Source organism: Macrotis lagotis, chromosome 8 (assembly GCF_037893015.1).
Source record: "Macrotis lagotis isolate mMagLag1 chromosome 8, bilby.v1.9.chrom.fasta, whole genome shotgun sequence".
Taxonomy (NCBI): domain Eukaryota; kingdom Metazoa; phylum Chordata; class Mammalia; order Peramelemorphia; family Peramelidae; genus Macrotis; species Macrotis lagotis.
Genome location: NC_133665.1, coordinates 139,977,624 through 140,220,268, shown reverse-complemented (window position 1 = coordinate 140,220,268; position 242,645 = coordinate 139,977,624). Strand labels below are relative to the sequence as shown.

General features: G+C 38.6%; 4 protein-coding genes across 17 annotated transcripts in view; 2 read left to right on the top strand and 2 right to left on the bottom strand.

The window, feature by feature from the left end:
* The window catches only part of TSEN2 (tRNA splicing endonuclease subunit 2), a 42,025-nt gene extending 22,490 nt beyond the window's left edge, over window positions 1-19,535 (top strand). The window contains exons 9-13 of one of the 3 annotated variants that reach the window (XR_012470985.1): window positions 3,905-3,941; window positions 4,493-4,604; window positions 8,288-8,377; window positions 10,718-11,221; window positions 13,291-19,535. Coding sequence is in view for 1 of the 3 variants with exons in the window: in XM_074198538.1 (XP_074054639.1) it covers window positions 3,905-3,941; window positions 4,493-4,604; window positions 8,288-8,377; window positions 10,718-10,777 (299 nt within the window). In the remaining 2 variants the exon portion in view is untranslated. Of the gene's footprint in view, window positions 1-3,904; window positions 3,942-4,492; window positions 4,605-8,287; window positions 8,378-10,717; window positions 12,646-13,290 lie in introns of those variants that run through there. The other 2 variants (XR_012470986.1, XM_074198538.1) reach the window with 2 other exon arrangements.
* Window positions 19,536-23,480: 3,945 nt separating this feature from the next.
* MKRN2OS (MKRN2 opposite strand) lies at window positions 23,481-32,121 on the bottom strand. Of its 2 annotated transcripts, none has more exons than XM_074198537.1 (4): window positions 31,545-31,806; window positions 29,647-29,696; window positions 27,465-27,627; window positions 23,481-25,437 (listed from the first exon to the last, which is right to left on the bottom strand). In XM_074198537.1, the coding sequence occupies exons 1-4, from the start codon at window positions 31,580-31,582 to the stop codon at window positions 25,215-25,217; spliced, it is 474 nt and encodes a 157-aa protein (XP_074054638.1). In that variant the 5' UTR covers window positions 31,583-31,806; the 3' UTR covers window positions 23,481-25,214. The 2 variants fall into 2 exon arrangements, with proteins under 2 accessions (XP_074054638.1, XP_074054637.1); XM_074198536.1 differs by lacking the exon at window positions 31,545-31,806 and adding an exon at window positions 31,813-32,121 and having other exon boundaries at window positions 23,483-25,437.
* A 28,875-nt stretch (window positions 32,122-60,996) lies between these two features.
* On the top strand, window positions 60,997-86,211 carry MKRN2 (makorin ring finger protein 2). 7 transcript variants are annotated; one of them, XM_074198526.1, is made up of 9 exons: window positions 63,677-63,825; window positions 68,887-69,010; window positions 76,764-76,892; window positions 78,715-78,899; window positions 79,740-80,044; window positions 80,758-80,972; window positions 82,762-82,872; window positions 84,841-84,985; window positions 85,262-86,211. In XM_074198526.1, the coding sequence occupies exons 3-9, from the start codon at window positions 76,771-76,773 to the stop codon at window positions 85,403-85,405; spliced, it is 1,227 nt and encodes a 408-aa protein (XP_074054627.1). In that variant the 5' UTR covers window positions 63,677-63,825; window positions 68,887-69,010; window positions 76,764-76,770; the 3' UTR covers window positions 85,406-86,211. The 7 variants fall into 7 exon arrangements, with proteins under 7 accessions (XP_074054624.1, XP_074054625.1, XP_074054629.1 ...); XM_074198527.1 differs by lacking the exon at window positions 63,677-63,825 and adding an exon at window positions 64,139-64,690; XM_074198528.1 differs by lacking the exons at window positions 63,677-63,825; window positions 68,887-69,010 and adding an exon at window positions 63,479-63,565.
* On the bottom strand, window positions 85,975-192,943 carry RAF1 (Raf-1 proto-oncogene, serine/threonine kinase). 5 transcript variants are annotated; one of them, XM_074198534.1, is made up of 18 exons: window positions 192,927-192,943; window positions 117,333-117,565; window positions 116,017-116,129; window positions 112,172-112,274; window positions 111,777-111,934; window positions 109,342-109,440; window positions 105,226-105,379; window positions 104,585-104,644; window positions 102,672-102,699; window positions 102,435-102,562; window positions 101,917-102,034; window positions 98,694-98,778; window positions 97,976-98,152; window positions 96,360-96,406; window positions 89,601-89,719; window positions 88,671-88,802; window positions 88,430-88,564; window positions 85,975-88,206 (listed from the first exon to the last, which is right to left on the bottom strand). In XM_074198534.1, exons 2-18 carry the CDS (start codon window positions 117,537-117,539, stop codon window positions 88,066-88,068), a joined length of 2,004 nt encoding a protein of 667 aa, XP_074054635.1. In that variant the 5' UTR covers window positions 117,540-117,565; window positions 192,927-192,943; the 3' UTR covers window positions 85,975-88,065. The 5 variants fall into 5 exon arrangements, with proteins under 5 accessions (XP_074054635.1, XP_074054634.1, XP_074054632.1 ...); XM_074198533.1 differs by lacking the exon at window positions 192,927-192,943 and adding an exon at window positions 154,613-154,629; XM_074198531.1 differs by lacking the exon at window positions 192,927-192,943 and adding an exon at window positions 154,036-154,127.
* Between the last annotated feature and the right edge of the window lie 49,702 nt (window positions 192,944-242,645).

The following is a 242,645-nucleotide window of genomic DNA, read 5'->3' as shown; positions in this document are numbered from 1 at the left end:
TATGGGAAAAATATTGAAGCAACTTCTCTGATGGACTTATGATAAAGAATGCAGCTCATCCCAGAGACAAAGCTGATGGTATCTGAACACAGCCTGAAGTACACTGTTTTTTCTCTCACTTGATTTTTCTGTAGGTTTGTCTGTCTGTGGGAGGGAAGGGGGGAGCGGTTTATGTTTAGTTTTATAACAAGACAGTTGTAGTCATGTGAAAATAAATGAGGGGAAAAAAGAATGATGAGCAGGCAGGTAGATTTCTGAAAAACCTGGAAAGATTTACATGTACTGAAGTTGATTAAAGTGGGCAGGAGAACCAAGAGAACATTGTACCCTTCAGCAGTAACATGTGATGATCAATTATGATAGTTAGATCTTGTCAACAAAATCCATGATGAAAAACAATTTTTTTTATTAAAAATTTTATTTATTTTGAGTTTTACAGTTTTCCCCCCAATCTTACTTCCCTCTCCCCCCCCCCACCACGGAAAGCAATCTATCAGTCTTTACTTTATTTCCATGTTGTACATTGATCCAAATTGAGTGTGATGAGAGAGAAATCATATCCTTAAGGAAGAAACAAGTCTTAAGAGATAACAAGATCAGACAATAAGATACCTGTTTTGTTTTTTTCTAAATTAAAGGGAATAGTCCTTGAACTTTGTTCAAACTCCACGGTTCTTTATCTGGATACAGATGGTATTCTCCATTGCAGACAGCCCACAATTGTCCCTGATTTTTGCACTGATGGAATGAGCAAGTCCATCAAGGTTGATCATCACCCTCATGTTGCTGTTAGTATACAGTGTTTATGAAAAACAAATTTAAAAGGGCTGCAATGGAAAATGTTATTCACATCCAGAGAAAGAACTGTGGAATCTGATTGTAAATCAAAGCATACTATTTACACATTTTCAAATTTGTTTTTTGTTTTTTCCTTGTGGTTTTTCTCTTTTGTCTGATTCTTCTTTCATAGAGTGATTAGTATGGAAATTTATGTTGACATGATTCTATAAGTATAACCTATATCAGATTACTATCCTATGGATGAGGGAGGGAAGGGTGGGGGGAAACTTTAGAAAAATTAATGTTAAAAATTATTCATTACATATAATTTGAAAGGTAAATAATTTTTAAAGACAAATGTTTACATTGTTTTAATATGTAATTGAAAAAATAAAATAACATTTTTTTTAAAAAATTACAAGGGGCATGATTTCAGTAAAACATGGCAAGACCTATATGTACTTACACAAAGTGAAGTGAGAAAAACTAAGAGATCATTGTGTACAGTAACAGCAATGTTGTAAGGATGTTCAACTATGAAAGAGTTGGCTATTCTGAACAATCCAATGATAAAAGAGAATTCTAAATGATTCAGTGAAAAAATGGTATCTACCACCTCCAGAAAGAGAACTGATTAACTCCCTGAGCTTAGCAAATTCAATAAAATTTTGTCACTTTCTTTTTTTTTTGGAAATTCAGATAATATAGAAATATTTTTACATATATAATTAATATATTGTTTCTCAGTGAATGGAGGAGGAGTTGGAAGGAGGGAAACAATTGAAATTCAAAATTTTAAAAGAATGTTAATATTTTTTTTAAAAATCACCATTTATATGTTATTCAAACAGTTGGATTCCAAATTTGGATAAAAATTAAGTGGATTCCATTCCTTATATCATTTGCTTCTAAAAAAATTAGATGGATCCAAGAGTTGAATTCTTTGATTTGAGTAGCAATTTAATTAAATGGCCTCTGAGTCCCCTTTGATGGTCTTTGATTTTTTTCTAGCTCTATACCTAAGAAGTATAAAAGTATAAATAAGAAACTTTGATATATAAAAGCAAATTAAATTTGAATTAAAAGGAGAATGACAGGAAGAGCAGCAAGCATAACTGATAAAAATCCTACTTTTAAAATATATGAGTAGAAATAAAGAGCTAGATACTATTAGCAGAATAGTCAAAGGGAATGAGAATTTACACTATCTCAAAGTAAATTTTAAAAAAGAAAAATTTGTTGCCATCATAGACATAATAAATATCAAAAATCAGTAAAAATTTTATAACCCAATGTTTATAGCATTTAGGGAAATAGATACATTTATCCATCTCTGATACTACTTAACATTGATTTCATCTTTCTGGAAAACAGCTTGATAGTACGTAATCAGACTATTCAGATTGTTGATAGCTTTTGACCAGGTAGTTCCACATTGTGGAATATAACTCAAGGAAATAATATTTTATACCTCAAAAAACAGGAAGGTTGGCAGCTATATGGCAAAGTAGATAGAGAATTTGCCTTTAAAAGTGGAAGATCTGTGGGGCGGCTAGGTGGTACAGTGGATAGAGCACTGGCCTTGGAGTCAGGAGTACCTGAGTTCAAATCTGACTTCAGACACTTAATAATTACCTAGCTGTGTAGCCTTGGGCAAGCCACTTAACCCCAATGCCTTGCAAAAACTAAAAAAATAAATAAATAAAAATAAAAGTGGAAGATCTGTGGGGCGGCTAGGTGACGTAGTGGATAAAGCACCAGCCTTGGAGTCAGGAGTACCTGGGTTCAAATCCGGTCTCAGACACTTAATAATTACCTAGCTGTGTGGCCTTGGGCAAGTAACTTAACCCCATTTGCCTTGCAAAGAAAAAAACCTTAAAAAGTGGAAGATCTGATTTTAAATCCTGCCTCAGACCCATAGCAGTTGTGTGACCCTCAGGAAATCACTTAACATTTTAGATAAGTTTCCTTATCTAAAAAAATGGGTATAATAATAGAACTGACCTCATGGAATAAGTAAGGATCAAATGGAATAACATGTATAAAGCACTTTAAGAACTTTAAAGCATTAATTTATACAAAAAAGCCTTCAATGACACTGTCAGTGATAGTGCTCAACCATCCTGCCCCTAAGTAGGAAAATGGCTAAGTGAAGTAGCTATTTTAACACCAAAAAGTACTATATGACAGTGGCATGTTTGACAACCGTGACTTGACCTGGAAATATGTATATGAAGTAATGTAAAGTGAAAAAAGGAGACTGTCCTGATTATAGTGTCAAAATACATGTTCCCATTCAACAGATATTTGACTACCTACTACTCTACATTAAAAAATATCAAAAACAGAAAAGTGAATGATATTGTTAACATTTAATGTTCTATGGATTGCTTTTTTTGAAAATGTTGGTTTTTGATAGTTTAAGGCTCTTTCATTTCATATGTGTGGGTGTTCTTTCCAGAGACTTCTGTCACTCTGTCTCTCTGTTTCTCTCTTTCTCTGTCCCCCCCTTCACTATTTTTTCATCTCCCTTAAGGCTGAGACATCAGACAAGATAATCTGTCTCCAGCTACTTTTCCACCTTTAGTTAGGACTTTCTAGACTTTATTCTCTGCAGTTATAACCCTGAGGTGTCCATTCACCTTCACATTATACTGAGGCATTGGAATAGTACTTGAATAGGACTTTGACTTTTCTCTGTATGTGTATAATAATATTTATATATTAATATATTTAATGTAATAATTATGTATTAACTGATTTTGTAAGCTTAGAGAGAGAGTTTAGACCCTTTTATTTTCTTAGTATAAGTAGAGGATGGAAACTGCCCTCCCTGCTGCAGTTTGACAACTTTCTGTAATGTATAATCTAAGATTTGGTGACTTGCTTCTAGTCCCACAGCTACTATGTACAGAGGCAGAATTTAAATTTGGAACTTTGTGACTTTCAGTGGTGCCCATGCTATCAGAATTGGCTTGTAGTTAATTGACAAAGACAGTAATCCACCAGTAAAATTCCCAAGAGTTGACCCTTGATTTATGGAGAAAGAAAACAAACTATCTTTGACTTAGGTCAGTAAAATGACATGTTCATGATGTTTTCTCTTTCTTTTTCTTTTTTGTAGTGCTCTACCGAAAAGGCCCTCCTTTTTACCATGCAAGGTTTGGAGTTCACAGTTTTAAAAAAGCTGCATTTTGGGATTACATGACAAGGAAATTGACAGCAATTTTAAACTTTGTCAGAGGAATTCTACTTTGACAATTGATATTGTCTGTCTTTTTGGTTTGATTGGTAGAGATAACAAATGACTTCACCTTGTTCCAGTTACTCCTTTGGTATTAAAATTCACATTTTGAATATTAATTTATATGTGGGTGAGGTGGGGGGTAAGTTAATGGTCTACTTAGCAACTGTTTATTTTAACTTTGGCCAATACCATTTTCCAAACAGTTCAGTGAAGTCAAATCCTCTTGTTTTGTATATCAAAAAATATACTATTGTTTTTTTCTAAGGAAGTAAATGCTAAACTTAGTGTAAAAATTATCACTCAAAAGTTGGCAATAGTTGTAGCTTTCTCTTTCGTTCTTAACATAATTGAGGATTGGATGATATAAATTTTATTTTGTATATCAGGAAAAGCAGACTCATTTAAAGATTTTTATTTTGGAAATGTAATTTGCTTGAGTAAAAGACTCCTTTGTGTATTTTCCAGTTATTCTGTCATTATTGAGTTGGTAAATGATACTTTTGAAGGATCACTTCGAAGACCTTTCACCTGGAAGTCTTTGGCCTGTTTAAACAGAATTACAGCTAATGTTTCCAAGGTAATGAAATGTTAATGATGCTATTCATGTCTGATTTAAATGTGTATTCTTATCTGAAGAAGTATTAAGTTTGTTAACTAAAGATAACTTCAGTGTCCTGCCATTTTGATTCTTTTTTTCAAAGATTTTATTTATTTTGAGTTTTACAATTTCCCCCCTAATCTTGCTTCCCTTCCCCCACCCCCCACAGAAGCAATTTGCCAGTCTATACATTGTTTCCATGGTATGCATTGATCGGAATTGAATGTGATGCAAGAGAAATAATATCCTTAAGGAAGAAAAATAAAGTATAAGAGATAGCAAAATTACATAATAAGATAACGGGTTTTTTTCCCCTAAATTGAAGGTGATGTCTTTGGTCTTTGTTCAAACTCCATTTTTTTCTCTGGTTTTCTTCATAAAAATGGCTTTATTGGAAGAAGAAAAATAAAATAAGCTCCTTATTCCTTCAATAAAAAATCACCAGCTCTGATTTTGTGATTAATCTCTGCCATCTACTGACACAGAATAGAAGAGTTGGAAAGGATTTCCATGCCTGCATAATTCAATTTAAGGATGATTAAGAATTCCCTCAACCACCTTCCTAAGTCATTGTTCAGATGCTTCTGGAAGACCTTTGGGGAGGGGGAACCATTTCTTGGGAATAATTCTGTCTCATTAGGCAGGTTTTCCTCATATCCCACCTTTCTGCTTTTCTGCAGTTTCCATTCATTCTCTTCAATCCTCTTTCAGGATCAAAACTAGAATATGTTTGAAGCACCTTTTATTTAACAACCCTTCAAATATTTGAAGACATCCATCATATCCCCTTAAGACTTTTCTTCTCTCTTATAGTTGTGTAGTTAGGTTTTTTTTAAATCCACGTGAAGTGCATTATACTTGTTCCTGTTAAATCTGATCTTATTCTATTCAACCCATCATTTAGCCTTCTTGAATCTGATTGTTAATTATTCATACAAGCATTATGTTATCTGCAGATTGGACAAGCATACCTTCCATGCCTTCACCCAGGCATGAAGCTAGGGGCAAGAATGGGCTCCTTGGGGATGCCATGAGGACTTACCTCCAAGACAAACTGGAACCATTCAGGAGTGCTAGATTGGATCTATGGTTGCTCACTAGCTTTTAGTCTTTAAATCCTAACAAACCAGTTATACATTTCCTTTTCATCACACAAACATTTATAAACTCCTTCTATGTTGAAGGTGTTGCTTAGTACTGGAGAGACAGACACAGAAATCTGGAATCAGCATTTCCCTCGAGAAGCTTTCACTGGGGTGGCTGGGTGGCTTAGTGGATAGAGCACCAGCCCTGGTGTCGAGTGCCTAAGTTCAAATCCTACCACAGACACTTAATGATTACCTAGCTGTGTGGCCTTGGGCAAGCCACTTAATCCTATTTTCCTTGCAAAAAACCTAAAAAAAAAAAGCTTTCATTCTAGTGTATCAGTGTTTTAAGAGCTAATGAATGAGTTCCCTCTGATACTTCAGTATCTTTAGGCAGCACTTTTCCCTCTGCATTCTTTTCAAGTCCTCAGAATTTATAATTTTGAAAACATTGACTGATTTTTTTTCAGACTATCGATAGCAAGAAGATACTGCATAATTGGAAAAATCTTAGCCAGTGGTATCAGAGGAACTTATTTGATATTGTTTATTTATGATTACAAAAATTATTGACAATGAACACTCCTAAATAGTTCTATCTGTCTGCTGCCTACCAATGGCAGAAAAAAAATGATCTTGAGGTATTTTCTCAACTGAGAGATCAAAGTCTTTTTCATGGAGCTTTTTTACAACTTTTCAATTCATGAACAGTCAGCAAGCATTTATAATTAAGCTTTTTATATCTCAGTGACCATACTCAGATGCAAAGATAAAAGTGGAATAGTTCCATGACCTCAAGGACCTTACATTCCAACTGAAGAGACAACATGTACATATAAAAGGAATATATAAAACACATTCAAATTAGACACAGGTTAACCTTATCAAGAAGGGGAAAGAAACCATGAAAGGCCTCCAGATGAATGAAGTGGTTTGAGATGAGTCTTGAAGATATTAAGGAAAAAACAGATGGAAGGGAGAGTATAAGAGACACTTGTGGAGCCAAGATATTGTTGTGCAGGAGAGTAATTTGTGAAGAGACTAGAATGAAAGGAAGGGATCAGAGGGTGAAGAGAAAAATCAGGACCTGAGCTTTAAAGAAACTATTGTGTGTAATGGATTTGAATGAGAAAATAAGTTGAAGCAGGAAGACAGAATGGGAAGTGAGGGGTTGGGATCTGAACTGTGACAGTAGTTGCTGAGGCATAAGTAAGAGATTGTAGAGACAGGATTTAGCAACTGATTAGATATGTGGGATGAATTGGAATGAAGAGTCGAGAATGACACCTAGTTTGTATGGTAGTTAAAAGGATGATGATGCCCTCTTCTAGAGTAATGGGGAAGTTCAGAAGAAAAACAGATTTTGAGGACAAGATAATGAGTTCTTTTGGAGGCATGTTAAATCTGAAATGCCTTCAGGGTATCTAGTTCAAAGTATCCAATAGATAGTTTGGGGACATGAAACTAGAGCTTAAGAGAGATACTAGTCTCTAAGCCATCTGCATGGATATAATAACTAAACTCATGAGATTTGATGAGCTTACCAAATGAGAGAATATAGAGAGAAAATCTCTTCAGATTCTCCTTATAAATACCTAATCAGATTTTCTAGGGAGTAAAATTAATTTCCAATGAACACAGTCTAAGTTGGAAAGAACAAAAGGTCTGATGATGAGCCATACTACCCATCCCCCGGCAAAGAGGTGAAGAATTTGAGGGCCAGATGGAGACAGTTTCAGACACGATCAGTGTGTGGATTTGTTTTGCTTAACTCTTGTTGCAAAGAAGATTTGTTGTGGTGATTTAATTGAGAAATGGGGGCAAGGGAAGGGAAAAAAGGGTTTAGTAGTCACCAAGTAATATCAAGAAAAGAGTCACTCTAGCACTTTAATATACACAAATAAGAACATAAGGAAAATAGACAAACAGGACAGCTTTAAAACTAATGTTTACTGCTTAAATATTTTTCTCAAACTTCCAACTGAATGTGATAGGTGCATTCATCCACAGTTCTCTTTTTTCTGATCTTTGTAAATGGAAATTCTTGTGTTTGATGATGTTTGTCAAAAACACAACAAAAGTTTCAAAAGCATTTATGGGTGAACATGGAGTGATTTTGCCCAGAATGTTTTTAAATAGTACACATGGATGACCTCCCAGAGGTAGGCACTGCCTCTGGCTGAATAGCTCATGGGTTAATTGAAGTATGCATGATTCAGGAAAATCACTGCATATATTATATTTGTTCCCCTCCCTTTTTTAAGAATTTGGTACACAATTTTACTTTTTTTAAATTATCATGGATATTTACAGTTATAAATATATCTTTGATTGTGTGACATGCTGCTTGAGTCATGGGTAGAGTTTACTTGATGTCAAGTTCTTGGCCAGGAGCAAATGCCTCCAATTTAACATTGTTCCTATGATTCATTGTAGGGTGTTCCCTTTTATGACAGCAAGGCCCATAAACACATTACAGTGAAAAGGAGAGACTTCCTGTATTTGTAAAAGAATATCTAAGTTTGTAATAAATTGAATTCCTTTTTAAGTTGTGGAGTTTGTTTTGTTTTTCAACAGGAGCTTATGTTATGCTATCTGATTAGACCATCTAATATGAGTGACAAGGAAATGGAATCACCAGAATGTCTGAAAAGAATTAAAGTTCAGGTGAGTTGATACAGATTATCACCCAAAAGGTTGTGTTTATCGTAGGAAATTAGGTATGAAATGCTGCCTTCAAACCTATATGGGTCTTGAAATCCTTTCCTTGGTCTTTCAGTTATTTTTGGCTCTCCACTTATACTCTTTTCCTTTGCCAAATCCATTGAGCAGGTGGAGTCTTTCAGCCGTCTAGATTTCCTCATCCTACTTTTAACATTAACACTCTGAAGCTTGGCACTCAATCATGTCCCTCTTTCTCCTGAAACTGCTGTTGTCAAATGCACCAACCTTTTCTTAAACCCTAATTCCCTTGAACTTTTTTGCTTTACATTTACCATTTCTGAGCCACTCTTTGTTGCCTTGAAATTCATTTCTTTGACTTTTTTTAATATTGCATTATTCTGCTGCTTCTCTTTTTTCTTCTCTGTCAGATTTGCTGAGTCCCTTTTTCTGTACCAAATGATTTCCAACTTTGTTATGTACTACCTTTTACTGTCTTCTGATTATTTGACATATATTCTTTCTTTTTTCCTCCCTCTGGTTATTATAAACTGAGGATGAAGTAGTATTTTTATTGAACTCACACAGTGCCATGACAACCAGTAAAACTGCAAAATTCTCTGCTATGTTATATTATCTACTCTTATGCTCCTATATTTTTGGTCTGATGTTTGCAAGCTAATTGTGTTGTGTAATTTATCTATTTTTATACACACATTATTATTTCTGCTCAAAAGATTTGACTACTGGCTTTCATTCAACCAAGGTTCCTTCTGAAAAGGTGGAACTCCACAGAACAGCCTGGATCAGCAACATTTACTGCAGTGAACACTTATTTGTACTGCAGATTTTTCTAAATTGAATTTAAGTTTTGTCACATGTTCATGTTCAAAGAATATAAACAAATGAAAGCATTATTTCATTTCCTTCAAGTGTAAATTGGAGATCATGAAATCACTTCCTAACCTTATAAAGGCCATTGTTTGAAAAACGCTAGATAGTCAACATGTTTGAGGGTATTAATGAATCACATTCTAGTGAAAGTTATATTAAATATAAAAACATGCAAAATATATGTAGAATTTTTTTTGTCATGATCATTTTTTGGTGTAAGGGAGGGAGAATTAATTGTTAAATGATAGTCAGCTATATCTTATTGCCTGTTGGCTTTTTAAAACTGGATAAGCCATAATATCTCAAACTTAGCATGTTCAGAATTATACTCATTATAAATGAAAAAACTCACTTCCCTTCAAAACTTCCCTAATTCTCTTGAGGGCATCACTATCTTTCAAATTTACAAGATTCATAACCTCCATGTTATTCTTGCTTCATCATCCTCCCTGGCCCTACATATATAATCATTTGCCAAATTTTGACATTTCCACCTACAAAGCTCCAGAATCCAACCAATTCTCTATTCTTACACAACCCCCTACCCTATTTCTGGCTCTCATTCACTTTTGCCTGACTGTTGCAATAGTCTCCTAATGTTTCTCCCTAATTGTCTCTTCTTTCTACGGTCTGTCATTCATATAACTTCCAAAGTACTTTTATATGAGACAGATCCAACCATTTCATTCCCCGCCTCAGTAAATTTGAATGGTTCCCTTTGCCTCCAGAATCAACTCTTAAGATATTTAATTTTGAAAGTCCCTCACAGCCTGGCCCTAATCTCGCTTTCTAACATTACTATTTATCATTCCCCATTTAACAGCCCAGCCAACTGACCTTGCTCTTCCTCATCAATAGGATCCAGTCCCCTCCTTTGCTATTCCACTAACTCTCTCCTATGCCTGCAGGAATGCCATGTTTCCTCCAAAACTATACATAACTGATAATTTCAAAATCTCTGCTTTTAATAATTCCCCAGCTACTAGTATTCTCTTCCCTAAAAATGTACCTTATGTATGTATTTATACTTTGTACATGCTTATATATGTCCATATTGCTTCTTCTGTAAACTTTTTTTCATCAGTTTTTTTAAAAATTTTATTTATTTAAGGCAAAAAGGGTTAAGAGTGACTTGCCCAAGGTCACACAGCTAGGCAATTATTAAGTGTCTGAGATCGGATCTGAATTCAGGTCCTCCTGATTCCAGGGCTGGTGCTCTATCCACTGCGCCACCTAGCTGCCCCAGAATGTAAACTTTTTTTTTTCACTGTTTAAGGAATTTTTATTAAAGCAAGAATTTTATAATCCAAATTATGTTTCCTTGCTCAGCTATCAATCCAGAATGTAAACTTTTAAGAAAAGGACTGTCATTTTTTTTTTTGTAGACCCTTAGTGCTTGTCAGTTGATTGATTGATGTTTGATGGGGGGGTTGGGGTTTGTTTTTATTTCAGGAAGTAATCCTGAGTCGTTGGGTTTCTTCTCGGGAGCGAAGTGACCAAGAGGAAATTTAACACACAAGCCAAAAGTCCAAATTCTTAATTCACTTAGCAAGTATTTACTGAACACCAATTATGTACCCAGACCTGGTCAAGGTAAAAAATACATGATCATTAATTAAAAAGTAAAAGCTCCTGCTCTTTTCTTTGTAATATTCCAACAAAATAAAGGTCAAGTTAGTATCTTAAATATAAGCTTTAAAAGGTGTAGATAAGAGGAATCCTGGATTCCTATGATCCAGAAAGTCTGGTTCTTTTCTCTGTACTAATTTCCTGACTTGGGCAATCATTTCCCCTCTCCAAGCCTCAGAGAACTTCTCTATCAAATAGGAGACGACTCCTCCCTGGAACATTCTGTAATTCTCTGGTCTTACTTGGAGATACAGAATGTCAGAACTTGACCTTGGAGAAAGTCTAGTGCAGACCTCTCATTTTACAGATGAGAAAGCAAAGGCCTTGGTAAGTGAAATTACTTCTCCAAGGAAAGAGAATAAATGAGTTGGCAAAGGTAGATGAGAATCCAAGTCTTGGGATGCCTCCATTTCTTTTCTCTCCATACCACAAAAAAAGTCTTGATGGTTCCAGAATTTTATAGAACTAGCATCAGTTTGTTTTAAAGAACATTAAGGACACACAGGGAACACTAGGTCAGGAAGCATTCTTTTCATCACCAGCCCACAGCTCTTTGATCACTTACAGCTGAAGAAATTGCCTGGAGTATTGAAAGGGTCAGGGACCTGCCCAAGATCTCACACTCAGTGGGTTTGGTTTGCAAAGGGAGCTTCCTGTCCTCTGGGTGAAGCTAGCCCTTCAAAAAAAAGATATTCTTTCTGGGTAAGGGCTTTCCTTCCTCACTGCTCTTTTGAGGATCAGGTGTTTCAAATCTTGCTTGTTGAGGAAAGACCCCAAGACTCCCCTGGGTTATGAGACTAGCCAGATATCACATGGTCCATCGGAGTCCTGGTCCTTGGGGCTCAAAGTCTCTACCTCCCAGTCCACTGCTTCTTCGGGTAAACCATGCTACTCTGCCACAGGGGCCAGGTTCCACCCGAATGCTCTCACAATATTCATTTAATTGATTTAATTTCCTCAAGTCTGACATCTGAAAGGTGGTACTCACCATAACACAATATTTCAACTAGTTAGAAAATAAAAATGTCAAAGTAAATTAACAAGGACTTTTATTTTCTTAGCCAAAAATGTTGGCCAAGCACTCTCGAATTTTTCTAGATAGATATATATGTATTAGAATAAGGAGTCCAAAAAAGTAGAAAAAAAGTTGCCTTTGTCAGATAATGATCCATCCAAGTTGCTTAGAGTTAGTAGATAACTTTGGAGATATTCAGGCTTATTCCTACACTCTTTTTTTTTTTTTTTTTTTTGCAAGGCGAATGGGGTTAAGTGGCTTGCCCAAGGCCACACAGCTAGGTGATATTAAGTGTCTGAGACCGGATTTGAACCCAGGGCCCGTGCTTTATCCACTGCGCCACCTATCTGCCCCAATTCAGGCTTATTCCTGAACAGTCATTGTCTCAAATAAGATTATATTTGGAAAACATTCAGGTGTCATGAAAATGCTAGCTAGGATTATAGTGTTGGAGCCCAGCTCTCCCTATCTTGTGCAGACTGAACATGTAGCAACCACTCATTAGAATGATCCTACTGCTGAGGGCTTTCTGTGGAAAGGATACATTCCACGTTCCAAAGAACATGTTCATGAGTAGCTCATGACTAGGGACCATCTATATTTCCAAATGATGTATATATTATGCATATATATGTACTATACTATACAAATATATGTACTATAACCATATAATAATGTATATATGATACATATATTTTAATATGTAAAAAACTACCTATATTTCCAAAGAATTCATATACACATATGTAATTATAATTAGACATATGTAGATAATTATACATATATATACACACTCATATAATATATAAATATAAAATCTATTCATGACTACCTATATTTCCAAAGTTTTTCACACACATAAATATATATTTACTATATTATACGATATGTTGATAAATATGCTTTGATTTATAAATATTATTCAATATATAGATAATTTATATATATATAGTTTATATATTTATACAAATTTTTTGGAAATATAGACATGAACAGGTTTAGTCAACCTATTGTTTGGAACTTGGAATTCAGGGAGAGACAACAGTGGAAGATAATATTAGGCCTAGAGGCAAGAAGATCAAAATTCACATTTGGCCTCAGTTGACTTACCAACTGTATGACTCTGGACAAATTGTTTAATCTCTCTCTACTTCAGTTTCTTCAATTATAAAATGGGGATATTAGCACCTGTTTTCTAGGGTTTTTGTGAAGTTCAAATGAGATAACATATAAAGCACTTGGCAGATCTAGAAATATACATATATATATGGAGTTACTCAGAAGGCCATAGAAAAATTGGCTTGTTTTGCTTGAATTTTGATTATTCTTTTTTAGAATGAGATACTTATATTGGCTTGTAAAATATTTTCACTTTCAATAGTTTCAGCAAATATACATGTTAAGATGACCAGAGGAACCTTTCTATCTGCTGAACTCTTACTCCCATGGAGCCTGGTTTGGGTCATAGACCTCTTGATGTGAGCCTCTAGCTTCTTATTGAAATACGTGATCCTTGTTGAGAAGACGTGGCAACTCCCGACTAGTCCACCCTAATATTGGAAAATAGAGATGGCTCAAAGATGAATAGACTCGCAATCGGGAAGGAACCTCCACATGGTGGACTGGAAGAGGAATTGCAGGTCAACAGCTCTGTCTCTCTTGTGGAATTCTTCTAAGACTTTCTTCTGAGGATTTCCAGCAGAGAAAGGGTGAAAGATGATCCTGTCTAGAAGGGATGAATGTTAGATATAAGAACAATACTTAGCAAGTGCTTGGGAAAGAGAGTTAAAGGAATCGAAAATGATGTACATAGGCTTTAATCCTAACTGTGAGGATGTAGAAAAGTTGGGCAGAAGATACATTTAGTGGAGATGATGTTGAGTATCAGAAGAACATCCAGAGATGCTCAGGCAATTAGAATTCAGAACAGGAGCTCTAGGAGAGTTGAGGGCTGCCTCAACACTAGAACTAGCTGTGATCTGCATAAAAATAATGGCCAAAGCACCAAGGGTCATTGGTGAAATAAAGGAGATTGAATTGGTGAAGAGTTAGGGATAAGGGGGTAAAAATGATTTTATGAATTTAAGCATTGAAACTAACTTAAATGTTAATGTTTACTATGCACGTTTGTATTGATTAGAAACTTTTTTTTTAAGTCCAGGAGGAACAGAGGTTATGGTTATATTTGAGAGCATAGTTTTATTAGAGTGGTACAGGATTGAAGGGTTATGAGGTAATGAAAGCCATGAACATAAACTACAATTTGCAATGAAAAGGAAGTTATAAGATAATAGTTAGAATAGTCAAGAGGTTTGCTTTGGTTTTTAAGATGGTGAAGTAATCATTAAAAAGATTGTTCTACCCATAATACCGTAAGAGTACAGCATTCCTATGAGACTCTAAAACTAGACTTTATTAGCCCCATTTTACAGATGAAGAAATTGGCCCAGAGAGGTTGAATAATGGATTCAAGAGTCAGATAGTAAGGTATGGAATCACAGAATGTTGAACATCCCCTAGGCCAGAGGTCCTGGATTTCCCCTGAAAGTCTGGCAGTGTCTTCGGACTCTTCTCAGAATTGTGTTTTTAAATGCATATAATCTAGAGTACTCTAGCTCTATTGAAACTCAGTCATCAGATACTCCAATTCCCATCATCTAGTTAAGCATCTCAGCTCTGTATGTTCCTTTTTACACATGAGGTGTGACCCAAAGACCTGGGGAAACAGGCTTAGTGCAACCCCCACACTCTTCATTGGGTCAGGAGGGAGGAGCATACCATACAAAGGTCAGGGCTTCAAAGAGAAAGTCTGAGGAGAAGATGTGGGTTCAAATCCTTCCTTGGACATCAGCTATGTTCCTCTCTGTAAAATGGCACTGATGTCCTAGGGTTGTTGTGAAGATAAAATAGTATTTGTAAAGCTTTACAAACTGTAAAGACCTGCATAAATGCTAACTACTGGTGTTATTAACAAGAGGAGTAGAGATGGCCAGAAATTCACAGAAGGAAACAAAAATCCAAGAAAAGAGCAAGCAGAGGACTCAAACATTGTCTAAAGACAAATGCACAAACTGTATAGTAAGCTAGAGACATTAATGCAAAAAAAGGCAAATTTGACCTTATAGGGTATCAAGTGAGATTCCAAGGAATAGTACTCATAACTGGGCTATCAGTCTAGCAGAGTCTGCCTTTATAAAAAAAAAGAAACAGGATGAGGGGAAGGGGTTGAGTTTATGTTAAGATTTATGTAACTTAAATGAAGAATACAGGAACCAGGGGAAAGCCTGGTGGAGTGTGCATTTAGGATTGTAGCATAGATTTAGAACTGAAAGGTTCCTTAGAGATGTCTTCATACAAATACTTGATTTTACAGACAGGGGAAACAAGCCTAAAAAAGTTAGGAGACTTAGCTAAGCTGCACAGAGGCAAAGCTGAACTGTGAACTCAAGTATATGACTCCAAATTCAGTGTTCTTTCCCCTGTTCCATGGGAAGCAAATAGAGATATCATGTTCTTGTTGAACAATACTACAGACTTCATGTACAGGAAAAGGAAGTCAATGAGGAGTTCCAGAAATAGATGACTAACATAGAGTCATGATATTGTTCCAATGAAAGACTTAAGTTACCCAAGACACCTGCTGAATCTCTCTGCCAAAATCAGAGTAGTGGTGATTTATTGGCTTGCTCACGAATGATTTCCTTCTGTCAAAAGGTGGAAAATCCAACAAGGGAAACTACTATTTTGGACTTGATTTTCACCGTAAAGAGGAAGTAGTGCTGAAGTGGAAATGATGGGCATGTTTGAGAGACTTGCTGTCTTGTGAGGAGAGGGAAGTTGGGCATGTTCTAACACATGCCTTAGATTATTAAGGGAAAAGATTTCAAATGGTTTGGAGAAAGGAATGATTCCATGGCCTACAAAGGAAGTCAGCATAGGAGAGATAGGAAGTGCTCAAGAATAAAATTCTGGAGACAAAGAAACAATTCAGATAGAAGGAAAAGGGGGAGCTATGTGATAGGACTAAAATGGAAGTACAAAGGAACTCAACCAATTCATTTCTGTTTTTTTAAAGATACTCCTAGTAAATAGAAGCAAGGTCAGGGAATAGAAAATCAATTTATTAGGGAAAAGTCTGTAAAAGTATCATCAGCTCGACTAATGCTCTAAAGAATATGAAGGAAACCTGAGAATGACAAAAGGAGATATCCTGCTGTATCTTGGAATAGAAGAGGATTAAAAGAATAGGATTACTAATTAAAGTGAATGGGATGATGGTCAAATTGCAAAGGAAAATAAAAGTGATCTAATAAATTGAAACCCAGTTTAAGTAGAAAGAGATTTTTTTTAATTAACTGCCCTGAATAAGATGGAGTTACCAGACCCACCTGCTGCATCATATCCCAGAGTACTGAATAGTGGTTGAAACTGCTAAGCCCCTGTCTGTAATCTTCAACATTTCAAGCTGAAAAGAGAAGTGCCACGGGACTACAGAAAGATAAATGTTACTCTAATGTTCAAAAATGGAAAGGGGAGTACAGGGGTAGAGACAGAAAAGTCTTAAAACTGTTGGTCAGTGTTTTGGGGATTTTTAATGACTGATTTTTAATAGATTATTATTAACTTTTGCTTTTATATCACATCACCTCCTCACATAGAAAACTATCCCTTTTTTTAGGGTTTTTTTTTTTTTTGGTAAGGCAAATGGGGTTAAGTGGCTTGCCCAAGGCCACACAGCTAGGCAATTATTAAGTGTCTGAGACCAGATCTGAACCCAGGTACTCCTGACTCCAGGGCCAGTGCTAAATAAAAAGGGGAAATTCAGCAACATATCAATAGAACAAAAAAAAAATTGATATTTTATGCTTTGTTCCACACCCATAGACTATCCTCCCCATCCTCCTCTTCAAAGTAATATGGACCACTTAACCCCATTGCCTTGTTAAAAACCTAAAAATGAATAAGTAAATGAACAAAATAGTGTGGAAAGATTTCTTAGATCTCTTCCTTGAGGCAAGCTTTGTTTCTGTAATTTTGCAACATCCTTTCTTGTATGTGGTTGTTATTTTATTTACATTGTGTAGGCTACTTTCTTGACTTCTTAAAACATCACTTTACATCTATCTGTTCGTGTTTCCATGCTTTTCTGAATCCATCATGTTCACCATTCCTCAAAGCACATTACCTTACATTCATGTACCACAGTTTGTTTAGCTGTTTCCCTATTCAGTAGGCTCAATTTTTTTCTAGTTCTTTGCTACCACAAAAAAATATTATAAGTATTTTTGTGTCCATGAAGGCTTTCTTTTTGTTAGTGACTTCATTGAGGATATATTTCTAGCAACAGAATTTCTGAATTAAGTGATATGAATATTTTAGGCACTTGTGTAATTCTCTGTTACTTTCTAGAGATAATCATTAAAATAATAGCTAAAACAACCTTGATCAGAATGAAAGAAATACCAGTGGATAGTTTTTTAAAATTCCATTTATTAAAGGAAGATTAGTTCAGTATTTTTGGAAAACATAATAGATAAAGAAATCATCAGGAAAATTGCAAAATAGCTTCCAAAACTAAAAATATGAGTGGCAAGAACAAATAACAGAATAAATCACTCAAATAGCAATAGTTAAAAGAGGGTTAAGGTCTGTGCCTGTGATTTCATAAATATAAAGAATTCTCAGGTAGAAAATGCCAATATGCCAATATAAGTTGGCATTTTCTCTGAAATCTTAAGAGAGCCACCTAAAGTACTAACAGGTTAAGTGACTTATCCAGGGTCACAGAGCCAGGTATGTATCATAGATAGCACTTGATCCAATTTATTCCTTTGGTTTTTTTGCAATTCAATGGAGTTAAGTGACTTGCTGAAGGTCACACGTTTAGGTGTCTGAGGTCAAATTTGAATTCAGGTCCTCCTGACTCCAGGGCTGGTGCTCTATCCACTGCACTACCTAATTGCCCCCATCCAATTTATTCCTAATACAATGTGCAGGTTCTCTATTCCTTATGCCATGAATCAAAAAAGTAACGTGGCATATGACTAGGCAATATATCTGGAAGACAAAATTAATAAAAACCTTAGGTAAACTGAAATCCCTAAAGATGGGGAGGCGGAAGGGAAAGGGTAAACACCATATTTAAGAACTTAATTAGAAAAAATTTCAAGGTTAAATAAATTAGGCAGATAAAGATAAAACACCAGGATTCTAGTAGAAAGCAATCCTTATTACAGTTCTCGATAAACAAGTCTTATCAAAGTTAAAAGTGGGACAAAAATACATAGTATGGAAAAGCAAAAAGAGCACTGGCTATGGAGTCAAACTCTGTTACTTAACCATTGATATGAGACTGAGGTCAACTGTCTGGATGAAGGGGTTAGACTTGTTGACCCCTGAGTTCCTTTCCAATTTTTGAATCTAATCACTTTATGTTTTTTTTAAATAAGATTAAATTCCCCAAATCATATACCCTGCAAACATAAATATTTCAAAGACAAAATTATCAACAAAAATGACAACATGACATTGCCTCAATATTGGTAAGTATAAATCTTTTTCTTTTAATTTTAGCTTTCTATTTTTGGCTTTAATATTTCCTTCAAATATAGTATAAAGGAGATAATTGGCAACATTGATTCATTGCTGAGAAATAAATTCTTGAATCTTCTTAGTGCTGTTAAATTTTATTCTTTTCAGATGAATTTAATGGATAGAAATGGCCATCTGGTGCTAAGTTTCATGAAAGAGTTAAGTGACCAGACTGGATAATTTGAGTCCTTGAGATAAAAATGTGACTCAAAATTAGTGGTAGTGGCTACTTTTGTGACTTTAAAGTCAGTTCCCAAAGAAGAGTTAACCCTCCAGTGTTTTGAACAATGATAGTAATTTTGATAATAACTAGGGCAGCTAGATGGTGCAGTCAGTGCAGGCCCTGGAATCAGGAGGACCTGAGTTCAAATTCAGCCTCATATTTACTAGCTGTGTGACCCTGGGCAAGTCAGCCCTGTTTGCCTATTTCCTCATCTGTAAAATGAACTGGAGAAGGAAATGATAAATAAGTCTAATAATATCTTTGCCAAGAAAACCTCAAATATGGTCACTGAACAATAAAACAATAACCAAAGTAAGTATGGTCTCCTAAGGTAACTACTTCAAAGGGGTTAATGCTTTTTGGATGAATATATTAAAAGTAGTGTGGTATTTTTTTTTTAATTTCAAATACAGCTTCATTACTTTGTTATACTAAGTGTTGCTCAGCCCAAATTTCTCCTTTGAACAATGATGATGATGATGTTTGTCCTTTTTTTTAATTTTATTTTTTAATTCTCATTTTGTACAAATGTTTTTTTTACATTAATAAAATATTCTTGTTTAAGAGTAAACAAAATACCCCCCCCATGAATATAGACTTGCTTGGGCAATAAAGTAAAGGGGAGAGAAAAAAATTAAAATAAAAAAGAATAATAGTAATAATTGTAGGTATGACCAGGTGGCACAATGGACAAAGCACCAGCCCTGGAGCCACGAGCATCCAAGCTCACATCCAGCCCTGTAGACCCAACAGTCCCCCAGCCATGTGACATGCAAACCACCCGATCCCCACTGCCCTGCAAAAACCTAAAAGAAGAAAAAAAGACATAAAATAAAATAAAATAGTAATAATAGTAGGGGTGGCTGGGTGGCAGACAGAGCATTGGCCCTTGAGCCAGGAGCACCTGGGTCCGAATCCAGCCCCAGACAGCCAGTGATCACCCTGCTATGTGGCCCCAGGCAGGCCACCCAGCCCCACTTGCCCTGCACCCTCCCCCAAATAATAATAATAAAAAATGTGCTTGAGTCTTTGTTCCAACACCAACAACTCTGTCATGGGTGGATCACATTCTTTATGATAAGTCCATCACAAAAGTTACTTCCATATTTTTCCAACGTTGCCATTGCTGATCTCAACTCCCTCCTTTCTTACTTCTCCACTACCATGTACTATATTTTCTCTCTCCTTTCACTCTGACTCTGCTGTAGGGTTGCTGAGTGGCGCAGCAGACAGATCCCTGGTCATGGGGTCAAGAAGCCCTGAACCCCCATACCACCCCTTAGGCCCAGCATCCACCTGGCCCTGTGGTCCTGGGCAGGCCTTCCAATCCCAGCCCCTTGCAAGAAGTAAAAAAGAAAATGTGTTATATCTGACCAGTCTCCCCCCATGGTCCATCCTCTCCTCCTTTATTCACATCCCCACCCCTTCCCCCTGCTCCCCCCTCCTTCTTACTCCAGATGTCTATACCCCATTGAGAATATATGCTGTTTCCTCTCCTAGCCATCTCTGATAAGAGCAAAGGTTCCCTCATTCCCCCTTGCCTCTCCCCTTCCATATCATTGCAATAGCTCATTGTAATAATAAAAAAAAAATCTTATTATATGAAATATCTTGGCCTATTCCCCCTCTCCTTTTTCTTTCTCCCATTACATTTCCCTTTTTTTCTATTGACTCCATTTTTACACCATATTTTATCTTCGAATTCAGCTTTCTCCTGTGCTTCAACTATAAAAGTTCCCTCTACCTGCTCTATTTACTGAGGAGGTTCATATGAGTATTATCAGTGTCATTTTTCTATGCAGGAATACATGCAGTTCATCATCATTAAGTCCCTCATATTTCCCCCCTCTCCTCCAATCTCCATGCTTCACCTGAGTCCTGTATCTTGTCCTTTGTTCTTGAAGAAGGCCATGGCATCAGGGAGGTGATGCCATGACAAGCACATGAAGTGGATTTAAATGAAGTCACCAGGCTCACTTTTCCTCCAGAACCACCTGGATCTGGTGACCACACAAGGGTCAGGAGACTGGAGATGGCCCAGGATGCAAAGCAATCAGGGAGAAGTGACTTACCCAGGGTTACATAGCCAGTAAGTGCCAAGTGACCAAAGCTGTATTTGAACTCAGGGCCTCTTGACTCCAGGTTGGTGCACTGCACTACTAGTGCCCAGAGATCCAATAGCATTCCTTACAGAAAAGTGGTTGCTCTGTAGTTGTCAAGGGGGGACCATCCCAGAGCACCATACTTAGCACTACATTCCTTCCCTAGCCGCTGATTTGACTGGTTTGAAGCTTAACTTAGAGGAATCATGAAGTCTGTCTGCCCATACACAGCCATCTTGATAATCTTATGTAAAAATAGGAGGCATCTTCCAACTTAGACTCCAACCTTTTTTACTTTTCTGTATCTTATCAAAGAATCTTCAAAAAAAAAAATCATGACTAAAGTGCTTCCAATTTGCACTTCTATCTGGGGAAGATACAAAGAAACAAAAGTCTTCTCTCAGGGAACTTATTTTCTATAGAAATTATTCCACTGCATGTCCTTAGTGTGATAGATTCCCTCTCTGGGCAGCTAAGTGGCACAATGGATAGAGACAGGAGGATAGAGGCGTAAACTTGAGTAAGTCATTTAATCCTGATTGCCTCATATCCAGGGCCATCTCCAGTCGTCCTGATCCATATCTAGCCACTGGACCCAGGTGGCTCTGGAGGAGAAAGTGGAGTTGGTAACTTTGCACAGCCCTCTCTCACTCGAACTAATCCACAGGCTTGTCGTGTTGTCACCTCCCTGATATCTTAGTTTTCTACGAAAACAAAGAATAAACGAGATTCCCTTCTTTTAAAACAGCATTGTGCTCACAAGCCTTCACTAGCTATTTATGAAGCACCTGCCCTGGGTCAGATATTGTGCTATAATATCTGGGGATACCTATACAAGACGTGAGAGCTTGTAGTCCCTGGCCTGCCTTCAAGTAGCTAACATTCCCCTAGACAGATGCATCATATTCATAGATAATATGTAAGGATAGGTATAAAATCAATGCAGTATCCTTGGGAGAGTAGAGGCAGGGATTGCAGTAACTAAGAGAATTAAAAAAAAGCCTCTTTAAGGGGATGACACGTGAAATTTGAACTATTTCCCAAAGTGGCATGCCATTTTACCTCCTGATACCATGACTGGGCCTCTTCCCCAAAGAGATAAAAGAGGGAGGTGGAGGATCCGTTTGTAGAAAAGTATTTCTGTAGTAGCTCTTTTTCTAACAACTGGAAATTAAGGGAGTGCCTATCAATTGAGAAATGACTAAGTTGTTTGCAAATGTGATAGAATATTATTGTGTTGTAAGAAATTAAGGGAATGCTTTCAGAGAGACTTGAAGAAGACTTGAATGAACTGATGCAAAGTGAAGTGAGTAAAACCTGAAGAACAATTAATACAATGAAGATATTGTAAAAACTACTTTTAGGGGCGGCTAGGTGGTGTAGTGGATAAAGCACCAGCCTTGGAGTCAGGAGTACCTGGGTTCAAATCCAGTCTCAGACACTTAATAATTACCTAGCTGTGTGGCCTTGGGCAAGCCACTTAACCCCATTTGCCTAGCAAAAAAAAAAAAAAAAAAACTACTTTTAAAAAGCTAGGTAGCACAGTAGATAGAGCACTGGCCCTGGAGTCAGGAGTCCCTGAGTTCAAATCCAGCCTCAGACACTTAATAATGACCTAGCTGTGTGGCCTTGGACAAACCACTTAACCCCATTGCCTTGCAAAAAAGCTAAAAAAAAAAAAAGCAAGATGGATGCAGTGACCAATCAGAATTTCAAGAAGTCCAGTCATGAAATGTGCCATCTACAACCTGAGAGGTAATGGAATTCATGTGCAGACTGAGGCATAACACTATGTTTTAATGTTACCAATTTTGTTTTGCTTGACTCAACATTTATAATAAGTTTTGTTTTTCCTACTCAGTGGAAAACAGAGAGAAAAATGGATTTCAATTAACTAATTTTTAAAATATTAATTAAAAATGATTAAAAAGTAATAGGAAATGGGTTTCATGGGAACATGGGAAGACATATTTGCAGCGATGTGTAGTGAAGTGACCAAAACCAGGTACAATTTGATATTGTACCAGGAGTACAACATGGATAACAATATTTGAAAGACTTATGAACACTGATCAAAGCAGTGGCCAACCAGGATCTCAGCACATGAGTGATGGAGTATGCTACCCTGTTCTTCGCAGCTATTGACTCAAGAAGAGAATGAGACAGTCAGTGGGAGAATTTGTTACCGGTTTTTCCTTTTCTCCCAGTTTGGGGTGGGGAAGGGAGGAAAATGGAGAAAGTTATTAATTAAAATACCCCCCAAATTGTTAAAATGGCATGTAAAATGCACCTTAAAGGGAACCAGAGTTTCCAAGAGGCATAGGTATGGAAAAGTGAACATCTCAGGCATGGGAAACAAGCTGAGCAAGTGCACAGCATGCTGTATTCAAGGAACAGCAAGTAGGACAATTTAGCTGTGCCCTGGCCTACAGAGAAGTCAAGTAAAATCAGTCTGGAAGGATAATTTAGATCCATAGATAGATGTTCTAAAATTGAGGACAATTTTCTTTTTGTTTTTTGAATTTAACAGTTTTAATTTAATTTAACAGTTTACCCCCCCCAATCTTGCTTTCCTCCCCCACCCCCCACAAAAGATAGTCTGATAGCTTTTACATTGTTTCCATGTTATGCATTGATCAAAATGAATGTGTTGAGAGAGAAATCATATCCTTAAGGAAAAAATAAGAGCAAAATTATATAAGAACCTTTTTTTTTTTATATTAAAGGCAATAGTCTTTGGTCTGTTTAAACTCCACAACTCTTTCTTTGGATACAGATGGTATTCTCCATCTCAGATACCCTAAAATTGTCCCTGATTGTTGCACTTTTGAAATGAGCAAGTCCATCAAGGTTAATCATCACCCCCATGTTGCTGTTAGGGTGTATGGTTTTCTTCTGGTTCTGCTCATCTCACTCAGCATCAGTTCATGCAAATCCTTCCAGGCTTGTCCGAATTCTCATCCCTCCAGGTTTCTATTAGAACAATAGTGTTCCATAATGTACATATACCACAATTTGTTTAGCCATTCCTCAGTTGATGGACATTCACTCAATTTCCAGTTCTTTGCCACCATAAATAGGGCTGCTGTGAATATTTTTTGTAAAGTGATGTTTTTACTGTTTTGCATGATCTCTTCAGAGTATAGACCCAGTAGTAAAAATGTACATACCCTTTGATCCAGCAATTGCTGAATGAGGACAGTTTCTTAATTATTTTCACAAATCATTTATACTGGGTTATTTGAACTGAAAAAATGCTTTTATTTGGGACATTTTCATTAGTCATAATACATGTTCTTGAGTGAATCTGTTTTAAGTTCATAATGTGGTACAGAACCCAACCCACCTACTTTCTCTCTTGTACAATTTTCCTATAAATAACTCACAGCTCCAGCTTCCTTTAGCTATCTCAATATTACATAGGTACCAATATAATGCTCCATGGACAGCCCTACTACTTTTCCACTTAATACATCCTTCTGATAATTTTTTATGCCACCTCTTATGAGCAATTTGATGTTGGTAATATGTTGTGACCTATTTACACCTACTATGTGTCTTTCCTTTTGAATGACCTATAATTTTGATTACTTGGAGACTGTGGTATAACATCATTTCTAGTCATAAAAAGCCCTACTCTTGATATGTACTTTTCTCTTAATGGCAGAAAGGTATAAATGTTGTGGAAAATGAATGATACATACATACATACATACATTTCAGATAAGAATATTATTTTTGCTTAACTTTTTATTTATTAAAAGATTCAGACTCAAAAATGGAGAGAAAGTGAAGCCATCCCCAATTTACCCATTTGTGAAGGTGAAAGGTTCATAGAAGTTATACATTGCACCTGTTTTTGAACTTTTTTCAGTATATCAATCAGTTGTGCTTTCCCTATCTTTAAAAAAAATAATTCATTGTATCAGATGGTGCTCTGGGAGTGGATAGAGGAGAAATATATGGGACACTGTAGTAATATCATTTTTTTAAAAGTAAGAATCAGTGCTTATGGGGGAGAAATATGTACAGGAATGATTATGATATAATTATCACTACAATTTAAAATAAAGATTAAACTCTAATAACTTCTTCATGTTAAGGAAGCTATTCTAGATTCTTGGAAGAATTGATCAAAGCAGCAAGTTTCCTGACAGGTCACGCCATGTTTACAGAAAAGATGTTGGCTATGGTTCCAGTGGGATGGATTGTGCCTGAAGACTAGACTGACTAATTATGAGAAGGTCCATCACCAGGTAGTAGCTGGCCATGTGGTAGTGATTTCTTCAGCCATGACAATCCAATGTTCAGAAACTAAAAGTTCTGTAATTAATCCCTTATAAATTTAACCTCTTTTCCATTTTAAATTTTCCATCATAAATTGTGCCCCTAAAGAAGATTTGTATCTGAATCAAGGCGATCAATAACGTAGAAACCACCTTCTTCTATGGCCCGATAGAGAGTGATATACTTAGAAGCTCTCCTTGTCCTTGGTACCACAAATTTCTCAGTGAATTCATCTTTGTCCAATTGATGCTTTCCCTCCGCAGTTAGTATATAATTAATGAATGTCAAGGCATAAGTATAACAGTTGTGGCGATGTTCTTCATACCTTTGAAAATAAAATCAGTCATTTAAAAAGGTATCTGATAGGTAACAAGGGCAAAGCCATACATAGGAATTGTCATATCATTGACCTAAACTGGGTGCATCCTTTCCATTCACGTGTTTTGTCATGGCATCACCTCCCTGATGTCATGGCCTTCCTTGAAAATGAAGAACAAACATCATCATTATCATCAGGATAGAGGGCTGAACTTAGAGTCAGGAAGAGCTCAGTGGGCTTGAATCCCATCTTAGATTTTTATTAGCTCCGTGACCCTGGAATAATATCAACTGAATTTCAGTTTCCTCACCTCTAAAATAGAGAAAACCAGAACCATGATTCACAGGGTCATGATAAGATTAATGTGAGCTAATACATGGAAAGGGCTTTGCAAACCTTAACACACAAATAAATGGAAGCTATGGTTAAAATTTTAACTTGATAATTCAATTCTAGATTGTGGTACCATGATTCCTAGTCTAATTAATCATCTATAAATCCTGACTATGGAATTTAGAACTCAGGAAGATACAGGAACTTGTTCAAGGTCACACAGTTAATGGAAGGACTTGGAGCTCCCAAAGCATTGCCCTTTCCATTCTTTCTCCTATTGCTTTGGTGATTGTCCTGATTGTACCTATTTATTCCAAGGAATATCTCAGAAATAGAATTGATTTCATAACTTAGAACTGGAAAGGACTTCAAATACCTTCTGGTCTGACCTCCCTCCTTTTGGGAATGGGTTCTCACAGGTAGATTTAGAGGTGGGATCTGAACCCAGGTCTCTGACTTTTGTGCCTTTTTTCTTTCCTCTGTACCAGGTTTCTTCTCTCAATTCATGATAATTTTTTTTTTTTTAGGTTTTTGCAAGGCAAATGGGGTTAAGTGTTTTTCCCAAGGCCACACAGCTAGGTAATTATTAAGTGTCTGAGGCCGGATTTGAACCCAGGTACTCCTGACTCCAGGGCCGGTGCTTTATCCACTACTCCACCTAGCCGCCCCCATGATAAGTTTTAAAAGACACAAAGCTGAAAGGGGTGGTGGTCATGAAATTAATATTAGTGTGTGACGTGTAAAGATCTCTACTTGATAAATTTGGCTGGGAATATCTGAGAAGAGAATAGTAATTTCTCTGATTTTAATCATTGTGAAGTTTCCCTAGCCCACTCACCCAAGGTTAATTCTTTCTGAAATACTTTTTATTCATGTAAAAGATATATCATAGGGGGCAGCTAGGTGGCTCAGTGGATAAAGCACTGGCCCTAGAGTCAGGAGTACCTCGGTTCAAATCCGGCCTCAGACACTTAATAATTACCTAGCTGTGTGGCCTTGGGCAAGCCACTTAACCCCATTGTCTTGCAAAAAAAAAAATCTATCATGCTTTTATGTTGACCAGCTTTGCAGAAAATTCATTGACCCAAATTAAGGAAACCCTAGTTGGAATTTGTAATACATTGTAGTAGTCTAAAATACCTGTTTTCTGGGTGTCTTATCTTTCTTATAATAGGATAACCACCTCTTTTCCCAACATGTTGTGACTGCCCCTTTTCTGGAATTCCCAATATCTAGAATCTTCCTTACTAGAAACTTATAGCCTCAGTTTATGTTACCTCCCTGCATAATGAGAAATCCATTATACATGCCTGACTCGTGTTCAACAGAACCTGGGCAAGCATACTTGCCCTCCACCCAACTAAGAGAAAGACAAGAATCCAGATGTCCAATCAGGAGGGTGCCTCTTATGGGATCACCAGCCCCCTTCCTCCACCTGCCTGATCTGAAAATCATCTTTCCAAAGGCCGTCCCATATTGACTGATACCCCTGTGTCTCTCAGAATAATTGATCCCCACTTCTTCATGACACAAGTCCTCCTTGTATGAGTTAAAATTCACTGAATTATGACCCATCTCATTACTGAGAAGTTTGCAAATCTTGGAGAAATCTCTAAAAGTCTCACAAAAAGTGGCTATTGGAAATCTAATACCTGATGATAGTTTCTTTAGGTTCTATTAGGTTCTTTAGAACTACATACCTACTTGGAGACCAGTCATCTGTTGCAGAGAACTCTTCCAGATATTTATCCCATTGATCCATCAATCCAAACATGTTGGGCTGTAATAGCGGAATACTTATACTCTGTTCCCACCCAACTTCATCTCTCTGGACACCTTGCTCGTTGTAATTATATACAATTCCTATTTTAAAAAGAATCAAACTGGTCTAGGAGCATGAGTATGAATTCTGCTTTAGGAGAAACAAATTATGGGAAAGCATCTACAAAATCATTACTTTACATATATTCATAATTTCTTTTATGTCAACATAACAGGAAGGGGTCCAGTATCAATGGATTCCAGATTCTTGAGAGGAGGCCAGTAGAAACTTCAGAGGGCCATCCCTGACATTGTGGCTAAATGCACTAGAGAACACTCAAGCAATTCTTGCTCTCACTGTCCCCCAGGAAGACACAACTCTGCAATGACCTTAAGGAAAATGCTCTTCAAATTCTTAGGTGGAATAGGTTCTATTTCAGGGCTAAGTGTCTCATGTTTTCCTAAAGAAAAAAAAATTTAAACTTTTAAAAGTCTGTGATCTGGCTTCTTATGTGAGTAGACTTTGCCTCCCTTCAATGTTTGGGTTTGCATTCAATGGAACAATATATGAATGTGGTGTAAAGGGAAAATGGTGAACCATGTTTTAAGAAAAGAGTATAGCCCTACACCCTGATAAAACCCAATGACTAAAAGACTCCCAAATCTATTTCATTGAGAATATGAATCCGTAAATCCAGTGCTTAGAATAACTTAGTATTTTCTTACAACCAATACATGTTAGTTGACTGGGTGATTAAAATCCTTCACCTATTTAAGGAGAGAGGTGGGTTTCTTGTGTAATGAAGTTAAGACTTCATCCTCTAGTCTGACCAGGGGACATCCTGGGGTAATTTGCATGGCCTCAGGATAGTGCCCAGGCACAGAATGCTAGTGGATAGGAATGTGCCCATGTGAAATCCAATAGTCTGAACTCAAAGGCAGTTCAAGCAGTATAGAAGTTCAAATAAAGGCAGAGAACCTCTGTCTAAGGGCTTTTGTTGCCTAGCTGGCCGGTGCTATGATGAAGCAATGGGCTAAAACCCTTCTTTGGAGAAGTCACTCAGTGTTTGCCATTCTATGATGAGCCAGCAAAAGGTGTCACAGCTCGTTGGCACCAGCAGACCAGATGACCAGCAGCTTTGCAGGGAAGCAGCTGATGCTCTGGCTGGGACATTACCCTGGGGCTCCCAAGTACCCTCTCCATATGAATTCCACAATTCATATGCCTTCTGCCACACATATAGGGGGTCCTACAAGTCCCCATGTGTGGGACACTCTACCCCTATTTGTGTGAGATTTTGTTTTCTGCAAGATAATGATCTTTTAACTAACATTCATCAGGACCCATGAGGTAGTTTTGAATAGATGGTGAGTTTTCAGCAGCTTCACCATCTGAGGAGAGAATGGGCTACACATAGATTACAACCCTTCGTGTTAGGTAAGGGATTTGTGTGATTTTCTTAGGCAGCTGGGTGGGGAGGGCATATGCACAGAGCGCTGGGCCTGGAGACAGGAAACCTCATCTTCCTGAGTTCAAAGCAGTGTGACCCTGGACAAGTCATGTCACCTTGTTTGCCTCAGTTTCCTCATCTATAAAATGAGCCAAAGAAGAAAATGGCAAACCATTCAAGTCTCTTTGCCAAGAAAACTCCAAATGGGGTCACAAAGAGTCAAACATGACTGAACCGTTTTATAACTTCACTAAGGCTCAAATACCCCAAACTATACAGCTGGTAAATAGATCTCCAGCTTCCTTCAAGACCCAGCTCATGGGCAATCTTCTATGGAAATCCTTTCCTGATTCCCCTAGTTATAAATGTCCTTGCCCTCCTCCTCCAATTGTTAAATGTAGTATAGCATCTATTTGTGGGTTATAAATGTCTTCCCCTCCTAGGGAGTGTGTTGACTCTTTAGGGTTAGGAAACTCCCTCCCTCATCTCCCTTTGTCCCCATATCCCTAACCCTCTGCTATGTGCAGAGTAGGCACTTCACACCAGGTACATGAATAGATGCAAACAGGGGTGTGGTACTATGAGGTATTCTTAAATCAACATTTGGAGAACTGAACCTAAATGAACCCGAGAGAACCAGAATGAAAAGATAAAAGAAATCATTTTTTACCATGTGTATTGGTTATTCCAACATGGAGATCAGCATTTCCATCATAGTCCCTGAAAAAAAAATTTCTTTTTAGAAATCTTCTATAGATCATTCCTTTTCACTTGAAAAACTGATATCCAATAGATGTTGAGCGTACTAAATTAGAATGGTCAGGAAGAATGTATGCTTCAGAATCCCCTGAGCTTAGCAAAATGTGTAATGCACAGTAGGTGCGCCATCATGTTTGTGAACTACCATATGTAGTGGGGCCCCCTTAAAATACCTAAAGGACTGTCAAGGGTATAGGTGGGAGGGAAGGACAGAGGAGCCAGCACAGGAGGGGGTCTTCTTCTACCAATCCACAGCCTGGAAGGCTCAGTCAGCATCCTGGGGTCCTTGATCTCTGAGCCCTCTGAGTCCATCAGGACCGATGTGGCAGACCCAGACATGAAGCCATAAACTTACCTTAGAAGAGAAGGGCAGAGAATGGATGGAAGAATGTATTCAGCTGTCAAGGGGAGTCAGACTTCCTTTGCCTATATATATATTTCAATGTTCCCTATATCCTGCCTCTGGGAGATGGCAATGATTCCCTGGTTCCTGAATTCTTGCAGCTAGTTTCTCATTTCTGTCTTAAACCCTTAGACTTTTGACCTTTCTTCAAAGTACTCATATTGGCCCAGCCTCAATTTGCTTCACATTTATATCCCAATTTGTACTCATCCTTCTCGCCCAGCCAGTAAATGGGAGCTGTGAATGTGTTTGCCAATTGTTGAGAGCCTGAGTACTTTGAGCCCAGCCTGGAGTCAAGAGTTCAAATCCCTCCCTATGACACCCTTTAGCTCTGGGGCCTCTTTCAGAGAGGACCATAAATGTAGAACTGGACATTCTCAGAAGCCAAGTCTGACTCCCTCTTTTTCTGGATAAGGAAACAGGTCCAGACTAGGGAAGTGATTTGCCTAGGGAATCTGCATCAGGGATGAGACCCCAAATCTTCTGATTCCAAGGCTAGGGGTTTTCCCACTTAATCTTTCTTTTTGAGTCTCTGTTTCCCCATTTGCAAAATGAGAATCACATGCAGCCCCTCTCAGCATTCAGAGAGCTAGGACTACTCTGGGAGACTTGTGGACAATGCTGTCCATATCAAGAGGGGAAAAAAACAAAACAATAAACCACCTGTAGAATCTGAATGAACACTATGTTCACCTTTTTAAAAATTCTCTTACGTTTTTCTTTCCTATCTTATGGTTTTCTTTCTTCTCCCTCAATCCTAATTCTTCATCTGTAAACATGTTAAACACAATTGTATATGTATAATGTTCATCAGTTTGTTCACCATTGAGGGGAAGGGGGTGGGAAGGGAGGGTGGAAGGAACTTAGGTAACTTATACATAATGCATACGCATGTAGATGAATGATGCAAAACTTTCATAACATGTAATTGGAAAGATAAAATATCAATTGGGGGAAAAAGTGAGGATAACAGGACCATCTAGCTCTTTGAGCTTTATGGTGAGGCTCCATTTAAAAGTGCTATATAAATGAGAATTAGGATCAACCAATCAATCAGCATTAATTAATCACTCACTACTTGTCAGACATTGTGGTAAGCACTAGGAAAGAGAGGCAGCTTGGTGGAGAGGACAGAGGACAGGCACCAGAATCAGAAAGACTAGATTTGAATCACCCCTCTGACACAGACTGGCTAGGTGACCTTAGACAAGTCACTTAGTAGACCAGGTAACTCTTCACTATGAAGACTATTACTTGCTTTCTCAATAAGGAGGGTAGGAAAGGAAGGGAAAGAGAGAATTTGGAACTCAAGATCTTAAAAAACAAACGTTAAAAATTATTTTAAAATATAATTTAAAAACTGTTGAAAGTGAAAAAGAATGAAGAGGTACGGAGAAGACACCAACCTGAACTGGTCGAGAAAGTTCCTCATTTGGAGCAACATTTTATAGTCCAAAATTGTTAATAATACTATTTAATGCCCAAAATATTTTTTCATGATTTTTGTGCAAACAAATTTAAAGCACAAATCTCAAAAGAGGGAGGAAGCAAGGTCCAAGATCATGAGGGGAAAACTCCAGAAGGCTGCCCTTCTTAAAGTGAGGAAGTGAAGATGAAAAACCTAGAAGAAAACCCAAGCACACCTCTCCCTACCGCCTCTGGATCAGACTGTACCTAAGGAAGGTCCCCAGAGTTGGCCTGAGCAGGAAGACGCACTGCTGCTGGTGCCCATGGACCAATGGGGTGGCAATGCTGATAGGGGCCTCATCCAGATTCCTGAAGCTCAGGGGCCCATGGCACGCCGGGCAAAGGTCAGGGACCCTGAAGCAATAGACATCCTTTCCACAGTGGCGGAATTGGATGATGGCTCGGCCGGGCTGCATGGCAGCGACCACAGACTTCCCTGCTTCCTCCTCCCCTTTACTGAACACTTGGAGCTCAACCTTCCAGGCCAGGTAACCCGATCTACAATGACTTCATTCAGACAGACAGTCCTGGGAGCCAAACAGCTGAGAGCACCCAGGAACAGGGAAGTCCCACAAATTCTGTTCTTAAAGAGCCAGCCTCCTTTGGAGGAGCCATCCTCATGAGGCTGTCACCTTCTGTCCCTAAATAGAGGACCTCACTGCAGCCAAGGAGTTCTTCAGTTCATCAGTCACCACTTTTTTTTTTAATTATTTGGGAAAAGTAAAGTGAAAAGAACACTGGAAAAAGAGGCAGATCTGAAATCCTATCCTAACTTGGTTGTGAGGCACCTGGGTGACCTTGGGAAAACCTTGCCACCTTTCCCGGCCTCAAGTTGTCTTGAGGGAGCTCCTTTTTAGAAGGTTCCTTTCTATCTCTAAAATTCTTTGGTTCTAAAACTTGGGATTTAAAGGTCCACATCTTTATCTGGAGGGGTAACAGAAGCAGCACCTACTATAAATAGTTATTCTCATATTAGTCAAGAAAAAATGGCAAGGGGTGGCTAGGTGGCACAGTGGATAAAGCACCGGCCCTAGAGTCAGGAGTACCTGGCTTCAAATCCGGTCTCAGACACTTAATAATGACCTAGCTGTGTGGCCTTGGGCAAGCCACTTAACCCCATTGCCTTGCAAAAACCTTTAAAAAAAAAGAAAAGAAAAAAATGGCAAGAATAAGGAGAGACAGCAAGGTGTAGTGGCTAGCTTGATGGCTTCTAATTCAAGAAGCCCTGCGTCAGACACATAATAGCTGGATGACCCAAATGGTGGATAACATAGAAATGGCAGTACATTAGATAAGAGTACTGGATTTAAAATGAAGAAGTCCTGAGTTCAGATCTTGCTTCATACTTACTAGCAGTGTGACCTTGGGCAAATCAGTTCCCTTCTCTTAGTCTCAGTTTCTTCATCTATAAAATGAAGATAATAGTATCTATATTGCTGCAATAAGTAAAATGACATACGTAAAGCACTTTCCAAATATTAAGCCACTATATGAATGCTAATCATTATTATTCAGTTTCTTAACGATCTAATTAACATAAGTGTTACATCCTGCAATCTCCTATCAAGTCATCTACCTATCACCAGGCCAACTCACCACCTACTCACCCCTGGAAATGTATTCCTCCTCCACTATTTCTACCTTTAGAACACTTTGGCCTTTCTCCCTTGTACATAATTTGCCTTGGCAAATGTGTGAGACGGGGAGGGGTCCAGGAGAACAGGAGAAGGCATCTGAATAATATATGCTTGTCCCACCCCCTTTTCTGATCATATCTTTCCAGGATGTTATCTTTTCTGTTACTTCTTGAATGTAAGCCAAGATTTTGCAGCTTGCTTTTGCCTAGCATGCAACTCTTCATGGCCCTTCTGGTCACTTGTCATTTTGGCTCATCTAAAATTGTATAATTTTATCAATGCACAGGCACATAGCATCACTGAGAGAATACCAGTATCAGAAATAAGGAGTTTTGTGTCAGGGAGCAGTTTGGCAACCTTGAAAACACAATGCAATTCCCTAGGCAGCCTGGATCACGCTTTTCCTATTATTCAGCCATCGGACATACTCTTGATCTTGCCATCATCATCCACAATTGCATCGTGTCCATCTTCATGACCTCTGAAATTCCCTTCTCTAATCACAACCTGCTATTATTCCATCCTCTCTCTGTGCCTTACAACCTGAAACCCTGGTTCTTTGCCCTCATCATAACTTCCAATTCCTTTACCCTTCTCTCTTTTCCAGGCAAACATCTTTGCGCTAGCTATAGTCTCTTGCTTTCCCCAATTCTGCCATATCTCTTTATCCCATCACTAATCTTGCTCTGCAAAGTCTCAGCTTCCACAGGCTACTCACATGCTACTGAACAGGCCTGGAGAAAAACCAGGAAATCATGCTGACTAAACCCACTATAAATTTATATTACATCATTTCAGTTGGACCGTCACTATGGCAAAGCAATTCCCATTGACTCACAAACCTACTCATAACAATGCTTTTCCCAAACCTTTTCCTCCCTCAACTCTCCCTCTCCCCTCTTCCCCTAAAAACTTTGCCTCATGTTTCATTGAAAAAATGAGGCCAGTCTCTGAGAGGGTCCCTCTTCTCCCCTCCTCTCCATTTCATACCACCTAGATGCTTCTGTTGTATCCCCAATTCATCCCTGTCTCACTTGAAGAAGTGGTCTTTCTTCTTGCCAAGGCAAACCCCTCTTTATAAACAAGTGATCCTATTCTTTCCCATCTTCTCCAGCTCATTGTCCTATCATCCTCACATTCAGTCTCTTCTTTAACTAATTTTCTTTAAATTTAAAAAAAATATATTTAAGGCAATTGCCTTAAATTGCCAAATATCACACAACTAGGTAATTATTAAGTGTCTGATTCTGGATTTGAACTCAGTTCCTCTTGACTCCAGAGCCGGTGCTCTATCCACTTGCCACCTAGCTGTCCTTTCTTTACTACTTTCCACAAATACTTTCATTTCTTTCCCATTCTCACAAAAGCCCTTACCTTGGAACTATTCAGCCCTACTAGTTACTGTCCCATGTCCATAACCTTTGGGACTATGCTTTTTGAGAATCTATGCCTCCATGTCCTTTTTTCTTATTCTGTTAACTTTACATCCAGGCTGGGTCCCAACTTCTTCATGCAGAAACCACTGTCCAAAATTATGAGCTGCCAAATCTGATATTTTCTCAGTCCTTTGGATTACAACCTTGGATGTTGCTGATAATCCTCTCCTACTTGATAGTAAGGCTTTATGACATTACTCTCTCTTGGCTCTTCTCCTATCTATCTACCTGAGTACCTTTTCAGTCTCCTTTGCTGGCTATTCTGGACATCTGCCTATTAACCTTGGGTAACCCCAAACCTCTATCCTGGGCCCTATGATCTTCTTTATATTGTTTCACTTAATTTCATTAATTAATTCTCAATATCTCTATGTTGATGATTCCCAGATTTCTTTATCAAGGCATACCATTCAGTTTCCTAGCTCTGTCTACTGGACATCTTAAACTGGCCTCTCTGCTAAAATCTCATCTTCTTTCCAGATCCCCTTTAATGCTAATGTCTTCCATCTGGGATTATCTCCAATTTATCTTGTCTCTAGCTTGTCTTCAAATAGTTGTCTGAACCTTCCCCCCTCCCCCCATTAGATTATGAGTTTCCCAAGAATAGAGCAAGACTAATTTTTTCCTTTTTCTTGTGCTAATCCCTAATGATTAATGAAAGTGTCCAGCCCATATTAGATGGTTATGCTTCTTGATTTAACAAATGCTTGTTGTCAGACTGAAGCTAGCTTTTTTTCCCATTTTTCCACATTTCAACATTTGGTTGTTCTTTGTTTCTTGGCCTTCATTCTTGAAGAAGGCCTAGATCCGGGAAGTGATGCCATGACATGCAAGTGAATTGGATTTAAGTGAGGGAGAACTATGCAAAGTCACCAGCTTCCCTTTCTTCTCTGGAGTGGCCAGATATGGATCAGGATTACTGGAACTGGCCCTGGATGGAGTAGGAGACCTTGGAACTTATTGAGTAAAGTTCTTTAATAGGTCTCATTTCAACTGAGGCAATGCCCATTCAATAATTAAGACTAGTCAAGAAATAAGACAAAAATGACTTCTTTCCCTAGTCAAAAGCAAGCAAACACATTTAAAAAAATCAATATGGGAGAGGAAGACCTTCAGGGTTTCTTGCTAAAACAGAAATAATTGTTATTTATATTCACTCTGAGCCTTCAGGGACTACCAAGTGGTGCTTAGCCTGGGATTTCAGCATCCTGACACTGATACACAATGAACAACCATTCTAGTTGTTTTCCATCATGGCTGATTCTTTTTTTTTTTAGGTTTTTGCAAGGCAATGGGGTTAAGTGACTTGCCCAAGGCCACACAGCTAGGTCATTATTAAGTGTCTGAGGCCTAATTTGAACTCAGGTACCCCTGACTCCAAGCTCTAAGCTCTATCCATTGTGCCACCTGGCCGCCCCATCATCATGGCTGATTCTTCAGGATTCCATTTAAAGTTTTCTTAGCAGAGGTACTGCAGTGGTTGGTTATCTGCATAATAATCATTTTTATTCTCTTGGTTTCTCTTCTGGGGAGTTTTAGGCTGATTTCTTTTAAGTGGTCCTAGACCTTATTTAGGAGCCTTTCTTATATGCTGGGAGTTGGTACAAATTAATATGTAATTCACTAACAAAAGAAGGAGGTGCTAGGAAGAAAAACCCAGATATATCTAGAAGTTTAGTGAGAACAGGTTTGTTCTTCTAGGCTGTCCTCATTTTCAAGACAATGGTTTCAAGAGCCGCTTTCTTTCCTTTCCTCCACAAGAACTGTTAGCCTCAGGTTCCTTTGTCACCCTGGAATCTTGGTCCTTTAGTTTTCTACTTTGGGACTCTATAGTGGATAGAGTCCTGACCATGGAGTTAGGAGAACCTGAGTTCAAATCTAGCCCCAGATACTTACTAGCTTATAATTCACTGGGCAAGTCACTTTTAACCTTGTTTCCATTTTCACATCTGTAAATGAATTGGAGAAGGAAGGGGCAAACCACTCCAGGAACTTTTCTAAGAAAACCTCAAATGGGGTGATGAAGATCAGGACATGACCGAAGCCATTCAACATGTGCCAAGGATGGAAGTGTCTTTTTTCATGCACCAGCCAGAAGACCAGTGTCACTGGACTGAAGAGTCTATGGAAGCTAGTAAGGTATGAGAAGACTGGAAGGGTAAGTGGGAGCTAGGTTATACATACTGAACACAGTGGATTTTGTGCTTAATCCCGGAGGCAACAGAGAGCCACTTGAGTTTGTTGAATAACGGAGCTGGTGACATGTTAAGATTTGCATTTTAAAAAAAGGCATTTTTGTGGTTGAATGGAGGACAGATTGCAATGGGTAGAGAATGAATGCAGGCAGACCTATTACTGGAGCAACTGGGGTGGGGAAATCTGGGAGAAACAACTATGGTTTATTTTAGGTAATGAAATCACCAAACTCTCTGATGTGAAGGTGGGGGTAAAAAAAGGCTTAGACTTTAATTCACAGGTTGCACAAAAGGTTTACAAGTTACTACAAAAAGTTCACAAATTAAATTCTTTGGAGAAGTAGCAAGACAGTGAGTTTTTCAGTGTGACTGTGAGCTAATGGGAAAGAGAGGCTTAAAGGACAGGTTGATTAGCAGAAGCTGAGGGAAAGGACCAAAGTGAAGGCAGGAAACTATTGATCCCTAATGAAGGAGAGTAGTGGGAATCATGTTTTGGTGGTAAGATTAAGCAATAAAAGTTACAAGCTGAGAGAGTTAAGAGGATGGTCAAATTAAACAAAGAAAACAGCAGGGGGGGGGATAATAAAAACAGAAGATCATCAAATTAAAGGAAGTGTCACATAGAGTGTGGACCACATGGGTCCAGCAGCATGGAAATGGGATCACATGAATCCAGCCTGGAGAAAGAAAGAATGGGGGGGAGGGCTCCTGTCCCACCAAGTCACATAGGAAAGAAGGCAAGCCAGGATAGAACCTTGCATAAATACGTTTCTATGGTGGGAAGAGCAAGGACAGTATTTGAGATGTGATTTAACACCTGGCTTCAGGCAAAATCCAAAATGCATGCAACAGGGCTGGTCCTTAAGGAATGACTATTATCTGACTAAGGTATTCACTGTACAAAAGTAATGTTTATTAATACTGCCCATGAGTGTTGTCTTTTGGTACTGTGCATGCTCTGCCTCCAGGACATGAGCAAAGTCAGGCTAATGGTAAAGTTCAAAGTGGCTTAGGAAATGGGGTTTGTAAGAACCAATACAGAATAGAGAACACTTTAAGGTCAGACATCTGGGGAAGTACTGTTAAAAGTCCAGAGAGGTTTAGGAAATGAGGTTTATAAGAACTAATACAGAATGGAAAACACTGTTACTGAACCAAAAAAAATTACAAGACTTGTTTCACATACTAAAAAAATTACAATATTTCTCTGCCCAGAGTTCCCCTGTTTCAGACCCACCAGTAGCTAATATAATAATCCAGGTGTGGGATAGTCCTTATCAGGGGATGCAGGGTTGGCACTGATTATGAGGTTTGTCTTTTTTTTTTATCAGAGAAGAGCATGACATCAGGAAGGTGAAAAGCACATGATTTGGATTTGAGGGGGTGCTGTACTGTGTTATCAGAGCCATCTAGATTCAATGGTTAGACATGAATTAGGATGACTGGAGGTGGCTCTGGATGTGAGGCAATCAGGGTTAAGTGACTTGCTTAGGGTCACACAGCTAGTAAGTATCAAGTGTCTGAGGCTGGATTTGAACTCCTGTCCTCCTGACTCCAAGGTCAGTACTCTATCCACTGTGCCACCTAGCTACTACTAGAGTGGTAGCAATGTTAGAGGACAGAGGGGTGTATTATACTGTGATGGCTTTGTAATAGATTGGATTCAAAGGGCAAGAAATAGGGCAGAATCCAGGATGACTCCTGGGTTGTGAATCTGAAGAACTAGGTCTGGGGTTGCCCTCTTATGGGGAAGGTAGGAATAGGACAAGGTTTAGGGGAAAAGAAAATGAATTCTGTTTGGCACATATTGAGTTTAAGATGTGTCTTGGAAATTTATGAAAGGCACTTGTAAAAAAAGATGCAAAACTGTAGGTCAGCAGAACTAGATTTGAGAATTATCAGCATAGAGATGGTAATTAAATCCATGGTAGTGATGATAACACTAAGTAAAATAGTATAGAAAGCAAAGAGGGCCCAGAACAGAACCCCATGATTACTTATAGTTAGAGGTTGTGATTCTATTCCAGCTGAGATCTACAAGATGGGGGAGGGGACATTGCTCATCCAAAAACTGACTGAAGTTTTCCAGGTTATATGACACGAAAAGGTTATCTCCCAAGAATTCAAGGAAGTCTCCATTGTCTCTCTCTATAAAGGTAAAGTGAATAGATTGTCCGTGCCAATCACAGGGGTATTTCTTTTCTAGTCATAGCTAGTAAGATTCTTGCTAGAGTTCTTCTAATAGGCCAGTCCTTCATCTGGAAGTATTCAGGTTGTGATCCAGCAAAGATGACAGAGAAGGCGTGACCAGATAGGTAGAAGGGGAACCAGGAGAGAAGAGTGTCCTGAAACACCCAGAAAGAAGAGAGTATCAAGGAGGACAAGGTAATTAAGAATGTTAAAGGCTGCAGAGAGGTCAAGAAGAATGAGGATAAGAAAAAGCCATTGGATTCAGAAATTAAGAGATCTTTAGTTTCTTTTTTTTTAATTTTTTAAAATTTATTTAAGGCAGTGGGGTTAAATGACTTGCCCAAGCTAGTACGTCTCCAGTGTCTGAGGCCAGATTTGAACTCAGGTACTCCTGTTCTATCCACTGTGCCACCTAGCCACCCTGAATTTCAGTTTCTTTGCAGAGAATAGATTGGTTGGAATAAGACTGGAAACTAGACTAAGAAGTTAAGAAGAGAGTGAGAAGAAAGTGAAGCACCTCTTGTAGATGACTTTTTCCTTGAATTTAGCCTCGAAGGGCAAAAGAGAAATAGATTAGCAGAGACAGAGCAATCAAGGATTGTTTGAGAATGGGGGAGAAATAGATATGTTTGTAGGAGTAGGGAAGGAGTCAGTAGACAGGAAGAGACAGAAGATTATGTAAGAGAGTTGGGATGACAGAGAGGATAATCTTTTAGAGAAAATGGGATGGGAAAGGATCAGCTGGATAAGAGCAGAGGGTTAGTCATGGTAAGGAGTAAGGCCCTTGCTTTATTCAAAACAGGAATGAAGGAGGACAAAGTGGAAAATAGTTTCTGGGTGATTTGAAATAAAGAAAAGGTAAAAGATGAAGCTCAAGGTGAATGACTTCAAATCTTTTTTTTTTGGCTTTTTAAAATTTATTTTTATTTTTTAAATTATGTTTAAAGATAGTATTCAACTTTCATTTTTGTAAAGTTTTCTTCCTCTCACCCTCCTCTTTCCCAAGATGAGGATTCCAAGTAATCTGACTTGTATTATACAATTGTATTACACATATTTTCATATTATTTATGCCATAAAAGAAGAATCGGAATAAAGGGGGGGAAACTATGAGAAGGAAAAAAGCAAAAAACAAATTTTGAAAAGGTGAAAATAATATACTTTGATCTGCATTCAGAGTCTACTTCTCTGGATATGGATGGCATTTTCCATTGCATGTCTTTTAAAATTGTCTTTACTGCTGTAGTGCTGAGAGGAGCTCAGTTTATCATAGTTGATCATGTGTAAAATTCTCATTTCACTCAGCATCAGTTCATATGAAATCAGCCTGCCCATTGTTTCTTATAGAGCAATAATATTCCATCATTCATATATCACAACTTGTTCAGTCATTTCTTGTATAATTGTCATCCTCTCAATTTCTAGTTCTCTGCCACTACAAAAGAGCTGGTATGAAAATTTTTGCACATATGTGCACACGATGATTGGAGTAATTCCAAAGCTGATATTTGGCAGGATGTCATACAATATAAGAGGGTTACAGACTAAAAAGAAGAAAGCAGTGAAAGTTTTTGTTGCTTCATCAAAATCAAGTTGAAAGATAAAAATGGAGAGAAGATTGTGTGATGATCAACCATGATGATCGTGCTCATCTCAGCAGGACAATAAACAAAGACAATTCTAAAGGACTTATGATGGAGAATACTATTCATACCCATCGAGGGAATTATGGAGTCGCAATGCAGACCAAAACCATACTATTTTCAATAGTTAAAATTTGTTTTATGTATCATGTGTTTTTCTTATTGATATTTTATTTTTCCAATTATATGTTATCAAAATTTTTCAACAATTAGCCACATGCATATTTTGGCCTCTTGGCCACTTCCATAGGGTTCTGAACAGACCATCATCAATCAATGCAGAAGACATTAACTATATACCTCAAGTTGAAATCAATCAGTCCCTAGCTGAAGTTCCAACTCAAGAAGAGGTTTTGTGCCATTAAGCACCTTTCAAGTGGCAAAACACCTGGTGCTAATTCTATTCCAGCTGAGATCTACAAGATGGGGAGGTCCATTGCTCATCCAAAAACTGACTGAAATTTTCCAGGTTATATAGCATGAAGAGGTTATCTCCCAAGAATTCAAGGAAGTCTCTATTGTCCCTCTCTATAGAGTAAAGTGAATAGATTGTCCATGCCAATTACAGGGGTATTTCTTTTTTTAGTCATTGATGGTAAGATTCTTGCTGGAGTCCTTCTAATAGTCTGATCCTTCATCTGGAAGCCAGTGTAACATCAGAAAGGGTCAAGGAGCAGTCAGTATGGTATTTTCTGCCCAACAACTTCAGGAAAAATGCCAACAGAACAGAGGTCTGTATATTACATTTATAGAGCTGATCAAGGTCTTTGATACTGTCAGTCGTATATGGAAAATTATGTCACAATTTGGTTGCCCAGAGAAGTTCATCAATATTGTACATCTGTTCCATGACAGCATGCTTGCCCGGGTTCTGGTTAGTGGACATTGCTCTGGAGATTTCCTGGTCACCAATGGAGTGAAACAAGCATGTGTCCTTGCTCCCATACTTTTTAGCATGATGTTTTCAGCCATGTTATCAAATACCTTCATTAAGGATGAACATGGCCTCAAGATAAGCTACTGCACTGATGACAAATTCTTCAACCTGAAAAGGCTACAAAAGTCAAGAGAACAGTGGAGGGACTGTTGGTGCAGGATCTTCTGTTTGTAGATTATTGTGCCCTCAGTGCAGCTTCTGAAGCTGAGATGCAACAGAGTATGGATTCTCTGCTTCTTGTGCTAATTTTGGTCTAACAACACCAAGAAAACACAGGTGCTCCATTAGCCAGCACACCACCATCCATATATAGAACCTTAAATTACAGCAAATGGAGAAGTTTTGAGTACTGTGCACAAGTTCACTTACACTGGCAGTGTCCTTTCCAAGGAGATACACATTGACAATGAAGTTGACACCTGCATCGCTAGAGCTAGCTCAATTATTTGGGAGGCTCTGAAAGAAAGTGTGGGAAAGAGGAGGTATTAGACTGACTACCAAACTGAAGGTCTAACAGAGCCATTGTGCCAACTTCTTTGCTATATGCCAGTAAAACCTGGACAGTCTACCAGCGCAATGTCAGGGAACTGAATCGTTTCCATTTAAATTGTCTTAGGAAGATTCTGAAGATCACCTGGGAAGAGAAGATACCAAACACTGAGGTTCTTTTTTGAGCTAAACTGGCTAGCATTCCAACATTACTACAGAGAGTGCAACTACAATGAACTGGGCATTGTTAGAATGCCAGACATACACTTGCCAAAAAAATTATTTTATGGGGAACTCACCCAGGACAAGCCCTCACAAGGGGGTCAGAAGAAGCAATACTGAGACACCCTGAAGGTTTCATTGAAGAACTTTAGAATTGATCGTACAGCTTGGGAGACACTGGCACAGGACAGCCCAGCATGGTGTATCCTCATCAGAGAGGGAACTGAGTTCTATGAGGAAGGCAAAATTGAAGCAGCTCAAAGGAAACATGACATCCATAAGTTCAGAGTACCCACATCAGGTGTTCACATGGACTATTTGTGCCCAACCTGTAGTAAAGCATTCCAAGCTTGTATTGGTCTGATCAGGCCATGGTCAGTCACACTGTAATTTGTCTCAAACAACATTTTGATATCTTCAGTAACAAAGGATAAGAAGCAACCACATGAATATTTATAACATACACAATTTTCTTCTACTTTCCCTTCCCAACCCCCTCCCCTTAGTGGCGAACAGTCTAGTGAACATTGTATATATACATTTATGTTTAACATGTTTGCATAGTCATTTTCCATATGAGGAATTAGGACTAAAGGAAAAGAAAGAAAATCATGAGATAAAAAGGAAAAATATAAGAAATTTTAAAAAAGCAAACAGTGTTCATTCAGATTCTGTAGCTTTTTTTTTGTTTGTTTGTTTTGGCTTTTTCCTTCATCTGGATGTGGACGATATTGTCCATAATAGTCTCCCAAGGTTGTCCTAGCTCTCTGAACTGCTTAGAGGAGCTGCATACATCAAAGTTGATCAACTCACAATGTTGTTATTACTGTGTACAATTCTCTTGGTTCTGTTCCCTTCACTCAGAATCAATTCTTGTAATTCTTTCCATGCTCCTCTAAAGTCTGACCATTTATGTTTTCTTATAGAACAGTATTCCATAATCTTCACATACCTTAACTTGTTCAGACATTCCTCATTTGATAGGCATCCCCCTCAATTTCCAATTCTTTGCCATCACAGAAACAGCTGCTGTGAATATTTTGAAACATGTAGGACTTTTCCTGTTTTTATGATTTTTTCTGGATATAGGCCTAGTATTGGTATTGCTGGGTCAAAGGGTATGATCAATTTTATTGCTCTTTGGGCAGTTCCATTTTGCTCTTCCAAAATGCTTGGATCAATTCACAACTCCACCAATAATGTATCAATGTCCAAAACCGTCCACAATTTCTTCAACATTATTTTACCTTTAGCCAATCTGATAATTATGAGGTGGTACCTCATAGTTTTTAAATTTACATTTCTCTATTAGTTATGATTTGGAGCATTTTTTCATATGATTATATATAAAATTTTCTTTGTCTGAAAACTGCCAGTTCATATCCTTTGACCATTAATCAACTGGGGAATGGCTTTTTACTTTGTAAACTTGTTTTAATAATATATTTTAGAAATGAGACCTTTAACAGAACCTCTAGCTGTGAAAATTGTTACCCGGCTTTGTCTTCCTTTTAATCTTGGCAGCATTGGTTTTATTAGTGCAAAACCTTTTTTAACATAGTCAAAACATCCATTTTGCAATTTATAATGTACTCTATTTCTTGTTTGTTCATAAATTCCTTCTCTTTCCATGGATCTGTCAGGTTAATTGGTTTATGGTATTGCCCTTTATTTCTAAATCCTGTACCCACTTTGACCTTACTTTAGTATAGGGTGTGAGATGTGGGTCTATGCCTAGTTTTTGCCATACTATTTTCCAGTTTTCTCAACAATTATCTTTGAGTTTGTCAAACAATAGATTACAATAGTCATCAATTACTGTTTCTTTTGTACCTACCTAATCCACTGGTCCATTACTCTATTTCTAAATTAGCCTTTTGCTTTTTAGTATAATTTTACATGTGTAGAGCTAGGCTCTTTTTTTCATCAGTTTCCTTGATATTCTTGACCTTTTTGTTGCTCTAGATGAATCGTTACTATTTTGGTCTAGCTTGGTAAACTAGTTATTGGTAAGTTTAATTGCATGGCACTATAAATAATTTAATTTAGGAGAAATTGTCACTTTTATTATATTATATTATTTATATTAGCTCAACCTAACCATGAGCAATTGATATTTTTCCAGTTGTTTAAATCTGGTTTTATTTGTGTGAAAAGTGTTTTGTAATTGTGTTCACAGTTTCTGGGTTTATCTTGGAAGGTAGATTCCCAAGTATTTTATGTTGCCTACAGTTATTTAAATGGAATTTCTCTTTCTCTTGCCCTTGGGTTTTGTTGGTCATATATAGAAATTTGTGATGATTTATGTGGATTTCTTTTAGGCCTGCTACTTTGATAAATTTGTTGTTTCAAGAAGTTTTTTAAATGATTATCCAGGGTTCTCTAAGTACTATCATCTGCAAAGAGTGAAAGTTTTGCTTCCTCTTTGCCAGTTCTGATTCCTTCAATTTCTTTTTCATTTATTGCTAAAGCTAACATTACTAATACTATATTGAATAGTGACAGTGAGAGTGGGCATCCTTGTTTCACCCCTGATCTTATTGGAAAAGCTCCTAGTTTATCCTTATTAGATATAATATTGTTGATGGGGTTTTTTTCAGGATTTTGCAAGGCAAATGGGGTTGCCCAAGGCCACACAGCCAGGTAATTATTAAGTGTCTGAGGTTGGATTTGAACTCAGGTACTCTTGACTCCAGGGCTGGTGCTCTATCAACTGTGCCACCTAGTCACCCCTGTTGATGGTTTTAGATAGATACTGATTATTATTTTAAGGAAGACTCCATTTGTTCCTGTATTCTCTAGTGTTTTTAATAGGAATGGATGCTGTATTTTGTCAAAGATTTTCAGCATCTATTGAGATAATCAAATGATTTGATTTTGTTGCTGAGTTTTTTCCTAATATTGAATCATCCCTGCTGGCTTATATAAATTCTACTTGATCATGGTATATTATCCTAGTAATAATTTGCTTTAATTTTAAAAATTATTTTATTTAATTTTAATTTACTAAATTTTAATTTAAGATTTTTGCATCATTGTTCATTAGGGAGATTAGTCTAATTTTTTCTGACTCTTCCTAGTTTAGGTATCAGCACCATATTGATGTCATAAAAGAGATTTGGCAGAACTATTTTTAAAAATAATTTATTTAGAATTGGAATTAGTTGTTCCTTAAAAGTTTGGTAGAATTCACTTGTAAATCCATCTGGACCTGCAGACTTCTTCTTGGGAGTTTATTGATGATTTTTTCGATTTCTTTTTTTTTTTTCTGAAATGGGATTAAGTATTTTATTTCTTTTTCTGTCAATTCGGATATTTATATTTTTGTAAATATTCATCCATTCACTCAGGTTATCAAACTTATTGGCATACAATTGAGCAAAACAGCTCTGAATTATCTACTTAATCTCCTCCTCATTGATGGTGAGTTCCCCCTCTTCATTAATGATATTGGTAATTTGCTATTCTTTTTTTTTTAATCAGCTTAAACCATTATTGGTTTTTTTCATAAAACTTAATTTTTATTTATTAGATCAATGGCTTTCTTGCTTTCAATTTTATTAATTTCTCATTTGATTTTTCAGAATTTCTAATTAAGCATTTAGTTGGGGATCTTTAATTTGTTATTTTCCTAGGTTTTTAAATTCATATTAGCATTTAGAGATATAAAATTTTCCCAAAAATTGCTTTGGCAGCATCCCATAAATTTTGTTATGTCTCATTGCTATCATTTTCTTGGATGAAATGATTTTTTTTTAAATTTTTTAAATTTATTTATTTATTTATTTATATATTACTAAAATAGTCTTGTAAGAGTAAACATATTCCCCCCCTCTCCCCCCCAAATGAAAAACCTCACGAGAAATAAAGTTAAAGAGAAAAAAAATGCTGCAGTCTGTGTTCCAATATCATCAGCTCTGTCTCTGGGGTGGATCTTATTCTTTATAATAAGTACATCTGAGAAGCTACTTCCATATTTTTCCACAGTTGATATTGCTGATTATAATTCCCTCCTTCCATTCCTCCCCACTACCATTTATTATATTTTCTTTCTCCTTTCACTCTATTCCTTTTCAAAAGTGAGTTGTGGAGCAGCCGAGTGGCACAGTGGAGAGAGCACTGGCCCTGGGGCCAAGAGGCTCTGAGCCTACATCATACCCCAGAGACCCAGCAACCATCCATCCCCTTGGTCCCAGACATGCCACCCAATCCCACCACCTTGAAAAAAGTAAAAAAAGAAAATGTATTATATCTGATTACCCTCTCCCATGATCTACCCTCTCCTCTATCATCTACATCTCCCCCTCCCTTCCCCTGTCCCCTTTCTCCCATCCCTTCTTTTTCTTCTAGATTTCTATGCCCTGTGTGTATGTATGCAGACATTTTTCCTTTCTGAGTCATTTTTTTAATTTAATATTTATTCTCATTTTGTACAAATAATGTTTTTTATACATTAATAAAATATTTTTGTTTAAGAGTAAATGAAATACCCCCCCCATAAATATAGACTTGCTTGAGCAATAAAGGGGAGAGAAAAACATTAAAAAAATAGTAATAATTGTAGGTATGGCCAGGTGGCACAATGGACAGAGCACGAGCACTGGAGACATGAGCACCTGAGCCCACATCTGGCCCCGTACACCCAACAATCATCCAGCTGTGTGACATGCAAGCCACCTAAATCTCACTGCCCTGCAAAAACCAAAAAAAAGAAAAAAGACCCAAAATAAAATAAAATAGTAATAATAGTAGGGGTGGCTTGGTGGTGGACAGAGCATTGGCCCTTGAGCCAGGAGCACCCGGGTCCAAATCCGGCCTCAAACACCCAACGATCACCCTGCTATGCGGCCCCAGGCACCCCCCCCAAATAATAACAATAACAATAACAATAACAATAACAATAACAATAATAATAATAATAAAAATGTGCTTGAGTCTTTGTTCCAACACCAACAACTCTGTCATGGGTGGATCTCATTCTTTATGATAAGTCCATCACAAAAGTTACTTCCATATTTTTCTGCCATTGCTGATTGCAACTCCCTCCTTTTGTATTTCTCCACTACCATGTACTATATTTTCTCTCTCCTTTCACTCTGACTCTGCTGTAGGGTAGCTGAGTGGTGCAGCAGACAGATCCCAGGCTCTGGGGCCAAGAGGCCCTGAGCACCCCCCTTAGGCCCAGCATCCACCTGGCCCTATGGTCCCGGACAGGCCTTCCAATCCCAGCCCCTTGCAAGAAGTAAAAAAGAAAATGTGTTATATCTGACCACTCTCCCCCATGGTCCACCTCCTCCTCCATCACTCACATCACCCCCCTTCCCCCTGTCCCCCCCCTTCTTACTCCAGATGTCTATACCCCATTGAGTATATATATGCGGTTTCCCCTCCTAACCACCTCTGATGAGAGCAAAGATTCCCTCATTCCCCCTTGCCTTGCCCCCTTCCATAACATTGCAATAGCTCATTGTAATAAAGAAAAATCTTATTATATGAAATATCTTGGCCTATTCCCCCTCTCCTTTTTCTTTCTCCCATTACATTTTTTTTCTATTGACTCCATTTTTACACCATATTTTATCTTCAAATTCAGCTTTCTCCTGTGCTTCAACTATAAAAGCTCCCTCTACCTGATCTATTAACTGAGAAGCTTCATATGAGTATTATCAGTGTCATTTTTCTATGCATGAATACATGCAGTTCATCATCATTAAGTCCCTCATATTTTCCCCTTCTCCTCCAATCTCCATGCTTCACCTGAGTCCTGCATCTGAAGATCAAACCTCCTGTTCAGCTCTGGCCATTCCAAAAGGAACATTTGAAATTCCCCTGGTTCATTGAAAGTCCATCTTTTTCCCTGGAAGAGGACATTCAGCCTTGCTGGGTAGTTGATTCTTGGCTGCATTCTAAGCTCTTTTGCCTTCCGGTATATTAGCTGCTGCTAAGTCCTGTGTGATCCTGACTGCAGCCTGAGCCATTTCTGATGAGAATGAAGGCTCTCTCATTCCCCCCTCACCTTCCTCTCTTTCATACCATTGCAAAAGCTATTTTTTGACTCTTTTACATGAAACTTCTTAGTCTATTCTACCTCTCCTTTCCTTTGCTCCCAGTACATTTCCTTGTCACCCGTTGACTCCATTTTTACAACATATCTCCAAATTCAGCTCTCTCCTGTGCCTTGTCTATAAAAAAGCTCCTTCTAACTGCTCTAATAAATGAGAAGGTTCATATGAACATTATAAATATCTTTCCATGCAGGAATACACACAGTTCATAATCATTAAATCCTTCATAATTTACCCTTCTCATCCACCCTTTCTATGCTTCACCTGAGTCCTGTACTTGAAGGCCAAACTTTCTGTTCAGCTCTGGCAGTTTCAACAGGAACTTTCAAATTCCCATTTCACCGAAAGTCCATCTTTTCCCCTGGAAGAGGATGTTCACTTTTGTTGGGTAGTTGATTCTTGATTGCATTTCAAACTCTTTTGCCTTCCAGAATATCATATTCCAAGCCCTAAGAGCCCTTAATGTAGAAGCTGCTAAATCTTGTGTCATCCTGACTGTAGCTCCATGATATTTGAATTGTTTCATTCTGGCTACTTGTAGTATTTTCTCTTTGACTTGTGAGTTCTGGAATTTGACTAAACTATTCATGGGGGTTATTTTTTTGGATCCCTTTCAGGAGGAGATAGGTAGATTCTCTCAATTTCTGTTTTACCCTTTGCTTCTAGAATATCAGGGCAATTTTCTGTAGAAATTCTTTAAAGATGAAGTCAAGGTACTTTTACTGATCATGACTTTCAGACAGCCCAATAATTTTAAAATTGTCTCTCTTGGATCTGTTTTCCAGATCAGTTGCTTTTTCAATGAGATATTTCACATTTTCTGATAGTTTCTCATTCTTTTGGTATTGTGTTATTGTTTCTTGATTCCTTGCAAAATCATCATTTTCCTTTAGCTCCATTCTACATTTGATGTTGTTTTCTTCTGAGAGCATTCTTATTTTCTTTTCCATCTGGCCAGTTCTGCTTTTTAAGGCTTTTTTTTTCAAGGCAATGGGCTTAAGTGGCTTGCCCAAGGCCACACCTCTAGGTAATTATTAAGTGTCTGAGGTTGGATTTGAACCCAGGTACTCCTGACTCCAAGGCCGGTGCTCTATCTACTGCACCACCTAGCCTCCCCTTTTTAAGGCATTCTCATCTTTATTAACTTTATGGACTGCTTTTTCCTTTTGACTTAAACTGTTTTCCCCCTAAACTCTTTTTTTTGAATTTTACTTAAGGCAATGGGATTAAGTGACTTTCCCCAGGTCACACAGCTAGGCAATTATTAAGTGTCTGAGGCTGGATTGGAACTCAGATCCTCCTGATTCCAAGGTGGTACTCTATCCACTGTGCCACCTAGCTGCATGTGAAGTGGTTTTTAGCATGTTATTTTCTTCAGCATTTTTTTGGATCTCCTTCACCATGCTGCTGACTTGGTTTTCATGTCTTTCCTACATCTCTCTCATTTCTCTCCCAAATTTTCCTCTACATCCCTTACTTGATTTTCAAAATCTTTAATTTCTGTCATAGCCTGAGTCCAACTGCTATATTTCTTGGAATGATTTGGATACAGTCATCTTCTGAATATGTGCTTTGATTCTCCATGGGGTCAAAATAATTGTCTGTGGTCAGGATCCTTTTTTTTCTGTTTATTCATTTCCCCAGCCTGTGCCCTGGTCTTGGGGTATTTCCTGAGCTTTTGAGTATTACTGGGACACCCCAGCTAGAAACCCAGTTCCTTCAAGGCCTTATGAAAGGTTCTGACTACTCTCCTGGCCTATTGTTTCGGTCTGTGGATGACAATATGCACACCCCTCTACCCTGGAACTGTGAGGAAAGTCCCTGCTCTATGGCAATGGGGGACCCCAGACAGTGAACAGAGTCTGAATGTGGACAAAGCACCAGAGTCCTGTCCCAGAGACACAGGAGAGACCTCAACCATCTTTCCCCAATCCATGGGCTGAGTCCTGCTGAAACAACTGCTCAGCTACTCTCTGTCAGGCGGCTCTATGAGCCTGCTTCCATTTCCTAGGGCTGCACTGAGGACCACTTTGGCTCCCACTCACTCTTGGCAGAGGTTTCCCCACTGATCTTCCAAGTTGTGCTTTATGTTCCCTGGGTTGGCAGGTCAGGAAACTGCTTCTGCTACCAGGAGCTCATGCTCCCAGGGACCCAGGCGCCCCATGGACTGTTCCCAGAAGGCTGGAGCACCTTTGCTCTCAGGTGATGATCCTGATTGCACTGTTACCTTTTCAACCTCATGGAACAGGGACTTCCTACAATCTTCCAAGTTATCTTGGGTTAGAGAATTACCTCACTTGGATCTTTCTGTGAGTTCTGTCTCTTGAAAATTTAGTTGAGTCATAATTTTAAGGTTTTTGAAAGATTTTGAAGAGAGCTCCTAGGAAAGGCTGATTTCATGCCACCAAGATGTCTCTACATGAAATGATTATTTCTATGATTTTTTTTTGTTTGATCCACTCATTCTTTAAAATTAAGTCATTCAGTTTCCAATTGATTTTTGGTTTATCTTTCCTTTTTTAGATGCAATTTTTATTGCATTACGATCTAAAAAGTATACATTTATTATTTCTGCCTTTCTGCATTTGACTAAGTTTTATGCTTTAGTACATGGTCAATTTTGGTATAGGTGTCATATACTGCTGAGAAAAGGGTATATTCTTTCCTACTTCCTGAATTCTGTTTTCTCTAGGTCTATCATATCTAAGTTTTCTAGGATTTTATTCACCTTCTTAACTTCTTGGTTTTTTTTTTTTTGTGCTTAGATTTATCTAGTTCTGAGAAGAAGTTGAGATTCCCAATTGTAGTTTTGTCTGTCTCCTTGAAATTTTTTCAGCTTCTCCTCTAAGAACTTGGATGTTAGCCCATATATGTTTAATATATGGTGCTTTTTAAGAAGATAAAACTTCCTTCCTTCCTTATCCCTTTTTAATGAGATCTACTTTTTGTTTTTGTTTTGTCTGAGGTCAGGATTGCTACCCCTGATTTTTTTGCTTCAGCTGAAACATATTTTGCTCCAGTCTTTTACCTTTACCCTGTGTGTATCTGCTTTAAATGAGTTTCTTGTAAAAAATATGTTGTAGAATTTTGGTTTTTAATCCATTCTGCTATCTGCTTCCATTTTATGGGAGAGTTTATCCCACTCACCTTTACAGTTAAGATTACTTATATTTCCTTCCATGCTATCTTTCTGTATCCTTTCCTCTTACTCCTTCTCACCAATGTTTTGCTCCCTTTCCCCTTTAATTTTTAAAAATTTTAACTTTACTTTCACTTATACCTGTCTTCTGTTTTTCTTTCCCCCTCCCCCTTCTCTGTAGGGTGGGGATAGATTTCTAAACCCAACTGGGAATGTATGTTATTGCCTCTGTGCCAAATCTATGGCAATGGGGGTTAAGTAGAATTTACTCAGTGTTCACACATTCCCTTCTTTCCCTTATACTATAATAGATCTTTGTGCCTCTTCACCTGGTGCTCTTTATCCACTAACACATAGCCTTCTCCTATAATAGTCTTTTCCTTATGTTTTTATTGTTTTAACCACATCTTGTACTAACATCTCCTTTGTCAAAATATATTCCTTTTATCTGACCTGATCACTAAGTATCCTCCCCCTTCTGTCTTATTTGAAATACACTTCTCAAGAGTAATAAATCACATCAAATTTAATCACTTTATACCATACTCCCTTTTCTTTTCAAGTACCCTCTTAGACACACAATCATCAGGAACCAAAGTATCATGTAAAGCTAAATTCATTTCATTTATACTCCTCAACTCTCCACCCCACCCCAAGCATACTCCCTCCAAATGTAGTCAAAGTGACAAGCAAAGCAAAATCTCTTCATGATGTTTTCATGTCCAGTCCCTCTAAATATAAGCTCTCCTTTGGTCTCTACTGTACTCCATCCATAACTCTACAGCCCTCCCCAGTGAAAGTATTGGGTACACTCTTTCCCACTGTCCCTTTAGCACCCTAACCATAGTACTAAAGCCCTCATTAACTAAAATATAAGATCACTTTTTTATTTTATTATTTTTTAATTTACTTGTTATTCTCATTTTGTACAAATATTTTTCTTTACATTAATAAAATATACTTGTTTACAAGTAAACAAAATACCCCTCCCCCCACGAATATAGATAGACTTGCTTGGGCAAAAAAGCAAAGGGAGGAGAAAAAAATTAAAATTAAAAAAATAATAGTAATAATTGTAGGTATGGCCAGGTGGTGCAATGGACGAAGCATCAGCCCTGCAGCCACGAGCACCCGAGTCCATATCCAGCCTCATAAACCCAATAATCACCCAGCCATGTGACATGCAAGCCACCCGATCCCCACTGCCCTGCAAAAACCAATAAGAAGAAAAAAAAAGACCCAAAATAAAATAAGATAGTAATAATAGTAAGGGTGGCTGGGTGGCAGACAGAGCATTGGCCCTTGAGCCAGGAGCACCTGGGTCCGAATCCGGCCCCAGACACCCAAAGATCACCCTGCTATGTGGCCCCAGGCAGGCCACCCAGCCCCACTTGCCCTGCACCCTCCCCAAATAATAACAAAAAATGTTTCAGTCTTTGTTCCAACACCATCAGTTTGTGAGTGGATCACATTCTTTGTGATAAGTCCATCACAAAAGTTACTTCCATATTTTTCCAACGTTGCCATTGCTGATGTCAACTCCCTCCTTTCTTATTTCTCCACTACCATGTACTATATTTTCTCTCTCCTTTCACTCTGACTCTGCTGTAGGGTTGCTGAGTGGCGCAGCAGACAGATCCCTGGTCCTGGGGTCAAGAAGCCCTGAGCCCCCATACCACCCCTTAGGCCCAGAATCCACCTGGCCCTATGGTCCTGGGCAGGCCATCCAATCCCAGCTCCTTGCAAGAAGTAAAAAAGAAAATGTGTTATATCTGACCACTGTCCCCGCCATGGTCCATCCTCTCCTCCTTTATTCACATCCCCACCCCTTCCCCCTGCTCCCCCCCTCCTTCTTACTCCAGTTGTCTATACCCCATTGAGTATATTTGCTGTTTCCTCTCCTAGCCATCTCTGATGAGAGCAAAGGTTCCCTCATTCCCCCTTGCCTCCCCCTTCGATATCATTGCAATAGCTCATTGCAATAAAAAAAAAAAATCTTATTATGTGAAACATCTTGGACTATTCCCCTTCTCCTTTTTCTTTCTCCCATTCCATTTCCCTTTTTTCTTATTGACTCCATTTTTACACCATATTTTATCTTCGAATTCAGCTTTCTCCTGTGCTTCAACTATAAAAGCTCCTTCTACCTGCTCTATTAACTGAGATGGTTCATATGAATATTATCAGTACCATTTTTCTATACATGCAGTTCATCCTTAAGTCCCTCATATTTCCCCCCTCTCCTCCAATCTGCATGCTTCACCTGAGTCCTGTATCTGAAGATCAAACCTTCTGTTCAGCTCTGGCCATTCCAAAAGGAACCTTTGAAATTCCCTTGGTTCATTGAAAGTCCATCTTTTTCCCTGGAAGAGGACATTCAGCCTTGCTGGGTAGTTCATTCTTGGCTGCATTCTAAGCTCTTTTGCCTTCCGGTATATTGTATTCCAAGCCCTACAAGCTTCCAATGTAGCTGCTGCTAAGTCCTGTGTGATCCTGACTGCAGCTCCACGATATTTGAACTGTGTCCTTCTGGCTGCTTGTAATATTTTCTCTTTGACTTGGGAGTTCTGGACCTTGGCTATAATATTCCTGGGGGTTGGTTTTTTGGGATCTCTTTCTCGGGGGGATCGGTGGATTCTCTCCATTTCTATTTTGCCCTCTGCTTCTAGAATATCAGGGCAATTTTCCTGTAGTAATTCTTTGAAAATGATGTCAAGGCTCTTTTCCTGATCATGACTTTCAGGTATTCCAATAATTTTCAAATTATCTTTCCTAAGTCTGTTTTCTATATTAGTTGTTTTTTCAATGAGATTTCACATTTTCTTCTAATTTTTCATTTTTTTGGTTTTGAAGTATTGATTCCTGATTTCTGGTAAATTCATCAATCTCCCTGAATTCTATTCTTTGTCTGAAGGATTTGTTCTCCTCAGAGTGTTTTCTTATCTCTTTTTCCATCTGGCCAATTTTGCTTTTTAAAGCATTCTTCTCCTCAATAACTTTTTGAACTGTTTTATCCATTTGGCCTAAGCTGTTTTTTAACATGCTATTTTCTTCAGCATTTTTTTGGATTTCCTTGATTAAGCTGCTGACTTCATTTTCATGTTTTTCCTGCATCTCTCTCCTTTCTTTTCCCAGTTTTTCTTCCAACTCCCTCATTTGATTTTCAAAGTCTTTTTTGAGCTCTATCATAGCCTGAGTCCAATTTCTGTTTTTCTTGGAGTCTTTAGATGCAGAGGTTGTGCTTCCTCATCTTCAGACTGAGTATTTTGATCCTTCTTGGGCTCATTTGCAAAATATTTCTCAATGGTCTTCCTCTTGTTTCTTTGTTCATTTTCCCAGCCTAAGCCTGCTTTTTGGGGGTGCTTCCTGAGCTTTTGGGACACTCCCGCAAGGGTCTCAGTGTGTGAGGTTCTGTCCTCCCTCCTGGTCTGTGAATGAACATAAGTGCCCCCCCTCTGCCATGGGGCTGAGGTGGGGGGACCCTGTTGTTCTATTGGGGGGCTTAGACAGGGATCAGGATCTGAATGTGGTCAGAGCCCCAGAGTCCTGTTCCAGGGACAGAGGACAGAGCTCTGCAGTCTCTCTTCACTCCCCTCCCTCAGCTCAATGGGCTCATGCCCTGGGGGCTCCTGCTTACTGGCTCCACCTGCTTCTGTTTCCGGGTCTAGGATGCAGAAAGACCAAGCTGCTGGCTGTGTGCCCTGAGGGCTGGGCTCCACGTGTTTGCTCTGGCAGAGGTCCCCCCACTGTTCCTCCACTTTGTGCTGGTGCTCCCCGGGGTGCAGCTCAGGAGACTCCCCTGCTGCTGTGAGCTGAGGTTCCCAGCACCCTGGGGCTGCTTCTGGGAGGCTTAAGTTCTTTGGCTCTGGCGGGCCACCCCTCTGGCTGGCTGCCCCTCCGGCCCGGGGAGCAGAGCCTTTCTGCTCTTTTCCAGGTTACCTTGAGTAGAACTGCCTCACTGGGTCCCTTTGTGGGTTCTGTCTCTCGAAAGTTTAGTTAGAGTCCTTAGTTTATGAGTTTTTATCACAGAGCTCCTAATACTCGATCCTTTCATGTCGCCATCTTGGCTCTGCCCTAAAATCACTTTCTAATCTTTTGATATCCAACCCTTCTAAGTATGCTCCAACTCTCTGCCCTTATTGTATTACAAACACCTTTAGTTATCTAGTAAAGTAACTTCTGATTTAATTATGTATAGAGCCTCTAAGTTCTATAAGTACTGCTTCACCCTAAAGGTGTCCCTTAAGAACATTAGAATTGTAAGACATGGGAGATATTGGAATAGGACCACCCAGCATCGGGGTGCCTTCATTAGAGAAAAGTGCTAAACTCTATAAGCAAGGCAGAATTAAAGTAGCTCAAAGGAAATATGAGATACATAGGTTTAGAGTAACCATCCCAAGGGTTCACCTGGACTATTTATGCCCAACCTATGATAAAGCATTCTGAGCTCATACTGGTCTGATCAGTCACACTGGATGCACTGTTATTTGTCTCAAGAATAGTGATGTCATTTTGGTCTTTAAGAATGAAGGGCAAGAGCCAACCATACTCACATCCTCTAGGTATGATCTCCTCAACTGTATTCAACTCTTTAACTATCCTAAGAGGATTTAACTATCTTTAACTATCCCAAGAGTTACAAGTGTTAACTTCCTTTGTAGGGTTGTACATGGCTTAATGTTCTTGACTAATATTTGATTTTTTTCTTTTCTCATTTATCTTTTTATGCATCTCCTCAGTCTTGTATTTGAAGATTGAATGCTCTGTTCAGTTCTAGACTTTTTATCAGGAAATTGTGGAAGTCTTTTATTTCACCGAACATCCACCTTTTTCCCCTGGCAGAATATGCTGAATTTTGCAGGGAAGTAAATTCTTGGTTATAATCCAAGGTCTTTTGCCTTCTGAAATATCATATTTCAGGCCCTCTGATCCTTTTACTATTGAAACTGATCAGTTCAGTGTAATTCTGATTGTGCCTCCTTTGTATTTTAATTGCAGCATTTTTCTCCTTTGAGAATTCTGGAATTTGGCTATGATAATCCTAGTTTTTATCCTGGGGTCTCTTTCAGGAGGTGTTCCGTATATTCTTTCAAGGACTATTTTTCCTTCTTGATCTAGTATATTGGGACAGAGTTCCCTGAGAATTTCCTGAAAGATATTTTGCAGATGCTTTTTTTGATCTAAGCTTTCTAGTAGACCAATAATTTGCAAATTATCTCTTCTGGATCTATTTTTCAGATCATTTGTTTTTCCTGAAAGGTACTTCACATTTTCTTCAATTTTTCTGCCTTTTGATTTTTTTTGATGAAATCCTTTTTTTTTTGGCAAGGCAATGGGGTTAAGTGGCTTGCCCAAGGCCACACAGCTAGGTAAACATTAAGTGTCTGAGGCCAGATTTGAACTCAGGTACTCCTGACTCCAAGGCCAGTGCTCTATCCACTGCACCACCTAGCCATCCCTATTTTTACTTTTAAAAGAGTTGAATTTTAAGTCATTTTTCATAATTTTCCTGCATGACTTTCATTCCTTTTTTCTATTTTTCTTCTTCCTCTCTTATTTGGTTTTTTAAATTCTTCTTTTAAGCTTTTCTATGCTTTGAGTTCAATTCATAGACTCCTTTGAGACTTTCCATGTAGGTAATTTGTCACTGCTTTCTTCTTCTGAGATGGTATTTATCATCTCTATCTGCATAGTACTTTCTATGGTTAGCACTTTTTTAGGATTTTGTTTTGTTTTGGGGTTTTTTGCTGATTTTGATTGTTTTGAGCTCTGCTCTTGGGATATAGGTAGTATAGTACTGAACTTTTTTGTGCAGGGACTAGGGTTTTAGATTGACCACCAAATTGAAGAGCTACAGAGCCATTGTGCTCACCTCATTGCCATATGCCTGGACATATCTGAAATGAGCACAATGTCAGGAAACTGAACTGCTTCCATTTAAATTGTCTTAGGAATATTCTGACAATCATGGGGCAGGAGAAGATACCAGACACTTGAAGTCCTTTCTTGAGCTAAACTGCCTGGTATTCAAATGTTACTACAGAGAGAGGCAACTATGATGGGCTTGTTAGAATGCCAGACATACACTTGCCAAAAAAAATATTTTATGGGGAACTCACACAGGGTCAAGCCCTCACAAGGAGGTCAGAAGAACTTATTGTACAGCATGGGAGACATTGGCACAGGATCGCCCAGCATGGCATCGCAGAAGGGCTGTACTCTATGTGGAAGGCAGAATTGAAGCAAATCAAGGGTAACATGAGATACATAGATTTAGAGTAAGAACCTCAGGTGTTCGCATGAAGTATTTATACCCAACCTTGCATTCTGAACTTGTATCGGTCTGATCAGCCACAGTCAGATACGTTATAATTTGTCTCAAACTTAAAACGATTTGGTCTTCTTCAATAAAGGACAAGAACCAGCCATTATGAACCTAATCTATTCCACTCATCTACCACTCCATTTCTTAGCAAATACTAGATTGTTTTGATAATTACTACTTTGTACTATGCTGGGAAGGCCACCCTTCTTTCACATCTTTTATTCATTAATTCATTTGAAATTCTTGATCTTTTGTTTTTCCATATAAATTTTGTCATTTTCTTTTGAGCTCTATAAAATAATTTTTGATTGGTATGGCACTGAATAATTATATTAATTTAGGCAAATTGTCAATTTTGTTATAGTACTTAGGGCCTACCCATGAGCAGTTAATATTTTTCCAATTATTGAGATCTGACTTTGTGTGCAAAAAGTGTTTTGTAATTGTGTTCCTGGGATTATCTTGGCAGGTAGACTCCAAGGATTTTGTCTTGTTTACAGTTATTTTAAGTGGAATTTCTCTATCTCTCGCTGGAATCTTGTTGGTAATTTATAGACATGCTGATGATTTATGTTTTATGTTTATATTACATCCTGCAACTTTGCTTAAGTAATTAATCATTCCAACTAGTCATTTATTTAATTTGGTTTTTGAGTGGCAAGAGGGTTAAGTCACTTGGCCAAGATCACAAAGATAGCAAGTATCAATTATTTGAGGTTATATATGAACTCAAGTCTTCCTGGCTTCAGGGCAGTAGCTCTATCCACTATGCCACCTAACTGTTCCCTCATCTAGTTTTGAGTTGATTTTCTGGGATTCTCCAAGTATACCATTATATATCATCTGTAAAGAATGATATTTTGTTTTTTCATTGCTATTTTCTAATTTCTTTCATTTCCTTTTCTTCTCTTAATGCTATAGCTAACATTTCTAGTACAATACCGAATAACAGTGGTGATAATGGACATCCCTGTTTCATCTTTGATCTTATGGGGAAGGCTTCTAGCAAAAAATAATATTTGCTGTTGGTTTTAAATACTAATCATTTTAATGAAAGCTCCATTTATTTCTATTATTTTCTAGAGGTTTTAAATAGGAATGAATATTGTATTTTGTCAAAAGCTTTTTCAGCATCCATTCAGATAATCATATAATTTCTGTTGGTTTTGTTATTAATATGATTAATTGTACTGATTTTTCCTAATATTGAACTAGCCCTATGTTCCTGGTATAAATCCCCCATGCTCATTGTGTATGATCTTTGTGATATATTGCTAATATTTTATTTAAAATTTTTGCATTGATAATCATTAGAGAAATTGGTCTATAGTTGTCTCTCTATTTGCTTTTCCTGGTTTAGGTATCAGCACTATATTTATGTCATAAAAGGAATTTGGGGAACAGCTAAGTGGTAAAGTGGATAGAGCACTGGCCCTGGAGTCAGGAGGACCTGAGTTCAAATTCGGCTTCAGATACTTAGCTGTGTGACCTTAGACAAGTTACTTAACCCTATTGCCTTGCAAAAGACCAACCAAACAAAAAAAAAATAAAAAGAATTTGGTATGATTTCTTCTTTGCCAATTTAAATAGTTAACACTGGAACTAATTGTCCTTTAAATAATTTTTTGGTGTGAATCCATCCAGTCTGGGATTTGTTTCTTATGGAATTCATTGATAGTATCTTCAATTTTTTTCTAAAATAGGATTACTGAATATGTCCATTTTGAGGAAAATGGTACTTGGAAAAGGATATTTATACATTACATTCTTGGTGAAATTTCCCTACTCTAGTTGTGGTTGATGATGAAGCCATGATGATGCTCTGTTATTAACTAGAAGTCTTAAGAGTTACAGGATACCATAGGGAAAGTCAAAGGAAGAAACGGAGTTAAAAGGTATGGCATCTTGCCCCTCTGCCTATGTCAAGGGGTGACAAGGAGTTTTGTCAATCATACACCATTTGGAAGAGTCCTTTCAGTACCAAGACACTGTATGACCCAAGGCAGCCAGGAAGTAAGTCATAGTGTTGAGTTACTTAACACATTCCTGGAAAAATTCAGGGAAGCTCCAGGATGCATGATTCCCCAAAAAGCTCTTATAGGTCAATTCAACCTATACCACATGATAAACAAGTAAAAAGAGCTAAAGAACAAGAGAATGCTTGAATAAGATGGTACATACATTACAGATAGATTTGAAAGAATGGGAAGAGCTGGAAGGAATGAAATATTTTGGAAATGTAGTGCATGCAATTAACCCCCATCCTCTTCTTTATCTGTATGATGAAGTTTAGGTCACTCCTGAGGTCCCTTTGCTATAAATCTGAGAGACTAAATTACTTTCACTTACCCCCCTGCTCTTCCAATTCCCCCTGCCCCCCCCCAAAAAAAAACTGATAGTGAGAAGAAATATGAAGAAGACTGGATCTGAAGCTGGTAGAAAGGCATCCAATCATCCTCCTAATATCTTATAGAGCTGGGATGGGGTGACAGGGCTAAAGAAGGACTCGGGACAGGCGAAGAGATAGAACAGTTTGGAGAGGTGTAAGCACGTAGCAAGGGACAGTGGGGATGTGATGATAGGATTAAGGAAAAGATATGAAAAAGTTGAGAGAGGAATATTTGGAAAGAGAAGACAGGATGGGGAGAATTGGGTGGCTTTCTACTCAGTTTCCAATGTACTCCTCTTCTTTCCATTTCCTTTTATGGTCTGCTTTCTTTTTTTTTTTTTTTTGGTGGAGAAAGGAGGAAGGCAGAGGAGTAGTAGGTGGAAAGAACATATAATTTCATAGATTTTGAGCTAAAATAGACTTTAAAAGTTACTTAGTTCAATGCCTTCATTTTACAATTGAGGAAACTGAGGCCTATGAAGGGTTAAGTAACTTACCCAAGGACACAGACAGCAGAATCAATATTTGAGCCCAGGTTCTTTGACTCCAAATCCAATGATTTCCATACAGCATTGCTGTCATCCTGGGTTCAAGAAAGCTAAGTAGAGATCACGGAATATAGAATTTTAGTGAGCTAAAAGGAACCTGAGGGATCATCTAGGCCAATCCCTTCACTTTATAAATGGGGACAGTTGGGAAAGGGAGGGGGCTGGGGAGGGGTAGTTGGGAGGGTAGAAGGGGAAGGATAGTTTGGACAGGAGGGGGTAGGTGGGACAGAGCACCTGGGATAGAGAAAAGGGAATGAGGAAGAACAGTTTGGACAGGAGGGGATGGAAAGGACCAAGAAGGACAGTTGGGATGATAGCAATAGAGACAGTTGGAGGGAAAGGTCCTCAAGAAGGGTCAGTTGGGATGAAGAAAGTCTGAGAAAAGCATTTTGGGAGAAGGACATAAGTCGATATGGGGCAAATCAGAATGGTGGAAAGATGCTATCAAAGAATAACAAGGGTGGCAGTAAGCGGGGTGGATTTAGAGGGCTTAAGGATTTTTTCTATTGGAAAAATGAGCTGAGGAGGGACAGTTTGGAAATTGCAATGAGACGGTTGAGTAATGTAAATAATACGGACATGGACAGTGATCATCAGGATGACACGACAGAGACAAGACAAAGGGGCCTGGGGAGGCACAATTTGGACAGGAAGGTGCTGGTGAGAAATAAGTGGAAAAGAGGACTAGGTTTAGGGAACGGCAATTTGGAAAGGGGCTCTGTGCTAAGGAAGGACACTGGGGAAAGAGGGAGAAGACAGAAAAAGGAGAAATGGGACAAGGGCAGAGGACTGAGTAAGAATGCTTTGAAGAGGAGAAGATACAAAAGGGACAGTTGCAACAATCAGAGAGGACTAGAAAGAGACGGTTGGGAAACAAAGAATGTGATGACAGACAATTGGGACAGGAAGAAGAGAAAGAGTTGTTGGGATAGAAGGAAGACACGAAGGAACGACAACCGGGATTTAGAAAAACTTGCTATGGATAACTGGGAAAGAGGTAGGAGGCACAGGAGGGTCAATTTAAGCAGAAGGAGGGGACTGGAAGGCAGTTGGGACAGAGGGAGGAGACCAAAGAGGGAAAGTTTAGACAGGTCCAGATATCTGATAAAGGAGAACTGGGATGAGGCGATAGACTCAAGGAAGGATTCTTGGGACAAGGAGAAGAGATTGAAGAGGGATAATTTAGACAGGAGAAGGTGCCTGTCCAGGGAAAGTTGGGATGGGGTAACTGGGCTAAGAAAGGACTCTTGGGACAGGGGGAGAAGACTAAAGGGGGATAATTTAGATAGGAGGAGGTACCCATCCAGGGAGAGTTGGGATGGGGTGACATTTCTAAGGAGAGACTCCAGTGAGAGGGGGAAGAGACTGAAGGGGGACAATGTGGGCAGAAGGAGGTACCCGTCCAGGGAGAGTTGGGATGGGGTGACAGATGTAAGGAGAGACTCTAGTGAGAGGGGGAAGAGAGTAAAGGGGGACAGTGTGGGCAGAAGGAGGTGCCTGTCCAGGGGGAGCTGGGATGGGGTGGACAACCTGGGCAGGAGGTACCTGTCCAGGGAGAGCTGGGATGGGGTGACAGAACTAAGGAGAGACTCCAGTGAGAGGGGGAAGAGACTGAAGGGGGACAATGTGGGCAGGAGGAGGTACCCATCCAGGGAGAGCTGGGATGGGGTGACAGATGTAAGGAGAGACTCTAGTGAGAGGGGGAAGAGAGTCAAGAGGGACAGTGTGGGCAGAAGGAGGTGCCCATCCAGGGAGAGTTGGGATGGGGTGACGGGGCTAAGGAGGGACTCCGGTGAGAGGGGGCAGAGACTGAAGGGGGACAACGTGGGCAGAAGGCGGTGCCCGTCCAGGGAGAGTTGGGATGGGGTGACAGATGTAAGGAGAGACTCTAGTGAGAGGGGGAAGAGAGTAAAGGGGGACAGCCTGGGCAGAAGGCGGTGCCCGTCCAGGGAGAGTTGGGATGGGGTGACGGGGCTAAGGAGGGACTCTGGTGAGAGGGGGCAGAGACTGAAGGGGGACAGCGTGGGCAGAAGGCGGTGCCCGTCCAGGGAGAGCTGGGATGGGGTGACAGATCTTAGGAGAGACTCCGGTGAGAGGGGGCAGAGAGTAAAGGGGGACAGCGTGGGCAGGAGGCGGTGCCCGTCCAGGGAGAGCTGGGATGGGGGTGACGGGGCTGAGGGGGGACCTGGGCAGGGCAAAAGAGGCGCGGAACAGCAGCCTGGGGCGGGGCGTGAGGTTCAGGGGGGTGGCCCCCGAGGAGGCGCCCCCCGAGGAGGCGCAGCAGGGGCGGCGGCCGAGCGGGCCCGGCCGCGGCCCCGAGGGGGGCCCGAGGAAGGGCCGCGTGACGTGGAAGCGCTTCAGCGACAGCGAGGTGGAGGCCCGGCGGCGGCGCGCGCGGCCGGAGCGCAGGGAGGGCCGGGCCCGGCCCGGGGAGCCGCCCCCGGCGCGGGAGCGGCGGGACAGGCGCAGGCGGCGGCCGCGGGCCCAGGCCGGGAAGGGCGGGCCCTCGCCGGAGGAGGACCCCGGAGGCCGCGGGGAGCTGGGGGAGCAGCGGGGCGCCGGGCCGGGGCCCTCGGAGGCGGAGGGCGCCGGGCCGTAACCGCCCGCCCCGAGCACGCGCCGAGCACGCGCCCAGGAGCCGGGCCGTGCGCATGCGCCTGCGCCTGCGCGGCGCCCGGGGGCGCCCGGCCGGAGGCGGAACCGATTGTGACGGCGGCGGGGTTTCCGGCCGGCGCTGCCGAGGTGAGCCCCGAGAGGGCGGGGCGGGGCGGGGCGGAGCGGGGCCGGGGGCGGGGCGGAGCGGGGCCGGGGGCGGGTGACGCGGCGGCTCCGCGGGGCGGGGCGGGGCGGAGGCCCGGGGCAGAGCCGCGGCGCCCCAGCAGGAAGAGGCCCGGCGCGGGAGCGGCGGCGGCGGCGGGGGGTGCGCGAGCGGCCGCGGCTCCATCCGGCCGGCCGGCCTTCGGTCCGCCCTCCGCCATGAGCACCAAGCAGGTCACGTGCCGGTCAGTGCCGGGGAGGGGACGGGGGGGGAGGGGACGGGGGGGGGCGCGGGCGCGGCCCCCGGGGCCCCGGGGTCCCCACGCTGCCGGCGCCCTCGCGGCTCCCGCGGCCATGCGGCGGGTCGGGGGTCGCCCGAGGCCCCGCGGGGCCGCCCCTCCCCCATGCCGGTCACGTGGCGGCACGCCGGGCGCGCTTTAAGCCCGGCCCCGCCCCCCCCGGCCCCGCCCGTGACTGTGAGGTGACCCGGGGCCCCGGGGCCCCCACAGCCGAGCGCCCACCCCGGGGGCCCGCCCGGCCCCTCCTCTCTTCCTCGGTGGAATGGGGGTGACGCCGACTGCAATGATCGACGCAAATTCAATCAGTGCCCCTTAGCTTCCCATTGATTGATGCGGCCGGGCTGCCTCTGCCCCGCGTGCCCCCCATCCCCCCGAGTGACTGCAGCAGTCAGAAACCGCCTCCCGACACAGCTGGGCATCCCCAGAACTCCCCAGAACTCCCCAGAACTCTTTTTTGTTTTTTAGCTTTTTTTCCAAGGCAATGGGGTGAAGTGGCTGCCCAGGGCCGCACAGCTAGGTCCTTATGAAGTGTCTGAGGTGGATTTGAACTCAGGCCCTCCTGACTCCAGGCTGGCACTCTATCCACGGTGCCACCCAGCTGCCCAGGGAACTTCTTATTCTTTCCAGGGGGCGGGAGCTTGTTTGCAGTAAGCCCCTTTGCTAGACCTCCCACTCCTGGTTGGCTGCATCTCAGTGACGGCAGGGGCCAGCTGTGCCCGCTTCCCTGGCGCACCCGCTTCCCTGGCACACCCGCCGGGCTCAGAGGCCTGTGAAGTGTCTCGCCCAGCACCCATCTTCAGAAGACACGCTGGTAACAAGCCGCCGAGGCAGCGCCCGCTGCTTCTCTCCCTTGCCCTGTGCTTCGCTGTGCCCACTCACCCAGGCCCACTCACACTCTCTCTGTTGAGCTTTGAGTGGGCTACAACTTGAATCCACCCTCCCTCTTCCCTCCAGTTTTTGGTTAGTTCTCCAGAGCTGAGCTCTAGTACCTCCTCCTCTATCAAGGACTGTTGGGAAGGAGTCCCTGGAGTGTCTTTCCTGCTGTGCTTAGTTAGAAGGGGCAGAATTAGAAGGAAAAGGGATGTTGCAAATAAGTCATTTAGACTCGAGAACACATTAACAGGAGCTAAACCAAAGGGGAATTTACCTACAAGTGGAAGTCTGTGATTGGATACTGGATCATGCCTGCTCAGATGTATTTTAGAAGGAGATGTGGTCATATATGCATTGGGACTAAATGGTTCTTGAAGCTGGTTTCAACTTTGTCCTTCTGTTATTCTATGAAAGCTTTGATTCCCAAGTGGAAAATAACCTTTCTTGTTGTGGACCAGAAGAATTTTATTGTACAATTGTTTTTCAGTTATGTCTGACACTGTGATTCCATTTGAGGACTCACAAATATTATTTCATATGAGCCCCCAGTATTCTTGGGAGGGAAGTGCTGTTATCTCCATTTTACAGATACAACACTGAGGTCAGAACAAGGTAAAAGATCTTGTCAAAAGTCTCACAGCTAAAACTGTCCAAAGCTGCATTTGAACTTGGGTCTGCCTGACTCTAGGGCCTGGGCTCTATCCCTGTTATTCTCTCAAGAGCTTTCTTGGCATTGCTCTGTTGTGTGTGTGTGTGTGTGTGTGTGTGTGTGTGTGTGTGTGTGTGTTGCATGCCCATTCTATGTCAAACTCCACACAGAACAAGTAACTGGTGTATACTTTCTGGTCTTAAGATGCTGCAAGTTTAAATACTGTGAGATCACATCTAATATATGGAAAGCAAGGTTAGGGGTGGCTGGGTATTCTTGATTCCAAGGCTGTTGGTTAAACTTTACTCTCTATGTACTTAATGTCTTTTGAATTGAAAGGTAATGAGAATTGAGGATAAAAATTGATTGAATTTGCATATATAATTGTAATTAGCATTATTCCTCATTTTACCAAGGAAAAGTGACAAAAGTGACCTGACTGGGTTCACACACACACCTCTATGTTCTGGCACAACTACTTTTATCTATCTCATGCCACAAATATTTATTTATAATTGCTCAAGACCAGACCCTGGGGATAAAAAGAAGAAAAACAAATTTCTGTCTCCAAGGAGCTAGCTTTGTTGCTGGAGGGAAAACCATAAACCCCATAAATTAAGGCAGAGTCATTTCTTGGGAAAGACACTAGCTGATGAGAGGTTGAGGCCAGGACTCCTGTAGGAGGTGACCCCTGAAGGGATCTTGAGGAAAACAGTAATTCCACAAGTTAGAGGGGGAGTGAGCAAGGGAATAGTAAATTCTAGACTAAGGGTATACAGTTAGTATAAAGGCATGGGGGGGGGGGGAAGTGGTGTGTTGCCTACAGGAATCAGTAAAATCTGCCAGTCTGCCTGAAACATCAAGTAATAGAAGGAGTGAGAATATGTATGAAGCTTGGAAAGTCAGGCTAGAGACAGATTTAGTAAGAAAGACCTGGGTTTTAGAAATACCAAAAGAAGGGAGAGACTGGAGGGAGGGAGACCAATTAGAAGGCTATTTAGAATAGTCCTGGGAAGACAGCATTCATAGTGAGAGGTACATCAAAGTGAACAGTATTGGAATTGGGAGTGAGGGACAATGGACCAGGTGCAGAAAATGATATATTGTAGAGGGAGGATTAGCAAGCTGCTGGAAGGAAGAGGCAAGGATGTGAACTAGGGTGACTGTAGAAAGGTGGTATCAATAGATGTTGAGAAATAGCGAGGTGCGTTTGGGGGGTTAAATGTTGAGTCTAGAATAACTCAGTGAACAATTGATAATACGGAGTCAACAAGAGTTGATTTGTGAGTCACCTGCATAAAGATATTGTTGAGCCAAGGGAATAGAGAATAAAGAATAAATGAGATGACCAGCGAACCAACATGGAACATACCACTGTAGGACCATAATTAGAGAAATAGAAACTATACATGCGTGTTGTAGAATGTCTAGAGAAGGTTTTTGGTCTATTAGTAACTTTGGTGTAAGTTTCAGGATTAACCCAAGCACTCTTGGGAGCTTCAGAAAGCCAGAATAAATTGGTTTTATAGAATTCCTTGTTTTATCGAGTTAAAAGATTGATCATATGGGTCTGTTAGAAATTCTGAGTATAGATTTGGGGGACTTGAACTGGAACTTTTTGAGTCAGGTGGCAAGAGGTTAGAAAGGTGGGCCATTAGGTTAGCCAGATTTGGGGTCTTTTAAGTGTGACCACTGCTACTTTGGTTATTTGGCCTTAGGCAAGTCCAGGCAGTTTAACCTTTCAGTGCCAGAGGAAAGTCCTCAGACTTTTAGGTGGAGAACAGTTAATAGGTGAAGAGAGTTCTTGGAGCTTCTTTCTAAATGGTACCCAAAATGATACTCGTTCTAGAAAATACTTATTTCTAATTTTAAATTGTAATTTATTATTGCTTTCCAGAATACTAATAGTCATAATAAGAGCACTAAAGTGACTTTAGGGACCAGTGCACTGAGCCCAAATCAAGACAATCTGAGTTCAAATGTGGCCTTTAAATATTAGAATGTGACCCTGGGCAAGTCACTTTCTGTTTGCCTTCATCCACTGGAGAAGTGGCGAAGCATTCTAAGGATCTATAGACGGTCCATAGATGGTGTTGGTGTTCCATGGTCCGCAGGAGTTGGATATTACTAAATAATTGTCACTTGACTGTCTTTGTGACCTTTAGTTTCCTTATCTGTAAAATAAATTGAATGAGGCAATCTCTGAGATGCCTTCTAATATTACATCTGTTTTGTAATCTCTGCTGATCTTTCAGCAGCCCTCGATTAAACAAGGCCATAAGTTAGTGACTGAGAATCAGAATAAAGGATTTGTCTAATCTAGTAAATGGTGAGGCTGGAGTTCAACCCAGGTCTTTCTGACATTCAGACCTAGTCTTTTGTCACAGAGTCTGTGCTGAATTTCTTTGATGGATTGGTGATCTTATTGAGCAGTCTCTGGACATCCACAGGAATGTCCTTGTACTGAAAATTGTTGAATCATTTACCTATGTATTAGACTCTTTTTTTTTGTCAGTAGGCTTGGTTTGATCTCTTTTGTAGAATTTAGCTTTGCACCCTTCATTGACAGTTTGCTGCAGACTTCCCAAGTGGTAATTTTAACAAACATTAAGAGAGAAAAAGAGACTAGATAAAATTCAACCTGTATTCATGCACAGCAAACAAGGCAAAGAAACAAATTTAACCTCAATAATTTAGACTTGGGTAGGGAAAAAACCCATGACTGAAATACAGCTCTGGAATGATTTTAACTTACCCAAAAGGAACAGAATATAGTGTGAGAGTGGAAAGAGGGTGTGCGATCAGGTGTATTTGTGAGAAAATGCAGGAATTTAGTGAGGAAGCATGGCAGATACTAACGTTTGGGTTAAGATAAATAATTTTCTCTTCAGGGACTTATGAGAAATAATATTGTTAGCAGACCTGGTCATAAAAGGACAAAATTGAGAGATACTTAGTATAGAGGTGGATATATAGTAGTGGTTGTGGGCAGTGAAAATTATTAGATGTATGTGGAAATGAAAGAATTCAGAGATAGATAAAGAATGACTAGATGTCCCTCAGCAGCAGCTGTGCCACATGACTCCCCTGACCCTGGAAATGACTTGACCCTAGGGAGGCAGTGGCCAGGACTTCTTATTGCAGCTGAAAGGAACCTGTCACGAGAAGGTGGGATGTAGGAAGGATTTTGGACCAAGAATCCATGTGAATGGAACTTGGGTATAAACTCACCCTGGTCCAGAAGATGTTTTTACCCCGCAGAGTATTTTTGCTGCCATGAATAGAATTGGACAGGCTTAGCTGATATGGGCCTGGAGAAAGTGGTAAGGACTTCCATCCTATCCATCCTTCTACAACACCATTCCTTCTTAGAACATGAGCTAAGAAAAAAGTGACTTGGGGACCCTGGGTCTTGGGAGAGCATCTTTCAAAAGATGGGTTGGATCCTGTGAACAAAAATTATACAGCCAAAGTCTACCCAATAGGGATGGGAAGAATGAAATTCTGAAGACACTAAAACAGATCCAGTGAAGAGGAAGGGGGAGAATTATCTAAAGGGACCAATGTGGATGCAGTACAGACATGTGCAGAAGATGGTCACCAGGGCAGGTAAGAGAGGACAGCTGCAGAAGCACTTCATGTTGCTCTAAGAATTCGATCAGAAATGATATGGCTCAGAATGAGTGAGGAAATCTAAGAGCAGGGGAGGGAGGGTAGAGGAGGGGGGAACATGGCATCTGTTGACATTGTTATTGGGGAAAAGAAGAGGATCAGAGGAGAGATAGGCCCACTGCCCAGGGCTTGTGGGATGTTGGTGCCTGAGAGACCTTGTAGCTGCACAGTTCAGACTTTGCTTTTGTTTTCTTTGCCCAAAAGGAGAATATTTGGGCTAGAAAGGATTTATCAAATGAGTTCAGTTCTTCAGGCCTAGACAGAATATGTGCCTGAGTATTGGAAGAACCAGCAGAAATAATTTCTGAGATGTTGTCGGTTGACTGGTGGAGAGCCAGAGAAGGGTGCTCCAGGGCTAGACGGGTCCTGGTTGTATAAAAAAGGAGGAGAGTGAGTCCTACAAATTCCAGGCCCCACCTTTTAAAGCAGGTGCTATCACGATCCCCATTTATAGAGGAGAAAACTGCAGCTAAGAAGTTAAGCAACTTGCCAAGTGTTGCACAGGATCTGAACCCAGGTCTTCTTGACTCCAAGTCAGTACTTGTCCTATTACAGATTTGGTAGGTGACTATCTAGACTAGGAGGGCTATGATTCCAAAGAGCCAGCATATACCTGCAGCAACAGTAGATCATACCAAGCTAACCTCATTTCCTTTTTTACTAGTGACAGTTTATGGAACTGCTAAAGATGATACCTAGAGTTTATCACATCATTTGACAGAGCCTCCCAGTTTATTTTTGTGGACAAGATGGATGGAAAACAGTGGGCTAGATATTTCCAGTTCATTTTAGGTGGACTTGGAACTGTGGTTGGGTGGCCAAACCCAAAGAGTAGTTATTGGTTTAATGTCCACTTAGGAGATTGCCCCCATTGGAATTCACCAGGATCTTTTCTTGATCTTGCCAAATGCTGTTTTACCTTTTTTAGCAGTAAGGGATAAATACATAAATAAATTTGCTTATCAGATGTACAGAAGATATAGAGATGGGAGGGATAGCTAATATGGAATATGTGATAAGAATCAGAATTTGAAAAGATTCAGACCAGCTAAAATGTTGGATCATACCTATTAAGAGAAAATTTAATAGGGAAATGTGAGTATGAATTTTTTGAACTTTTATAATATGGACAAAGGCATGACTAGATAGGATCTAGGAGATCTGGCTAGGGAGCTGGAGGGGCTCAGTTGAGTCTACAGTGTGTGAGAGGAGTCTGTTTACAAAAACAACTAATGTCCAGGATGAGGGAGGAAGAGGGAGAGAAGGGAGCTAATGGTCTTGCCCTCCAACTTTGGTATTGTAGTCAGCTCTACATATCACATTTTAAGAAGGATAGTCTCTGAGAGTGTCTTGAGGAAGGTACCTGAGACGGTCAAGGACCTTAAGATCATGCCAAGGGGTGGCTAGGTGGCGCAGTGTATAGAACACCGGTCCTGGAGTCAGGAGTACCTGAGTTCAAATCCGGCCTCAGACACTTAATAATTACCTAGCTGTGTGGCCTTGGGCAAGCCACTTAACCCCATTTGCCTTGCAGAACAAAAAACAAAAACCAAAACCTAAAAAAAAGTCATTCCAAGAAGGATCTGTTGAACAAAATGAAGATATTTAGCCTGAAAAGAGGACTGGGTATCTGTATGTGGGGAAAATGATCACTGTTTTCAAGTGTTTGAAGGGGGTGGTCTTCTTGAGAAAGGATTAGCTTTGTTCTCAGTTGCAGAACCAGGAGAATGGGTCAGTTGAAGTCAAAAAGTGGATGATTTAACTTTCTGTGAAGAAAAACTTTATAGCTATTGGAATTCTCCCAAGGTGGAGAGCAGCCTCTTGTGTCAGCAAAAGCTGGGTGAACCCTTTTTGGGTAGGATTAGTGGGGGACATTTTTGTGTGTTTTGGACTGAATGGTCTTTGACATCTCCTTGGAAATTCTGCAACTTCTGTATGATTCATGGATCTTAACAGTCTAGGGGAAATGTGTTATATAACAGATTACTCACATTTATTTCTTTGCCATTTTTTACATGATACTCCATGGAGAAAAAGAAAATGAAGGGCTGTGTGGAAGCTTAGAGATTTGGTTCTTTAAAACTACATGGGCCATTTTAAGCTGTAACATTACCCCATGTATCCTTCTCATGAAGATGTGGGCATTCCCTGTTGTCTTACTTATTTCTTGCTTTGTACGTTCTTCTTAAAAACTGGAGGAAGAAGGGATGGTTTTCAGATAAAAATGCATTGTTGATTTCTAGAGAGTAGAAAAGAATCCAAGGTAAATTAGATACTTATCAGGCCTAACTTTAGTAGGGGAGATAGTAAAGATGGAGAGGAATAACCACTGAGCCTAGGAATCAGGATACCTGGATCCTCAGGTAAGTTAACACTTTCCCTTCTCTGACCTTCAGTTTCCTTGACAGTTAAGTGAAAGGGTGAGACTAGATTTTTCAGTTCTGAAGGTCTATGAAATCCTATAGTAATCTTCAAGGGCAACATTTCTCAATCTAAATTATCCCGTGGACTGAAAAATGCAGTGAATTTGTCAGGATCGTGACTCCTCTATAGTCTGATCTTTGTCCCTAGGTTTCATTCATCCATTAGGTCTCAGGGCAAATGAGGGAGACTGATAGTTGGGTAATTCACTCTAGGGATGGTGGGTCTAGAAATGAAATCAGTCTGTCTTTATCAAGGCTACAGGATGCAGGAAATTGCACAGGATGATTGAAGTGATCATATTTTTAAGAGGTAAACCTTTTTTGGTATTGGGAGGTTAGCTTTATGGGTAGAGGAACAGAGTGGGGTTTGAAATACAACACTAATCAGAAGTTCCTATCAAGTCTTTCATCATTGGGTGATGTAGACATTGGATGAAACACCTTTATGAGGGATAGAACACTGAGGCTCAGGAGGCACTTGGAAGGAAGACCTGGGTTAAAAATCTTGTCTCATATCTTACTAGCTGTGCACCTCTTGGCAAGTTGAAAGATCAGAAAACACTTGGATAATAGTGTTGAGATTTCCTTCTCTTCCTTAATTCTGAGGAGTCTGATAACAGTAGCAAAAGCCAATGAAGTAACATCTCAGACTTTAGCAAGGAGTGTCTATGTTGCTTCTTTTCAACCCTGGGTAACCCTAACCTTTTACTTCTGTGACTACTTCCATATCAGATGTATGCTTTCAGCAATAATCCTTGTAGTCATTATTTATTTCCTCTCACATTCACTTACTTCCATTCTCTTTAGACCCTTCCACTTTGTCTTCACCACCCCCCCATGACCTGGACTCAGCTCCCTACTCACCTTACTCTCACAATTCATTCTCTATATGTAAAATATTTGCACTTTTGTCCTGTCTGCTTTGCCATTGTTAGACTTTGGGTTCTCTTTCTGGCCTTGGTGCCTCTTCACTTTTCTATATGTACTCTCACTTTGGGCAGTCTTGGCCATCCCATTTCTTAAATGAATTATCTTTACCTAGTGATTCCCCAAATGGCACCTCCAGCTCTACTCTATCCTCCAAGTCACAGGTCCTTCTCTTGTTTGATTACAGATAATTCTTGCTAGGATGTAAATCCAACTTTACATAAAAGAATTCTGAAAGAAATCAGCATTCATTGTTAACTCTATAGTACCTCACAGATTTTGTTTACATATTGTGTATGTCCACTTGAGCACTAGAATCACAAAGTTGAGTAACTGCATCAGAGATAGTCTGTGGTGTTCTCATTAAATCTGCTCAGCTACTTCATATTATAGTGAATATTTTACTTTTTACTCTTGTTAGTGCCTGTCTATTGTGTCAAAACAAGAAGAGAAGTGAAAAATGCATTGAATATTATGTTTTTAAGATAACATCTTGGAGAGTGGATTATTTTGTTATTGAGTTATATGACTGACCATTGTTTCTTTTATAGAGACATTGTGTTAAGAGAATATAACATACACATACAGTATTGTATGTGCACATACATTTAACAGATTCAGCAAACATTCATTACTTTGTTCTACTTTGTTCCTAACAGGAAACCAACAGAAAAATTAAAAACTTTAAATTATTATAGTTGAATTTTCTTGACAATTTTTTTCAAAGGAATAAAAGTTATTTAGAGTATTTTATTTTTTCCCACTTAACATGTAAAAACAATTTTTAACATTGATTTTTAAAACTTTTGAGTTCCACAGGAGAACATTGTACATATTAATAGCAATACCGTGTGATGATCAAGTATGATAGACTTAGCTCTTCTCAGCAATACAGTGATCAAAGAAAATTCTAAAATTTGACTTGTGATGGAAATGCTTTCCATATCCAGAGAAAGAATTATGGAGTCTGAATGCAAATCAAAGCATACTAGTAATTTTTATTAAATCCTATTTAATTGCAACAGGTGAAGAAATAAATCTTGTTTGAGATTATAAGTCTTTTCACTCAAGTAAGATCATATACTCAGTGATATGTATTTGGTAGAACCTATTTGCATGAAAGGACATTTTCAGAGATGAAATACATAAAATCTCCTTATAGATGAACATTTGTAATTTCTTTTTGATAGGGAACAAAACTTTGAACCCAAATTAAATGACATCTCCCCCCAAATAATTAGTAGATTTAGATTACATTGTGCTCTGCTAAAATTATTATATTCTGAATTTCACCAATTAAAAAATTTGTGAAAAATTTCTTGTTATATATAACAAGTTACCTGCATTATAGTCTCAATTTTGCCTCTTGACCTGCAAAGTTTAAAATAATTACCGTCTTACCTTTTATAGGAAGTTTTCTGACCCCTGCTCTAGACCAGTGGTTTCCCATCTATGTCATTTGTAAGTGGTCTGTGAATTTACAAATAAGCAACTCTTATCTTCTGAAGACTGTCTCCCTTATGTGAGTCTGTAGCAAAGGAGTTCTTGCCCTCAAAAATTGGGAAGCACAGTCTAGGCCAAACTAAAACCTTCCTAGTAGTGATTATGTTTAAAAGATTTTGTGGCCTTGGTTTATTAAAGATTGTATCTGGCACTTCTTGAGTCACTTTTAGTACTAAGTATAAAATAATAATGTTACTAAAAAATTTATGCATGAATATATGTAGATATATATATACACATATAAATTTATATATGTTCATATACATGTGTGTATTGTATATATGTGTTGTGTATGTTATGAGGGGAGGGTGTATCCTGAGGTGATATTTTAAATTTTTCCCTGCTCAAACATCTTTAGCAGTTCTAGGATAAAACAGAAAAGACATCTGGCATTTAAAGCAATCCATAATCTGCCTCCCACCTACTTTTCCATAGTTCATAGTATTGCCCTTTAGAAATTATACAGATTACAGATTTTCTTGTAACAGAGTATTTTGTTCTTTTCTAAACTGGGCTTTTTTGTTTTTTTCTAACTGTTTTTGGCCTTTGTGCATCTGAGAACCAGTATATGCTCCTCACATCTTAGAATCCTTAAGTCCTTCAGGACCTTAGTTCAGGTGTTGTCTCCTTGATTCCTTAATCTTGCCTTGAATTATTGGTGCTTATTTTGTGTTACACTATACTGATTTATGTGCCCATTAAATCCCAAGGATAATATCAGTTATTTTCATATATCTGCACAGTATCTTTCATTCAATAGGTAATGTTTGTTTTGATAGAATTACTAATAGTTGTAAAACTGACTTAATCTATCAGAAATTAGACCAGAATATGGTCCCCTTCAAAGAAGTTACCTTGAGAGATTATCCACTTATTCCAATATTTATCTAGTGCTGAAATATCTTTTATGGGAAGAAGGGATCATGGTTGTCCTTCCCTGACTTTATTATTTTTAGAAGGTTAGGGCCATATCCCCATTCCTCATGTATTTCTTGCTTAATCCCTTAACAAAGGATTAGAGGAATGAATGAAAGATCCTTAAATCTTGTTTGATCTGTTGCTATTCTCAGCCAGTGTTTCCTCTTGGCAGGAATGTATTCAAATCTCACTTTTATCTTCTGTGAAAAGACCTTTGTCTCAAGGTTTCCAAGCTTTTTCAGGTTGCAGAGGGAGTGATCTTTCATTTTGCTAGATTGGGATTTGGTAAAATGTTTGTATTATTCTGCTAAAGGGTATGAAAAGATTTCAGGATCACTTTTGAAAGTGATTTCTGGTCAGTAGGAAAGTGGTAAGGGTTTGCTATTGGGTCTTAGGCCAGTAACTCCCCTCAGCAAAATGAGAAGATTGGATGAGGCTTTTGAGGTTTCCTTTGGTTCCAAACTCCTGTGAAGGTTATTGTGGAGGCTTGGTCCTCAGCCTTATCTTTTTTTCACTGTCATAGCTGCAGTAATTTCCTCCCCCTTGGGGCTTTCACAATGTAGTGATCTTTTAGTAGATGGTACATTCTCCTGTTCATTCAGTCATCCAACAAGGTTGTACCCAGGAGCATGCCAAGGTGCTGTGCTCAGTGCTGTCTTTTGAGGCATGCAGGAACCCAAGAGACAGCCTCAACCCTCAGCAAATTCACAAGGAATGTTGCCTTGTCCAGAGGAGAGACTTGGTGTTTGTGAAGTTGAAAATGGTTGGAGGACCAGAAAATAAAAACCAGTTTATTATTATAATTTACATGCTACTTTAGCATAGTTTTTCAAAGGCAGTTGCTACGGTTGCTGAATGAATGCTTTAGGTTCCTGAGAGACAGATCATGGGCTGAGAAGTCAGTGATCAGTAAGCACTTATTACATTCCTTGTTCTATGGTAGGCACTGAGCTAACTCCTAGGAGTACAGAAAGCCAGGAACGTGCCCTCAGGGAACTTTGCCTGCCAAGCAGGGTGATGACTTGAAGCTCTTTAGGCAGCACAAGAGGGAGTAGATGAAAGGGGAACTGGAGGGGGAGGGCTGGGGGATCAGGGAATAATGGGAGTATTATTGGAAGGGCTGGGGGAATGGAAAGGACATTTCAAAGGTGTACTATTCATATGTTTGAGGTTTTTTTTTGTTTTGTTTTATAAAGAGCCATAGGAAGGGCTGATTCACTGCTTCCATCCATTATATTGATGATTCACTATATTGTGTTTTGTCTTTATGTTCCAAATATGATAAAAAGTCTGAATTCTTGAGAAGTTTGTGTGATTAAAGGATTCCTTTAAATAGTAATTTTTACTGTGATTGGAGAGCAACTAGGAGGCATCATGAATAAAGCACCAGGCCTGGAATCAGGAAGATCTGAGTACAAATCTCTCCTTAGACACTGACTAGCTGTGTGACCCTGGACAAGTCACTTCACCCTGATTGCCTCCATTTCCCTCATCTGTAAAATAAGGTGAAGGAAATGGCAAACCACTCCAGTATCTTTCCATGAAAACCCCAAATAGAATCATGAAGAAGTGAACATCACTGAAAAATGACTGACTGAATTTAAACCAATAATAGATGACACATAGCATTTTAAGGTTTACAGAATACCTCAATTACATCACTTGGGGAATATAACAATCCTGTGAGATAGGTACACCACATCAATTAGTATGCCATTTTTACAGATGAAGAAATTGAGGCTTGGAGAATCAAGTGACTTAGCCATGCCCCCCATGTCAGAGGCTGGACTAGAACTCAGGTCTTCATGACTTTGTTACTGTTGTCATGTGTAACTTGTCATTTTACACGTGAGGATTGAAGATCAGGTCAGATGTATTTTGCCTCTAAGAGCTGCTCCTTGGTTCTTCTTTCTCTGCAGGTATTTCATGCATGGTGTATGTCGTGAAGGGAGCCAGTGCTTGTTTTCCCATGACTTATCAGCAAGCAAGCCATCTACAATCTGCAAGTTCTACCAGAAAGGCTATTGTGCCTATGGATCTCGTTGCAGGCAAGAGCACCTCTGGGACTGGGGCTCCTAAAGCCTTTAAGTATGACAGTGCCCAGAGAAGGAGAAAGGAGCTACAATCACTTGAATCCTCCTAGTGGATCTGAGTTGGGGCGGTAGAGGTAATGGATGGGGGTGGGGGGGAAATCTTCCTGAGCAAGTACTGACAGCTTTCTGTCTTTTAAGCAAAAGTCCCCTCCCCCTCTACCCCTTAAGAGGGTATAGCTCACTACAGTTGTCCTGTTGAGAACCCCTTTCTTGAAACCTCTTAAATAACTGGAACTATTATTTTCCAGACAAGATATTAACCATTATTTTGGAATTATAATCTTGGGACTTCCTGGAAAAAGAAACTTCAAATTAGTTTTGGGATTTTGCAGGAAATAAAAACTTCATAGTGAACTCTTTTTTTTTTTAATAGCTATTCCAATTGTTCTATGGTCATCACATTGAGTCTGGAGAGTCATCTTCAAATTCACTTACAGATCTAGTGTGCTTTAAAAATCACTTAACAGAACCAGGTTTTTTTTATCCTCTCTAGTTATTTCTTAGTTTAAAAAGCTTCATTTCCCAAGGGGTTTTAGATTTGTATTATTTTATATTCATAAATATTCATGGATTCTGAGATGTGACCTAGTTAAGATCCACATAGCCCTGGACCTGGGTCAAAACTCAACTGTATTACATGGGCAGCTTATGAGTCAATGCTAAGTGATGGATGTTCCTTTTGGGCTGAAGCTCCAGAGCATTAATGTCTTCATTTATTAAGTTCTTCCTGGGTTTCAGGTACTACAACAATACCTGTTCTTTCAGAGCTTCCATTCAGTCAAGGGAGGTCACAGGGTGTGATTTGGTGAGGGATCAGGCAAGGCTTTGGGATTAAAGAAAGAGAGGAATTCTATGAAGCTAAGGTGGGGAGGGTTGAGGGAGTGAATTCTTGGAGGAGGGGACAACCGGTGAGTGATAATGCTCAATGCAGCCTTCCAGAAGGAAGTAGAATCCTAGATGTCTTGGATTGGCCTGCATTAGTGTCAGTCATTGCTAAACCAGCATTTTAATCATAGGATCATAAAATTTAGAACTGGCAAGGGTTCTTGGAGACCCCTAATCCAACATCCTCAGTTTTGTACAGATAAGGAAATCGATGCCCTGGATTTTAAGGGTCTTGGCCAAAGGGGACACTGTGGAAAATAGAGGCCAGATTTAAACTTGGGTCTCCTGGATCCAGAGCAGTTGTTCTTTAAATGACTCACTCCGTTGTGGGGCTGAGAGATTTACCAAGATCTTGACTCTTAAAGATCTGGGAGTAGAGAAGGTAGTGTGTATTATCACCCCCATTTATAAATGGGGAAACAACCACATAGAGTTAATTTCTGAGCCTCACGAGAGAAGCTGGAGGTTGCAGACTCGATGTTGGTGATGAAGGGTACACCCAGAAGCCAACGCTGTTCCTTTCCTAGTTAAGGAGTGTTTTTGATTTTAGTTGTAGGTCACCTTCAAGAATTTTTTTTTTTTTCTTTTGGTTTTAGATTCTTTGCTAAGTGAGTTTTCTTCCTATGCCCTGGTCACTGTTCTCTCCATAATGCTTGATTTTCCAGGTCCTCTGGTCCAACTGTGCCATTGGACAAATGAGGGAAACCCTCTGAGAGGGCACCAGAAGCAAGTGACAGGTGTTGACCACCATCCACGCCCTTGAGCCCTGGCCCCTTTTCAGTGGTACACAAAACATGAGTTTAGAAAAGTCTTTGTCTGGGCCCTGCTCCAGTGTATGTTGGAGAGTGACATGGCGCCAAATGTCTGTGTCCCTCTCTGTTGGCTGTTTCAGATATGACCACATGAGGCCAGTGGCGGCAGCCAGCGGTGGTGCAGCGGGGGCCGGGCCTCACAGCCTGCCTTCACCAATTTTCCACAGTGCACAGCCTCATCCAGATGTGACTGCGTCTATAATGAAAAGCAGCTCACAAGACACTGGCAAGCGCGAGAAGAGAACGCTGGTGCTTAGAGACCGGAGTGAGTGGTGGAGCCAGCGTCTGTCCTTGCTCTCTCCTTTCCTTCCCCCCTTGGTCATGGGCTTTCTGCACACCTGCTTGTTCCGAATTGTGCGTCTTTTATGGAAGAGCCTGAGGAACTGTGTTCTGCCCAGGGACCGAATACTCCTCTATGTCACCTTCTAACTTTCCTAGATAGAAAAACTGGGATGACCAGAGCAGTGTAGCTGAGTGGTCAGTAAGTCATTCCTGGCCGACCTTCTGTCTCAAGCGCACTAGCCCAGCTTGAGATGGAATGGCCTCCCTCTGAGTTTATCATCTCCATAAAATAAAAGCGTGACCTTAGAACAATTGTCATGTCAGTTGACTGTCAGCTGCCTTCTCCTTTGGTGAGTAGTCCTCTCTGGGGTGTGAAGTACTTGGGGTAAATGTGGCATCTTGTCTTGTGCCTCTTCATGGGTCCATGGTCCTTGTTTAACTGTCCTGTAGTTGGCACATATAGTCACATGCTTGGGGGCTCCTGGGAAGTAGTCTCTTTTGAACAGTTTGGGGTTCTCAGAGGGAAAGGAATTGTAGACAGTAATTTTCAGGGGTGGCACATAGCAGGAAAGGGGTTTCTGAAACACTATAAAAAGGAACAAAATTTCTCTTGGAACCTGGACAGAAGAAGATAAAATGCTCCACTGGTCAGACTGGTGGCTTGTGTCATGGATGGGGGGAGCAGAGGTGAAGCCTTATCTACCAGGGCCTGGGGCAGGGTAGCTCTGCAGAAACAAGAACCACTGAGGGCTTGCTTCAGACCCCCGGGCTAACTTCAGCTCTTTTTATATGGATGTGCCTTGGTGTGTTTTTGTGTGTTAAGATCTGTGTGGCTTAACTGAAGAAAAGAGCAGGCCTTGTGCTGTGAGTGACCTGGGAGGCTGCAGTGACTCCAACGAAAACCTGGAGATGAAGCCTCACTCCTACCTAGAAGCCATCCGGAGTGGCCTGGACGATCTGGAAGCCGGCAGCTCTGAGAGCAACGAGCAGCAGCTGTGCCCCTACGCAGCTGCTGGAGAGTGTCATTTCGGTGACACTTGTGTCTATCTCCATGGGGATGTTTGTGAGATCTGTAGGTTACAAGTCCTGCATCCTTTTGACTCAGAGCAAAGAAAAACACATGAGAAGGTAAAGAATAAAATCCTTGAATGAAACTCCCATGCTCTTTATTTAAAAAAAAGGCAAAAGAAGTGTTCTAAACTGTCTCAAGTAATATAAATTTGTCAGCTTTCCTCAATGCCCAGACAAAACTGCAGGCAACTGTGGTGCCTATGTTTCTGTGCTTAGAGCAGGGGGTGGGACAGGAGAGCAGCATTGTGAACCTGTATCTGGAATGAGCCCCAGTCTCCATATTCTATGTGAATGCTAGGGCTTGTGCAAAACAATGTTGGTTTTTTAAAAATCTATTTTTACTTAGCCCAGCAATGCAAGCCAAATCCATGTGTGCAGGGCTAGTCCAGGGAGTTGGGCAGGGTTTTGGGAGAAGGTCTTCTGCTGCCAATCCAGTCCCAGATAATAGATGGAGAGTGGAAGGAAAGTCATCAAGTCAGAACATTGAATCTTGTGATGTGAAACTTTGTGACCCCTTCTAATAACGTAATGGGTCATCCAGACCCTTTCTGTCTCTGTCTGTTGGGGCTGTTGTGAGGGTTGTGTGAGGCAGGAGACGGGGAAGCACAGAGGAGAGTCCTGGGTGGCCCCTTGGCTCTGCACCCTTTCTGGCAGCAGCAATTGGTGGTGGTGGGATCTCCCCCTGCTGAGTTCAACCCCAGTTTATGTCCTCTTCCTCTCCTCAACAAGAGGAGTCTAAAAACCCATGTCTTCCCTTGTTGGCAACACAGCTCTGCATGGCGACCTTTGAACACGACATGGAGAAAGCCTTTGCTTTCCAGGCAAGTCAGGAAAAAGTGTGCAGCATCTGCATGGAGGTGGTCTATGAGAAACCATCAGCCTCAGAGAGGAGGTTCGGGATCCTCTCCAACTGCAGCCACACGTACTGTCTCTCCTGCATCCGGCAGTGGAGGTGTGCCAAGCAGTTTGAGAACCCCATCATCAAGTAAGTATCATCCATTCCCCCAAAATGGGCTGGGCCATGGGGAGAGAGTTAGGCCTGCAGGTGGTGCTTCAGACCATCCCCAGCATGGTGAGTCTGGATAAGTCTGTAAAACGAGGGGACTGCCTACCTGAGAGGGCCATGTGTGGTGAGGACAAGGCCCTTGAGAAGTACAAACTGTTAAAGTCTATTTTGTGGGAATTTTTTAATACACAGAATATAACAGTAGAGTAGTTAATCTCATAACAGCAGCCAACTTTACATAGCACCAGGCTCGGAGCTAAGTGCTCTACAGTTAACAATCTCATTGGACCCTATTGTACAGATGAGGAAATGGAGGCAAAGTTATACTACTTAGGGGTACATATCTGGGGGGGAGCTATTTTTTAGTTTTTTTCTCTCTATCCCCCAAGGTTTCTATCTATCCTTTTTTTTTCCTCTGATAGTTTGAAAGAACAAGCAAGAAGCAGGCAATTTGGTGTAATGGAAAGAGCCTTGATCCTAGATAACAAGACTGCCTCACCAGATTCAGTAGCAGCTCTGACACATGATAGCTGTGGGACTCAGAGAGTTGTGTTTAATTTAACCTCTCTCTGAACTGGAGTTTCCTCACTTATAAAATGAGGATTGTGATCCTTAAGTACCATATTACAGTAATAGCCCTCTCAGAGACTCTTTTTCAGGATCTTTTGCATTTTTAACAGAAGACTAGAGAAAGCTTTATCTAAAGACTTTAGGATCCAGGGGGGGTGAACTAATAGTGGATTACTAAGGGAAGTAAGGGTGTTTTAGTCCAAAGGAAAAGACATTTGGAGAAGGGAGGATGTTACTGAAAGGCTGTCATGCAGGACAGGAAATAGTCTCTGAATATCTCCTCATCTGTAAAAGGAATGAGGCTTAGGGGGGTTGGAAGGGCCCTTTCAACTCCAACACAGAAGCAGGGGGAATGGGCTTTGCTACAAGATAGCAAGCCCTCGTTAAGAGATGTTTACTCCTCAGGAATCCTCAGGAAGGTGAAAGCCAAGACGTCTTCAACTTTGGAGATTTGGACCTTTTATTTGAGTTTGATGGAGGCAAGAAAGTGAGATTTTTTGATAGAAGGCTTTGCCTTGGAATCTTAAATGTTTTATTAGAGCTTATTTGAGCTCTGCTTTGATGTCTTACCTCCCCTGCTAGATCGTGAGCATACCTGGAGGGTACGCTGTGTTTGCTTGTACATCTTGGCAGAGTGCCACATACCCAGGTGATTTTTTTTTTTAGGGTTTTTTTTTTGCAAGGCAATGGGGTTAAGTGGCTTGCCCAAGGCCATACAGCTAGGTAATTATTAAGTATCTGAGGCCGGATTTGAACTCAGGCACTCCTGACTCCAGGGCCAGTGCTCTATCCACTGTGCCACCTAGCTGCCCCCCAGATTGATTTTTAAATTGAAAGTAATTGAATTTGTGTGGCCTTAGTATTCTCACCAAGTGATTTTCCATATTTCTTGATGCAGCAATATATTCTTTTTTATATATATAATTTTAAAATTTTATTTAAGGCAATATGGGTTAAGTGACTTGACCAAGGTCACACAGGTAATTATTGAGTGTCTGAGGCTGGATTTGAACTCAGGCCCTCCTGACTTCAGGGCCAGTGCTCTATCCATTATGCCACCTAGCTGCCCTGCAATAATATATTCTGATGTGGCTGCTTGGAATGGATAAAGTAACTCCAAACACCAATCCAGTTACTGCAAGGTGCTGCATATCTATACAATACTAATTTATCCTGATGTTCTTGATGCTTGTTTCAGGTCCTGTCCAGAATGCCGGGTAATATCTGAATTTGTAATTCCAAGTGTGTACTGGGTTGAAGACCAGAATAAGAAAAATGAACTGATTGAAGCATTTAAGCAGGGAATGGGGTAAGTGCCGAAGTGGCTGTTTCTTGATTGGCATTGTGTAACAGGAGGGGCCCTATGAAAGGTTTCCAAAATGAAGAACTCTGAGCCAGGACCCACTCAGGCCCCAACCCAGTCAACTCTCCTGCGGCTTTGGAGCATTCCCAAAAGCTCCCTGCCTTTGAGATGACCTTGTCACACCTGACAAGGAGAGAGCTGGCCTGGCAGGAGTGACAAACTAGATTCCTTCCAGAAAGAGTTCACTTTCATCTCTGGCCCTTCCCCTGATTTCTTATAACTTGTCTTTTCTCTTTATTTGTTCCAGTTAACCTATTGGTGAATAACTTAGCATATTAACTGTTTGTTATAGTTGTGATGGTGCTGCCTTTTTAAAAACTATCTGTGGTCACTGTGTCTTATATGTATTTCCAAGGTCTTTAGGACACAAGGCACACTGGGTCAGATTCCAGATGTCTCCTGTCAGGATTCAGTCCTTGATAGGAACAAAGGAATCTTGGTTGAGAATGTGTTAAGGAGATGTTATTCCTTAGCGTAACCCCCTTAGGAGGGTTAGTCTCTTCACCTTAGATACCTTTTTTTTTAAGTTTTGTGAGGCAAGGAGTTTGAGAAGTAGGTGTATCATGGTATCCTAGACTGACTCCAGGTTATTACCCTTTCTCTAATGGCAAGCACTTCTATACACTTTGTGCCTGTCTTTCAAGGCCTAATACATCAAACATTTTGTCCCTTTGAGATTTTTAATTGCCTTAAATCCAGTTAATGTTGGAATCTAGAATTGGGCTTTAGTGAAAGTATTCCTATAAAGAAGATTCACAATGATTAGATAATTAGTTTCATTTCTCTAGTTCATTGGATTCATAACTATCTAACCTTTGGACTGATCTCAGTTTCCCTAATATTTGAGAATGGATTTCTAGAAGAAAGTGATGTAGATGGGGGGAAAGCAGTCTGATAGATCTCCTTTTTTCTCTATGTGTGTGTGTGGGGAGGGAGGGTTACATATATGTATGCTCAGAAGTGACCTTGGATTTCCTAATGATAGACTTTTCTTAATTCTGCAGCAGATAAAACAGACTGACTTCAAAGTTTTGTGAATGCCTATGGGATACTGGGGTCTCTATGAGAATAAGAAGTAATGTGCTATTGGGGGTTATAACCATATTTCTGCTGCTGTCTCAATTAGTGACCCAAAACTAGCTGTTTCTTGCTGAGCCCCACGTTCCTCTTCTCTGATCATAAAATACTCTATTGAAGTCATTGGGTCAATCCCTGTGTTCTATGTTGAATTGTTGTATTGTCTGTAGTTCTGTTGAACATTTGACCAGTTATATCTCCATCTGTGGCTAGCCCATATCTGATCAAGTCTCTGAGCTAGACACTGTACAGTGTCTCTTGTAACTCCAAGATTTTGTTAAAAGAAAAATAAAATCTTCCAACTGCCAGATGTTACTTAGCACTTTCAGGTAAAAGCTAACCATGCTTAGGCACTGCTGGCCCAGGAAGAGCTGAGGAACTGGCTTATAGGTCAGGGAGAAGCTGAACCATCCTTGCTATTTTGTCCCCCTGCCCTTAATGTCAGGGATGGAAGCTGCCCTGTATTGAGGTTTCTAGCATGAGGATATCACAGGACTTGTGAGTTGGTATTTGGAGAGGGAAGGTTGTGGCCAGCAGGGGGTTCTTAATCATAATAAGAATAATAGTTTATTTTGAATTTATAATTGAAAGGTAAATTTCATTTTTAATAGTGAAAATAAAATGTTTTTTCCCATTTACCTTAATCAATCTCCTGAAGATCTGTCCACAGACCTTTGGTCTACTGAGTTTATTGGTTAGACTAATTGGTGGGTCAGTCTAGCCTTTGCCTTTGAACTAGAGTCTGAGCCCTAAATGCCAGATCATCTCTTTCCCATCCTTTTTAGACAAGAGATCAGACCAGAGAATAATGACCACTTTTTTGGCTTTCTTCTCAAGGAAAAAAGCCTGTAAATACTTTGAGCAAGGCAAAGGGACTTGCCCTTTTGGAGGAAAATGCCTTTATCTCCACGCTTACCCAGATGGGACAAGAGCTGAACCAGAAAAACCTCGGAAACAGCTCAGTTCAGAAGGCACCGTAAGGGTAAGGAGTGGAAAGGGTGGCAAGTGGCTGTTTCCCCTACTTGGGGGCCAAGGTTGGTCCATTAATACACCATTAGGATCTCTGTGGACCTGGATCCATCTGGGAAGCCAGCATCCAGAGAGATCAGCCAAATCAATAGGAAAAGTTGTTCTTTTTGGAGAATGTTTCTTGTTTTATTTTTTCTTTAAAAGCTATGATTTTATAATAATCATTTCCTGGTTATTTCACTGACAAGAGCCGAAATGGTTTTGGTTCCTTGGCTTATGTGTTTTTCAGTTCTTCAATTCTGTACGGCTTTGGGATTTTATTGAAGACAGAGAAAGCCGACACATCCCAGCTACTGAGGAAGATGATGTAACCGAACTCGGTGACCTTTTCATGCACCTTTCAGGAGTGGAAGAGTCTGCCTCGAATCCTTGAGAGTGAACTGAAGCCCCCTCCCCACCTCACCCCCTTACTATACATACCCTAGGCTCTCTGCCGGACCAGGACTATGTATTTAAAGAGGGTGTGCTGCAGAGTTTTACATTTACTGCAACAGTAGTTGATGTGTCACTTGGATTAAGTGAGGTTGTGCTAAACCTTTGTCTGATCCAGTCTCCATTATTACAGCAATGGAAACATTGAAGGATATAAAATAAAAAATTAACAGAAGTATATGTAATCTCCACTTTCATGGTTAATTAATTCTTCAGTTACTTGTAAGCCTCTGTATGGCTGTCAGCTGAAGACCAGACTAGCTAAGGTTGAAGTAGGTTGACCACAGCCTCCCTTGAAGATTCTCTACTAAGTATGACTTTCACTGACAAGGAGGCACCTGCACTGATGATAAAATGACAAGAGTTTTGAGAGAATCCAACCAGCCATTCATACATATGATCCCTGCCTGGTTGGTGGGGGAGAATACGAGGACGACTGTTGTGGACAGTGACTGGCAACAAAAGGCAGTTTTTCTGCTTTCTGCATCCTTTTGTCCACGTGGCATACCCCCGTAAAAACAAAACCCAATATGTGAAAATCCAGATTTACAAAAGTAAAAAAAAAAAAAAAATGAGGTGAATTCTTTGCATCCCTCCCCCTTGTGCCATCAAGCATTTTCATGATTTGACTTTCAAAAATCTGGATTTTACATCTTTTTCAGGCACACATGTCATAGAAAATAAAGTATACCTGCAAGTGTAAAATCTTAATTTGAGTTTGCCTATTAAAGCTGTTTTGATTTCTTAGGTCCGTCTGAGCTTATTTTGAGTCTCACTGAACTAATCAGCTTAAAAAAATTCCCTTTCATGGTGCTAGTGACTGTTTTGGTTCACAATGGCCACAAGGATTCCATTTTGGAAAAAAGATGCATGGTAAAAAGAGTCTACATAGTAGGGGGTAGGTAAAAGTCAAATTAAGGAGGTATCTCTCTACCTCTTCCTCAGTTGCTATTGTGAGAAGTAGTCTGCAAACAAAATGGACCCCAAAGCATCCTCTTCAAACAGCTTCTGAGGTGGAAAAAGAGGTCTCTTCATGTTATTTTGACATTGCTAAATTAGCCTCCCAGCTTAGAAAGACTGGTTTTGTTACTTATGTCATAATCATAGAAACAAATCCCACTTCAAAAGTCTTTTTCCCCAACATAGCACTGCTGCTATGACCCTCTATTCTTATGTCAAGGACATCTATTGTTGCACAGAGGGTATTCTTCCCCCACATAGGTACTTATATTCGTTTCCAGAGCAGCACTGTTTGACATCGAAAGCTGTAATCTTATACCAAAAGCGCTTTCCTTAAGCCATCTCAGGAGTTTGGTTGAAAGGAAACTTTTAAAGAATACCAGAGTGGCCAGCCCAAGAGCATATAGATGTAACACTGCCTTCCCTCCGATCCTCACCATCAAGTCCTAATTCTAAAATGAAAACTATTTTATATTTGAATTTTACTGATTCCACTTTGTAAACTTTTGATGTGTGTTTTGGCCATTTGCTAAGTTTCATGTTCTAAAATAATATGATCTTCCCATAATAAATGAAAAAGGAGACCATTAAAACCTAAATTTAACTTATTTTATTAAAATAAGATAAATCACTAGAACCATGGCTTACAATAAATTCATTTTCTCAGGAGCAATAAAAACAAAACCCAAACCATCAAGAAAAACTGTATATATTCAGTTTCCTTGTTATACGAGGTATGACTGTAAAGCAACATGACAAACGGATTTTTTGGGGGGAAGGGGGCCAGATACAAATGAAAAAAAATCAATCTTTTGAAACTCATACCTCATATAGTGCATCTCCTGGAAGACAGCTTCAAATTGGTAGGTCACTCTGCTTGCTGAGAGTGGAGAAATATACTGAGAGGAGCATAACAATTCCTCATTCAAAAGCCCGTCATTCCACAAGTGGATATCTCATTGGGTGCAAGAAATAAGTCTGTGAAGTACCAAGGTATCACTCCTTAGGTCAGTAATTGCAGCAAGGCTGTATGAGAACAGTACTATGGAGTTTATTCCTTCGCGCAATTGTTTTCTATGTGCAAAACTATCTGGTAATTTGCCATCTTCTCCAAGAGTTTTGATTCCCTGGCATGATTAACACTCATTGTAGGAACATATATCCAGAATTCATTATCCCCTTTTCTCTGGAGTTGGACTGCCATCTTTGTCCGGGAACATCCTCCTCTTAGACTGGAACTTTTCAGGATTTCCCCCAAAGAATTTTAGCCATTCTTACTATAAAAATACTAATTGATCCAACAAAAATGATCAAGAAAAAATATTGCCAAATAAACACAGCCGCCTCTGTAGAGGAAAATAAGGCTCAAGGGCATCTATTTTAAAAACGCTGACTTGTATTGCATCTTGTCTGTTAGTTATTGGTAAAATGACATCATATGACATGACACAAAATGGAAAATAGCTCACTGGGCAAACAAACAGTAGAAAAAGGCAACATGGAGTGATGTCCCTGTAGTACTTGAATTGTAGAAATTTGTAGCAGCTTTTTCTGAAGAAAAAAAAATTCATTTCATCTGTTAAGGTAAGAAAAGCAGAACTTTGGGGACTTCCTTTTGGGGGGCGATGTTGCAAGATATGCTTAGAAAACAGGGAGCCTTGTGGATGTCAGCGTGCAGGAGTTGATGTCCTCTGTGTGGGCTGCACGGTGGAGAGAGGGTTCAGAAGCACTGCGGTTGATTTTCGGTAAAGAATGTTGTAGTAACTCAATGGAAGACAGTATCTGAAAGGAGGGAGTGAGAGATTTCAAAACCATTCAAAATATGTTCAAATGACCGGAACACCACCCCCTGCCATTACCCCCCCCCCCCCCAAGGCTGAATGAGGGAAGGAGATCAGAGAATCTACCAAGGTCTCCCATTTTCTAGGGAGTCGCCCCTTGGGCCCTACAATGACTTAATAGACATAAGCCCAAATGGCACTCAAGTCCCCCCAGCAGTTCATACCTGTGGAAAAAGAGGTCTTTCTTCTTTAACTTTCTTGACACAATCTGCTACAAGCCTCTTCATGGCTTTGGGGCAATTCTTGTATAGCTTACTGAGATCTGGAGATGCGTACCCTCGACCAACCATAAATATTATCTAAGGAGAAGAGATACTGTGTTATTGCAACAGGTTATTCCTTAATATCTAGTTCCTCATCTCATCAACTGTTTGAATAAACTTTCCTGTTGCTAGCTACATTCACCTGATCTCGGTTGTTGATGTGTGAATATGGTAGCTCCCCTGTCATCAGTTCATAAAGCACAATGCCATAGGAGTAGACATCCGATTGAAAGCTGAATGGATTGTTGTCCTGCATGCGGATAACTTCTGGGGCCTGAAAAAGATGTATTTCCATAAACATTATTGTGAGGAGGGTTGAAGGATGAGATTCTGTTAGAAACCAAATTCAGGAAATATATTTTGCTCCCATTGAGAAGGTTGAAGGCAGACATTTCTAAATTTTCCTTACAAACAGGAAGAGGTTAGATAAGGAATAAATTGAGACAGGAAAATGAGAATGCAGTCTAATCTGAAAATGAGAAACTCATATTTGTAAAAATAGTTGCATATATGGAAAAAAATAATTCACAATTCTGAATTTGAACACTAAACAAGTATTAAGTAAATGGATGGATGAATCCCTTTCCAGAAGCCCCTTAGGCCAGTTTTACCCAACAGAAATCTGACCCATTCCATCAATACACCAACTGAGGAACTAAGAGTTTTGTTTTTATTTTTTTAGCATCTTGAAAGCAAACTATATTATGCAAAGACATAAAATTCAACCCCAACTGTGGGGGAAAAAAAACTGTCAATCCCTCATGGACTGCCTGCTTCTGTCTTTCAGGGGTATCTTACTAAAAGAGACAAAATATTATGGTTACTGACTCTGCCTCAATATATTTAAAAGTAAGAAAGATTCACAGAATGAAGATAAATAAGGTCTTATTTGTGAGATTTAGAAGCAAAAAAAAAAGAATTGTATAAAGTGCTCAATTTAATTTGTGCCTTAAACTATGACATTTATCAGACTAAGCTGAACTTTACAGTAATTAAAGAAGGACCAGGAGCTCACATCTGATTCAGATCAATTAAAAAAAAAGCTAAATTTAAATTCAGATGATTTCCTTACCATCCAGAGAATAGAACCTGTTGGTTGTTCCACTTGTTGAGAACCACTCCATCTAGATTTTACTGTTGCCAAACCAAAGTCTCCTATTTTCACTGTCAAACCTTCATGAAGAAATATATCTTAAAAACCAGTTAAGGAACTCATTTTCAAAAAACAAAACAATTTGAATTGAACTGGACCAGAGTAGTCATCTATAACCCCCCCAACCCCCACCACATATGTCTTCAACAAGTAATTTTGAATAGTAAGGAATTCCCTACCTTACTGAGGAGCCCATTCTGTTGTTTTTGACAACTGGTTTTTGAATGAAATCTCTCAGGAGCCAAGCAAATTAGATTTAACTCCTATTTCTTTCTGTCACTTAGGCTGCTATTTTTAAAGCTAACTCATTTGTTCTGTCTCATTTTAGGCTTATGTTCGTTGTCACTTGTTTTTTTCAGTTGTGTCTGACTTTGGACCCCTTTTGGGGTTTTCTTGGCAAAGATACTGGAGTGGTTTGCTATTTCCTTCTCCAGACCATTTTTTCATTTTACAGTCTTTCATCCTGACTCCAGGCCTGGCACTCAATCCACCTTGCCACCTAGCTATTGTAAACATACACACACACACACACACACACACAAACACAATTTCTACAACTAATGCTATAGCTTAAGTATGAAGTTAATCTGAAGCTCTCAAAAGTGACTCGGGTGGAGGAAAGGCAGGTTATAGTGGGCCTCAGTGGTGGTGGTGTTTTGTCTGATGATTAGGCTATGTAAATTTGACAAGACTCATTATCAGGTTGGCCAAAGAGTATGGAGTTAAAAAACATTTTTTTTTGGCCATACCATCTTCAGAAAATCATGCATGCTAATGTATTAACATTAGCAAAGTGCTTGAACTATGAAATTGGACAAGGAGTACCAATAAAACTACATTCCTTAACTATTTCAAGGTGAGATTTTGCAACACCCTTCCTCACCATACCCTGGACCTACCTACTTCTCTCTCTGCTTCCTTTTTCATCTCACAACAACCCTCCTTGCCCTTCAAGTTTCATCCCCTGAAAAACTCCCTGGGTGATCCAATTTGAGCCTCCATGCCATGATCCAATTTGAGCCTCCATGCCATACTATATATATATATATATATATATATATATATATGGGCCAGGAGAAGACTGATTAGCCAGCCTGCACCTGTGAGCCATTCTTGCTTGTTCATTGTGGCAATGCTACTTATCAGTGGACCATCATGTCTCCTTCATGTGTCTTCCTCGGCCCTGTGGATCCTCTGCTCTCTTGATCCTTTGGAAATGCTACTATGTCACAATTCACAGACATGGCAGAAACATGATCTATCTATGTGATAGGCTTCAGGCTCAATCTGAGTACTGTTATGATTTTCCAATACACACACAATACTCTCCTCGTCTCCATCCAATTTTGGTATCAGCAAAATAAACATCATCTCTATCAGTTCAGGTTATAGTCTGGAAGGGAGGAATTCTTCATTCATCTGGAAGGGAGGAATTCTTCATTCATTTAGCTTTTCCTGGATGAATTTTAGGCCAAACTCTTTTGTTTGTTTGGATTTTTTTTTTTTTAGGTTAGGCCAAACTCTTTTGAGTAGGTCTGGGTTGCATTTAGGAGACTCTGGTTTCCTAGGGCTTGATAGAATTCATATAAGTCATCTGCATAAAAGTACCTAGAGGAGCTAATGTGTCCAACACCAAATGAACCCTCTTTACGGCAGTGGCAAATACCTTTAGAGAATATATGTCTATTTTATGCCTTGCTTCATTCATCCTAATACCACCAAGCTTTCTGTTATATCTTTCAAAGAATCTCATGATCTTAACATATTTACAGGATACACATAAGTGGAAGAAAGTACTTAAGAGTTGCATTTTTGCTTTACCAAATCAAGTGCTTTAAAAAAAGCAGACAATATTCTGTATGCCAAACACTCCAGAGTACAAATGTTGAGTGGGAAGAATTTAACAAAGAAAAATACAATATAGATAACATCATATTTAAAAACTAGGGGCAGCTAGATGGCAGTAGAAAGAGCCCTAGAGTCAGGAGGACTGGAGCTCAAACCCGGCCTCAGACACATCATGATTACCTAGCCATGTGACTTTGGGCAAGTCACTTAACCCCACTACTTCGAAAAAAAAAATAAATGAACCAAACAAAAACTTGTTAAAAGTCTCCCCCGCCCCCTTTTTAAAGTTTTTGCAAGGCAAATGGGGTTAAGTGGCTTGCCTAAGGCCACACGGCTAAGTAATTATGAAGTGTCTGAGGCCGGATTTGAACTCAGGTACTCCTGACTCCAGGGCCAGTGCTCTATCCACTGTGCCACTCAGCCACCCCTAACATAAGGTCTTCAGGGATCCTTATGTCCAGATCAGTGGCCTCATTTTCTTTTTGAATTTGAGCACTAATGAAACTGTGTGAACTAGAACTGTTGGAGACTAGTTTATGAAAATGTACCTGACAAAGATAGTACAAAAAAAATATAAAAAGGCCAGTTAACATTCTTTAAAACCTTTATACCCTGGATAGCCCATAATCCAATCAAAATAGCAATGTAGGAAGGAAAGAGACAGAGGCTTGCAGTAATATCCTGAAGAATGAATAAATAAAAAAACAAAGCAAACAACTACCAAATATGTCAAAGAGAATAAAGACAAAACATGCTAACATTTTTTGGACATGGCTGAAAGAAATTCCTAGAGGAAATCATGTATTTGAAAACTTGCTGGCTCTTATCCATTTTACTATATTTGACTCTCCTTTGAAAATCTACATTCAGAAAATAGAAAAAAGGATTGATGGACAGAATATGCAGTTTTTTTTAAAACTTCATGTATCAAATTAACCCAAAAGAAGCACAAAAGAAAAATTTTGGGAACTGGAAAACAAAAAAGGTTTCTGATAATTTTAAAAACTTAACAAAACTGCTAAACCTTTAGCTTACTAGATTTAGAAAAGTAAAATTATCAAAATAAAAAATTAAGACTGAATTAACAGAAAAAAAATTATCAAGGTCCATTACACAAACTTTTATGCTAAGAAAACCAGAAGTTTAAGGGAAATAATTACTTGCAGAAATAAGAAAAATACTCAAATCAAAAGACTATGATACAGAGAGATGTCAAGCCATTTCAGAAAGTGAAAAAAAAGCATGAATTTGAATCTTATCAGTAATTCTAACAAACATGTTAAAGAACAATTAGTAGCTCTGTGACAAATTATTCTGAATAAGTGAGAAAGAAAAGTTTAAAAAATTATTTTCATGAGTAAAATATGCTAATACCTAAACCAGAAGGAAAAAATACAACCAAAAAAAGGGGGGGGAACTTTATATCAACTATATCCAATAAATCTGTAACTATCCAAGCTAAATAGGTAACTTTAACCCAAATATATGACCAAAAGTCTCTCCCCAAAAGGTAACTGGTCAAAACCCATGAGCAAACTTCTCAAAAAAAATTTCAATAAATCAATAACCAAATAAAAGATTGTTTTAAATCACTGATAAAGAAAATGCAAATGGAGACATCCATTTCACATCCAGAAAATTGGCAAAAATGGGAAAAGGTGGAACAATGTAAAGGTGAAGTGAAATATAGTAACAGGCTGGTTATGAGCTATGAATCAGTCCATTCATTCTGGAAAAGCTATTGGAATTAGGATTTAAAAGTGATAAAAAACTTACATGCCCTTTAATCCAGAGACCATACTGCTAGAAATATACCCTAGGGAAGTAAAATTCAGAAAGACCCTTATATATACCAAAATCTTTAAACGGCACTTTTGTGTTACCAAAGAACTTAAGCCATGAACTAATACAGAATGAAGTAAACAAAACCATGAAAATAAATGCACAATGACAACAACAGAAATGGAAAGAACAACAAAATGGATCTGAAAGCTTTACAATGATTAGCAATTGATCTTGAACTCAAAGAAAAAATGAGAAAATGTGCCTCTTAACTGTTACTGGAGATCTAGGGATGGAGAGATTCAAAGCTGTAGAGTGGTTCATATGTTATCAAGCCTGCTTGATGTATCAGCTTATTATGCTGAGTTGTCTTTTTAAACAAAGAAAAGGCTCACTAGGTAGAATGAAGTGATACTATATTCAGAAATTAATGTGATATAAAAACAAAAAGCAATAAAAATTTTAAAAATACACCTATGAATCCCATAAAAACATCTGAAAAAGAGAAAAAATATATACCTATTCCTTTCTCATTTTCAAAGATACCATCAAGAAGTGGGTATAATTAAAATTAAAATTCTTTTTTTCAATTATTAAGGATTTCCCCTCCTCCCTCAAGCAAAAAATAAAGCCTTAACCAAAAAAAAGTCAAGCAAAGAAAAAAATCCCATTAGTTATATCTAAAAATGTATTTTTTTTCTGTATTTCAGCCTATCATTTGTCAAAATCATGGGTTATCAGTGTTCTTGTTATGTTCTGCTCATTTCCTTCTCTATTAGTCCATACAAGTATTTATACCTGGGTTTCTCTGAAACTTCATTACTTTATCATATGTCACAGGAACACATGAGATTAGGCAGCTTCACTCTAGTAATGTATAATTCCAAAATGTAAAAGATACCGGTTTAAAACCAGAAGTAACTTACCCAGTAAAATTCAGCATAATGTTATAGGGAGAAAAATTGATCTTAAACAAAACAGAACACCTCTAAGCATTCGTTCATGAAAAACCAAAAGCATAGACACCTCTAAGCATTCGTTCATGAAGGACCAAAAGCATAGGAGTCAAAAGAAATATAAAAAGGTAAACACCAGTGAACAAGAAGAAAAAAACCACACAAGATGACTTGTTTACACTCTAATAGAGGGAGATGATATTAGGACCCCTCAGAACCCTAATGTCAATAAATGGAGTTAAATAAAACCAAAAGGTTTGGGCATGGCAACTAAGTTTTTTTTTTTTTAATGTTGAAAACTAACTTTATTTTTTTTTGGAATTATAAAGATTTAATTTATTTTGAGTTTTACAATATTTCCCCTAATCTTACTTCCCTTTCCCATCTCCCACAGAAGGCAATTTGCCACTCTTTATATTGTTTCCATTACACACTGATCCAAATTGAGTGTGATGAGATAGAAATCTTATCCTTAAGGAAGAAACATAGGAGATAGCAAGATCAGACAATAAGATATCAATTTTTTCCCCTAAATTAAAGGTAAAAGTCCTTGATTTTTTGTTCAAACTCCATAGCAACTAAGTTCTAAAAAAATCAACTTCCATTGTAAAATGAAAGGAATAACAGACTAGACTAAATGTATACTGACCTTAAGCTATATTTTGAAAATTGCTATTTTTAATTGGATACATGATGCCATCTTTCTTTTTCCTTATTATAAGTTTCTTCAAAAAGTAGAAAATATTAAAGGTTAAAAATTCCTTGAACTATTCAGGGCTTACATTATTTGTATATTCAAAGGGTATCTTAGAAATCAAGGTTAATTTTATTGGACAGGTCTATTTTAGGCCTAACTTTTAAGGGCTCCCAAAGCAATTTCCTTGAAGTCCTTCAGATTCTTCATGGAGCAAAAGAATTTGCCCCTAACTCCTGAGCCTCTCTTCCTTTGGTTTCCCAAAATACTTCCAATTCTTTTCTCAAACATGTTCATTCTATTATTTGCTCGATTTTATGTAATAATGTTCATTTTACTTGTACAAAATCATATTCTGGATAATGAATCCTATGTTCCAACCAAACAAAGCAGATACATGTCTGCTAAAATTGTACATGAATGTTATACATATTAGTGTACTATAACTGATAACCACAGAGAAGCAGAAGACTTAAAGATAAGTTATATGGGGTGGCTAGGGGGCTGGACCTGAAGTCAGGAAGACTTACCTACAAATGGTATGACTCTGGGCACCTGTTTGCCTTGGTTTCCTCATTTGTAAAATGGGGTTAACAGAACCTACCTGCCATGATTGTGGTGAGGATGAGATAATAATAGTACACAGTGCTATATCAAAAGCTATTATTATTATTATTATTATTATTATTATTATTATTTTATTACAAACACAGATATACCAGATGAAGTGAGCAGATCTAGGCAAACAATACACACAATTACAGTAATGTCATAGAAATTGAATACTATAAATGAGAATAACTAAGCTTGGCCTTAAAGAGAAAGGAGAAGCAATTTTCCCTTGCTCCTTTGCAGAAGGAGGGACACCTAATGTGAAACATTACAAATGATGTGTTGGGACTTTTTTTGATAGGGTGTTTAATTTTGCAAAACTTGTTTCCCCTCTTTATAAGGGGATATTCAAGGAATACATTGGGAAATTTAAAACAACATACGAGTAACAATTCATTTTTAAAAATTAAAATGATAAAGATTAGCCACAGATATCACTTGATTCTTTGTGGAAATAGGGAACTGTAAGTGGGGAAGATACAGGACTTGGGATTTATTGGTGGTTATTTTTTGGTTTTTAATAAGGTAGTTCTCTGGAACTATATATTGGAAACTGTAGGTGATTTAAACACGCAAAGCAACAATAAAAATACACATTTAAAAATTAAAAGCTACCATGATGAAAAACTGATGTTTTGTGTGCTAATTCTAAAGCAGGTAGGGAGACAAATGCCCAGCCTTATACCATAGAGTCATGCCTCAGTCCTGTCTGAAGATGATTTCTAGTTCCATGGAGAACTGACAAAGTATACTTGGATCTTCTTAAAGTATATAATTAAAGGATACTGTTTGATTTCATGTCTCTGTGTATGATGTTCTTTGCATGTAAATAACTGTAAAAAGGAAAAAAAAAGCTTGTAAAAATATGTTCATCCTACATGGCATAGAATTGGATTTCCAGATTACCACAGAAAGCAAAAACTCCAAAGAGCAAATTTTATCATTAAAATAACTTTACAAGGAGGTCTTTATGAGTCTTCGATAACCCAAATCAATTTACTTAGTGTTAGTGACCTCCCCATCTTGCATCAAATAGTGTAACAGTTCTAGGGTAAATAACTGGTCAGCACAAGCAAGGTCACTGAAATTTTAAGCTAGGCAGGGAAAGACAATTAGATCACCAAAGGACCTGAAAGGTCATTTAGACAAATCTATTCCTTTAAAGAGGTTGTCTAGGCAGGATTAAGTCACTATACTGTCCAAAGTCAATGGATATTTCTATTTACTTGGTCAGGATATTTTTTATTGCATAATGGACATTGAAAAGAATCTCAAAACCAAAGTCTCACCACTACGATTTCTCTAAATAAAAACAAGCAATAAAAATACAGAGCTTACTTTGACTTCATTATAGAAAGTCCCATAATCCTAGGATGTTCACAGTTCTAGAACTTCAAGGGACATCAAAGACAAATTAATCCAATCCCTCATTTTAAGAATGAGAAAACTGGTGGTGCAGTGGATAGAGCACTGGCCCTGGAGTCAGGAGGACCTGAGTCCAATACGGCCTCAGACACTTAATAACTGCCTAGCTATGTGACCTTGGGGCAAGTCACTTAACCCCATTGCCTTAAAATTAAAAAAAAAAACTTTTTTTATGAGAAAACTGAAGCCCAAGGAAGGTCAGTGTTTCTATGGAGAGCCAATCAAACATACATTTCTGCCTCAATACTTGATCTATTCTAAATATAACCCCAATGGATTTTTCTCTTCTAGTTTGGAGCTTCTCTGCCTTCCTAATGTATATTTCCATACCTTAGAAATGCCCAAAGTTTTTGATCTTTCCAGTCAAAATGATCATTGTAGTCAGCCGTGATCAAAGCATAACTAAACCTGCTCTTGGGATTGAGCCAGGAAAGGGGAGCAGGAAAGCAGAGAGGCTCAGCTTAGAATCAGGATTGCATCCAGGTTCCAAAGCCTATGAGCCACTGGGCAAATTTCTCAGCTCTTCTGAGCAATCTGTTGTCCACAGGGTTGTCACAAAGAGGACATACTCTGAGAATGAACTACAGAACTAAAAGCTTCTCATTACTGACCACAGGGGCCAAAGAAAAGCCAACAGCCTTCCTCAACAGTGACAAGTCGGGAGCACTGGGCTTCCCAAAAGTTCAGAGTGTTGTTTGTTGGAGTCTCGGTGTCAGCCAGTGTTAGAATGAGGCACTCAGGGTGGGCAAGACAGCTGGAAAACACATTAGTCACAGGGGTGATGTTATCTCTGAAGAGGTTTCATTTGCTATAATTTATTTTAACCATGAGGCTGTTTTCAGTTTATTCACACAAAATTCTTGGATACATATTTTATTTATACATATTACATGTAATGTATAAGCAAATTCTTAACATTAACACCTTTTAAATGTCTGTTCAAAACCAACTAATCTTTACCATATTAAAGTACTTACTCCATTCCTTGTGCTGTCTGCCGGGCAATATCAATAAGCTGGAACATTTGAAATTTGGTCTCCTGGACATGGAGGTGTTTATAAAGACTGCTCCCCTCGCACCACTGTGTCACAATTGCTAGGTTATCTTTAGTCATGTAGCCCATGAACAACAGAATATTAACATGCCTGGTTTTTCTGAAGAAAAAATATAAAGAAAAAAATTCCCATTATCCTTAGAAAGTTAACATCAAAACAATGGAGATTATTGACAGACTTGAGGGAATTAATTCAATATCAAAGTGGTCAAGGTATTGTGATCTAATCAGAAAACTTCAACCTGAAAATCATCTCTACTTAATGACTTTATGAACTTGAGCAAACCAGTGAGGTTCTCTGGGCTTCTCATTCCCGATGTGTATAATGAGAGCTCAATCATTTCAGCTTTACCATAAGGGGCACAAGGGATTGAGGAATAAAAACAACACAGGCCTTGCCCCCAAGGCCCTTCTACTCTTGCTGGATTGTGCAGATCACAGTGGGGCCTATGTGGGAGAGCAGAGGCAGGGCAGTATGGGGGGGCCAGGCTGGGACCTCAGAGGTCACTAGGGCTTGGACTACTGTAAGGGAGCACTTTGTACTCCTTAAGACGATTAACCGGGGAACATTGTCACAGGGTGAATCATTCACATTTGGCAAAAGGGTCTCTGAAACGAGACGACAGAACTTCTCTGCTCACCTTAAGACGGCCACTTCGTTTCTGAAGGCCTGAAACTGTTCTGGGGTTGGATCAATGACTTTTAATATCTTCACAGCCACATCTCCTGCAAATTAACTTAAAGTCAACACGACAAAAAAGGAATGCTTTTTACTTCATGTTGTCATCCATATGACTGGGCAGGGAGCTGCCATCTAAGGAGGTGGTCACAACATCGCAGGCTCAGCTACCAAGGGTTTTTGTAAGTGATTTTTTAAAGACTCCTTATGATTTTGTTGCTCTCCTTCCTCAACAAGCACCCATGGCACTTTCTACTAGCTCCAAGAACCATTATGAAATTCCTGTTTGTCACTGAAAGCCTTTCATCACTTTGCTCCCATCCAATGACACTTTGCTCCCCTTTACACACCTTTGTAGGGAATCGTTCTCCTTCCACTCCCTCCCTCTTGTAGGTGCCTCCCTCAATAGAATGCAATGTTCTTGAGGGCAGAGGCTGGGCTTTTGTTGGCAAGTCTCACAGTGCCTCTTAAGATGCCCTTATCATTTTCTATAGTCCACTCCCCTGAAACCTTCCTTAATTCCCTATCACCCCTCCTTGACTGAGATCCCAGAGCATTCTACTGATTTAGTGCTTAGTACACACTGCTCATATTATATGATTTGGGACCTTGAGGAGGAGCTGGATCCTATTTCCCCTACTATTATTAACTTCACATAGGGCTGGTTCCATGGTAAGTCATCTACAGTCATTCACCATGTACTTAAAATTAAAAGTACAAGGATGGTTCTTTGTGGATGAACTGGGATGGGGGGAAGAGGGAAGCCTTTAGAAAACTTTTAAGGCCTTTTAGGCCATGGGAACTCTTGTGTTTGAAGAAGCCAACATCTTACATTCCATTTGAGGTAGCAAAGTTTTATGTCTAAAGAATTTCTGCATTGAAAATACCCAAATTCTCCTAAAAAAGGAATTCTTCCTTAAAAATAATAAGAAAAGTAGTAGCAACTGTTTTTTTACCAATGGTTCCAAATAAAATTCTGTAAAATTTACAGAATTTGCAAACTCATAATTCAAAGTCTTATGAAATGAATCTGAGTCAACCAGTCAGTAAATTTGTCCTGAATGCCTATAATGGACAAGATCTTGTTCTTGAAGCTGCTCTTCTCTTATTTCCATAGCTCAAGGAAGAAGAATGAAACTGGCATAAGAAACAGTTAATTATTTCAGACATATCAAGTACTTGAAGAATCACTGGGTTGCTACAAATGTCTACTGTTTATCTTGGGATCTAACTCAATTTTAAAAAATTCAATTCTATTTTTATTTTAGTTTCAAATTCTCTCCTGCTCACACTGAGAAGGCAAGAAAAACATCTCTATTAGTGTATGGGATTACTAGAATATCCATGGGCATGGAGTCAGATGGGCACTGGAGGCCTGTCTCTCTTTTGTACTGGCTGTGTACCCCAAAACAAGTCTTCATTTCTTTGAGCCGGTTCACTTTCCTAGAAAATAGGGCCAATAACTACTCTTCTGCCTACTACTCCAGGATTCTTGTAAAGAAAAGAGGTGTATGTGAACAAATGTGAGGGGTTATTTTACTTAAGAGTAAAAACTACGGCAGTAAGAGTAAAACTGAACAAGAATTTTTCCTCTTTAATGTATCATTAAAGTCATAAAATCTTCCCTTCCATAAAAATGCTATTTCCAAAAATGCTTCCCTGTGGCCAACATGACTTTGGGCTAAGACAGCAAGCAAAGACCCTGGTAGATCCTACCACCTGAAAAGGCCTCAAGTATCAGCTCTGTCTCTGAAGAGCAGTAACATGAAGGCAGCCAAACCTGTTCACTGCCAGAATGGAGCCCCTTTGTGATCTGTCTTTCGGAGAAGGATTGGAGGGTAACACAATTCATAAAGTGTAGCAAGATTTAAAGCTGCTGGCCAAAGGAGCTATGGTAGGCCTGTGAAATCACACATCCTGGTAGTCTTGTCCAAGGTAAAATTTCCTAGCACTCCAAGGAGGTCTCTTTATTCTCAAAACAAATTAATATGCTAAAATCCATCATACTAGCCATTGTCCTCCATAATTACCCTGTATTCTTAGCATCATCCTCTGAAGTTGTACTAAATATTCACTTCAGCATGATTTAGCAGAAGCCATATTTGTGCTTTTGTCTTCAAAATATAGCAAATTAAATGGATTTTAAAAAAGTTGTGTGAGATAGTTCATAAAAAAGTTAATTACTCATTATGAAAACTGAACTTTGAACCGCTAGATTCAAAACTTACACTGGACCATCTATTACTCCTATTACTGCAATCTAACATTATACAAATTAGTTATAATTTCTTACTATTGATCATCCAACTATTTTTATCTTGTGATAAACTTAAACTTATATTTTATATTCTATCTTTGAGGCTCATGATTACAATTGGAATTTGAAATTTAAATTTAAATTCAAATTATAGATGAACATTTCACTTCTCTGGAATAGGTGGCATGAAGGTACTTTTCCAAATAAGTGAGTTTCCATTTTAGGAACAAAACTTACTTTAATTTTTTGGATATTTATCTGAAATGTATTACACGTATCCTTGCATTCTTATGTATAATATATTGAAGAGGGTATATCCTTTTGGTAATGACTTATGGCCATCACTATGAACAAAAATTCTCATAAGTAAAACATTTCTAAGCTCAGGTAAAGTTTGAAAATTGCATCCTCTCCATCTGTCAATTAGAGGTAATAAACCATGTAATTTAACAATGCAAAATAAACTTATCTGCCACTGATGTCAGAACTTCAAGACTTTGGAAATATGAACACTTATGAAAGGATGGTTGTTTTGTAAATTTCTTTTTGCTTTTTTTTTTGTTTTTGCAAGGCAATGGGGTTAAGTGACTTGCCCAAGGTCACACAGCTAGGTAATTATTAAGTGTCTGAGGTCAAATTTGAACTCAGATCCTCCTGACTTCAGGGCTGGTACTCTATCCACTGCACCACCTAGCTGCCCCCCAAGGATGGTTGATTTTTAATGTCCCAGTCCTAACTCTCCCATCCAGATGCTCATGGAGGTTGGTTACTGCCTATTTCACCTTTTCTTAGGAAAGGTAACTACAGTGTAAAAACCTATATTTGACACAGAATTTTGGGCTTGACCTTTCTTGGAACATATTCCCACATTCTAAAAATATGTTTCAAAGTAATGAAATCTTAAATAAACAGCTTAGTTCATACTCACCATGCCATTTACCCTTGTACACTGTCCCAAATGAACCTGACCCTATTCTGGTTGATAGCATGACTTCACTGGCTTCTATTTCCCAGTAATAACTCGAATCTCTCTGTCCACGTGGCCTCTGGAACAAGTAAACATGTTAGAACAGAACATGGGAAAATAAATGACCACCAGCACAGGTCTTGTTTCTGAACAAAAGTATGTGAAAACAAGTGATGTCAAAAACCTGAGACTCAAGTCTCTCCCCAGCATGCATAATAAAAATCTTCAGATTTAGCTGGAGACTTTGTCTTTGAGAGTTTGTGCTCAGGAACCTGTCCTTCTCCCTTCCTACCAAAACTCCAGACCCTGACCTTGAACAGGGAGATTTCCCCTTGCCTTTCCTGGGTATCTCCCCTTCTACCTCCATACTGCCCGATTTCTACCCCCTCCCCTCCTTGGAGACTAGGATCATTTGGGTGGCAGACACATAGGGAGCACTTCACTATTTTGGAACACTAAATCAAGCTGACCACACTCACAATTTTATTTTTCTCTTGTGTGCCGGATCCTGGGGCTCTTTCTCTGTGAGCTGGCATAGGGGTTTTGGACTGAGACCAGCCAGTTGGACTCAGGTTGTTTGGACTGCTGGACAGAGCTGAAGGTGAGGCTTAACACAAAAAGACAAAGGCAATCAAGATACACATGAGTCCACAGGAAATACAGAGTGAATAAAAGAAAGCAGGGGTACTGTTTGTTATATGATGACATACAAGTACCTGATTCACTGTGACTTCGAATTGCATCCTAAAACAGAAAAGAAAAATTGATCAGCTTTTGCTCTAGAATGGACTATAGTGGGAAAGGATAGGAAAATTGCAAAGTGGATCATGAAATAGCTAAAATTCAGAAATTATAAAACATAATCTGAGTGATTTTCTTTTGACTAGAGTAAAATATAAATGACCAACACATCCTGCAAGAATTTTACTCCAAAGAATAACATGGTAGGTTTATATTCATTTTCTATTTATTGAAACCATCCCCAATTTCCCCCCAATTAAAGACGGCTGAAATGTTAGCCAAATGAAATGGCCTTGTCAAGATGATCTTGATTTTCTTTTCCATCCTAATTTTGCTGGGTTCTGGGAAATAGGGATCACAATGCTAAGCCATTAGTGACTATTCTAACTCCATGTAAGCATTTAGTGAGTTCAAATGTAAGTTTGGAAGTGGACATGAGAGAAGTGACTTGGCCCTGGCCAAAGAGAGGCAGAGTCCAACCTAGAAAACAGGTCTCCTGACATCTAGCCCAGTCCTCTTCCATCTGTACCAGACAACACTCCCTACCAGAATGCCATCTTAAATTAAAAAATCTCATGGAGTGGCTTTGTATACTATGGAACTCTATCTAGACTTTCTCTTGAAGGCTTGCTTCTGTGACTAGTACTCAGTACTAATTAACAGGAAACTTAATTTCCAGGATAAGACAAGTTTCATTTTCTTCTCTTTCTCACATAAAAATGACTTCATTTTTTCCTTGCAAATACCATTGCTGTTAACAAAACATTTCTATTTTATATGTGTAACCACAGTAGTAAGTATTTATAAAACATATATAAAATACTTTAAATTACTCATAATTTTGGCAAGGAAAAAATTAAACAACAGCAAATAAGTATCTTTATTCAACTCTAACACTAAAACCAAAGATGTTTTTATATTCTTGGGTTCCTCAAGCCCCCTTAGCAAACTGCTTCTTGAGATATCCTGAGATTTGAATTCTGTTCCAAACAGTCTTAGACCTATTACCTGCTTCCTGCTTTTCTAACACTGACCCACTATAAAACCAATCCCATAATTTTAATTAACTAAAGCCATGTCACAATACAAACTAAAGATTTCCTACGTTCTATTATGAGTTTTACTCCAGTGCCTTCCTTTCCTCAACTACAAACACACACACACACACACACACACACAGATCTTAGGCCAGCAGGCATTCCCAAGATATATTGCTTTGTGCTCTCAGATCCTTTCTGTCAGAACCTGTCAATTAAAAGAAATTACAAATACTAATTTTTCAAATAAAGTAACATGCACTATAGGAAAGTTGTAAAGAACTAGAAAAAAGAAGAAACTGAACTTGATTCCAAAGGACAGGGATGATTAAGGTTCTCATGCTGGTCATTTACTAGAATAGAAATGTTTGCATTTTCTTCCTTTGAAATTTTCCTCAATTATTAAAACTGCTTTGAGAACTTGTATGACAGAATCATTCATTTAAATAACTATATCCAAGTTTAGAGCCAAAAGTTGGCCTTGATGGGTATGGGAGCTTAGCTTTCATTTTAAGTTACTAGCAACTACAGCTGGTGGGGCAAATGATACTAAAGGTATTTATTTGGAGGCCTGAATGAATGAATTGCAAATTAAATGTTATGTGCTTGCCAAGAATTTTCTAGTGTTGACTAACGACTTGTGTGAAATTAAACCAAAAAAAGTAACAAAAAGTTCCCTATGGTAGGTAAATCTTTCAAGCCCCCAAAAGGAATGTTAGAAGTCATGGAAACTACTGTGGCAAGAAATTCCTGAGTTAAAATTCTCTCCTGCCTCAATCCTGTGCTGTATGGCACAGTCTGAGTAATCCTGTTAATCACAAGAAAGCAAAGGCATGAAGAAGGATACCTACTCTTGCCCTCAAACATGACCGTCTGCACCACGCCCTGGGAGAAGTGTTCAGGCTGCTATTCTAGTCCAAAGCAATGAGAAATAAAGAAGAAGAAAGAACACAGGTAGCATTTGAGTGTTTTCAGTTGCTATGAAAGAGGAACTGGAAAGAAAAGGAAACAAAAACACCCCACCAGGAAGGTGAGAAGAGAAAAAGCAGCTGGAAGCCAAGCTCTGGACTCTTGACTCAGCACAGAACCCCTCCCCAAAGGCAATACCACGAATCCTGCCACTTGTTCCCAAACTTTAACATGCCTTACAGAGAGCTGGCCTTTCCCTCATCCCCTACACACAAGGCCAAAACACTGGCAGTTCTTACCCTTAACATGCTAGTTTGGTCACTGCTCAAGTTTGGAAGAAAAAGATTGACACTAGAATTTATCAGGGTAGTGATGCCTCTATTCCCAACATTCCCACACGCAGTACTCAGCCAGGCAAAAGATGTCATAAAGGAAGCAAGCAACTTAAAACATAAAAGGGAAATTAGAACTCATCATGAAATTCTGGGGCTGAGATCCAGCATTGATATCTAACTTAGAAAATAAAATCTCTTCCTATCTGAGATTAGTGCTAAGCAATTTTTATTTCACATAGTCCCATTACCTCTATAATTCGACTGTCCACTGGCATGGTGGTGCTGACCATATGGACGTTTGGGGTAGAAGTAGACCTCTGCCTTTGGGAAAGGGAGCCCTCTGAGGATGGTGGCGACGTGCTGAACGTAAAGGCATGGGGCGTGGAATACCTGTGCTGGGAACTAGCAAGGAGGAAAAAGAAGCTAAGTCATCTTTAAACTTCCCCATATGTAAAACTCATTTGCATTGCTTTTCTCATAAAGATGTTTGGAGACAAATTGCAACAAGATTTTATATGGTCTCCTATAGTTCACTCCTCTCAATGGGAGATATTAGATTTTTTAGTAAGACGTTCCATCATTTTAATTAAAAAGTTTTCAAGAGCAAGTCTACTGAAGTGCTTTTAAATCCTAATCCATAATGTATGTACATATATTCCATATAATGATAATAGAAAAATTACAAATAATTAAATATATAATATAAAACATAATATATAATATTGTATAATTATATAATATCTATAATATATGACATATATAATGAAAAAGATATAATAGTAAAATTTTCCTCTTTAAATAAATCATTTATACTGATTAGTTCAGAGTATTATAGCATCTTTAGGAGAGATAAGTATTTGCCAACCTATTTAGCTAGTTGAAGCTTGCCCATTTTAATGTAGACACTAAATTAAAGGGCTTTACAGAAGATTTTGACAGTTGGTAAGAGGTAAGACCTGCCTAGCATGTTCAGAAAAAAGGTAGGGCATTAGGCATCATTTAACTTTTGACTCCCCTCCTTCCCAATAGGCTTTCACCTTAAATTTGCTGCTAAAACAGCTTCTCAACTGGAATTTAAAAACTGTGAAATCAGTTGTCAGACCCCCTAAAAATAACTACTTTCAAAAAAAATAAGCACTTTCCAAACTTCCAACAGTTTTTATGAAGGATAGCATAATTTTCATTAGTTGCTCTAAAGATTAGTTTGTATTCTGTTCAAAGTAATAAAATAGATCACCTGTCAAACAGTAGTAATCATAAAAATAATTCTAAGTTTCCTTAAGAAGAACTGCCCTTCCTGCAACCAGTACCATATCAAAAAGAATGGTTTTTGAAGAAAACTGCTCTCTTGCTTAACGTCAAATGAACAAATAATATTTCACTTCTGTTTCTTAAGAACCACTCCATTCTGAACTGGAATTTAAGATATATATACAAACTTGAGAAATACTCTGATGTACTCAAATATATTTTGAATACAACTTTCCAGGACCCTGCAAAAAATATGACATCATAACACCTAAAGAATTATCCAAAGGTGCCAAGTTCCCTGAGAAGAGTAAAAATGTGGTAAAAAAGCAGGCCATGCTTTGGAGTCTACTTCAGTTTCCACCAATTTGCTGGCCTAATATCAAGCAGTCATGTGATTAGACCAGCTCCCCAACCTTACAACAGATGAGCTAATAGCAAACTTAAAGGAATTCCATGATAAATAATACTTTTGGAAAAATTAACTTATTTAAACATGCATAAAATATAACCCTAAACATTTTCAATCTTTAAAAACAATCATTTTTCCACCACTGCATGACGATTTATATCCTGCATTATTTTAGGTAGTTTTAAGGATAAATTCTTTATCACATTAAGAATCAATGTTTCAGACTCTTCCAAATGATTTGATTTTCAAGACTTGATCAGATGAAAAAGTTATTTTACTTACAAGTCAGAAAATCCCACAAGGTCAATAAAGTTGTTTCCTGAAAATTCTATCTTAGGAACCATGTCCCAAAGTAGCAAAGTAGGACAGAAAAAGAGATGGACTTGGAATAAAAAGGTCTCTTCCATGAAATAGGGATGACCTATATCTGATACCTAAGTTATGATTGTGACCTAAGTGTTTTATAAACTTTGAAGCACTGAATAAATGTGCATATGAATGAATGTGCCTATGCTGTGCAGCCCTAGGAAGGTAATGGTACCTATATGTAGTAAATATACAGTATACATTAATCTTTTCTAAAATTTAGTCTTTCATTTTTCTATTTCAATCATACCTATGTTCATGGATTCAATTCCATGTGAATAAAAAGTAGAATATAAATAAATGTGCTTAGTGCCAGAGATAGTGATTTATGATAGAAAGAGAAATTCCATTTAAAACTACAGATGGAAGCAGCTAGGTGGATAAAACACCCGCCCTGGAGTCAGGAGTACCTGAGTTCAAATGCAGCCTCAGACACTTAATAATTACCTAGCCGTGTGGCCTCGGGCAAGCCACTTAACCCGTTGCCTTGCAAAAAAACCCCCAAAAAACAAAAAAAATACAGATGGTCTAAGAACCTTGGGAGTTTACCTGCCAAGACTCACAAAGAAACTAAATAAACACAATTACAAAATACTCCTCACACAAATAAAGACAAAACTACATAACTGGAGAAATGTTGATTGCTCATGGGTCTGCTAAACCAATATGATAAAAATGCCAACATTACCTAAATTAATTATTCAGTGCCCTATCAAATTACCAAAGAATTAGTTTAGAGAGCTAAAAAAAAAAAAAAAGAATACCATTCATCCAGAGAAAGAAAGGGTCAAGAATATCAAAGGAGTTGATGAAAAAAATATTGGCAAGGAGGGAGCCCTAGCAGAACCAGATCTCAAACTATTCTACAAAGCTATAATTGTCAAAATAATTTGGTACTGATTAAGAAACAGAGAGGTTCATCAGTCTATCAGGTATATAACAAACAGAAGCAAATGAGCATTCAAAGATCCCAGCCACTGGGATAAAAATTAACTGTTTGACAGTAACTGTTGGGAAAATTGGAAAGCAGTCTGACAGGAACCAGGCAGAGACAAACATCTCACACCATATATCAAGATAAGTTCAAAATAAGGATATGATTTAGACATAAAGGGTGATAACATAAGGAAATTAGTGGAGTAGGAAAGAAATCACCTGTTCAATCTATGAATTGGGAAAAGTTCATGACTAAACAAAAGACAGAGATGTTCACAGGAGACAAAATATAAAAATCTGATTACATGAAATTAAGAAAGATTTTATATTAATAAAAATCAATGCAGTTAATTTTGCCACAGCAAACTGAAAAAAAATCTTTGCAGAAAATTCTCTGATGAAGGTCTCATTTCTAAAATATATAAGCAACTAAATCAAATTTTTACAAGAATAAGAATCATTCCCAAACTGATAAATGATAAAAAGATATGATAGGCAGTTTTAAAAGTTAAAAAAATCACTTCTTAATAAGCAAATGAAAAATGTTCTAAATCACTAATAATTAGAAGGATGCAAATTAAAAAAACCCTGGGGTACCACATCAGATTGGCTAAAATGCCAAAAAAAAAAAAAAGTAAAATGACAGATGCCAGAGGGGCTGTGTTTTGGGAAATAGGAAAAAAAATGCACTGTTTGTAAAGCTCTGCCATCAGCCCAACCATTCTGGAGAACAATTTGGAATTATGCCCCAAAACTGTACACAGCCTTTGACCTAGCAAAACCATGACTAAGTTTTTATTTCCCAAAGATATCAAAGAAAGAGGAAAAGGACCTATGTATGTATGTATGTATGTATACACACACACGCACACACACACACACACACAAAATATCTAGAGCAGTAAAACTGTTGTTAGTGAAATTAGAAACTGAGAAGATGCTCATTAAATGGAGGATGGATGGTCAAGTTGTGGCATATGAATGTGATAGATACTATAGTGCTGTAAGAAACAATGGAAGATTCGTAGGAACCGATGCAATGAAAAGTGAACAGGAAAACAATTTATATAGTGACAGCGATATTGTAAAGATAACCAATTTTCAAATACTTAGTAACTCTAACCAACCATAATCCCAAAGAATTAGTGATAAATCATGCTGTCTACCACTAGGTCAAGAAGTATCAGACTAATAGAGTACTAACAGAATTCTCTTTCTTTTTCTTGTTTGTTTTTTTTAACATGGCTAATGTAGAAATTAGTTTTGCAAGACTATTCAAATTTGCAAAGGATTTTGCTTTTCTTTCCTACTCAGTGAGTGGGGGAGGGAGAGAATTTGAAACTGAAAATAAACTAAAATTGAATTTAGGGGGAAAACCAAAAAAAAACCCAAAGAGATTTACCTAATGGGGATCTGGGAAACCGACTCTCGCATCCGACGCACTGTTAGAGGAGGTAGTGCTGGTACACCACTATCACCAACATTGGAATTTGGAAACAGTCTAAATGAAGTTGGATAAAGACAGTTTTAGTTATTGCACTATATAGAACAATCACAATCTATTTGATCTATATCTCTGCTTTTTGCAAAAAAGACTATAATTGTTTTAAACTCTAAAATGGTCTTGTCACATTCAGGCTTTTCCACCATTATCTAAAATTTCTGCAAAATGAGGCACATTTGACACCTCCAGTGATGAATATAAAGAGATCATCAGATAAGATGAAAGTTAGCGACTAACATAAATACTTATAGTCTAAATATAATACTAAGAAATACTTATAGTCTAAATATAATACTAAGAATACTAACATGATCTAACAATGCTCCTTTCCCTTAAGTAGTTTCCACTCTGAGAGTTTGATATTGTATCTCAACCATAATCCCAAAGAATTAGTGATAAATCATATTGTCCACCACTAGGTGTATCTGTCTAATAAATATTAAACACAATAAGCAAAAAAAAAATTCATTTATTTTTCTTGTTAAGATTGGTTTCCTATCAACTAAATTTAGCACCAAAAAATTTAAATACTAGGACACATTGGAAGAAAAGCATATGTACAATGCCATTTTCATGGTCTAAGACAAGGGTTTTTGGCTTCTTATCTGAGGTATCATTCTTTACTTTTCAAATCAATTCAAAAGAACATAAATGCCATGGGGTTAGAGTTCAATGGGCACTTAAGGAATACATATGTTTTCACTATGTGACTACCAATTTCAATAATAATTAATTCTCATTCAGAAATGAAAATCATTTGGTCTACACTATTCAGTTACGTGAATGCTCTACAATTTTCTACCACATCTTGGAGAGAATGTGTCTTCATAGATGTGCATGTTGGTTTATGTTCAGCTTTTCTTTTAAATCCAATGCTATATGGGGCGGCTAGGTGGTGTAGTGGATAAAGCACCGGCCCTGGAGTCAGGAGTACCTGGGTTCAAATCCGGTCTCAGACACTTAATAATTACCTAGCTGTGTGGCCTTAGGCAAGCCACTTAACCCCATTTGCCTTGCAAAAACCTAAAACAAACAAACAAAAAAAAAAACAAGAACAAAAAAATAAATCCGGTGCTATAAACTTCCAAAAATTTCCTAGTCAGAGTATGTATATGTGCTGAATTGTTTTATTTAACAGAATCATGTGAAGAATCTACTGGTTGGTCAGATGTTGCTCCAAATCATTACTGATTAGACAAATGCAAATTAAAGCATCTCTGAGGTACCACCTCACACCTCTCGGATTGGCCAATATGACCAGAAAGGTCAATGATCAGTGTTTGGAAGGGATGTGGGAAATCTGGGACACTAATGCATTGTTGGAGGAGCTGTGAACTTATCCAACCTTTCTGAAGGACAATTTGGAATTACATCCAAAGGGCAATAAAAATTTGTATACACTTTGATCCAGCAACACCACTACTCGATCTGTACCCTAAAGAGACCATGAAAAAGGGTAAAAATATCACTTGCACAAAAATATTCGTAGCAGCTCTGTGGTGGCAAAGAATTAGAAATTGAGTGAATGTCCATCAATGGGGAATGGCTGAACAAATTGTGGTCTATGCACATTATGGAACACTACTGTTCTATTAGAAACCAGGAGGGATGGGAATTCAGAAAAGCCTGGAAATACTGATGCTGAGTGAGATGAGTAGAACCAGAAGAATACTGTACACCCTAGACAACAAATGGGGGTGATGATCAACCTTAATGGACTTGCTCACTCCTTCAGTGCAATGATCAGGGACAATTTTAGGGTATCTGCGACAGAGAATACCATCCATATCCAGAGAAAGAACTGTGGAGTTAAAACAAAGACCAAAGACCACTACCTTCAATTTTAAAAAAAAGCTGTTTTATGTATTATATAATTTTGCTATCTCTAATATTTTATATTTTCTTCAAGGATATGATTTTTCTTTCAACACATTCAACTTTGATCAATGTATAGCATGTAAACAGTGTAAAGATTATCAGACTGCTTTCTGTGGGGGGTTTGGGGAGGGAACAGAGGGTAGGGGAAAAATTGTAAAATTCAAAACCTTATGAAAAACTACTAATGTATATAACTGGAAAACAATAAAATATTTTAAAAAAGAATGTTAGATTGTTTGATCTAACCTTTCCTTTATACTTGGGTTGGTGACCACTATTATACTCTTTTGGCCCTCACTTTTACAAATAATATTATTAATATGTTTTAAGCTCAGATTTGTTCATTACAAAGGCCTAATTAGCCCTTTAAACACCTATTTTACTGATTTTACAGGTCACAGTTTCCTTCCTCCATTATATTATTCAATACATTTGAAGAAAAGGAAGCCCCTTACAAGAGCTGTCTGATATTGCTCCAATCCACACACATGGTGGGGACCTTCGTGCTACAGTGTTCATGAAACTTGTAGCCACATGTCTGACATCGAAATCCATTCAGCAGGAACTTCTGACAAATATCACAGAAGGCAAGCTTCAGGAAAGTTTTTCGAGCCTAGAAGATGAAGAAGATTGGGGGCAAAACATTATACACTGTTGGACTAATTCATATATACAGCACCCATCCTCAAAGCTGAAGGATCTAGATTTTAGGAAAGCCATAAACTAAAAATTTTTTAAAGATATTTTTCTGTGAATAGCACTATATTACAACCACAACTATTAGAATATGAAATTCTCAACTTAGGAATCTAAAAATACAAAAATATACTCCAAAGATAAAAGGACTTACAAAATTGTGTGTTGTGAGGGGAACATGATCCAAAAAATCAACTTGAAGTTCTTCTCCCACCAAAGAGGCTGCATCAGTATTCCAATCTAAACGTGTTTTTTTCCTAAAAAGACATTTTAAAGTGTATCAAAGAAAATTATATTATCCATACTAGGGACAATATGTGCATGCTTGATATTAATGAAAATGCTATCAACTTGAAACATAAAATTCATTTTTTGCCACCATGAGAAGAGGTGAAAGTCCTATGCTAATGATTTCCAATTTGCCATGTCACAAAGCTAGGAGGAGTCAAAGGCAGGATATAGAACCTAGGCTTGCTAACTCCAAGGCCAGGCTGTTAACCTCTTCTGTACCATATGGCTAATTTTAAATCAACTAGTCTAATTTTCCAAATGAGGGACCACAAGGGGGCGCTAACAGGCAGTGCTGGGGCAGCTATGATGAAAAGTGGAGTTCAAATCCAGCCTCAGACAGGTATTAGTTGGTTAAGGAAGGAAATCACTTCACCTGTGTTGGTTCAGTTCCTCAACCATAAAATAATAACACTACCTACTTCCCTGGGTTGTTCATAGTGATAAAGTTCTCGACCAACTCAATAGATAAAGGGAGAGAAGAGACAAAGTTATTTCCAATTCATCTATGAAGGTTGGACCTACCATTTCTAGGGTCTGATGCCACTTTAAAATAAATCAGAGGAGCTTCCTTTTGCGCGCGCGTGCGTGTGCGTGTGTGTGTTTAGGATTTTGCAAGGCAATGGGGTTAAGTGGCTTGCCCCAGGCCACACAGCTAGGTAATTATTAAGTGTCTGAGGTCACATTTGAACTCAGGTACTCCTGACTCCAGGGCCAGTGCTCTATTCACTGCACCACCTAGCTGCTCCCAGAGCAGCTTTCTTTAAGCAAACCCTATTTAGTCCAAGGACAACTCCAATTTCGGTGATATCCTACAGATTGCACAAGCTGACTTTCCTGCTACCTCCTATCTGGCCTTCCTGGACCCTGCCATGGTCATACAGGGAAGAGCAGCTTCTATTGATTTCACTCCATACCCATTACCTAAGGGAAACATGCTTTAAAGTTGTAGAGAAGTCCAGAATTAGAAAAAGGAACTATTATTTTCAGAGGGGGTGGTAAACTTAGAGACTTAGGTGTGTGTCCCTATGTAATAGGGAAAAAAAGTTATTTTTAAAAATTCAGGGAAAAAAATAAAATTAAAAATTTTTTTTTTTAAATTTAGCTTTTCTAGGAGATAGGATCTACAGGAAACTGCTCAACCTCTAGCTTCTGAGGTCAGTCTCTCTATGAAAGACAGAGGTGAGTTGGATGGATGGCATGGCTAAGTGGCAATCTCTGAATTTTTCAAAACTAGGTACAAACTCTGTGTAGACCAGGCTAAGCATACAGACGGGTGACAAACCAGAAGATGCTGATATCTTTTTGAAGGCCTGTACAAGTCCAGAGACAGATTTGCACCGCAGCAATGTCTCTGTGCAGAAAAGATGAAAAGGACTTTGAACTGAAGGAAGGTGAGGAAATGGTCAAGGAAGTGGTAAGGTCTGTAGTCTGGGGGTCTCTTCAGAAACAGCTCACATGGCACACTGGGTTTTCATTACGAAGTGCGGGTGACATCCATTCACTACTGTCATTCAAGAGAATGACTAAGTGGTGGAAATGAGAAAGTTCTTGACTGAACTTGAGTGTACCAAAGCACAGAGGATCAAATGTGGCATACACTGTCAAGGCCAAAAAAGATCAATTTTTGAAGGAAATGATACTGAATTTGTATCAAACTAAGTTGTTCTGATTCAACAGGCAACAAAAGTAAACAAGGACTGTCAGAAAACAGGATGGATTTTGGATGGTATCTGTGTTTCTGAGTGTATCAGATCAAACAAAAGAAGTTTGAAAAGTTGGAGAGTGCCCTGTGGATTCAACACCTATCTCAAATATAACAAAAATACATTTGGTTATTTGGGGTTTTGTCCTTTTTAAAAATCTGTTGCCACCTTGATAAATGATAAAACCGATAGATACAGTATGATGAACTAAGCTAGAGATATAATTAGGCAGGTGACTTTCTTTTAGACCAAGTTCAAATTTTGGAAGGTCCTTCTGCCAAGCTAGAAAGGCTTTGAATAATTATCTTTTAACAGCATTATTAAGTTCAGAAAGTCTTCCTGTCAGAAGGTTGCCATCTATTTCTGAACTACAATAAAAAATGATTATTGGGGGAGTGAAATTTAAGTCCCATAGTGAGATGTATTAAGACTCAACAAAATTCAATCTTGAAAAGACTATCACATGTTTTTCAAGATGTCCTCTGAAGAATCGCATAATTTCAAGTCTTTGTTTTCCTTTTAACTGGTTATGGACTCAGATTGATCTGGTGATCTCATTCATGTGGACACACCTTCCAGCGATGCACCTCACAACCCCAGTGTGCCTGTCCCTCCTGTATAATTCTGGTCTATATTCATGAAGAAATGAGTCCAATAGTGTCCACACAACCTGCTGGGGGACTCTCCTTGATTTTCTTTCTTCTTTTTTTTTTTTTTTAGCAAGGCAAATGAGGTTAAGTGGCTTGCCCAAGGCCACACAGCTAGGTAATTATTAAGTGTCTGTCTGAGACCAGATTTGAACCCAGGTACTCCTGACTCCAAGGCCGGTGCTTTATCCACTATGCCACCTAGCCGCTCCTCTCCTTGATTTTCCATAGATGACAGGGAAGCAGTTGAGCTGGACTAGCTCTCTCACTCTCTTTCTCTCTGTGTACATGCATCAAGAGGTAGCATAATCTTTGAGGAAGTGGGGAAGAAGGTTCAAGATTTTTCCTACATCATTTGATTCCTTTTTCTTTCAAATATTTTCAGCATTGGTCCCTCAATGCTCTCTGCAAAGCTTTCTTTTTCTTCTGTGTTTCAATCTAACTGCTTTTTCCAGTTGTTTCCCCTTCCTCAAGTAGCAGTCTAAAGATGGTGGTTCTAGTGTTCACTTTTGTCTTTTTATCCATATACTTTATTGTTATACGACCTAGGTTTCCCATTATATTATTCTCCCCCCAAGAATAGATTCCTTTAAAACAAACAAAGAAAAAATATCTATCTTTTCTTAGGAGCTATGCTTGTTCTATGTAATTTCTCAACATTTTTTGTTTGGTAGTGGTGGTTCTTCATGTTTCCATAATCTATTAGTTTCCTGGGTTCTACTTCACTTTCCCTAAAATTCATCTAAGTCTTTCCATGCTCTGTGTTCATCCTAGTTATCATTTCATTACAATCACTTACCATCCCCCAATCAACTGTCATCTACTTCAGTTTGTTTCTACTATAAAGAACCAAGATAAATATTTTAATATGGGATGTTTTTAATAAAAATTTTAATATGGGACATTTAATATGGGTCCCACTATCCTTAACTGTGAAAAGTTAGTTATCAAAACTAGATCATCATTGTACCATTTCTCTTGTTTGTTGTGGATCCTTCCAGTTTCATACTTCAATGTTTTGGGGATGACAACTACACATTTCTCACTAAATTTTCTTTGAACTTGTTTTACCTCCCACCATCCTTCTGTTTTATAAGGCAATATTACTCACAATCAAACATTCTTTTCCACAAGATTTTACATGTATAATTTTATAGTCTAAACTGGTATTGCCCTTGGCTACCATAGCTGTCTGATTGGCAAGTAGAGTCAGTGTTAGCAGACTTTGAATAAGGACAAATTCTGTTCTGCAGTGAGGTTAATATTCATTCACAATAGAAAGAGCTGCATTTATTTGAGACTGGGAAGTACTTTTTGGTTATAGTAGCTGACTTGCTTATGCATTTGAAAAGTCTTACCCTTTGTGTTCATGGAGAAGCCTAAAAACTGCACAACACTCTGGTTGGAGGCCTCTCACTTTAAGAGCTTTCATAAGGCAATCATGCAAGGTCATTCCATTTCGAACATTAACCTATAAACAAATAAGGGGTTTTAGAATATATGGAACAATGCCTTATTTTAAAAATTATGTACTTTAGAAATCAAAATTAAATATACATACAGAATTATTTATACTTTAATAAAAGGATTTCTATCTACAACATAGAACTATAAAAATTTGTTAATGATCCTGTATCCCTTCCCAGCAATGCCTCATTTTTGTGGACAGGTGATTTCATTTGGAAAAATTTCAAAATTGGCTTGAAACTGACCAATAAAATCATTAATCTAGTCTACCATGTGAGACAAAACTAGGGCACAAGTAGGATTGAGTGTTTTAATATAAGAATTCAGATTTTGATCTATTCTCATTATATAGGTTCATCTCCTGACCATAGATGAAACTAATCTGCTTTCCAGCCAACATTATTTCTGGCTCACATTCTTGTCTCCTTACCCATTATTGTCTATATCATCCATTTGGGCACCTGACCATGTTTTCTTCTATTTTATTCTCTGTTATCAGTTCCTTGAGGGCAGGAACTATAACTTAATACTTCTCTTGCTCCCTGAAGGATACCTATGTATAAAATCCTAATGATATTTTCTTGACCTACATTATATGACTGTTGTGGGAAAGCATTTGACCAACCTTAAAATCCAAAAGAAATGTTATTATCAGCAGCATGGTCTAATAGAAAGGGTGCTGACTCAAAATTCAAAAACCCTAGGTTTGAATACTGGTTTAGATCTAAGTCCCCATATGATTTTTTTCAATTATGACACTAAAAATTGTTGATATTTATAAGAATTTTTAACATTTATAAAACATTTTAAATACATTGTCTCATTTTGTCTAAGCCTTATAAAATGCTGAAAAGAAAAGTTGCTGGGCTTAAGTTTCTTCCTCTATAAAACGAGTCAGGCTACACTATCTGTGAGATCCCTCCAAGATCTAATCCTGTGGCCATAACAACGATATTAACATAAACAATAAAGTATTGAATATCTGCCTTGGCTTGAGGGAGATGGAGTATAAATCATTTCAAGTGAAGGCAACAGAACTAGAAAAAAAGAAGTGCAGAAATATAAAAAGGAAGGCAAAGAGATCAACAAGAAAAGATATTGCAAATTAAGTTGGAGTACTACAACAACTTTATATGTGGATAATACATTTGACTTCTGCACAACCAAAGAATATCTCAAAGTTTGATAGTAGCTACCATATACTTACCACAGTCCTTTGCTTGTTTGGCAAGAAAACTCGGATTGTGTTACTTGTTTTGGAGGAATCTGTAAGCTTGCCATCATCTGATGCCCGGCGCTGATAGCCAAACTGCTGGACAAGAGTAGGAGAAATACAGCCAGAGCCATCAAAGACTGAATCTTTGAATCCAAAACCATTACTGATAGTCTTCCAAGCACCCTGAAAATGCTCCATTGATGCAATTTAATCAGCAGTTAAGCCTAGGGGGAAAAAGACAGAAACAAGATAGTTATAATTCTGAAATAATCTGTTAAAATAACAAAAATGAAACAAATACCAAGGCCTAAAGGTCTCATGGCGATTTAGTGATCATGATAGAGCTAGAAGCCAGGTCTCTAGTTTCTCTGTCCAAATACATCATGACATTTTATGATAGCAATACCACCTTTCATTACTTTGGAATAAAGTATCCTTTGGTTATCAAGAGGGGCAATTCAGTGGTGGAATGGATAGAATGCCAGGTGTGGAGTTAGGAAGATTCATCATGAGTTCAAATCTGGCCTCAGACACACTTACTTGTTATGTGACCCTGAATAAGTCACTTAACCCAGTTTGCCTGAGTTTCTTCATTTATAAAATGAACTGGAAAAGGAAATGGAAACCACTACAGTATCCATGCCAAGAAAACCACATATAGGGTCATGAAGAGTAGGACACAACTGAAGCAACTGAACCAACAAAGTTACCAGTAGTATTCTGTTACTCTCAGAAAGTTATTCCCCTAGTGATAATAATTGATAATCTTCCTGTTAATGCCTTAGAATGAATATTAATTGCTTTTCACCCTCAGCTTATATTCTACAGACTGCAGATTTCTGGTCACCTGATACTCTGCTCCACAGATTGATGAAGTCAAAAGAGCCAAGGAAATGAGTTTTCATCTTTTCTATGACCTTTTAAGGGGGGACAGTTTGGTACAGTTCAGTACTAGGAGTGGGGGTCAAAAACCTATTTTTAACACTATATAGATGACCTTAGGAAAGTTACAATTTCCTGGGTCTTCATTTTCTCACCCATAAAAAAAGGAAACAGAAAGGAGCTAGACTATGAGGTCTGTCCTTTCTGGTTCTGGATCTAATATATATTCACTACTCTTCAATTATACAGTTTTCATCCTTTCCATCACCAGATGCAAAGATGTCCCCCCTTCCCTTGGCTAGGTGTGGTTTTCCTTAAAGATCTCTTTTTAAAAAATTTTTTTTAGGTTTTTGCAAGGCAAATGGAGTTAAGTGGCTTGCCCAAGGCCACACAGCTAGATAATTATTAAGTGTCTGAGACTGGATCTGAACCCAGGTACTCCTGACTCCAAGGCCGGTGCTTTATCCACTCTGCCACCTAGCCGCCCCTTCCTTAAAGATCTCTTAATGTCATTACAATTATTTATTTTGAATTCTATTATCTATGAGATCTGAAAACTTCTGAAAAATATAGTCTTAGGTACATTAGGTAGTAGTTTTCTGTTGTTAACTGTTTAATCTCTGGCCACTTCTACTTGTCTCTGTGACCTTGGGCAAGTCACTGTGCTCAAGGCTCATCTGTAAAATGAGGGATTTGAACTGTATGACTTCTAAGACCACTTTTTATCCCTAAATCTATGATCTTACAATATTCCATCCTCCAAAGAAGAAAAAAAAAATCCCATGCTTTGATTTAAAAAAAAAGGCAGTGAATTGTGATTAAGATTTTTGCAGACTATGATCCAAAAACAAGTCTACTTGCAAGAAAGAAATATGAAATCCTTCCACTGGGGACTGGAAGAAAGAAGAGAGTATACTGATATTTACAGGAGTCAACTTACAATGTCATGCAAAGGTACAAACAACAGAACCATATACATGATAGTTCCAAGATGCCACTGAATGATATATAAAATGAATTAGCCTGATCCAAATCCTAAGTTTAGGATCTCCACAAGACAGTTCAGTGTAGATATCTGTCATTAAAATCTGAATGGATCAGAGAAATAGCAAAGCTACCTCCCATCAGCCATCCTTCAATAGTCACATCCTATATTCATCATCACAGTAGCCAGTACTATTTCTTTTTTTTAAGGTTTTTTCAAGGCAAATGGGGTTAAGTGGCTTGCCCAAGGCCACACAGCTAGGTAATTATTAAGTGTCTGAGGCTGGATTTGAACTCAGGTCCTCCTGACTCCTGACTCCAGAGCCAGTGCTCTATCTACTGTGTCACCTAGCTGCCCCAGCCAGTACTATTTCAATAAGCAAAGACCTTTGAATTATGACTTATTCAAGCCACTGTGATAGAAAAAAGTAGACAAGTATTCTAAAAAGAGCAATGGATTAACATTGAACTTTCAGGTTCAGAGGCTGAATTTTATCAGTTATTAGTTGTTTGACCTTAGATAAATCATTTAACTTCTTGAAGATCCCTACTATTCTGCTTATGATTATTAAAAGGATTCATTGAGGATAAGCCTGCTAATCTTTTTTTTTTAGGTTTTTGCAAGGCAAATGGGGTTAAGTGGCTTGCCCAAGGCCACATGGCTAGGTAATTATTAAGTGTCTGAGATCGGATTTGAACCCAGGTACTCCTGACTCCAGGGCCAGTGCTTTCGCCACCTAGCCGCCCTAAGCCTGCTATTCTTCAGAATTATCTCAGTATGTGAAAGGTACAGAGAACTCATCAACTTTTTTTTTTAAGAGATACATTCAGAAAATAGAAACAAAGGAAATAAGTGAACAATCTCTTAAAATATATTATTCTTGGATGTAAAAGGCAGAGTTAAATATAATAATAAATGTTTTATTTCAATTTACTCAGCAGAATAGCTTAATTAGCATAATGAGGCCCCTTTATACCACTGTCCTTATCAAGACTACAATACTGTGACAACAATTAGGAAATTATTTAACTACAGGAAATATAGAACAGTACTGGATGTGGAGCATTGATGTTCAAGTTTTTGTAAAGAATTTATAACATAAGGTAGAAAATACTGAAGTTAACAAATGGGGTCTTAAGTAACTTAAGAGATTCAAGGGACACAAATGCCTTGAAGCTAGGCAAGGGGAAAGAATAGTTGAGGGAAGATATCCACAAGATGAATTTAAAGGAAGATTTCAATAGATAAAGTGCACAGGGGGTTGGGGGGTCAGAAGGATAAGGGAATCATTCCCAGGCATTGTTGACATTGTGTCCAAAGGATGAAATAAGGCAAAGGAGCAACAAGATTAGTTCAGTTTGGCTACAGAACAAAGTCTACCAAAGGATGTCCCATGAAATAAGGTTAGAAGACTGGGAGAGCCTCAAATGTTAGCTAATAAGTTCATAATTGATTCTGGGGGCCACTGAAGATTTTGTCAGCAGTATTCATGACAAAATGAAATATTGAGAAATTGGAGACCGAGAGACCCAGAGAGGATGAACCTGAGATTCAGGGTTGGAAGGGACCTTAAGGTGAGCATCTCGTATAGCTCTCTCATTTAACAAATGAGGAATGAGATCCTGAGAATCAAGTAACAGTATGAGAACTTGAACATAAATCCAATGCTGTTTCCAATGTTATTACAGATATCCAGGTAAAAAATAATGACCTTAATCACCTTAAACCAAGGTGATAACAATGAGAAGACAAAGATGCCAGAGACATTGCTGGAGAAAACTGTCAAGACATGAAAAGGAAAGGAGAGAAGAGTGAGGGGTAGCTAAGGCTTTAAGGCTGGGTGCTTGCCTGGCACATGGTGGTCACTGTGTAAATGCCTGACTGACTAGGAGAAGGCTGGCACCAATCAAGGAAAGAGCACCCTCAGGAGAGGGGGAGAGGAGTCCTATTGTGGATGCCTTGAACCAGAGGTGCTAGAACACCATCCAGAGCTGGGAGACAAACCAGAGAGATTTAGGAGTCATACAAATAAAAGTGATAACCAACATCATCAGAATGGAGGAAACCATAAAGACTGAGAATACAGGTAGAAAAGAGAGAAAGTGAGACAAGATTAGAGCAAGAGTCAATGTTTCCTTGTGTTATGGACCTCTTTTAGCAGTCTAGTAAAGACTATGGACCCTTCAGTTGGAGAGTAGTGAAGACAAAGATGGAAATTTTTCCCATCCAAGTTCATAAAATCTATCCAGGGAGGATCCATAGGGAACAATAGATATACTTAAAAGGCAGGAAAAAATAGCCAGGAAAGAGAAAACCTATGGAACAACAACCATTTATTTACTTTGTGCACAGTTCTAGGTTAGATAATAGAGCTACAAAGACCAAAAAACCAAAACCACAATCCCACCCTCAAAAAGTTTTTAGTCTATAGTTCTCTAGGGGGAGATAATTACCTCGCTAATTAGAGTTTATATAGAACTTTAAGGATGGCCAAATGTTTCAGATATCTTCTTTTACCTTCACAGTCACTAGAGATAGATGTTATTTATATCCTTATTTACAAATGAAGAAACTGAGGAAGATAGATGTTAAGTGCTTTGCCAAGATCACACAGAACTAGGAAGACTATGAGTCCACATCTGAAATCAAGTTTTCCTGACTTCAAGTTCAAAGCTCTATTTGATGTGCCAGCTAGCACACTATATATTGTTTTGTGTTAAAGAGGAAATGATGAGGAAGGAGAAGCCCAAAGTATAGTATATTCTTTCTAGAGAAACAGGACGATAGCTTGAAGGTTGAAGCAGGGTCAAAGGAAGGTGGTATTTTTTTCATTTGGGGAAGAGGGAGAGCAAAGTTCTAGGAGAAAGACATGACTGAAGTTGAAAGAGGGCTAGGGAGTATGAGAAAAGAACCAATCTAGCTACATTTTATTTTCATTTACTAGTGATCTAAACAATGTAACAAGAAAAGAACTTCAATAATATACATTTTAAAAATCAGAAGGGGACAGAAATGTAACAATTTTGTTACTAGCTAGTTAAATTGAATATAAAATATTTTTTAAAAGTCGTAACAGAAGTTGTAATTTCATATACTATACTATTTGTTCCTCTGTTATCTACTAAATATGTGTTTGTTGAAGACAATTATGTTCATAATAACAAAGAAAAAAGACCTGGAAATAAACTATCTACCCAACAAATGGAGCTTGGCTAAACAAACTAGTATATTTTCATAATGGAATATTACCAGGCACTAAGAAATATGAGAAAAATCAGAGAAACATGAGACTTATATTGAATGAAATAAACATGAGGAAAATACTATCTACAATTAAAATAATATAAAGACAAAACGAAAGGAGAGCAACATTCTGAAAAACTACAAAGAGAAATCCTGATCTCACAGACCAGAATATAAAAAAAAATCTTTCTTCTGCCAGAAGTTTGTGCAATTACAGGTGTAGAAGGCTTCATCATACTGGTTCTTTTTGTTTTAATAAAGACAAAGGTTTTTCCATTAAATGACTATGATATATGAATAAAAATCAACAAGTAAAAGTCCATTAAATGATGTTTCTCCTTGATGTTTCCCAGCTGTGCACATGGGCAAGCATTTAACCTCTTAGGGGTCTAATTTATCTTCTGTAAAGTAATCTTGGTTGGTCTTCTTGACCAATTAAGACTCCATCACTTGACAATTTGGGGAAGTTATGAGATTTTTTTCCCCAAAAGTTGTACCAGAACTACCACTGGAAAATTATAACAGGTACATTAGAAATTATTTTTTAACAGCTGTATCCAGTTATCTAATCTTTGTACTGGTTACCTGGGAAGGGTAATAAGAGTTCTACTCAAGGATGTGCCCTTGAATAAAAGAAAACAAATGTTCTACATAATTCAAAGAAAATATCTGAAAAAAAGGTAAAACCTAAATCAAAGTTACTTAAAATGACATTTGTACATGCAATTACTCAACTTCCATTTTTTCACTTGCCTTTTCTAACCTCTCTTTTGAAATTGGCAACCTTAAACTTAAATGAAGAGAGAACATATAGCATTTTTTCAATTTGTAATATTAAATTAGTCACAAAAGGTAAAAAGTGTAACCATTAGTCTTTTTTTTTTTAGGTTTTTGCAAGGCAAACAGGGTTAAGTGGCTTGCCCAAGGCCACACAGCTAGGTAATTATTAAGTGTCTGGGACCAGATTTGAACCCAGTTACTCCTGACTCTAAGGCCGGTGCTTTATCCACTATGCCACCTAGCCACCCCTAACCATTAGTCTTAATGAAAGTAAGACAGGCTTCCTGGAAAGCTTTTCATCCTACTACTGTGCAAAGAAATCAAACAGTTGAAGCAGCCCTATATTTGCAGTGTATTACATTTCATTACCTGGTACAAAGTCACTACCAAGGAAATCTTATCATATTGCCAGACTATTATCAACTGGAAAATACTAAGAAAGGCAGTAATTCAAACCAAATGAAATATTGGTTTAGTTCAAAACAGGTTTTAATCTTCAGGCTCAACAGTTTACAAAAACACTCAAGTTTGGTTATCAATCTACTTAACTGAACTACAAGAGATAGATCGTTTATACCAGAATATGTGCTAATTACTGAGGCCAGTATTGTAGTCTTGGTTCAAATAACAAAAATCACCACTACCACCAGAGTGACAGCATAGTATCTTAGAACTTGTCAAATGATTTCAATATATTATCTCATTGTAGCATTACAATAATCCCATTTTACAGGTGAGAAAATTGAGGCTCAGAGAGGGTCACATGAGCTCCTATGTGCTGAAGGCAGCATTCAAATCATTTATCTCTCAACTTCAAGGCTGGAATATTTTCTGCTAGACCAAGCTTCATGAAATTCATTTAATATAACCTTGAACAAATCACAAACTCTCTGGGAGGGAACAGGAAGAATACAATGGGACATGCAGGTTTTTTAAAAAAAATTATCAATAAAAATGTATTCTAATATTTCAAATCTCTCACATTCATCAAGTTAGCTAAGATGACAAAAAAAGGAAAATAAATATCAAAATACAAAAGTAACCTTATGCAATTGATAATACAGTTGGTTAATGTCTGTTTCAATCATTCTGGAAAGCAATTTGAGAAGATGCCATCACTAAAATGAATATGCCCCCAAACCCATTTTTATCACCTCTAGGCCCATACCACAAAGAGATCAAAGAGAAAAAGGATTCCTATGTACAAAAATATTTTTATTAGCTCTTTTTTTTGTGGTGGCAAAGAATTGGAAACTAAGGAAGGTCCAACTGCTTAATGACTGAATAAATGATGATTATCAATGCAAAGAAATATTCTTATGCCACAAGAAATTATGAAAAAGATCATTTCAGAGAATTCTGGGAAGACTTGTATGAAATGATGCAGAGTGAAGTAAGCAATTCATCACATAACAGCACTACCATAAAAAAGACAAACTCTGAATGACTTAAAAATGCTGCTCTATACAATGATCCCAGGGCATGTTATCTTTTATCTGAGAGAGATGATGTACTAAATATACAGTAGGAATCACATACTTTGGGGCATGATCAAAAGGGTTATACATTTTGCTTGATGATGCATATTTGTATTTGTCATTTTAGAGGGCAAATGGGGAAGAAGATATGAACTGGGAGTAAGAGAAATTCATGTGTATTGACTGAAAAGCTAATTTTAAAGATATATCTTTAAAAAAAAAGAAAAAACCTCTCTGGGGGCAGTTAGGTAGAACAGTGGATAGAGAACCGGCCATGAAATCAGGAGAACCTGAGTTCAAGTCCAGCCTCAGACACTTAATAATTGCCTGGATGTCACTTAACCCCATTGCCTTAAATAAATGTTAAAAATTTAAAAATCCTACTTAAAAAAAATCTCTCTGGATTCCTGTTTTATATATAAAATGGGGTTAGTCTAGATGAACTTAGAAGATTTTTCCCACTCCTATAGTCCACAATTTTATGAATTTTATATATGACTGGCAAAAACATACATTTGAAAGATTCAACATCAGAATACCAAAACAGATTTCAAATATATATCAGTTAAAGAAAATGAGAAGGAAAACAAAACTATTTAAATAAATCATAGTATAGCAGGTAAAAGAAAATATTAATTTAGCTACAAAATTTTGAAAGTAAAAAGCTGTAGGAGAAAAGACAGCAGAATAGTAGAAAGCAGAGCAAAATGCTCTCTTCCTAAACTCCTCCAAAGAGACCCAGAAAATGCATCCAATCAGATTCTGATGGGAAAATCCAAGAACAAGTCATACTGAGTCATTTTTCTAGCCCAGGTTAGCAAAGGGAGGCAAACTGTGGCTGTCATGGACAAATTTTTTTTTTTTTTTAACTTTTAAACACTTGCTTAGTCTCTTCTAGGAATTCTGGTTGAATTTGTGCCCAAATTGTGCTTTGTTTTGAGCCTGTAGTTCTAAAAGTTTTGGACTCATTCTCATTTGGAAAGATCTATGATGGAACAGGCCTGCCTACAGAGAGGTAATAAGGGGTTTCAGACTGAAAAATATATACCAAAAGAAGTATGTCTATATATCTTTTACAGAACTACACATGTGTGTGTGTATACACATACACACATATGTATATAAATTTTCTTTTAAAGAAATTAACCTAATTATATCTATGGTATCCACTGATAAGCCCCTTGGACTAAAGCTAAAATTCCTAGGACTATTTGGCATAAATTTCAGTGAAATTGGTCCATATGCTTAATTAAAGCAATACTTAATTTGTTTAGTACTGTGAAGGAAGCAAAGTGTTCCATAAGAAAGGTCAAGATGGCTGAATCTAGGGTTTTTAAAAATCATTCTGATAGGAAATCATAATAATAAAATGTTATATACTTCCCTATAAACTGACAAGAATACAAATAAAATTTTCAGTCAAATGAAATATAATAAGTTCAGAGAATGTGGATATCTTGTACTCCAATTACTAAAGAACAAAGCTCATTATTCAAATAAGATTATATTGAAAAGTTGTATTGAGCATGGTTTTCCAGCCAACTGCAAATTAGAAATAGCAATATTCATAGTAGTAGTAATAATATCTTCCATTTGCATGCTTTTGCATTTTCAAAATATTTTCACAAAATGCAGAACTGATAAGTTATATAAGGTTGTTTAGCTCTTCAGATACTGACACCAAACTCTCTTGTTAATTTTTATATCTGAATTTTATCATTTCCATTTGTCACTTTCTGCTTCTGTCACCATGTTTAATTCTGAAAATCTCACTCCCCTCGTCAGCACATTGCAGTAGAAAGAATCTTGAACTGAGAGCCAAAAGAGTAGGAAGTATTCTGTCACTTGCTAGTTAATGGGAACTTGGGCAAGTCACATAAAATTGTTTCAGTTTTTAAATTTAGTTTCATTTGCCTGTAAGCAAAGGGTTGTGGCTACTATCAAATAAAATATTTCAAGTGAAAATATTTTGAAAATGCAAAAGCATGCAAATGGAAGATATCATTACTACTACTACTATGAATATTGCTATTTCTAATTTGCAGTTGGCTGGAAAACCATGCTCAATACAACTTTTCAATATAAGATTAAACAGGGCCCATACTCTTATTTGAATAATGAACTTTATTCTTTAGTTTGGAAGATGTGTAAAGAATGGACTAAAGGCTATTGTAATTATATGGGAGAGGGTTGATGAAAGTCTACACTGGAGTGGCGATAGTATTAAGTACAGAGAAGGGAGCAGATGTGAAAGATATTGTGTCAAAAAGCCACAGCAACTCATTGGATATGTGGGTGAGGAAAGCTTAAAGGATGACTTTAAGATGGTCTTTCAGAATAGCTGAACCAATTCACCAACAATATACCAGAGAGTCTGTCCTCCCACAGCCCCTCCAAGAATCATTTCCTTTTTTTGCCATCTTTGTCTGTTTTGCAATCTGTTGTTTAACTTGCATTTCTCCTATTATTAATTTGAACAATTTTTCATGTAATTGTTGACAGCTTAGATGTCTTTTCCTTTAGTGGCTCCTGCTTGTTTCCTGTGACTACTTGACTATTGAGAAATGGTTCTTAATCTTGCATATTGGATCAATTCACCATATATTTTGAAAATGAAACTGACACCAAAGAAATTTGCTGCAGATTTTTTTCAAGTTATTACCCTTGTTATTTTTAACTGCATTGGTTTTGTTCATGCAGTAGTTTTTTCCATTTTATGTGATCAATATTATCCATTTAATCTCCTGTAATCTTCCTTATACAACTCTTTCCTTCTCATCTGTAATGAAAGGTAATTCTTTCTCCTCTAGTTCATGGTATTTTAGATCCATATACCTATTTGAACTTAGTGTAGTATATAGGGTGAGATGTTAGTCTGAATCTAATTTCATATAAAGTCCCTTTTTTGATCTCCTTTGAATATGGAAATGTACAGTCTTATTGGTGTTACAAATGCAGAACAAAAAAAATTGTTTTTTAAGTTCCTTCTAGCTCTGTAATGTGATGGACTAAAACTCTACAAATAGGCTGAGAGACCATTTACCTAACTTGAATTTTTTCCAGTAATAATAAATTGTTGCTGTTCAGTCATTTCAGTCATGAACAACTCTTTGTAGCCCCATTTGTGGTTTTCTTGGCTCAGTATCAAAGATATTGGAGTAATTTGCCATTTCCTTCCAAGGTCATTTTACAAATGAGTAAACTGAGGTAAATGGGTTAAGTGACTAGCCCAGGGTCACCTAGTTAATTTTCTCTTGAGACTAAATTTGAACTCAGTAAGATGTGTCTTTCTGACTTCAAGCCTGGTTCTCTATCCACTGTGTCACCTAGCTGCCTGACCAATGGGGAAATAATCAATTGGATAGCCTAAGATTATAAGATAGCTTTGAGTTTAAAACTCTGGTCATCAAAGGTTACCATTAGCACCACTGTTAGGAAAACAGCAATATACAATAAGTATTCCCTATGACATAGGTCAGTGTACTGTGTGGCATTCAAAAAAAAGCATGATTCTAGTAAAAAAAAAAAGCATTTAAGAAGGACAAATAGCAAACTATACAAACATTTGTCCTCAGTGGAACTACAAGATGACACCCCGCAGTGATACAATGTGGAAGGCTGAAGTTATTTTATAAGCAGCTTGAGGGCAAGAACTGAATGATCTTACAATTCCTTTTATCCCCTACAAGAGTTTAACCATAGGACAGTGAACAAAAATGGTAGGAATTCAAGTACTTTATCATTAACAATAACTCAACTTCACTGATCTACTGGAGGTTAATGAACATTTCCTGTATTTCTATAGGAGTATTGCTCTTTTTACCAGAGAACTAAAACTTCTGACAATGCAGAGGGGATAGAAAATATGTTGTATTAAAGCACCTCATAATTACAGTGATATAAACAGACCTCATTATTCTTTAAAGGGAGAGTTAAGGAAAGGTAAAAAAAATCACTCATTATAACAAAACAAAAACCATCATCAAAACAGTATGTCCTAAAGACATAGCCCAGGAGGGAAATACACATTTTCTTAACTGTATAGCTCAATTTTTCACCTCACAAGAAAGTAAAGTTTTGTGACCTTAATGCTGTCAAGCTCTCACACAGGAAGGATGGTAGGGTAGAACCAGGAGAGGAATGTGAAATTTGGTGTTTACAAATTTAAATAAATGAAGGTAAAGGGTAATACAACAATCTTATTTTTGAAAGAAATCTGCATCAATTGTAACTACCAGGGATGTTGGAAGAGATGGGTGAGAGGGACTTAGAAACAGACTACATGGGACAGGGGACCAATATACTTCTTCTGAAGGCTAAATCTAGGCTATCACATTATTAACACAGGGGGACACAGTACTGCTGCATTAAAACTCAAGTTACAGAGTCATTTCCGAAAACTGTAATCAGGGTGGCTCAGCCCTAGAGACAGGAGGACCTGAGTTCAAATTCCAGTTTGGCTTTAGATACTAATAACTGTGTAACCCTGGGGGGGGGGGGGGGGGAGAGAGAGAGAGAGAGAGAGAGAGAGAGAGAGAGAGAGAGAGAGAGAGAGAGGCAAGCCATTAGAGTTATTCTTCCCCTAACCAAATGGGCCCAACTTTGTGGTGGTGGGTTAGCTGGGTTTGCAGTGTGTCACACAAAGCTTCCTGTGGTGCCTGCTTAACATTAAAATTCATTTTGGGCAGTGAGGAAATGCCACTCCTACTTTTGTCCCTCTCATTTGCTTCTGGAACAGAAAATTTTAGAAGCTCTTTGAGAACTGGAGTGACATGATTAGATGTTTCAGAAATATGATTTTGGCTGTATGGTAGAAATAAGATTTGAGGAGAAGTTCTGACAGTGAAATCGATGTGAAAGCTTTGTAATCATTTAAGCAGGTGGTGGACACAGGGGTCAAAAGCTGCACAGAGCAGTTATTCAGCCCTAGGCACAGAGGGCTACAAATAGAAACAGGTAAGATGGTCTCACCCCTGAAGAAGCAAATGAGGACAATACTGGGCAGGAGGAGGCCAGAGAGTCAGCTAACAACAAGACGGCAAGGGGCTGAGGGACTTCCCAAAGGGGTGTTATCAAGTAATGGAGAGAAAGACCACAGGAAGAGACGTCTCAGGTGTCAATAAAGCAGGTGAAGAGGAAAAGGTGGAGTCCAGAGAGTGAACCAAAGCATGGTGAAGATCTGTCCCAAGAAGAGAATCATACTTAAAGAAAGGATGGGTCCCAAGGGTCTTGGAAGGAGAGGAAAAGATCAGAGATAACTCTAAGGTTAAGAACATGAGAAAAGTGAAAAGTTCATGGTTATGTCACAGAAAGAATGAATGAAATCAGGAGTAAGTTTGAGAAGAAAGGTAAACGCCATTTTGGTCATAGAGAGTGTGAGGTCCTGAGGAGACATTCAAATGATGTTGTGTCACAGGTGAACAGAAAGCAATGAAAGAGACGGAATCCAAAGCAATGGAAGTACCTGAGATGGACCCTCTAGACCAGGGGCTCTCTGTGTCCTGGACCATTCAGCAGTCTGGTGAAACCTAGGGACTCTTTCTCAGGAAAAAAGTTTATAAATGCATTTAAAGGCAATTTTAAAATTGGAGAACTGCAGAGTAAAAGAATGATATTAAGATAGAGTTTTCATAATTAAGTTCATGAATTCCAGTGTAAGATCCTTTGACCTAGTTCAAACCCCTGCCCATTTCCATTTTATAGATAAATAAGCAGAAATGCAGAGAAGGCCCCTCAGGAGGCAGTGGGTTCTTTCACTTTATTGAAGGTCTTCAAGCAAAGGTGAAACTGGGTGTGTTGGAGAGGAGATTCTTGTTCAGATATAGGTCAAACTAGATAGTATTCTGGGTCCTTCCAATTCTGAGATTCTAGCAGGGGAACTGACTTTTCCTTAGAATCATTGGGCTATTAAGTAGGGATTTACACCATGGTCTTGACTCCGAATCCAGGAATCCTAACTCTAAATCCAGAATTGGACTGCTACCTACTAAAGTACAGAGAAAGCAGAAGAATGAGAAGGAATAGGAATATGGTGGAAGGGATTGTGAGAAAAATAAGTAATTATAGCCTTGAATGTGAACTGGATGAATTCACCCCATAACAGAAATAGATACCAGATTAAAATTTTGAATTTAGCAATATGTTGCTTTTAGAAAATGTGGTAAAAATGAGATACTTACACAAGCATAAAATAAAGATCAGTAGAATGAAGGTTAACTAAAATAGATTTAATCAAAAGAGAAAAATAGGGAAACTATACATATATGACATATACGTCAGTCACATTAATTAATAGTTTCAGACTATTTAAAATAACTAGACAGTATAAGATAGGAACATTGTTGCTGTGATATAGAAAATGATGAGTTAGGTGGTTTTAGAAAAATATGGAAATGAAGAAAGATGCTATCTACATTCAGAGCAACAAAGGACATGTGGGAATAAGCATAGTATGGTTTTACAAATGTATATGAATGTGTATATATATATATATGTGAATGATTATAGATATCTAGTCTTCTATGATAAAACACTATCATATCTGGTAGAAATTGTCTCTGTTACTACTTGCAGCTTAAAGGACCACAGAGAGGGGAGTGGTGGGCCTGAGTTAGCTGCAATATGTTGCCAACAACTGCAAGAAGAAAAATATGGGTCAGAATCCTGCCACCTGATCATTACTAGATGTGAGCCCTGGGGCAAGTCACTGAACTTCTCAGGGCCTCAGGTGACTCATCTGTAAGTTGATCTTTATGGTCCTCTTTCCAGATCTGACATTCTATGACTAAATATTTGAGATCTCCTAATATTGTAAGATAGGGGTCTGAATAGGCATTTCACTATGTGCAAATGACTTTGAGAATAATGGAAAGAAACAGAATCAAAAGCTACAATAGATAGAAAATATTAAATGGATCAAGGCAATAGGTCAGAATGTAGAACCACAGGGGAACTGGAGGGAAAAGGAAGAAAGGAAGGACCTGATTTTGGAAGGGCCTTTTTTGCAGAAGGTGGGATTTGAACTGGATCTGGAAGGAATATAAGAGATAGAAAGGAGGAGGGAAAATAATCTCAGAATGAAGGACAGCAAATGAAAAGACAAAGAATAGGGAGAAGGGGGCAGCCATAAGGATGGTGTGCTGGGTCAGAGATCGCATAGAGAAGAGGAAAGGGTAAAAATGAAAAGATTGGAAGGTGACAGGCTGTAAAGGGCTTTATATGATTGTAGAAGTCAGAAGGAGCCACTGGAAATTAAGTGACAGTGACAAAGCCACACCCTTGTTTTAGGAAAACTGAGCTTCCCCTAAATCAGGAATTCTGAACATGAGACACATAGCCTTGGTTTGGTTTTTTTTTGTTGTTGTTGTTTGCTTCTCTGTGTAAATATGAAAACTGTATTTGTAAAGCCCTTAAAGTACCTGGCAGGCTTCTTCTCTTTCTCTCTTGTCTTCATCACAATTATTTCCTTTGTAACCCTGTGTATCTTATGTACTTAAAAACATTATCTGAGATGGGGATCATACACTTCTGCTATCCAAATGTTAAGTATTCCTGCCCCAAGTGCAGAGCTAGGCTTAGCTGGAAGGAAATAAGCTAATGTCCAGCATTGCTAAAAAGATGTCCCAAAGCACAGGTCTGGTCAGGTTAACTCCTCTCCTCAATGACCTTCTGTGGCTCTTCCCTGCCTCTGGGACTAAACCCAAAATCCCCTACCATTTGAAGCTTCTCCCAATGTGGTTTGAATGTTACTACAACTCCCTTTAATGCATTAGCTGGTCCAGTCAAAGTAACTTTCATTTCTAAGCCTGGAATGAAAGTTCTCCTCACTTAAGCCTAAGAATCCTTCTCTACCCTCAAAGCAAAACTGAAGCTCTCATGAGCCTTTCCTGATGCTCCAGCTAGGGGGCAAGGGATGGGGGAGTGGCTCCTTTCAAAAAAAAAAAAGATAAAATCACCTAGTATTTATTTTGTATAAACATGGGTGCACACATACAATTTATCTCCTCCAAAAGGATGTAATCTCCTTGACAGTAGAGACAGGAGCTAGCACAGAGTAAGCACTTAATAAAAATGACCAGTTGGCTTTCTTCTCCAGTGGTAAGCCACCTCTGCTCCTTCATCACTATCTCTTCCAGACTTTCTCTCCCTGTACTCTCAATGAGCCTCCCTTGGGACAAGGACAACTGACTAGATTTCCTCCCCCAGAGGAGGCCTGGCCTGGAACTGCAGCCATCAATCTGTGCTCCTGGCCTTCTTTTCTGCGTAAGTAATTACTTTATCTCTAACCTGATGTGTTGAATTGCAAAAATATTTTCAGCAACAAGATACAAAAAGTATTGGAACATTAACATCAGCTGATAAAAAAAAAAGAGGCTGGCTGGTGTGATGCAAGTGTTTATACATACAGTATGAATTTTCTAAATCCTACCCACCCCACACAGGTCCTTAAATCATTCTAACAATGTGTTTATTTCCAAAACAGGACTCATTTAAGTTAAGCCTTCTTTCTAAACACTAAATACAGAATTAATTAACCTCCGGTGAATGATGATGAATGTCAAGCACCTGAAGAATCCCTTTACAGCAAACAGAAAATAAGCTGTGAATATAATTCAATTCAGTAGTCATTTATTAAGCACCTATGTGCAGAGTACTGGTTAAACTAGTTTAATCCTGGAAGTGCATGTGTGGGTGTGCGTCTATCTTTCCAATAAATTAAAACCAGTGACCAATATTGCTGAGTCAATTTCAAGTAAATGAAGTTAATACTCTTAATTTAGATATGTTTTATTTATTTGTTTGTTTTTTGGAGGCAATGGGGTTAAATGACTTGCCCCAGGTCACACTGCTTGGTAATTATTAAGTGTCTGAGGCCAAATTTTAACTGAATCCAGGGCTGGAGCTCTATCCACTGTGCCACCTAACTGCCCCAATTTACATAAGTTTTGATCTGGAATGAAATATTGATTTTTAAAATAAGGAACACTTTTACAAGGAAATAATGAATTCTTAAAATTCCATTCTTAAAATACTTATTTTCGATCCTGAGACTGCAAATATAAATATCTGACATGCTTGAATTAGAGAAAGACTCTTCCTGTTCAAGAATACGGTACGAGCAAAGGACTTGTTAGTTTTTTAGGAATATTGTTCTCAATTGCACATCAACAAATCAGATTGCTTTCTGATTTCCACTGTAAGTTTACTGTAAATGTCAAAGGTAAAAAATTAATCCAATCTTTTCATAATTTATTTTCAATCTAGTTTACATATGCAACAGTAATTTTTGAGAAAATAGATTTTAATGATGAACAGTCTCTTAAATAAAACAAGTTGAAAAGAAATATCTGAAACTAACCTGCAATTGAAAGATTTAGCAAGTTCTATTTTCTCTTTAGATTTTTAAAGTGCCTAAAAGACCTGAGAGCAAACTCTTCCCCAAGCCATTCTCAGCACCCCCTCTCAATATCATGCCCTACCACTACAACCACAAACACCCTTGGCTAAACCAGTTGCATCAGACACAACTTCTGCAATAGACTACCTATAAATGGCTTATTGTCAACTCTTCCCTTTGAACGTGAGACTCCCACATCTTATGAGCTCCAGTACTGGGTTCTAGTATTGTTGGGCCCTCAGAGTAGTAAACTTAGGCCACTAAGCTGCCATCTTTTATAAGCAGAGCACCAATTCTTTATTTATTCAATCTCACTGGAAGTTTTGGGTACCAGGAACATATGCTAATGTTTAAGATGTGTGTATCTAACATAGGACCATCAGGAATAGGGGTGGCTAGGTGGCATAGTGGATAAAGCACCGGCCCTGGAGTCAGGAGTACCTGGGTTTAAATCTGGTCTCAAATACTTAATAATTACCTAGCTGTGTGGCCTTGGGCAAGCCACTTAACCTCGTTTGCCTTGCAAAAACCTAAAAGAAAAAAAAAGGAATAGCTATATATAGTGATACTTATATCAAAGGCAAAAAAAAAAAAGCCCACAAAGGTTTTCCACCATGCCACTCCCCTTCCTGACTCCCTCCCAGTCTGTCACTGGATGTTCCCCTTGCCTGGAATTTCTCCTGGGTTCTCTAGCTTTCTTCAAGCCTCAACTCCAAATCTCACCTTTGGTATGAGACCCTTTACCAAACTGAGAGTCATTTCATTTACTGTATGTGTGTATGCATCTAGTTTTTGCAGGATGTCTTCCAAAAGGAGAATGTGAATTCTCTGAGGGTAGGGCAGTTAGAAAGCACAGGGAGTAGAGCACAGGCCCTGAAATCAGGAGAACCCAAGTTCAAAGCCAGCCTCAGACCCTTACTAGTTGTATAACCCTGGGCATTTCACTTAACCCTGACTGTCTCTATCCAGGGTTGTCATCCTGACTGATATCTGGCCACTAGCCCTAGATGGCTCTGGAGGAGAAAGTGAGGCTGGTGAATTAGCACAGCACCCCCTCACTCAAATCCAAATCACATATATTGTCATGACAACATCTCCCTGATATCATGGACTTCTTCAAAAACAAAGAACAAACATCATCTCTGAGGTCGGGAACCATGTTTATTTATGATAAATAGTACTTATAAGCCCTTGATAAAAACCTGTTGTCTCACAACCAACTATAAAAACACATTTCTTGTAACCTTGGACAGAAAGTCATAGATACAGATCTAGAAGGGACCTTGGAAGCCATCAGGACCATGGTTTCAAACTCAAATAGAATTGGGGGGGGTGCTAAATTGCCTTGCTGCGCACATATTGACTTAGAAAATCCTATATTATATGTTTTACTGTATTTTTTTTTTTTGGTAAGGCAATGGGGTTAAGTGGCTTGCCCAAGGCCACACAGCTAGATAATTATTAAGTGTCTGAGGCTTGAACTGAGGTCCTCCTGACTCCAGGACCAGTGCTCTATCCACTGTGCCACCTAGCTGCCCCTGTATTTTTTAATTGTGTAAAATATTTCCCAATTACATTTTAATCTAGGTTCAGGCTGCATGGAGGAGTATTGTGCTTGATTCCTTTGATCTAGACCAACCCCCTCATTTCAAAGATGAGAAAAATGGGCTCAGAGAGATTAAATGTCTGGTGTTGGAAAAAGAGCTAGAACCCAGGTGCTCTGCCTCCAGAGTCAATGCTCTTTCCATACATGACCAAAACACATGATTTTGCTGTTATTTAATCGTATAATATGACTTTGGTCTCTTCTGTGTAACTCACCCAGAAGAATATGATCACTGTAACCAGGAGCCAAAGTTCATGCTCCCGGGTTAAGGGTCTATGGCCTAAAAGGGCTCAGCTCAGTCCAGGTCTGGTCCAAAGATAATAGCCCTAAAATGATGATGGTCAAGTATAAAGAAACACTTGAAATCAGTTGACCCAAGGACTAATACTTTCCTTCCATTCAAAGGTACATATACCCACTGATACCTACATCAAATCTATCTTTCCAGTGCTACACATTTATCAACTTAACAGGAAAAGAGATTAGAACTGGGATTTTACTGATATAGGAAACTCCCAAAAGAGAAAACTCCCTCTACCAATGTAGGTCAACATCTCCTCTGTACCTTGAAATGGTTCAGCAGGCCTTAAAGAAAGACCTTAAAGAGCACTCAGAGCATAAGTGACTTAGCCAGGGGCATAAAACTAGTTTATATCAGAAGCAGAACTTGAATCCAGGTCCATTTGACTCTGAGGCAGTCTTCTACCCACTACTCCATGGTAAAATGCAAAAACACATGAGAAGAAAGAACAAGGTTTGCTTCTGTAATAAAACTGTACCTCAAATGGAAGGGCATTAGGATGAAATTGCTAAGTCTCCTGGTGACCTGTCATTCTGACTATGGAGGAAACTAATGTTGGTGGGCTACAGAAGTCATGAACACCAATATCACAAATATAAGATGAACTGATAAATCCATTCCAGAAAGCAATCTGAAATTGAGTCACAAGTTACTAAACTGTATCATTTGACTCAATCACACTATTGATATAGAAGAAAGTCAAAGACAAAAAAAAACTCAAATTATTCATAGAACCATTTTTAAGGTGACAAAAATATTGGAAACAAATTGGAAACAAAATATTTGCTCATTTGGTAGAAAATGTCATTGAACATTTGTATGCAAATATACAATTACTGAACCAAAGGAAAAATGAACATTAGAAAGTCAGAGAAACACAGAAAGGTTTATATGAATTGTTGGGGAGCAAAGAAAGCAGGCACAAGAGAACAATGCAGACAACTACTACTATACATATATATATATATACATATATATATATATTAAACACAAAGAAGCAAATAAACCATTCAGATTAAATGAAATGATGAATACTAATTTCAGAGGGCAAATAATATGACATTGATTTCTTCTATGAGGGTTAGGGATACGAGAAATATGGAAATCAGCTGCAGAGACAGACAGATTAGGTTCTTGATAGCTGGTTTTGTATGTTTTGTGGATGAGAAAAATTTCTTAGGCTAGAGGGGAGGCCACATTAGAAAATGAAGTAAACCACTGTCAGACTGCTCAGTGTGTCAATTTGTTTTTCTTAACTACTCTTTTGTTACAAGGAAAGGTTTCTAAAAGGACAGGAGGTAGCAGGAAATATCAGCAATGGTTTTTAGAAGTGTTAATAAAACATAAGAAAGGAGCTATTACATGGATAAGAAATACACACTGCTGTTTAAAAGAAGAAAACAAGTATCAGCTAAAAAGTCAAAGATCAACATAAAACTTAGGTCAAATCAAGTCCTACTGACTTTTTTTACCTTTAATTCCCTTCTCCATATAAGCTCTATTAGTCTATTAAGGAAATTGTACTTATTTTCATGGTAGCAGACTATGTTGGAGAAAATTTCACATCTGTCTTAAGCACACAAGGGCTATGCTCACAATTAACCAAAATCCCCTCCATCCAACAATGTAGATCACTAAACGGGATTGGAGAATCACAGCAGGTGAAGACATCCAATGGGGCATTTAGGGATCATCTAGACAATAAAATTTAGGGAAATCACTGAAATAAGCATTTTCAAATACAGTAGCAAACTAGGTAAGACTAAAAGCAAATTAATTGGTTCCCAGGGTTTTCTTTCTAAAATACTGGAAACTTTCCAAGGCAGAGATGCCTACCTACCTAACACTGAGCTGGCAACACTTAGCATTTACAGAGTACTTTATTGTTTGCACATGTTTCACATAAGTGATCTCATCTGAGCCTTCCACCGACCCAGAGAGATAAACAGCATTATTATCCCCATTTTAGAGATAGGGAAACTGAAGCTGAAAGAGATTAAGTCACTTGTCCAGGGTCACTGAGCAAGGACTTGTGACGTGATCTGAACCCCAGTCCTCCTGCCTCCAAGGGCAGCACTGTGCCTGCCCTCAAGTACAAGCAATAACAAATGGGGCATGACAGAAGTGCCGACAACTAACATACTTAACATCTCTCTCCATCTTTTGTTCTCATTCTAAGAGCCACAGCCTTGGCCCACAGTCACAAAAATGCTGCCTGGATTTATGGGTCATAGAGGACCACAGTGGAGAAAGAGTATTTCTTTAAGGTCCAAGAGCCCCCCTCAGGAATATAAGAAGTGACTGACCTCACTTCAGAATTTAGGGTTTGTCCACATTAAAAATGAAAAGGAATATCTCAAATGGACCAACTTTAAATAAGAATTAAAACCAAGATATTTGATCAAACTTATCAGTAGAGAAGATAGAAATCCAATTCTGGCTATCTGTCTTATTTCTATCTTTTAGACTTCTATTTTTTTGTAAGCACAATCTTTCTTCAGATCTTGGATAAAGAACATTGCGATGAGGTGGTTGGTTTGTCACACTTTGAGAAATATTGTCTTCCTTCATACTGACTCTCCCTGTTGATTGGCCACCTAACAGTGACTAAGGGAGGCACCCCACCTCAGGTCTGAGAGAGAGGTAATAGGTTGTTGTTTAAGGACATTAAACCAAAGAAATGAAGATTAAATGTATAAACTAATAAGTTTTATAGCATTCTAGTGGTATATGTCTATTCTGAAGTAAGCAAGTTAGCTCAGTCTCTAACTATGCTGCAAATTATCAAGGCTGTGTTTTCACAACTACCATAGATTACCATTCCTCTCCACAAAATTGACTCCACTGAGAAGCCTATATAAAAAATATATGGGGGGAGGGGTTAATTCCTTGATATTTTCTAGAATACTGTGATACTATAGCAAGAGATCCATTGGGAATGTTCCCTATGTAACTACATTTGATTTCACACTTTTGTTGCTAAGGAAATAATATCAAGGAGGGTTTCCTTGAACAGTACGTCACTGAAAGCTGATAGTTGTTCACAGCTGTAAGTGGCAACCACATCGAAACTCTTCTAAAGAACTTTAAATTTTTGTCTGAGACAATTCAGGCTGCAAAGAATCAGGTTTAGTGAGTTACCATCACTGTGCTGTGTGCAATACAAAAAGGGAGTGGTGTCCAAAGAATGCCATCCCACAGCCTGAGGGCAAAATGTGATATTCCTATAGTTGGTTTAAAAAATGCAAACCAAGAACGGTGTGATCATATATGTATATACACATGAAGAGTTCATTTTGAATCGGGTCCTAGTGAATCTAAAACACAACTCAAGCCTCATTTTAAGCACAAATGTTTTATTGAGAAGGAGACCACCTCTAGGAATAGATAAACAATCCTCTCCACTCTTGTTATTCTTTCCACAATATTTCACCAAAAGGGGGGGATAAAAGTCTTGGACCTCCAGCCTCAGAGAAATAAAGGCCAGAGTGTATGACTGCAGGCAGACTGAGGCCATTTCAAAGGAGGAATAAAGTGTGAAAAAATTATATGCGAAAGCTGCTTATCATGACTGCCATAATGGGAAATATATGTGTCAATAAATAGGATACTTACAATCTAGTACTTTAAAAGAAATCACCTTTTAAAGTCCCTGAATATTCTCAAACCAGGGCCATAAGATTTTTTTTTTTGCAAAATAACAAAAGTTCCACTTATCTACTCATTAAATAATATACAACTTGCCTGCAAATATAAACTACATATGCTTGAATAATGTACACAGAAGATTCAGTTCTATATTGTAGCCAGTTAATGTTAGACTACTTAAAAATCTACAGTCTCTGTTGGCATTTTTGTACAAAAAGTGCCATATACAGGGGATAATAAGAAATTAAGAAAGGAAATTCTTTCAAAGGGTCAACCATTTGGATCAGGTTGCAAAGCTCTATGTCTCTACTAAGTCTTAGTTACAAAGCGGCACAACAGACTGACCACCTTTGGTGCTCACCTGGCACTCAGCTCTTTCTTACCTGTGGCTCCGAGAAGCTGTAGCGTGAGCAGCAGCCACACCCTGGTAAAACCATCTTGGCAGACAGGCTAAACCAGGTTGAGGGCAACCAACAGGCCTGAAGTCCATTGGTGAGTTAGAGGGATGTCTATCCTAAGCATGTGAAGACATCCCCTTCTGGAAGAGACCAGCTGAGGACTTTGCACATCTTTGCCTCACTTAAATCCAATTCACGTTTCTGTCAAGACATCAGCCTGTGACATCATTGGCTCTCTTTGAAAATGAAGGACGAAGAACAATAGCAACAATGTACTTTGGAGATTTTCAAAGTTAGTCTGGCAATATTTCAAATACATTTTCTTTGGCATATTTCACATCAAAATTTGAGTAGCTTTGGAATAAGTAAAAACAGCATTGAAAAACCACGCCAAAAAAAAAAAAGGAAAAAAAAAAAGAAAAACCACACCAAGGAGATTTCTCCTATTGTTACTAATCAACATCGAATGGTTCCCTCTTTATGATCCAAGTGCATATGGATAGACCAGAGTCAATTTGAAAGGTGTGGCTCTAGGTTTTATTGTTATTATGGCCAAAAGAACACCCTGTCTTAGTGTATGTTTTGCCTAAATACACAACCAGTAGCAAATAAATGTTCCGAGGATCTTGAGAAGTATGGGAATGAAGAAATATGATATGAAGAATAGCATTTCTGACTATATTGTGAGAAACCCAACCTCTAAAGCATTTTCATGTAAAATCTATAGAAAGCTTGTGCTTATAAAATTGAATAGAGAGCAGATGAAATATCACTAACATTCCAGGACAAATTAATCAGAATGACTGATCCCATTCTGATGATTGCTTAAGAGGACTGAAAAGACCTGTAGCTTATCTTCTCCACAGAAACCGCTATGATTAAATGTGATCCAGTTTTCATTTTCATGTCCCAGATACCTCAAAGTTAATTCTTGGGTAAGTCCCCTCTCCTCTTCTAAGGAAAGGAACCCCACAAGTGAAGAAAATGGGTATTTAATGCAAAATAAAAAACAAAAATTAATCAGCCAGCATTTGTGAAGCAACTATATGTCCAGCTTTGTCCTAGACACTGGGTAAGGTACATATTATAAAGCATAATCTTCTTCCCTTAAAAATTTCATGATCTCTTGTGGAGTTGATACAGTCTAATAAATCGTGGTCTAATAATCATGGCAATGCCTAAGTGCCAAGTTAAAGAAACAGATGGCAAGTATTGTGGGAATTCAGGGCAGATACTAATATGGGCTATGGAAGTCAAGAAGGCCTCTTTAGCACTTGAGCTAGGAGTTAAGCCATAAATCTTAAATCAGGATGAGACACGGATGCTGGAAGTATATTCCAGACAAGGGAACTGGCTATTCAGAGTTAGAAATGTTCATTTAAAAACAAAAGAATAATTCAATTTAGCTGGAACAGAGGTTTAGAAAGGGGTCAGACAGTGGATGACCTTGAATACTAGGCTAAGGAATTTATACATCATCCCTGAAGTATTAAGATTGAGTCAAAGGGAATTTACATTAATCAAAGGTTTTTAGGAAAATATTTAAATTTATCTTTTAAAGTTAACAAAACAAAAATCCCTCCCATGCCCCTGCCTCAACCCCATCCAAACTGGCTTAATCTAGTCTCAGACAAGCAGAAACTGCTCCAAGCCTAGTTGCAGCTACTGCTCAAATGCGTATAGCTAAATCACAGCTCCTCTGGTGTTAGCAGATAGCAAGTTTTTAAGATGTATTATGCTTATCTATGATGTCTACTCCCTTTTATGCCAAAAATATTTTTAAACATTTATTTTGAATATGTTACTGATCACTTTATACCCATTAAAAATAAATAAATCAAAACTTAATAAACAATTTATAATAGTTAAGCACTCTTGTGTTTAAGAGGTTAATAAAAAGTTACCTTATAAGACAAGGAAACAAATCTACCTTTTACCTATTTTAATTCTTCTAAATGCATGATTTTTAATTTTAAAATAAATATTAAATATTTTCACTTTGCCTATTTCACATGTCCTATTGTAAAAACAAAAACCAAAAATATCAAATTCTTAATCTCTGTCAGCCTCCTCTGAAGTTAATGATGATTAGATAATTTGTCTGAAAAAAATGAACAAGAATAAGGACTGAAATTTAGATTTACAACAACTAGTTCAGAATTCTTTCAGTACAATTTCTAAATTTCCAGATTTTCTTCTTTCAAGAGTTTAATATTAGTTCCAAAGGTTCTTTATATGCTACAAAAAGCATGTCTTGGGGCGCTAGGTGGTGTAGTGGATAAAGCACTGGCCCTGGAGTCAGGAGTACCTGGTTTCAAATCTGGTCTCAGACACTTAATAATTACCTAGCTGTGTGGCCTTGGGCAAGCCACTTAACCCCATCTGCCATGCAAAAAAAACCAAAAACCCTAAAAAAAGCATGTCTTTTGCCATTCCCCAATTATCCAAGAAATCCTCTAAAATAAAGCTAATTCACATAATAGACAAAGAGTTACACACAAAATAAATTTTGTACATACATCACAAGATGCTAATCTAGGGCTAAAAGAGATCTCAGTAACCAATGAGTCCACTGCCTACCCTTCATTTTATAGACCAGGCAACAAGAGGATAAATACTCAGAGTCAATCAGCTAGTAAATATTGAAATAACACAAGACTTCTTACCTCCAGTACTCTATGAACTGAAAAAAGGGAGGGGGAAAAAATGACTGGTATTTAAGTTAATCAGGAAAAGAGCACATTTCCAATAAAGATGCTTCATAATTAAAGGAAATTTTAAATAAAGGGCATTTAAGACTAGATCTCAAATTACATTTTTAATTTATATTTTATAAAAAGTCCTTGGAAACCATTAAAAATGTCCTGATGGACACAAGGACATAGAAATGCCCAATGCTTAACTACTTAAAATGTAAATGCCATTACAATCAAACCATGAGGCAATTGTCAGCAGAAGTTGAGAACACATTCAGTTTAGGTCACTGTTTCTCAATCAGTTCACTATGGCATTATGAAGTAGTGACTTAGGAAGTCCTAAGTTTCCTGACTCATCTTTCTGGAGCCTGAGACCAATGACAGGGAAAGGACAAACAATTAGCTTACAGTTGGAAGGGTGTTCAGATGCAAGTGTGTTGAGGCCAATATTCAGAAACCAATAACAATCAAAAAGACAAGCAAAGGCTCCTAAGTGTTGGGAATCAATGAATCAATAAATACTTAGTATCAGGCACTATTCTAAGTATTTGGGATACATTTCAAGAAAGTAAACAATTTGGTACCTGCCTCCAAGAAGCTCCCATTCTAATCAAGGAGACAACACGCAAACATAACATAAATGTGAGGCGGTCCCCCTGGAAAAGCATTAACATGCACTGACAACTAATTATAGACTTTAAAAAATAAAGTTGATGAAATTTTGTCCCTTACAAAACAAAACTTTTAGTGAATTTTTTAAAACTCAGTTAAAGGTCTGTTGAATTTTGTTCTTTAAAAAAAAATCTGCTGATGTGAACAATTTTTCAGTTTCCACATGTGATTTTGCATGGGATGGCTAGGTAGTGCAGTGGATAGAACACCAGGCCTAGAGTCAGGAAGACTCAACTTTTGGTCTCAGAAACTATATTGGTATGTGTGCCTAGACAAGTCTCTTAACCCAACTGCTCTTAGTTCCTTTATCTGCAAAATGAAGAAGAACATGGCAAACTGAAAACCCTAAATGCAATCACAAAAGAGTCAGGCATGACTGAAAAATACACACACATTTCTAAATGTAAATATCTATCTGCACATACACACACACACACATTTAAACTGAATTGTTTTTTAACTCAAGATATTTTAAATTATGTTTGCATTTCTAAATCAAGCATTGCTCTACACCTTGATGCCTGTCAATGTACAAAAATTCCCTATTTCTGCATATGGGGTTAGAGACGTTATTAAAACAAATTTATCATTAAATATGGGACTGGTGGGATATGAATGGCCAAATGGACTGGCAAATGACTTAAGAGCTGGAGAATGGAGGAATTAGGGAAAAAGGAAAAATTTCCTCCATGATTATTCCATTAAATTTAGACCAGAAAGGTGTCAAATCACCTATAATAACAAATATAAATCAAAACAACTGAGATTTCACTTCATATCTAGCAAATAAAGAAAAATGAGAAAAGATGGAAATAGTGTTGAAGGGGTTATGAAAAGAGTGCACATTAATGACCTGTTGGATGAGGATGGATTGGTACAACCATTCTAAAAAGTCATTTAGAATTGCCTAGAGAAACTACTAGGTCCATATACCCTTTGACCTAGGCATCCCACTCGTTGGTATACCCCAAGAAGATGAATGATAAAAAGAAAAGTAAAAATATTTGCAGCGGTAGTGAAATGGGATACCCAGATATCCATTGATTGAGGAATGGCTAAAGAAGCTGTACTATACAAATGCAATGGAAAGTTGTTATGCTGTAAGATATGATGAAAATGGGTCAAGTCAACAATATATATAATTAAGTATTTGTGATGAGTCAGGCACTGTGCTAAGTATTACACATAAAAGGCAAAAATAGTCCTCCTTCCTCAAGGAGCTCATGGTCTACTAGTGGAAACAACATGAAAATAACTAAGTTCATACAAGGCAAAATCAGAAAGGAAGGCACCATTAGCTGTTTACTTTTAAGATGAAAGAAAAGTTTAGGAAGGGTAGGATCAGTGGCAAATGCTGAACAATTTGTTTTAAAAAAAAATCTTTGAGGCGAAGATAACTGAGTTTTCTTTCCTTTTTGTTAGAAAATTATGTTAAACTCTGAACTGTCCAAAAAAAACCCCTAAAATCTTTAAAATAATATCCCAAAGATATGTGATTTCCTGCACATAGACTGCAACTAATCTAAGATCTGATGGCATAAAAATCACAGCTCCATCAATCTAGAGCTGCAAGGGATCTGAGGGACTACCCAATAGTACAAACCCGTTACGATATATTACACTTGAGGAAACCGAGGTTCAACAATGTTTAGTGACTTTTCTCCAAGTCACAAGCAACATAGGTAAAACATGTTATTTTGGGAGTTTTAAATTCCAGTTCCAGCATTATCCAATATACTATGATGTCTCTCACTAAAAAATCATACTTAACAAAAATTAATGGTATAAAATATGAAATAAAGAATTCACTATTTAAATTGGTATTTTCCCAATACATACAAAATATCCCACAATATTCACACCTTGACAAGGCATCTTTATCCATCTTCCATCCTATCATCCTTGAGTCAGGCAGAGAAAAAAATCTCCCATTTCCTTGGTATTTCTATTTTTCTCAGCTTTCATAAAGCAAGAGGTTCAGGGATTTCAGAAAACCCTGAAAAGACTTGCATGAATTGATTTGGAGTGAAAGGAGCAGAACCATTATACACCTAACAACATGGGATGATGATCAATTATGATGAACTTGTTCATTTTAACAGCACAATAATCAAAGACAATTTTAAAAGACTTATGATGGAAAATACCATCCACATCCAAAAAAGGAACTGTGGAGTGGAAATGAAGATGAAAGTTTATTATCTTCGGGGCAGCTAGGTGGCATAAGTGGATAAAGCACTGGCCTTGGAGTCAGGAGTACCTGGGTTCAAATCCGGTCTCAGACACTTAATAATTACCTAGCTGTGTGGCCTTGGGCAAGCCACTTAACCCCATTTGCCTTGCAAAAAAAAAAAAAAAAGATTATTATCTTCAATTTTTACAAGTTATCTTATGCATTGTCATTTTTTCTCTAATGTTTTCTTCCATTTGGATTTGATTCTTCTCTCACATGATCAATACAGATTTCTATTTAGCATGGCTATAGATATAGAGCCTATATTAGGTTGCTTCATGTTAGGGGAGAGGGAGGGAAGGGAGGGAGGGAAGGAGAAAAAGGTAAAACTCAAAACTTGTCAAGAAAATGACTGGTAAAAATTACTGTTGCATGTAGTTGGAAAAACAAATTTAAAAAAAAGGCAAGAGGACAAGCAATGTATTTGCTATGTTTCACATCACAATTGTATTTTGTAGAAAAGTCACTTTATCAATAATTTGTTAGAAACCGAATTAATGTATAAAGTATTCCCTATAAGGGGGCAAATCCCTTTTAAATTTAGCTTATAAACTGTACACAATACAGCCCCAAATTAACTGACTGCTCTATCTCAGATAAGAAATTATGGACTGTAACTCCTATCCCCCCAAAACACCCTCACTTGACTTAAATTTCTTTAGCTATAAAATGGAGGAGTCTGACTAGATATTCCTTTTTTTTTTAGTTTTTTTTTTTTGCAAGGCAATGGGGTTAAGTGGCTTGCCCAAGGCCACACAACTAGGTAATTATTAAGTGTCTGAGGTTGGATTTGAACTCCTGACTCCAGAGCCGGTGCTCTATCCACTCTGCCACCTAGCTGCCCTTAGATATTCCTTTAAGGTTTAGATTCCCACATCCAGAACTGAACTCCTCCCCCTTCCCCTTTAGATGAGCCCCTCTCCCAACTTTTATCTGGCTCCTTCCCATCCCTTCAATGTTATCTTGAATTCTTTCTTTTACCCTAGCTTCATATCTGCTCACTTGCCAAGTGCGATGAATTCTATCTCCATAATCTCCATCCTATGTCCCTCTGCTCTTCTCCATTTAATACTTCCACTACCCTCATTATCCTCATTATCTCTCATCTGAACCTTATTGTAAAAGCCACATAAACTGTCCCCATGCTTTCATACAGAAGACAAAATATTGGTAGTGCACAGGCCTATGTTTCTTCCTGTTCAACAGTCTTTGGTGGCTCTGTTGTCTAGGGGATAAAACACCAATTCCTCAGCCTCCCCAATCTTGCACTCCAGGTTTATTTCACATATTCCCTAGCCTTCTACATAGCCAACAAACTAGACTTTTAGCTGTCAGTCAGTTGTACATACACACCTCCTTCTGATCTCTTTCTTTAAAGCCCCCCCTTTAGGAAAGCTTTCTCTCCTCTTGTCAGTTGCCAAATGACCTCTTTCCTTAAATTTTTTTTAAAAGAACTTTGTTGGGGTGTCTAGGTGGTACAGTGGGGGCAGCTACGTGGCACAGTGGATAGAGCACCGGCCCTGGAGTCAGGAATACCTGAGTTCAAATCCAGCCTCAGACACTTAATAATTACCTTGCTGTGTGGCCCTGGGCAAGCCACTTAACCCCATTTGCCTTGCAAAAACCTAAAAGAACTTTGTCTCAGTTTCTCCTTTCCTCTTACTACTGTCTGTACAGCACGCGCGCGCACACACACACACACACACACACACACACACACACACAGTCCTCCCCCCCATTGGAATGCAAGCTCCCTGAGAGTTAGAGCTTCATCTCATTTTATATTTGCATACACTCTCCCCAAAGTGGCAACAAAGGTGGCTTCAAAAGAGATAGAAGAGATAGCTATTGAGCTGGGCCTTGAACAAAGGGCATTACCTGAGACAATGAGGGAAGGAGATAGAAAAGAGAGAACATAAGAAGAGGTGAGGCATAAGACTGGAAAATAGTAAATCCTGTTTGTCTGGAGAATGTGATACATACCAGAAATTAAAAGCAGCTAAGGACAGAAAGGTTAGATTGCCACCAGAATGTGGCAGGTCCAGTCTCTGAAGCCTGTGATCACATTTTTTAAATCAAAGAACCTTGTCCTTTCCTTCAATAAAATACATTTTAAACTTAGAACATGGAGTAGTCTGTCTTCAAAGAGAATTCATGGTCCTTTAAAAAACTATTAAAGAAATTCAGAAATCCTAGATTCTATAATGACTAAATTAACCTTGGGGAAGACAATTATTTTAGCCCCAAGTTTCCTTAGTTGGGGAAAACAATTATTTTAGCCTCAGTCTCCTTATCTGTAAAATAAGGCAAAAAGTTTTTGCACAGACAAAACCAATGGCAATTAAAATTAGAAGGAATATTGTTAATTAGGGGAATTTTTTAATTTTTAATTTGTGACTTTCAAAGCTGTCTCACTTGTCTGTAATTTTTTTCTTTCTCTTCTATATATTTATAACTGCTGTTGGAAGCTTTTCTTTCTATTTCTTTTTGTCTGCCCTGGTCCTAATCCTCTTTTAATCCCACCCCAGTCACAAATTGAAAAGAAAAAAGCTTTTAGAATAAACATAGGTAAGCAAAACTAATTCTCATACTGATCATGTCAAAAAATGTAAATCTTATTCTACACATGGAATCCATCACTTATCAGGAGAAGCATAACATGCTTCATTATCAATCCTCTGAAAGAATATTTTGTCAATCCATTGATTATAGTTGTTAAATCCTTCATAGTTGGTGTTCTTCATACTATTATTTATGTGTTGTTCTCTTAGTTCTGCTCTTTATTATGCATCAATTTATATAAATCTTTCCCTCCCCCCCCAACCTACTCCTTTCATCATTTCTTACAGAGTGATCCTAATACATTCATATACCATAATTCAGTAATTCCTCAATTGGCGGGCACTCTCTTAGTTAATAGTTCTTTATTATACCAAAAGGAACTACTGTAATAAATATTTTTGTACCTATGGCTCCTTTTCCTTGTACTCTAAATGTCTGTTTTCTTTTTTTTTTGTCATCTTTTTCAATCTTATGGACATGGAATTGAACTTCAAGAGCTGCTTTAATTTGCACTTCTCTAATTATTAGTGATATTAAGGATCTTTTCATATGGTTGTTGATAGTGTTTCTTTCTTTGAAAACTTGTCTGTTCAAATTCTTTGACCAATCTATAAACTGGGGAATGATTCTTGTTCTTTTAAATTTGAATCAATTCCTTATTCACCTCAAATATCAGAACTTTATCAGAGAAACTTTATGCAAAAACCCCAAAATTTCCCCAGTGAACTTTTAACTGCACTGGTTCTGTTTGTATAAAAATTCTTCAACTTTGTGTAATCAAAATCATCCACTTTATGTGATGTAATGATCTCTTCACTGCTAAGCCCAACATCCTTTCCTCAAGTCTCCTCTTTCATAACCTTTTTGAACTTTTGATATGAATGGGGCTGTCAAAAGACAGATTCTCTTTTTCCACTTTTGACCTGATGCTGTTCTTCCCTGGGTTCTTTTGTCTAATTTTCTCCTTCATCGCTCTCCTGATTCTTCCTTAGTGTGGGCATTCATTCCCCAAGACCATGATTTCTTTATTTTTTCTTCTCTTCTTCAGGTAGGGGGTGCAATGGATAGAGTATCATGTTGGGAGTCAGCAAGACCTGAACTCAAATCCAGCCTTAAATACTGACTAGCAGTAGGACCCTATACAAATCACTTTACCTATTTGCCTTAGTTTCCTTATCTGTAAAACTGAGGTAATTAGTAGCAACTTTCTCCCAAGGTGGCTGTGAGGATAAAGATATTTGTAAATCACTAAGCACAGTGACTGGCATACAGTAAGCTCTATAAAAATGTTGGTTATCACCATCATCATCTCTTTGTTTATGTTTTAGATTTTTTCTTGACTTGGCAATGGGGGGTTAAGTGACTTGCCCAAGGTCACACAGCTAGGTAATTATTAAGTGTCTGAGGCCAGTTTTGAACTCTGGTTCTCCTGACTCCAGGGCCTGTGCTGCTCCCATCATCAGCTCTTTATCAGCTCAAAAAGCTAAGTACCAAACTTTATATTTCACCTGAGCTCTACTCTTGCATCAACAAATGACTGACATAATAAATCCTTACTTAACAAATGCTTGACTATCCCCAATGACCTTTCAGCAATGATCTTTACAGGAAGGTATGGTAAGATACAATATAAAATATTACTTTCAAACTAAGAATGTAATCTCTCTTTGCACTCAAGGTCCCTGGGGAGAGCAGACCAAAAAATAAAACATGATGGTGAGGGACATATGTCGAGAATGCATGTGGCAACTAAAGAATTGTACAAACCGTAGATCTTCCTCTGAGGTCCCCTTAGGGCCTAGTAGAGTCCCTACTGCTCTCTGCTTCTAGAATAAAAATACAAACTCATCTGGTTGACATTTAAAACACTTCTCACAGTCCCTTTCCATATTCATTTTATATTATTTCCCTTTAAAATCAGTCAACATTTTGACCAATTTGAATTTGACATTCCATCTCCTGCTTCAGTTCCCTTTCTCAGGCTTTTCAGGACACCAGTAATAGATCCCCTTCCCCACCACCATCATCCCATCCTCAGAATCCTTGCCTTCTTTCAAAGCTCAACTAAGGGGCTGCCTCCTAGTGGAACCTTTTCTTGAGTCTCTTATTTCAGAAATTGTTGTGTATTTACTTTTGTGTAAATATTTTATTTCACCAGGAGAATGTAAGCTCCTTGAAGATGGAATCTGTTTTTCATTTTTATCTTTCTATTTCCTGTACCTAGTACAGTGCTTTATAACAGGCATTTAATCAATACCTCTTGAATTGAACTGAATTTGCCAGGGTGCTAAATTAATTAGTACAGGGAATATGTCATGGATAATCTCTCCTTCTCAATTATAGCTCACTCAAGTCATAGGACAAGGTCCTAAAAGGGGAGACAACATATACATATACATACATATCTTCAAATATGTGTATACACACACACACACATATATATGTGTGTATATATATATATATATATATATATATCCTAATATTCTTTCTAATTGAGGCAACCTTTATCATCCAAGGTTCATTCTTACAGTACAGAGTCTGCTAATAAGAGTTAATGTAGATAAAAATGAAGAACCAGTTGGTGTCAGTCAATGTGCAATTAATAAACCCCTACTGGGTGCCCAAGCCTGTCTAGAAGAGGCTCTCAAACTAATGGGTATTGGATACAAATGGAGACAAGTATCCACACTGGACATTTAGGAACTCCTGAGATGACCTTTCTTAGAAGAATAAAGCTCTGAGGAAGTCCCATAATGAGACAAGCTCTGATGATCTAACTTACAAAATGGGAAGATTCGGAGCTGAAAAGAACCTCAGAGGTCATCTGATCCAAGTATACAGAGAAGTGATGCTTTCTTTTCTTTCAGGACCAACTCAACTCAGGAGAGATTCCAGCATTGGAATCTCTGGTCTAACAGATCAATTGGTGAACAACAAATTGTACTTTAGAACTTAGTCTTTCTCAAAGGATCAAAAGTTATAAACAATTCAGACAATAATAGAAAGGCAATTAGATGTATTGATTGGGATCACTGTCCTGCACTAAATAATTTCAACCCACATAAAAAGGAGTCCCTTTCTTAATTCTCTTTGCCCCAGAAAAGGAAAAGTTGATCTGTTCATGCCCAGGGAGCTAGCCCATTCAGATACGCCTGTATTCCCAAAGTAGAAAAGTCAGCAATCCAGAAGTCCTTATATCTAAAATGAATAAATGGCAACATATAAGAAATTTGACAGCCTCTCTTATTTTGAGGAAAAAGCAAAATATTAAGCAAATGTTAACCTCCTTCAAAGAAATGGTCATATCATTTTTGCCTTCCTGGGAAAAAAAAGGAAAGGACATGAAGAAAAGGAAGATTTTAATTAAAAGAAAACATTTAGAGAACACTAGGTGGCGCAGTGGATAGAGCATGGGCCCTGGAGTCAGGAGTAACTGAGTTCAAATCCAGCCTCAGACACCTAATAATTACCTGGCTGTATGACCTTGGGCTAGTCACTTAACCCCATTGCCTTCCAAAAACCAAAAAAAAAACCCCCCCAAAGAAAACATTTATATCCTAATTACTCCTACTATTCAACTTGTCAGACAGGCAGAAAGGACAGGAAAAACATGAATGTGGAGTCCCACCAGCATGTATGAGAAGCAATCAACATATGTCTACAAGTCATATGGTTGGTTCCCCTAAAACACTGATTTTGAGAGCAAAAAGTGTATATGGCTTTCAGACCTCAAAGACAGATTCTATAAATTTGAGTCAGTTTTAAGACTAAATTAACCAACACACCACACCCAGTTAAGAGTCAATGAGGCAACCTTTCTAAGAGTCTAGTCTAAAAATAAAACTAAGACTGTCAAGTGTTCTCAAGAAATTCTATGTGCATTGATTGGAATGTGATGCTAATTAGCATACTTTTGTTAGCAATCTAGAAAAAGCACCAGATTGCTGTGGTTGGTCAAAGCCAATAACAAAAGAATCCACTCCCCACTTGACATCTGAATCCACACAGATCTGATTTCTAGGAGCACTATTAGAACAAAGGAAAAAAGTCTCTTAAATGAAAACACTGAAAATTACCTAATTAAGTCTTTCAGAAAATGTAGAATGAGAATGATTCTAAAACACTGCAATTTTAAAAATGAACTGTTCAGCTGAAGACCCAAGTCAAAGATTATACTACAAAAAGACCTACAGTAATGTCATTTGGAAGAGCAGAGCTAATTACTGTGATCTTACAAATATGAAGACTAATATATTTGGAATCTACTTGTTCTAGTTGGGTGAGCAGTTCAAGGTCCTTTCCCTCTCCCTGCTGCTCCCTAGGCAGTAGAGGCCCAAACCCCATCCTTCTAAATGCATTGAAACACTCGGTTTTTTAAAGCTGAAGACATCTGCTTTGAAGATTTTCACTTGTAAGTGTATTTAAAGCATCAATTAAACCCTTTCCGCACACGTTTCTACTGACTGACAAATTAATCTGCCATCTTTCGATAACAATCATTAGAATAAGCATTTTAATGCCAACACTAAGGTATACAGTTTAGTTAAAAACATATTCCGTGGACATAAAAATTACTGTTAACAAAATATACCTTCTCATGTAACGTTTTTTGCCATTAATTACTAACATAAAATGTTGCCAAGTCAAAATTTCACATCATCACAAAAGTTACTATGATTTTTAAAAATTAAGTAAGAATATTTGCAGAAGCAGTTATAGTATCAACTGGACATTAGAGAGATTGAAAAACTGAACTGACTCTATTAGCCCATTTCATAAAAAGTAAAACCGACCTGAATTGTATCATTTAGTAAGGAACTACTTTGTACATAAAGATCTGGAGTCAACAAACAATTCTGGAAAGCTTTCAGATTCAAAGTAGCTTTAAACAATAACAGCTGGGGGGGGGGCAAAGGCTATATAACCCTAAGTAATCAGGCAATCTTTTTTAATCCTAATATTTAATTCTCTACATTCCATAGTACATGAGGTGCAGATTCTGAACCCCAATATTATCACCCTCTTCTCCTCTACGCACATCTTGGTTCTTGCAGTGACCACACCAGAAAGCCTGGTTCTGGTGGACTTTTCAGAGCTCTGCTCTGCTGCCAGATACTGAAACATAAAAGACTTGGCTCCTGGAAACCAAACTCCGGTGCGCTAACTTCCAGTGACAGACCCTGTGCCCTAAGTCCCGAACAGAACCAGTAACAGTCAGCTCTGCCCAAGTCTCCGCGTCCCCGGGAACCCACTGTTTCCCCTCGCCAAGCTCAGGCTGGTTTCGTTGCATCCGCGCCCCGCACCGAGCTGCACCGCTGCGCGCTCCCGGGACGCTGTCACCGCGGGGCCGGAGCCCGGCTGTGGCCGGAGCGGGGGACGGGCATGGCTAGAATCGGAAAATGAATGGGTCCCCGGCCCCGGGGAGACGCAGGGGCGCCCGGCGGCCTTGGGGAGGGTCCCGGGCCGCCCCTCGGGCCCTGATCAGGCTCGAGCGCGCCCCGGCCCCGGGGCCCGTCTGACAGCTCCGCGCTCGGCTCCCGAGGCCAAGGGGAGCCGGGGCACGGGCGGCTTCGCCCGGCAAGCTCGCGGCTGGGGCACCGGGGCCCAGGGCAGAGGGGCCCGGGCCGGGCCGCGGCCCCGCGAGAGGCGGGACAAAGCCCGGCCCGGCCGGCGGAGGCTCGAGCGTCGGCCCGCGGCCCCGGGCCTCGGCCTCGGCGGGGGGCGCCTCCCCGGCCCGGCCCGGGCCCGCTTCCCCCGTCCGCGCCGCGCTGGCCCGGCCCGGCCCGGGGCCCCGCGCCCTCCCGGCCGCCTACCTGCGGGGCCGCTGCGCGCCGCGTGCGTCCCGTCCGGTGCGGTGCGGTGCGGGGCCGTGCGGGGCCGCGGCCCGGGCCCAGGCCCGATCCGCGGCGGCGCGTCCCCGGCCCAGGCCCGATCCGCGGCGGCGCGTCCCCGGCCCAGGCCCGATCCGCGGCGGCGCGTCCCCGGCCCAGGCCCGATCCGCGGCGGCGCGTCCCCGGCCCAGGCCCGATCCGCGGCGGCGCGTCCCCGGCCCAGGCCCGATCCGCGGCGGCGCGTCCCCGGCCCAGGCCCGATCCGCGGCGGCGCGTCCCCGGCCCAGGCCCGATCAGCGGCGGCGCGTCCCCGGCCCGGGGGAGGGGGCCCCGGGCGGCCCCCGCATCGTCCCCGGGCAGGGCCCGCCCGCCCGCCGCCGCCCGCCCCGGCCGAGCCCGTGCGGGGCGCTCCTGCCCCGCTCCCGCCCCGCGCTCCCGCCCCGCGCCCTCACTGCCGCCGGCGGCTCGCGGCCTCCATCTAAAATGGCGGCGCCCGCGCCCAGCGGCTCGGCGCTCCTCGGCCCGGCCTGCGGCGCCCGCCCGCGCCGCCCCCACCTACCGCGGCCCCGCCGCCGCCGCCTCGGCCCAGGCGCCCATTCATCGGCTCCGGTCTCGCTGCCTCTCCCCTGGCCCGGGCCCGCCCCCGGAGGCGGGGCCTCGGCGCGGCCAGGGCCGCCATTTGGGCAGCGGGGCCGGGCCCGGCGGGCCGGGGCGGCCCCGGGGGCTGCGCGGGCCCGGGACGGCGGGGCCCCCGCCCGCAGCCCGGGAGCCGGAGGGCCCCCCGCGGGCCGCGCCCAGGGGGCAGCGCCAGCGAACCCCCCCGCGGCCACTCGGAGACCCCAGGCCGCCGGGAGCCGGCCGGCCCCTCCTCTCCCTCCCGCGCTCGGCCCCATCGGGGCGCGCCCGGCCCCGGCCTCCGGGGCCTCTGGCCTGGCCCCGCAGCCGCCGAGGGCTCGCCTGTGACCTGTGCTGCCCAAATCAGAAGCACCAGGTGTCGTCGGCCTCTGCACCCGAGCGGGGCCTTCGGGCCGGGAAGGGACACGCGTGGCTGTGGCGGCGCCGAGCCCCGCGGACATCCCACCAGCCAACCCCTGCACCCCGACAGCCACACTTTGCCTCATTGATCCATTAATTGAGGAAGCTAATCCGTTCAGCTCCAGTGAATTCAAACTATGGAGGGAACTGGGCAGTCTTAAAGTGTCGTCTTAGGGAGCACTGCGAATACCCTTTTTGTAGCGTTTTTTTTAGTTGTGCAAGGCAACGGGGTGAAGCGGCTTGCCCAAGGCCACACAGCTAGGTCATTACGAAGTGTCCGAGGCCAGATTTGAACTCAGGGACTCCTGACTCCAGGGCTGGTGCTCTTTGCCACTGTGTCACCTGGGAATTACTTTTTTAAAGAATTCTCCCCTTCTTCCCCCCCCCCCCAACTGATCTCAGCTTTTTTCCCCTTTTCTTTTTTGACTGCCCAAAGCATTTTGAAGTTTCCAACCTTATTAGAGCCTGGGGCTACTAGCTGTCAGAAGGTTATTAGACAACAAAGCTGACAGGACAGAAAAACATAGGGAATATTGGGGTCAGGCTTCAACTGTGTGTAGGAAAGGTGTGGCCTTATCTATTTACTGGGTGTGCCTGCCATCCTCTCCCTCTAAACTCCCCTTATTGTGCTCCTTTTTGGAAATAAGATTTTTCAGTGATTCCCTTTCCCCTGACTTAATAATAAGGTGCCCTATTTTTTTCCCTCAATACACTATTTCTTTAAACCCAGTTCTCTAACCAGAATCATATAATTTGATGTTTGGAAAGGTCCTACAGAAGTCATCTCATCCCACATGCACCAGGAAAAAAGATCCCTTCTACGATACCTATACCCTGGGCAAGTGTTACCCTGGGCAAGTCACTTAACCCTATCTGTCTCAAATTTCCCTACTCTTTTTTTTTTTTAGATTTTTTTTTTGCAAGGCAATGGGGGTAAGTGGTTTACCTAAGGCCACACAGAAGTTTCCTTGTCTCTTAAAATGTATTGGAGAAAGAAATAGCAAACCACTCCATTATCTTTGCCAAGAAAACCCAGAAGGGGGTCACAGAGTTGGACACAACTTGAAAAGACTCAACTACAAAATGCCTGAAAGACATCATGCTAAAGATATCAAATGATGACCCACTACCTCCCAAGACAAGCTATTCAACTCTGGGATAGTTCCAATGTACTAGAAAAATTTTCCTTCTGCCAAGCCTAGATCTACCATGGATAAAAAGACAAAAATGTCCTACCCTCAAGAAGTATACATGTATGGGGGAAACAACATGTTCCCATCCAAGTATATACAAAATATATCATTTGGTCATCCTTTTCCACAAAAGGGTCTTTAAAATACTTACACAGCTATTGTATACAGTCCAACTCTCCTACACCCAAATGCCCATGGCATACCAACTGACCCCAAACATCTTAAATATCTAAATTCTTTCTAACTTAACATTTATACCTAATCAGGCTATCTACATTTTTTTTCCTATTTCACCTGCACTTTTACTGTGCCTAAGGGGACATTGTGGGGGAAATTTCCCTTTATTCTAAGCCTTATTCCCACCTCCTTTGCATAGTTTCAACTTAGAAGACATATGACTCCAAAAAATTTTCCCTACTTCATATCTCTATTCCATGAAGACTTTGTTCTTTGTTCCTCTTGATTCCATAGGACAAATTTCCCATGGTGCCATTTTCAGGCCATAAACCACGCTCTTCATTCAGAATTCACATTTCCCATTGCCAATCCTTACTACTATTATTTAACAGGATCCATTTCTATCTTTCTAGAGGACTCCATGTTTCCTATCTTCATAAAAATAATCAACTCATGTTTCCTTTCTTTATAAAAATACCGTGGTTACCATCATCATGCTGATGGCTCATCAGATATCTTAGCTTCATATTTCCTCTGAGTTGATCTCTCTCACTCTGCTGTCTTCCATTTTAGTACCATAACAGACTAATATTGTCATATACTGAATCCTTTCTCTGTTAAACTTCATAAAGTTTGAGGATCTGCTCTATGCCCAACACTGTTAGTAACTATGGGGAACAGAAAAGAAGAATGTAGCATAATTTCTGCTCGAAATCACCCTAGATACAATCTAGTTAGGGAAATTTGATTTAGTACATTGGTAGATCCATTAATTCATTGGTGCAGGTACACTTAGTCCTCAATATAAATTTCAACCTCTCCATGCTGCCTTATTTCTCTTCAAACATCCTTTATTAAACATGTTGAGCTCTTCATTTAGGGCCATTCCCTGGGGTTCTATGATTTACAACTATTAAGCATAAATAGGATAGTATCAGGGCATAAAAATTGTATTTAAGTGTTTTGCAAACCTTAAGGATTGTCTAGTCTTCCAAATGTGAGCCATCCTGCTCCCTTTTTCCCCATTCAATTTTGGTCTTAACTCATTACCCATCCGTAAATGCCATGGTAAAACAGAACATATGCAAATAAATGCTGAACAGTACAAGAGAGAACAGAAAGATAGGTCTTGAAGGATAGGTCTTAAGGCAAAGAACATTTCTGTTGAATTCAGTCGATTCTCAAGCTTTAAGCACTTACTATGGATATGACTAAGTGCCTGGTGCTGAAGATACTCAAGAAAAAAATGAAAATAATCCCTGTCTATTAGCTTACATTCTACTGAATACAAGTATCATTGTATGCTCATAGCTTGGAAGGCCTTCTATTTTAACCTCATTTTATAGAAGAGAAATATAAACCCTGGGCAGATTAAATAACTTCCCTAAGATTATATATGCAGTAAACATCAGCAAGATTCTTTGATTCAAACTAGTCTTTCTACCTAACTCAGAACAAAAGTCAAAACACGTTACCATCTTATTTCAAAATTCTAGTAATCTATATTAGGTATTTGCATTGCCTTAATATACTACATAAATGGCCCTCTCAATAAATTTGGTTTTTATTTCAATTTAATCTTTAACCTCTGTGCAACATTTGAAAATTGATAATTTTCTCTTCTTTCCTTCCTTCTTCTCAGGTTTACTTCTCCCTTTCCTTCAAAGGCTTCCATTCTTCTTCTTGCCTCCTGAAGAAATTATACAAATCACTTGCAAATTTTCTTACCATGCTATTCTTTTCCCTTAAGATGTCTTACTGCCTCCTCTCCCCTCAATAAAGTCCTGCCTTAATCCCACTTACTCCATGAAATCATTCCGTACTATTTTACCCTGCTTTATTCTTTCCTTTCTCCAGTCTTTTATTATCTACATACTGTGACATCTACTTTAACACTTTAATCAACTTAGTCTGATAGGCTCTGTAACTAATAGAATCATGTAGGGTTTCCTCCAGGAAGCTAGTGGCACAAAGGCTAGAGTGCTAGCTCTGGAATCAGGGGGATCTGAGTTCAGATTTGATCTCAGACATTTACTAGTTGTATGGCCATGGGCAAGTCACTTGATTCTGTTAGTCCTCATCTGTAAAATGAGCTGGAAAAGGGAATATCAAACCATTCTAATATCTTTGCCAAGAAAATCCCCAAAATCCAAGCAGACTTATCTAAGTGACTTAAATAAGCCTTTTCTCAAGATTATCAATGAGCTTAATGAAGGGAAAAACCTTGATTTTAATTTCTTTTATAATTCCCTCAGTATCTAGCCCATTGCTAGGAACCTAGATATTTAATAACAAGCAGTATTATTAGGTGAAATTAGAAATGTAACCCCATGATGTCCTAAAGTAAACTAGTCATTTGTTGACTAGAAGTTTGGTCAGAAAAAAGGATAAGAAGAAACTTAAATCTTTGGTTATTTTACTGTTACTGCTCCCCAATGACTAAAAGAGAAGTTATTTTTCTCTAGGAACCTTGACTTCTGGTGCCTTCTTATGCAAAACGAAGTAAAGAATTAAGACAACTCTCTAAGGTACAAACCATAAAAATACAGTGTAAAAATATTTTTAGTAAAGTGACTCACCTTTTCTTTTTGATCCTTAGTACCTGACCTAATACCTGGCTCATTGAATAATTAAGAGTGTCTCAAGATATACCAGACAATTGAGGTAAAGGGTTACTTGGGTTTTTTGTTTGGCCTTAAGTTACCTTGATAATTATCTCAACTTTCTAATCTACTTTTCACCTATATATACAACCTGTATTAAAAACTATATATACTCTACTCCAGTAGGGCTAGGACTTTCAAATTTAATCTGTATAATTTGCAGCAATTTATAATAAATCCTGGTCAGTTTTTTTGGTGTTTTTTTTTTTTGCAAGGGCAAATGGGGCTAAATGGCTTGCCCAAGGCCACACAGCTAGGTAATTATTAAATGTCTGAGACTGGATTTGAACCCAGGTACTCCTGACTCCAGGGCTGGTGCTTTATCCACTGAGCCACCTAGCCACCTCCGGACTTTCAAAATTAAATTGCAACCATTATTGTTCTTACCCTCATTTTCAAGGACATAATCCTCAAGTGGTGATAACCTTATTGGATTCATTTCTGATGACAATCTATATTCAGCAAAAGTGACAGTTTTGTTTTGTGAAGACAGTTCTTTCTAGGCAGGTCTGGAAATCACCATCATGAATACAAACATACACATACTTTAAGATAGCTTCATAGAACTGAATGAGAATGCCTATCAGTTGCCAAAGTTATTTATGCAGTCCTGGAATAGTTAGATTAGTTCTAGCTAAAAATCTAGATGATCTATATAGGGTGCCTTGTAGAGGTTTTTTCTGATACCATAACCTCTGAAGATCTAGTCTTTAACATGAGCAAACTTTGGAATCTCTTATATATCTGTAGTGATGAAGGAACATAGAGTGTCCAGTGTTATAGCCAAAGTCTAGCCAAGTTGCCACCACTCTCACAGGATGCTTTTCTCCCCACACTGAGATAACCTTGATGTTATTATTAACTAAATTTGCATTCCTGATATGGACAATAGTACCTTCTGGTAAGGAAATCCCTGAAGAGTTTCTGGGATTGTATCCTTTATTCCTAATATTAAATTTCTTCCTTTAATCTTTTAGATTATGATCCTTGGCTATAAGTCTTGATAGAGAAATCAACTCTGCACAAGAATTGGATGACCATATTCATTGAGATTATACTACCTGCCCCTTTAAAGACAAAGTTGAGACATTTAAATTTTGGAGGATATTTTCCATAGTTCTTTTTCTTTCTATCTCTACCTTTTCCTTTTGGTGACTATTATTGACTTTTCATATTTTATTTAACTATTCTCTCCCCAAAACCTTTTTTTGTAAAAAGGTTCCACTAGACATGGAACTACGAGATCTGGGTTCAAACCCAAACCTTTTAGTAGTCTAAAGTTTGTAAGGACCTTACAGAACATCTTGTCCAACCTCCTCATTTTATAGAAGAAAGGTTGAAATCCAGAGAGGAAATGTGATACTAGTAGTAGATTTCAGGATTTGAACCCATTTCTTTGACTTTAAAATCCAGGGTTTTTTCTCTTCACACCTATTGGGATGTCACAACTTCTCAAAACTTGTTTTCTTATCTGTATAATAGAGATTATTTTATCAAGTATAGGAACGGCAACAGACTATATACCTGTGTCCATACTAAGCTCTAAGAAATCTATCATCATATGATACATTTGGGCCATAACAATTCCTGGAGATGTGTACTAAGGTATTATTGGGTTGAAATCTGTGTCATAAGAGGGAGCCCTCACAACAAAGAAAATCAGGGGAGACAGAGCCAGGATAGCAAAGTAAAGGCAGGTACTCACCTGAGATCTCCCTCAGACCCTTCCAAATACCTTTAAATAATGACTCTAAGAAAATTTTGGAGTTGTAGAACCATAGAAAGATGGAATTGAATAATTTTCCAGTCCAAAACAACTTATAAGGTCAGCAAGAAATGTCTGTTGCACCAGGGTAAGAGGAAAACACAATCTAGTACAGGCCATGCCAGCACAGAGAGGGAAACCAGAAGCTGGCCTTGATTGTAAGGGGAGCAGACAATTGGTAAGAAGGTGATTAGAATGGATTTCTTTTTTTGCTGGCACTGGGGACAGAAATCTGGGTTGCAGTCCTGGGTGGAAGTTCCAGGTTGAGGAGGAGCACTAGAACAGTAGAGGATCAGGGACCTTGGTCATAGTACCAAGATTGAAAAGAGTAGGGCTTTGCACCACCTGGCCATACCTACAATTATTGCTATTATTTTTTTAATTTTAATTTTTTTCTCTCCCCTTTACTTTTTTCGCCCAAGCAAGTCTATCTATATTCATGGGGGAGGAGGGATATTTTGTTTACTTGTAAACAAGAATATTTTATTAATGTAAAAAAAACATTTGTACAAAATGAGAATAAAAAAATAAATTAAAAAAAGAAAGAACTATGGAATCTGAATGCAGATCAAAACATACAATTTTCACATTTAAAAAAAAGAGTAGGGCTAGGACTAGGAGATCTGGGTCATACAATTTTCACATTTAAAAAAAAAGAGTAGGGCTAGGACTAGGAGATCTGGGTCACCAATGCCCATTATAAGAAAGTATGCACACCTCTCCCAACATCAAATCACCTCGAAAGAACCAAAAACTTATAGGTCCCCAGAATTACCTCTGAAAATAGCTACTCAAAACTTTTGAAGCTTTGCACAGTACCCCTTACACTTGACAAATAGCCCCACTTTAGCACTGAATTAAAAGTCAAAAAAGAGGCTAGAAAATGAACAGTCAGAAACAATTCTGAACATAGAAATTTACTATGGTGACAAGGAAGATAAAAACACACACCAAGAAGACAAAGTCAAAATTCCTGCATTCAAAGGAAAATATGAATTGGTTTCAGGTCATGGAAGAGTCAAAAATAATTTTAAAATCAAGTAAGAGAAATAGAGGGGAAAATTGGGAAGAGAAGTGAAAGTAATGCAAGAAAATCATGGAAAAAATCCAGCTTGGTAAAGGAGAAACAAAAATACTGAAGAAAAAACACCTTAAAAAATAGATTAGACCAAATGGATTAAGAAGTATAAAGATTCACTGAAGAGAACTCCCTAAATAGTAGAATTGGCCAAATGGAAAAGCACTGAAAAAAAATAATTCCTTAAAAATTAGAATTTGGCAAGTGGAAGCTAGTGATTTTATGAGTCATCAAGAAACAATCAGAATCAAAAGAATGAAAAATTGGAAGAAAATTTGAAATATCTTAATGGAAGAACAACTGACCTGGAGAACAGATCTAGGAGACATAATTTAATAATTATTGGATTAGCTGAAAGTCATGATAAAAAAGAAAAGCCTAGTTATCATCTCTTAAGAAATTATCAAGGAAAACTGCCATGATATTCTAGAACTAGAGTAGTAAAATAGAAATTCAAAGAATTCACCAATCACCTAAAAGAGAAATCAAAATGAAACCTCCCATGAATTTTTAGCCAAATTCCAGAGACCTCCTAGATCAAGGAGAAACTACTAGCAGCCAAAATATCATGGAGCTATACTGTCAAGATAACACAAGATTTAGCAGCTTCTACATTAAAGAAACAGAGAACTTGGAATATGACATTCTAAAAGACAAAAGAGCTTAAATTTCAACCAAGAATCACCTACCCAGAAAAATTGAGTATAATCCTTTAAGGGAAAAAATAGTCATTCATTGAAATAGGAGACTTTCAAGCATTACTGATGAAAAGATCAGAGCTAAATAGAAAATTTGACTTTCAAATACAAGTTATAAAAAAAAGCATAAAAAGGTAAAAAGAAAAGAAAAATTATTAGGGATTCAATAAAGTTAAACTGTTTATATTTCTACATGAGAAAATGACATAATTACTAAAAACTTTATATTAGGGCAGTTAAAAGGAGTATACATAGAAAGCAGAGGTGTGAGTTGAATGTGATGGTATGATTATTTAAAATAAAATTAAGGGAGGTGGCTAGGTGGCACAGTGGATAGAGCACTGCCCCTGGAGTCAGGAGTACCTGAGTTCAAATCCGGCCTCAGACACTTAATAATAACCTAGTTGTGAGACCTTGGGCAAGCCACTTAACCCCATTGTCTTACAAAAAAAAAACCCTAAAATAAAATAAAATTAAGGGATTTGAAAGAAGAATACACTAGAGGGGAAGGGGAAAGGTAAAATGGGATAATCTGACATAAAAGGCTTGACATTTATAGTGAAGGAGCAAATGGGGGAAAGAGTGAGGGAAGCACATGAGCCTAATCCTCATCAAATTGACTCACTGAGGGAATAATATACACACTCAGGTGGGTGTAGAAATCTATTGTACCATATAGGAAAGAAGAAAGGAAGGGGTAAAGAAAAGAGGTGTGGAGGGGGGGAACTGAAAGATAGGAGGGCAGCTTGGGGGGGGGAGGTAAAAGTTAAAAGCAAAACACTTGGGAATGGACAGGGTAAAAGGAAAGAGCAGGATAAATGGGGGAAATAGGTTGGAAGGAAATGTATAGTTTGATAATCATTAATGTGAAAAAAATTTTACAGTGAGTTTCTCTGATAGACTTCATTTCTCAAAAATATAGAAAACTCAGATTTATAGAAATAAGAACCATTCCTTAACTGATAAATGATCAAAGCATATGAACAGGCAGTTTTCAGACACAGTAATCAAAGCTATCTATAATCTTATAAAAATGCTCTAAATCACTACAAATGGAATTCAAATTAAAACAACTCTGAACTAGTACCCTTACACCTGCCAGACTGAAGAATATGACAGAAAAGAAAAATGACATCATTCCAGAGAGCAATTTGTAACTATGCACAAAGAGCTACAAAAACCATGCATACCCTTTGACCAACAAATACCATTACTAGGTCTGTATCCTAAGGAGATAAAGAGGAAAAAAAAAGGAAAAGGACCTTTGTGTACAAAAGTATAGCAGCTCTTTTGGTAATGGCAAAGAATTGGAAATCGAGGGAATGTCAACCATTTGGGGAATGGTTGAACAAGTTGTATATGATTGTTATAGAATATTATGGTGCTTTATAATGCACATTGTGATGAGCAGTAGACTCTCAGAAAAACATGGAAAATCTTTCATGACTGATGCAAAGTGAAATGAGAAGAATCAGAAGATTGTACACAGAAACTGCAATATTGTATGATGATTTACTAGGAATTCAATTTAGCTATTCTTAAGCAATACAATGATCCAAGAAAATTCTGTAGATTTATGATAAAAGACTGTCTAACTCCAGAGAAAGAACTACTATTCCCTGAATGCAGATCAAAGATACTTTTAAATTTTTCTTGTTTTTTTGCATTTTCTTTCACAAAATGACTCACAAGGAAATGTGTTTTGCATGATTACATATGTATAACATTTCAAATTGCTTGTTTTCTGAACAGGGGGAAGTGGAGGGAGAACATTTAAAACTTCAATTTCTATTTTATTGGTTTTTGCAAGGGGCTAAGTGGCTTGCCCAAGGCCACACAGATAATTATTAAGTGTCTGAGGCCAGATTTGAGCTCAGGTACTCCTGACTCCATGGTTGGTGCTCCATCTACTGCGCCACCTAGCTGCCCCCAAACTCAAATTTCAAAAAAAAAAAATGTTAAAATTGTTTTACATTAATTGAGAAAAATAAAAAAAATCAGGGATCCTTTTGCTATAATTGGAATAATAATTATAGCTACCCTGTCTCACAGAAAAGAAAGGATTCATCAACTTTATAAAGCACTATGTAAACATAAGCAATTATTATTCATGGATTTATTTTATTAGGAAAAACCATCTATTTTTAGAATTAAATGGATGAGAGTATAGTATGTTGATGCTGAGTTGGTTTGAATCACCAATTCAATAATTCTGTACAATAAATTGGTTTTAGTACTGAAAGTACCAAGTATTATTATTATTATTATTATTATTATTATCATTGCCTTTCTGTAGTTTACAAATAGTTGGGATGAGTAACACATACAAATAAATATAATTCACATTTTTAAATAATTTAGGGAAAAAAAGAAAGATCAAATAGTGACACCAGAAATTCAAGGAATGGTAGGTCACTTCTTTCTGGGCAAATCATAGTGAGGTCTATAGAGGAAATGGAACCCTAGTAGGGCCATGAAGGGGAGGAAGTATAGTAATAAATGGAAATAGGAGAGGAGGATCTATTTCAGGTCTGGAAGTTATATGCTCCTAAAGGTATGGAGGTGGAAGAGGACCAAGTGGGCAGAGAACAGTGAGTACTCAAGGTTTCATTGAGTCTAGAATGACTGAAAGAGGAAATCATTAAATATGACTTGATAAGAATCAATGCAAAGGAAAAAAAAAATCAATGCGAAGGGCCTTGAATGCCAGGCTAGGCAAAGTTTGAGTGGAATCTGTGAGTCCTAGGGTATGGTCATTTTAGTTACTTTATTTGCATAATTCCAAATTGCTTCCCTGAAAGAGTGGCCTATTTCACAGTTTCCAATAATACATTAGTGTGCCTATCTTTTCCTAAGAGTGACAGCATTGATCATTCCTGAAAGGCAAAGTTATTAAAGGATTCTAGAACTTAGGGAGCAGGAGTGAGAAAATGTAAGCCCCTTGAAAAAAGGGACTGTCCTTTTTCTTTGTATTTCTAGTACTAGCACAGTGCCTTACACTCGCCAGGGACTGCATATTTGTTCAGTGGAACTAGTGAAAGAAACTGAGAAGGTACAGTTGGTGAGGGAAGAGAATTAGGACAGAGTTGATCAGGTAAGCTGAGGGAGGAGAGTTCAAAGGAGGCACATTACTTGTCCCCAGGTCAAAATATATCCACAAGATTTGAAGATTTGCTTATTACAGCTGACCAAATTCTTCAACTAGTTCTCTCATTTGCCATCAAAGATGAAGTAATCAAAGATGTTAAGTGGTATGGGAAGGTCAGAGAAGAGTAAGAGTACAGAAAAAAAGAGGATAATTAGAAATAGGACCAGTGGTCACCAGGAGAGAGCAATTTCAAAAAAGTGGTTAATGCCTCTTCATATTCAAATGAGTCAACTATACTCGTTGAAGTGTAGCTCCATTAAATGCCAGAATCAGTCCTCTCATGTTCATGATTTCTTTCTCTGTGCAAACAGTCTATTGGTTAGAGTACATCAAGTTTTCAGCCTCGTATTCATGTGATCTCTTGGAATCCAGTCTCTTAGTCTTGTAGTCCACTTCCCACTTTATGACATCATGTTGCTTCTAGCTTTTGGAGTGAAGGATATATAAAATAAAAAGGTAATAAAGTATCCAGCGTCCTATAAGTGCCCAAGAATATTACTTAACTATGAATTAGAACACCTAAAAAGACAAATATGTCTTGAGTCTCTGAACTATTATCACTTAACTGCAACAAAAACCTTATGCCCAAGCTGGTAGCTTTAAGCATACCCAATCTGAAGACTGGACAAAAGTCTTTCAAAAAATGAAAAGTTCAAATGGCAGAGCTGGGCCAAAGGAGAAAAAATAGAAGATAGACTGAACTGTTACTGATGTTTCAGAGATAGATGGTGTGACCTGGCTCTGACATCCTGTTTGACTGGTTGCTGTGCTAGGAAGCCGCAATGCTTTCTACTGTGCTCTCTAGTTACTGTGCCAAGAGGAAATACTGATGTCTACAATGCTCCCCATATCGCAGGGAAATAGCCATGCATGCTGAGAATCCCAGCTTACCCAATGCTGCCATTGTGGAAACTAACAGCTGTGACTGACTTTCCATATACTGCTCCCAGTGTGGAGTAGAGGGTTAATTTTGCAAAATATATATATGGTGGTATGCCTGCTGTTTGATTTGAAATCCTTGTTCTTTACATTGTGTTCTGTTTTAAGTAAAAGTTTTCTCAATAATGTGATGGAACGTGATTAATCTTATCTAAGTCAAAAAGATCATGGAAAATGGATGTCTGTGAATAGTGGTTATGAATTGATGATGGAGCCAAACAGGTTGTGGGAGCCTAAATATACTCAGAAAATGCTATATATACCAGAGGACCATTTCTGAATATTATTTTGAAATTTTTTCAATAAGATTGCTTTAAACTCATGCTGAAAGATATTTATTCTAGCACTAAAATGGACTTATTGCAGAACTTTTCTTTCTCTTTAGATTGTAACTAATAATCTAAAGGTTTTTCCCCACTGAAATTCACACTAACCAATCCAATTATTTTACTCTAACCATTATGCTTTTGTGTCATTAATGATTTTTAACATTTTTTTTCCAATACAGAAATAACACAGTTGACCTATCGGTATATAATTCTTGTTTGAATGATCACTATGGCTGCACAATTATTGGAAGCTATTCACAAACTTTACCTGCATCATGGACTAGTTTGGAATATAATCTTTAATTGGTAGCAACTAGGTGGCAAGGTGAATTGAGCACTTGGATGGGTTTCAGGAATATGTCTTCTCATTGAGAGCTTAGAATTCAAATGAATTCAAATCTGTCCTCAGACACATACTAGCTATGTGATCCTGTTTGCCTCAGTTTCCTCATCTGGAAAATGAGCTGGAGAAGGAAATGGCAAGCTACTCCATTATCTTTGCTTAGAAAACCCCAAATGGGATCATGAAGAAGAAGACATAATTGAATCTACTCAACAAGTTAAATGCCCATTGTTAAGTAGAAACTAGTGAGGAAATTTGAAGCTTTCTTGGTGGGAAGAGTGATTGAAGACAAGATGTTTGTCCTTCATTATTTTTCTTTTTTTTCTTTGTAGGTTTGTGCAAGGCAATGGGGTTAAGTGACTTGCCCAAGGTCACACAACTAGGTAATTAAGGTATTAAGTCTCTGAGGACAGATTTGAATTCAGGTTCTCCTGACTCCAGAGTTGGTGCTCTATCCACTGTGTCATTTAGCTGCCCCCTCCTTCATTGTTTTTCGAAGAAGACCAGGACATCAAAGAGATAATGCCATGATAAGCCCATAAATTGGATATGAATGGGGGGAGGGGGACTGTACTAAGTCATCAGCTTCATTTTCTCCTCCAGAATCATCCAGGTCCAGTGGCCAGATAGGAATCAGGATGACTGGAGGTGACCCTGGAAGTGAGGCAATCAAGGTTAAGTGACTTGCCCAAGGTCATACAGCTAGTAAGTGGCAAGTGTCAGGTCCAATTTGAATTACCATACTCTTGAATGCAAGGCCAGTGCTCTAACCACTGCACCGCCTATCTGCTCTGTAGACAAGATGAGAAGTTTTCTAATAGAGCAGCTCTGGCTCCTAATGCAAAAAGAACTTTACCTGCAGCAGCTGATGGTGACAGTAACATCTTCAGTTGTTTAGGACAGAGCAGCAAAAAAGTAGCCTAGCATTCCTACAAGGGATTGGATATGGAATTTACAGACGTTTATAGAGGATTATCCCTGTCCACCAAATGAGCAGGAATAGCATTTTGGCAGCTGCAGAAAATGTTTTCCTGGAGAACCTGCTCTTGATACCATACACTTAGTTAATTTGCAGTGCCCTGAACTTATGATCTTTAGGAATCTTCAGATACTATTTCATAATACAAGAGTGATGAGAAAATCTGTTTTAAATTTCTTCTAAGGCTTCAATGAGAAGACATTAAATTGGAAAAGCTAAAACTGGAGATAGGGCCCTGTTAAGGTATGACCATATAATGTATGGTTCAGAGGCAGCTAGGTGGTGCAATGGATAGAACACCAGCCCTGGAATCAGGAGGACCTGAGTTCAAATCTGATCTCGGACACTTAAAATAATTACCTAGCTCGATGACTTTGGGCAAATCACTTAACCCCATTATTTTGCCAAAAAAAAAAAAGAATAATGGTTCACACTAAAGTGCATAATGGGATTATATATGACCTCTTGTATCTATCTTACAGTTGCATGATTTTTAATGGTATTTTATTTGTTCTAATTACATGTAAAGACAAATTCTAACATTTCACTTAAAAATTTTGACTTCCACAATTTTTTCTCCTTTTTCCTCTGCCTTCTCTGAGATGGTAAGAAATTTGATTTAGGTTGCATATATGTAATAATATAAAACAAATTTCCGTATTAGTTGAGTTATTCAAGAAAAAACAGAGCAAAAAAACTACCAAAAAATTAAGAAAATAAAAAATAGTATACTTAGATCTGCTTTCAGACTCCATCAGTTCTTCCTTTAGACATGAAAAGCTCTTTTCCTCATGAAACCTTTGACATCATCTTAGATCAATATACTGCTGAGAAGAGCTAAGGCATTCTTGGTTGATCACTGAGCAATGTTGCTATTACTTTATACAGTGTTTTCCTGGTTCTGCTCACTTCACTGCTCAGTTCATATAAGTCTTTCCAGGGTTTTCTGAAATCCACCTGCTCATCCTTTCTTATAGAACACAATAAAAGTATTCCATTACATTTGTATACCACTTGTCCAGCTATTCCCCAATTAATGGACATCCTCAATTTCCAATTCTTTGCTAACACAAAGAGATGCTCTAAATATTTTTGTACAAGTAGGTCCTTTTTTCTATTTCTTTGGGATATAGACCTATTGGTATTACAGTTGCATGTTTGAAGGGAACAGTGGCAAGTTATTCAAAACTAAAGTAGTTAGGTTAGCTAGTAAAGGAAATATATGGAAAGGAAGCATATGCCAAGACAAAAAAAATGACCCCTCAGATCCAATATATTTCCTTGGGTATAGACCATAAAGAACAAAACAGAAACCAATTCAGATCACTCATATTTCACTACCTAACCATTCCTTTAAAGGCAAAGGCACTTAAAGCCAGATGTCAAGTCAATTCTTTTCAGAAAAAAATGCCAAAAGAATGGGTCCCATCCAAAGAGGCCAAGCTATTTGCTGTTATAAATGTGGCCTAGATAGCCACAGAAGAAGGGAGAATCTGTCAGTAGTTTATCAGAAGTTGAACTCTATTGGACCAGTATCAGGAACCAAAGACAAGGTCAAGAATGGGTACCAAAACAATCTTTGGAGAACTTGATGATTTCCTAACAATTATTCCCATATCATAGGACACCATCCAGAGTGAAGACTCCAGGTGTAAACTATCTTGATGGGCTAAATAATGTATCTCAAGTAACAATTATATTCCAATCATTTCAGGAAGGGTACTTGTAGCATATACCTATATCAATTATGTAAAATCTGTGGGTTTGGTGAGGAGGTTTTTTGTTTGGTTTATAGTAGAGTGAACTTCCAGTTCCTTAGGGAAGTTGTAGGTAACAGCATGACAGAAGCCACCATGGTTCTTGTGGGTCCAGACTTAATAAACACCTCTGGACTTTTAGTACTGATTGGTACCAATTCTAGCATGTTCAGATTAGCCACAAATTGTCACCAGCAATGGGAAATCAATATTTGGATACCCAGATGATCAGTAACTCCTGTGCTGAACTTCATCAAAAGATAGTGATCAATGGTAACAGAGGATATCAAATAAGAACCAATGCTTCCACTTCAAGGGTGTATCCAGAGAAATTTAACTTGGTAATTCTCCAGTGCTTGAGAAATGTGAGGAAGAAACATAGGGCAAGAATTGGCATGTTTTCATTATATGAGCACAATAGATGGTATGCCCATAGAGCAGTATTCCTCACCTTTTTGAGATAGTTATTAGAAGCTTGTCTTCTCTAACACAGACTTCCAGATTCACCTCAAATAACAAATGTAAGCCACATGAATAGCATGAAGTTTGAGAGTCCATATTCCTTTATGATATGAAGAAAGATTGAGAAGATTCAGTTATTTGTATTGTCAGCCACAGGTTAAGAGATCAATAAACCAGGCCATAAGCTCATATCCTGGACTGTTTGATAGGCACCTAGTGTTTTTCAGTGTTTCATTTGTATGGTAGGTACCATTAGTTCCTCAAGGTAGAAGATAAAGGCAAAAGGTTATCATCTAGGAATTTAACATTTTGAGTGCATGATCTGAGGTATTTCTAGATGTGCCCACTACTTTCAATTGGCGGTATCACCTGCTTGGAGTCTTGTTGTGTCTAGATGATGTTATCACATTTAGAAAGTCTTTGGAAGAACACAAGAAAATGCTCCTTTAAGTATTAAATTGGCTAGCAGCAGTCTAAAACTATCACTGGGGTATCACTGGGGTAGGCTTCCATTCAAAGATGGTAATCACATTATGATTCAAGAGATAGTAAGCACTGAGGTCAAGAAGACAGAAGCACTGATCAACTTTCCATGTCCAATTTTTAAAGATATAAAGAATTTTCTAGGATTTATCCACCATCAAAAATTTGTTAAAACAAAAACCAATGCCATCATCACACAGCTTTGTAACGAGCTCACTTATGTATAAGATGGTTGAGAAGAACTGGAAGCAGAATGGCAATAAAGGGAAATTTGCCTTGGGTGCTTGACATCATCTGGAAGTTGCTGAAATGAGAAGTGAGAGTAGGCCTTCAGGGACTTAGTCAACTGTTTTTTGCATGGTTCAGAATTAGTTTATATAGATCCAAGTGAGCTCTTTGTGTTACATCTAGGTTATATCAACATAGAAAGCTTGGAAGTGGATTAACCCCAGCAGAATGATGCCCCTCAGAAGCTCACTGGATTTGTCCTTAGAAAATTCCCTGGCAATGAGATATTATTCTATCTAAAATTTGAGTTCTTGGATTTAAAGAGGACTTTCACTGAGAAGTTTCAAGGCTCTATATGACTTCAATTTCTACCTTGAAAAACCACAACCCTTGACATATTCTAACCAGTACTAATTTGGATGCTGCTGCCTGCCTGTAGAGCCACTAATTTAAAGTTCAAAATAGGCTACCTATATCTGATATCATGGTAGTCTATATGACTAGTCAGTCTGTAAAGGTCCTTAAGTTCAAGGCACTTTGCTCCATGCCACATGGTAGGTATTGGGTCACCAACCACAAAAGTATGACTGTGAGTCTAGGACATGTATTAGAGTACAAGCTAAGGCTGAAAGGATCCAGTGGAAAGAAAAGTTTGTAGGCAATAGTTTTGAGTAAATGAGGGACTGAATTTTGAAACTGAACTGCATGAAGAGATACTTCATAAAAATAAATATGAATCTAAACACAAAAACATTTTTATCTTTGTTGTTGCTGTTATTGTTGTATTCTCCACAACAGTTCTTACTCATTTTCCCCACTTAACCTTCTGAAACTAGTGAGAAGATTATTTCTTTAAGAATCTGTATCTATAGTCAATAAATAATGTAAAATTCAGCTTAGTTGAATGAATGACATTATAAACTCAGCCTAGGAAGACCCCCAAACCAGTCCTGTGTCATTTGACTATTGACATTTTTGAAATCAGTGTAAGAGGGCTTTTACATATCAGAAAGAACACTAATAAAAGAATGATTCTTGCTTTACAGGAAAAGAAGACTATTTTGTTTTTTGTTAGATTTGATCTGTTTTTTAAAGTGACATTTATAGATGAGATAATGTGGTATAAGCTCATTTAGTGTGGTTTTATACTCTTCCTGTGTTACCCTCTTCTCCCCTCACCCCTTCCCCATGGCAGCACCTTTTCTTTGTATTATATGTCAGCATGCATGAAATACTATCAAGTACATTTGAGAAATGCTGAATTGAAGAAGAGGTAAGCTTCACATTTAGTGGACATCCATAATGATGTCAAACTGGTAAACACTTAGGCTACAAAGGTTTCATTAATATTCCATGAGAAATTACCTTTTTCCTTTTTTTAAAAAAGCTTTTATTATATGGCTTCCCAATTCTACTAATAATTTACTTAATTTAAGAGCATATCACTTCAGCTGTCTAGAATTTTATAAAATCTCAAATCCCAGGACAAAATATTTCTCTTATAATCTTTTGACATGTTTATTATAACTTATACATACTATTCAGTACTTAAAAGAAACACTTTATTTTACACCAGGCTTATTGCTTGCATTATGAAGACTATACCAGAAATCCTAGAGGCAAAAATATATTCTCTTGTTTTGATGATATGCTTATTGCTTTTAACCTAATTTTTCAAATATTCCTTTGATTCTTTGATTCTGACAATCACATGTCTCACTTCTTGATTTAAAAAATCTATAAAATACATTCCAATGAAATATGAAGCTATTATGTACTAAACCCTGTATAGAGTGAAATGAGAGATGCCTCAAAAAGAGGAGGGATCCAGATACTGTCCTCAGAGAGCTTACAGTCTATCAGTAGTAATTGCAAAGAAAATAAGAATTAAGAAATCATTAGAAAACAAATAAATGCTGTCTGGTACTGATTAAATATAAAAGTTCAGAGAAGGGATAATTGAATGTGTTCTAGGGGTAATCAGAGAAGTCTCCAAAGAGAGTATAACATATGAGTAAGGCCTTAAATGAAGAGTATGATTTAGAGGTGAATGGGATTCAGGAGGAGGAACATGAGGAGAGGCAAGGGCAAGGGAATCAGCAGACCCTTGGTAAGCACAATGACAAAAGCAGTCTGAGCAGTGGAGTGTCTGTGTTCAGATTAGACTGGAGAGATAGAATAAGGCTAAATTATAAAAGCCCCTCAAACCCAGAGAGAAAAAATGTAAATTGACAATAGGAGTCATTGGAGTTTTTTGAGCAAGGACTATAATTATTATAGTTACAGTTTAGGAAAAAAATAATATGCTTATGGCATGCAGGATGATTTGATTGGGGAAAGATTCTGAAGTCAGAGGGACCAGAAAAATCTAATTACAGCAAACCAGTTGGGAAATTGCTGATCATTTTGACTTCCCATTAGACTATAGAAGAGAGAGTGAGGCTGATGACTTTGCATAGCTCTGCTTCACTGAAAAATAATTCGCAAGAAAGTCATGATATCTCATGATTTCATTGATCCTCTTTGAGAACTGAGGATGAACAAGAACAACAAACAACAATCCAATCTTGAAATGAGAAGAGTCTGGAAAAGGGTGGTAGAATTTGAAGGGTTAATACAAGAGATATTTTTGAATAAATAAACAAAAAAGACTTAGGAAATAATAGGTATTTTGGGGGTGGGGAGATTTGGGCATAGCTAGAAGCTACAAAGGTTACTAATGACTATTTTCTGGATTGAGTGGAATGGAACTCCTACCCCTCCCCACTCCCCCCCCCCCCCCCACAAGCAGGCCCTGGTGCACAGGTTGAAGGATGTATTTAGGCATTGCTGGCTTAAAAAACATTCCATTTAGAAACAATACGCTTTCCTCCTAAAACTTTCTTAATTAAGAGTCTCTGATTACCTGGCGCATCCCTACCATTAACATGTTGTCTGTTCCTAGCATAAACTCCTTCCATCTATTATTAGAGATAATGGATGTAAAGTGATTTGCAAACCTTAAAATGCTCTATATACCTGTCAAGTTTTACCGATATTTCTTCTCCAGTCCAGTTCAGTCTCAGAGTTCCTTCCATCTCACCTTTTCTACCTTTTCCTTTTCTATTGTTCTCTATAAAATATACTCCTTTAGGCCCATTCTTTTCCTTATTGCCTCTGTGTGTGTGTGTGTGTGTGTGTGTGTGTGTGTATGTGTGTCTCAACAAAAACTAGTTCTTCATTAGAGGTTTTTCCTTTTTCTACATTCTTCCTTCTACCCCATGACCCCCCCCCCAACCTAGAGGAAAAAAAAAGGTTTCAATTTCTCTTTTGCTTTCCAGTAAATTTCTCTATTCGCACAACAGAGATTATAATATGCTCAAATGAAAACTGAATTTAATTGAGTAGTTAGGTGTGAATGCTAAGTGAATGGTTAAGTACATTAAATGTCCTTATTCTACAAATAACCATTGAACGAGATAGAATGAATAACCATGGGGTGGCTAGGTGGCGCAGTGGATAAAGCACCAGCCCTGGAGTCAGGAGTACCTGGGTTCAAAGCTGGTCTCAGACAACAATTACCTAGCTGTGTGGCCTTGGGCAAGCCACTTAACCCCATTTACCTTGCAAAAAAAAAATCTTAAAAAAAAAAAAGAATGAATAACCACAGAAGTGGAGGAGGGATAGAATGAAAAAGTAAGAGAAAGGCTATATCATCAAGAGGGCTATAAGTTACAAGACAGTAGAATCCTGAGTTCTTTTAACTTTAGTTTCTTCATCTACAAAATGCTAAAATTAGACAAGATGACATCTAAGCTCTAAATATCACCTATGATATGATCCACAGGGGTTTTTTTAGATTTATTTATTTTAAACATTCTTTTAAAAAAAATTTCAAGGGGGTGGCTAGGTGGCGTAGTGGATAAAGCACCGGCCTTGGAGTCAGGAGTACCTGGGTTCAAATCCGATCTCAGACACTTAGTAATTACCTAGCTGTATGGCCTTGGGCAAGCCACTTAACCCCATTTTGCCTTGCAAAAACCTAAAAAAACTCCAAACAAATAAAAAAAATTTCAAATTCCAAGTTTTTTACTTCCCTCTATCCCTCCCCACTGATTGAGAATGCCAGAAATATTATATCAACTAAAATAACTGAAGTCATGCAAAATATATTTCCATATTGGCCATGTTGCAAAACAAAACAAAACAAGAAAAAAAAGGAAAAAATTTTACTTCTATTTGCACTCAGAATTAGTTCTTTCTCTTGGGTCGTGGATTGCATTTTTCATCATGACTCCTTTGGGATTTTCTTGGATCAATGCATTTCTGAGAATAATGAAGTCTTTCACAGTTGATCATCATTATAACATTGCAGTTACAATATACAATGATCTGGTTCTACTCATGTCACTTTACATCGGTTCATGTAAGTCTTCCCAGGTTTTTTTGAAAGCATCCTGCTCATCATACTGGTCAATGCTTATTCCATTACAATCATATACTATAACTTGTTTGGCCATTCCCTAATTGATGTTCATCCCTTCAATTTCCAATTCTTTGCCACAACAAAAAGAGCTGTTAAAAATATTTTTGCACTTTGGGTCCTTTCTCCTTTGCTTTGATCTCTTTGAGATAAAGAATTAGTAGTGATATTGCTGGGTCAAAGGAAATGTACAGTTTTATATATCTCTAAGCATAGTTCCAAATTGTTCCCCAGAATAGTTGGACCAATTCACAACTCCAGAAACAGTGTATTAGTGTCCTTATTTTTCCATATCCCCTCCAGCATTTGCCATTTTCATTTTTTCTGTAGGGATTCTAAACCTCTTTGGCAGTTTGATGAGACCTTATAGACCCCTTCTCAGAATAATTTTAAATGCATAGGATCGAAATATAGATAACCAACTACCAAAAAGTTTGTGAATATTAGGTTAAGAAAGAACCCCTGGTTTAGTCTAACACTCTTGATTTTAATGAAGAGAAAACTCTGTAACGGTTAATCCCACCTTTGAGGGGCTAAACTGTTTCCAAACCCACACTTGATACTATGACATAAGCACACTGCCCATTTCTGGTTTAAAAAAAATCTGTAGAATTTCTTAACCAAGCATCAAGCTCATATGTGACGTTTTATCTACTATACTATTGTGTTCTACACACCTTAAAGGTTGACAGAGAAGTTCCTTCCTAGAATCTCTGAGTCTTGTAATACTATTACTTTTCCATTTTAAAGATGTAAATTCAGAGAGGGCTAATAGCTTGTCCTTGCCACACAGTGAGGAATTAAGAGCTGGGTCTGAAATACATGGCTTTGAATTCCCATCAATCTCTGTTCACTACAGAAGACTACTTTTTCAAATACTACTCTACTTAATTCTTAGTCATAACTAGAGCTTAATGGAATATTGCTGCCCAGCCTGGATGGAGAGTAAACCTCCTCTTCCCTTATCTGGAATTTTCTCCTTGAGTTCGAAGAGATTAATTTTATCATATTGAATGTCACTTATCATCAAGATAACTCACCAAGTGAATTGTCATTGATACTGATCACTAACATTTTGGGGAGCAAAAAGAGTAACCAAATTGATCATACCCTTTGACTTAGGTATTCTATTACTAAGACTACATATTTTAAATGGAAAAGAAGGCCTGGCTGTACAAAAATAGTCATAGCTTCTTAATATGTAATAACAAAAAGGATACCACTTTTATGCTCAACAATTAGAGATTAGCTGAATAAATTACATTGTATTAATGCAATATTATCATGCTTTAGAAAGAACAAATATGAAGCAAACAAAGGAGTATGGAAAGACCTTTATAAAACAAAGCAAAGTGACATTTACAGAACAGTACTGTATGTGCAATGATTATAGATAGATTCTGAGATCAACATAGTCAGTGTGGAAGATAGAGAAATAGGTTGGCCCAGGGTCAGAGTCCCTCTTGGCTCATGTATCAGTATCCCAGGTAACTTTTTAAGATTATAAACTGAAGAAGAGTAGTCCATCTACTAAAGGTAAAGTACTAAAGGTACTTTGTGTGCCTTTATTGTTTGTTTGTTTTTGGTCAAGTTTGAGATTTTATTAGGATAAAGGAGTTCCTAATGGTGAAATTCCCTCTCTTTCAATGCAGATTATTAATTGTTCTGCAATGTATAATCAAGAAAAGTTGCCCAAGACTCTAAAAAAATTGAATGATTTGTCCAGGATCACATAGGTGTTATGTGTTAGATGTAAGATTTGAACCCAATCACTCAGAAAATTATTTCTCTATCTCCTGTGCCATGCTACCTCATATCTATATATTTGTGAAAAGAAAGCCAAAAGAAAGAGAATTCCAGACAGATCTGGGAAAAGAAACAGAGCAAACACATTTTTGTTATTTGTGAATTCTTTTGATTATTCTTTATTAAATATTTGAGGCTTTAAAAATAATTGTCCTTGTTTTGTATGCTTATTTAATTTTTATGTATTTGTTAATGATCATAATATCTTCATATTAACTTTTCACAATAGTTATTGTGTCAGTTATTAGTTACTAAAAGTTCCATAATAACTTTGGAAAGTTGGTATGGAAACAGTACAAAATAGTGTTTATTGTATGCTTTATCAGCTTGTATACAGCCATTGGTCATGACCCTAGCATGCTCAGCCCACGTTCTCTTCTAGGAAAATTTTCCAGCTCAGCATATTAATTCATCTAACTATCCTTTTTTTTTCTTTTAATGCTTACTGAGCCCCTAACTCTGCTTTATGCCTGTTGCACCAAGACAAATAAGTCATTATCCCTGCCCTCATGAAGTTTACATAATCTAATTCTCAGAATGTGATTCCCCAGATCCTTTCAGGGAATCTATGGGACCAAAACTATTTTCATAATAATCCTGAAGTATTTTAATGTCTAATACAATAAATATTCTACTCAAAAGCTCCTTTAAGGGTTCCCAATAATTTTAAAGGGGTGTGAGCTCTGGTATATCCCAGACCATAGTCTGTGTTCCTCCCTCTGGCCTTGACCCTAACTGCCTACTCTATCAATGGTGAGAGCCTACATCTCCATTTCTCTACTCCTCAATCTGGCACTTCTCCTGGACATGCCCTGTGGCTGATGCCACCCTTACATGTGCAACTTGAAGCAGTACATGGTCCAAATAAGCAGTGTCAGCCTCATGCTAGTAGAGTTCTTTGCACCCTAGCGTTGATTTTGCAAGAGACCTGCTCTTGAATCTGAAGCTGCAGGAACCAGGGTGAAAAGAATTAATAGTTCTTTAGTAAAGGATGACTATTCCTCTAACGCAAAGTACATATAATAAACTTGAGTCTTATATCAAACATCTGTAAGAAAAGATGACTATCTAATTCTGAACATATTTAGAAAGGATGAAGAATCAAATGTCTATGATAACCTTTAAGCAGTCATCTGATAATCAATCATCTGAAGTAAGCACTCTGACTTTTTTCCTCTCATGATTACCAAAGAATTGGAGAAGTTCATGAGGGACAAAACTGCTTCTGTATTATGTTTCTTCAAAGACAACCAGTGACTCTCACTTAACAATCCTAAAAGCAGACATTAATTTGAAGGAAAATTATCATTTTGCATATACCAATGTTGATGTTTTAATGAAGAAGTGGGATTCTAAGAGAAAGAGAACATCATTTTGTTCTGGCCTCCATATATGACTAACAAGTTTGAACAAAACACTATGAAACACAGAGAGGAAATGTGATAAATTTTAAAAAATGATGGAAGAGAACATTTTTAATAATAGACCACACATGACAGAAAATAACAAAGACAATGAAGGATAAGCAGATGAGATGAAATGAATGTAAGGGATCCAACTACTGGAGAAACTGAGTGATGAAATTCCCAGAAGCTGAACAGAAACTCATTTTGCTGTTTTTAGTTGCAAAAGCTTTAGCCAAGAAGTTTCTGAATTTGTCATAGAAAGGCTCCTTTTGTTGCTTTTAAAATTGGGAAAGGACAGAAATTTGTCACTGTAATGGAAAGCCCTAGTAGAATGACTTTGGTAACAGCCTAAGGGAAAACCTGAAGTCTGAGTCTATGGCAAAGACTCTGAAGGTGACTGTAGCTGAGTACTAATGGATCTGTGAATACTGATAAACATATTCTGATAGAATTTTATCCCCCTTGATGCAAAAACCAGAAGCCCAAATGCAAAGAAAAATTCATAAAGATGCCAATGTATTCTCATAGCAAAAAACAGATGGAATTGCCAGTCACAAGAAGTCCACCATCTTCTTCTCTCCAAGTAATAAGCAAGATCCACAGAAACTTGAAGATGATCAAGAAATCAGGGTTTTTATTATTTCTATAAAGTAAGAAACTATGAATATCCTTGTGATCCAAGAAGAAAAATTGAAGAACTCTAAAGTAGCAGCCAAAACAGACCACTTTATATAATGACTCTTTTACAAGGGATGGGCCAGAGTCTCAGGGAGATGGGGAAAGTGTTGGATGCTAATTGAATCCTGTTAATTTTCCCCAAGTTGTTTCTTTAGGTGCTCTGTTAATGGAAATTCCAGGAACTATTGTTGTTTGTAGTGGGGAGAAGGAATTATTTGTATTGAGCAAATACTGTAGACATGGGGAGGAGTGGAATTGAGTTGGGAGTTTCTTTCTTTCTTTCTTTCTTTCTTTCTTTCTTTCTTTCTTTCTTTCTTTCTTTTTGTTACATTTAGAACACTGTCAATAACTGAACTCACTTTTAAAAGGGTATAAAGGGGTCCTGAGACCAACAAGTTTGAGAAATGCTGATCAATAGAGCATAGGAGAATAATAACGTTCATAAGAGCCAATTTGCATAAGGTAAAAGACAGGTATACATTATTGTTGGACTTTTCATTCTCTTATAATTCTTGAGATTATATAATGCCTCATAAAAATTCATTTTGGTCATTCAGTGTGGACTTAAGTAAGCCTGACCCCCCCCCCCCATAAATGGAGATCAGACTCAACAGATAGTATCATCAATAGATATGATAAACGAAATCTGACTGGCCAAAGTCTAAGAAATGCTTTTTTATGGATTTTGTTGTTTGTCAGGTCTCTCTGACTCTTTAGAACCCTTAGAGCTGCTTGAAACCATGATTAGCATCAAATTCCTTGAAAGAGCAAGAAGAATCAATTTATATTTGAATTAAGGTAAGAAAAAATTCACTCAAGAAATATTTGAGTATATATTTATATGTAAATTTAGTATAGAAAATGCTTATGGTTGGGTATAATTAAATTCAGGGCATCTAGGTGGCACAGTGGATGGAGTATTGGCCTTGGAATAAGGAGGATGGGAGTTTGAATCCAGCCTCAGACACTTACTAATAGTGTGACCTTAGTCAAGTCATTTAATCCTGCTTGCCTCACATCCAGAGCTAGCTCCAGTCATTCTAATGCATAACTGACCCACTGAACCCAGTTAGTTCTGAAGGAGAAAATGAGGCTGGTGACTTAGCACAGCACCCCTCACTCAAATCTAATTCATGTGTGTGTCATGGAATTACCTCCCTGATATCATGGTCTTCTTCAGGAATGAAGAACAAATATCATCATCTTAATTAAAATTATTAAAATAATTTTGAAATATTAATTTTGAATATATTTTCAGATTTGGGATAAGATTCATCTGGACATTTGAAGATAAGCAGATACAACTGTTTGCAAATGGGAAGGGTTAGAACAGTATTTGATAATTCAATAATTCAAATTCTTGCTTAATGGGATTGAGTCTGATAGGAATGATATGATTTAAGAAGTTTTGTATTACCTGATGAAAGCAGAGGGTTGGGCCAGTCATTAGATGACCACTTAAGATGCTTTCCAATCTATATTTATATCACAGTTGTCATTGTCACCATTATCATTTACTATTGTATCTCCAGATAGCATCCTACCAACAAGACAGTGGTAGAAAAGGAACTGAATTGGTTATTGTGAAATTCAGGCTCTGCTTCTAGCTCTGCCTTTTGGTGTGACCCTGGACTTTCCTGGTTCTTAGTTCCCTTGGCCATAGAATGAGTAGACTGAATTAAATAAACTCAGAGATCCCTTCCAGCTCAAAAAAGTTTTATAGGAATCAGCAAATTAGCTCTCAAACCAATCCCTATGATGTAGTTAATATTCAGCCTGGCTCTTCTTCTCTGTGTTCAAATATGCACCCTGTGGGGCCACTGACAATAGGAAATCCTTCCAGATTATCTACTCAAATTGGAGTTTGTGCTTTTGGCGCTGAGACTTAGCTTCATGGCTTACTGCATGTCAGTCCATGGAAGTGATTTATGGAGAAGTTAGGGAGCATTCTCCAAACATATTCACACCAGTGACCCCTCCCTGGGCCTGCCCAAAATGGGATTCCTCAGGGGAAGAAGCAATTCACCACCTGGTACTATTTGATCTCTCTGTTTGCAGGTTAACCTCTCTACAAAATGTAGTTGTGCTTCCAATTCTAAATATTTTTTAAAGTACATTACTTTTTATTATATGATGACATAATACAATAATATGGAAAAGAAGAGGATTTGACTTACAGGTCAAAATACTAGGTTTGTTGCAGTTCATTGTTTATATATACACAACCCATGAAACTAAAGGAAAGTGGCATACATTTTGTGATTTGGCCATATGTAAAATATATGTTATATCATAATAGAATAAAAGTCAGTGTTTAAAAAAAGATCTGGAACTGGAAACACAGCCACATTATGTAAAAAGGTTAACCTGTATACAGAGTTACCAGTTTTAAAATAGAATTTGGTTATTTTGTGACTTGAAAAGATCCAAAAGACATCAGCTTCAAATAGGGATTATATTGTTCTGTTATTTTAGTGGGTCTAAAAAAATTCCTCCAAAGTAAGTAAAGTATTTTTATACTAGTCCTCTCCCAAAATAGCAACACCTATTTATTTAAACTTTAGGCAAGGAGATTACCCAACAAGATTCAAGACTGAGTGGTTATTTTTAAATGAAGAAACAAACTCAAGGAAAGATGGACAGAACACTCAGAAGCAGACTGCAATGCTGAATCTAGTGCTAATTGTATTAAATTCCAAAAGTTTTAATGACTCCCCACTTACTAAAGGATGAAAAATAGACTCCTCAGTTTGAGATCAAAGGCCGTTTACAATATGGCCCTTACTAAATTTAAACAAACATTATGTACCTACTCTGTGCACTAACTTGTCATGTCATTCTGAATCCTTGAACAACACTATGTCTATAGGACACAAGCCAATCAAGCAGGAAAGTCTTTAGCTATAGGCTCCATGACCAAATATATACTATTCTTGTTGGAAGGTCCAACCTAGCTAAATTCAGAGATGCTCATCACCAAGTCGGCCTGAGAGTGATATTACTTTTTCAGACATGGCAATTTATCTAAATTGTGTTGGAATTTTAATTCATTATTGGACAGAATATCCACATCAAAGAAACCATATCTTTATAATAAGGAAGCACTGTGCTAGGTGCTATGGAAGATTATAAAAACTCAAATCAAATACATCTCTTTCCTTCATGGAGCTTACATTATAGCAGGGAAGAGTATTCTGCCCCCAAATATCTTTTTTTTAAGGGTTTTTTGCAAGGCAAATGGGGTTAAGTGGCTTGCCCAAGGCCACACAGCTAGGTAATTATTAAGTGTCTGAGGCCAGATTTGAACTCGGGTACTCCTGACTCCAGGGCCGGTGCTCTATCTGCTGCGCCATCTAGCCGCCCCCCCCCAAATATCTTTTTGTTCATATTTCCTCACTTAAAAAAATACCCGAAATTCCACCATTAAAAGAAACTCACTCATTATTAGAAGGGTTGCAGAAAGACTCGCACAATAATGCATTGCTGGTAGAGCTGCAAGTTAGTACAACCATTATGAAAAGTAATTTGAAGTTAGGTAGATAAAGGAACTAAAATGTCCATAGCCTTTGGCCCCACCCCCCAACCAATGTTTCTTTGTTAGGTATATATCCTCAAGGAAGTTATTGATAAAAAGAAAGGCTCTTATTTATAGCAGTACTTTTTGTAGTAGTAAAAAACTGGAAACAAAGTAGATATCCATTGATTGAGGAAGGACTACACAGATTGTGGTATATGAATGTAATGAAATAATACCATGCTGTAAGAAATTATGTGTGTGTGATGAATCCAGAGAAGGATGGACTTGGAAATTGAAGTAAACAGAGCCAAGAAAACAATATATACCATCACTACAACAATATAAATGGAAAGAACAACCACAAAGCAATTGAAAATGTATGTCTCAAAATTACAAAGAATAAACTTGTTAGCTTGGTCAAAAAGAAGAGATATGAGAAGATATTTCCATTGCCTCCTTTGGGGTAAGAGTGGGGATGGGGTTAGGGAGGAGGGCTGTTTCACAAAGTGTTCCTATTTCATATAATATTAGAGAGTTTTTTTTGTTTTGTTTTCTATTGTTCTGTTTTGCTGGGAGGGATTCTTTTTCTTTTTGCTTTTAAAAAAAAAGCCTTTGTTATAAAGGATAGCTCTGTGGGAGGCAAGGGGGATTCAGGGGAAAGTTTAGTGTGAAAACAAAAGATCACTAAAATAATTGTTTTTGAAGAATGAATTCTTTTGGGACTTTCAAAGAGATCATAATAGTGACATCATGGTATAATGAAAAGAGGGCAGCTGGACTAGAAATCAAGAGCTATACCAGGTTGTACCAGATGCACTAGTGTTGGCTATACCACTTATTTGATATGTGACCTTGATAATATCACTCCTACAGCTATTGCTTCTGCTGATGCTGCTGTAGTTGCTCCACCTTCCCAAATTCCAAACCAAAGGAGAAGGAGAAAAGCTTGGAAGGAGAAAAGCCATCAGGGACAGGTGTCTTCATATTGGTAATGTAATTCAATTTCTACCTATTTATCTGGGAACTGTAATCAAATTACCACTGTCATTGTCTCTACAAAGGCTATATTAATAGACTGCTCTATTGTGCTCTATTGTTCCTCTCATTTATCTTTGTGACTTTCCAGAATATAACTCACTTCCCTGGGCACTATTCCCCTATATTTACTGTCTCTCCCATTAGAATATAAGTTTTTTGAGGGTAGTCAGTCACTTTACATTTTTAAGTGCCTGATATAGTATCAGGTAGATGGTACAGTAGATAAAGCACTGGGTTTGGAATCAGGAAGACTCATCTTTCTGAGTCCAAATCTGGTCTCAGACACTTATTTGTTGTGTGACCTTGGGCAAGTCACTTAACCCAGTTTGCTTCAGTTTCCTCATCTACAAAATGAACTGGGGAAGAAAATGGCAAACCATTCCAGTATTTTTGCCAAGAAAACCCCAAATGGGCTCACGAAGAGTCACAACTGAATAGCAACATGCTAAACCCTCTGAGTACAAAGACTAAAAACAGTCCCTATTCTCATAGAGATTACATCTAACAGGGAAGGCTAGGCAGACAACTTTATATAAACAAGATATATACAGAATAAATTGAGGGAAGTTTCAATAGGGAGGGACTAAAAGTTAAGGAAGACTGGGAAGGACTTCTAGAAGATGAAACTTTAGCTGGGACTAGAAGGAAGACAGAGAAAGCAGGAGGCAGAAATGAAGAGAAAGAATTTCAGACATAGGAAAATCAGTGAAAATGGCCAGTCAGGAGATGAAGTGTTTCAGAACTAGGATTGTCCCATCACACTTTTATATATTTGTATGTTCGTGGCTCGGCACAGAGTAAACACTACATGCTTTTCATTCATTTGTTATATCAAGAAGAGGAATTGAAGAATAGTCAAAATATAAAATCTATACAGGTTTCAATTAACTGAATCATTTGACTACTATGGAATTCTGGGTGAGCCACTATCAAAGTTAACTTGATAAACAGACAGAAAAATGCAGCTGGTTGATTTGGTGAGCAAAAACTTCCCCCATTAACTCTCATAGGACATGAAATTCCACCTTCAAAAAGATTATTTTTCAAAAAGAAATCTCTATTCACATGTGACAGTTCTTAGAGGGGTTACCCTGAGAGATCCCCCTTGATACCTAAACCTTAACTGGTATTGGAAGACATCTCAGACTCAGACTGTTAGGTTGGAAGGGACTTTAGGGCTAATCTGGTTCAATTTTCTCATTTTCCAGAGGAAGAAATTGAGCACCTAAGGGTGAAGTGATTTGCCTAAAGCAAAGACAGAACTACACCTAAGTCCTTCTAGCTGAGTACTTTTCCACTATACCTTGCTGGAAAATGCCAGGGGAAAAATAGGGCAATTATATGCATAAGGATGGCAATAATAATAATACTAAAAATAACAATAATAAAACAGGACTATGTGAAAATGGAGAAGACTGGGGAACAGGCTAAATAAGGAAGACCCAGAACCAAATGAACACAGAAGACCAGTGTTTGATAAACCCATGAAAACAAACTACTAGGGGAAGGACTCTCCCACTCAACAAGAAATTCTAGGGAAACTGGAAAGTATTTTGTCAGAAAATAGGTTGAGACCAGCATCTTAAATTGTAATCTAAAATAAGCTCCAAATGACAAGCAGTCTAAATATCATTCAAAAACTTTAAAACCAGGAGATATATTTTAGAACTGTGGTATGGGGGATAATTCATAATTCTTTATTTAGAAAACTAAATAAAAAATTCTGATTATGAAACATTAAAAAGTTTTTGTATAAGCAATACATTAAAATAAGAAAACTGGATATGTGTGTATATAATCAATCAAATGTTTCTGATAAAATTCTATTTTCACAACACATCTAAGGATTTGACATAAATATATGAAAAAAGCTATTCTCTAATAAATAAGTTCTCAAAGGACATGGACAGTTTTTCAAGAGGCAATGAGACAATCATAGAAACAACTTCAAAATCATTATTCATAAAAGATGCATATGCAAACCACCCTGAAATTATTATAAGCACCAAATTGATAAAAGTGATCAGGATGGAAATAGTGAACCTCATTAATACACACTGGTTAGTGCAATGAATTGATCCAGCTGTTCTAGAAAACAATTTGGAAATATCCAAGAAAAATCACTAAATTGTTCATACTTTTGATTCTCATATGCTAACTTGCCTATTGTTCTACACATATATCTTCCACATATACTCAGAGAAATCTATTTGTGTGGTGGAGCCAAGAGTGGTGACTGGAGAGTAGGTGGAGGAAAAGTAAAGAGACTCAAAAGACAGGCAACACCCATATTCCGAAGGTAGAGACCAGAGGAGTGGAGTGAGATTTCTACCCCTCCCTCCTGTGGCAGTACAGTAGGGAAACTTTTCCACTGTATACAAATAAACTCTCATTGTTACAATAGAATCAAAGAATTTGAAAAGCTAAAAGAAACTTTAAAGATCACCTATCCTTTAGGCAACTTGCAATCATTAATTTGTCACTAGTTCAGTTCCCAGGTTCATCCAGTTATTGAAAGAGAAACCTTAAAATGTAGGAAGTTAATGGCATTTGAGGGACTTGCAGGCAGCTAGGTGGTACAGTGGAGAGTGCATTGGGCTTGGAATATACTTTGAATGTATTTTCATGAGTTCAAATCTGACTTCACTCACTTATTAGCTGTATGACCCTGGGCAATTCACTTAACCCTGTTTGCCTCAGTTTCCTCATCTGTAAAATGAACTGAGAAGGATCTTTGATAAGCAAAAAAGCAAACAAACCCAAATGGGGTCACAAAGAGTCAGACACAACTGAAAGGACAAAGATTTAGGATAAAAGGATCTCAATTAAAGTTCTGATCATTCTCTCTCTCTCCCTACTGTCTATTTCTCCTTAGGCAAGGTGTGTAATGTCTGTAATGTCTCTAGAACTCATGGAAAATGAGAGCTACACCAGAACTCTAAGGCTCTTCTAGCTCTAAGTCCTAATATCTGGTGACTTTCTGAATCCCAGTGTTAGAAGGGAATTTACAAGTCTTCTAGCTCTACTCCTATTAAATTCTATGCACTAACTCTTCATCTAGTTATGCTGAAATGTCTCCACTGAATGATAGGGAGCTCACTCTGACTTCAGGTCAACCTACCCATCTGGGGCAACCTTAATTATCAAGTAACTCTTCCTTATACTCAGCCAAAATCTACTTCTCTGTGCCCCCCCCATTAATCCTAGTTTTGTCTTCTGATACAAAGTAAAATAAATCTATTTCTTAACTCCCCCCCCCAAAAGTTGAAGGCTACTTGATTCTCCAATTCTCTTCTCTATATTACACATTTCCCTTTAATAGAACCTTATCTGGCATGGTTTCTGGTCCCCTCACCATTCTGGTCATGCTCCTCCGGACAGTTTCTTAATTTCACTTCCAAAAGGTGGCACCTGGTTAGCTGTGATCTGGCTAGACTCTAGTATCTTGGGACCACTATATCTGTCATTCTAGTCCAGGTGTCTAACCCACAGGTCATGGGCCATATACTGTCCTCAAAACCCTTTCATGTGATAATATTACATTTTACTATTATACTCATTGGTAAAATGGGTTACATTAGTCATAAATGAATATTAAATTCTATATGCTGTCCTTGACAAGTTTTTGTTGGGTGACGTGGCCCAGACAACACACATTATAGACAATCCTTGATTTTGTTATGCAAAGGGTTCCTAGAAACTACTAGATTATTGGAAAGCAGACTGTCCATATGTTGCTGAATTCATCTGTCTGTATGTTCAAAAACTACAGAATGAGCATTGATGATTATAGGTACAAAAATCTTTAGTAATTCTTTATTTCTGATTAAATAATTTACAAACTCCAAAGTTTGGCATTCAAAGTTTTCTACACTCTGATTCTAACCTAACCTTCCAGTCTTATTTTATACTTTTATCCTTCGCCTTTTACATTCCAGCCAAGTTGGACTATGAATGACTGAACAAAAAGGCATTTATTATTAACTGTGTGCTCAGCACTATGTTAAATGCAATAGATACAAATAAAAAAGCAGAAAACATCTCTGCCCTCAGGGAGCTTGCATTCTGATAGGGGAGACAGACTGTCAGATAGATAGACTGATAGACTGATAAATAGATGAATAGATAGACAGACAGACAGACTGACAGATAGATAGATCAATGATAGATAGGTGGGTGAGTAGGTGGGTGGGTAGATAAATAGGTAGGTAGAAAGACAAAGTGTCCAGGGAAGGGTAGCTATCTATCTATCTATGAGCTTTTTTGGTTTAGAAAGTTGCAAGGATGAAGAATAAATTCACACATCATTTTCAGTAGTTAGGCAATATTGATTTGATTATGGTTCCAGAGCTGAAAAGGAAGTGAGATAAGACAGATACTCAGAAGAAGGGTAGCTGATGAGAAGATGACTTTTGGTTCTCAGTTATATCTGACTCCATTTAGAAATTTCTTGGATACTGGACTAGTTTCCAATTTCCTTCTCCTGCTCATTTTACAGATGAGGAAACTGAGGCAAAAGAGTTTAGTGACTTACCCAGGGTCACACAGTTACTCAGGCCTTCCTGACTCTAGGCTCAGTGTTCTATCTACTGCAGATGTTGCCCAGAAGACTAGAGTAAAATAAAACTTGTAGCATGTCTGAGTATTTTCTTCATATATAGACTAAATAAGGCAGTCACTTCTAGGGGCAGGGCAATGGTCAGGACAGACTTCCAGACTACTAGCTATTCTTCAATCTTGCTCTGCTTCTTCTCTCTTTTTTTTTATTGCTATTCATTCAAACTTCCTAGCCTAGAACAAGTTCTTTTATCAAAGCCCTTCATTGAAATCCTTCTTTTTCTTCTAAGGTCAAATCAGGTATCACTTGTCTCCTTCATGGATTCTTCACCAATCCCCCAGTTCAAAATGTTCCTTTCCTTCTTGTATCTGTCATGCTACTCCACTGGCTTCCTTATGTTACTTATCACATTCAAATGTGCATTTATATATTTTTCTATCATTGTCTCTCTGTCTCTCCTCTTGTTCTGTCTGTCTTGCTCTTTCACAGACAAAACACACATGTACGCAATCACATTTGCACACACACACTAAATTGTAAACTCCCTAAGGCCCAAGGACACATGCGAGTTCTCATCTCTAACTCTATGACCTAGCCTATAGCAGGTGTTTAACAATGTTTATTACAATAAATTGAATTCAGGTACTTTTTAATAAGCTCTAAGTGGATACAGAAGCAAAAACGTGTAGAACCGCCTGTGCCACCTTTGTGAATATAAACAACTTGAGGTGAGGTAATACAGTACAATGGGAAAAAGACATTCTGGCTCTGAACTCCAAAGGTCTGAATTGAATCTCAGATCTGCTATTTACTACCCTGGGGCAAATCACTTATTCTTTCTGGGACTTAGTTTTCTCACCTAAAAAATGAAAAGATTGTACTAGATGTCTAGAGTCCTTCCCACTTCCACCCCCCAGTTCTAAATTTATTCCACAAGTATAAGAACTTATTAAAAAAACACAAAAAAACTTTATATCCCTGTGCACTACACATATTAGATATCAGGTGTGATGTGTGGCACATCGATTGACATTGAGAATTGTCCTATCTTCTTTTATCCCCTGAACTTTCTTTAGGGCTATCCAGTTAGTTTTAAAAAGTTCAGTCCCTGCTGTAATACTTAATCTCAATAAATACTGGATGATGGCAAATTCTATAATCTACTAATGACTTGGCAAAGGAATCTTTTTCTTTCATCTTTCTCCTTCAAGAACTCCATTCAATGATTAAGGTTAGGGGTAGCTAGGTGGTGCAATAGATAGAGCACCAGCCCTAGAGTCAGGACAACCTGAGCTCATATCCAGCCTTAGTCACTTAATTCTCTAGCTGTGTGACCTTGGGCAAGTCACTTAACCCCTTTGCCTTGCAACCCCCCCCCCCCCCCCAATGATTAAGGTAAATGAAGCAAAGAATGACTTCTTTTATCTAATCAAATAAATAAATAAATAAATTTGGGTGGGGAAGATGCTCAAGGTTTCTGGTCAAAAGTGAACAACAAAAGAGTAACACTTGGAATCCCATAATGTTACTGTTAAAAGAACATTAAATGTCAACTATTTTTATTTTATTGTCTTTGTAATAATATAATTATAATACCTAGCATATATTTAGCACTTTATGGTTTTCAGAGTGCTAAACAAATATCATCACCATTTTACTGTTGAGAAAACTGAGGCAAACAGAGGTGAAATGACTTGCTCAGATTCACACAGATAGTAGGTATCTGGGGCTGGATTTGAACTTAGGTCTCCAGACTCTGTGCTACCTAATTGCCTTAATGATCATTAAATCATCACTTTATTAATAATTATTATATTAGCATTATTTATGTCATAATACAATATTCCAAATTCATCCTCTTTTTTTTTATTTTTCAAGGTGATGGGGTTAAGTGGCTTGCCCAAGGTCACACGGCTAGGTAATCATTAAGTGTCTGAGGCCAGATTTGAACTGAGGTATTCCTGACTCCAAGGTCAGTGCTCTATCCACTGCACCACCTAGCCTCCCCTTCAACCTTGCTTTCATTGCATTCATGGGCCCCCATGTCTGCATGCCCACCTCCAACCTCTGCCGGAGCAAGTGCCACCCTCAGCAGCAGCTCTTCCCTGATCTCCACAATCCACAGCCCCTCCTCCCAGCTGTTCATATTCTCTCCCTCTTAAAATTCCTCAGTGTTAGTCTGAATAGCCTTTGTAATTGCTTCGCTGGGTATACTCTGGATGTCTTCTGTATAGTACAAGCTCCTGAGGGCAGAAACTGTTTGGTCTTCTACTTTTGCATTCCCAGCTTGTCTGCCACAGAAATGTTGAATTGATTCTATGTTGTCCTTATCACTAGAGGTGAAATTTAAATGCTGTTCCTTGATGGCAGAAAAGAAGTTGAGACCTGAAATTTCATTAGTCTTGGGAGCTCCCGGTGGAAAAAAACTGTCTCCATTAATGCAGATTAACAACTATTTTGCATCTTACAGTCTTAGAGAATAGCTAAGGCTTTGAAAAGTTAAATGACTTATCCAGCTAATTATCACAGCTAATATCAGAAACAGACTAGAGTCATCCTGATTGGCCCTCTATTGACTTCAAATGCATACACACATGCATGCATGGATATATACATTTGAACTGCCTTTATCTAAATATAGGTAGATATACCTATATGTACAACATGTATGGTGGCAAGACACAACTTTTCTTTGCCTTAGTTTTGCCTTCTAAAAATAGAATAATAATACATAGCAAAATAAGGGAAACACTTTGCAAATCTTTAAGAGCTCTAGAAATGGGAGCTATTGTTAGAACATCTTTGCAGTAAAAGGGTAACTTGGGCCTAACAAGGTTATCTCTTGTTGAAGGTCACATAGCCAATAAGTGGCAGTCACCTGCAAAATTAAACAGATATGGTACCAGCCTTCTTGGAGTTTGAAATCTAAGACAAATCACACAGAAATTAAAGGCATGTACACACACACACACAGCAAACAAACATTTAAAAATTAAGTAAATAACTAATGAAATAATTGATCTTTGTAGGATAGTGTCACTGAAGTAGGTAGTGGAGTTCTTGGACAATGAAGAAAGGTTAAAAAAAAGTTCTTGGAAATGTGGTCCCATGCCATAAAATTACTCAGAAAATCAAAGACAATTTTCAAAAACCATATGCTTATGAAGCATAAATCATCAATAAAAGACTATAAAAAGTCTTAGACACATTAGGCAAAAGCTAACAGAGCTGTAATGGAGATTTGCATAGCTTGTCTGTACATTGTTCTTTGTAGGCAGACTCTCCCATTACATTGGAAGATCTTTGATCTGAGAGACTTTCTTTTGTCTTTCTTTGAGTATCCTTTGAGCACAGTGTCTGAGACATAGGAGACACTTAGTAAATGTTTATTGATTGACTAACTGACATAGACAGACATTTATTGCAATACTTCTGGAATTTGTGATTTCATCTATATGACCTTGTCCTCTCAAAATGAAGATCACAGCCCCTTTCCATCTGGTTTGAGAATTACTGGAGCTGAAAGATGCATCACCCTGTAATCATCCTTCTAACTTAAGCTGGTCTTCAAACCACAGACATACAGTCCATCTTTAGGTCCATCCTTGGAGTCTCCCCAAATTGTGAGAGCCACCAGAGCATGTATTCTATTGACAGAACTTTTGAAAACCTAAGGTCACCTCCACCAAGTGATATCAGGGCATGGCCTTAGAGGAGAAACATGCCATTATCAAAAAATGTCAAATGACTCCTAAAGGAGGTAGATCACCAACACAATCCTTAACAGGATTGACTCTTTTAGAGAATTATAAACTGGCAGTGCCTGGAAGAAATCTTAGAAAACACCTACTCCTGAGGGCAGTCAGTTTGCTGATGCTTAATGATCCTTTCTCAGAACAGTGTTTTAAAATGTATAAAACAGAATATATCAGGTTTCACAGAATACCAATCTCACTGAAATAGTTATCAAAATATTAATTTTCTTGAAAGGTTCACATACATAAGATTACAAATCTGTGAATTTTAGCCCAACCCACTTATTCCACAAAAGGAGAAACTTGAAGTCCACATAAGGGAAATGAATTATATAAGATCACATAGCAAATTAGTAATACAAGTGTCCATCCTTACCTGAAATAGAGAGCGAGTGAAACTTCTCTTTACTTGACTTTGATCCATTTTCTTACGTATCTTTTTTTTCCAAATCAGATTGATGATTTTGTAATCACTTTGTTTCAATAAACACAAAATTGACTGTCATAATCTTGGCCTTTAAGACAAAAGAGTAGAAGGAGCACTTGTCATTCAAGCTCCCAAGCTGGGCTTTCTGGTTCTACACTGTTCTCAAGCTCTACTCTGGCTAACTAGCTCTTAAGTAGGCTTGGCTTTTTTTTTTTTTTTTAAACAGGCACAAGGCAGGGCAATAAATGACAGTGCATTTTTAGGGACAGTATATCCTCTAATCACCTCTAAATCAGCATTACTTCCCCAAACTTAACTCATTTCAAAATAGTTCCTCTCACACACTTCCCTATTTCATCAGTGGTATTATTATTCTTTCTGTCACCTAAGAGTAGGAGTACTCTTTGACCTCTTTCTCAGGGTCAAGAAGAACCAGATTCAAATCTCTTCTTAGATAGCTACTAGTTATTTTAATTACAAATGAGGGAATCTAAGGCCCATTGACTGGCTGTGGGACTCTGGACAAGTCATTCACCCTGGTTGTTTCAGTACCCCCATCAGTAAAATGAGTCTGAGAAGGAAAAGGTAAACCACTTCAGTATCTCTTCTAAGAAAACTCCAAATGGGTCCCAAGGAGACCTCCTAGAGCTAAAGTTTCTTTATCTATGATCTGGGGAAAACGAAAGTATCTGCCATCTCAGGGGGGTGAGGGAGAAAGAGAGAAAATTTGGAACTCAGAATTTTTAAAAAGGAATGTTCCAAATCATCTTTATATGTAATCGAGAAAAAATAAAATAGTATAATATTTTAAAAAGCAAAAAAAAAATCATCTAATTGCTAAACAAATGAAATAATGTTGTGTAATACACTTTTCAAGTCCCTGTGTCAGCTATTATTGTTATCACCCATCTCCAATCACTGTCTCATTAATCCTGCCTCCCACATGTTTGGGTCTGAGATACCCTTCACACATCATTGCATAGTTGGAGTGACTATCATGGGCTCCAATAAAGGATGTATTTTTTACAAAGTCTCCTAGAAGAATTCTTTTCTTGAATTCAGAACTAACTTTCCAATCAGTCAGTTAATAAACATATATTTAAATGCCATCCCTACTCCCAAAGAGATCATTGTCCAGTGGGGAAGAGAAAACTGCGTTCAAATAAACTCAGGATGGATTGGAAATAGTCAACAAAAGGAATTCATCAGAAATAAGGGGGAGGAGGAAAGGGGTCAGGAAAGGTTTTCTGTAGAAGGTGGGATGCTTGCTGGGACTTGAAGGAAGCCAGGGAAGGTAGGAGGCAGACTTATGGGTCACCCAGGTAGCCAGTCCCAAGGCCACACTTGAATCTCCACTCTCCTTCATTCACCTTATCTAATCAGTTCCCAGTCTTATCAGTTCTACCTGAGCAGCATCTGTAACATCTGCCCCGTCCTTCTTTCTGTTCATCCATCCTCTACCCTTGTTCATTATCTCTCTCCTGGAGTATTCCAATAACCTCTCAGCTGGTTTCTCTAATTCTACTCTCTTTTCAGTCTACTCATCATTCTTTATATCTTTGCTAAGTTAAATATTTCTAAAGGACAAATGAGTTTAATAATGTAACTCCTTCACTTAAAGAACATTCTTTGGTTCCCAGTTGCTTCTAGTATAAAATAAAATCTCCCTTGTTAAGTATTTAAAGGCCTGAAAATTTTTAACTGTCATCTATCTTTCTGGACTTATTTTGTATTACTCCCACTTACAAATGTCACATTCTAGCAAAACTGACCTCTTTCCTTTTTTCATATACCACACTCCATCTTTTATCTCCATGTTTTTGCACAGTCTGTCTTCCATGTACTCTCCTTCTCCCTCAACTTTTCCTTTTAAAGATCCCCAGCTTTCTTCAAGGTCCAGCTCAAGTTCTTGCTGTTGTTGTGGCTGTTGTTCAGTCACGCCCCACTCTTAGGGACCCATTTGGAGTTTTCTTGGAAGAGATACTGGAGTGGTTTGCCTTTTCCTTCTCAGATTTATTTTATTGATAGGGGTACTGAAACAAACAGGGTGAATGACTTGTCCAGGGTCCCACAGCTAGTAAATGGGCCTTAGATTCCCTCATTTGTAATTAAAATAAAAATAAAGGACTTGGTTTTGATGACCTATAGTGCCCCTTCAGTTTGAAATTTAGTCATTATAATCAATCATATTGCTATACCCACCTCTGCCTCTACTTGTAATGCCCCTTCAGTTTGAAATTTAGTCATTATAATCAATCATATTGCTATACCCACCTCTGCCTCTACTTGTAATGCCCCTTCAGTTTGAAATTTAGTCATTATAATCAATCATATTGCTATACCCACCTCTGCCTCTGGTCAGGTGGCTACAACTATAGCTAAGGGGCCCTGAATACCTAAGGGTAGTCACCATATCTAGTGATAAATTTAGTCAGTGTAACCTGGAAAAGGAACATATTGTTGTTTGTTATTCTTGCTCAGAGAGGACCAAAATGACATCATGATGTTGAGGTCAATGTATAGTATGTCCACCTATGGTGGATCAGAACATAAGATGCTTAGTTCAACCAAAGGTTGGGTTCAATAGTTCATATGAACATTTGGGATGGAGCTATTTCTATACTTGTGCATTTCACATTTTCTTTGAGCTACTGCAATTCTGCTTCACCCATAAAGCACAGAGCCTTCTTTGATGGCATGCCATGCTGGGTATTTTCATGCCAGTATCTCCCATGTTTCACAATTGATACTAAAGTTCTTCATAGAGACCTTGAGAATGTCCTCATATCACTTCTTCTGACCTCTTTATGAGTGCCTGCCTTGTGTGAATTCTCTGTAAAATAGTTTTTAGGCAAACTTTTGTTTGGCATTTGAAAAATGTGACCAGGTCATCCACGTTATACTCCCATAGTAGAGTTTGAATGTTTGGCAGTTCAATGTCTGGTATATTAACTTGCCAGGTAATCTTCAGAATCTTCTTAAGACAATTCAAATGAAAGGAATTCAGTTACCTGGCCTGGCATTGGTAGACCATCCAGGTTTCACAGGCATTTAAAATGAGATCAACACAATGATTCTGTAGACCTTCAGTTTGGTAGGCAGTCTAACACCTCTTCTTTTTCAATTTTTATTTAAGGCAATGGAGTTAAGAGTGATACAGCTAAGCAGCTATTAAGTGTTTTGAGACAGAATTTGAACTCAGGTCCTCCTGACTCCAGGGCTGGTGCTCTATCAACTGCACCACCTAGCTGCCCTTTCCCATACAGTCTTTTGGAGCTTCCCAAGGACAAAGCTAGCTCTGGCAGTATGTGCATCAACCTCAATTATCTGTGTGGATGACGAAGGTAAATAAATTTATCCACAATATTCAAAATTTTTACATTTCTCGTAATCAATCATTCCATATTACGACGATGTGGCAATGCCTAGTGCAGAACCTCTGTTTCCTTAGTGTTAATTGTTAGGTCAAACTTAGCACAAGCAACAGAGAATCGATCCATACATCATTGCATCTCAACTTCAGAGTCTGCATTGAGGGCTCAATCAAAAGTCACACCACAACTCTCCCTTTACTTTAGTCTTGGCTTGTAGCCTTTTCAAGTTAAATAATTTGCTGTCGATGCAATTGCTGACCTCAATTCCATTTTCCTGGTTGGAAATGTCTGACAACATTGCAGAAAGCATCCTACTGAACAGCATGGAGCAAGCACACAGCACTACTTCATTCCATTGGTGACTAGGAAAGTGCAAGAGCATTGCCCATTATCCATGGGAAAGCATGCTCTCATGGAACTTCCATAAAGTACTGATGAATTCCAGGCAGTTTTACTTTATTTTACCTTATCTTCCATGTCTGACAGTATCAAAGGCTTTGGTTAGATCAACAAGTGTTGTGTACAGATTTCTATTCTGTTCCTGGCATTTCCCCTGAAGTTGTTGATCATTTTGACCAAGTCACACTGGCTCCCCATCTGCAAGGTAAAGGATCACCTGATTAAGGAGGACTATGGCAAGAATCTTTCCAGCAGGGACTAAAAGAGAGACCTTTGTGTAGTTGTCACAGGACAACCCATTTACTTTTCCTTTGTTTAAATGGACAATGGGAGCATTCTTGACCTCTTGGCTATATAATTCAGTGATCTCTGTTAGCTTTCATATGAGCAGTGGGCCCTTTTCTTGTTGATCTCTGCTGAAATGGAATCCACACTAGGCATTTTGCCGTATAAGCGGAGATTAATGACATTCAATACCTCTTCAGTTGAAGTTCTACTAGAGAATGATTGACCTCAATGTGAGGTAAATGGTCAATGGCTTCAGTATTGGTTGATAGCAGTCCATTGGGAGTATTATGGAAGTGTTCAATCCATCTCTCCTAGATCATGCATGTCCTTTCACAAATCAATGTGGTTCCACTAGTGCTGAGATAAGATGCACCAAAGGTCTTTGATCCTTAAGTAGCCTTCCAAGCATAATAAAAACATTTGGATCCTATCAATATAAAACTAAACCTCATCTATCTTATTCCTGAGTCAAGAATCTGTATTTCTCTAGTTTTCTCTTGTGCCCTACTTTTGATGAAATTACTAGAAATGGGAGAACTATTTTGCTGATAGGCTCTGTAGAGAAATCTTATCTTAGCTTCTAACATTGCTACTCTAATTACTATAGTATAATTTCTTTAATGCTTTCAGGGTGTTTTTCTAATAAATGACTCCCTTTTTTATTTCCTATTTCTGCCAGGAAAATTGGGAATCAGCTAGGTTGCTACTACATATCACTATAAGCTCCAAGTAGATACAAAACTTGAATTCAAAAAGTCACATCACCATACCAAATGTAAAATTCTATTATAGAGCATTAGTCATCAAAACTGTTTGGTACTGGCTAAGAAATAGAGTGGTGGATCAGTGGAATAGATTAGGTGCAAAAGAGACAGCAGGAAATGACTATAGTAATCTACTGTTTGATAAACCTAAAGATTTCATCTTCTGAGATAAAAACTCCCTCTTTGATTAAAAACTGCTAGTAAAACTGGAAGATAGTATAGCAGATACTAGGCATAGACCAGCATCTTACACCCTATACAAAATGAGTTCAGAATTAGACATAAAAGGTAATATTATAAGCCAATTAGGAGAACAAGGAATGGTATACTTGTCAGATCTATGGAAAGGGGAGCAATTTATGACCAAAGAAGAGATAGAGAACATTATAAAAAAACAAACTGGATAATTTAAATTAAAAAGTTTTTGCACAAACAAAATCATGGCAACCATGATTAAAAGGAATGTAATAAATTGGGAAACAACTTTTGCAGCTAGTGTTTCTGACAAAGGACTCATTTCTAAAATACATAGAGAACTGAGACAAATTTATAAAAAAAACCTAAGCCATTCCCCCATTGATAAATGGTCAAAAGATATGGAAAGGCAATTCTCAGATAAAGAAATCAAAACTATCTATAGTCATATGAAAAAATGCTCTAAATCATTATTGATTAGAGAAATGCAAATTAAAGCATCTCTGAGGTATCACCTTACACTTCTCAGATTGGTCAAAATGACTAAAAAGGAAAATAATCAATGTTGAGGGGGATAGGAAAACTGGGATATTAATGCATTGGGTTTTTTAGGGGTTATTTTTGGCAAGGCAAATGGGGTTAAATGGCTTGCCCAAGGCCACACAGCTAGGTAATTATTAAGTGTCTGAGACCAGATTTGAACCCAGGTACTTCTGAGTCCAGGGCCAGTGCTCTATCCACTGCACCACCTAGCCACCCCCTATTAATGCATTGTTGGTAGAGTTATGAACTGATACAACCTTTTTGAAGAACAAGTTGGAATTATGCCCAAAGGGCAATAAAACTGTGTGTACCCTTTGATCCAGGAATACCACTGCTAGGTCTGTATCCCAAGGAGATCATGAAAAAAGGGTAAAAATCCCACATGTACTACAATATTTGTAGTGGTGAAGAATTGGAAATTCAGGGGATGCCCATCAATTGGGAAATAACTAAACAAGTTGTGATATATGTATGTGATGGAACACTATTGTTCTATAAGAAATCATGAGGGACCAGATTTCAGAAAAGCCTGTAAAGATTTGCATGAACTGATGCTGAATGAAGTGAGCAAAACCAGAGCATTGTATACACTAATAACAATATGGGATGATGATAAACTATAATGGACTTGTTCATTCTAAAAGACTTGTGATGGAAAATACCACCAATATCTAGAGAAGGAACTGTGGAGTTTGAATGAAGACAAAGCTTATTATCTTTAATTTTTAAAAATGGTCTTATTTATTATCTCTTTTTTTTCTCTCCCATTTGGATCTGATTCTTCTCTCACATCATGCTCAATATCAAACTATATTTAGTATGGCTATAAATATAGAGTTTATATCATATTGTTTTCTGTCAGGGGAGAAGGGAAGGAAAGGAGGGAAGGAGAAAAATTGTAAAACTCAAAACCTTGTAAAAAAAAATGAATGGCAAAACCTACCATTAGAAAAACAAATAGGGGCGGCTAGGTGGCCCAGTGAATAGAGCACCGGCCCTGGAGTCAGGAGTACCTGAGTTCAAATCCAGCATCAGACACTTAATAATTACCTAGCTGTGTGGCCTTGGGCAAGCCATTTAATCCCATTGCTTTGTAAAAAAAACATAAAAAAACCACAAATAAATAAAATAATTTTTAAAAATTAATTATTTTTTTAAAAAAGCCTAAATTGAGAAGGTGAGAACTATCTTATCAGAAGTATTTTTATCATAAGAATTTAAGTAATCAATCAATTCATTCACTGTGCTAAGTGCTAAGAATGCTGATTACTGGATTGCATTGCATTGTATTATATGACCCTATTTGTCTGTTTTCTATAAAAGGACCTGGAGAAGGAAAAAAAAAAGTCACATCACCAAAAAAAGAAAAAAAGAAGACAAAGGGAAATATTTTCACAATTGCTTTCACAATTATGGTTAGGGAGAGAATTCTTAGTCAAAAAGGGACAGATATTATATTAAAAGATTATCATTGTGATTACAAAAATATTAAAAAAGCTTTTGCACTTTGCAAAGAAGATAGAATAAGAAATTCCTAAAATGGGAAATATTTACATCAAATAATATTTACAAAAGTCTATATTCAAAATAAAAAGGGGATTGACAGACAAATAAGACCATAAGCCATTCCCCAGCAGATAAGTGCCACAAAATGAAGTTTTCAAAGAAAAATTTCAAAACATAAATGAACATATAAAAATATGCTTCAAGACACTGGACAAATCAAGGAATGGATGAGTGAATGAATGAGTGAGTGAGCAAAGTTCTCTTTGCTAAGTATTAAGGACACAAGTAGGAAAGGCAAGACAGTTACTGCTTTCAATGATGTCCTAGTTTAATGGGAAAGACAAATCATATGGAAGGTTTTAGCTTCATATTAAATGGAAAAGTCCCGTAATTCTTGGGAGTATAGCAGCAACGCAGATGTTAATGCACTTTCTTTAATGTTATTTCCACTGATACAAATTGAATCCTTTTCAGATGGTTAAGCATTTGACTGGCATCTAGGACTTTGGTGGGAGAAGCTTTCCTTTCTAGTCTTTGTTGCTGTGGCACCTGAAGGATGGGTTGCCAAGCTATGTCTCCATAGGTATTGCTTCACGGAAATGACTGAGGGATCTAGACTGTAAACTTTACTTTTCCCCAGGCTCTCAAGTTCTGGGTCTTGGGTATCTCTCCATTAGAGTCTGAGGGGAGATGGTAGTCAAAGCATGGGGATGGTTTGACCTGCCTGACACATGTTGCCTCCTATCTCTCCCTTATGCTATGTCAGCTAGTCTTTTCAGTATGCAGCAAGTGGTTAGTGGTTCATGGGGATGGTTGGCTCCTTCTCCAAGAGACTTATTTCCTCAGATTCTGGTTGTGATGGTTGGTCTGGAAGGGAGAATCACCAGTGATCTGTGGTTGGGGAGTGGGTACTACTACTGCCAAGGTTTGTGTGCCCATCTCCCTGATACTGGTCAGCAATAGTTGGTGGTGGTTATGAAGGTGGGTTCCCTCCATGATGGTTGTGAGGGTAGGTCTAGAAGTGGGTCTGGTCATTTGGGCACTGTTATTCTCATTACTCTTTGGTTGTTGTTGTTTGAAACGCAATGGGATTAAGTGACTTGCTCAAGTGTCTGAGGTCAAATTTGAATTCAGATCCTCCTGACTCTAGGGTCATTGCTCTATCCATTGTGCCACCTAACTTACCCTGTTCCCAATACTCTTGACCTCAATTGTACATTGACTACAAACCAATATAAGTTGTGTTTTTTTCATTTCAAATATTTCTTGATGGCAAATGATCCATAAAATTTCCATGTCTTTAAAATCTTTGAAATCCCTTGCTTTAGATAGTGTTTTTTTTAACTATGTTTGTGTCATCAACACTTTTGGCAGTCTGGTGAAACCTGTGGATCCCTTCCCAGATTGATGTATTTAAATCCATAAAATATATTAAACAGGATTAAAAAGAAGACCAATTACATTTAATTACTATCAAAATATATTTTTAAAAATATATCAAATATATCAGGAGTTCACAGACTTCAGATTAAGAATCTTTGCTTTATTATCTTATTGTTTTCTGTCAGGGGAGGAGGCAGGGAAGAAAGGAGGGAGAAAATGTAAAAAACTCAAACTCTTGCAAAAAAATGATTGTTGAAAACTACCATTGCATGTAGTAGGAAAATTAAATAAATAAAATATGCAATAAAAAAGGACTTTTTAGTGTTTACTCTCAGTGACTTGGGATAAATTCTACCCTCTTTTCTATTCCCTTTTCAGACCAATGCTCTGAAATAATGAGACAACATTTTTACCCTGTTTAGAGCATGATAGGGCAAAGAAAGGCTTTATCTAAGAGTCAGGAGACATTTTTTTTGTTGCAGACTGGCAAATGTAGAAAGCAGTTGTTTTCCAATCCAACTTAGCTACTGAAGCTAGAAGAAAAGCTGGGAGCAGGGACCAGTGCCAGCTGGATATGGATCCCAGAGCTCTGCAGAACCAGGCTTGTGTTTACTCAGGGTAAGCTTAGCCATTGCAGAAACAGCTGCACCAATCAGAGTCAGGGACAAACTTGAACTTGGAGCAGGCAGGTGGTATTACATCAGAGACTGCTCCTGGTCTGGCAGATGATATATGTCCCAGATGCTATAAATACACCAAAGGGTGGCTAACCTGATCCAGGGAAGGAGCCAGGATTCATAAATGGCATTGACAAAGAGCTGCATAAGGTTCTTTTGTAAAATATTTCAAAAGCCTTGAATGGTCAGAAAAGCTAGCTTCTAGTCCTGGAACTACTACTAATTAAGTGGCAAATCTTGGATAAGTGCCTCCCCCTCTCTGACCCTTGGTGACTTCACTGGTAAAATAAGGAGACTGCACTAAATGCTCTCTGTCTTTAATGTACTCTGATTCCATAAAAGGTTTCTGAATTTATGTTTGGTTGGAATATTCTCATTATGAACAAGGAAAATTATGAAGAAGAAATACAAGAATAAAGAATGTCATCATATAAATTAATGATAAAAAAGGATCAGTTTTACAGAAAGAATAAGGGATAAAAAATAAAAATAAAAAAGAATAAGGGATAATCTATGGGCAGCCATGTGCTCCACCATAATGCTCATGATTAAAAGACAATGTAGAGAGGATAAATGTAAGAAAGACATGGAAAAGTCCCACAGTTTGAGGGGACAAGCTTTATCTTTTAGAAGGAATCCCCAAATCAATGAAATCACAAATTGGTTGGTATATCAGAACTTCTGTGTAGTAATACAACTTTAGGTCTTTCAGAGGACACAGCATCAGTAATCTATGATGACAAATTTCTTTGCTTCACATTTGTTTTAAGAGCTGCACATGAGGTTCTGAGTTAATCCTGACTTAGATTGAATTCATATCCTCAACATATTAATCACTTCTCTTTCACAGGAATCTATGATGATAAGTAGTATTAATTCATGGTAGGAGTTGGCCAATGTGGGCCCCAAACTCCTATTCTATGTCAGTAGCAGTAGGTGGGCTCATGATCCCTTAGAGCACATTAGAGATTCAGAGACTTGAAATCATTTGATATTGTTCTTTGTTGACCAGGAACCCTGAAAGGGAACAATACTCAGTAGGTTTACTAAAGAGTTCTGGATGGAGAGTCAAGAGATCTAGATTCAAGGTCCAGATCCACCACAGACTGAGGAGAAACTTTTGAATGTCATTGTTTCCATCAGAGACTGCTCCTTGCTTTGCCTTACAAATATTTATTAAGTGTACAAGGTATTGTTTAAGGTACAATACAAATATAAGGTACTGTTCCTTTAAGGTATTGTCCTTCCATGTGGATCAGTTTGGTATGGAAACAGGCAGAAAAAGGTATTATATAAAGACAAAGTTTTTTTTTTTCCCTTACAACTTAAGTAACTTAAATAGAATGTGAGGCACAGCCTCTTTCATAAGTGAACAGATTGGTACCTGTGAAACAAACTTTGATTTAATAAAAACTTCTAAAATCTATGTGTAAAGAAATAATTTTCAAATAGGATAGGAAGAGTTTGGGCCAGAAAATCAACTGTGCTTATCATAAAAACTAATATCATCTTGTAAAGCTGTAGGTGATGCCTCTTTTATATGCTAATAGTTTGGTGACTGAAAAGGAAGAGAAAACTTGTTTACTGAAAACTTATAAAGTATAAATGTGAAGAAAAACATATGTTTCAAAGACTGGATGAGGATTGTTTTATGAACTGATAGCAAGGAGTTCATTTTCTTGTAACTTTTAAAACAAGAGTAAAACTCACAATATGAAAAAATATAATTATAGGCTAAGAGGTGATTCAATTTGAATTATAGAGATCATGATGGAGATTTGGTGAGAGTTTATATAAGATGTGGGTCACTGCCAATCAGATGATGCTGATTTGAGCCATTGATGGTTAGTGAAAAAGCTGAAGAAGTTGACTTGGTAGAGGATAGAAAGTCAGTTCTGTTGAGCTGTGTGAAGAAGGGAAAGTCACCAGAGCAGTCAAGGGACAGAAGGCTTTAGCTACAGGATTCCTAATAGACTGAAAAGAGATTGAAATGTATTGGAAAAGAACTTCAAGTGATAGCTGAAAGTAAAGTAGGGCAGGGCAGAACTCTTTCAGAAGGAACTGTTGCCTTTTTCATCCCTCTATGATTTGAGAAAGGAAAGGAGAAAAGGGAAAGATATACTTTGGAGCTGTTTTGTCTGATCTCTGGTACCAAAATTTTGCAGCAACTCTCTATCTCCTTGATGGAGTTTCTTACAGTGAATTCAAACATCATATTATTGCTTCTCCTCGTCTCTACTCCTTTCTAAAAAGAGTTGTGGCCATGGAAAGCCAGAAGCCTCTTCAACTCATTTCTCTGGATTGTCTACTTGTCACCCTATCTTCTAAGATATTAAAATAGAGTTCGGTAGGTAGTGGGGATACTCCAAACAGCAAAAAAAAAAAAAAAAAATCCTGGGTTAAAGGTTAGAAACGTCATTTGCTGAGTCCATTGAAGCCTTCTGCTCAGGTATCAGGTCTCCAAGATGTCTATGTGATTAAAATGCTCTAGATACAGGTGTCCTTGAGGAGGACATGGTATAGATCTAGATTTTTTTCCCTCTTACAACTTAAGTAACTTAAATAGTTTATTTATAAATTCCAGCATGGAAGCTGTAAATCAAGAAATACTCCCAGAGCTTCCCTGCTCTGGAAGCTTTCTGATTCCTAGTAGAACAGGTGAGGCTAGGGTCCATCCTTACCTGGATGGTGTTTATGTTATTTTTATCCTTTTGTAGTAAAAAGAAATCTATGAACACCAGTTCCAAAGCCTTACTGCTACATACCTTCAAAACAGTAGTACACTTGTAGGAAATCCCAGACTCATCGATATGTTTTCTTTGGGTAAATGATCCCTTCAGTGATGGGATTACTAACTAAAGATTATTAAGATAAATTTATTGTATCCTATTTAATCAGGTTTAGGTTACTGTTGGCCAGGGTTTATATAAAGTTAGGGCACATGCATCCATATGCTAGTAACTTGGCCAATGGTGGGGCTCGTTTGGGGCTGGCGGAATCAAACCTAACACTTATCAGACTTTGAGTCAGCACATCTGATGCCCATCTTTGGATTGGAGCTCCATATGCTTCAGCTTGACACTTATTAGTGCCAGCCCTTTCAAAGTGATGAACTCTAACTTGTGAATAGGACAATGAGTCTTCCTCTACTGAGGCGATGCCCAAACACTCTCCTGATATAAAACTTCTCCCCAGCTCTCTAGGCAAGAGTCATTGTTACACAAAAGGCTTGCTTGGTTCTACATGGGCCAATCCTAATCCACTCACAAGACCAAGGCCATTCACATTTCTCTACTGAATAAGCTCCAAAAATAATGCCATTGAACCTAGGCTCCATTTTTTTCCTATTTGTTCTTTTGCTTTTGGAAAAAAAAGCAAACAAACAACAACAAACCCAGCAAAAACAAAGAACAAAAAAACCCACCTAAACTAAAGATTATTAAAATAAATTTATTTTATTAATATTAAATCAGATTTAGGTTATAATGAAAGCTATGTGCTAATTCCTCCACACAGCAGTCAAAATAATCCTTCTTAAAACACAGACCTGAATGTATCATTCTACAGCCCAATATTTTTTCTGTGGCTTCTGATTGCCTCTACAATAAAATAAAAGCTTCTTGGCTTGGCATTTAAAGCCCTTTAGAATTTATCTCCAGTCTACTTTAAAGGAGTAGTTTCAGATTACTCCCCTTAATGTATTATGCTCCTGTCAAAATGAATTATTTGTATATTCCCTGAACTGGATATTCCATTCTCACCATGGCCCATGCCTGAAATGCACTACTGCCTCACTTCTATAGTCCTCTTGGAATATATAACTTCCTTCAAGGTTTGGTTCAAGTCAAATCAGAGGCTTTCTCAGCCTCCCTAGTTGTTAGCATTGTCTCCCTTCTCTGGGGCATTGGATTTAGAATTAGAAAACTTGAGTTCGAATCTACAGAGACTCAGATCAATGAGATCTCACCAAAGTAGCTGAGACTAATTCCTTTGGCAAAAGACCAGCCAGAAAACAAAGCCCGGCCCTCCCAAAAGGGCAAAGAAGGCTGAGACCAAAAATTGACCCAGTAGACTTCAGAAACAACACTAAAAAAGAACAAATCCTAAGAGACTGAATTTTGCTATGACTATGACCAGATGGCCTCATACCTTGATTTACCAGAAGCTGAGCTTCATTAGAATGGAATCAGGATCTCAAAAGTTCATTCTTTTGTGAAATTTCTTAATTAGACACTTTGTAAATAATACAGGGTAACTATAAAACAAAAAAGAATTAAATCAGAAAACAAATATGGGGAGTATGGAATCATCATCACAGGCTCTCGAGAATAGAACCAATGTTTCTTGGTTCTTTCTTCTAGAATTCAGTGATGGCAACTGAACAAGCAGAGTGTCCTACTTTCCTTAATGATGGATCCCAAGGGCCAATTACAATTCAATCATTTATGAAGGATCTAAATCCTTCATTTAATAGATGGGGGCAGGGAGTAAAGATGCTCAGATGAGTTACATGATTTGCCCAAAATCAGACTTAGTAAGTGTGTGACCCGGGCAATTCACTTAACCTCTGTTAGCCTGTTTCTTCATCAGTAAAATGGGATGATAATAGCTTCTGACTCCTAGGGTTGTTAGAGGACCAAAAGTAATCATAAGGTGCTCAGCATATAGTAAGCACTACATAAATGTTAGCTATTATGATCCATCGTTATTATTGTTATTAACCTGAATAAGCTAAATGGTAGAAAGATTATTTGCTCTGGAGTCAAAGGACTGGGTTCATATGATGCTTCTAATGGTTTCTTGATTTCCCTGGGAAGACAAATATGGAAACTAATGGGCTGGATTGGACAGTCTTTGACATCTCTTCCATTTCTAACTTTATGCCTCCGCATTCAATGTATCAGAGGGAAGTCACTTAATCTGTCAATCTGAATTCCTTGTGAGGAGACTTATTTTTAATCCCTCAAAATGAAAATATAAATCTTAGTAAAGTTATTATAACTATATATAATATGTATGTATATGTATTAACACACATTTTTAAACTGTCAGAGGTGCCCAGTACCCTCAATGAATTGTGCCCTAAATTGCACAGACCTGATCAAGTTTCATTCACAACATAGCCTTTTAAACTTCTCTACCAAATCAAAATGTAATTTCTTCTTCTTCCAAGGCCGTGAGTCTCGTTAGTCTGGTGTCCTTTCTCTCAGCCTCAGGGTCCCCAGCATCACCTGCCTTCCCAACACTCTCAGGCCCCCACACCCTCTCCTAGGGCAAGAGCCAATCTCAGCCACTCTATTTGATTCAGTCTAGGTACCTCTCCTGGTCTCTAACTTTCCAGTGCTGCTCATTCAATCTTCTCTGCTAACCCCCCCCACCCCCTTTTCAAGTCGAATGCAAGAGCCTTGAAGGTGGGAATAGCTTGATTTCTGTCTTTGTAACCGTGCCTCCCATCGTATTCTTGGTCTTTAATAACTTCCTACAGAATTGAGTTCAGAGAGCTGCCCTGCCCACTCCATTAAGCTTGTTTTCTTGACTTCAGCCTCTCCTACCTCACTTCTTCCATGGTGTGTCCCAATTGTAGAGTTCATCCTTCAATGTGTGGAGATATCCTTCTGAAAATATCTGTGACTTTCCATATGACTGACTGATGGTCTTTCCAATGAAACTTGCCCTTGACCTTGTTACCACTAGGTTATTAAAGGCTGACAAAGCAGTTCTCTTGGGTTGTTCTCAGACTATTTTGCCCTTTACACACCCACCCCAACAGTGATGGGTTTGATCAGCAGTGGTAGGCCTTATATATTTTCTAACTGCTGCCCCCATCCATAAATGGTCTCTTTGGGGATCTGGGAATGTCCCCACAGTTTCAGACTATTTAGCTTATTGAGGTTAATAACAATAATAACAATGGATCATAATAGTTAACATTTATATGGTGCTTACTATACAGAGCAGTGACTTGAAATTCCTCCAAAGAGTTGATAGCATATGGTGTAAAACTTCTTCGTAATCCTCTTCATCATCTTCATACATAACCAGCAACCATCAAAGGAATCCCATCTTACCACCCAGCAACTGTTTTTTTAGTAACTGAACAACCATGGGGATCATCTTCATCCTCTGCCCCCCAGCACACATAAATATCCAAAGCCACTTCAACCCAAAGTTAGGCAAGACACCAAGACATACTTCAATACACAATGGCACAATAGTTTCTTGAGTCATCATGTCTGGCTTGCTAACAGAGTCTGCACCAAGAAGCAAACTACTGTTAAATTACAGCCTAGGACTTAAAAAGGAAAAATAAATTCCCAGTATGGTCCACCAGTGCAGAGGCAACCAGTAAAAACAATTTAAGCAGTGTAATTTGCTAGTTCATGGCTACACACTACACAAGTCAGCAATTTATACCTTGAAATATTAATGTGGCCTAGACCCCCCCACCCTCAAATTTATGTTGTCTTTCTACAATACTAATGCATATAGGCTTTGCTTGACTCAGTAGAATAATTCATAAACATCTTCTCAAATCCGGATTTGCATGAATTAGGGTGTTCAGAATGGGGTAATCACATAAAAAGAGTATATCACTTAGTTTAACTGTCAGCCTTTTAAAATCAATGAATACAGCCATATCAGGATGGAAGGGAAACATGCATTTTTAGGGTTTTTTCCCTTTTTTGCAAGGCAATGGGGTTAAGTGGCTTGCCCAAGGTCACACATCTAGGTAATTATTAAAGTGTCTGAGGTCACATTAGAACTCAGGTCCTCCTGACTCCAGGACTGGTGCTCTATTCACTGAGTTACCTAACTGCCCCAGAACATGTATTTTTAAAGTAAAATACTTAATTTGAACTCAAACAATTTGCAAAATAATGGAGAAAATATTTCCTTCAGAATGCTGGGGGTTACCATGCTAGATAGGGGGAACATAGCAAAATTAAAATAGCCTACTCTGCTCTCAGGGAACTTTGGGAATATGACCCATATCTAGATAACTTTAGGTTGTGTATGTGATAGGGATTAAAAAAAAAGTCCAGGCATAATTAATTAGTAACCTGTCTCCTCTCAATTATGACTCATGGTGGCTCTCAGCAATAATTTGAGGTTTTTTTCCCGGCTTTAAATTTATTTATTTATTTTTTAATGACTCCAAACTTTTTTTCCTAAGTACATACAAAGATAGTTGTCACCATTTATCCTTTTTCAGCAATAATTTCCATAGCTTTGTAAAAGGGAATGCATTTTTCAGAAAGCCAGCTGTGCCCAAATACTCCCCAGGATTTGGCCACATAGCCAGAAATATCAGGTGCTTAGACCCTCCCTGGCTACTTGTTAATATATGCAAGCTAATTAGGTAAAACATATTTTGCTAAACATTTGGAACTGGCAGAACTCCTAGGAGCCAACCTAGCTGCATTTGGCTGTTCTTTGGACACCCAGGACTCAATTATTACTCCTCCCTAGAGTATTTGAATTTTAATGTTGGACAAAGCCCTAAGGTAAGTGAATGAATAGCTAATTGTGCAATTTCAGGCATCAGCATGCCAGGTGGGTAGAGGTATTTTGGGAACTGGATGTGTGGGGAGGATCTTTCCAGGTCTCTGAAATCATACCACGTAGGTAGCCTGCCTCTTCATTGATGCACAAAGCTTCCTCTTATGGGATTTATAACCTTGTAGATGGGATAGATCATTCTATGCATCTTTGCTTCAATTTTGCTATTTATTACTTGAATAACTCTTGGAAAGTCATTTTACTTCTCTGAGATGATCACCAAATCCTATAGTCCTCTCTCAAATCCTTTTTTCATTGTCTTTGTCTCTTTTTTTTTTTTTTGAAGGGGAAGGCAGTATGTTCTAGTGGAAAAAGAAGCTGGGTTCCAATCCTGCCAGGATGCTTATTCTTTGACCTTTCTCCTCCTCTGAGTTCTCTTAACTTGAAAATGAAGGAGTGGGATTAGATGTCCTCTAAGACCCTGGTTGACATCCTCATTCTTTCTCTAATCTTTATCTGTATTTAGGGCCACCCCTTTCTCCCTTCTTCTAAACTATTTGCAATGTCATCTGACAATCTTTCAGCTAAAACTATTCTCCCCAAAGTGGCCAATGAGCTCTTAATTACCAGATCTAATGGTCTTTTCTCAATTCTCATCCATCTTGAAACTCCCTTAAATCTTTTTTTCTTGGTAAGGTAATGGGGTTAAGTGACTTGACCAAGGTCACATAGCTAGATAATTATTAAGTGTCTGAGAACATATCTGAACTCAGGTCCTCCTGACTCCAGGGCTGGTGCTCTATCTGCTGTGCCACCAAGCTGCCCCCTCTCTACAATCTTTGACACTGTTGTTTACCTTCTCTTCTGGGAAGCTTTCTCCTCTCTAGGTGTTCATGACATTGCTCTCTTCTGATATTCTTCCTGCTTTTCTGATTGGTTGCTTTTGATCTCCTTTGCTGGTTCTTCATCCACTTCACACCCACTAATCAAGGGTCTCCCCCAATACTCTTTCCTAAGGTTTCTTTTCGTTTTAAACTATCTTAATTAGTGATCTCATCAGATCTTATGCATAGGATTCCCAGATCTATATATCTAGGCCTAATCCCTGTCCAGTTTTACATCACCAACTGCCTTTTGGACATTTTGAATTGAATGTCCTATAAGCATCTCAAACTCAATATATCCAAAACAGAATTCATTATCTTTCCCCTAAATCTTCCTCTCTTCTCCATTTTCCTACTATTGAGGGCATCACCATCTCAGTCAAATAAGGTTCCCAACCTCAGCATCATCCTTGACACTTCACTCAAACTTATCCCATATATCCAACCAATCTTGTCATTTTTACCTTCTTACTATATCTCATATCTCCCTTATAGACCCCTATCACCTCTTACCTCAACTATTGGCATTAGTCTACTGGGTCTTCCTGCCTTGTCTTTCCCTACTCCAAGCCACACAACACTCAGATGCCAAAGTGATCATCCCAAAACTCAAGGTCTGACCATGTCACCTCTCCCTTACCCATAAATTCCATAAACTCTGGGAGTAATTCATTTTTAAAATTTTTTTTCTTGGATTTAAAGGCCCTTCATAAGATCCTTTCCACATTTCTAGTCTTCTAACATTTAACTCTTTTTCAGAAAATCTACAATTCTGTTAGAGTGGTCTACTTTCTGTTCATCATAAATGATATTACATCTCCCAACTATATGTATTTGTCCTGGATATCTTCTGTGCCTGGAATTATCTCCTATTTCAATTCTACAGAAATTAAAGTGCTATAAAAATATAAATGCAACAAGTTTAAGAATTTAAACATATACATTATTTTTTCTCTTAATTGTTTTTTTTTATTTTTCCCAATTACATATAGTTTTCTACATATTTTTTGGGGGGGTAAAATTTTGATTTCCAAATTTTCCTTCCTTCTTCCTTTCCCTCTCTCCAAGACAGTAAATAATCAGATGTAGGTTATACATCTACAAATACGTTAAACATATTTCCAAATTAGTGTATATATATATATTAATTGATATATATTTATTTATACATTAATATCAATGTGGAAATATTAAAATACTTATGTATTTGGAACATGTATATTATTTTATTGTGTTATTTTAAATATATGCAACCTCTAAATTTTGGTGCCCTTGGTCAAAGCCCCTTTCATCCTGAGCCTTAGACATTGCTCTACTTTCATATTAGCAAAATATTTATGTTAAAACCATTATTTCCTTTGAGCCTGACAACAAGTAAATGCTTTTGCAATTTTTATTTTGTAGATGAAGCTAGAGAAGTTGTGACCTTTCCAATGATGTAGAACCTCATTCCTAAGGATCTCCTTTGTCATCTAAGTTGATAAATTGCTGTGACTTCTGTAAGCTATTGTGCTTCCTTTGATAACTGGGGAGAAAATAGAGGACCCTCTAAAGTAATGTCCATTTTAACAGGGGTTTAACATCTTTGTAGTGCCAAAATGAATACAGTATGCCAAAGAGGAGATTGACTTGACTGAAGTGGAAGATGATTATTGGTGAGTAATGGGAACTAAAGAGGCCTCAGATGTCAGGCTGAAAACCTTGAACCTCAAACTCTAGGAAAAAATCCAGAGATTTATGAAGAGGGAAATGATGTGATAAAAATCAATATTTTAGGTAAATTAACCTGGCCTTAGTATACAGGGTAGTTGAAGACTAGTAGTCTGGTTAGTAGCCATTAAAATAGAAATGTAGGTATGGGAAAACAGTGTGATGAATAGAGAAAGGAAGATTACCATAATTCAAATGTGGAAATGTTGCTGAAGGCTGATCTTTACCATTATGAGGTCTGTATTCTAGAGAGATCAAAGAAGGAGAAAATGGACCTATATGTTATTGTTGTCGTATTGCTTGTTTCAGGTGTGTCTGACTCTTCATGATCCCATTGGGATTTTTTTGGCAAAGAAATTGGAGTGGTTTGCCATTTCCTTCTCGAGCTCATTTTACAGATGAGGCACTGAGGCAAGCTGGGTTAATTGACTTGCTCATGGACACACAGCTACAAAATCTCTGAGATGAGTCTTCCTGATTCTAGACTTAGTACTCTATCCACTATGCCATCTATAAATCCCTATATGTATCTAGATAGATAGATAGATAGATAGATAGATAGATAGATAGATAGATAGATGGATGGATGATGGATGGATAGATAGATGGGTAGATAGATGGATAATGGATGGATGGATGGATGGATAGATAGATGATGCATAGATAGATAGATAGATAGATAGATAGATAGATGATAGATAGATAGATGAAAGGTTAAACAAGTTGTAGTATATGAATGTGATGGAGCATTATTGTGCTATAAGAAATTATGAGAAAGGAGGATTTCAGAAAAACCTGGGAAGATCTATATAAACTAATGCAAAATGAAGCGAGAAGAACTGGGAGAGCGTGGTACACAATGCTATAATGATGATCAACTGTGAAACATTTGGCTACTGTTATCAACAAAATAATCTAAGACAGTTTCAAAGAATTCATGATGAAAAACTACTGTTCATTTCCTGAAAGAGAAGTGGTGAACTCTGAGTGCAAATTAAAGGAGAATTTTCTCATTTTGTTTTTGTTGCTTTTTTCCCCCTAACATGGCCAATATGGAAATAAGTTTTGCATGATTTTCCATATATAATTGCTATTATATTGCTTGTCTTCTCAGTATGAGAATTTAAATTGCTTGTCTTCTCAGTATGAGAATTTAAAAAGGAAAAAAATGTTAAGATAAATAGTTAATTTTTTTAAAAAATAAACAGGTAACTCAATCATGAAGTGTATTGTACTGACAAAACTGAGATGACTGAAGTTGGGTATGGGGAAGGCACTGTGGAAGCACTGGATAAGAGTAGGAGGCCTTCAGTAGTATCTATGGAAAAGAGGTTTCAAAAACAACTATAGAATTTTAACCTAGTTCAGCACTACCATCCCCATTTTACAGAGGAGAAAACTAAATCAAAAATCAATAAGTATTTAAACATTTATCATATTTCAGGTTCTGTTCTAGATGCTAGCATTGCAAAAACAAGGGGCTTACATTCTATCAACCAATAAATGTTTATTAGGTGACAACTATGTATCATCTATTACTAAATACTGTCAAAGAGACAACATAAACATATGTGCTCAAGATAACAAAAATAGCTGTTAGAAGAGTTAGGACAAGACTCCAGTTCATCAGCCTGAGACAGAGGGAGGTCCTGAAGACATTTGTCTATTCCACAGTCTTACCTAACACTGGCTCTAGGTCCAGAGCCTACTTTATAAAGTTGGCATGGTATGAAGACACCTTTGTAACTCTATTTCTCTCATATCCATGGTAGGATACATAAGTCTCACAACCCATAAATATTTCTCCTCCTTATTATCATGGTGCTTGAAATTCCACCATTATATGTCATTCTTTTGGTTTGGAAAGTCCCCTATGAAAATACAGGGTAATTACCTTTAGGAGGGAGATCAACAGAAGCTGCTATCAGCTAACACCCTATTATTAGCTGATAGCTAGCTAGAGTATGGCCCTGATGAAATGAGAGCCAAGACAGGATTTATAGGAGGTGGCAGGGAACAGTCAGAAGTTTAGTCAGAAAAAAATAGGTAGAAATGCACCAAAGACCATTTCCCCCAACTTCATAATTCTGTGGGTACTGGCCTTTCCTGATTCTCCAAATTGGAACAGGCTCCGAGACCAGCATCAAATCATCTTACTAGAAAAGGCTAGTATTCCTATTGTGAGCTACATCATTCCCCCTTTCCTTGTTCAAACTATGCAATAGCAGGGGAAAAGAAGGAAGGGGACAAGAAAGCTGGGTTTGGTGTCTGATGGAAGGACAGCTGGCCCTCTGCCCTCTGCTCTGGAAATGGCTACCAGAGCTGTCAAGAAAGCAAGAATGGTATGTTGCTGGGCAGGGCAGCTAAGGCCTCAGGACAGTCTGGGAGTGGCCCAGAGGCATCACCTTGCCAAGAACAAGGAGAAGGAGCCTCAGAGGTCCCAAATGAGCTTACCTCACCATCTGGCTGGGAGCCAGGGAATCTATCTATTGAACTGTTGTAAGGAAGACTGAGGGTGTGTCTGAATTACCTGAAGAGCCTTCATTTCTGACTTTATATCACTGGGGTTGATGCTTCCTTTTGATTATTCATTTCATTCAACAGTGATCAAGTATCTCCTGTGGATGATAGGGAGATGCTAGAAAGAACAGGACATAATCCCTGACCTTAAGGAGTTTATAAGAAGAACTATGTACACCCGATCTAAAGGCCAGAGAATAAGGCTTTAGAAGTGAGAAGTAGAAATCTCTTCTAGAATGGCCAACATGACCCATTTTGCAAGTTGAAAAAAGTTTGATTGGATTTCCATGTTATTAAGAAGCCTATCAAAATCACACAGTTACGGGGCAGGTAGGTGGCGTAGTGGATAAAGCACCAGCCCTGGAGTCAGGAGTACCTGGGTTCAAATCTGGTCTCAGACACTTCATAATTACCTAGGTGTGTGGCTCTGGGCAAGCCACTTAACCCTGTTTGCCTTGCAAAAACCTAAAAAAAATCACACAGTTTCAGAGCTGAAAAGAATCTAAGAGAGATGGCTTGGTCCAATTGCCTCATTTTATTGATCATTAGACCATAGATCTAGAGGTGGGAAGGACCTCAGAGCCCTTTGAACTCAGGTCCTCCTGACTCCAGGGTGGTGCTCTACTACACCACCTGCTGCCCCCATCCTATATTTTTAAAAATCCCACATGTTGTTCCATTCTTAAAGCACAAGAAAATTTATCACATTAAAGTGCCCTCATTGTGCTAACCATTCCCCAAATAATGAGCATCCATCTACCCTCTTGGTTTTTGATGCCACAAAGACTGCCATTTTGTTATACATGGGGTAGATTTTGACATTAGTCTCATTATTTGGGAGTTCCATTATATTGGGAATTTGAAAGATATGGTTCACCCAAAGGGTATGAATAGTCTAATGACATATCTGTCATCATTCCAAATTGCCTACTACCTCATTTTTACAAAGGAGGAAATTGAAAGTCTAAAGAATACAAGTCATTTGCCTGTGGTCACATTGGTTTCTGGGAAAGAACTGCTCCCATTTAAATACACACCCTACATGCTAGTGCTTTCTACTGTCCAAAGCCTTCTCTCATCCTTTATCTCATCTTTTTATGACAACTTTGTCAGATAAGGAAGGGAAAAAGTTCTGAAGTTGGAAAGGACCTTAAGCAAATCATTTCATTTCTATGAGCCTGCTTTCTCATCTTCAAAATTACAGAATTCAATTAGATGATTTCTAGATTTATCATCCACTCATCACCTAGTCCCATTCCTACATTTTGCAGGGGAGGATAAAACATAAAATTACGAAATAGCAGAGGTAATCAATTATAAAATGGCCGATCTTTGCGTGGCCCCTTTCACTTTCCTAGTAACTATGGCCAGGACAGATCCTGTACTAGGTACTGGGGGGGATGCCAAAATGTGCTAGATGCTGTTACTGCCCACATGTCCTTACAGTTTAGTAAGGGTTAAGACACCAAGAAATAGAATACACAATAGAATCTGATCAGTGAATAACAGAAGTCATATTCCTCCCCTCACACCCAAACCCACACTGTATGTATGTATGTATGTATGTGTGTGTGTGTGTGTGAGAGAGAGACAGAAGGAGGGGGAGAATAGTTTTTTTGCTTTTAGGTCAAATTTCAAAGTTTAATTTTAAAAAGAAATTTTATTCCTGGTATAAAGGATGAAAGAATGACTTCAGCTTTAGAAATTCTCTTAAAACATTACAATAAGGATTCTTAACCTGGAGACCACCAGCTGAATAGATTGCAGTAGGTCTGTGAACTTGAATGAGGAAAAAAAGGTTTTCTGCTTTATCTTCACTGTTGATTTCCTTTGCTGTCCTCTGTATTTTATTTTGTGAATTTAAGAATGTGAGTCTGAAGAATGGATCATAGGCCCTTTACTATTTCTATAATACCATAAAATTTCTAAAAACCCTGCTTTAGGCCTTCTTGAATGTTGTCTAGACTTGCAAAACTCCCTGATTCCTCTTTGTCCTTGTTCTCTGAGCCACTGGGGCTGCCTCCTGCATATTTCCTGAAAGTTATGATTTGAAACTAACTGTACAAAGGTCCATTTCCCACCTACCTACTAAATAAGGATAGTTTGAAGTTCAACTGAGTTTCTACTTCATTTTCTCATCATCCACTGTGCTTTTTCTTTGCTAGCGCTCCTGGATTTTCATATAGCAGCCGTACGGTGTCAGAAAATTAATAATGATGATAAAAAAAGAGTCCTGGGTCAAAGACTAGGTGAGAAGACTGGAGATCAGTATTGACCCTCACTGACATTGACTGAGGAGGAGAGGAAAAAGACTAGATAAAACTGTACAACCTGGTACATTGGAGGACAGCAGTTGTAACAGAATGAAAGAAGCAGGAATGAAATTCAAATGTACATGTAGCAATGCACAGAATAGAGTATAATAAGATAGAAGAGAGAGAGAGAGAGAGAGAGAGAGAGAGAGAGAGAGAGAGAGAGAGAGATGCACAGAATAGTGATAAAAAGAAACAATGAAAATGAAAAAAAATTCACACAAGGGGTACACCTAGAGTGGCAGAAAGAAAAGAGGACTGGGAGCAACAGATCTAGGTTCTTGTCTCAGCCTTGAAAAAGACTTGGCAAGCCCTCCCAGCAGAAGTGCTAATCTTCCCTGAACACCCCAGACACCCCAACTTTTTATGTTACCAGGACAAAGAGGAACAAGGCTTGGAGGGCATGGGGAAACAGTCACTAGCACAATTGCTATTGAGTGGGGGAGAAAGGAAGCAAAACTCATAACAATGTTGCTGGGTTTTCCCAAATTTCAGGATTTTTAATGCTCAGAAGAGAAGGGAAGGTAGACAGGCAAGGCAGATTTCAAAGTTACATGCTGAACTTGTTTTTAAATTCTCTTTTTAAATGAAAATATTAAAATTAAATTTAAACCTGAAAATAATTTTAAACAGTAACCTGCATATAATATAGATCTAGGTTTCATATACAACTTCCATTTTTCTGTCCTATTACAGGTATGGAAATGCTCTTTTTGTTATGTGTTAAATTCAGAGAAAGAAAAATCAGCACCCTGGAGAAGACCTCTGACCACCTAGCTCTTGTGATGGCTCCTCTTGCTAGTATGAAATTTCAATATAGAACATGGCAGTGAAAAGATTCAATCTTTCAAAAGAAATTGATTTAATAGAAGGAATAAGGGAGAAGTGTACTGCATAATAACAACTAAAAAACCTTAAAGTTTACAAAGTACATATTTTATCTGGTACCTTCTTATTCTCATGACTATCCTAATACTAGGTCCTTATTTCACAGATGAAAAAAACTGAGGCTAAGAGACGTTAAGAGTCACACAGCAAGTATATAAGGCGGAATTTAAAATGGGGCATTCCTGACTACAATTCTGGCATTCTACACTGTACTCCTCATGGGAAATTTACTTAACCCTTGTATAGAAATTCTTGGGCTAGTGGTTTCTGACTCTGCAAAACTGACCTTGACAAAGTACAGGCCCTTAGAGCCAGGCAGAGCAGCAAACTCTATTCCTCTTAACTATGGCAGTGCCAAATCTTCTGGAATGTTTGGCAGCAAAAGGACAAAGAGAAATGGGGGTAGTTATAGTAGAATTTAGGGAAAGGCAAGGGCAGCAAAAGCAAACATATGGTTTAGGTCTTTTTTTCAATACATGGGACACATATATGTGTGAACTGAAAGAGGATGAAGACGCTCAAGGGGGCAGGCAAAGAAGTCAAGTTTCTCAGAAATCTGGAAGGGATGAGACCTAGGATCATGGGAATATAAGCTCATTAAGGACAGGGGTTGTTTCAATTAGTATTCCCAGAGCTTCTAACTGTGCCTTGTACACAGTAGACAATTAATGTTTACTCAGCTGAATTTAATCAAGATGGAAAGATGAGCTTTTAACTGGAAGGAGGAATCTTTGGAAACTGCTGGGAAGGATAATAAGTCTATTGGAGGGAAATTGACATTGAGATGAAGATGATGGGGATCAGTCAACAAATATGTATTAAATATCTATTATGCATTAAATGTACAGAACAAGGCTCCAGAGGTAAAAAAAAAAGATAAAAGTGAATGGGTCTCTGCCATCAGGGAACTTACTCTGTATCAGGAGAAGCAATAATCATCATCACAATACGTAGCATTTAAAGGTGACAATAGGGGCAGCTAGGTGGTACAGTGGATAGAGCACCAGCACTGGAATCAGGAGTACCTGAGTTCAAATTCGGCCCCAGACACTTAATAATTATCTAGCTGTGTGGCCCTGGGCAAGCCACTTAACCCCATTGCCTTGCAAAATCCTAAAAATAAATAGATAAATTTGACAATATGTTATATAAAAATCTTATTTTATAGAAACATATGTACAAAATATATCAATGATAAATGCAAGGGAATTTTGGAGGGAAGGAGGATGAATAGCTTAGAAGATCAGGAAAGATATGATGAAGTAGGTATGTTCAAGATGAGTTCTGCAGTAGACAGAGCACCAGCCCTGGAGTCAGGAGAACCTAAGTTCAAATTTGACCTCAGAAACTTGATGTTTACTAGTTGTGTGACCTTGGGCAAGTCCCTTAACCCCACCACTTCAAACACACACACACACAAAGACCAATTTGACAATTCTATGGTGCATTCACCATTAGAGGGGGGGAAAGACTATGGGCAGAAAGGTCAACCAGAAGGTTATCTCAGTCTAATAGTTGGCATTTACACACTACTTTAAGCACTTTGTGATTATTTTTGTATTGTTTTATCCTCAGAACAACTCTGAAAGGAAGGTGCTGTTTCTATTTCAGTTTTACCAAATTGAAATAGACAAAACTTAGGTGGTTGGTTTGGGGATTTTTTTGTTTTTAGGTTTTCTGCAAGGCAAATGGGGTTAAGTGGCTTGCCCAAGGCCACACAGCTAGGTCATTATTAAGTGTCTGAGACCGGATTTGAACCCAGGTACTCCTGACTCCAGGGCTGGTGCTCTATCCACTGAACCACCTAGCCACCCAGGTGTTTTTCTTCATATCACACAGCACTAATATTTAACTTAAGCCCAATTTAAATTCAGGTCTTCCTTCTAATTGACAGAAACAAACTCATGAGTTGATGAGAGTCTATGCCAGGTAATTTGGGGTCAGGTTTTGAAGAGATTTTAATGCCAAACAAGAATTTGTATTTTGCCAGCAGATCTCAGTCAATTTGGGAAAATAGGAGATGAGGTCATCTAATGATAATGAAGCAGGTTGGAGACAGACTTCTTGGGGAGCCAAGCAGAGAAAGACCTAGACAAACTAAGAGCAGGGAAATGGTCAGAAAGATCCAAAATCAAGAAAATCCATAAGTAAGAGTTATTTCCTAAGATGAAAAAAGGTTAGAAACTGTCCAAGGTTGAAGTGCCCCGACAATTGCCAACTTTTATAGAATTTAGGCTCAGGTCAGCTTCACATTGTAGTAAAGTTTTTTGATCTAGAATATACTAGATTACTATACTGGCCTTTCTGAATGTGGTGTAAATCATTATTTATTACTACAAAGATGAGGAAGCAGTCTCAGTTGAGCTACATACAAGTCTGTCTATGGAAAGGGGATATAAGACTGAAGATTTAAAACTAGAAGAAAGCTTAGAAATCACCATCTTTTTGCACCTGAGGAGACCAAGGCCCAGGGAAGTGAGGTCTTGACTGGTTCAAGGTCACCCAGGTATTAAGTAGAAGAACAAATATTCACATCTCTACCACTAACCATGGTATTCTCTCCACTCTACCATATTGTTGTCATCTAGATGATTCTCCCCATGTGTGAAACTCTGTCCTCATTTTCATCCTATTGATTTCCAGTCCTAAGAAAGACTCCCCCTTTCATAAGATGGTAGGGTACCATGGTTAGCTCCAAAATTGGAAGACCTGGTTCAAATCTCACATCTGATACTTATTACCAGTATGACCTTCAGTCTGTTGTTTCAATTTCCTGGGCCTCAGTTTTATCATCTGTAAAATGGGTGGGTTAGACCAAATGGCCTCTCCAATCCCTTCTACTCTAGAGCTTTGACTTCTTTCTCTTAAAGGTTTTACAGACCTAAAAATACTCTTAAATATTAGCTATGATTGTAATAAAATATAATTCAAGAACCATTTGTGATTTACTAGAAGGACAGTTGAGTTTATTCTTGTCAGGCTAAAAACTATTCAATAGTCTGTTGATTCCAGAGTTTTGGTGACTCAACTGGGCATGGTACAGATCTTGATTGATTGATTACTCCTCTTTCTAAGCCTCCAAATTAGCAGGGGAGGAGTAGATACTGATGTGGAGCCTTCCAGGGATGGAGGAGTTCCTAAACATAAGAACCCTACTTCCCATTGCAAGTTTCCTACAATGCAGAGGAGAAAAAACGGGAAGTTGTGGTCCTAAAATCAACAATATGCAAATCCAAGAAATCAGTTAGACTAATTGGGTACTCTCTAGTGTAATGCTCTCCCCTGAGTTCAATAGAATGGTTTGATCTGGTGGCTTTATAACTATGGGTAAAACAATGTAAGGGTTTCTTTTCTATGATGAAAAGAAATTAGAGATCAACCTGGCTTAGACTGAGGAAGCTGGGCTGGGGGTTAGATCCTGAGGGAATTCTCCTAGCAGGAGATGTAGAATTATGGGAATCTCAGAAAGTAAAATTGCAAAGGACCTTAGTGATCATCAATCAAGCAAACATTTACTAAATGCCTTCTATGTGCTAGACATATTGCTAGGTGCTGAGGCTATAAGGACAAAGGGAAACAGCCCCTGCCTTCAAAAAACTTACATTCTAACAGGAACCTAGAAAGATAAATACACCCTTTTGAATCAAATACAAAGTAATCTTATTTTTGTTTTTTGCAAGGCAGTGGGGTTAAGTGACTTGCCCAGGATCACACAGCTAGGTAATTATTAAGTGTCTGAGGCTGGATTTGAACTCAGGTTCACCTGACTCCAGGGCTCTATCCACTACACCACCTAGCTGCCCCTTAAATACAAAGTAATCTTGAGTGGAAGGTACTAGTGGCATGAAGGACTAATAAAGAACTCATTCAGTTGGAACCACAGATGCTCCAGTTCCCTACATTTTACAGATAAGGGCACTGAGTCCCAGAAAAGAAAAATGACTCGTTTCAAATAATAAAATACAATTTCTAAGCTTCAAGAAGTTAGAGGGACAAACAATAAGATCTGAAAAATCTATGATTTTATTGAGTATTCAGAATCTATTTTATCAGACATTGCTGATAAAATGCCCAATATTCTATTTAACACATTGCTATTAATGAAAATAACTTGGTTTTGGATACTGCTCTTCAGTTTTCTAAGCATCTTCTTTGATTTCATCTGACCATTCAGTTCCACACACATTTATTAAATACCTACTACATGCAAAGAACTGTGCTGTGGTATAAAAAAAAAAAAGATCAGACCTCTCTTTTTTAAGGGTTTCTTCCGAAATATAGCACTTACAATGCTATGTTAAATGAAAAAGACATACTTTTAACGAGAAATAGAGCAGTAACACCCAAGTCCCTGCTTAACACCAGGTTAAGAAAGCTGAAGTTAAAGGGAACCACTGAGCTGTAATTTTGAAGATGCTAGAGATTCCAAAGTGATGAAAGTGAAGAGAATCTCCTAGATACACAGAACTGGAGAATGAGAAAGTATCTCAAACTCCCTCTTGTCCAATTCATCCTTGAAAGGAATCCCCACTCTGACATTACCTACAAGGTAGAGGTGGGGAGCATACAGTCTCTGTTCAAAGACCTCAAAAGATGAAGAGCCAATCCATCATCTTTGGGAGTGACCCATTCTACTTTAGGGATCTAAGGGATCCTTTGTCATTTCTAGGCATTGTTCTTAGTTAGAAAGCAGAATAAAACTGATGTCCCATCTACAACATAGTCCTTCAAGACAGTTATTGCATCCTTCCCTAAATCTTCTCTTCTCCAGGATAAACATCTCCAGTTCTTTCAACTGATTCCTATATGACATAGAATGAAGTCCTTCACCGTGGACACTTTGCAGCTTATCACTCTTCTTAAGCTCTGGTGCCCTTTTTAAACCAGGATGAACATTCCAGGGACCAGGGACCCAAGCAAAATAATTAAAGATGACTCCTCATCTCAGGAGAACAGTTAAAAAGAGTCTTTATATGAAATAAAACCAGAAAGAAAGATAGGGGTCAGAAGATTTTGAATACCGCATGAGGCAATGGAGAAGTCACATAGCACTCCAAGGGCAAGTATAACAATCCGCATTTTAAAGATGAAGAAACTTACCTAAAGTCACCTCACTAGTAGGGAACAGGACTGAGATTAGAATTCAGGTTTTGCAGTCCAGTGTTCTTTCCATCAAAATACTCAGTTGAACCTTGCTTACCAAGGCAGAATTTTTACATCTACTTGGCCTAGTTGGCCAAGTAGTGGCCTGGAATCCTGCGCTACTCAAGCTCTATGATTCTATGACTCTTTTTGTCCAGAAATCTAACTAAAGGAGACAGTCTGGAACAAAGACCTATAATCAGAAGACCTGGTGTTCATGTGTAGAACATACTCTAGTCACTGCAGAAGCAGCAGCAATATAAGAAGCTGTGAGGACGGGGAAGTGAAGACAGATTGAAGGAAAATGAAGCTCAAGGGAAATTACCATGGTTCACCCAGTCAAAGAAGGTTTTTCCGGAGGAAGCGGTATTTTAGGAACTGCTCCAGTGTGGCCAACCCATGATGCCTATGTATGCATTCTCCTTTTGGGGGAAAACTTTTCTATTTAGATATCGTATTATCTGGTGACCTCACAAGGCAATTATTTTTAGAGTATAGAGTCAGAAAAGTGCCTAGAATACTGAGAATTAGAACAGTGAGTGAGGACTTTGGTGTCTTGGTTATCTTCCATTTGTTTATGGATGATCTAGGTTTCCTAATAGTATAGGCTTCAGTTTCTTCAGTAGGAAAATGAGGGGATTGGACTAGATTGCCCCCAAGATCCTTTTGAGCTCTCTGATCTATCCATCTGCCCATCTAGTCATCCTTCTTTTATATTGGCAGTGAAATGTTAAGGAAAGAACATTGCCCTAGGTCTCATCTCTGTCACTAACTTGCTTTGTAGGTTGGCTCAGGCCACTTCACCCTCAAAATGGAGATTCCTTTTGTAAGCCTTAAAGCAGTCATATAAATGCTAGCTATTACTAATACCTGCCCTGTCTTGCCTACCTCACAGAGTGACTGTAGGGAAGGCTTTTGTAAACTTTAAAGCTCTATTTGAATCATTATTCTTTGTCTTAACACAGATTTAGGAAGGGGAGGACAGGCTGCTGTGGATCCTCTCAGATACTTAATGCCTGTACTGAATTGACTAAAATCAAGAAGTCACATTCAAACAGAAAACAACCCCAGAAGATATTACAGATTAAACCCCTACTCTCCTTGCAGCAAACTGTAGCAATAGAGCACAAGAAGAAATCAGAAGAGAGGAAGGGGATGAAAGAGGGGGAATTTCAAAGACAAAGTGGGGGATTAGTCTTATGATTTGGACCAGTGTCATGAGCCACATGGTCAGGGCAAGAGGGGAGGGAATGGATGAGATGATTTCTGGAGGTGGGTCCTTTATCTGGAGTGTTTCAAGAAGAGCCCGGAGGATCATTTGGGATAGTAGAGATTCCATTCAGGTATGGCTTGGCCTGATTGGCCAAGTGGCCTGGAACCTTGTAATACTTAAGTTCTATGATTTTTTTTAGGTTTTTGCAAGGCAATGGGGTTATGTGACTTGCCCAAGGTCACACAGCTAGGTAATTATTAAATGTCTGAGGTCAAATTTGAACTCAGGTCCTCATGACTCCAGGGCCAGTGCTTTATTCACTGTACCACCTAGCTGTCCCAATTTTTATGATTCTATGACTCTTTTTGTCCAGAAATCTAACTAAACAAGAAGGTAGTATGGAACAATGATCTATAATCAGAAGACCTGAGTTCGAAACCTGCCTTTGTTAATCAATTGTATGACATTAGGAGGAAAAAGCACTTCCTTTCTTAGGTCCTCAGTTTTCTCTGAAAAGGATTTCAGACTTCAAGAGGTCAGTAGTGGTGGTACTTTGGAGGTACAAGGCTAAAATTATCCTCTCTCAATTGGGGATGAAGAGGGAGAAGGATCTCAGAGTGAAATCATGTGCCTAGAGGTAGAGGCCTGTTCTGGTTATGCCTGACCCTCCCTTCTTTCTTTGGTTTCCCAGCTCCTCATTGACTATATTCTCAGTTCAGAAATGAGTCAGAAGTCAGTTCCACCAGGGGTATTGAGTTAGAAGGAGGATTGGCTGGACCTAGTATAGCCTCTCCTATTGATACCCCTGAAGACACCTGATCGAAGTGAGGTTTGGGGTGGTGGGAGGAGGTAGAAGAAAGGAGCTGGAAGGTGGGAGTAGTCAGCCCCAAAGAATCAGCTAAGCTTTAGTTAAGGCAGCAGCTCTCTCTCATCATCCCTTGCTGCTACTTCATTTGAGAAAGTCATTTTTAGCACCCCCTTACCTTCCATTCCATGCACACAGTCCTAGAGTTGCAGAAGGTCAAAGTCAGAAGAGACCTTGGAGATCATTTGTTCTGAACTCCTCATCATTTTACAGCCGTGTCAGCTCTCCTTCCGCTCCCTCGCTGAATCTGCTTTTCCCTCTCATCAGGACCTCTGTGGTCAGGTTCTCCAATCACCTGCTCAGGGTTTTACAGTTTACACAGCACTTTGCTATCCATTATCTCATTTGATCCCCCCAAGAAACCCATGAGAGAGACAGGGCGAAGATTATTATTCCCATGCTATTTTAGGCTGCATTAAGAGAGGCATAGCATCCAAAATGGGGAGAGAATATTCTACTATCATAAATTCAGAGCTTGAAGGGATCTTGGAGGTCATCTACTCCAGCCCCTACATATTACAGATGAAGACACTCTACCCTGGCTGATTGTCATTTGATATATTAGACCACGAGCTTCTCAAGGACAGGGACTGTCTTTGTATCCCCACCACTTGCACAGTGCCTGGACATAGTAGACATTTAATGAAAGTTTATTGGCTGATGGAATAACTGACCACATCTAGAGTTTTGTGTTTAGAGAATGCCAATTTAGAAGGGACATTAAGAAAAGAGTGAGTTATCCCTTCTAAGAAGGGTAGCCAGGAAGGTTAAGGGTCTTGAGTTCATGCCATATGAAGTTGGGTGGAAAGATCTAGAGACACTATGTCTCCAGAAGACATAAGAAGCTCGTGAGTGTCTTATCCTCAAGAATTTGAAAGGTTACAATGGAGAAATGAAATTAGATTTCTTCTGGTTTGTCCCAGAGGGGCAAACTCTAGGAGAAATGGATAGAAATCCATTTAGGTTTGATAAAAGAAAAGAATTGGAGTCACCCAAAAGCAGATTTCCCTTTACTGGAATCTTCAAGAAGAGTCTAGATAACCTCCAGAATATGGGAGAGGAGGTTCCTGTTCATTTCTGGGCTGAAATCAAGGATCTCTGAGATACCTTCTAACTCTGAGGTTCTGTGCTTTTTTTTTCTCCCCATGAGAAAAGATGATGTCATTTGTTCAAAGCTGAGTTTGGTTTTTTGTCTGTTGTTCAGTCTTTTCCGTTTTCCTGACCCCATTTGGGGTTTTCTTAATGATACTGGAGTGGTTTGTCACTCCCTTCTCTATAGCTCATTGTACTGATGAGGGAACTGAGGCAAACAGGGTTATACAATTAGTAAGTGTGAGGCCAGATTTGAACTCAAGAAGATGAGTCTTTTTGACTTCTGTTCTACACTGGGTCTACTGTGCCACTTAGCTATCTAGTTACTTCAGTATTGGAACCAGTAACAGAAACCAACTTCACAAAAACCATTGTTCTAGCCACTGCCCTACACTGCTCCAGGGTCCTTTTGCTTTCTTTGCCATGGCAGTCCTCCATAGGGATCATTGTTAAATTACATTGTTAAAATTCACATATATTTAGCATAGATTTCTGACCCTACTCTAGTCATTAATAGTTTGTGGAAAATGCCATCTTTCAGTCACCTAACCCTTCCTACTTTATTTAAAATTGTTTTCTTACTCGAGAATCATTTCTGATCGGTGACCAGAGTTTTGTACTCTACAAAGCACTTTTGTATCCATTATCTGATATGATAACATAACACCCTCTAAAATAAGTAAGACAAGGATTCTCCCAAATAATACACATGAGGAAACTGAGGCTCACAAGAGTTTCCTGAGATCACACAGGACCAGGAATAACATCCGATTTCCCTAAGTGGTGATTTTTTCTGCTACTATTGATTCTGTCTTCAGCTTCTTGGGGGTCATTTGGCTATTGTCTCTGCTCTAGCCCTTCATCTGCTGATACTTCTCCAAGACCTCAGACCCAGGTTTGAGGCACACGTGACATTTGGGAAATCACCACCGCCAGCCCTGGCTTGGAGAGTATCCTTGGCTCCATTCTGCTCTGACTCAGAAGGCCATCCTGCTGGTTTGGGAGCGGGCCACGGACCTCCCTCCTCAGCTGCTGCTGTAGGCCAGCTATGTCTAGGGGGAGGAAAGGAAGAATGGTCTCCCATAAACCTCCCTGGGGCCTCTCCATCAACTCTCCGCCACTGCCAGATGGCTTTGGGTGGCCTAAATCCAACCAGAAAAGAGGGACTATAGTCTCAAAATCTCAATTTTAAAAAAATCCCTGGGAGGGAGGAAGGAAAAGACAAAATCCCCACTGAGGAGTTTGGGGCTCTGCGCAGTGGAGGGCCAAGCATTCAGAGCGAGTGTGGGAGTGTGGGACCTGGAGTAAACAGCTGGCAAGGGGGAGGCCTGGGCCTGCCAAACCAGGCCCCGCAGTCACACAGGGACCTTTCAGGGGCTTGAGAATTTCCAAAAGGGAAGGCTGACTTATTGTCTTCATGCCCCACACTCACCCCTAAGAGGAGAGATGAGTTTCAGCCTTGGATATGTGCCTTTACTTTTCAAAGAGGAAACCAAAATACCCAACCCCCTGTGCCCACCTAACACCTGATCTGCCCTCCAGCTGCCAGGGTGGCCTCCCTATGGCTTTCTGAGATTACCCGCTGTAACTCTTTCCATGCAGTAGCATGTTAGATGGAAAAAAAATACACGTTTTCTGTAAGTTTTATTTGTTATATAGCTGTTCAACAGGCATGGAGGCAGGAGAAACCTGTGAATATTCAAGGGGAATGAAACAGTCTGCTTTGCCTGGCATGTAGAATGCATACAAGGGAGGAATGGATAGGAAGTAGCTACCTTAAACTGCAACTGTAATTGATGCCTTGACCCAAATTTAGCATAAAACATCAGTGAGATGAAAGGGAAAACAAATTTTTTTCATCACTGAAATTGTTAAATGAATTCCAAACATTTATTAAGTGTGCAGTGAACTCTTGGGAAAATACAAAATTTAGATAAAACATCATACCTTCCCTCATGGAGTTTATAGTCTAGTTGGGAAAAAAAGACAACAGCACCAAAGACTGTGATACACATTGTGGGGCAGGGGGGAGGAAGGGAATAAGGAGGGGACATGACCCTCTCCCAAACCAGCAGGATGGCCTATATGTTATTGGTTCATTATTCCATCTTTACATATATGATGTCGATGCATTATTCTCTGATAAAAAACAAAAACCGACAAACAGAATGTAATGTAGGATCTAATCTGAGATGGGATAGAAAGAACCAATCAAGTGAATCAGGAAAGGTTCTCTGGATGAAAGAGCTTTTGAGATAGACTTTAAAAGATGAGGATGAATTTGACAAGCAAGCAGATTATTTGATAGGCAGAGAAGGTTATGGAGGCAGGACAGACCAGTGAATATTCAAGGGGCAAGAAACAGTCTGCTCTGTCAAAAGTGTAGAATACAGAGAAGGGAGGAATGGATAGGACTAAAAAGTCAGCTAGTGTCTGTGGTGGGCTTTGGAAGTCCTGCCAAAGAGAAGCATGGAACTTCTCTCAAGAGACCATAGGAAATCATTCAAAATTTTGGGGTTTAACCTTCTGCAAGAGGCCTTTTCCCCATCCCTCTCACTATTAGTGACTTCCCTCCACAATTACCTTTAATTTCTCTCTCTGATGATGATGATGATGATGTCCTTCATTCTTTTTTTAGGTTATTATATTTTAATGTTTATGAAATTGAAGTGAAAATAAGACAGATATACTCTTTTATTCCATGCAGTTATAAGTAATTCTGGCTAAGAAAGACAACCTTGTCTTATTTCTCCCCCCCTTTTGCCACTTACTTTTCTGTTCTGGGAAATTTCTTTTTTTTTTTTTTTTTGTCCTTCATTCTTTTTTTTTTTTAGGTTCTTTTGCAAGACAAATGGGATTAAGTGGCTTGCCCAAGGCCACACAGCTAGGTAGTGTCTGAGGTCGGATTTGAACTCAGGTACTCCTGACTCCAGGGCCAGTGCTCTATCCACTGTGCCACCTAGCTCCCCCTTTGTCCTTCATTCTTGAAGATGACTCTGATGTCAGGGAGGTGCCACGACAAGGACATGAATTGAATTGGGGGGGGAGCTGTGCTAAGTCACCAGCCTCACTTTCTCCTCCAGTCAACTGAGTCCAACTGGAGATGCCCCTGGATAAGAGTCAATCAGTGTTAAATGACTTGCCCAAGGTCAAACAGCTAGTAAGCTAGTGTTTAAGGCTGGATTCAAACTCTTATCCTCCATGCCCTACCCACATTGCCATCCAGTTATCCCTCCAGATCTTAGAAGTACAGGGTTATTTTCATGTTATCTCTCTCCATTGGAATGGGGGAACCTTGAAGACAAACTATTTTACCTATTTAGGGAACTAACAAGACAGGAGTGAACTGACCATAAAAGACTGAATTCAAATCTAGCCCCACTACCGCATGACCTTGGGCAAGTCACTTAATTTGTCTTGGCCTCAGTTTCCTCAACTGTAAAATGAGAATAATAAAAGTAACCACCTGCAGCTCCATGGTGAGAGGTCAATCGAGATACTACTTGTAAAGCATGTTGCAACTCCGAAAGGGCTATATAAATCCTGGCTGTTGTTGTCCTTGTTACCTCATCTGAGCATTAAAATGATTGCTCTAGCAGTGGTAACAAATGCCAGCTTGAAGAGGAAAAGAGTGAAGGGCTGACAGGAGGTTGTTTTATATTATCTTGGACCCTGCTCAAGGTGGTCTCAGGTTCACCTCCTGCTCTGCCTTCCAGTATCTGACCTGACCATCTCCTGAGCCAGGCTCATTCCATTTTCTCCTTTTCCTTAGGACACTATAGGATATAAATAGGGCAGAAAATATTGGATAAGGTAAGGAATTTGCTGAAACTTCTGGCTCAATGGTCTTCAGGCCAAGGCTGAAAGAAAAGGGGTCAGTGGTGGTCCTTTTAGGTTCCTTTATGTTTTCATCATTCTTCCAAGTCAATGGATATGGCACTAGGGCCCTTCATCTTCATTACCTGTTTATGGAACAGGCACTGGCTATGGGTCTTGCACAGGTGGGAGGGATGTTCTTAATCAAGTGCATCGAACTGATTTCCCATCTCCAGTATATTAGGCAGAAAAGAGTGGCCTTCGAGGCTGAAGCCCTCAGTGGATGAGTTTTGGGCATGGAACTTTCTATTGGGGGGTATGAAGGATCCAGGAGGAGAGGCCAGATCAAGAACAGAGGCAGCCTCACCCAAGGGAAGCAAAACCCCAGAATACAGGTTTTTAGAATTATCACATCCATGGAAATTACTATATAATCCTGGAGGGCAGGAACTGTTTGGTTGGTATCTAACCTAACATGCACCTAGAGCATATTAGACTCTGAACTGAACTGAATTGGATGGAGCAAGGCTGGTGTCGTGTGATTATGTGGGATTCTTGAGGCTTCTGGATTACCCATCTGTGACTCAGCCCTTTGAGCAAACTGAGTGATTGATCATCTGACCGACCCATGGATGAGCCATTGATCATCATGCCCCTGATGGAAAGGCCACTCTCCACAAGTAACAGAGGCCATTGTTTTCCTATCACCCTGGGAGACTGCTTTCACCTACAGCAGGAAACTCTCTCCCACATCATGGATCTGAGTTACCAACCACATTGCTGACACCCTACATGTCACCAAATCTTTATGCAAAGATAGAGTAGGTGGCTGCCTTCATATTATGATTACAGGAATCTGCGAAGGCTTTCCTGATCTTCTCTCTAAGCTCCTTCTCAAAACTTCACTTCTACTATTAGAGATTAATTTATTTGTATTCTGTTAAAATGCACATACCTCTGGGAGGGGCAGCACATGAAATCTTATTAATCACAACTACTTCATTCAATGAGAATGAGTTTTTCTAGATCCATTTTGGAGAGATTTTGATAAAGGAGGTGAGGAAGTGGCAACTGGGTAGGAGAGGGCGAGGGTGAAAACAGGATGAAAAAGCAAGGAAGTTCACCAAAATAAACTTTTCCTGTTTCACAATGGTTTTTGGAGCTTGCCTTGGTTACTGACCTTTGGGCCTGATTGATTTAGGTCTCTGGGAGAGCCTGGTCTGGGACTGGGATTAATAAATGATCTGAGAAAAAATATAAATGATCTGGGGAACCCTACTTCTGCTGCCAGTGTTTCTCTCATCCCCACCCCCACCCCAGAGGTCTCTGCTGAATGGTACAAGGAACAGAGCTCTCTGAACCAGAAGACCCAGGTTCAAATCCTCTGTGACTTTGGCTGTCATCTTACCTCTCAGTCTGTTTTCTCATTGATAAAATGATGGGATTGGACTCCATGGGTTCAAAGTTTCCTTCCAGCTCATAATCCTATGAGTGGACAGTGGAGAGACCTCATTGGCATTCTCTGTCCTTTCCATCTCAAGTCATTATATGCCTGAATCTTGACACAGGAGCAAGGCAGAAGTTTCTTGGGGGTTTAGGGAATCTGGGAACAGTTAGGACTCTCTGTGTCTGCTCACGTCCGTCCATCCACCAGCTGCACCCTGGGGCAGCTGTATCACTTGGCAGAGGACTGGCTGCCAAGACTCTGGCTTCAGGAATAGGCCTGTAACTCGAGAGGTCTCTTCCCAAGGGAGAATCACAGGGCCTGGTCTCTGGTACTCACTGGGCCAGGGCAACGTGCCTCTCATAAAGGCGAATTCACTGACATAACCCTAAACAGTCCATTTGGAAACACTGAGAAATTCAGCTGTGGAGAGAGGAGGCCCTGGTTGGTGTCCAGGCCTCTCTCTGCTGGCTCCACCCTGGAATGGGGCCAGCAGGTCCCCTAATTGTATATATACAGTCAGGGTTCATAGAAGCCAGCCTGGGGTAACTCTCCAAACCAGGGCAGGATTTTTAGTGCTTTAGATGACCATTTTGGCAACCTCGACTCCATTTGTGTCATCCATGGACTTAGTATTTATGGTACCTAGAGATTTCAGGAAAGGAAAAAAATAACTCTCAGTCTCTCAGTGGGCATAGGAGTCCTCACAGAGGATGGGGAGGACTTGGACCCTGGAAGAGCAAAGAATCTGAGGATTCCAGAGTCAGAAAGGAGAGAATTCTGGGATGATTTTATCTGACCATGTCCCATCAATAAATGTTCCTAAAATAAAATTGTTCACCTTCTATTTGAATTCCTATAGAGGAAGGGAATCTCACCACCTCAGGAAGCAGGGCATTCCATTGCTTGGAGGTTTCCATTAGGACATTCTTCCACAAACTAAGCCAAAATCTGTCCTGTGACTTCTAGTTGGAGGCTTTAGTTCTGCTCTCTGCTGTCACATACTTTAAAGTAACTCCCTCATTCAAGTAGCAGCCCTTGAAATATCTAGAGACAGTAATTATGGTCCCCTCAGGCTTCTCTTCTCAGGGATTTACCTCTGCAGCTGCTTCAACTGTCTCTTGGAGGAAAGGAGAGAAGAAGAGAGCAGAGCAGAGGAGAAAAAAGGAGAGCAGAAGAGGGAGAAGAAGAGAGGAAAAGATAGGAGAAAAGAGGGAAGAGAATAGAAAAGGAGGGGAAGGAGAGGAGTTGAGGGTAAGGGAGAGGAGATGGGGAGAGAAGGAGAGGAGGGAAGAGAAAAGAGGAGAGCAGAAAAGGAAGGAGAAAAAGAAAGGAGGGGAGAAGAAAAGAGAGGAGGTGAAGAGGAAAAGGAATAAGAAAGGAGGGGAAGGAGAAGAGAAGGGAGAAGGGAGAGGAAAGGAGAGGATAGGAGAAAGAAGTGAAGAACTGAGGAGAGGACATCATTGAAAGTCTTCCCAGAATATCACTGTATTGAAGGAGTTCTGGTTTGGTCTGGACTATCAACTTGGACAGAGGGATTAACTTCTTTTTTTTAAGTTATTTATTTATTTTGAATTTTACAATGTTTCCCCTAATCTCACTTCCCTCCCTCCATAAGGCAATCTGTTAGTCTTTACATTGTTTCATGAGAGAAATCATATCCTTAAGGAAGAAAAATAAAGTATAAGAGATAGCAAAATTATATAAGATAGTTTTTTTTAAAAAAAATTAAAGGTAATAATCTTTTGTCTTTGTTCAAACTCCACAATCCTTTCTCTGGATGCAGATTGCATTCTCCATTGAAGATACCCCAAAATTGTGCCTGATTTTTGAACTGATGGAATGAGCAAGTCCATCAAGGTTGATCATCGCCCCCATGTTGCTGTTAGGGTGTACAATGTTTTTCTGGTTCTGCTCATCTCATTCAGCATCAGTTCATTCAAATCCTTCCAGGTTTCCCTGAATTCCCATCCAAGGGAATACCTTCTTCTAGGAGCCTGAGGCAGGAACTCTTCAGTTTCAGGGTTGGCATATGGTCAGCTCTAGTGCCCAACCCTATCCAGAGGAGGCGCTCCTTGGAAGGAAACAAGCATTTATTAATCATCTATTATGTTCCAATCACTATACTAAGCAATTTAACAAGTATTATTTCATTTGATCTTTATGGTATGTAGGCACTATTATTATTATTTCCATTTCTAGTTGAGGAAACTGAGACAAATAGTAGTTAAATGACTTGCCCAGGGTCCTACATCTAGTAGGTGTTTGAGGTCAAATTTGAACCCAGGTTCAGGTCCAGTGAACTATCCACTGCATCACTGATGTGCATCTGAGAGCTGGTCTCTGTGAATTAGTCTCAAGTTATTTTTAAAAGCAGAGAAAAAGAGAGTTAGAGACAAGAGAAAAAATACATACTCAAAAACCCCTCCTCTCTATAGAATTTTATGCCCTGTCCCCAAAACTTTCAATATTTTACATTGTCTACTGAATGGTCATAGAACCACATAAAATTGGTGCAAAAAAGTTCTTGCTAGATCTAATCTTTTACAAGGTGGTAAACTGAGTCCTTGAAGGTATTATAAGATGAAGGAATTCTTAATCCCTTTGACTGTTTGTTGAAACCTATGAGTCCCTTCTCAGAATGTTTTTAAATACATGAAATAAAATATCCAGAATTACAAAAAACCCAAAAAATAATAATAAATTGATAAATAATAAATAGATGATAAAGATATATGTTTTTTCATCTAAGTTCATGGACCCCTTCCCTCCCCTCAGAAATTTATCTTTGAACTCAGGTTAAGAATTCCTGCTAAAGAATTGGGAATCAAGTAAATGTCCTTCAATTGGGGAATGGCTTAGCAAACTGTGGTATATGGATGTCATGGAACATTATTGTTCTATTAGAAATCAGGAGGGATGGGAATTCAGGGCAGCCTGGAGGGATTTTCATGAACTGATGCTGAGTGAGTGAGATGAACAGAACCAGAAAAACACTGTACATCTTAACAGCAACATGGGGGTGATGATCAATCTTGATGTTCATTCCATCAGTGCAACAACCAGGGACAATTTGGGGTTGTCTGCAATGGAGAATATCATCTGTATCCAGAGAAAGAATTGTGGAGTTTGAACAAAGTCCAAAGACTATTTCCCTTAATTTAGAAAAAATCTGCTATCTTATTGTCTGATCTTGTTATCTCTTATACTTTATATTTCTTCCTTAAGGATGATTTCTCTCTCATCACACTCAATTTGGATCAATGTACAACATGGAAACAAAGTAAAGACTGACAGATTGCTTTCTGTGGGGTGGGGGAGGAAGTAAGATTAGGGGAAAAATTGTAAAACTCAAAATAAATAAAATCTTTAATTAAAAAAAAGAATTCCTGCTATACATGGAAACAATGTAAAGAATATCAGACTGCCTTCTGTGGGGGGTGGGGGTGGGAAGAGGGAAGTGAGTTTGGGGAGAAAATTGTAAAATTCAAAAAACAATTAAAAAAAGAATTCCTGCTATAGAGGATATGAATATAATGCTATCCAATCCCGTAAGCATTTATCATGTATCTACTTCATAAACAAAGCATTGTGCTAAAGGCTAGAGACAGGAAAAAAAAAAAAAAGTCAGAACCTGCCTTAAATGAGCTTATATTATAGAGTACATTTTTTTTTTAGATTTTTCAAGGCAATGGAGTTAAGTGGCTTGCCTAAGGCCACAGGGCTAGGTAATTATTAAGTGTCTGAGGTCGGATTTGAACCCATGTACTCCCAACTCCAAGGCCGGCGCTCTATTCACTGCGCCACCTAGCCGCCCCTATAGAGTATATTTAACATTCAAATGTCAATTTGAGAAAGGAGGAAGCATTGAAAACTGGGTAAATCAGAAGGGTCTTCCTGTAGGAGGAGACACTTGAGTTGAATCTTGGAGGAAAGGTTGGGATTTTGAAAAATGACTGTGAGATTAGGATGCTTTCTAGACTCTGGGAGCAGATTGTGCTCAGTGCCATTGGAGATAGAATACTAAGTTCACGGAACAGCAGGAATCATTTGGATGGAATACTAAAATATGAAAGAGGAATAATGTGAAAAATCCTGGGAAGGTGGGCTAGAGCTTTAAATCCCAAACTGAGGTATTTGCATTTCATTTTAGAGTCACTTAGGAGACAGTGAAGGTTCTTGTCCTAGAGGCATAGTCAGACTTTCCCTTTAAGAAGATCACTTTAGCAAAGGTGTGGAGAATAGACTGGAAAGGGAATAGGGAGGGATCTAGAAACCAAGAATTTAATTAGAAGGCTTTTGCAATAATTCAGGTAGAAGTGATGAGGACCTGAATTAACTATAAGAAAGGCACCAATGGGATAGATGGAAGAGATTTTGTAAGGATCAAATTGACAAGATGGCTATAGGGAATGAAGGAGAAGGAAGAGTTAAGGGGGAATTCAAGGTTGTGAACTTGGGTTACCAGAAGAATGCTCAAAATAGGAAAATTTAGAGGAAGGACACATGGTCAGAGATGGAAGGTGGAGATCATGCATTATGTTTTTGAAATGCCAAGTATGAGATAACTGGAAGACTGGGAACTCAGAAAAGATACAAGACCTGCACTTATGGATTTAGGTGTCATCTTTACAGAAAATAATTCTGATAGAGGGTGTAGAGAGAAAAGGGAAGTGGGTCCAAGTCAGAGTCTTGGGGAATATTCAATTATGGGATAATGAACTGTATGAGAAGGAACAATTAGACTAGCAAAAGGAAAAATAGGAGAGATCAATGACACGTAAGAAATGAAGAAAGTCACCAGAAAGAAGGGGTGGTCAAATGTCAGGAGAAGCAGAGTTTAAAAAAAAATAATGACTTTGAGAAGGATGCAGACATAGAAACCTAAGAAGACTTATATAAACTGATTCAGAGCAAAGCAAGCAGAATCAAGAGAACAATTCATACAATGACAGCGACATTCTAAAGATGAACAACTTTGAAAGACTTCAGAACTTTGATCAAACAATGAGCACCCCTGATCCAAGAGGACTAATGATGAAACAAGATTGCTATCTCTTGACAGAAAGGTGGACTCAGAGTACAAAATGAGACAAACATTTTTTATCTGACCAATGGGAGAATTTGTTTGCTTGATGCCTATTTGTTACAAGAATTTTGTTTTCTCTTTCTTTTATAATGGGATGTGGAAATGGGAGAAAAAATAGATTTGTCAGTTGAAAAAATTAAAGTAAATGTGAAAAAATTGGGGGAAAAAGAAAATTTAGCAATTAAGACATCGTTAAAGACACTAGCTTCAGTGGAATGATGACATTGGAAACTGGATTGCAAAGAGATGAGAACTGAGTGGGAGAAGAGGAAATGGAAGCTATGAGTAACTGACTTTTTCTAGGAGTTGGTTATGAAAGGGAAAAAAGACACAGAATGAAAGTTTTAGGGAAGGATAAGGTCAAATGAAGATTTTTTTGGTTTGTTTTACAACAGGAGATCTGACGTATTTGTAGGTAAAAGGGAATAACAGAGTAGATATGGAGAAATTGGAGAATAGAGGGAGTGAGATGTTTAAGAGAACAAGTTGGGATGAGAATCAACAGTGGAAGTCATGGGCTTGATCTCGGTAAATGGCTTCAACTTAAACAGAGGCTGGAGTAAATGCAAAGAGAATGGAGAATGACATTAAGGTCTTTTGAAGTATAGAACAGAAAAGAAGAGTGAGAGTTCTCTATAGATTTGTTGTTGTTTGGGGCAGATGACCTCTATTTTCAATGAATGAACAAAATGTTTAATAAGTTCCTTCTATGTGCTGATCATTGTACTGAATTCTGGAGTTATAACAATCCCTACTCACAAGGTCCTTATATTCTAACTAATGATTGAGTGTTATTTTCTTATCCCCATCTTAGGGGGTAAGAGAAAGGTCATAAAGATAAAGTGAGGTCACACAGCTAAATAAGTATTAAGTGTCTGAGGCTGCATTGAACCTGAATCAGGTCCTCCTGACTCCAGGGTTGCTGCTCTATCCACTGTGCCACTTAGCTGCCCTCACGTATTTCTTTCAGCCATGAATCAACAAACATTCTGAGAAGTCTATAGTAATAGCTAATCTCTCTCTCTCTCTCTCTCTCTCTCTCTCTCTCTCTCTCTCTCTCTCTCTCAAGTTTAAAGCACTTTGTAAGTATTATGGGAGGTAGGTGATATTACTATCCCCATTTTACAGATGAGGAAACTGAAGTAGACAAAGGTTAAGTAACTTATCCAGGATCAAACAGTTAGTATTTGAGACACATTTGAACTCAGGTCTTCCTGACTCCAGGACCAGCATTCTTTCCATTGAGCCACAAAGCTACCCTCCCATAGGTGGTTTCACTTGATTATCAAAAAAGTCCATAGCACAAAAAAGTTGAAGAACCGTTTTAAGAAGTGTGAGGTGGGGCGGCTAGGTGGCGCAGTAAATAGAGCACCAGCCTTGTAGTCAGGAGTACCTGGGTTCAAATCCAGCCTCAGACATTTAATAATAATTACCTAGCCATGTGGCCTTGGGCAAGCCACTTAACCCCATTGCCTTGAAAAAATCTAAAAAAAAAAAAAAAAAAGAAGAAGTGTGAGGTATGGAGAGAGATGGAAGGATAAGAGAATTATGATCAAATGAGGAATTTCCAAGTTCTAGACTTTGGTGGTTAGATTAAGGCTAGGTACTTAACTGATGATTTCCAACTTCTTTGATTTAAGGGATTTATCCAAGATCATACAGTTAGTGGCAGTCAAAACTCCTCTGTTTGACAGTCCAGGTCCTTTACAACCTACTTCAAATAATCTTTCCTGTTTTGTCTTACCCTGGTGGTGCCATTCACCTTTTTTTTTTGACTCCTCGAAAAATTCTCAGAACAGTTCTGGACTTCCCACCTCCTGTTCTTTATTCACTGTCTTTCTATGTAATACCCTTCTTTTCAGCTTTTAAATCCATTCATCCTTGATGAGTTCAAAGTTCACATGCTACTTCCTCCCTTAACAAAATCTTCCATACTCATCCTCAGCAGAAAAATAACACCAATAATAAAATTTATTTATCATTTTAAATTTTACAGGGAGCTTTTCATTCATTTTCTCTTTTGATTCACCCAGTAACCTTGGAAAAGGACAAGGAAACTGAGGCTTGGAAGGGTTCCCTGAAGATCTAGCCCCCCCCCCTTTCTAAGCAGACAGATAAGATTCTGTATCTAATATGAGGATGGCTACATTGCATCACTTCTGATTCCCCAGTCCTCTGAACTATTTACATATGTGTATATATATGTTTATAATTTTTGTAGGGAACATTCATTGAGCAAATATTTCAGCACTGACTGTGTGCAAAGCACTGTGGGCTACTTTATGTTAGGGATTTGTGTACATGTCCTACAGAAAGGGAACCCCTTGCGGGCAGGGGATGTGTCCTCTTTATATTTCCAGTGCTTAGCATTGTGCACACAGTAGGAGTTTAATAAATGCTAGTTGATTAATTGATTCCCCTTTATTAGTCAGTGAACAAGGACCAAGCTTGTTTCATCTCTGTGTCCCCCGGGAGTCCTTCTATACAGTAACAACTCAATATGTATTTGAGCGAATGAATGAATGCTACCCTAAGCTGTACTGTACATTATCTCTCTTTATTCTCCTAATTAGTCTGTACTGGGAGGCAGCTAGGTGATGCAGTGGACAGATCATCCCACCTGGAATCAGGAGGATCTGAATTCAAATTTGACCTCAGATGCTTAACAGCTGTGTGACCTTGGGCAAATCTCACATCTCACATCCAGGACCATCTCCAGTCATCCTGATTCTTATCTGGTTACAGGATCCAGATGACTCAAAGAAAAAAGTGAAATTGGTGATTTAGCATAACACCCCTCACTCAAATCCAATTCACTTGCTTCCCTCTTTTTTCTTTTTTTGTTAAAAGGAATTCTGGGTGGAGGAGGGAGAAGTCATGACCATTTATTATGCTCCTACTGTATAACTAGTTCTGTTCTAGGAGTAGTGGGGGGGGCACAGAAGGAAATGAGAGATAGAAGAAGAGAGCAAGTGAGGGAAACAAAAGAAGTAAGGGAGTGAACTATGCTTCCCTGATGCCATGGTTTCCTTGGAGAACAAAGGACAAACATCATCATCAATTTGTATCTCAAATTCTTTCCTAAGGAAAGAATGATCCCAAGCTATGTCCAGCTCTCTAACTCCCTTTAAAGCATCTTTGTCAAAAAGATTCTTTACTTTTTTGTTCTTTTGTTTGGGGGTATGGGAGAAGGCGGTCAGTGCCAAGTGACTTGCCCAGGGACAAATTGCTCAATCCAAAATACCATCTAGTTGTCCCAGATCCCTACCTCGCTAATCATCTGCATACTGTGATACGAGTCTTCTGAGAGATAACATGGGAAAATGGGGGGAAAAAGGCCGGGTTGGGAGCTAGCACACCGGGGTTCAAATCTTGACTCTGATATTTTTTAATTCTGTCATCCTGGCTGAGTAATTTCAGTCCTTGAGCTTTAATTTCTTTCTCTATAAAATTTGATCAATAATTCTTGTGTGGTGATCAATATGGCTCTATGGTTAAACTTGGTTATAAATGTAGATCTTACATCAGATCGCTTTCCATCAAGGGGAGGATGGGAGGGAAGAGAGGGAAGGAGAAAGATGTAAAACTCAAAACCTTGCCAAAAAAAGATTGGTAAAAATTACCGCTGCATGTAGTTGGAAAAACAAATAAATAAAATATTTAAAATGGACAAAAAGAATAATTCTTGTTTGACCTGCTTCACAAGGTCCTTATAAGAAAAATATTTTCTAAGCGACAGCTATTGATAATATGCCCACTACTAGTCTGGAGGAGATTGGACCACAGGTGAGTTGGAGAGGATGTAAAACAAAGGAAGTGAGGGGCTATATCCTTTTACCATTTCCATGTAGGTAAGGCTACCACACTTAAAACTTTGGTTAAAAAAAATTCTCATTCTGAGAATGAGAAGCAATGTGATTTTATAATAGAACAATGAACTAGAAACAAGGAAGATCTGGGTTCTAATTCTTTCTCTGACTGGCCAAATCACTTAACATCTCAATGCTCTAAGCAATTCTTGAAGATGAGAAAGTCCTACCCTGCATTGGCACAGAGAGCTTACTCACTTCTGAGTTCTCTATTCCAGTAAAATAATACATAGGTCATTCTATAACTGGGGGTAGAACTATCAATTGAAGATAGGACAGACTGGACTGTTGGGATAAAGGACTAGCCCGGCTGGAAACTACCTGTCAGTTGGCATCTCTAGTCCTCCTCCTTTCCCTCTCTTTTTTTTTCATTACCTTCTCCTCTCCCATCTTCTCTCTCTCCTCCATAAATCCCTCTCATTTCCCCTACTTTCTTCCCTATCTGTCCTTCTTCTTGGCATCCCTCATTGCCTGGCAGCCATCATTCCTTCCTTCTCTTCCTCTGTCCCTTCCTTTCTTTTATTGTTTTTTGTTTTTTTTTTTGCAAGGCAAATAGGGTTAAGTGGCTTGCCCAAGGCCATACAGCTAGGTAATTATTAAGTGTCTGAGGTCGAATTTGAACTCAGGTCCTCCTGACTCCAGGGTCAGTGCTCTATCCACTGCACCACCTAGCTGCCCCTGTCCCTTCCTTCCTACCTCCTTACATCCCTCCATTACGCTCGCCCTCTTGTTTATCTTCCTTACGCCTCTTCCTCTCTTCCTTCTTGTTTTCTTACTCCTCTTCTACACTCTTTTCTCCTCTTCTTCCCTAGGTCTCTCTTCTTTTCTTCTACTTTTAATATTGTTATTGATAAAATAACCTTTATTTCCAAAAACATCCATTGTTCCCTTTCCCAGAGATCCTTTTAACAAAAAAAAAAGAAAGTGGGAAAAATAACTTAAACAAGCTACAGAACACATAATCTGAGTCTGATCATACAGTTCACTCCCTTACTTCTTTTGTTTCCCACACTCGCTCTCTTCTTCCCTCTCTCTCATTTCTCTCTGTGCCTCCCCCACCACTAGAACAGAATTAGTCATACAGTAGGAGCATAATAAATGGTCATGACTTCTCCCTCCTCCAGTCACTCAGCAGAAGGAGGACTGGCTATGGATGAAAGCCTTGCACGGTGGGAGCAGCCTCAGCCCTTCCTCTGTCCCACAACCATCCAGTGCCCAAAAGATCTCATTCTCATTCCTTCCATTTTTGCAGCCAGCACTATCTTGACCCTGGCTCCAGGCTTTTATTTTTAGATTCTACGTTTGTCAGTGGTGAAGAGGAGCCTGGCTGAGGCCTGCCCAGGAATGTAACCAGATCCCCAGTCTCTGCTGGCATGGCGGCACAGTGACCACGCAGAGAATGTGTACAGGGCTACATTTGGGGCCTTGCCAAGACCCCAAAATCCCTACGAAAGCTTCCATTGGGAGTAGAGGGTGTGGGTAGAGGTAAGGAAGGATAAGAAGTCTGATGAGATTCAGAATTACCAGAATGTCCATAGATTGTAACTTCGGGTTCTGATGCCAGGGTTTCTGGGAGAAAGGGAGTTTTTTTTTAATATTCTGATAACTATGTTCATTGTTATTTTTTTCATATATTTAAAGGAAAATTATTTAAGAAAACAGGGGTGAGAGGACTGTTCGTGGAGATAGGAAAGTCTGAGTTCAAATATGACTTCAAATACTTTCCAGCTGGGTGGCCCTGGGCGAGACTTTTAACCTCTGCCTACCTCAGTTTCCTTATTTGCATATGAAGTTGTTATAAGGAGAAAATGAAATAATGCTTGCAAAACACTTTACAAAGAAAATGGACTTTATAAATGCTAGCCATTGAAATTGGTTTCCTTTACAATACTATATATTTCATTTTATGCATTTAAAGGTATCTATGAGAGTCTAGTTCATGAGAGGGCCAAAGGGGTTCATGTCATAAAAAAACTCAAGAATGTAAATCTGGTCCTTTTAGAAATTTTTTATCAGTATCTTTTGTTTTTATGCTGATTTTTATTTCTTAAGATAACCTTCTGCTCCCAGAGAGCTACTATTCCTTGGCTCAAAGAATAAAACAGAGAAAGAAAAGCAAATCAGTAACCTTAACACATTAGCCAAATCTGACAATATATGCAATGTCTCTAACCCTTAGGCCTTTCCCTTTTCAG

Excerpts from the sequence above, each read along its gene's own strand:
- MKRN2OS (XM_074198536.1), bottom strand. The coding sequence starts at position 32,021 with ATGCAGCCCGGCCGAGCCATCATCCAATTCCGCCACTGTGGAAAGGAT. Across the intron at positions 29,697-31,812 it reads ACTCTGGGGACCTTCCTTAG|GGACTATGATGGAAATGCTG; the intron begins GTACAGTCTGAT and ends TTTTTTTTTCAG. Across the intron at positions 25,438-27,464 it reads GATGACTGGTCTCCAAGTAG|GTATGAAGAACATCGCCACA; the intron begins GTATGTAGTTCT and ends TTATTTTCAAAG.
- MKRN2 (XM_074198523.1), top strand. The coding sequence starts at position 61,106 with ATGGAAAGGACCAAGAAGGACAGTTGGGATGATAGCAATAGAGACAGT. Across the intron at positions 63,566-76,763 it reads TTCCGGCCGGCGCTGCCGAG|GTATTTCATGCATGGTGTAT; the intron begins GTGAGCCCCGAG and ends CTTTCTCTGCAG.
- RAF1 (XM_074198534.1), bottom strand. The coding sequence starts at position 117,539 with ATGGAGCATTTTCAGGGTGCTTGGAAGACTATCAGTAATGGTTTTGGA. Across the intron at positions 88,565-88,670 it reads ACATCAACAACCGAGATCAG|ATAATATTTATGGTTGGTCG; the intron begins GTGAATGTAGCT and ends TCTTCTCCTTAG. Across the intron at positions 88,207-88,429 it reads AAAGACCTCTTTTTCCACAG|ATACTGTCTTCCATTGAGTT; the intron begins GTATGAACTGCT and ends CCCTCCTTTCAG.